A 266,963-nucleotide genomic window follows, 5' to 3' on the forward strand; every position below is an offset into this window, starting at 1 on the left:
TCACAGCTACAGAAAGGTCCATGTGTTAATTGAGGGCATTTCTTCTGCATGTCAATGACTAGCAGTAATGAAACCACTAGGAGAAAAAGACAGAGACTTTCAAAGGCAATAAAGAGGTATATAATGTTTGAAATATCAAATAGGTCAGAAAAGATATGCTCAAGACACTACACATGATAAATGCCAACATCACTGGATCTGAAGGACTCCTGGAGCTAAATTATTTGTGAGAATTCAACTTCAAGACAATGAACTGGCAGACAACTAGAATTAATTAATGCCTGACAATTTCGTGCTAGAAAGGTGGGAGAGCAGTAAAAATATCCAAGGAATCTGTTTCTTTACACATTGTGCCAATTAGACCTGGTCAGGGTGTGACAATTTTTCCATAAACACTCTGGTGAATGAGCAACTCCCACCAGCACCCTCCAGCAGGTCTCAGAATGGCTAAAATTTTTCCTCTAAGATGCCAGAATGTTCAAGGACAAAAATGGAGGAGGGAAAAAGCAAAACAAAGTGCTGGTGTCAAGTACATTGTGGTTGTTGAACCTGGGAAGGTAAGGAAACTTCAGATCCTTGACTTGGCAATGGGCTTCATCATGGATTTCTATTTGCTTTGGGGGGATTAGACCTAAACATCTTGTTGTACTGAGTCTATTATAGGACAACAAGAGAAGATAGAAAATATGATGAGTCAACTTCTACGGCTCTTGTCTGGAGAAGATGCATCCGTTTCAGTGGGGAAAAATGCACATACATCCATGCTGGAATGGGAAGGCAGCTAGGAAAAAGGAGAAAGCTGCCAAAGACCTCCACCAGCATTATGGGGACAGCTTTTATTTAATTTCCCTCCTGTATCCAACCCACTGTCAAAGAGCAAATGAAAAAAACCCTGTGAAAGACCATATGGTGCAATCATGCACAACAAACCCTGTCACGCTCTGAGCAGGGGGCTGAGCTGCTGAGATCATGCAGTGCGAGCAGGAGCACACACACCTCGCTCAGGAGGTCCTCACACCAAGGTGAAACCCACTTCTCCTTCCTTGCTCTGCCTTGCCAAAGAAATCCACACTTGAATTATCTGTACTAGATGCTGCTGTCCCCAAGGAAGCAGCTCTCTCCCACCTCCTGCTTTCCAGCTCGTGTGCTGCCCACTTATTCCACATCTCTCTGCTTGTTGCCACTCAGCACAGCAGTCTGGGGAAGTGATCTGTGTTAAAATTACCTTGTCATCAACAGAAGCAAATAACTATTTTTAATCTCCCCAGCCTGTTCCAGGAGAGAGAGTCTGAGGTTTTTATGCAGCAGTAGGCTGACAGGGCATGGGTTATTGGACATCACCCTTTTTGCTCCTCAGATCTTTTCTCACTCACATAGTCCAGCTGCTCTGGCCAAATGTGACCTGCCCTTCACAAGGCCCTCAAGGCTGCCCCCAGAAAATAAGACTCCAGCTCAGCTCGGTCCCCAGTCTGTCACCTATGTCTGTGAGGAAAAGGAATAATGGGTTTAAAATAGGTAAGTGACATTCCCATAGGTGCAAGTATGACCGATAGCTGGGTATCACCCTCAAAGACAAAGGTATCAGAGAAAGGGAAAGAAGAACTCTGGACAGCAGGAGAAGGATGGATATTGGTTCATGCCTTGTGTTATACCACATGCATGAAAACCCAGTGTGGTGAAACTTTGCTCCCTGCATTCATCTGCTCCAGGGAGATGGGGAAGCTGAGGATCTTTTTAGTGTGACCAAGTCTCCTTTGCTACTGAAATGCCACTTTGTGTCTTCTAGCACCCTCACACTGAAAGAGAGAATTGAGCGCAGAGGCTTCACAAACAAATTTCCGTTACCTCCATCTACTTATCCTCCCCCCTCTAGTTCTTAACTCAGTAATTAAATATGCAGGCTAAGGAAAGTGATTTGGAAAACAGATGGCATGCAAGATGCTATAGAAAATAGTCTTGCATCTTAAATCTTACAGCAGAGACACAGATTTTGGTGGTATATGGGCCTTGAAGTAATTTAATTTCAAAGGCTGCTTGTGCAATGACCTTTAACGAGAAGAAATGAATGGTCCTCTGGCCTCCAACTTGATACTCACAATTAAGAATGCTGTGGCTGGTCTAATTTGCCACACAAGTTGGTGTGAACTAACCAGGTTCTTGGTAACTGTCAATGGTAGGAAATATGGGATCTGAAGCAAGCAGTTTAGCCTAGCATTAGTCTGAAATGTAAGGGGAAAAGACACCAAAAAAAACCAGATCATTAATCTATGTGAGGCTCTAAGCCCATTCTCCTGCTGTCTTCCTTACATTTAAGATGACAGCATGAGCTCAGTGGAGCAGGGCTGGGTGAAGTCAAGGTGCCACAGCTGCTGGCAGCACTAATGCCATGTCCCCAGACATGCTGGGGGAGCACTGCATAGTGGGAGCCCACTGCTGCCTCCCAGCTGCTGCACATCCAGCAGGAAAGGAGAAGGAGAGCTCTTTCCCCACCATAAGCAAGGAAAGATGTTTGCCAATGACATTTGCCTCTGGATCAGCATTTAAAATGTCCTCACTTAAAACCCTGGGGGTAAAAGAGATTGCACTATGTTGTGTTGGATGGCACTGCCACCTCTTTCCAGAAAAATGGCATGATCATTAAACCTCACCCTCTGAAATGGTGTAGGTTTTTTTGCAATGAAAGCCATCACAGGAGGAGCTAGGGAAGCCCCACAGCTGGCAGCTGTTTCCATGACTGAACACATTTCCACACAGAGCTGGAGGTAATTCTCAGACAGGCTAATACATGAAGAGTTTGAACAATCCAGATAAATTATGGCAGATGTTTAGGGGTGGAATAACAGGCAAAAGTATTAGTTATGCAGAGCCTGCAGTTCAAAGAAAATTAGTTCAAACTGCAAGGGCTTTGTTCAGAGGAACAGTAAGAAATAAAGCAACAGGGGAAAGGAGAAAAAGAGAGGAAAAGCTGTCTCACTGCACTCAGATGCATGAAAACCATCCCCAGCTAGCACAGAGAACCACACCTTAATAATCTAACTAGCAATCCAGAGTTTACATTGGAAACAGAAGCAAGCACTGCCACTCAGTCTCACACCACAGCCTGCAGAGCTGGTTTCCCCAGAGCATGTAGCATTTCATGGGACTGCTAATGCACAGAAACACTGAATCTTACCACGAAACCTGCATCTTCCCATGGATGTTTCCAGCAAAGGATGAGAACTGAGCTAGTTGCATGGATAGGGACTGAGGAACCAGAATCCCTGAATTTCGTATTTGACTGTTTCACTGTCCAGGCTTTCATATAACATCTAACCTCTGCAGGCAGCAGTTCAGCTTCCTGTAAAAGGAATTCTTGCTTCCTACAGATATAAGGAGACCTAATTCCAATTAATAACCCTGCTGCCAGCCCTCTTCTTCCTCATCCAAGGATGGAGCAGATTTTAATATAATACATGTGCCAGAAATTTACTCTTTCAAAAGAGGAAGCAAACCCTTCATTGTCAACAAGACTGCAGCACTTATGTCTATTTTTTTCTCAAATTTCATAGGGTACAATAGGTAGTGTTTAAATTGAGAGGGACAAATTATCAGAATGCTTTTAAGCTACATAATGAGTATTGTTAACACTAATGCTTGTCTTGGCAACAATCTTCAAGGTGATTTAGCAAAACACAGAATGTACATTAAACAAAACAAAAAGCTAATTTTAGTATGTCTTTGCAAGATAGATATAAAATTAATCACTTTGGCTTTTCACTTTTATTTTGACTTTTTGTTTTGGCTATCCATAAAAGCAAACTAGAAAATGCATCATAAGAAGAGCTAGGGAGGAGTGAAAGAAAAACAATAAAATGAGGAGGAATGCAAGTCAGTACAGAATGTCTTTGATCATTACAGAGCTAATTATTGAGAAACACAGCTCCATATGCATGAATACAGAATAATGATGAATTTGGTAAACCTTTACCACACAGTACATATGTATTTGTGTGCCTAGAGAGAGGATGCTTAGGAAGGAAGCAACAGAAGGAAATCAAAGGGTATGTGTGTCATTCCTATAACAGGGTGGAACGGAGGAAAAACTTCCAAGCCATCTTACTTTGAAGCAGAGTTAATGCCAAAATGGGCTTCCACTATGCAGTCATACATTAGTTGTCCTATTACTAAAATGGACTGTAAATCTGTAGAGCTATTTTGAACAAAAAGAAAGAATTCCCACAAGGTAGGTCAAGACATAGTTTAACGAGTAGGTCATTAAAAACTGATTTGAAGTATGTGTTTTTGCTGACATTTTCTTTAATTTTGCTCACTTGGCATAGGAAGAACTCTGCGGGTACACATGGAGGAACTGTCAGTGAGGAAGACAGGCTACTGTCAAGTAACTTGTATGCATGAAGATATGTTTTATGCCCAACATAACTCTGGAGGAAAAGCCCACGTAATCTCAAATTTATTGACACTGACAGCAGGAAACAATCTGATGTTCAGCCCCAGCTATGTCCTTGCTGCATCCAGTCGTACAGAATTCTTGCCCTGGGAAGAGTTTAGGCAGGGGTTCTGTGGCTATGCAGCAGAAATGTGTTTGTTTTTTGGAAAGAAAAATCAGTGTGATGGTTCAGATGCTGCAGTGTCAGAGCCTGAAGCTGGCAGAAAAAGTTGCTGCTATGCTGATTTTCCTGGACCCAGACAGGATGGAGCTGTTACCACTGGGCTCTGCCTGCTTCAGCTCCTTCCTCAAGCACCAGAAACCGCCTAAATTGCTGAAAACAATCCCATGCAACACTGCTCTTAACTTCCCAATAAATCTGAACAAAATAAGAGGGGGCAATACATTGCTCTGAGCAAAACAGATGAAAAAAACAGGTTGAAACAGGTTAATCAAACACAGGACCCCCATATTCCCCCCAGAAAGTCACCTAGTGACAGCTACTGGACAAAAGGTCAAAGTTTCAGCCCAAGACATCAGTGCAAATAAACCCCAGGGTTAGCTAGCAGCAATTGCACCCATGTGCTTTTTAGTAGATATCTGAAGGCTTTACAGTCACATTTTTCCTTGCTGAGATTTTTCCTCCCCTCAGAATTATTTTGGATCTGTTCCTCTTATTTATTGCCTCATATCTTCCAGGAATAGACAAGACATTTTATTCTTCTCCTAGTATTCTTATGATAAGAAATTGTATAAATAAGACACTTTAAATATTTTTATATAACTTTGGGGATTTTAGTTATAAGATTTAGTTTTGATTGGGGGGGCTTTCTGACTGTACATATGAGAAAAGTTACAAGCAATAGAATTCACTAGCTGAAAATATACCTTTTTCCAGATGCCACAAGGCCTAGCAGAAGCTAAAATAGAACTTAATTCAAGGTTATCCAATCAGAATTCAGCTAAAGCAGCTAGAGAACCAATAAAACAAGCCAGGGGCTTTCCAGGGGAAACGATGGAACAGAGCATGCGTCCAGCAGAAAGGCTGAAAGTTTAAGTGAGGAGGAGCCCCTGAGATGACCACCCATGAGGCCGAAGAAGAGCAAGACCCCCACCCAAGGAAAGCACTGCCCCAGTTACCCCAAGTGTGCACATGTATGAAGAGTTCTCTCTTGCTTTATGCATATGTATGACATTCCTCAGTCCATTGCTTTGCATATGTAGTAGAGTAAGGTATAAAATGTGTAAGCCGGCACAGCACGGGAGGAGGAGTGGGTCATGCACTGCTAATCCCTCTCTCCCCACTGGCGTTAGTAACACAAACACCTGCTCCTTAACAGAGCAAAACTCTTTGAGCAGTTCTTTATCACTCAGGATTTACTGGGAATTTTGGCATCACTTAATTCCATACAGTTGTTGTTGAGTCACGTGCCCATGAGACTGGAGCTCATAGATCTCCTGATCTGGTATATTTTTAAAAATTCAATTAATTTGCCCTTTACCTTGCCATTTCATATCAGGAATAAAGCTATCGAGACACCTCATCCCACTGCTATGCTTTATTCTGTTCATTATTGCTTTGTGTTGACAATTCTGTAGCCCATTTTCAATCTCCTATTGCTTGTTGCCGGCCTGATTTAAATTAATTTTTACAAGAAGATCTTGGGACATTATTTAAAATGCTCCCTGTGGTGTATTGCTTTCCATATATGTCTCCATTAGCCTCCAGTTTGGCTGTAAAAAAGCAGCAAAATTCACAGGATGATATTTGCTTTTAATACACCTGAATTATTTACTGCCTGTGATTCACTTGTCCAGATACTTGTAGATTCATAGTGTATACTCTACATTTTTGATAAGGCTGGAAAATGAATCTATCAAAAACAAGAGATCCCAGCTAACTTCGTATTGTCTTTTTTTTTTTTTTCCTTTGTTATCAGACCCATTTTTCATGATTTTTCAGGGAAAAACCAGTAGGGTACTAGGCTACCTGCTCTTTAGGTGTACTGACTCTTGTATATTCAGTCCTTCCAAAGTAGTTTCCCCCTGACTAAGAACAGATTTCCTGAAAATTTCACAGTCAATTTTGTAATGATCTCAAACATTATTCTTCAGAGAAGCAGTGCAGGAAAAGAGAGCTCAGCCCTTCGAATTCTACCAAAGACTTCCCTCTTTGTCAAACCCATGCCCCTTCCAATGTTTTGCATTTGCCATTAGTTGAGAGCTCTCTCCCTGATGACTGTCCCCAGAGCCCCACACCAGGGCAGCATTCCTGATGTCCAGGCCCCTGGAAAATGCCAAATATTACACCCCAGAGATGCTGCTGCCTCCAACCTTGATGGGCACAGCAGTGGAGAGTGGATGGCTGCTCTGCCCCCTCTCCTGTTGGTACCATGAGACAAACTGGCTTACTGCATGATGGGAAAGAGGCCAGGGGAAAGCTGCTGTCCTGCCAAGTGGAGAAGGACTAAGGCTCTGCTGAAAGCAGCTGATATGGTTTCAGGCCTGCAAGCCTTCAGTATAGGGGTCTGTGCTTCTCGCACTGAAATTCATTGGAATTTCATTCTTGCATGGAAATACACTGAGCTGGAATGCAGCCACGTGCACATAATGAAAAGACACAGGCTTCAATATTGCCACATACTCTGATAGGCATGATCAGAAACTCAACTTCATCTAAAGTCTGAATTTGCCCTAATCCTATAGTGAGGGAATGGAAATGGCCTAAAAGTTGTCTCTGTGGAGCTTTTGAAACAAAACATTAACTGCTCACATCTCCTTTTAATTGATCCTACTGTATGGGGTCCAAATAGTTGCAGTATTTTGTCCAGAAACCCTCAGTTGCTGAACAAGCAATTATATGAAAGAGCTTACTGGTTGGTTTTTTCCAACAGCTTTTAGTGAATGGCAATTGGCATGCAAATAAAAGTAGAGATAAACCTTATGCTAGATGAAAACTTATGAAAAAGTTATGTTATGAAAAATAATGTTTTACACAGCATTAGCTCATTTAATAAAATTACAGAGATTGTACACTTTTTTTTTTTTAATGCACTATTCAAAGTACTGCATTTCTGGGAGAGTTACTTCTGCTGGATTGCTCTGTGTGCTGTTTAGGGATTGTGTATTGTAGATGTGTATGTAATTTTACAGTTATGCCAACATTTTTATAATAAAATTTTACATCAAATTACAGCTATATAATGCAATGGGCTATTCTTTATGTATATATATAATCTCCAGCCATGCATTCAACGTATGCAAAGCAATTTTTTGGCTTACAAGCCTTGAAACAATTAAGCCACCAAAGAGCTGTTAATTATACATAGTGCAAGCAATGGCAGCATTCTTGCTGCATATCAGACCAGAACAAAAATCACACAGCCTCTCAAATATCCAACTTTGGGATTGATTCATTCAGTGGGTCTGTGACCTGACAAGGCAATATGATTAATTGCACACGCAGTCCCTTGGAGGTTTTCCTCATCATGCTCTTTGCAGCAAAGACTGTTAGCTTGACAGATTAGCACAGCAGCCTAAGATTCCAGAAAGGGAAGTGGTTGGTTTCTGATTGAAAGTTACTGTGGAAATAGCAGCTGTTCCATGCAGAGTGGGGAAAAAACCCCTAAAATAAACAGCCTTTGATTCTCAGAGAATCCATACACAGAAATAAGTTGATTTTTCAATAACTCTGACTATAAGGTTTCTGTCAGGAATTGAAAGACCATATTTGCATGATACAATTATAAATTCAGCTGTGCTTTCTTTCATCTGATTATCTAAACATAAGCCATGGCCTGAGTGTTTTTCTTTTCTTATTAAACACTGTCCTCATCCACGTGTTTGTTCTTGGCTTTAAAATACTCAGGCCATTTAAGATGAAGTTTGCAGAAACCCGATTCAGCAAGTAGTTTCCATATTTGCAGTGCTGAGCAAAGAGGTTTGCACAGCAAATTCCTTCTGTTCACAGGCAACCCACACTGTCCCACTGTCAGACCAGACCACTGCCAATTTTAAATAGCTTTAATTTTTCAAGTAAGGCCCAAGCCCCTGCAAACCACATTAGACACATCCTCAAGAGTACAAGTCCTTATCCGTAAAAGGGTTTTAAACATTGACCAATGTTTCCCCTTTCACATCTCCCAGCTGGACTATGACAGGCTGAGTCTGGGCAGCAGATCCAAGGAGAGCTCTACACTCTCATACCTCACAGACATCTTTGTTCTGTTCTGAGACAAGTCCCTCAAAACACACCTGGAAGCACAAATCTAGAAACTGAGACCTGGACTAGTTCTTCACTGCTCTTCCCAACTTTCATCCTGCAGCACCTACTGAAGAGCTCAGGTGGTAACAGTCCTTCATATACAGCAGTCTGTGCTGGAGCTCTGTCACAGGGCTTCATTTATAGAAGAAATTAAGGGGAAATGACCTTTTAAAATGCCCCTGGATAGTCCCATGACTTCACTCATTTGCTCCGAGCATTGAATTAAGCTCTTCATTCGTAGCTGAATTTTCTAACATGGTGTGAAATTTTGTCTGTTACTGGCAACACAGAAATACACAAAGCAGAATTGGAAAAAAAAATCTCTTATTACTTCAACGTTTAAAATGAGCCTAAGAAGCTAACAGAGAAAGATACTGTATAAACAAATTGATGTAATTGCACTACATGAAAGAGAAGACAGGTCTTGCTGAAGCAGAGCAGTAGAGACAGCATGACAGAAGAAAGTTCCTCAAAGCAGTGGCATATAAATATTGTATAAAATGCAAAAGTCAGCTCTGCAGATGGCTCTGGGAAAAGCAGCTACTCTGGCTGCAAATATGTTTCAGAGAATACACGACAAAAACTGGAAATCTGCAAAGCCAAGGAGGAAATCAGTGAATAATCCACCAGAAGGAAATCCCCAGCTTCCACAATCAAGTACAGAGATTGTAAAGCTATTTCTAAATGAATGAGGGGTGGGCTGGGACAGAAAAGTGAATTTTACAATTTTTTTCCCCCTTAGCATCACATACTGTCATGCCAGGCATATCCTTACTGCCTGTCTTTGCACACCAATTAGATGTTTAACTCGGGATGTCAATGTCTCTGCAAAATAATTTAATATCATCTTTGTAACCATTACTTTCTTCCAGAGGCCTTTGCAAATGGCATTTCCAACAGATTTAAATATATGATTGCCAATCAAGTGAACTGCCTCAGCTCAGTTTGCCTCTTGCTTTTTGCTCTGAGAACCAACTGTACAATTCAGTCACAAAAGCTTCTGGAGCAAAGCTGGAGCGGATTTTGTTAATCTGGATTTGTGAGTCCCAAGGTACTGGCTTAAAATTTCATGATGATTCTGTGTCACTATGCATTTCCTTCTCCCTTGGGGATGGATGTATGCAGAATATCAGGGTTATTCCCCTCAACTCTAAGAACTTATCAAGGGGCAATAGACAAGGAGAACTTGTCATCACCTTAGCCAGGTAACCAACACACTCCACAGTGGCAACTTTCTGTGATTTGCATGGTGTGAAAAGGTAATAAATAGTAACCAAGCCCCTGAATCAGACAGATGGTGCAATGTTTCTGTGAGTTGCTGAGGCAAGAGAATCGCAGAGGATGCAAGCAAGGCCACAGCAGTGAGATAGAGAGGAAATGAAACACCGTGTCCTTTAGAGAACCGCCCTTTCAGAAGTTGGCAGGCTTTCCCCTGACAGGCTGAGAACTCGCAACTTCTCTCCATCCAGTGTATCCAACACTGTTCTTTTCAGCAGGCTGAGACAGAGCCTGATGACTGGCATCTGCAAAGGGGTGAGGTTTAACACAGAGAATGGGTAATTCTTCCTCCAAGAAGTGCTTTTCATCCATTGGACAGGAGATGCTTAAACATGTGCAACCAAGTGGACCTTTCCCACAGAGTAACATGACAAGAAGCAAATTCCTACCTACACAAACATATTCCCTTAACTCCTTTGAAGAACAGCTATCCCAGTGTGGACTGGGATGAGAGGACTCTCCAAAAGTCATATAGCAAGTAAGAAGGAGAGCAGGGAACTGCCTCCAGTCATTCTGCTGCCCCGCCATACATCACCCTCATCTTTGAGCAATACAACGTGTACAGGAAGCCTGGTGGAAATCGATTCTGAAACACATGGTACAATTAATCTGAAAAGGACACTGGGCAATACAAGCAGGTGTGTCACTATGCCTTGTGCCAACTACGCTTTCAGACTTTCAAGTCTAGCACTTTTCTCATCCTCAGAAAATACTTCTGCTAAGTGTTAAAATAGCAATTAAACACAAGGTATTCAAACATAACCCTAAGAATATCAGAGATGAGTACAATGCACAGTACATTTAGAACTGCAGAATTGTTAATGTAGATTAAAATGCTTTGCCAGTAATCAGTCATTTTCCTGACTGAGTCACATGACTTTTCTTCTCTGCTGTGCTTCAGCCTTGCCAAGCTGCACAGCTGGTCCCAGGGGGGTCCAGCCCTGTGGGGGCAAGGATGAGTGCCATGAAGCCACTCTGGCCTCAGACCCTGACTGCAAAAATGTGCAAAGGGAATGTGCAAAAAATGCGACCAGGGAAACTGCCAAAAATATGGAAATCTCTGCAATGAGCCAAGTGGACTAGAGCTCATACTCCCATCATACACAGTGAGGAGCAGGAGCAAGCAGAGAAAAAGGACTCAGCAAGATTCCATACCCGTACTGCCTTGCATTTTCTGGAGCATCCCCTTGGAGGGAGTCTTAATGGAGCTGGTACAACTGTGATGGGCAGTTCCGCAGCAAACATCCACAGCCCTGCAAGGAGCTGATGTCTTCCCTGGCCATTCCTGGGGTCTGGTGATATGGGTCACACCATGACTCACAGATTCTTCACAGCAAGCGCTCAGGCATTCCATTATTTGGGGAAGATGCTGGTAAAACATATTCATGTATAAACACTCATGTAAAAGCCCTGCTCCTTACAGCCTGAGAGCATTCACAAAAAGCATATCTGAGAGGGGACAAGAATAACTGTAGCAACTAAATACCACTGAGGCAATAAAATTGGAACCAGTATTCAATCATCTTTCCAATAATTGTTTCTTTTTTTTTTTGTGAAGTATTTTTGAGAGATTTCTACATTTCATCACAATGAACAGGTGATGATGAAAGATTTCGTCTAGAAAGAAGTTAAAATTTGAATTCTAAAATTAAGTTCTACATAGTGAAAAAAACACCAAATCAGCACAGTGTTATGTTTACCTTGAAGCTTCTTAAAAAAAAAAAAAGAAAAAGAAAAAGAATAAAATTCAAAGGTTAAAAAAGCAAAACAATAAAATTTTATTATTTTGGAAATATGGTCTATCTAAAGTAAATATTTTAAATATTTAATATTAAACATTAGCAAAGTTCACTTTGTGGAGATGAAATGAGCATCATCAGGGAGTTCTATAAACTGTCTCAATTCCACTAGGACCTGGGCAGCTGCTGTTCAGCACTAACAGCACACAGAATATTTGGTGCAGTGTAGATTTTTTTTTTTTGGTAGAATATACTTATTTACTGTCATAGCAGAAGAAGCAATTAGCTGGCATTTCATGGGGAAGTCTCCCAAGAAAAATCCTGAGTCAAGACCAAGTCCACCATCAGATCAGACCCTGGAAGGAGATGAAGAGTGCCCCGCCGACCTGCAGGTGTGTCAAGCTTTCCCACTTGAGACCTTCTTGCAGGTTTTTCTTTTCCATCAGCAGACTTCCCACTCACAAATGCTTCTTCTTTTTTATTGCCTCTGCCTTGACAGCCAAACTCTTGGCACAGATGGTCAGGACCACAATAAGGACTCCAACCAAGAACGTCACCACAGGCCAGAGGAAGCAGTGCAAGAGGACAGTCTCATCATGGGTGCGCTTCAGCATCACATCATCTGGCCTGTGAAGAGGAGGAAAAGAAGATAGAGAAAATGCAAATCAGCTCAACATCAATTCATCATAAGTGGAAAGCATCTACCATGGAAAGAGTAAGTGTTTGATTTGCCACAGTGTTAGAAAATTATTAAGTGAACCATTTCATTCACTTCTTTCACTTGCCCGTTTATCACTAGCACTCAGGGTGGGCTATAAGAGCTTTCCACTTGAAGTGTTTACAGGCTAAGTTCATCTGGGGAAAAAAAAAAAAAAAAAAAAAAGGTTTGGTACTCTAGGTCTGCTGGGGTTGTGGTCATTGCAAACATCCCTGAGAGTTACAGTATCACACTGACCGTGGATTATAAAGTCACTCTAACAAAAACATAATACCAGGCAGCATTTACATATGTCTACTTCAAATGGCATCAGACCCTGTGCAATGGGTTCCCTTTTAGCTTGGAGTACTGATGTGTCCATGGAGGCTCCTGATGAGACCTCTTCCAAGTCTGGGAATTCAGCTGAGAAATCCGATGGCAAGTTTTCCTCAGCTCTGGCTCTTTCTGCTCTCCCTGAAGTTTAGCAGTTATTTTATTAGTCTCACAGCATTTGCACTTTGCTGCTGCCTTCCCACCTACAGTCAGAGACATGCAGTTTCTGGAAAACTACCTACAAAGGAAAGAAACAGAACTTTCTCCAATTAAGAAAATAGCTATAGTCTTGACTCATAGTGGTCCTGACTTAATTGAAGACCCCCATCACATGTTGGTTTGTCAGTGCTATCTGACACTACTTGGAGCAACAAACCTCACAGCCTAAAATCCTGGAAACCCAGGTTCATCCAGCCAGGTCCTGGGAATTAAGCTCTCCTAACACACCAGCACATGGGAGCAGATACCTGCTCAATGACTGTGCTGTCTTTCCCACAATAGCTTCATCCTGATCAGAAAGCAGCACTAAGAATATATTCTCTGCAGGGGAAACAAGAAGAAACTCTTGTTCTTTCAGCGAGAAGTTGATTTATGTGGATGTTTGCAAATCTACGGAGTTTAATCCATCCTTAAGGAGCTAATGGGTCTAGACTGCCAAGCTACACCTAATCCTAGATTTCATTGCATCTGCATTTGCATTTGGGAGTCTCTCACCCAAAATTGCTGCATGGAGGATCCTTGCCAGCCTGCAAGTCCCCAAGGCTGATACCACGCATCTCTCTTTGTGTAGTAAGGAGCAAGACTCTGATTATGAGCTGCTCAGCTACATAAAATTTGAAATTCCGCAACATGAAAAATGATCAAAGGAACCCCAGGTGTATTCAACAGTGGAATGTGTGAAGTCTGCTTAACCAAAATCCCCCATATATATAAGCAGGCACAGGTGAAGAGACTATAAATTGAACAAATAGTATTAAATTTATAGGTGCAAACTCACTAGTCTATGCCATATGAATGACAGCACCTGAACAGAAAAACCCTTTCACAGGAGGTATAATACTGCTTCTCTAATGTTTACTGTATTATCATCTTGCTAGTTGGCAAGGAGGCCATAAGTAGGCAGCATTCAATTTTCACCACTCTCAGCTTATGAGGGACATTGAATTTTAAGTACTTTTAAAGGCAAATACTGATCAAACAGTTCAAAAATAAGGGGCAAGCAGAAAAAACCCTTAGAAAATTGGATTCAGTTAAAGGAAAGAAAGTATGATTGGGGAAAACAAGATATGCTTTGACTGAATCTTAAATGTTTTCAAAAACATATCTACCAAAGTTAGCAGCAATAGATGCCAAGCACTCATTATAGGTGTGACTTTAACTTAGTAATTTAAAAGTATTTCCCTTTTGGAAAAGAGTCAAAGACAGAGGCCTTTAATTAAGCCTTGAGATGAGGTTTGGGTTCAGATGGCTATTATTGCTATTCTTAGCCTCAGCAAGTGTCCCTGTGCAATTCTTACCCGGCAGAACGTGTGCAGTGACTCACTGTCAACTGCGCACAGCATCTCTTCAGATAGTGCAACAAGACATGATTGGGTTCTCCAAAAATACTTCATTAAATGGCTACTGGCACCAAATTTAAGACATTAAATACACTTCTTTAGTCAAAAGGAGGGAGCAGCATGCCTGGATGATGACCTGACACACAGGAGAACTAAGAGACCCTCTGGGATGTATCCTCTTGGTACTGACTCAGCATAAAAAATGGTGGAACAAACTTGGATCAATTCCCACAGTCCTGGGAATCCAGAGAGGTCCCAGCTGATTGGAAGGTGGCTAACATTGTCCCACTTTTCAAAAAGGGCAAGAAAGATGACCCTGGAAACAACAGACCTGCCAGTCTCACTTCGATTCTGGGAGGTATTGAAAAACACCTGAAAGACAACACAGTCATTGGTCACAGCCAACACAGCTTCATGAGAGGAAAGTCCTGCTTATAAAATCTGATTTCCTTCTATGAAAAAGTAACCCACCTGGCTGATCAAGGGAAGCCAGTTGATGTCATTCAATACTGTCTGTCATAGGATCCTTGTGGACAAAATGTCCAGCACAGCTGGATAAACACATCATGTGGTGGGTGAGCAATTGGCTCACGTGTTCAGCACAGAGGGTAATAGTGAATGGGGTGACATCAGACTGGAGATCTGTCACTAGTGGGGTTCCACAAAGCTCCATCGTGAGCCCTGTGCTCTTCAACATCTTCATAAATGACTTGGACACAGGACTGGAAGGGATACTGAGCAAGTTTGCAGATGACACAAAACCAGAAGAAGCTGTTGACTCCCTCAAAGGCAGGGAAATCCTGCAGAGAGACCTGGACAAATTAGAGGGCTGGGCAATCACCAACCACAAAAAGTTCAATAAGGGGAAGTGCTGGATTCTGCACCTGGGATGGGGCAATCCCAGATGCTCGTACAGTCTGGGAAATGAGAGGCTGGAAAGTAGTGCCACAGAAACGGTCGTGGTTGATGGCAAGTTGAATATAAGTCTGCAGTGCCCTGGCAGCCAGGAGGGCCAACCCTGTCCTGGGGGGAATCAGGCACAGCATCACCAGCCAGCCCAGGGAGGGGATTGTCCCACTCTGCTCTGCACGGGGGTGGCCTTACCTTGGATATTGTGTGCAGTTTTGGGCACTACAATATAAGAAAGATATTAAGCCATTAGAGAGTGTACAAAGTAGGGCAATGAAGATGGTGAAGGGCCTTGAGGGGAAGCCATGTGAGGATCGGCTGAGGTCACTGGGTCTGTTCTGCCTGGAGAAAAGGAGACTGAGGGGAGGTCTCATTGCAGTCTGCAACTTCCTCGTGAGGGAAAGACACTGATCTCTTCTCTGTGGTGTCCAGAAACAGGACCCAAGGGAATGGCCTGAAATTTTGTCAGAGCAGGTTTAGGTTGGATATTAGAAACAGGTTCTTCAGCCAGAGAGTGTTTGGGCACTCGAACAGGCTCCTGAGGGAAGTGGACACAACACTAAGCCTGACAGAGTTAAGAAGTGTTCAGACAATGCATTCAAGCACATGGTGTTATTCTTGGGGCAGTCCTGTGCAGGGTGAAGAGTTGTACTCAATGAGCCTTTTGAGTCCCTTCCAACTCAGAATATTCTGTGACACTCAAAACACAAAAATGAAATTGCTTTGGTTTTGCACGGCAAGGCTAGCATGTACTGAAACTGCAGGTTTGAACTTTTTTTGCTACATTTTGAAGGTGACCTGCCTGTTCCCAAAATCTGAAGGCTTGTTGTTTGGCTTGGAAACAGAAAGGGAAATGTAATCTGTCCTTGAAGGTAACCTTCTCATGGTAAAGATGTGTCTTTGCTGGAAGCTCCCACAACATCACTGCCCCTGTGCTGAGGCAGTGGTATTGAACCCAAAGGAGGTACACCATTCCTGGAAACTTGTTTATTTTCCCTGTGAAAATCAGCAGATATAATCAAATATATCACCTCATCCCTGTAAGTGTAATGCATTTAATAAACCTATCTTTGCTCTATGATTGTCATATAATACTTCAGTTCAAAGATGTTGGCAGAGGGGTGGCACATAATCCTCCCTAATCTCTATTATGGGCAACATCTTGTTTCTAGGGATGCTGCCATTCAGCTCTCTAGTAAATGCAAAGCCTCTTGAGGGGATGCACCTGAACTCTGAACACCAGTTATCTGTGCACAAAACAGTGACAGAGGCAAGAAAGATACCTAGACCAAGGGGATAAAATCCAGCATACTTGCAAGCCCTGCTCAGGCATTGTGACCTGGTTCTGCTGCAAACAGTGATGGCCACTGTGCAGCACCAGCACTACTGCCCAGCATCAGCTCCAGAGTGAAAAACGAAAGAACAAATGAAAAACAATCCCTGAAGAAGTCACTAGCTTAACTCTGGAAACACAACTTTCCTTTTCACTTAACAGACAAAGAGGAAGGAATTTTCTTTTCATTGCTAAAAGGTGAGACCAGGACTTATTTTTAGGAGGACTTTGAGCTCAGGGCTAGACCCTTGTGGAGCTCTGAGCCAGGATAACTGGATTAGTTGCATTATACAACACATCCCTGTTAGGTGCCGCCAAGTAGTTCAAACCAACACTGGAGAAAGCAGGCCTCCATCAGAACCATTGGAGCAATTACTGAACATCACGGGAAGAACTGCAGTGCAGAGATTACCAAAAAGTCATGTAGGACCAAAAAGTTACAGGCATATAAACATTGTCTAGTAACTGCAGCAGTAGTGGATCAAAGGTTGGACTTGATGATCTCAGAGGTCTTTTCCGACCCAGCTGATTCTGTGATGCTGTGATTTCAGCCATCACTTATGAAACACATTGTGCAACTTATGGTACTTAATGAAAGCTGACAGATATGGAAACCTTACAAATATTTTTTGTATTCAAACAATCTGGAATTAGATGTTTGCAATACACTTATTTTGCCCACAGTTGTTCACATCCCTTCACTCTGACAAGCATCCATTTTTATCTGTCCTTAATCTTGCAAGATGCAGAGAATACTCAGCTGGATGCCTGCATGCTGGGGCAGTGCATGTCTTACTAAGGGTAAAGTCTTTTCTCCCTTGGGCCCAAGCACTTCTCCACAGATGATGAAATAAAAGGAAGGACAGGAAACAGCAACATCATCTTCTGACTGAAGGGAATCAATTTAGAAAAGTGGGAAGTAACAGAGCAAACCAAGATTTATGTTTCAGCATTTATGGATTAGCAGCCCTAATAGCTGAGCACCTTTGGCTTCTACACATAATTATTCCCAGATAAATGGGGACCCTGAAGGGTGCCTCAACAACATACAGGTTGTTGCTAATCACTAGACAGTGTTTGCTTTTCAAAACTCTGAGACAGAGAAGTCTGAGTTGATGGCAGTCTTGGTTTATCTTTTTTTTCTTGTTCTGGATGTCAGTGAGACCTGAAACAGGAAAAAATAAAGCAGCAGGATGTCCCCCATCTCACCCATTTCCCTATGCATTCTGTTTTAGGACAGGCAGCCGTGACCCTTGTTTGCATGTGGTCATGGCTACAGACTCCCTGGGACACTTGCTGTGAGATCCAGAACACTGAAGCACTAGAGTTCAGTGCCTTCTCAAACCTTTGGCAACAGTCCAAGAAATTCTGAATTTGCCCTTTATTTTGTGCTCCAAAATCCTGGGGTTGGTTTCTGCTGGGCAGGGTGCCCTTCAGACTGGAATATCATGATGGAAACAAAGAGGCATCTTCACCAGGGGTCCAGAGCAGCAACTTTCCCATGCAATTTGCAACTTGCTAGCCAGAGAGGAGTGGGGCACTAAAGGTAAGTGCCCACGGTGACAAAGCAAGACCCTGCTTTTCAGCGAAGCACTGAGCTCCAAATGAAGCTGCTCTTGGGTTCTCTAAGATGAATATCAGCCAGCTAGTTTTGCTAGGTGTCTCCATTTATATTAACCAAGAATGACAGAAATTGCCAAGTCTGCTTCTCATCCCCTTTGTATAACTTTGAACTCTTGAGAATTGCATCTGTTTTTTCTTTTCAAAGTAGCCAGCTGAAATGTGCACCACCAAACTGAAGGGAGATGTTACCTAAGAGTACATTCTGTCTGCAGCAAAAGTTCTGACAAGGAAGCTAAATAAAGTTTGATGAAGAATGGATGATGTTAATTCATTGTCTATATATTTACCTAGAATTTTGTTCTGCCTTTTCAAAAAGGAGAATATTAATATTGCAAATAATACTCTCTCTAAGGAACTAATCTCTATATGTTTTAAACAAACTGACACAGAATACTTAGGTTATCCACAGAGTGAAAAAAATCCTGATAGAAAATATGTGCACTTCTATTTTGAAGTGAACAGACTTCTCCCCACTTTGTTATGCTCTTTTTTTTTACCACTTCACAAGCTGCTTAGTCATCATTGCTCTAAAAGTATACCTAACAACCACATTCCTAGTAAGCAAAACTTATCTTCCAGAGTTCATTCTTATCTCCAGTAGAAAATAAACAATGTACAAACTTCAGCTTAGACTATCTTCAAGTATCTCTGGCAGTGAGCCTCTCCTCTGCTGTATATGAATTGTTGCATGATCAGCAAAAGGCAGCATTTCAAGGCAGCCACTGCACTGGCAAGAATATGCAGCAGTTTGGGATTCAGCATCTTTAAGAAAAAAAACCTTGCCTGAGGGTTGCACAGTTCCTCACCATCAACTTACATAAATGGTAGATGCTGAATGGTATGCAGCCTTAGAAAAATTTTGTCTTTGCTTCACCTCAATGTGATGTGAGAACCAGCTCACACAGCTCTGGACACTTACCACTCTATGCTTATTTACAGCAGAGAAATAACCATCTCTGGGCATCTGACCTATATTAGGCATTTGTTTGGGGGTATGAAAAAAGGCTTCTATTTCTCTCCACTGACTAAAAAAGCCAACAACCTGTCCCCACCAGCTCAGATGTATCCTAGCCATGACTTCTCCTGCAGACAATCCCATGCTTCTGACTCTCCCACCCCCTCAGGCAGTGGCTGCTGCAGGTCCCACGTCTCAGCAGCATGGGGAACAGGCAGCACATGCCTGTCCAGGGAAACCAAAATCCTAACTAGGCTTCTGGTTAGCAGACTCAAGCATTGGCACCTTGTGGACCAAAGGACCCCCCAAGAAGGCTCCTGGCAGGTCCGATGTCACCACACAGCATACCCCAATCTGTGCATGCTGTAGGCAGTGCTTCTTTCCCCTCTACAAGGAACAATATTTTTGCTACAAAGTGCTGGTGGGAGACCTCTGAAAGGAGGTAATGAGAGGAGCAGACTGCCATCCTGGGCACACTAGGTCTCTCCAGGGAGGGGACAATAATTATAGCCAGCATGGGACAAACCCGAAGTACCCAAGGAAGGCACTCAGTGGGCTACCCACAGAAGGGTGAGGCACTTCACCTGCCACCCTGCTCCAGCTCCCCAGTTCATCCGAGGTTCTAACACACACTAGCATCCATTTGCTTCCTGTTTGTCTAAATGAACTTAAATATATGGTGCCCACAGTCCTACACTGAGCCCTGAACTGCACCTGCAAGCCCCAAGCTATTTCCTCCTAGATCTCCCTTATTTGTTTAACTTCCAAGTGTTTGTGTGGTAGGAGCAACCTCCTCCTGCCACCACACCACCTTTTATTTGCTGGCATATCACCATCAGAAAGAGACAGGCAAAAGGACTCCATCCCCTTTCCATTTACTGAAGGAAGGAAACCACACATCACCCTCATGCACATGTAAGTCACAACATAAGCAGTAAAAGTAAGAATTGAAACAGAAGGTGAGATGCATCAGGTTACAACTTTCTACTCTGCAAGCATTTACGAAACCTGGCAGTTCTGTGAATGTTTATTACACATCTGATTCATTAATCCTCTGTGAACACAATTCCTGAATTAGTTTTTAGTATTTGCTGATCTTCCCTTTTCTTTCATGAACACAGTAGAACACAGTAGGGTTTCTTTCCTCAAAGTTTTATATTTTACTTCAAGTGGTAAAAATGTTCCTTTGTTTTCTGTGTAGTTTTTCATCTACAGAAGTGTCTTACAAAGTTCTGTAATGAGCTTGGTGTGATAAACCACCTTCCTCTGGAGGAGGGTGTGTGTGTGTATGTATATATATATATGTATATGTATATGTGTGTTTATATATATATATATATATATGCATGCATTTATATGTATTTTCAAACAGAACCAATGAGCAGCTGTAGAACAGATGCATAAGCACTTCTGCCTAGCCAAATGGAGATTACTCACCTCAGGTGCTGGTTAAAATAGCATGTAAATGGCTGGGAACCCACTTTCTCTTTCCAATATTTCTGCTTGTATGTGACATTCTCAGAGTTCTCCTGATCGTCTCTTGCACAGGGAGGGATGTACGAACACTGCCAAGACATGTTGCAAAACAGAGTTACTTCTGTGCTCAAGAACACAGGGCATCACTTCTCTGTGTTTTCCTCATAATTCTGGCATGACTGAAATGGGCAGACAATAAACAAGCACAAGCTACAAAGAAACAAAAAAGAAAAGTGTGCTGAACTTTACTTCAGTTGCTAGTTACTCCATGCAGGTACTGGAAATGAATATGCCAACACTCAGAAACAAAATAAAGGTTTTTCATGTTTTATTCCATTATCAAACCAAACCACCTCAGAACACCTTGGGTTTTGCATGATGAATGTGAAAACGGTTGTTTCATTTTGATGAATTCCTAGGCAGACGCATGGATTGGATTTAAATAACTTCCTATTTTCAGCAAGGCACATAAACCATAGGTTTTGTTCAGTATCATGCTAATGAATAACTCAGAGTCCAACAAGCTTTCCCATATGATGGGATATCTGATATCTGGCTGATAGCCACTAGTAAAAGAAGGTATTCTTCCACTGTTACAACCCAGCGAAACAAGTAAAAAGTTCACAGCCTCACTTCAGCAGAAAGTTTCAGCATCTCCTTCTGCTATACAGAAGTCAAAAATAGTTGAGCTTGCAGCTGAGCTATCTGCAGATCTCACCCTCAGACATCTGCTTCAAAGCTCAAATTGCTCAAGGGAAGTTCCTCCCTCAGCTTGGTGCACTTGGGACTGCACTTTCAGATGCTTCCCTTTGGGTTACACAAACGCACAAACCTTAGTTCCCAAGTCTTGCCTTTCACACACCTCCTAGCCACATGAAGTTAAACAATAGAAAACAAATAGTCCACTGAATCAAGTATTGGCAGTATCAGGATCTAAGTGTCCAAGAACAATCCCTCTTATTTTTACCAGGCATCCATAGAGGAGATCATTACAGGAGATGCTGAACCACACTGAGTAACACAGTTCAGGTGATCCTCGGGTAACACAAAGGCTTATCACCCTGCAGCACAAATGGATACCAAGGCTCCAGGTGCACACATAGAATTTTAATTCTGTTAAAATTTGGAGCTGCAAACAGAAAAAAGTGCAACTGTGTAGGTAACTAAAAAGCCTCCTGCTTAGGTAGGATGAGGAAGCAGGAGGTGTAGGGTGCGGGATGCCCCTAAAGGGGTACCCACATATGAACACAGTGTTAATTTCTTCACAGTATTCTGAAGGCAGTAAACAATAAGGAGAGAGATATGCTCTCCAACATGAAAATAAAGATCACTGTGACTCACTGTGCCTACTAAGTGCTTCCTCTCCTGGTGAAGTTTCACAGGGGCCTACCTTGTCCCCAGCTGCACATTAAAACTTAGCTGTACAGACCTACAAGACCATCTCCACCATACAACAGCTTGAAGCTTTGCCATTCCAGGGGGAAGGGAGAAATTTCAGGATCTTATTCCTCTGATCATGTAAAATCTGACCATTTCTGTCAGCACATACAATTGCTGTTAGTGTATTCCATGCTTCAGACTGGAAAAGAATCTGCAAGGTCTTCCATCCTGCTTCCAAGATGAAACTTGACTTTTTCATGTGCAAGGGCCTCCATTTTCACAAGACCCACATCTAATGTTGCCATGGCACAGAGCTGCCCTTATTTCCCTGTTCAGATGACCCTAAACAAGGATTGTCCCATTGCTGACGACAAAGGACAGAAATAAGCAGCAATACCACACTACTTCAGAAACCAGAACGCAGAATTTATCCCATCCAGTTATTGCCATCTTAGACAATATTCCCTGGTCAGCAATGGTTTTGGTTTGATTGTGTACTTTGGAAGCATCAAGCACCCCCTCTTTCCTCCATGGTCCCAGTACATAAACACATCTGTGCAGCAGCTGGATGGAGACAGCAAATTTGGCACAAAGACACCTGAATGCAATGCTGGCTCTGCTCTGCCCCCCTGACAGCACCAACACGCTCCCCCATCCAGCTGGTCCCCACTTCCCTGTTTGGCCTGGAGTCCAGTACTCCCAACCTTTACTGCTCTGATGTTTTCCTTTATGAAGTACTTCAGATTCTGCTTTGGAAATGGTACCATATCCCACCAGCTGTCTGCTCACTGCCTACATCTGACTGTAATCACCACCCTGCTCCTTCCCATGCCCCCAGCTCATAGGCAGTCCCCAGCTTTAGAACCCCTCAAGCCATCTACTGTTCAGCCATCACACAAAATGCAGAACTAGACAAAACAACTAAGTACCAATATACACTTTTCTGTCTAAATTTCCTCAACTATCTCAAAAACTCCTATTCCTTTGGTACTGCCTCCCTACGGGTATTCCCTCTCCTCGGAAATGTTTCTTCCTCATGGCTACAGCCTACTGATGTTCTCTGCTATGAAAGAGCAACCACCCCACCACTCCTGGTAAAATTTTCTCTGGATCCTTTAGAGACCTTCCATCCCTACAACGTATCATGTGAATCCTTCATGAAGTTCAGAACCTAGTGAACTGTTGTTGAGCCCCATCCTGAGTTTCATACTTAGGAACAACCACAGAGGTCTGTTTTCCCAAGAGATGTCCATCTGAACAAATAAGTATCAAGCTGTAACAGTCTCCCGTGACAGTTCCATCACACTACTTCACAATTTTTGCTATCAGCCCCCATGCTTTTTAGCTCAATATGAAGATACTAAAAACTGAGTTTTTCAGAGCAGGGATTTTTCTTTTTTTTGGAAGATGTAAAGGTGCCCACAGACAGCTTCTCTGTTCAATAATTCTGCCTTTCCCCTTGCCAAAGCAAGATGGTGTATGGGAATATTGACAGTATCTACAGGAGGGAGATCCTGTCAGCTGGGGACAAGAGTGAATGCTCTTCATAACTCAAACTTCCCAACATTCTCTGAACAAGTAGTCCCAAAAACCATGCTGGATACATTTCAGCCTCTCTATCTTCACGTGGAGAACAGAAAGGTTACACCCAGTGTCCTGACATAAATTGATGTGACCTCACTGCTTGAGCCTGTTGAGGATTAATAGTCTTGAAGAGAGGAGTGGTCTCTGCCAAAATATGAATCCTAGGGGCCACCCTGAAACATCAACTCAATATGATGGTCTTGAGCTACTGTGAACACCCAAGGTCCAATTCTGATGAGAAATTATCATCTGCTGCACAAACACTGGAGCTTGATCACCTCCCCAGGATGTCAGCATACTTCCCACCAACCCAATGAACATTTGTCTCCGTCACATCCACATAGGTGGTGGATCTCTCTTACTCACCCTCCCAAGCACACTTCTTGGGGACTTTGGTCAACTGTATTGCCTTTCAATGTATATTCAGCAGACAGATAAAAGGGAATCATAACTTCCACTTTACCAACAGACAGGTTCTGAAATGTTAATTCTGCAGCCCTCCCTCACAAGACATGGCATGAAATACTGCCATCAAAACATAAACAAATGCCAACTGTTTGAAAACAGACTAGGACACCTGGTGCTCAATTGCAACTCACAGAGCAACATCCATTTTCAGTGGAAGCATCCCACTCTATACTGTTCTGATGGGTTTTTCCTTAAACAAGTGACAATGAAGTTGGAGAACAGCACTCAAGATTAGACAGTCAGAATGTCTCTGATGAAGCAGAGGCCTTTTCAACAGAACTTTTGATACATGGTACTGTAATCACACCTCCTACACTATGCCATAACAACAATAAAATTTTTATGTAATTCCAATACCATCTCAATTACACAGCTCAGAATTGGTATCAGGCTAATAATATTTCCTCTTCAATCAAAGCCAGTGTTTGGCTAGATGGCTCAGAATTCAATTCAATAAAAATGTCAGTGAACAGCTAAGAGATCTTTACATCAAGGTTTTGTGAGATTTGTGCCTGTGCTGCTGGATGCTCTCACTTCAGTGTTTCTGCAGTTGCCTGAGAAGATTCCTGAATACTTCATCAGAGCAAATTTCTTCTGTATCACAGAGAAAGAACAGAGGCATGAACTCTTGGCCATGGTTTATTCTAGGCTGCTTTTCATGGTTTTCAAAGACTAATTCTTGCCTAACTCAGTCACATCTTGAAGAAAAAGACTGACTTGGTAGGTTCTGAGAGAAGCTGTCTCAAGCCTGGAAGACACAGCCTACAAGACAAGACCAAGAAAGTCTCAAATGCAAACAGATGTAAGGGCCCAAAGTAGAAGCTAGTCAGCCCAACAGAAGGAAAACCAATGTCACTAAGGAACAAGCCTCCAAACTCAGTTGCCAGGTGACTTGTTGAGGACCATCCTTCTGGCTGCTGCTGAACTGTGGGACAGAGCATGTACCACTTGTTTGGTGTGGCAAAGCTCCACATGATATGCCACACAGATTGCAAAGCTTTGTGATGAAATGAAGGAGTGGAAAGGATGCTGTAGATAAGTACCACTGCAAAAGTACAACACACCACTAAAGCAAACAATTTCTGACTTCTGTTCTCCAGCTGTATGGGCTTGCTTGGCAAGGTTTTGGTAGTAGGGGAGGCTACTTGGGTGGCTTCTGTGAGAAGTTGCCAGAAGTTTCCCCCATGTCTGACAGAGCAAGGCCTGCCCACTCCAAAATGGACCTGTTGCTGCACCCCAATCAAAGACAGTTCTCTGAGATAACATATTTAAGAAGAAGAAAAACTGCTGCACAATAGTAGCCAGGAGAGAGCGGTGACTGTCTGACAGAAGCAACCCTGCAAACACCAAGGTCAGGGAAGAAGTAGCAGCAGGAGGTGCTGGAGCAGAGATTCTCTTGCAGTCTCTGGTGCAAACCATCGTGAGACAGGCTATGCCCCTGCAGCCCATGGAGATCCACAGCAGAGCACATACCCACCTGCAACCTGTGGTGGACCCCACACCAGAGCAGGCGGCTGCTCAAAGCATGCAGTGACCCTGTGGGAAGTTTGTGCAGGTGCAGGGTCTTGGCAGGACCTGTGGTCCTGTGAAGAGAAGAACTCACGCAGGAGCAGGTTTGCTGACAGGACTTGTGACCCCATGAGGGACCCACACTGGAGCATTTCAAGAAGCCTGTGGGAAGAACTCACATCAGAGAAGTTTGTGGAGGACTGTCTCCTGTGGGAAAAACACCATGTTGGAGTAGGAGAGTGTGAGGAGGAAGGAATGACAACGTGTGATGAACTGACCATCACTCACATTTCCTGTCCCTGCACTGCTGGAGCGGAGGAGATAGAGAAAATCAGGAGTGAAGTTAAGCCCAGAAAAAAGGGAAGGGTTAAGAGAAGGTGTTTTTAGATTTATTTACACAGTACCCTTCTTTGATTTAATTGACAATAAATCTAATTAATTTCCCTGAGTCAAGTCTGTTTTGCCCATGATGGCAACTGGTGAGGGATCTCTCCCTGTCCTTATCTCAATCCAAGAGCCTTTTCTTATATTTTCTTTCCCCTGTCCACCTGAGGGGAGTGATAAAGTGCCTTGTGTGGGCATCTGAACTCCAGAGTTAACCCCCACACCAAGCAATATGTGAGCTTCTAACTGTGTGTCACTGTCTCCATGCATTACTAGGGTACCTCCATGGCACTGAAGGGAGGAAGCGCTACCACAACCATCCCACTGGAGAAGGAGATGAGCAGGTGGATTACCTCCATTAATACAAAAGAATTGCCCCCTTCAGGCTGACTGTACTGAGGGAGCTAGAGCTGAGCACCATGTCTAGTTCTCACCTGCATCTCTCAGTGAACATGATGACAATGCTTCACCAGCACAGCCCACCAGGAGTGACCAAACCCACAACCCCTCACACAGGATCAAGGCAGTGGTTCATGCCCCAAGTGAGATAAGTGGGTGATGAGGTTTACCCATGGCCCCTGGGGCTGCTTCCAGATGAATTGTTAGACAACATCTGCATAGTTATCCCATCATGGGTACCAGCTCAAACACAGATTTGATGCTTCATCAGATGTATCAGACTCTCCCAAAATTATTGCAAAATTGGGCATATTTTGTTATGAAACCTCCTCTGTCGTGGATCATATTTAAGAGAGTCCAACAATCAAGCTTATTTCTATTTACAAGTGCACAGAAAAGATAACTCCACATCACCTTGTCAGGTGGAGCAGTTACAGAAAGAAGCACGACAGGATCATGGGCAGATGTGGAGTGCAGACAAGGAACAGTGAGTGGCTGCTCTGCTGTCCTGCCCAGGGACAAGGATGGAGAGAACCAGGTCCTGATGTAGAGCTGCTAACATTTGTCTTATCAGTCACTCCCCTAAAAGTTTTTTTGGCAAGGCAGTGGGCAAGCTCTTCTGACCCTACTCTTCACTTCAAGTGTAGAAATGGAAAAGTCAAAAAAGGCAGAGAGTAAACCTTTTTAGCAACTGACATACTCCCCTGTCGTTTTTCCCAACCAAACTTACAGCCTGGTCCCTGCATTGTGTGTATGTGTAGCTGGTGTGCTCAGTGGCCAGAGAGTGATAGCAACAAATTGACTTTGGAATTAATCCCCCTTAAGCCTTATCTCAGAGATTATTATTGCTATCAAGGCAACTGAAGAAAGGCTACTGTCACTCCAATGAAATTTCTTCCTCTGAGACAGGAATAAAAAAAAAAAATCCACAAATCACTTTGACTGAACACAAATGTAATCGTGTCCGGTGCTTTATATATACATTCCTGGATTAACTCTGACCCAGCTATATAATCCTTTAAGAGCTAAAATGAATCCTGGGCTGTACAATGATGTGAATATCTTGAAAAGCAAGATAGGAAAAAAATTCTTTTTACTGCATCTGGAACAGGTATTTCCTTGCTAGAACAGACAGATTCGTAGCTGCAGTATGTTTAAATGCCAGCACACTCTACTACAGAAAGTAGAAGGTTTTTAGTCCAATACACTGGGGATTTTTGGGGATGTGAAGCTGCTGACTGATTCAGTATTATGTGCTCTAAGGAGTCTGAACCATGCCTTTTCCACACCATTGATTTACAGGTGAAATTTGCTATCCTAAAAAGAGAAGCAGCTAAAAACCTAAAATTCAAAGACTTCAAAACAAAATTGGTAATTTTTTCCCTTCTAGTTAGTTGAAACTGATTATCATGTTGTATGCCAAATTGCGTGAACACAAGGAAGCGTACTGCAGGAAGACAATGGGAACAGGAAGGGTTAATGAATCTCTAAGTGTTCATTCATAAATACATACTGTATCCTGAGCATTAAATCCAGCAGATTCCTACTCTGTTGCTCTAACTAACATATTTCAGCATAAAATCCTGGAAGCTTTAAAAGAAGGTGAGACTTTAAAACAAAAATTAAAAGGAGAGTATAATTGTTTGGCTCTACAGACATTGAACTAGGGGAAAAGGGGATAACCAAAGCAACAAACTTCAGTCCCTTACAAGGGTATGTTTTCTGGATGAGACTTAAAGAACTTTTCTTCTTATTTTGTATTTGTTTTACATAAGCTTCTTAAGGCAGGAAAAATACTTGGAGCACTTTTTTGTTTTCCTATGTAGTTTTCTACCTAGTTAAATTCAATTACCACCAGAGAAACTGGTTACATCAAAAAAAAAAGCATCCTTCCTGCTTGGGCTCATCTGGTAAATCAGACTTAATCCTCAACAATCGATATCACAGGGTAAACAGCCCACACGTCGAGACAAAAGGTGGAAGGCAAAGAAAAAAGATTTTATTTGTAAGAGCTTGCAACTACCACACACTGCCAACACACAGCCCTGTTTCCTTATTAATTGTTAATATAAAATTAATTGTTAAATGAAAATAGGTTTCTGAGTGACATTTACAGGTATTACTTCTGAAGCTCTGGGTGTCTCCCTGCAGAATTGTAATCCAGCATGCAGGCAGGTACAAGCCTTCTTTTCCCACCATACTTCCAGAAAGGCAGAAGAAAATAGGATCAAGAAATAAAACCAAAACACTTGGACTACTCAGAGAGATACTGTGGTCACAGTCCAATTTGAAAGTCTCTGCTGAAATTGCAGAAGCTGATGGAGTTGCTGAGCCCAGGCATCCTGATGGGACAACTCAGCACCCACCTCCCATCTTCCACCTCCCATCCCTGCCAGACACGGCCACAACAGGTCCGTTGGGCTGTGTTCAGGAAGAGCCATGCTGCACCCTCTGCAGCACCATGGCATCTTCACCCCATATTGAAAGGGTGGCTCTTCTCCTGCATTTTACCAACTACCCCTTGCCCACCAAAAATGGAGAGATATTTAGAGAAATCCTGGAGGTTGGACAGCTGAGGCACTCACAGCACACCACAGGGAGGTTGGCAGCAGCACAGCCAGGGAAAGGTGAAGTTTGTAAAGCGCTGTGCCAGGCCAACATTTCACCTGCTTTGCTATCAGGCACCATCCAGCACTGCAGCTTCATTGCTCATCATTTCTGAGCAGTGCCAGCAATTTAATCCAAATCCTGTCAGACTTACCATCCTGCATCTCACTCTGCTGATTTTTGCCCCAACCACCCTTAAAAGCCCACAAGCTACCAAGGAAAAAAAAACAACCCTCAAACTCTAAGCTTGGAACTTAATCCACTTTCCAAGGGACAGCCACATCAGTGCAAGTATGACTGAGGAGATGTGAGGCTGCACAGCCCAACTGGACACCCAAGCCTGACCTCTGGCCCCTGGAGCAGAACCTGCATCATGCTTAACAGGACCCTTGACACTCTGCTACATCCACATCTTGGTCAACGAGCTGCAATTTCCTTCTCCAACACACTCACGATTTCAAGTCTTTTCAAGGGTAGAGGGATTCTGCCACATTTTTTCTTCTGGAAACTGCTTAATAAGATCTCCTCCACTTAAGGGACTTGCTGTGAAGGCTATCTTTACCCAGCATGGAAAGGAGAAGGCAGAATAACTGCCCTTAAAGAAAAAGATAGCACAAGTCACACATAGCTTTCAGACTATCCCAGTTTGCTTTAAGATGCAATTTTATTACTCCCTTATTTGGTCCTTTTTCATGTGGGTGATGGATAAGTTTAAAAATCTAAACAGCACGGAGGTAACTTCTGTTTCGGCGCAGCGCTCTCCCGGCGCCCCGCCAGCACCGGCTCCGGTAACATTTCCCCGTGCGCTTGGGGAGTTTCTCCAGGAAGCCTCCCACCCTCTGGGACACACAGGGCAGCGGCAGCGGGCACCGCCCGAGCAGACGGACCTCCCCGCTGGCAGCAGGAGTTTCTCCCTGGCAGCCCACCGGCGCCAAGGAGCTCCGGGGTGGGGTAACGGTAGCGGAGCCTCCGCCGCTCCCGGAGCGCTGCCGCCCACGGAAGGGATGGGCTGGGAACGGGGATGGTCGCGATGAAGTGTGTATGTGTGTGTATATATATACACATATAGAGTGTACGCATATATATAGTATTATATTGTATTCAGTATAGTATATAGGATAGTGCAGTGTAGTGTGTAGTATAGCGTGTAGTATACTATACATTAGACATGCATAGTATGTTATACTATGCTATACAGAATCACACAATATCTCGAGTTGGAAGAAATGCACAGGGACCATCGGTTCGAACTTCTGGCCCCGCACAAGACAGTCCCCAGGAGTTACACCGTGTACCTGAGAGTATTGTCCAAACGCTACTTGAGCTCTGTCAGGCTTGGTGCTGTGACCACTGCCCTGGGGAGCCTGTTCCAGTGCCCAACCACCCTCTGGGTGAAGAACCTCTTTCTCATATCGAGCCTAAACTTCCGCTGACATGCTATATATATATGCACACAACATATAAATATAGATGCACTGTGTATAGTATGTTTATATATACTGTAGAGATATACTACTTTTTGCTGAGCAACAGCAGAGTGGCATTTTGAAGGGACGCTCCCCGACTTCACCACTCCTGACCACCCCCGCCCAGATTAAAACCCGCACCGAAGAGAAGGCGCTTGCCTGGGACGGGACGTCCAAGGCGGGCACCAGGGGCCGTGAAAAGTCACCCATCGCCGAGGCGGGACCCACCCCCCCTCATTTTGGGAGAGAAGGGCGTTCGCGGGTCTCACCTTGGGGTTGGTGCGAAGCTGCCTCTCGTCCTCATGGAGCAGGGCGGGCGCGGAGGACCGGGAGGTGCGGACCAGCACCTGGAGGCAGGGGTAGCGGGCGGTGCCGCGGCAGGCGGCCCCGCAGGAGAAGGTGCAGGCGAAGCGCTCCCCCAGCTGCCGCACCGCCAGCACCGTGCAGTTGGCGGAGCCGCCGCCGCCCCGCTCCTGCAGCGCCGGGCGAAGCCAGCAACAACCCAGACCCAAGAGGGAAAGCAAGCCGGCGGCGATGAGGAGGAAACCCAGCCGCATGCTCTTGTCCTCCGCCTCCGTGTACTCGTAAACCGCCCGGCTCCTCGCCATCGCCCGGCTGCCGCTGGCATCCACCGCCGGGCATCAGCCACTGCCATCGGCTAAAGCTCCCGCCGCTCCCCGCCTCCCTCCCCGCCTTCTCCGAGGCTGAGTGTGCGTGTAATAAGCACGAAAAAAAAATTAAATAAATACAATGCAAATTTAATCCCGTCTGACCTAATTCAGGGCCCCCCGGGGGTGGAAAGAGACAGCTTGCAACGGGATTATCTGACCCTGGAGATTTGCTCTGGGAAGGGCTAGTCCGGATTAATACTGGGTACCATCATGCAAGGTACAATATCTAGAAAGGGGAGAGGGGGTGGGGCCTTTGGGGGCGTTGCGCCCTCTCCAATCCCCCCAAACCAACATCTCTCTACTGGCTTGGTTAAATCCTGGAGACCCTGTGTTAAATCCTGTTTAGCATCCCCATGCTTCAAAATCTGCAAGGTGTCTACATGAAGAATCTGATCTGAACTCGAGAAACTAAATATCTGGAAATGAGGAAGCAGCTGCTACTTGCATCTCATTAACTCAGAAGGGACATAATGGGTGTTGGCCAAATGTTGTCCTGCCTCAACATGACTTTTTGGGGGTGCAGGGTTAAGTGCCTTGCTCCACCAGCCCCAAATCCAGCATCTGCAAGCAGGGGCAGACTCAGCCTCTTCCATCAGTGTTTGAAGACAACAAGGAAGCAAGATGACAGCTGTCACACACAGTAATTGCTTTCAACAGGAAGATACTGACCTTTGAAGGTTCACCCTAGAAAGTGTTCTCTTCTAAGCCTGTCTGTAAGAAAAGCAACCAATCCAAGAAAATACATTTATTTTGCAAATAAAGTTTGGTTATGACCCAGCATTTCCCACTGTGGCAACACAACTAGCCCTTTGGTGCCAAAGTACCATAAGCAATAGTTACATTTGTATTCTGTAGCCTTTATCACAGGCAATTAGCTAGAACAAAATGTGACAGTTTCAGAGGTGATAGATGATCTTGATGACACAGCAGACAAGAAGGTATAGAAATATAGGAAAAAAAAAGGGAAATAGCACTTTCTGCTGGCCACCTTTTTGAATCACTTTTCCACTGCAGAGTGCAACGTCAAACTTTTATAAATAAAGTTGATCCATAGGTTCTCCAAATGGACTATTGAGCAAGGTTTGGCAGGAAGGCTATTAAGAATCCAGGCTGTGACATGAATATAAATGGATGTAAATATTGTCCTTGCTTGCACCAGTGCACTACCACATTGCTCTCAGGGCAGCTGCTTTGTAGAAGCCTGCCTTGATACCAATGGGATTTGTAAATACTATGCCAGCTCTTAGCCTGGGATAAATTTTTTTTCACTTGTACCTGCAATAGGTGCTTGTATTAGAAACTGAACTTGTCTTGGTTAGTCCTTGGCTCTCTTCACCCACTGCCAATCAGTCACGCTTTGCTGCCATCACTTGGGGTTACAGCAGTCTCCTATTGGTGGGCTTTGTTGCATATAGCTTTCATAATATAAAAAAAAAAAAATTTAATGAGGTAGATTTGTCACTAACACCAGAAGGGAAGCTCCAGCCCTGCCTTCCCAATGTAGATGGGCTGTGACTTCTTGTCTGTCTTACCTTCTGAGCAGCCCATTTTTAGTGCTCCATTCAACTCCCTGCAGTTTCATGCACACAGAGTGCTGTCAGACAAAAATTAAGGCAACAGCTTCCTGGGTGACACAGCAACCTTGAGTTAGCCCTCCTGTGTGTATCCAACCCCTACATCATCTGCAGCTGGAAGAGATGCTGAATCTGTATTTTAACTGGGAACGATGCTAGGTGATCTCATAGATTTTGAAGTTCTGCACAAAATAACTCAGTCGGGACTAAAGGTCTGTGTGGGTCAGTAGGAAATAAAAAATGATCATCAGTGACTGATTTATAAGAGACTAAAGCTGGGTAAAGATTTTAGCTCTGCTGTCACCTGCCGAGGGCAGGAGTTGGGACACTGGCTCCAGAACCAGGGGCTGCGTAAGGAGCTGCCAGGGCTGGCATGCAAATTTAACTGTCTGTATGCAATTCTCAACAGCAGGAAAACAGATTGCAATCTGCTTTTCGGGCCCTTCCTTGTCCCACTACCAGGGGGCAGTCTTACCTATGGCCAACTGCAGATGACCCACCTGGTACAGCCAGTGCTGGAATGCCTCTGCCTTGGTCATGTCCCTCGAGGCCGGGCAGCCCACGGTGTGGGGCTCTGCACTAACACCCACAGGGGCCCGGCACTGGGATTGGGCTCACACCTCCGTGTTCCCTTGCAGAAGCCCAGCAATGATCCTTGTGATGTTGGTCACACCTTTTCCATGGAAGTGCCAGTAACGAACTGCCTTTTCCAACAGCAAATGTCTGTATGTATAATAACAAAATGCCTTTTTGAAACCAATACTGTGAGGCCCACCATAAAGCAAATTGGCCTTCCAAGAGAGGAGATCATTGGGAACAACCAAACCAGCCCTTTTGTCCAGAAGAAGAGATGTAGAGAATGCTGAATGGTTTCCACAGAGGTTCATCGATGTCCATTATCAGAGCAGCTTGAGGACACCTGCCTTCCTGTCTCTCCTCATCAGGACTGTTTACAGGCGATGCAGGATGGTCCAGTCATGAAAACTGCCCACTTCCCTGGACTGTTTGCTAAACCAGAGGGAGCTCAAAGAAGTGATTTTGAAGAAAATTATTTTGGCAGTTTCAGAAGGAAAAATCTGAAATATACCCACATCCAATATTGGCACATTAATACCAACAAAAGAATATGAAATGCAAATGATAAACTGAAGTCTAGAAAAATAATACATGAACTTGGTTAGCACTGCTAACCCAAAAGTGGGTTAAATCAGTAATATTCAGAACTACTGTTCAGCGTGCTTTAACATTACTTTAAAAAAAAACCTAGTTTGCCTCTACCTGTAAAGTGGTTTTAAGAGGTAAACCTACTGATTCAATTCAAGCCAAAATTTCAAAATAAATTAACCAGCTGCATTTCCTCAGGTCTTTTCAATGTATTGGAAGCTTTCAGATTTATGGAAATGACAGCATGCATGCCTGTAAGAGAGCAGCTACACCTATAAAAGCAGCAGTTGTCAATCCAGACTAACTGCTTAGTCCAATCTGCATTCTTTACCAGAATGCAACTTCTACTAGCATAAATTTTGGGCAGTGACAAACTTTGAGAAATATGATGAAAGTGCATTTGAAAACTAAGCACACTCAGACATTTGCTTTATTAATAGAAGCAATTGTTACATTCAGGATCTTAAACCAAAAGCACTGTCTAGCTACCTTGTGCTTAGGATGACAACTGTGCATTTAGAAGCTTTTCTTGAGTGTGACAGATAGCAACTGAATTTTCTTTTGTTTCACTCAATATGCAGCTATGGAAGTACAACACCTCCATCCTACGAGTAAAAAACGCTGATGGTAAGAGCTATTAATTGGTGCAGGATTTAAGGGGGGAATGATGCCTTAAGATTTTTATGTATTTGTAGATTTTAATCTACCTGTGTGACTTCTCACACTTGAGATAACAACTAACAGTTCCTAACCCCTTTTCTCATGGTTTATGCCACATTCTTGGAACTTTTAACCGTTTTTTCAAGGGAAAAGATTTCTCAGCAAGGACATCTTGTTTGGGACATATGTACCTGGAAAGTATGACTGTAGTCAAAGGAAGACAGAAGGCCCAGAACCCATGGAGGGAATCCAGGCAGGGCAGTTCTGAGGGTGGTACCAGGGGCAAAATGGCTTTCCGGTTGATGTGTCCATTAGATATGCTAAGTAGTGCTATAAATTTCTGAGAACCCTATACTGCATGTGCACCTATGTACTCTCTCCATGTGAAAGCTCTTTATCTATACTAAAATTGTCTCAAAAGTTTTTGTCCTCAATTTCAATCAGATGTTACTGGGAACAGGGGAAAAAAAAAAGGAAGTTCCTTTTAGGTGACAAGTATCTTTAAACAGTATTATGTAGAAGCTGGACAGCCAGCCACTCAGGATCAAGTGGCCCCTCAGACCTGTCTGTCTCCCAGTGCTGCCTAGATTGTGCTAAAGACTGTTTTCTGGTCACTTTATGGTCAGCTAAAAGAGTCTATCAACACTCTGTAAAAAAAATTTGCATCTGACTGCAATACCAAGTTCTTATTTTGGGTACATTCTCAAATTTTTAAATGGAAACAGACAAGTACAAAAAATACTAGCTTGAGGACAGATAGGACATGGCATGCAGCAAAATGGTATCATTATACAACTTTGTACTGCACAGATGTCACATCCGTGAGGGAGTGGTGTGGTCAGTCATGAACCCCAACACACGTGCAGTCAATACTTCACCAGAGGTCACAGTCACAGGAAAAGTATTTTTACCCACATGAGTATGTGGAGGCTTCCCTGGATTACCTGGATCTTCAATTAGATGAATCAAGCCCATGAAGGTACTCACGTGCTTAAGTATTTGTGGCACCAAGTACTCATGTGGAAGAGATTTAAGTCCTGAGTGGTTTTTTTGTTTGTTCATTTTTAAACACCTTGGTGGAGCATCCTTAACTCCTTTCACCATGACTCTCTGGTACTTTTGATTTTCCTACAAGCAGGTGGTTTGAATAATAACTTAAAATAAGAAGTGTTTTCTGCAATACTAGGGGTAATCAAGTCTATGTAACCCATTTTAACCCTGGAAATTGAGGGCAGTGGATTTGCAGAGAAACTGGGCTAACTACACAATAAAGATTTATAAACAATATGCAACCTGCAGCGATGACTGTCAGAGTGTGTTGAACAGGCCAGAAACTTCTCCTTGTTTCCAAGAGTTTACTTCTCATAACTTACCTTGCACGTTGTACACAGCTGTGATTATGGGGAGAAATACCCACTTCAAATAAAGTTATTTTTAGAACAGCATTCTATTATCTGTCTATTCATAGTGTTAGTGGAATGTAAAAACATATTAAACAAGCCTCAGACCTTAATTGTCAGTTTAAAAATCTCCAGGTCAATTTAGTTGCCCATTTCCTATGTGTGTGAGTGTATAAATGAGGGCTCAGTTTTTTTCCTTTCAGAAGAAAAAGCTGTAAGTATTTTTATAAAAATCTTAACATTATTACAGTATCAGGTAAAGAGTGGTTCCAATTTTACACCTTTTTTTCTGTTTAAACCTGGTTCTCTTGCTTCAACAGAGAGTGTAATATGAAATTAAGTCACAGATTTTAAAGTCTCCATATATGCTTATTTAATTGATAAATGAGACCCAGACTGTTCTTCCCCTTGGAAGGAGCAGAGCAGTAGTTTCTTGCTCACAGCTGAGAAGTTTCCTGAAATCAGGTATCTCACATTTTTGGAAGACTGAGCAGCTGAATACAAACTGCATAATCAAATAATTTTTTGGAGAACTTAGGTTCACAGTTTCAGCTTAACTGTTTTTAAAGTACCACAGGCATTTCATATTTCAATGTAAATTATTTTGCTCTCTTTCCCATATGTTGATCATTTGTATGAGACTGGTCAGGCTAATGAAAAATTACATTAAAAAACCCAAACCTATATAGTAAGAAATAATCACATTTGATTTGAAGATGCAAACATTACTTCAGGAATCCTTAAGAAAAAAAAAAGCAAAGGTCACAGTAGACAACTGACAGTAAAAAATGTAACATTAATTTGGAGAGAATAAGACACTTTTGGAAAATTATCCTTTTGAAAATTCAATAATTTATGTTTGAAGAATCAAATACACGTTTGAATCTGCTTTGGTTTGAGAAAAAGAAAAAGCCATCATCTTTTTTCAGCTGTGTTAGCCATCACATGGATTATAATCATCCTCTTCTTTCAAGTTGGGAAGTTTTCTTTAGTAATAAGAAAAATATAATCAGCAGACTTATATTTCCATGTCTACCATCTTAAAACAGCTACTAGAAAAAGCGAAGAATTTAAAATTGCCATACACCTGACACAGAACCATATCAAGACAAGTAATGGTCCAATTTCCAAGCATACATGGCAACAAGCTGCTTTTGCACTACATAGAAAAATGGGTCAAAACATAAAAACAAAACCCCACAACTCACTGACATGTCTTTTCTTGGTTTGGTAATTTTGGGTATTTTGAAATGCTCTGCATCACCAAGGCAACTCAATCAGAACTGGCAATCATATCTAGAAAAATATCCAAACACTTCAGGTTTTTCTTTCTCCACTCTAGATAACAGTTACAGTTTTCAGAACAAGTGTATATTCATGTTTGTTTGCATCTGAAAGTAACAGCGAACATCAAATGTAACGTATTTCTGTTTTAAATGGGAAAACATCAACATGATGAGCTGAACTCAGTTTTACCCCAAGCTTCTCCCAAGTGTTCCTTCTGTGACAAATTCTTGAAGTACCTTCCTATCATTTGATGTGTTATCCCACCTGTTTTTCTAAAAATTACTTGATATTATAGAGGGGATCTGAAACCAAGGTTAACCAAACTTTTTGGTTGTGGAAAAGAATATAAAACTTTCTCATGAATTTACTTGTCAGCAGCAAAAAGACTCTTCAAGTGTCTTAACCACTGTACAGCTTGATAGTTTTAATACTTCAACTTTTTTTTTCCATTTTTCATTGTTGATGAAATAATTTCACAATCTCAAATCAAAGTCAACACTGCAGTGAGGAGAGCTTTTCTACTTTATTACAAAGAGAAGAAGCCTTTATGTGGTCAGAAAATACAAGATTGATCTTTTTTTTTTCTCTTCCTATGAAACGCTGCTGTTCAAACAGCCAGAGTGAATTGTCTCAGTTCACTTCTTTAAGTCCCATCACATTCACTTGGGTATGGATGTCCTTGGCTGCTGAAAATCTGGCCCTTTAGTGCACAGGGCGACAAAGTAGTCCCCTGACCAGCAGTTCCAGAATGTCCCGTTTTCATATATTGCATCCATGCACACCTCCTAAAAATGAGGTACAGCAGGGCAAACATTTTCCAAAATAGATGTCATATATATAATATATACACATTCGTACATACATACCTTTATTCATGTGATGTCCAAAAATTTAAAAAAAATGTACACATTTATTACAAAATCGTAACAAAGACTGGACAGTGTTTTGCTCATTCTGGAAAGATGAAGCTCAGTAATACACAACTCTGGAAACGAACCAGAGACTGTGGCAATATCTTTCTTCTAAACAGTCAGATATTCTTGCATTAAGCTTGGCGAAAACTGCCTTTCAAAAACAGAAGGGGAAGTAAAATGAAGGAAGCAAACCTTGCTCATCTTTCCAAATGAAATACGAGAAGGATCTTCACATAAAAATGCACAAACATTTTTTATTACCAATAGTGCTACAATGAACAATGCAAATTTTGTTGTCTAATTTTTTGTCTTTTTTCTTTTTTTTGTTTTTACATTTTGGAAAACTAAGTGGTAAACTTTTGTCAGTGTACTCGCTTGTCTTTACAGACCCAAGCTTGTCTGCTGGCAAAAAAGAAAACAGAAACAAAAATTCAGACCCTGCTCAAACTAAAGAAAAACAATTACAAATTTAGTTGTTGGGCAGCACGTAATTAGTAAGGCAGGACCTCAAATGGTGACCCTCCGCATGAGCCAATTGCCAGATCCTCAAGGAATTAAAATCAGGATGCCTGAGCCACATCAGTTCTGCAGTTATGTTGAGTATTGTGCTGAGACAGCCATACCCCAAGAAAAGGGAAGTCTTTAGAAGGCTTGCTGAGCAGGGTTGTAGTTGAAGGTTGATGGCAGATGAGGCCTTTCTTCTAGTTTGTCATATTCCAGATGGAACTCCTACAGTTGAAAAAAAACAAAAACAAACCCAAATAAAATGACACATCATTTACCTGTGGAGACCTGGTCTTCCTCCCAAGCATACTTGAAAAGCACAAATACAGAGGAGATCAAGTACTAACTTATCCTAAGCCAAAAACACATGATTTTGCTATCTTGGATTCCATATTTTAAGTAGCAAAAAGTAGCCAATTATAACTATCCTAAGACATACCTACAATACCTGCTCTCCTATTCTTTTTAATGCTACATGACCCTCAGAACCCTCGCTAAGATCTCACACAATTTTATATATGCATAGACACAAAGCACAAATACAGAATCACAGCAGAAGCTGAATTATGAACAAAAGCTTCTCTCAACATGCCAGGCATACAGAGGCTTAGTTGTTTGATGAGGTGAAGTTAAGGAATATTTTGTGTCATACTACCAGACCAAACAGCCTCAAGGCTGGGTATCCAGAAAGGGCTGTTAAGCACTGGAACAGACAGACTGCCCATGGAGATGGTGGAGTCACCACTACTAAAGGTGCTCAAGAAACAACTGCATGCAGCACTTGGTGCCATGGTCTAGCTGACATGGTGACTGCTCAAAGGCTGGATTCAATCTTAAGAGGTCTTTCCCAACCTAACTGGTTCTGTGATTTTGTTAAATCCTAAGTCTAACTAGCTGGGTTTCTCCTTTGGGAGCACTATCTAAAATGCTAGAGACAAAGTACTGAGACCTACTTAAGCCAGAATTTATTAAAATATTTCACAATGTTTCCTACTTATATTTAAGCCCCAGACTCACCAAACCTGAAATCTTGTATTTTTCAGAAACTTTCAGCAGCATAACTGTGTCTCATCACTACTTTATCTTCTTTCAAGAAACAGTGTAAGCAGAAGTTTCAGAACTATTCTTTAAGGGTAGTTCTTGGTAACTCAACAACAGCTACCTTGGACATGTATAGTTAATTTATTTTGCCTAACTTGGTGGAGAATCTCAGCAGAACAGCACCTGTATCTACAGAGCAAACTCACCCCACTAATTTTTACATATAGAGGAAAACACAGAGTAATAAAAAGATTATTTTAGAACACTCTCTGAAGTGATTAAATAGTATAATATTTCAGTACAGGTAGACAAACTAAATTAAAGACTAAGTCAATGCAACATCAGAAATAAAATCTAGGAAACCCAACTCTCAGACCTCTCTTCTTTCAAGGGAAAACAAGATCCATTTAGCACAAAAGAACATTCAGCATGGTAAAAATCAAACAAAGTAGGGGAAAATGTGAAACATTGTTTATTCCCTTGGGAATACCATCCCTAAAACTGGAAAACCCCAGCAAAACCCATGTGAGGTTACAACCATCTGCACTGAAATGTTGGCTCCCTGCTATCTACTCTAATCAAGGATTTTTCAGCGGTTTTTAAAACTGTTTGGTTAGGGTTTTGGGGGGGTTATTTATTCATTTAGGTGATGGGTCTGTTTGGTTTGGGTTTTTTAGGTGATACATACAGAAGTGAATTGCTTTTGGTATTCCTAATTAGAACTGCATGCAAATTAGTGTAATGTTCTCTTTTTGTGCAGATCCACAGATGTGCTGAGACTGAAGAGATGGCTGCTCCCTCCTTGGTCAGAAGCAAGATCAAGGTGTACAAATCTGTGTCCTTATTTTGGTGTCAAAGGCTGGATTAGGTTGGGTGGATCTCAGGGGGCCTACAGGAAGGCTGAAGAGGGACTGGCATGGGCATGGTGATAGGACAGGGGGAGGGCTTTAACCTGAAGAAGGGTAGGCTTTACAGGTATTATGAATAAATTCTTTACTGTGAGTGTGGTGAGGCACTGGAACAGGTAGCCTAGACAAGTTGTGGGTGCCACATTCCTGGAAGTGTTCAGTGCCAGGCTGGATGGAACCCTGAGCAACCTGGTCTAGGGGAAGGTGTCCCTGCCCACACCAGAGGGGTTAGAACTAGATGGTCTTTAAGGTCCCTTGCAACCCAAACTATTCTATGATTCTATGATCTTCAGTAATCCTGCAGTAATTTTATAATAGCAAACATACCACTCCAGCTTTCTCTCCCATTCATGGCTATAGAAGTTTCCATTTTGCACATAATAATGGAAACAGAAGGACCTGCAGATTACAGTCAGTCTATGGTCAGTTTCAATAAGTCAACTGAACCTCCACAAGCTCTGAAATAACTTCAAAATTACCCATGGAAAATTGCTAATGAAGCTCATAAGATACATAAGTGTCAGTAACCAGTAAGCATTAGTATTCCAAAAACGGGGTTTCCAAACTTAAGGTTGTTGTGAGCCTCTATTGGCAGTGGTAGCTGCAAGCAAGCAGTATCTGGAATAAATGCTCAGTAGCTTCAGCAATCCTTTGTGCCCCACAAATTTAAGCCCCTCATTCAGAAGGAGGAGTATGATTCCCTACCAAATCTTCTTTAGCTGTATGCGAGTTCACACTTCAAATTGTCTTTAACTGCTAAAATAAACAGGTGTAAACCAGCCTTTTTGATTTGCACCCCAAAATTTGCTCAAATTCAATATTTAGTAGTGTGTAAGAACACTTAAGGTTTGACAATACAAAAAAAAGAACTCACTGACGAAGTATTTTTGAAAACTGAAAGGCAATTATTTATTAAATATAGGAAAATACTTGTATTACAGGTATACTTTATGTTTTTGCTTTTGCCACTGTGGTTTAATATGTTAACAGCAGCAGTGATATTTTTAATATAAACAGATATAAATAAAATGCAAAAAGGACCATCTATCCATTGATAAATGTGTTAAATTCTTTTATTTTCCACACGAAGGTAATTATTAAAACTTAGACACCCTTTTATTAACCAAGAATAATGAATACTAAATGTATGTGAAAACTTACAGCACATGTGACACTACATAAATTGTTCTATGCAAACAAAATAATCACTTCTCGTGTCATCCTGAGAACTTGTTTTGATGGTAAAGTTACATCAGCCTGCAAAGAAGGCTAATGAAACTCTCAAGCAGCAATTACTACTGTGGCCTTCTAAGGAACTGACATTCCCAGCATTCACTAATAATGTAGCAGTTATAGTAAGAGACTGCAATTTCCCATAATTCTTTTTTTCCCTCCAGCTCCTTATAGGCTTAACTTCCTGAAACATTTAATAATTACTTCTGTGTTTGCTAGAAAAAAATTACTTGACCATACTTTTCTTCATATTCAAAGCAACACAGAGTTATCAAAAACTGCTGTTCTTGTTACGGTAAGTCTACATTAGTCTTCCTCAACTGGTAAACAACATTAGCACTGAATGCTAACAGGACACCTGACATACATCTAAGTTGTTATTTATTTATCACAGATGGAAATACCATAGAACTACTTCTTGTGTGTGATTCCTTTTTCACGTAACAAGACCGCAATTTGACCCAAAATCATTTGCTACCATCCTGTGACCAATACTCAATTTGCCTGCTGCATTTTCCATCAAATCAAAGTTAAATAAACATTTGAAAATAATATTCCAGTTCAAATTTTTACATTAAGAAATATGCAAGCCTAGAAGAAAAGGTATTATTGCTTCCTATGGACACTGGGGAGGGAATAAAATAATTATGTTCTTTGTTAAATTACCACTGCAGGTGAAAACTTTAGAAAACACCACCCCTCGCCTTACTACCTATCAATTGCTTCTTAATGTTGAGGAAATAATTTTCAGCATGCAAATACAGAGAAGAGAATCTACACAGACTTGGGGAAAAACCATTCAGAGAAAGTAGTGAATTCAGAGAACAGGATAGTGATGCCTCTCTCTCTTTCAGAGCAGTATCTCCAGGAATGCCTAACAGGAGGATGTAGTGTGCATCACTCAAGCACTGGATGCCAACTTCCAGGACAGCACTCAGGATTCCAAACAGACACAACACTGTCTTCAAAAGTATCAAGGAGCAGTTCATACATTTACTACAGGTAGAAAAACAAGAGAGACTGAAGAGATTACTTCCCCTATACAAGGGGCACCCCTTCCTCCTACTAAAAGAAATGCTGTGTTTCCACGCAGGTTAAAAATGCAAGTCCACTGATATATGAATCTACATGAGGCTCTTACTGCTAATAAATAAATGGAATACATTCAGTTCACCCTCCAAAAATATCTGTTCTTTCAAAAGGTAATTATTTCCCCTTTAATGATCTTAGGTAATAATAAAACAGCTTTAAACAGCATCTTCGGGAACTTAAGGAAGTATACCAGGCAGCAAATGAATAATTCAAGTAGAAACAAAAACTTTCATTTTGTTTGTGTTTTCTTTTGAGGGAACTGATACTGTTGCTTCAAAGTTTCGGAATGACCTTGCACTTATGAAAAACCATACAGGTAGGGGCTTGCCTTTAAAAACATTAGTTACAATATCTGGGGTTTTCTTATGGCAGTATAAAGGCAAATGAGACATGGAGTCACGAATGCAATTGGACTGAAAAACCTCCAATATTCTTTAGGGCAGCTAAAAATGTTAATTTCTGAGGGGAGCTTGCACAAACTAAGTAAATTTACTGATGGAGGGGAGAAAGAAAAAATAGCATTACATCTGATTAACATCTAGATGATGGCAAACTTCAATATACAGAGAGGGGAACGCTGAACTTTATTCTCTGTAAAAATGGACGTTTAAAAACGTATCAACAGATATGTAACTAAAGAGATGTTTTGTTATCTCCAAGTGTATAGATACAATTTGCTCACAGAAATGAAATGCCTTTTCAGCAAACAATTCGCAAGTTAAACTGCAGGTGAAAAGATTTCTGATTTTATGAAATCCCTATGCATGTGGAACCACAGAATTCCCACATGCTGGAATGACATCTGTTGAGCTGGTCTGGTCTGATCTGTTAAGTGTATTTTAAAGAAAAGCAAGATGTGATACTGTATCTACAGATGGTCTGACATAGAACATTACTGACAGCATTCATAGACAGAATAGGATAAATAGATTATGAGAGCTGGAAAAGAAAAAAAGCTGTAGCTTTCTAATTTTTTTAATGCCTCAGTCTATGATACAGAAGACAAGCATGAAAACATGCCTCCTTCTTACAAGAAGCTATTTATTTCAAAGAACTCTGATGTTAGACAACAGAGCATGGATGTCCTGAAGTATGGCCAAGGAGAGACAGTACCTGAAAACCTATAAAGCATTCCTCACACCCATTTCCCATCCATTCTTAATTCCAAAGTGAGGTGTGGTAGCATCCTATCTAATTTTCTAAAGTAAAGTAATAAAACATTTGCAAGCACAATTCCTAAAATACCAAATAATGCTTTTCATTCTGTAACTCTGTATGTGGAAAGAGTTTTCAATTTTAACATAACCCATAACAGAAGCTGTATGCTCTTCTACCTCTCAAAGAAAACTGGAAATAAGAGAGACAGCTCCTTATTTTCTACAAGCAAGCCAGTGTTTTAGGCAACCTTTATTCCCTCACACACCAGAAATTAAGATAATGAACAACAGGAGGTTAAATGTTTGAGATTTTTGTGTAGAAGTTGTGTCTTTCTTTTGTCTTTCTAAAAATAGGTGGTGGACCAACTTAAAACATCTGCACAAGGGAAAACAGATACCTTAGCTACTTTCCTCCAGTTAAGACAGTCAAAGAAGTAATATGTTCCCCTCTCGTACGTATTGGTTTTCATGGTTGGCTCCATGCCGGGTGCCCTGGTGATCCATACTCGCTCTTCTTTGTGGTATCTCCAATCCCGGTTAAATCTTTCATTTTTAATAGGAAGGAAAAATAATTTTTAGTGTTAGTTATATGAAATTGACTATATAAACTAATTTTCAAGATCTCAATCAAAATTGTACAATGCATTCAAATCCAATATGAAGTTTCTATGTTGTTATACCTGTGATTTGATACCTCTTCCATTAAACTGTTACAGCTCAAACTAAACACACATGAAACTTTAAGAAATCTTGTAGATTCAAACAACAAACTCTTTCTACAAGTATTTGCTGGTTTTAGTTTTGTTCAAGAGAAGTAATTACAGTTTTGTTGAAGATAAGTAATTACACACTAGTAATGACTGGCTCCTGGCCATCTTTCTGCAGTGCTTCATAATGCAAAATACATGAGACAGGCTTTTGATTTCCACTATACGAATTAAAAAACCCATAGAAAAGGAAACCGAGGTTGGAGGAGGTATTTTAAAAAAATGTTTCCAGCTCAAGATTGACTAAGCTTTTTGCTTTCAATGTCTAACTTGCTGCGGTGTGATTTTTTTTTATTTTTCCACATCTAGTCCTTCATACTGCAATAGATTAACTCATATAAGACTGACAAAATAGTGTGAACGTACAGCTCTACTGCTGCTAATAGCTGTAATACATCTCCTCCATTCATGTAATAGAGATAAAACAGGAGATCTTCTCCATATCGGCCAAGTTTTATTGCAGCCAGCTGCAAAAGATTGAAGAAAATGAGGATGAAAAATCACAATTGAAAAATGTTTTAACACATACTATCCCATTTAAATAACACAAGGATACATCCTTAGAATGTGCTTCCATCCTAAGTGTGTTGAAAATGATACTCTAATATAATAAGAGTAATAATTATTAAAACAATAAATTTTTCTTCACTTTTAGGTAACCTTTCCAACATAAAGAATACAATACAAAAATAAACAAATGTAACGAAACAGCAAGACAAAACTTTTCTCCTTGTATCTGTGTGTATCTTCATCTACTTATTTGAAAAAACCCAACAAAGTAACTTCTGCATGTATTTGTTTGCTTTACACTCTGTTAAGTCACATTGCTAAAATTTTTTATGCAATTTTTCAGTGATTTCTCTTAGAGAACTACAATAGTTGAGAGAAAATACATCTCAAAAAATCCCTATTCATGTAGATATGAAATGCAACAGATGAATGTTAGAACCATAATTCTGAGTTCATCTCAAGAAGAAATACCTCCATTTAATTAATTTGGCACTTGAATAATATCATAAGAATCTTCATCTTTGCAAGAAGGACAAACTCTTAGAAGCATAGTGTGGTATTTTGCTTTTGCATGCCCATTCTCTTTTTATAAGGTATAATGGGGACTTGATGTGTCCCATCAGCCTGTTAAGGCACCACTGTTCCTAGAAAGACTGAGGACATCCCCAAAATTCACTGATTTTGAACATTACATATCTGAAAGAAAACTTAGGAAATCACTGCTAACAAAGTAACAAAAGATGCACACACACAAACACACGTACTCACCTTATCCCTAATGTGAATGTTAGTTAAGTATTCAGATGGAACATGGAAGTCTAAAAAAGAATCGGAATTGATGCAACTATTAAGACATGTAATTTTATATAATTTGCAAATATTAATATTGAATTACACAGTTATTTCTCTCTTACCTATGTCTTGAGGTCGACAAGGTGATGATGCCCAGGGGGATGCAAACTTGGGATAAAGATTTCTGGGGGGAAAGAAAAAAAAGGCATTAATTTATAAAAACTAAACCACACACCAACCAACCAACAAACCCCCAAACAGTTATATTTATTAATTTTCTTTTTAATATTTGGAGTAAGGTTGCATTTACACTGCCACAGGAAACAACAGGGTCAAGATTTCCTCTTCAATCTATCTTTCCTTCTTAGGAAACTTATGTGCCAGAGATCCCAACCTTTTTCAAGTGTCCAGTGTTGTACAGGGTTTCAATGTGACTAGGAACAGCTTTCACAAGCCACGTGGGTTCTGATTTATTAGCCTATGATTTAAAAGGGGAGGAAAAGCTATCACTGGCAGATTGTTTTTATAAAACTAACCAGTAATAAGGATTTTACTTTTCTTCTAAACAGGAGTTAGAAAGTTAATTTAAACCACTAGCGGTATATACAGAATTCTTGAATTTTGTTTCTAAAAGCACATTTATTGTGCTATGTTTCTCAGACAGACAGGTATTTTTACCACCAGAGGTACCACACAGAGCAGAAAAATGTGTCTTTTCATATGTGAAATGTTTTCAGGTTTTCAAACAACAATTCACAGAGCAAGCAAAGAATGGTTAACATAAGGCAAGAATGGCAGGCCTGACACTGAAACTGCACAGACTGTTTGCAAAGCTTTTCTGTAGCATAAAGTAAACCTAACTGTATAAAATGGAACTGTCTGATTAAATGTTAACCCTATGCTCTTCGTTCAAGAACCTATATATATGCTATATACAGTAATTAAATACTAAAAATATTATAAATTCAACTATTTACAGCATAGCTGCTAAGTAGAAAAATAAGGAATCATTTTTCCTATGGTTGATATCCATATTCATCAAGTTTCCCAATTACATGCAGCTCCATATCAATTTGTGAAAGAGGGAAACTGTGTGTGTATGCTGTCTGGTCTTTGTTTCTTTAATATAGTATGTGTAAACCTTAGAATAACATACTACTCTGTCTATAGGGCTAAGAGGATGTAAATTTCTCCTGGAACAAAACAGCTGTAAATTTCTCAGCTGAAGGTCAGAGTATCAGAAATTAGGCTTCTCTCACAATTACAGTCACCCCGAAGACACCAGTTTTGTCAAAACTGATCTAAGTTCCTTCTGTAACTAGTGGAGAAAAAGAGGCACCCTGTGTGGGTTGGTTGGTTATTCATCTCACTTGTCTTAAGCACTTCTATTACCATTAGTGCAGTCACTCACTGCTTTTCTCCCCACTGCCTCTACAGCAAACCTAGATGACTAAACTAATTCACTTATGTGAACTGACTGACTAGAAGTTAACTATAAAACTACATTTTCATTTAAGTTAATCTTCTGTGCAGCGTAACACTGAAGGTGTTCTGTTCATTATTGCACTAATATAAATCAAATTTATCACCTCAATTGCCAAGAGTTAAGTGTAGAGATCCCTAAGATATATTATTATTTGAAAAGTAACATATACATGACATTTATAAACAATATACTCTCAGTTCCTGGAAGAAAGCCCTAAGGAAGTTAGGAGAGTAAGCAAAGCCACTAGGTTTATTGAAAGCTTGCATAACAGGATTTCAGTATGCCTTGAAGCACAACTCTCTTCTTTATCAAAATTTTATTTTACAGTCATTACATTTTCAAATTTTATTTGGCAAAATACCTTCTGGGTTTGATAGTCAAGTGATCATCTAAGTGAATGTACTATAAATGACAGCATAACAAAACCAAAACTGAAGATAGTATTAAAAACCAGAAACTTACTCTGGAGAGTTAAGATTGAGACCTAGTGTTGTTAAATCACTTCCTAATGCAAGATGTACCATTCCTGGATCTGTCTCTGCTGCCCTGATGAATGTTAACAAGCCAATCATTCCAAACTGATCCGTCACCATCCCTTGAGGAATGTTGGTAACCCGACCTGGTCAAGAAGAACAAGTTAATTTTCTCATTTTAAGAAGTGGAGGAATCAACAAGGTGATCTAAAAGACTGTCAAAACTCTTAAAGTAGAAAAAGTGGAATGACACATACCATCAGGTAACACCTGGATCCCTTTTTTCTGCTGGTTGTTGTTTTGCGTGGTTGAACTTTTATCTCCAGGAAACTTGGGCCCATCTGTGCTGGATGATGTTTTGCCTGATGTACTCAAATTCTATTAGAAATAATTTGCAGAGTTGGTATGATGAAAATAAACCAAAATGGAGAAACTTGTTGACCATATCTTTCAGTCAAGCACTCTAAGTCAGTACATCAAGTCACTCTAAGAAAAGGCACCATGCTGAAGGTGTGAGTTCTGTTGACAAACCTTATGTGGGATTTACCACTTCCTAAAGGACACCTGTCATACAGTAAGTGCTATTAACAGGCTAACAGTTTGCAGTCCAAAAGGATAAGAAAATATTTTACACCTGAGTTAGAATACACAATGGATAACCCAAGTGCCTGTGACTGGTTTCTTTTGGACTCACCACATTCCTGTATTCTTCCCCACAGTCTTGCTCCTTCATAACACTCCGTGACATAGCAACAAATAATAACCCAATTTCAGGTGCAAGCAACATACAGTGGGCACATGTGCAACTACCAGGAAAGAGACGTGAACACTATGTCTGGCAAGAAAACTGATTTTGTTCCAGGAACCCATATACTGTCAAAAGACACCTGCCACACCTAATTAAAACAAGTCTACAATCGCATTTCCTCCCTCTCTCCTTACTGTACTCAACTCTAACTGTATCAGAACATTTTCAACAAAACTGGCCACAATATTTGGGGGCCAGGGTTTCTACTGCCCCTTTTCTGAACAGTTGCATTTTAAAGTGTTCAGTCTTTTTGAGTTTGTAGTCACATCCACTACTTATTCATCAGTATTTATGCCTCCTTCTTTGATGTATGTTTTGCAATTATAAGTAATATAAACAACCAGAAACTAGAACATTTTGTCAAATGCTGTAGGAAACAGTCCTCTGCCATCCACATTTTATTCACCTTTCCTTTGTAAGAAAACAGAAATTTTTATTACAAATCTTTCAGAGGAAACAAAAAAAGCCCATAATCTTATGACTTAAGCTATAGATATAACTCATGACACTTATACCAGTACTTAAGGTACAGTGAATCCCACTACTTTACAACACAGCCATCAATGACCTGTATTAAAAGAGCTTGTTATCTCTGATTTCACATCTCCATTAAGAATTTTACCCTAAACTGATATTGTAGCTTCTAAATTTTGGAGAATTTGACAACTCTGAAGAAAGATGTTACAATGTGTAAATTACTACCGATGAGATGCATCAACAGCAAAAAATAAGTTGCAACTGATAGAAAAAGGAATCATGAATTGTAAACTTGAAAAATATGTATCAATTCTCAAAAATAAATTGTGAGGTGTCCAACAGATTCACAGTGACTGTTTGGAACAAAAAACTTCCTGAGAAATTCCATTTACATAGTTATATATCAAGTGCCACTTATGCCAAATCTCTCAATTTAGAGGGACAAATTTGAATATCTTGTACTACAAATATAGTCAATGACAATTTTAAAACACAGTCAAAAGAAGTATGAACACTGAAAATTAAGAAAATATTTAAGGTTTACTTACAGATTTATTGTCATCATTACTTGATGTTGGGTCTTTGTAGCTGGAGCCTGGTAATGCTGGAAAATCTTCATTGTGTATTGAAAAGTCCTGGGACTGCTCACTTGCTGGTTTTGTTACCATTCCAACTATCATCAAAATGAAAGCAGGAAGAACATTAAACCAACTGCTAAGTAAAGAATTTTTCTGCTGCTGATCTTGCTCACTGCCCATTTCCACTATGCATAAGCTGTAAAGTGATGACTTTAAAAAAGAAGCAGGTAAAGCAAAACAAAGCAGATTCATTCAAAACATCCACACATACTAGACTAAAGCCTGTTATTTAAGTGTGAGCTGAGAAACTCTGTGGATTAAATTCATAGACATATCCACTTCACCTGTTTAGCACATCTAAATAATCAAATAGTCTTTACAAGCATTATTAAAGCTGTATTCAGTAAATCCACTGATGAAGGATGTAGTGCTTTTAAGAGTATAATACATTTTTCCTCCATCCCCTAATTGCCTGAAGAATTTTTTAGCATAACCTCTTCAGAAGCACGTATTCTCAAAGGATGGCCAGCTAACTTGAAACAGAACATGGCATGAATGAAATACTTGCTTGTGACATAAGAATAACTCCTACTTTCAATATGACAACTCAGAGCATTTAGCCTGCAACTCTCAGTGCTCTGACTCTAATTTCAAAAGAGCAGACCAGTCACATTGGATGGATTCTGACTACTGAAAAGGAAAAGAGCAACATTTTTGGTTTTGAGGGTTTTTTATGCCAGTTAAAAACAAAACAAGTACCCACACAATGCACTCAAGGGAGAACAGGCTTTAGTGAGACACAGAGAAGTAATACAGCACTTTGGTTGCAAACAACACTGCAGCAGAGGAACAGAGGACAGAATGAAGTCATGGGCCTATTTTTCAAAGCTTCTTAGTAGATGCATAGGATTTAAAATGCTTCAGTAGATGACTACATATGACTTTCTTTAGTATTCTGAAGTTAGAGGTCAAAGTTCCTTTATTTAAGAACAAAACCAACACTGAGTTACTCTTGTTTTTGCTGTTCAGCCTTTTCATCCAGAGTTGTTATAATTTCTTCCTCTGGAGAAATAAAACTGATGGGTTAACTTTAATGCATACTCCTATTCTATCTAAAAGTTATTTGAAGTATAATTTTTCAGAATAACTAAGAACAAAGAAAGTATGTCTCTGCTCCATTTCAAACCCTCTTGTCCCCAGTCAAAAGTGCTCTCCTCTTTCTGTGCTGGAAGACAGTGTCCAGTGCACCTCACATCTCCATTTCTTGATTGTTTCTACCACCATACCCAACCCCTGCACTAGGCAGATGCTCAAGATAAATTCTTCAAACAGAGAACTTTCTTTCATGGTTCAACAGAGCCGTGCAAACAGCACCAAAATGGGGAAATGGTGTGAGCATGAGAGTAATTACAGATATATTTTTTTGATGCTGCAGTGCTGTTGAATGTTGAACTCCAGCTCTATGCTGGAAGTACATTTTTGTGGATCTTCCTCCTACTTTCTACCAATTTTTCACGTCTTCTCTTTCAGAGTAGGAACTAGAGGATCTTTAATGTGCCTTCCAACCCAAGCCATTCTATGATTCTATGATGGACAAAGCCTCATGTAAGTCACAAGCTCTATTAGGTCTCCACTCTTGGTGTGAGTTTTGAGTGTCTTTATTTGGGGAAGTGACTTTCCGCTGTGTTTAGCACTTCAGTTCTTTCTCACAGCTATCTTACACAGAGGGCCCTGGTTATGCCAAATCCATGAGGCTACTCTCTCTCAATAATGCAGTATCTACTATCTCCAATTAAAGTTGGTGCTATCTCTGAAAAGCACCAGCAAAGCACCAGCTTTTTAAAGTTAAAAACCACTAGGATATTTTGTGTTTAAAATTTGACAAGCGTCACAAAAATAGGTTATAAAAGCAACTTTTCAGAGTAGTTGATGCAACATACATGACAAAATCTACTAAAGCAGTAATAAAAAAGAAAGTTTTGTGCCTCACACTAAGCTTACTTGAATCTCTTCAAGAGCCAAATCAGAAGATTTGTATCCACCTAAAGACTTTTCCCTTTATTACTTTTAAGTTGTTCAGCAAGAATTATGTAAGATACATACTTGAAATCTGACTGATAATAGTTGATGCTTACAGGTTATTTTTTGAAATCTGATGTTCACCGTGTGATAGTGAACAGTACTACAGGAAATATTATCAATAAACAGCAAAAATATAGGGCATGTTTACAGCTGCTGACTTTTTACACAGTAACACCTGTACTAATCAAATACTATTCTTGTAAATTACTGCTCAGACATCAACAGCTCTTGTATACATGCAATTTGAATAAAACTATTACCTAAGAAATATCTAGAGTGAGCAGCCTCAGAATAATCATACTATACAGACCCAAACCCCCAAAAATCTCCATTGACAGTAAAACTAAAGTATATGAGTTCTAATACTTACAACAGTCTCCAATCACTATAATATTAATTATTAATTTTTAAAAATAAGTCTTGGGAGCTCACATGTATGGCATTTTTTATAAGACCACCTACTGTCTTATGAACAGCAGAAGTTGAATCAAGCAAAAATCCATTTAATTCAAAGAGCTTTCAGAAGTACAGTCTTACCATAGGGTGCCCTTCCAGCTAAAGGGTTTATTAATGGAGTTGGATTGCCACTTCCTTCCCTTCTGTTTCTGTCTGCTAGTGCTGGAAAATCTGAGAGGTCCAGTCCTGTCACATTTTCACTTCCATCTACAATAAAAACAGGTATTTTTAATTCCTTCATGTAATTTACTCAAAGACTTCATTATGTGCAAGATAAATGTAGGACATTTTCTTTCTTCACTTTGATCTTTTTTCTCACACTATATTACAAATAACTATGGCCTTTGTGTTACAAGACTTGCTTAAAGAGCACCAAGATGTTTGAGGTTTGCTTTTGAACAACAGCTAGTCAATAGCATTTAGTAACAGGTCTACTCCTTTTGAGTTAAAGATTGCACATGAAAAATACAGCCAGACTATCAAAATTACAGCTCTAGAAAAGGCAGTCTCTCATAAATTTGAAGAACTAACATGAAGAAATTTGAGAGAATAACCCATATAAGCAGCAGCATCAAAGAGCTCTATTGTCTTTAGACAAGGCTAAGATAAAGCTGAAGCAGCTGAAGAGCCAATGCAGCGCGAGTTACATGGGAACACACTTGATTTGCAGCAGGAAATACCACACGTGAGGCCAGAGCTGAAGCTCCATAAAAATGTCACAATGTCCTACGGAATGCCCAAATCCTTCCACTCTTGTGATATCACCAGCACCTCAAGCTGCAGCCATTTAAAGAAACATCAGCACACACAAACCATTTATGCACAAGGATATTTTCCCCTCTATAGCTCATTAAATTCAGGTGAAAAAGTAATTCCCAGAGAAAAATCACAACTGAAACAACTAGCTAAAAGGAATGCATGATAAACCAGCTGTACAAAACGAGTTTGAGATTTAAAAAAAAAAATTGCTATCCCACTGATTTTATGTATCTAACGTTTTCATAGGAAATGGATAAATTTTTAATTCTCTAATCTCCTTTTCCACTCCATGAGCTATTCTGCATTTCTAACCAACTAGGTTATAACATACAGTGAGTATACTACAGAATACTTTCACTTTGCCTTCAAAAGTTTTAAAATCCACTGTTATGAATTAGTAACAGTTTCCTAGCACTGCTCTTGCAGCAGCATTTCTAGGGAACAACTGAAAATTACAATAAAGTTGCACTCCAACACAACAAAGTTTTTTCAATTAGACTTACTAAAAAAAAAATCTACTGTAGTTTAAGATCAACATTAAACAGAATAAACTCACCCGTTCCATTAAAAATGTTACTTGATAAGGAGTTATTCATTCCAAATGCCTGATTTCTGTTCATCCCAAATCCAGACATACTGTGAAAAAAATCCAGGAAGTCAGACAAAAGGGTATACGTACTTTTTAATTTCCAGTGGAAGGTATTAAGGGGGGAAAAATCCCCTAGGACATTTAAATTGTTTCAATCTTAAGCAAGCCATATGAGCCTATACTCAGTTTTAATTATTTTTCTTTATGCTTCTGAAAACTGAGCAGCAGCAACAGGCACTGCTCAATCAAGTCAACTAGAATGACTTGAAAACAGCTTAGTTTTTTAATAGTCACTGTGTCTTAAGACATCTGTCAACCAACAAGTTCTGACAAACACAATTGTTACTCCATAATTTCATATAGAAAAACTGAAGCAGCAGTAAATGCAGTAGTTGAAAGTCAGACTGTAATCCATTCACTTGCAGGTGGGAAGCTGGATCATGAAAGTGACAAAGTTTGTCATGACTCATAAACTGAAGTTACAACGTGCAATCACTGCCACCAACATGTGGCATTACTACAAGCACAGGGATGGTCTCTGTCACACAAGGACACAAGCTAAAGTTTCATATAGTCAGGCAAAAATATGTGAAAGCATCTAAATATCACATAGGTCTAGTGTGCTTGGAAAGACACCCCACAAACAACCCGCTTCATTCCATAAGAGCTGGAGATGGTGAGAAGCCCAAAGGTAGGCCCCCAGCTGAGGTAAAATTCTGAATGTCTGCCCTGTGGGAAATCACAATATTCACTTTTTCCCTGGATCAGGATGGAAGCTGGTATTTTATAATTTCCCATAAAAAATATGAAACTTTCCTAGTGGAAATTCACAAAACCCCACAATTACAAATATGAACATTTTACTCTAATTTGAAATACCCTTAATTGTTCATGTTCAAAAACCTAACCTAAAAACTTCCATTGCTCCAACTAAACAACTATTCAAAAAACACTTCTTGGAAGTCACATAATTCATGCACCTGACAAGGAGACACCATAATTTTTTTCCCAAGAATAATGTCAAAATTTTGTTAAATACATCCATTATCAATGGGATATGTACCACTACTATACCTCCATGGGCTAATCAACTGTAGAAAAAGAACCTGCCATTGTTCCAGAGATATTTGCTTCTCAACTTGTAAAAACTGTAGCTTCTTGAAAGTGAGATATGCAAACAGTGAAAGATGAGGATTTTAATTCAAATGCTCCTACAGACAGGGATTTAATTATTTTCCCTATAGCTGAATGAAATTTAAACAAGTCATTTCTATACATGTATCAATATCCAATATAATTGTCCTCTGCACGTAGAGTTTTCAAGTATGTTACTCTTTCAACCTTCTGTGACCTCAAATTTCAAAAACACTTTAAAATATGATATTAACTATTAAAATTATCCTCTCCTCTACTTGACACTCTACAGGATAGAAAAGACAAATTCTATATAATCAGAGGCAAGACACAAAGTCTTCTCATACTCCAAGAATATAAACTGCTATCACCAAATTGCTATTACTGTGATTGACAAAAGCATTTGTATGCCTGTAGCAGTATGAAACTACAAAACTAAATAGCCTGATTAAGATTTAGATAACTGTGACATTAATTTTCACCTTCCTTTATCTATCTTGTAAAATACTAGACTGGGTTAGAGATGGCACCTGACTGCATTAGCTTGTCTGTGCTCCCTCTAAGAGCCACTCCCTCAAGGAAAGGCCTGAAAGGAGACGGACAAAACTGGAAGCACAGAGATCATGAGGCCATGGAACAAAGCAGTCAGCCATGCAAAGCTGTGACTGCACACATTAATTAGAACTAAGACAGTACTTACTACAAGTTTATCAGTATGAACAAAGCATAAACACAGCACCAGAACACTCGAAGCCTAATGATTTATGATGTTAGTATCCTACCCAGAGTCAGAAAGACAGCAGAAGCAATGGAGAAACTCTTGGCGTCAAAATAAGCACTAAATCACTAAATGAATGGAAAACCACTGTTCTCTGTATCACTCCAGAATTTAAAAAAAGTTAAATACTAGGTCCTTACTGTGTCTGAATCTGTTAATTATTCTTCCAGAGTAACTATTGTGTTTTTAAATCTTGCCTTGCTTCTTCCCAAATTCATAGATGAACAGTCTTAAAACAGATGCATTTGCCCAAAGATCACAATATGCTTCAGAAAACCCCTTGGGAATACATCATAGAATATTCCGAGTTGGTAGGGACCCGTACGGATCTTCCAAGTCCAACTCTTAAGGGAATGGCCCATCCACGGATTGAACCCGTAACCTTGGCATTATTTGCAACAGACTCTAATCAAGTGAGCTGAGAAACATCACAGCAGCAGCAGAAATTCAATAGTCAGAAACAGAACTGAGCTCAAAGGTCTCAAAAAGCTTGTGGGAATATTAAAGGAAACTTCAAGGTTTATTGCCTGGAGACAAGAACACACAAAGCAGTTTTGGAGATTTATTCTAATGGATAAAAATTACATTTCCTGAGCAGCATGTCTATGGCTGTAAAGGGATGATCCAGAGAGCCTTACCTGTTCACAGTAAAAGGTTGTCGAGAGGGTTGCTGCTTTGGCATACATATTATGCTTGGAGAGCTTCTGTTGGGGCTGCCTAACCCTGAACTGCTCATGCTGTTTGTCCTGCTGGGAATTCCAATGCCCTGACCAACCTGGGAGTGGTTCATCATATTCCTAGGATTCATAGGCAATATCCCCCTGAAAGAGAAAAACCATTCACAGAGATGAATCTGTACAACAGTATTTGGCTACTCATTTAGACTATTAGTGCAGGATGGACTCTGAGCTGTTGCAACTTAATTTGCACTTAGCGACCAAACAGCATGTTTGGATTACTCTCTATAATTAAGGCAGCTCTGGATTTCTTCAGAAATACTATATGACCCATTACATACTAATCAAGTCCTTGGTCAGGTTTAGATAAATACCTAAGTATTATGCATATGAAAAGATGTTACATCTCTTTTTTTAATTAGTGCTTCAGACCTACTACCTTAATATTCTTACACAGTGTATGGCATCATAAAAAAATTTAACTGTACATTTACCTGAATAATCAAATAACAACCTCTTACATTATGAAGCAGAACTTGCCAGCAATTTGTCCTTTATATACAAAAATCAAATACTGTCTTACAGTAAATCCTTACTGTTTTACTGTATTATTTCCCTAGCACAGGCAGTGGTCCATAGAAACTCCTTTCCTTCTTTTTTGATTTATCAGACTGTAAAGTATCTGAGGCAAAATATGCAGACCATTTAAAACGAGTTCTGCAGAAAGACACAATTGCAGAAATATCGTCTATCAATAAATACCTGCTCGGAGATGGAGGCGTGTGAAGTGACATTGTTGGTACCCCTGTTGTTGGCGTTACGTGGCTCGGTAACTGAGTGCCTTGTGATAAGCTGCGATTTAACTGAGGGGTATTGTTGCTCATTCCCCTCATTGGAAGGCCTAGTGCACCTATTGAAAAAAAATTCAGAGGGGTGGAGATATAGAGCAATCAGGAACAAAGTCTTCTCCATCAGGTGTAGATGGAAACAATTTATGCTGACAATGTACAAAAAAGTGTAAAGACTGAAGGAAAGTGCAGTCCTTGTTTGCACAGTAGAAGCCCAATTATCAAATTTAGCCCCATTTCTGTTTCACTTTACATAGGTTCTTTAAGGAATTTCTGTATTTGAAGTCACTAACAAAATTTTGTTTCCTTTGAAATGTACACTGTAGATAAAGGGTTGAGTTTTGAGGGGTTTTTTGAGACATGAAAATCTACAAATTATGTCAAAAAAGGCAGGATTTTGGGAAAATTAGCAACTGCACTCAAGAAATACACTAACTGCTGTTTGACTAAAATGGTGTATATATATTTGACCAGTATTTAGAACACTGATTTGTCCTGCTAAAAATTAAGCAAACCTTTAATAGAAAAAAAAAGAAAGTAATGGATCTTCAGTTAACAACATTGTTTTTAAGACAACAAAAGCAACATTTTAGGCCAATTCCTACTTTACAGTTTAAGCTGCTTCTTTATGGCAACAGTTTTTCAGTGTCCATGATCAAGTCAAGTTTGACCTTTTGAGAAAAGAAAGCAAGCAGAATTTTAAATGCTCTCTATTTGCATTTAAAAATATACGGAAGAGTTTTACAGTTGTGATCAAAAGTATTTTCGACACAAACAACTGTGTATAACAAAATAAAACAAGCTTTTTTCCTACACTTTTTTCAGTAAGGTAAAAAAATAAATTACTTCAATTCAGAACAGCAGGAGATAACCAGTTACTGTCCTGTCTCAAAATGTCCAAAAACTTTATGAAGCTTCTCATCATTCTCACATTGCTTTTCTGTGTTTATGAAGTTTCAGAATTATATTCAAAGACAAAAAAAAGCCATTTAGTGCAACACAGCAATAGGGACAAACTTAGCACACAAAATACGACAGCTGTAAGTGACAGTTCCTCCTGCTTTGGCATAAGGCACACAACTCAAAGCCTTATCTTGCAGACCCAACAAAAGAAAATTATGATGTATCAGCAATCTCTCATGGTAGAGCTGAATATGCTGAATATGCCAGTGCAAGACACGATTATACTAAGAATGCAAAGAACAGACATAGCATATGCTCAAATTATTATTGCGAACAAGGTCTGAAGAAACCTTCCAGTCATGCAGCTCTCTAAGAACTGCTGTCTGTGTCCTACCCTACAATTGGCAATCCGAAAAGTTTGCAATGAAAGTGGAAGTGTTTATAACACTCAAATCTACATTCAGATTTAAGAGGCAGTGTGACTTGCTGTACACCAAGCATCCTAACACTTCATTAAAAGCTGATTACAATAAGGTGTTCACTGTAAGTGTTTTGGCAATATGCTGCATCAGAATAATTACAATGAGCACAAATATATCTTATAAATAATATTTCATGCTGATTAACAGTTACATGGAATTTTAAGAATAAAATGGTATAGAAAAAATACATACATTTCCAAACTAGATACAGGACACGAAAAACACTATTACAATATTCAAGTTAATTTTGTGCAAGCATTTGTTTTAGCAAAGCCAGTTTGACACTGATGGTTATTTTTTCTAGTTGGCTTTCTTTAAAGCAGAATTTTTAATGATTAGAGATGTTACAGCAAAGTCGAATCATGTTCCTGGCACAGAGGGACAGCTGAAATACTCACTGTAAGAAAAATCCCTACTTTTTTCGTATGCTTCCTTTTACCAGTTTTCTAATTGAGACAACAGGATCTATAGGGGCTGTGTTGGAGGCTGATCAACGACATGGCTGATTTCCTTCCCAATGCCAGGTTTAAGTTATATTAACATTACAACATGACATCTTGCTTAATGACTGACAGCTACCAATCATTAAAAGTGCATAGGCATTATCGGCTTTGTTTTTCCTAGAAAGGATTTTAATCATAAGCACAACTTCAACACAGAAGTTTCTTGCCCCTTTTTCTCAAGACTCCGTAGAAACTGACATCTGCTAATATTTACTTTCAAGCCTTTAGCCATGGATGTCTTTGCCTTACAGTGATTACATCCTGGGCACCAAAACCAACTCAATGAACAACTAAGTTGTTAGAAAAAGTTGACTTTAAAAATAAACAACAAATAACTGTGATAAACAGAATGAATAAACTATTTCAGTATCTCTTTACAGTTAAGCTTGAAGGGTTCAGTAGTGCCAGAACCAGGACCCAAAAGACATGACCCAAATATGACTCTCAGACTGGCCAGAAGCAGCCCATATAAATTTCAGCAGCATAATCAAATGCCAGTTCATATTACACGGTCACACATCAATAGCCACTGAGATAGGAAAATAAACCCTGTAACAAAAAAGAAACCAACGAAAAAGAAAACCCACTATATTTTTAAAGAAGCTATTTGAAAAAAGCTGAAAGAAGTTGGGAAGGCCATGCATGTAAGCAAACAAAGCTTTTAGTTTGTCCAGATAAAAATGTACAGACTCTCCTTAGTACTCTGTCTTAGAATCTGAGTCAGATGCACTTGGCAAAAAAGCTGAAAACATTCAAAAGCACAGGAGAGATCATGTTCGCAACCAGTTTTACTTGTGGAACTGTATCTAACTCAGATACTGAGTCACTGTCTGAACGCACCCCTCGGTTATGAGGAAGTTCGGTTTTTACCCCTGGCCCTAAGTTACATGGTGCTTAAGTCAACATCACACTGTGACTGTTCATCTACAGGTCTTCCATTGCAACAGTGTCCACAAGACTGGCAGATGCAAATGAACCTCCAAGGTACAGGAAAGAAAAAAGCAGTGGTGCAGAAGGCAATAATCTTACTGGCACAGTTCTTTGCCAAATGCAAGCTGCCCAGCATGTATATATGACTTACTGTGCTCCTGTGGAGCATGAATTATCAATTATATTTAAGGTATAATTTCCTTCTACTCCTTACATATTCTTCTGAACAAGGCTTATTTTGGCCCAGCTCACTTTCTTTATATTTTCCTTCAGAGTCCCAGTTAAATCACTGACATTTTTTTACAGCATGGTTATATTTGGATATTTAACAGCTAAATAGTGTAAATATATGACACTTTATATACACTAAACACTGCCAATGCAAACTAAGCAAAGCAAAAATATATCTTGATATAACTGCACATAAGGGAACATAGCGTCTTTTTTACAATCACCAGGAAACAAAGCCCTCTTCATGTTCTCTATCCAGAGTGTGTAACTGTAACATATTTAGCATAAAATAAATATATAATCAATAAAACAAATTCTTACTTTGTTGCCCGTATAAACTTGCCCCAAACTGAGACAGCTGACCTGATGTTGATGGTGATGCCAGCATCTACAATATAGGAGGATAAAAGGTTATAAAAGACATAAAGACAATGTGCTATCTTGCTCTGAAAGTTTGCAACAGTATATTATGCCAAGAAAGTCCAAAATAACTGAAAACTCATTTGAAGTCATCGAAATTCCAGAAACTCCCCAAAATATCTGGACAGTAACATCTGTAACACACCGTCAAAAATTTATGACTTTACATGTATAAACAGAAACTTTCACTTGCAACGAAAAGCACAGAAGATATAAACACATTGAGATTTTTCACCCTTGCAGTTAAGAGACCCATCTTTACAGAACAAGGAATACTCAGTTATTTAAATCATACAAGTTTTTCTTTCCCCTTTGCATAACCTGCATCATACAAGCAGATCAAACCCTGTTCAATGCATTACAAGTGAAAGTTCCATATCATTATTTATGATAGCAAAAGATGTGAAACAAATGGATAGACAGCAGCAGGTAAACAGATATGAACCTCAATAAGATTCCAATGTTAAAATTATAATGTACTGCGCTAAGAGCCACCTTTGTGCTTGTATACACCATATGAACAGGTAAGATCTACAAATACCAGAAGTAGTAATTCCTGCTCTACTTTAGAGACATCACATATTACCAAATATTTCCACTAAAAAAACCTTCATTACAACTTTTAGACATCACACCAGAAATGTGACAAACTAGAGAGACTCTACTCGGAAGAGTAAGAACTAACGAAAAAAACAGAAACATAAATCACAACCTATGAAGGAAGATGAAGATTTGGGTTTGCATTCCCCAGTAAGGTGGCAACTAAAGCAGGCATATGACACCAGACTCACAGTCACTGTTCTAAGAGGAAAAGAATAAACTATTCTCTGTGCTGCTGCAGAAACAGAAAGTATTAATAAATTTGGGAAACAGTATATAGGCTAAACACTTGGAAAAAATGCTTTGTGATCTTAAGGCCAGTTAAGTACTGGAACATCCATTTCTGGACATTTTTGAAGAACAGGTTGCTCCTCCACCTCAGGTATCACAAAAGACTTTGGAGCAGGAAGAGCTATGAGCTGACCTAACCCATCCAGTTCACAAGAGAACGTGCTGCTTCGTATTTACTAACACATGGGCAAATGTCTGTTTTTTTAGTCAAGTAGTCTGGACTGGGATTGAATTTTAAGATGGTTTCACAGAAAGTAATGTCTGACTTCTTAGACAAGGCAGTTTTTCAAGCTTTTTCAACTTGAGAGTAAAAAATTCAAATCAAAATAACTTCTACTGTGATAAATGGCAAATTGCTTTGTTGATATCATCTAGACAGATTTAAAACTCAAACCTTATAAACTGACTCTGCTAGCTGTCTACACTTTGGCCAAATCCAGATGGTAAAATGAGAAACAAGACATGCAGGTAAGTCACTAAATATCAGAAGTAGCATTCATATCTGTAGTAAATCATGAAGTATTTATGATTTTTTTAATATATAAAGCAGGCACACAAAAAGAAATTACAGCATGTAATTACTGTAGAAAATGTATCAGAAATACCTCCTCACATATATTTCTCATATATATTACACTCACATATACTCATATATATTATACTCAACATATATTCCAAACAAAGTGCACACATTTGATAGTAAGCAACCACAGGAACAAACATCCACACTTGTTTACACAAGAGGTTTGAAATAGCAAGACTAAAAACTTTCTGAAGAAATAAAACCCAAATGTAAAATATGTATCAAAAAGGACCAAGTATCTCCTTAGTGAAGACTTCTCTGTGAACAAAAAGAACACTTCAAATCAAACTACCAGCAGCTTCAGCTCAGCACTCCAATAGCCAAATTCACAGGCCACATCTGCACCAGCAAGTAATGCAGCCAAAGAAAAGGGTGTTTGTGAAACAAACAAGTTGGTTCTGAGCTAACACAGCTACTCCTGTCTGCGTTTCTAACTAGACTGGCCATAACTAAACCACCTGATGCCATGTATTGAATGCCCATCAGTGAGTAGCACGTATCTGGTGCACTTCTGAAGAGTGCCTTCCCACCTCTCTTCATCCAGAAGGAATCCAATTCACTCACACCAGGGTTACTCTGCAATGCGTGCAAAACACAATGAGGTGGGGACACTTGGGAGAGGTTATTTCAAAAGCACACTTCCCTCCAACCTCACAAATTGATTAAACATTGATAAAACAAGCTGATGCACTAGTTTTAAGAAGGTAAAGATAAAATAGAATGCTGAGGTAAAAAAAAAAATTCAAGTTTGACAAGTTGGAAGATCCTAAAACATGTTGCAAGGCGTGGCAAATTGTAATTCTATGAAAAAAATGAGAGGAAAAAGTAACGAGGCACCTTCAGAGACAACCATAAGGGCGGAAGTTAAAAAACAAAAACAAGCAAACCAGACACTGAGATGGAAACATCAGTCTAAAATTACTACTAACTTTGGGACAGATAAACAAAACAGTTAAGCCAAAAAAGATCCCATAAGAGCACTTGCTCAGGGAATTCAAAAATGGCTGTCATGGCATGTGATATAGTAAACAACATGGTAAAAAACCTCAGCACATAAACCTTTTATTTGCAATGTTAATTTGGATTTAAAAAATAACTAGAAAATCCCTAAGAGGCACTAAATTACTTGAAAGAGAGAAAAAGAATCCCACCTCTTTTACACTGAGTATTACTTGATTTTTAAATTCAGTTAAAAGGAATGGCAAATAATATTTATTAAAGACTGCTTATTAGAAAAAGCATTTTCTTTTGAAACATTGTAAAGTAGGTCACATCTATAGTGCCATTCACTTTTACATGAAAAGTTCCTTGCAATAGGACTTGTAGAGAAACCTTTATAGAAAACCATAATAAAGGCCAAGAATTAAATTCACTAAGTCAACAACTTAGTCTTAATGTCATAATGTACTTAGAATATCAAAGATAACAAGCCTCAAGAAGAAATCAGTAACAATTCCTATGGATCTGTTCCAGGCAGATTAAATGCTGCATTTCTCACATCTCATGGAGAAGGGATATGCTGTATGGGTATCTCACTTATTCCTCCTCTAGTTTATTAGACACTTTTTTCAGTCATAGCTAACTAAGGAAGAGTTTGAAATTGTCTTGTTTTTCTATTATTTTCTTGTATTTTGTAACGACAACAAAAAACCTCCCTAAATTTGCCGAACTTGTAGTATCAGAACCTCTATTTGCAGTCACAGCCTCTCAGTCACTATTATAGTCTACTCAGACTTGGTCTACCAAAGAAAATGACAACTCAAGGTGTACAGTATTAATAGTACCAAAACCATTCCTTCTAGCATTTTGGAAGCATTATTTCATCTGACTGGACTACTTGCTACACGACACACAAAACATAATCAACTCTCCAAGAGCATACTTGCAACAATGGCTGGAAGTCACTCTTGAATTTTTTCAGTCTACAGCAGCCAAAGGTCACAACCTTAATAAAAACTAAAGCAGACTAAGCCTTCTGGTGACGAAAGCCTCTTCCAGTTGTTAAGATCTATTAAGCTTTACCCAATTATGTCCGAGTCTTAGGGAAAAATTGCTCAGAATTAGAGTGGTAACAAGCTAAATTGATTTGCCAGAGGGTTAACAGCTACAAAACCCAGTTGTAAACAGCACAGGATTTCTGTTTCTATTCCAACCTTGTATGACTGAATTAGACAGATTGTTTCAATTGGCTTTCCCTGTACATGTTTTTAGGAGACAGACTTGCATCTCCCACAGGGCAGGGAGACAACTGAGCAAAAAAGACCTTATGTAACATGACGGGTGCACTTTATTCTGCCAGTGCACAGGAAAGCACAACACTCAGCACTGGCAGGCCAAAAGACTGGGCTGGCAGTGGTCAACTGAGACATGGACATCATTTTACTCACAAGTCTCAGTCACAGCACAGTTCTGACAATGGAAGATTGCGCATCTAAACTCAAACCAACTGATAATCGAAGCAGATGGCCCAATTTTTCTGGACTGGTTCACATCAAAAATCAATAAGCTGTAAGGGGCTACCTGGCAATTTCCCACCCTTTGTGTTGAGTAAGATTTTACTGCAACTGCTTTCATTAACTCCTGATAGGTTTACTGCAATAAATTCAAACAATCTTGAAAAAAACAAGCAACAACAACTGTTTAGATTTGCCAGAACTGTGAAAAAACTGCAGTTTACAACTCCCCCAGGCGGCCGGCAAACACAGGCTGCAGCTCCCCAACAGCAGAGGGAGAGCGAGGTGAGCCGGCTCCTGCTTCCCCTGCACTGCAGCTCCTGCCTCTCCTCTGCCAGGCACGGACCCGGCGCAGGGAGGGCACGGCTGCCCGTCCCCATCACTGTTGTGCCTCACACCTCGCCAGGTCCGCCAAGCAAACCAGTAAGGCGTCCATTCTGTGAGGGCTGCTACATCAGGCAGTTACAGCCTAAGGCTACTTTCTTAAACACAAGGCAAGCTGGAGTTACCAATCAGCACTACAAAGTTAACTCCCAAAAGCAGAACGGGTTATAATAAGCAAGTTTGAGAGCAATATCTGGCCTGATAAATTATGAGTTTCTCACAGGTGCAAAACACTGGCATCATTTAGTGTTTGCACTGTTTATTTCTGGTATCTATCTTCTGTGCAGCACTAACAACATCCGATCCACAGCCTCAGAAGAAGTCTTATACTGACCTAAAATATAGTAATAAACCAAGCCAACAAATAAAAGATAAAAATATGTATTTTTTTGATACTCTGACAGTTTTTTAGTAGTGTTATTTGTCCTCCTCTTTAAACTACCTTTTAACACAGTGCTCACAAAATTCCCAAATTGCAAGAAAATATCCAAGGGTATTTACAAATCTGAGTATCATAAATCACTGAAGAAGATTTGAAAGCCTTATAAATGCAGGTTATTATCTGCAAGTGAAATTATTACTGATGTAAAATATAACCCCAAATACAATACTGAAAAATAAATGAAATTGCATTCAGTCTTTCAGATTTCATCACTTATGGTTGTGATCTTCTGCCTCCAGAGGCAGTGGAGAATCCCAAGGAGGTAGGACCACACTGTTGATGGAAGCAATATCAAGATCTTAGAGGCCAGATGTAGTTTTTGAATGACAATGACATAATTTACATGAGATTAACATTAAAGTAAAACTAAAAACACATTCTCACTGTGTAGCCAAAAGATTGTTGAAAACTCGTTGAAAGATGCTATAAAAATGACAAAGCAATTAAGAACTAGGACAAAAAAGCAAATACTTTATTTCACCTAAATTATCAGCTGCATGTGAAACAAACCAACAAATCACCCACACACTGAGCAAGTAAACCACCAATATTACAAAGCAGTATGTTCAGCGAACTGAGTTAGTGGGTAACAATAACCTCTCCCTTGTAGAAAATGCAGACGATCTTAAGCATGGACTCAATCCAGTCCAAAGCACCTCTTCAAAACCTAAAGCGGACACATAAAAACTACCAGACACTCTTAAGGGGAGCTTTAGTAAAATAAAGCTTTTAGATGGAGTGAAAATGGAAGTGCAGAAAAGTAAACACCTACCACAGTCATTAGTTATTCAAAAAAAAACCTAAATACAAACTCAATCAGAGGGAAAATTATATACTATAGTAATCAATGGTAGAATTCATTTCCTTGTGATATAATTTCCAATAGTAAAGTGATGTGAACTAACTCGAATTCAGATATACACTTGCAAACTGAGTGAAGTAGTTTAAAAAAAACCACTTTTGTTTTGAAGTAAGATTAGTTTATGACGTATTGTTTTATTTGATAAATCCATTCAGGTACAAACTCACAGGTGACATAGTAAAAGGTGCATTTTGCACTTGAAACTTTTTGCTCTTTCATCATACTGCATAACTTTCTTATGGAAATGCAAGCTATAGGCAGAATGACTGTAGGTTATGAAAGGGAACTGCAGTAAAACACAAAAAGTTCCTCAAATAGTTTCTATCTCATCCCCTGCAAGTCCTTCCAACTATTTTCATTATGCAATTTTCATTCGTTTAAAGTCTGGTTTTGTTTGGGTGTTTTTGCTGGGTTGATTTTTGAGTTTTGGGTGGGGCGTTTTTGTTTTGTTTTTGTTTTTAAACTTACTGTGTATGCAGTAATAGATGCAAGGAATGTTTAATCACTCTTCTGGAAGGTAAAAGCAACTCTGTCCCTTTGTAACTCACACTTCAAAGAGAAAAGCCCAGTCCATGGAAAGCAAGCAGGGCAAAGCAGCCCACTATTCAGTCCAATCTACAGAATGTTTATGTGCCAAGTAATGCATGTGAAGTATTCATTTGCCATTTATAATTAAAAACAGTAATCTATTTATTTCCCCAACCAAGCTTTACTTTTTTCCCTCCACAAATGGATCAAACTGTTCAGTCTGTTACATGAATGTGCAGTATCTCTATTCAGCAAACTGGCGAGAATGCTACAACTCCTCCTGACTCAAGAGGGTTTCGTGGGAATTCTTAAATACTTACACTACAACTCCATGTGACACATGTGAAGTTCAATTATGACTAAGCTAACAACTCTTGTGCAAGGACTAAGACAAATGCCAAGAAAGATGCCTTGGGAAATAAGATACCGTAGGTTTCCTTAGAATTGTAAAACAATAGCATTAAAAAGTCAACAATTCATCTGGAACAACATGGAGTTGAGCAATCCTAAAGCCAAAGCTGTCTTCAGAAGACTGATTAAACTCTTACACATCCTAGCTGCCCAAACCTATCAAGATTATGGATCTCAATCTGATGGGAAACTAAGCCATGTTTCAGGGTTTTACCTTTTGTAAAAGTATCACCTCTTTTTAAGGCCATGTATTTCAAAACACAGTAAAAGTTAAGAAAAGGTTCTACAAATCAGTTCAACATAATCACAGTGAAAGACCTCAGAGCACCCTTCGTTGTACCACCACCTCTGTGTTCATTACAGGACAAACCCACTGACACCTGCCTTTATGAAACTTCCTCGTGACAGAGGAACACTTGAATCTGATCCATCACAGACAGGCTTCTATCACCTCAGGATGGAAGAAAACTCCAGAAAGCAGGCTCCCAGAATCAACAACCCACTTTGCTGTATTCCATATCCAAATCTGAGGACTTTCTAGTACTAGGGAGCCAGATAACCAGATGCAATGAGGCAAATCCGATCTTCAGGCTAGAGCTCACTTGCCCCAATTAAAAGGGCAAGTGAGAAGTATTACTGCTATGTTACCACAAGCATTTTACCATCTGTTGAGCAACTGGGAAAGAAAATGAACAGCAAAGCACTGGGTCAAGATATGGACAAAGCATTAACTCAAAAATTTGAGCAGATCTTCATCTAAAGGCATGTCTGTCTACTGTCAGATTTATGACTGCAGCTCAGCACAACAGAAGATGCCCTGATCTTATATTCCCATGTATGCACCCCTCAGTGGAATGGGTTAGACTGGTCAAACCTTGTAGAGCCCTTCTACTGTTGCCGTAAAAGTCTGTAAAAAAAGACTAAGAGCCAAGTTTTGTAGGAGATAAGATAATGGGCAGGCACTTTAATGAGCAACCCCGCTCATCCAGGAATACACAGACGCGCATATTTGCAAGCTCTAAGTTCTATAGCTTTTATAATATAACCTATCCAATCACTACTGTCCACATGTCCAGTTCCACCTCTGTCCCCTCCCAGTTCCCACCCCTGTTGAATTGGGGCTGGGGTCATTGGGACCCTCTGTCTTCATCCACCTCCTCTTCAGTACACAAAGGTTCCTTGGACGCTCTCCAGGGCTTCGGGTCACACTGCTCCATGTTTATGTTCTCTATGATATTCTTTAATCTGGTACCTTGAGAAAGAGACTAAATAGCTGGCAGATCTCAGCTGCCTGTTCTGGAGCAGGGGTAGAGATAGGAGGACTTTATACTATAAGCTGCTAAATATTAATTCACTAAAATCTACAGCATTACATTTACTGTGTTCCTAAAATCTACAAAATATGAAAAATGAAAAATCAAAAACCCCTTCGGCATCACTACATTCTCATACATGAGAAATCAAAGAAGTTCAGACTGAATTGGTCCATTCTTTTCTCAAAGCTCATAGTCATTTTTGCTCATTTGATGTCTATAGATTCAAAATTATACAAAGGCCTTGAGTTACCGATTTCTACCACTGTCACCCTATCCAAATAAAATACATGTACCCATGTCCTGCAAATTATCTTGCTGAGTGCATAGACAGCTTAATTAAGTTGGTGAAATTGGCCACAAATAAGCTCTGGGCACACAATGCATCATCTTGTCAATTTATGTTACAAGGACCGCACTTGTTTCCACCCAAAAGTTAAACTATTTTCTTAACCTGTTTTGTGTTCCAAAAGTTCTACAAAATACCTAAATTCTCTGCCAAAGGATTATTGATCTAGTTATCATGCAAAACAATTCACAGAGAGAGCATTCAGAGATGTACTCTATTCCACTTCCCTACTTAGCACAGCAAGTGTGCTGTGATCCAAGGCAAAGCCACTTATTTAGTAGAAAGGAAGCACTGGATGGCTTGAGCAAGATGTAATCTCATCTAAGGAACCATAATTTCGGGCCTAAAGTAACAGATCCAATCAGCATTGGTACAATCTTGGGAGCACCTGAACATTTCAGTCACCATGTTAGTCCTGCCTGTCTAGGGCTGCATTCTCTAGTGAAAAAACAGGGAAGTTAAAGCTTTTAGCTCTTAGCTACACAAAAGCTCTCAAATAAAAGTAACATGTCCTAAACTATTTCCTGCTACGTCTTTCCCTAGACAAAAGTCTTCAAAGTTGAAAACAGGACTTGAGCAGCCTTAGTTCACTTTACATTTGCGTGAAGGGAATTATTTTACAATTCGAATTAGCCAAACCAAAAATGTCCAAAAAATACCACACCACTAAATGCTATGAAAATTGTTTATTCAAAAAAAAAAATATTTTTTCACATCTTTTTCAGATAGGTTTCAATTTTTTCTTTTCACACAGTGAGTGAAGAGCTACTTCTTAATATAATTTGGAAAAAGATTCAGATCTCCATCTTTTGTTAAAATAAGGTAGAAAGTCAAAAAGCACCCAACTTAGTTAAAACCAGGGCCTAAGTCATCACTGCACCCCACCTGAGGATAATACCTCCTCAAAAGGCCAGAAACCCTATTGTAGAACTACAGTGAAAAACAAGTTTCTAAGTTTATACAAACATGCTTCCAGTAATAGTCCTTACTCTACTCTAAATTTTACAAGAATTCCACCATTCCCTATGTTCAACTGAAAATGAAAACGGGGGAATAATTCAAACTACAGTAAAACTGCACCTTGTTTTACAAGATAATAGCGATTTACTCCTTTCCCTCATATTTCCTCTTCCTTTATTTTATCCCCACATTAGAAGTGAAGACAGAAAGATTAAAAGTGCCTCAAGATCTAGAATGCTGCAATTTTCCCCCCAGATTTCATAACAATGGATCCAGGTTTTTAGCCTACTTGGAGAAAATTCTGAGCAATTTTATTTTCGTCTGTCAATACTGTTATCCAAACAAGAGAGTCAATATATTTATTGTGTTCTCAAATACAGAACCACATTTTTAGCAGAATTCTAGTGGAAAGATTATATGAAAACATGGCTACTTTTAACTGGAAAAAGTTTTCAAACCTGCAAAATTGGTTGGAAAGAAAATATAACCATCTTTCCAAGCTTTCCTATCTCCTGTGAATCAAATGAAACAGCAAATGGAACATGTAATACAGAATACACATTTAGCTACACATGAGTGATCAAAGGTGTACGTACAGTCAATATAACCACCATAAATTTATTCTGCTCAACCTAAAAAAATTACAATAGCATATAACAGTTTAAAATTTCATAAGCATGAACTCAGAAAGTTGTAATGGTCAACAGCAAAGCTACAGGGGTGGGGGAGAATCTTAAAAACGGATTTTGAAATAAAATTTTATAAAGCTTTTGCAAATCCACTCTTCCATTTCCTGTTGGAATAACATCACTCTTCTGCCAACTACAGCAGCTTCCATGCCCCATTTTGACCAGTTCTCATTTGTCGCTCCCAGTGTTGGGAACACCCACCTTCCTCCTCTTGCAGTGCTATTCTAAGATCCACCTCTGCAACTTTGCCTACAGAAACAGCAGGCAACTAAAACACTCATTTGCTGTGTTCACAACATGCCAAGCATCAGCTCTTACTGTGTACGCTGCAAAGCACAGCATTTCTTTCACTCTACCTTTCTTACTACACCGCAACGATTTTTCCCTTAGTGCACCAAATTTTAAAGTGTGGATTTAATGCCCAAGAATCACATTGGAAAAACAGTGTCTATTGGTTTGGACACCTCTCAGCTGCACCTCAGTGACCACAGAAAGGGAAGTATCTTCACTGTTATCACAGAATCATAGAATCGATTGGGTTGGAAAAGACCTCCAAGATCATCAAGTCCAACCCTTGGTCCTACTCCAGTCCATTTACCAGATCATGGCACTCAGTGCCACGGCCAATCTCAGTTTAAAAACCTCCAGGGACGGGGAACCCACCAACTCTCCGGGCAGCCCATTCCAATGCCTGATTACTCTCTCAGGAAAGAATTTTTTTCTGATATCCAACTTCAATTTCCCCTGGCAGAGCTTGAGCCCATGCCCCCTTGTCCTATTGCTGAGTGCCTGGGAGAAGAGACCTACCCACACCTGGCTAGAACTTCCCCTTCAGGTAGTTCTAGACAGCAACTCAAGCACATACACTACATATGCCATTGAAATAAACAGAAAAGAGCATCCTATTTAGTTTTCTTTATACCTTACTACATTTTAACCCTTTGCTGGCTCACCTGAAATTTCTCATCAAATTTATGAAACTGAAGTGGAAAGCTGCATTTACAGTTTGGTTTTTTTTGCAAATTTTGTTTTAAAAAGCCTCTTACTCTAAACCTATTTCCTTCTCTTTGAAAATTTGGTTTAAAATTCAGCTAAGAGTCTACAGGAAATACTTATGTTTATATAGATCAAAGTCTACCAAGACTGTGTTCACATCACATTTCTGGACAGTCCTGGAGGCAGACTTGAAGCAATTGCACCTGTTTGAAAGTTTGAAGGGATATATTCTTTTTAAATGAAAAAGAATATGTTGCCTACACACATTAAATGCAAGCCTGTCATTAGATGGTATTACTGACCTTCAAGTGGCATGAAATTCAAGTCACACTTTCAAGTCTTCCATGTGTTCCTACACGCCACTCCATATGAAAGTGAATGTATTACTGGCTTATTGACTTATCTTTGGTAAGAAGCAGAGCTTCCGTAATGCCAACACATTTCCAAGATACTGCACGGCATTGCCAAGAGGAAAAAATGTTTAGGAATTGCTGGTTTCATAACTTTGTGGCATTACAAATGGGAGAAATACCTAACTCAGAATACTTCAGAGGAAACAAACTACACAAGGCATTTTCAGAACTAAAAACAGCTGAAGATGTAAAAAGCAAAACCACAACAACAACCTTGTTGACACAGCACATAAGCACAGATATAATCAATAATCCAATTAAAATTGCAAATACAGTCCAAGATGAAAAAATAAAATGCTGGCAAGCATATGGCCGAAGTTTACATACGAAAATTCACTAAAATTAAAGCACTGGCCACTGAAAACAGTCATGTACAGCTTTAAGCTAAATGAAGCCCTTCCTCAGATATATTTCATCATGCCCTGAAATTACCTTACTATTGAAAAGAGAAAAAATAAGTTTATTCAACTTACATCTTTTTCTGACCGATGTGGGAACATCGATGATTGGCTGTAGTACATGTTCTCATCATGGTAGTCACCATCAACCCCCTCTACAAACTTCTTCCTTGAAGCACCAAACATGCTGTTTGTCACCTAAATAAGAAGAAAAAACAATTATACACCATACACGGTTGGGTTTGCTACATACTTGCTGCATATATATTTAAATACAAGTAAGGACTGTTAAAAAAACCCTGTTTGAAAATTATTTGAAAATTCCTCTTAAAATACTTTCTGTGTGTTGCCAATGTAATGGTTCCTTTCACGAGGGATTTTCACATGACAGAAACTTATATCCCAAAAACAGCTGGGGTGGGGAAAGGGGAACATGCCTCATTTTTTGGAGAGGTGTCATTTTTTTGGTTGGGTTTTTTTGAGTTCCATGACCTTGCAACTAAGCTTATTTAAAATTAGAGAATATCAGAAAACAAAAGAGCAAGTTTCTGTAGTTTTCCTCTCCTCAGCTAAATACTTTTAATCTAAAAGAAGAAAATTAAGGAATATTCTTTAGAGCTCAGCCACCTGAAAAGAAATAAGCAAAATAAAATAGAGAAAAAAAATCTGTGAAATCACTTCCATGTTTCATCACCACAACTTTGGAAAAGCCTCTTTCTATTTGACCGTACTCAGCCGCACAATTGAAAGAAGGTTGAGCTTATCCACACTCAACAACCTCATCACAGACAGTAGATTTTATTTTGCCCTTACTGCCACAGGCACACACACAGACAGAGCTGCTAAGTCAGGAACTGGAAACCAAAGAAACAGCAACCACACAGCTGGTGACAGACCCTTAATTCATTAGAAAATTTAATCCTGCAGCAAGGTCATACAATGTCGCTAAAGCATCTACTGCACACAGTGCGTATTTATACACCTGACTCTTATTTAATCATTCTGACAATGGAACACTATCACAGCACAGTGTGGGCAAACTAAAACCTGTTTTAACCTAGCAGGTTAATGTTCAAACCAGTGAAATGGCACATACTGGTCAGCACAGAGCAACTTGCCCAGTTTCTGGTTCCATATGGGAAGACCGGAGAGAGTGCAAACAATAGGATAGTAATCAATCCCAAGCTACTTCCCTGCTTATCTTTACACAGATCTTTATCATCTTGAAAGGTAAGGAATCTGAATTACAGTTAGTTTATTAAATGCTCTGAACCCTAAGATGTATTATCTTCACATACAGACACCATTAGATAAACTTACAAAAACATAGGTGATTTTTAACATTTTTTTTAAAGAGTCAGTTTGCACTACCTTAAGCTCACGCTTAAAACTGAAGTTTCAAAATATTTATTCTGGTTGGCTGCAAGAAAAGCCACTTTCAGCCTAAAATCCTCTAATCCCTGCTGACACAAAATTACTGTGATACTCCTCACAGTGTGGCTTATTCAAATTTCACCTTTACTGATGAAGATTTGTAGGCAGTGTTTAAATAACATGAGTACTCCTACTCTGGTAACAACTTAACCCCATGACTTTAAAGTCATAGGACTTTGGAGTAAAAGTAAAGTCAGACTATGGATACTTCAAAACAAATTTGTGACACGTTACAGACGTGAAGGATGGCAAGGTACTACATACCTTCTCCAGATGAAACTTGTATTTTATGATACAAAAAACGTGCAAATGTAAGGTCCCAAAGTGCTAGCACGCATTCAGCTGACTTTCACACTTACAGTGAAGCTTTCATTACACTGTAAGCATATCCTACTGTGTTAATCCCCTTACAATGCAATTATCACCTACCAGATGGGATGGAGCATTTAACAGGCTAAGGGGATTATCTTGTCCTTTGCTTTGCCTGAGCAAAGTGCAGAGAGATGAGCAGTTGCCTTTAATGGCTGTAAAAAGGATAGTGAAACGCTCTGGCGAAGCTCTCTCCAGCAGTGAAGAGAAGCTCAAGAGAGTCTCAACCAGCTACTGCTTTTGCAAAGCAAAAAAGCAGCTTTCCACAAGCCTCAAAGAATTTTTTGGTGTTCCTTTAACAATACCTGGGATAAGAAAAGGATTTTTTTTTGGCCACATAACCCTCTCTTGTACATCATCAGAATAACAAAACTGAATTGTCATAGAGATCAAGTCACTGAAGCACACACGGTACTACTGTACTAATGTAATGCCTAACCCTAAGCTATGACACAGGAGCTGTATAAAGGAAAAAAACGGTTCCGTCTTTGACCCCGTCTTATTTCTGCAAATGTTTACACATGGCTGGCTACATGTGCATAATAAAGACTTTTGAATCAGTGGGTTAGAGCTTTCAAAACATATGCACATTATATGCTTATATGCAAGAAAGCTAGTGTGCCCAAATTGAAGTCTGTCTACTGAAAAGCTGAAAGATATTTTCAACTCTCCACCAAATTTAAACCATGTAAAAGATTATTTTCTATACTGACTATAATCTAAGACAGTAGCCCAAAAACTAATCAAGACTGCCCTCAAGAATGATGAAATGCAATGACATTAATATGGAGTCCAACAAGACCATGGTTATTAAGAAAGAAATGCAGAAATCTTTTAATAATTACATAGATTAAATATTAGTATTTTTATTGGCAACCTATATTTCTACATGACACCTGGCAGAACTGTGCTGATGAACAGCAGAGAGCAGAGCAGTGCACTGCAAGCTGCAGCTGCAGGGCAAGAGGGGAATGCTGAGGAAACCCTGACTGTGACCCAGCGGCACCACTACGCCCAGCTACGCTGAACACCTCCAAAAGACTTTTTGCAGAGACAAGGCACTTCCTCACAGCAGCACTTTTGTAAGCAATTCTGTGTCACTCAATGCTGCCAAGCAAAGCAGTCACATGCAGTGCTCAAGCTGTCCACGCTGTCTCTCAGGGAAGCAACAGAGGCACCAAAGGGCATTCTGGCAACTGTCTGCACCACTAACAGGATTCCATTTCACCAGAACGAACTGCCGCTTGTTCTCAAGGGTGACCCACAGCACTGACCACTACAGAGAAACATGGTGGTACAGCTCATGCCACTATCCAGCCCTGTCACAGAACTGACAGCACAATAAAAAGAGTCAAGCTGCTAAAGGCCTGTAACAGAAAGAGCAGGAACTGGGATCAGAGACAAACTGCAGCTGCTGTAACCAGGTTGCTTTCTTCTGGCTCGTTTCGAAGCTAACACCAGCAGCCAGTTATCTACTTCCCAGGAGTCACCAGTGACAGTAAACAGCTGGAAAATTTTGAATCAGAGCACTTATCCCCATCCAGACTTTAATATTACAGCAGGTTTATGCAGTGACACTAACATACACGTTAGTCACTCATGCTACAAGCACACGCACAGATATTGAAACAACACTGTTGCTGTACCCGTAAGAAGGTGTGAGAATAACCGGGTCTGTACTGAACGCAGCCAAAACTGCAGATGGAACTTTGTTGCTGATTTCTTAGGACAAGAAACCACCAGGAAACCTCATACACAAAGACTACATCTCCCTTTTCATAGACTGATAGATCACTGTCCAACCAGCTACAAAAGTAAATGCAGCACAGTTCAGAGCACTTACAAATACATTTTAAACCCTTTGGAAAGTAACAGCAACCTGAGGTTGTGCACCTTCACAGGGTCTAGACCAATTAGGAAAAGGAAGGTAGCAATCAGCTCTTGAATTTAAGTCCCTCATTCATGCAAATACACACACATAAGCCAACACAGTCTCACAGAACTGGTATTCCAATTGCACTGGCAAGTTTATTAAGCAAAAAATTCCTGTCTACTCAGACTAATGTCATACAGATACCTCTCCCAATCCTGTAACTACTCTTCCAGTTCTACTGTGGGAACTCAGTTCTCTGTTGCACAAGATACATTGGCAGTGAAACCATTCATTAACAATGTAAGAAGGGTGCACTTCTGTAAACTCATCCTTTTTAGCATAATATTGCAAAAGTACTTATAAATCCTACTGGTATGGCCATGTATAAATATTATCAGAAAATATTTGTGTTAACAGTGGACAGAAAGGGAAGAAACTACATCTTAGGACAGAGTTAGGAGAACTAACTAGCGCTATGGCCACAAACTCTGTCCTTTTCTGATTAGATGAACACAAGTGTTTCTTTCAAAGCAGAAGCTACACCTGGGTTGAGGCAACCCCAAGTACCAATACAGGCTGAGGGATGAACAGATGGAGAGCAGCCCCGCTGGAAGGACTTGAGGCGCTGGTGGATGCGAGGCTGGACATGAGCCAGCAATGTCTGCCTGGAGCCCAGAGAGCCATTTGTATCCTGGGCTGCACCAAAAGCAGCATGGCCAGCAGGGTGAGGGAGGGGATTCCGCCCCTCTACTTTGCACTCCTGAGCCCCCACCTGGAGTGCTGCATCCAGAAGAGGGTTCCCCAGCACAAGAGGGACATCAACCTGCTCAAATGAATCCAGAGGAAGGCCATGATTAGAGAGGCTGGAGCATGCTTCCTATGAGGACAGGCTGAGAGAATTGGGATCGTTCAGCCTGGAAGAGAGAGGGCTTTGGGGGGTGACCTAATTGAGGCCTTCCTGTACCCGAAGGGAGCCTACAAGAAAGATGGAGCATGCAGACAGGGCAGGGAATGGTGGCAAAGTGAAAGCGAGAAGGTTTAGATTAATGTTACCATGACACTCTTTAGTGTGAGGATGGTTAAGGCACTGGCACATCTTGCCCAGGGAAGTTGTGGATGCTCCATCCATTGAGTATTCAAGGCCAGGCTGGACATGGCTGTGAGCACCTGTGCTCACCTGGAGGAAGGTGTCCCTGTCCATGGCAGGGGATTGGAACTAGATAATCTTAAGGTCCCTTCCAACCCAGGCCATTCTATGATTCTGTGCTTAAAAATCAGAACTTCAAGTTAATGTTAATCAAGCAAAATGCAGTCACAAACCTGACAAGACCTTTAAATTCTTCTGCAGGGTATTTCATAACCACCACCACTACAGGGAAACCAGAACTGTACAAATGTTAAGAACCTGAAGGATCTAATAAGCAGTTTGCCTGTGGACATTGACCTATACTCTTCAGCTGAGGGCATAACACATGACAACCACCAATAAGTATTTAAAAAAAATTTTAAAAATATTGAAAGAAAAATATTTTTCATTGCAAGGAACACTCCAGCATAGCATACTTCAGCACACAAAAACATGTCACTAATAACAGAAAATATGCTACTGACACATAATTTGTAATGAAAAACTATTTAAACTATTTTTGTCTTAAATAGCAAGAAGATCTCTATAATCACTTATAAAGTGTTAGTATGATTGTACACTAAGTTTAACAGACTGAAGCAAATTATACTATTAAAAAATGAAAACTAATTATGTTTCTGTTTTGCAATATTACTATAGGTAGTGCCCAAGGAGAGCTTACTCACACCATGAACAAAGCCAAATCTAAACTAAGATGATCCTGTAAAACATTCCAGGCAAACAGATATTTTTAATTTTGCATAGAGCAGAAAAATTGATCATTGCACTACAACTAGTTATACTAATCATCTTTATGAAACCTGAAAACTATACACAGGAATACAAGTTAAAAAAAAAAAAAAAGACCATTTTTGGACTTCTAGCACTGTGTTCCCTTTCCTGTTTCACCCATGACTGGTGTTTGTCAATACGCACCCCATCGTGACATGGGGGCAATTGGAAGCAGCAATCTCAGTCTGACGACACAGAGCTCCTACTCATTATATACTGTGGCTCCTGAGGTTGCTGTTTAGGTCTCAATAAGCAAAGAAAAAAATTTACTTCTGTCACAAATCAATGTCTTCACATAAGATAACATACTTGCATATCCAAAGTATCTGCAAAAGTGACCCTTAACGTGTCTGTCTGTGAGAAATAAGTGTCTCTAAAAATGTCTATCCAAAAATCACATGAACAACTAAATCTGCCTGCAATTTAAGCCAAAATACAGACTTTGGATTTCCACCAGTTGGTAAGAGAGCATAAATTCAATTTGTAGTAAAAACTACTGTTTATGGTCTTATTTCTCAGTGACAAAGGTAAGTCCTATTTGTCCCAAAGTGGAACTGATATACAACAGAATGTACATTATCATTTTGTTAAATGCAAAAGGTATTTCAAATCCCAACCCTTCAGTGCTAAGTTACAGCTGTTAAACACCACCATAAGAAGTGCACTGGTACAAACAGATACATTTTGTTTTCAACATGAAAGACAAAACAAAACTAGAAGTTGAAAGCCTTTGTTCCCTCACTTCATTTCAGAATCTCAGTCAGTCCATTTCTCCAAGGTGACTGATTACCAGTACACTGTATGCTTAGGCTATGATAGTCCTTCAAACAACAACTTTGTGGTATCAAAAGTGTATCATTATGCCAAAGGGAACATTTCACTATATGCCTTTTTTATTGAAGTCTTTTTGCCTTGATGAGCTTAGTACTGGCGCAGCTTTGCACTCTCTGTATGAACAGTAACACAGATATTTTGTTCATCTTTTGCTTCTGTGCAACCTGATCTAAAAGTGACCCTGCCTTGGGAGGGGGTTGAACTAGATGACCTTCAGATACCCCTTCTAACCCTAACAATTCTGTTATCTTTAACAACTGGCTTCATATTCCTCTAAGTTATGTAAGTCTTTATGTTTAAATCTTAAAAATATGGAAGACCAAAAGACCACCACAATATAAGAGACAAATCTGTCAAAAACCTTTAAAGTTGGGTAGCCTTTAGAATAAACTCTGGGTACTTGGGTCATATGGTAAATAAATTATTTTCCAAATTCACTAAGCAATGCAGAAAGTAACAGCAACTATCTGATTTACAGACTGACTTAGGTCAAATCCCCAAACAGTTCAAGATATAACTGGTCTCCTTAAAGCACTGCACAGTCTTTCCTTTCAAAAAGGAAGTATGACAGGTAAGATGCATAGCAACTCCTATGCAGAAACTCCACACAAAAATTTGGAGCATCAAGGAAATAAAGGGGACATAAAGGTATGACTAGTTGGACTACCACATATAGTTAAAGACTACCTTCCACTCATATTCTCAAGAACAATTATCTAAAACGTAAAATTGTACAAGTGTTTTACAAAGTATAATAATGCTGTCAAAAGCTACAATGGAACTGTGAATCTCTGCTGCATACAAACTATACGCAAGTCAAGTCCCAAACATGAAACAAGCCATAGAAATTCTTCTGAACAAGATGGATATGCTGTTTTTAACCATCTTTAACTCTTATGAAATGAGTGTTTCAAAACACCCCTAAAATAAAAAAGCACAGGAGGACTAAGAAAAACTATGCTACATTAAAACAAACATAAAGCAAGACTGAAATTACTAAAGCTGAACTTGAAAATTAGCATTTCAAGAAACTCCATTTTTGGTTTCACACCATGATTGACACAATGCCCACCCTGGAGCAGAGTCCTGCAGGTTCTACTCCTACTAATTACAGGCACAAGACTTGCAATGTGTCGGAAACCAGGAGCGGTTGGGGATAAGACTTGGCATTAAACTGCTTGCCCTTCATCGGTCTGATCAATGAGATACAGTTGTTCAGGAAGTAATCTTCGGACACACCATTCACCGAAATCCAAACATGCAAGAAAGACATTTCAAATATGAGAAAGGCAGCAAGAGAGTTGCAAAAGAGACAAGAAGGGCAAACAAACTAGCACTCCATCTAGAGAAGCTTGGGAAGAAACCAAGAAGGTGCCACATGACTCCCACGTTAGTCAGTGATGTGACCTGAGGAGAAGCAGGAGTGTGTCTCCTTTGCAAACATGGCGGTGAAGTCAAGTCCTGACTGCCACACGTATCTGCACACCCCTACACAGCAGTAAAACACACGCTGTATTTTCTGGCAAAGACATGGTTTAAGAATTTTGTCCATCAGGAACAATTATTACTTGTCAGACAACATTATAAGTACTAAACAGTACAGATATTTAAATTTTTAATCACTGTTATGAATATTTAAATATATAATGGCTATTTAATAATCCCAAAGCTAACATACCACCTTTACAGCCTAACCAAAATGTGAGCATATTTACCAACTTTCTCTTGTCTTGACATTTCCAGTAACTTGTAGTAATTACAGTCCATTCAAGACTAACAGAGGTTGGTTCTAGATTCAATTTAACATACATTTCTGACTTGCTGTTGTAAAATGCTGTATGCTTGGCTGTGCAATGCCCTGCAATTCGTGAAGTTTCACCCTGAAAGAGGATCATATTTTAGAAAGAACTGACAATTTTGTCAGTAAACTTAGGGGGCAATATGTTAGCTCATAGTTTTCAATTCAATGCTATTTTAAGACTGCATACGGTGAACAAAAGCAATAATCTTGAAAATAAATTATGTACTGGCATATTCCTGTTACATACTTAGGACAACTCCTCCATCATAATTTTTTTTTTAAGAAACTAGTTCAATTTTTTAACAAAAAGTAAGTTTTCAAGTACATCCTGATCTGATGATCTATCAAGGCAATTACCAGCTAAACATTTGCACACTTATTTACTGATTGTCTTTTGGGAATACCATCAAAGATGACATCAGTTGCATTAACTAGCCTGACTTAACTAAAAATATGTTCGAAAACAAAACAAGCTTCTGAAGTACCTGTGTTGTCTGGGGAAAACAAAATGAAACCCAAGGAACATGCAAACCAGCACATAAAGTAACAGAGGCAATCCTGCATTTCTGGTAACTGTTACAGTAAACCTGCCTATGAAAACTGGTATTTGCTTTGAATGAAAATGGGTCAGCCTCAGAAAGGAGAAATTCAGTTGTATAAATAAGCAAAACCCTGGAAAATTCATTCCCCAAAGATAATGGCATTTCTTCAAATACTCTCATAACAAATTTACTACTACAGTGGCCCTTTTCCTGGCTCCTCAGGAGTTTATTTTGTGAGGTTCTCTGAACCAGTATTTTGCAACTCAGCCATAAGAAAAACTGCAGTTGAAAGGTATCAGAATGGCAACTTCCTACCTTCTTTTGTTTGATAACCTTTGATCCATCCCATCAGGTAATGCAGAATTGCACTGGTTGAAAACTACTTGTAGTTTTATAAAAAAAAAAAAGATTTTGTAATTGAAAAACACTGCAGTGTGCCATATGGACTGCATTAGTGCTTTTGAGTATTTTACTGCAGACAAAATAAGTTTTCCTGTTTTTCAGAAATTACCCTTTCATAAAAAATTAGAGTAAGAAAACCTTTTATTCAGCAAGTTCATCTATTTGAATTTTATTTTCAGTTTCATGCCTTGGCTTGCCTTTTTTTGTTGCTCTGTGGCACGATTTTTTATTTTTGTTTTTTTTTTTTTTTAAATAAAATAAATAAAAAGACACTTTACCCAGCTAGATATTCTAGATCTACTCAAATACACTCTGGAGAGTTCCTTAATAGAGCACATACAAATGGAAAGCCCAGCTTTGAAAGATTAGAAAATCCTACTGTATAAGTATTCCAGAAATAACAAAATCCTACCATTCCCTCCAGGCCCCAGAGAAAGAAATTGGAATTTGGCATTTTCTTAAGCACTGAAATACTCTGAGCAAATTGATAAAGACGCAGCTTCTCTGTTCAGCTGAATTCTGTTGCAGCAAACCGTGTGTATGGCCCAACTCACACGATGGGGGTGGGCAGGCTGAACGCTGGATCAGTAACTGGAGGAATGAACCCATAAAATAAATCACACTAAGCACAGGCAAACTGTTCTTCTGAAATACTTAGAATTGTGACAGCTTTTATAAATTTCACCTGTAGGCAAAAAAGGAAATAGTGACAAAAAAAGTCAACAGTTACAGAAATTTGCACTTCCTACTCTAAAAACTCATTTCTGTATGAAGTTATAGAACTGGTTATATATAAGTAACTTTGGCTGAAAACTCAAGGAGGGGTGCCAAGACAAGGCACAGCAGATACAGGCAACAAGCAGTTTCAGTCTGGCCAGAATTGCTGCAATTTGTACAATCAAAAGGGGACTTCAACAGGGACATGCCCGTCTGACCTCAGAGTGCTGGTCCTCTCTTCTGCCTGTACTCCACCTCTGATACAACACACCAGAACAGGGCAGCTGTTTAGCTGGTGTCTGTTCCACAGGATGTCATGGGCATGCAGCAGAGAAACCATCCTCAGGGGACATAAATACACTCAAATAAAGAGAGCTAAGCAGGTTAAGTAATAATCAGACCATAAGCCAGGTTTGGAATTCCAGCATTTTAATTCACAGAATCCCCAGACAGGTCAAATATGTTAAAAAATACAAACAAGCACAGTATGATTTTTGATGAAAGGTTTAGAACAGTTTTTGGAGGAGCAGAAAACCACTTCTGAGAGGTTTTCATTTTTCACTGGTATTCAATCGCCATCACATATTCACAAAACACATCTCAATAGCAATTAGAACAGAAGTTGATTAAGTAAAATTAAGTAGGCTGGACTTCAGCTTTACAATGAAGAAAGTTGCAATGCTAGAATATTTCTTCTCTACCAAGTGTTACAACTTGGATATCAGCATGACATACTCTGCCACCTCTGATGTTTGTGGTATCACCCCCAGCTGCTCAACAACATTTTCAACAAACAACAGACAACTCAGACGATGCACATGTGGACCAACAGAGCTCAACCCAGACAACAGATCACGTCCTAATCTGGTCCAAGCCAGTCAACTGCTCTCACTATGGTCTCACTTCTGAGGCAGAGATAATTGCTCCTATATTACTGAAATGATATAAAGGTTTCATTATAGGAAGTATCTCAGAAACCTTTTATGTTGATGAGTCCCCTAAGAAGCTATAAAACGAAAAGAAAACCCTTGGTGGAGTAATAAGCAAACATTATTTTACACTGAAATCAGAATGTGCCAAATCAGACATTTTCACAAGGAAAGCTGGTGGTGAGGAAGAAAGGAAACAACACTCGGGGTCTGGGGATGCATGAATGAAAACCACCTGCAGCAGGGACACTGCCAGGGCAGGGGGGTAACACGGGGACGGAAATCGGAAACATGAAGGTCAGCTGGGCCTCACAGGCAAGGGAAGATGTTGCAGCAGAGAGGCAGCTCTGCAGGAGCATTAGGAGGACAGTGTTGATGTGCTTGTCAGTGAGCAAGTAAGATGACCACATGCACGCTCTGTGGCTGGGAGAGTTGGATTTTTCCTCCCTTTCTCTTAATTTTACTGTGGTCCCTCATATCTCATCTAAGCTGAGCTGACAGAGTTTCATCTGCCAAGTGCCTCCAGCCATCTCTGTAGAGTCATTACCTTACAAACTTGTTCAAGCAGCATTTCTTAACACTTCCTAAATACCCAACTCAGTTGAAGCCAAAAATGCCCACTGATAAGCTTTCTAGATCTGTATTTCTGTAAAACACTCTGCTTCTGTTCACTGGACACTGCCTTCTGTTGGCTCACTTACCATTAGAAACTTTTGCACTATAGATCAGACAGAGATAAAAGCTTGTAAACCAAGAGGATGAAACAAACCTTAAAACTTCATTCAGATTTGGTTCATGATCACAGGTGTTTCCATCATGTCCAATCTCTTCCATTACGGGAGAAGAGAAAAAGATTGAAAATTAAAGAATAGGGCTCCTTTGACTTTTTATTTGCTTCCAGCTGAGACTCTCAGCCAGGAAGTTGTATTTCTGTACCTCTGCTTCAACTTAAAGGGTACCCATTGCTCCAGCTGGGACATCTTCACGTTGATTTTGCACAGGCTCTTATATTCACACATACAGCATTTAATGTAAGCTGCTAACCCTTTGTTTGATGCATCCTCAAGAAACAGGTAATTACACTTCTTAATTTATGTCGAATATGAAGAAATACAGGGTTCCTTTTGGTTTGGGGTACTTTTTTTTTCTCCCAGAGGTATTCTAAAAATAGAAATAGCTGAGAATATCCTAACCAAAAAATTCATCTGCACACAAAGCACATCAAACATCCTGTCTTACCTTAAACTATAACTGGAAAATTCAAAACATTAAGTATGTTTAATATATTGAATCCTTGAAGGGAAAGAAATATTTATGAGCTGCCACAACTTCCTGGCAGCCCACTTGCCTCTCAGTGACTCTCCTTCTCTAGATGAATGTTACGTTAAATTCACTTATGGCTTTTTACAGGGTCCTCCTAAAACATATTTTAAGAGTCTGCGACTCTTCAGGGCAAATGCAAAAATGCAAGTTAAAATTACAGACTTCCACCCTTCAGTTTTGTTGGTTTGGGTTATTTTTTTTTTTAAATTAAAGCCTTAAGATGCTTTCTAAGTATTCCAGTGCCTGTTTCTTGTAACGTTCTGAGTACACAGCCAGGCTATTTTGTGATTACAGCTGCACTGGGTGCAGCCATAAAGTGTACAAACCAACTCTGAATATTTTTATACTATATCTAAAGTACAAAGGCAAACTCAATCTTAAAAAAAAAAGCTGATTTTTTAAAAAAGATAATGAAAAAGTACCAGAACTATTTAAGACTTTAAATTTCTGAACTGCAATTCCTCACTATTTTTCATTATCTAAGTGCTAACTGATGTTGGTATTTTCAGAGTTAGATACTATTCCACACTGGAAGAGATAAATTACAGACTGAGCTCCCTACCAGACTATTGCACACACCATCACTGGGTAAAATTAAGAAAGCAGTAAATGCACCTATCAAGCCTTCCCACTGTACTAATATTCCACACTTTTAATTCAAACCTCTTCAATCATTCTGTTCTCCATGAAGGTTGTCAAAAATGAATTAGACTAGCTGTGGACTCTCATTTAAGCACGTGAACTTCAGTTAGATTCCCATGTTGTAAAAACTTTGGCTTAACATATACCGTAAATTTAGTTCAAATATCAGAAACTGAAACAACATCATTTTTCAACTAAAAACAACTCCCTCTGGAAGCGACAGACTTTACATCACAACATTTTAAACCACAACTCTCTCAAACTGGCAGTGTAAGCACAGGCTGTAAATGCTGCTGAGCCCTGGCCCAAGGCCCAGACACAGGATGGTCCCTCCATCTCAAACCTTCCTCGCAGTTTCTCAGAAAACAGCTGTATGTGGAGTTCCAAGACAAGACAGCAATGTTAGTGCCTCAACAGCCTGGGGTAACAACCAGCAGGGTATGGCTTCCTGTTACTCCGGTCTCATTACAAAAATAAAAAGTGTACTATATGGCTTTCCTCACAAATCCTACATCTGATTTTGCAAGATTCAAAAGTTATCCTGAACAGCAGCATTACTTCACTTTCATCTAAAGCTGCAATAGCAAAACATTCAAATGAATTTTACTCTCAGTACATTTTACCAGTACTGCAGATGGGGAAAACAGAGGAGATTTACATCACTACGCCACAACCTGATGCCAAATTCTTTCAAGTGTTCTCAGGGTCAGCCAAGTCCTGGAAGAAGTTCTTGCTTCTTGAGTGACTCAATCCTTTCCCCGTTCCCCATCCCTGCCTCTCCCTGCACAATTTTGCAGCAGAATCTTAGAGGTTTGTTTCTAAAAAGACACATTGTTCCAGAATTAAATTTTATTCATGATAGACAGAGAAAGACTAATCTCTTTACCACATTTTCAAAACCTAAGTGAATACTCTAAGGGCATGGATCTGTCTTTCTCTGAGCATCAGGTTGCTAAGAATATCAAGAGGGATACATTTGATCAAGAACCTATACACTGGATAACTGCACACAGTTACATGTTGCATAAATTTATAACTATTCTTAATTTAAACAAAAGCCCACCCAGATACTGAGGTGCTCTTTCAGTGACTGAAGCATACAATAACTCCCAAAAACTGCAAATGTCAAAAGCACTTACAAATACTGAAATGTCCTTTGTGTTTGACCTTCATTACTGTAATTTTTAAAAAACAGTTAACGTATTTTTGTGGTGCCATAAGCTTTTTACTGCACTTTTAAACAAATATATTCTTTGCCACTTTTGTTAAGTGTTCCCCCCTTTTTAAAAGGGAACTTACCCAAATGCTCATTGCTAGAAAGAAAAATGTTCCTGGAGGCAGTGCTGGTTCACAGAGCAGTGCTGAGCACAACTTGTAACTCCCAAAACACAGCCAAAAAGGTACATTTTCCTAGTTCTGACCAGAACTTATCTTCAACAAACTAGTTCAGAAACAGCAATACTACTAATATATACAGGTAGGTATAAAAGAACAAAAATATATTTTATATAGTCACTGAATATATACCCTGCATCAAAAGCTTTTTGCTTATTAACAGAAAAAAACTTGACAAGGCTCCTGTATCACCCACATCTAAGTGAAACATATAAAAAATCAGTCACAATTAAATGCCTTTTTTTTTAAGAATCTGAACTTATTGAACTTAAACTGTTATCAAGCAATTTATATTGCAGACAAACTATTTGCTTCCAAAATTAGAGATTCCTGGAAGGGAGGATCCACTACTTCTAAAATACTGACCAGTTACAAAAAATTAATGGTAAGGAAGTTTTTTGGATTTTGAAGTGACAAGAGAAACCTTCCACACATTCACTGGACAATTCCTACACTAAGGATGTAATTACTGCATTAAAGGTCTTTCACTGGGAAAGAATGACAACTAATGACAATAAACCCATGGATACTAAAAGATCTTTACTACTATTGTTACCTTCATGCTTCTCCTATCACATCAAGCATTAACCCTCAGTCTAAAATTTCAATTAAATAACCCCCAAAATATTGGCCAATGCCTGTTAATTCAGGATTCAAAAACAACATGAAAGGAAAATAAGCTATCAGTAGGCCATAAGACAAATTTACTAAACTTTAGATTAAATGCTTAGATAGCTGTTTTGGACATGCATAGCCCCAGTTAAGCAGATAAAACTAAGGAGCTGTAAATTCTCTTTTAAAATATAAAACTTTAAAAAAGGACTTACAAGTTTCTACAGTTCGGGTTATTTATGAAATAATTAATTCTACGAAGACTACCAGGACAGTATGGTTCTGTGCACTTGGAAAGTATTCTCTGAATCCTCTGTGTGTTCATTTTTCTGAGCTTCCTGTGAAGTCTCTAGTTCATATTAATTGACAAAAGATTGAAATGAAAACATTCAGGTTTTCTACTTTTTAGGTAGTTCTAGGTAAGTTCTATTTTCCTCTTTTTGTTAGTGTTTTTCAGTTTCACAGCCTTCTTTCTTAAAATACTGATAAATTTCACAGGGAAGATTATTTCCAATATCAATTATTTATAGTGATCCAACATACATGGAAGAAAAGCTGTGGCTTAGCTCAATTAGCAGAAAGATAGGAGTCCCTCTGGGAATTTGGTGACTTACAGTATTTATCTGAACTTCTACTCTGTACTGTGTTTCCAAACTTTTTCTCATCAAGAGCAGAGCATGAATGCTGTTCTCTACAGGAATTCTCCAGTCCCTTTCTGTAAAGATTACTAACTTTTATAATTGGCCTTGCATTTACATTAAAGTAAAATTAAACATTTTGCTACCTCTCCCCACTGGTATTAAAGTAGAATTTTACACTTTGCTCCATCCCCCCACATATGTTCACAGGAATAGACATGCTCTGAATCAGGGGCTCTGAAATGTAACTGCTTCATTCTTGTTCAAAGCAACAAATCTGTTTGCAGGGATTTAATACAAACAAAAATTCCTACCTGAAAACATTATCAACAAAAGCATCTTGGTTCCAAGGTCTGTTCTAAAATACCTATTTTTGAAGGAAATAAAACATACGAAGTATAGTCTTGTGTAAAAGGCATCTGTGAAACTCCTTGGTATCCCAAGTGCTAGAAACTGGAAATGAGAGACAGAATTAGGCTTCTTTTATAAGACAAACCCATTTTAGTACTTCAAAACGAACAGAGCTGAAGATTACTCTCAATAAATGAATGACTTTTCATCTGTGGTTCCAGTATTTCAGAACAGGTCTGTCTGGTACTGCTTCACAAAGTATCAGATCTAGTCCCAATATAAATAAGCAGGGGCTGCACTGACACTCCTGCATCACCCGCCTGGGGCCTCTCAACTTACATGCCTTGACTCCTCCTACCCTGGTGTCTGCATCTTTCTCAAGCATTTCTGGCTTTAAGCAGGGATCCCATTGCTTAGTTCAGAATATAAATTTACGAACAAGAACAGTCATCTGCCTTTCTTATCAGTAATTAAGTCAGGACAACTTTTGTCTTCCTGATACCAAGCACATCTAGAACTCTACTTCTCACCCTCCTGGTTTCCACCTGCACACTCCATTACTGCACTTCAAACACTGGCTCTCAAAGCAGCCCAGGGAACTGCCATCCCACACCACAGGCTGCTCAGATCCCAGCTTTTTTCCAAGCACTACATGGGAGACTGAAGAGAAACACACTTTGCTGCAAAAATAATTCTACTGGTGAAAGTAGAAATAATACTACTGGTGAAAAGCTGCAGTCTCTAACGGTAAATTACCTACCCAGCCTTGCTCTAGGAAAGCCAAAACAATCTGGAGACTGCCTTGGAAGAAAAAGCAACACATTGATAAATTACTCTGAGAAACAAGAAACCAACTCGTGCCAAGCATAGCTTTTTCCCAACCAATTCAGGATACTGAGACAAGAGCCCGGATCCCATAGGAGAAAGTTCCCATTCGCATTTAAAGCCTCAAACTGAATCCTAACTGAGCATAACAAACAATACGTGACAAAAGAAAAGAAAACTCTTCAAAATTCCTTCTGGAACTTTCCACAGTGTATCATTAAATTCAAACACATATTGCCAAAATGTAAAGCAGCGTAATCACAAAAGCAAGTTATTCTTGAGGTTTACTGACTCTTCTGCTCATCTTAATTCAATGAATCCTACGCATGTCATGACATGTTCCTGGGAACGTGACCAGGCTGCTTTAACATGCTATTTGGCAAAACCCCAAAGCCAACTCGGGTGTTTTTAACTTCATACCTTCTTATCACATTCACTCTTTCCCCCGCCCCCAATAATTTGTAGGCTGTCACTAACACAGTTTGTAGTCCACTCAAATACGTCCCTAATTCACAGGAATGTAACAAATTTTACATTTAAGATGGCATCACAACCAATTAGAAATGTCACCTTCCTCTGTGTTTAGGCCATAAATATAAAAACTGGCTACACCTACAGAGTGCCACAGTTTGAGACTTGCAATAAAAGACAAAGACACTGAATTTTTACTTATTGATCTAAAGATAAAACAAAATAGTCCTGAAGTGGAATGTTCCATCTTCAAAGACCATTTTACTGAATTAAATGTAATGCTATTCTGAAATATCCCATATAATTATTAATAACATACATTTCTGTATGAGCAAAACCAAGGGGTTTTTTTTTGCAGACCTTTTTTAGCCTTTGCCATTTGAGTTGAAGGAACACAAAGGATTCCAAAGAACATTTATGTGTAAAGCAGATTCTGTTAATATGAAAATTTTAATGAAATATTTATTCCTTTTTTTAAGGGGATAAATAAAATGCTATTGTTATTGATAGGCCAAAATGCAGAACTCACCCACCGTGTGGTGCAACTGCTGCAGAATTACAATCCCAGAACCCTGACTAACTTCTGTTATGATCACAGACCACAGTAAATGAGACTGAAGTGTAATAATTATTGCACTACATTGCAATGCACTAAAGGTAGTAAAACATCAACAACAAATAAACAAATAAAGATGACTGTGTCAAAACACTTTTTTTAAAGCACATGCAGAAATAAACATATTTACTCTCAACCATTCAAACACACATAGGCATCATTCCAAGGCACTTTTTAATAAAAACTCACAAAAGAAGGGACCACTTCAAAGCCAGTTACTTCAGCACCTCATTGTTGAATGTACTACCTACTTAAAGGCCAAAATCTCACATTTTGACAGCTATTCCCAGGCCCTCAGAGTAAGGTTCTCTTCGAAGAACCTGAAGTGTGCTGAAAGCAGCAACCTACCTACACACTGTACTTTTCCCCATTCATTTTTTGTCTCTGCTGAGGTAACCAAATTGTGACTGATGAACGTTTCCTGTAAATGAAGTGGATTAATCAAAAATTATTAGTAAAAATGTGTTGTTATCTTCCAAGCTTCTTACAGTTCTTACTGTTCCATAAACAGGAAACAAATCCACTTGAAAACATTTTATGTACTGAAAATAATAAAAAAAATAAAATAAAAATCTTTTGAGTAGTTTTAAAGCAAAAAACCCAAATGCCATAACAATCGATAATCACACTCAAACTGAAATAGGAGCCACTAACTAAAGAAATTTAATTTTAAAAAACTTTCTTGGAGACTTGGTAAAAAGCTGTATCAGCAGTGTTGGGGTTCTTTCTCAGAAAAAGAAAGTTCACAAAATGAACTGAAGGACTACAGAGATCTAATGCATCTACAGACCCTTTCTCCGAACAGAAAGGCACAGATGCCTTGATCCTGTAAAGACAAATTATTCTAATAATACAGATCTATCTCTCAAGAAAACCACATAAGAAATCACAAATGCTCCAAAAGTTATTTTTTACTGTGTGCAATTTATTCTCTGCTAACCCCACTAGAATTTCAATACTGACAAGTCTTTATTATCCACCTTGAAGGGAACTTTTCTTCCTTACAAAAAGACAGAAATGCTTACAAACCCAATGCTTGGGACAAGGGAACAAGTCCAAATTCATGGCCCACCAGTTTTCAGAGATGACTGGAAAAATAAAACCATAAGCTGAAAGCACAGAATCCCTGTTTCCAAATCCAAAGGAGAAGGAAGAAGAGAAAAACCTTCCCCAACAGAAATCTTAATTTATTGAAAAAATAACAGGAAAAAATAATTAAACCCCCCCCAACCAATAAACACTCACCCCCCAAAAGAACCCCAAACAAAATCCAACCAACCAACAAAAACAAAACTCACACGAAAAACTCACATCAAAAAACACAGGAAAGCAGAGTCTGACCTTTCAGGATTTGGTGAAGCAATCAGCTGTAGCATATAATCATAAAGTTATCCTTTTCTTTCACCAAAAAAGCCAAAGAGCATACCCACACTGTAACAGTGATGCCCAGAAGAGGCAATACACAACCAGGTGTGGGTACTTCAGCTCCATGGTAAAATCCCACCAAAAGTGTTTTGCACTGTCCGTTCTGACAATACTTTCCTGAGGTTCCTCCTCACCTCAGAGAGGCAGAAAAATCACAAAGTAGTTTTTACTAATTTGTATATGCTTACTCAGCAAAACTTTCCCCTCAGCTTTAAGCAATGCAACAAAAGCCCTTGAGTGAAATTATTCCCCAAGCACTGACATTGTAGGGACCCATTCAATAAGGCTTTGGCCTTGAGTGCCGGGAGAAAGCAAACAAGTTACCCAGCCCCACAGCGGCTGGCTATAAAAATACAAATTACACCACTTAAATCTCACTGGCAGAATCCTCCTGCCTGAAAAAGGATTGGATCCTTCAAGGCCTCCAGAGTGCTGCAGGACACAAAACTTCTGGGAAGACTCTAAATTCACCCCATACTCAGTAATGCTGCTTTCTTTACTTGTCTGAGAATGTTATGACTTCACTTCTAGCATCCCTATGCTTGACAATATTAAGTATTTCTCCTAACACTGTAATCATTCAGACTGTCATAAAGTTATTTGATTTCATTAAATTCAGACTTGCTACACATTGAATGACTTTCATTCTGTCTTATAAACCTACTGGTGGGAGCATGCACCACAGCTGACATGAGAATATAATAGAATCATAAGAGAAACCAGAAAGGGTTACATTCTTTACCTGAATAGTACAACAAACTCAATCACAGCATAAGCAACTGGTACTAGGGTATAATCACTAAATGTCATAATTTCAACACAAAACTAGATTCCCCCTTTGTCTTGCAAGAGGGGAAAAGGGTTGGGTTGCAAAGCCTGTCTGTGCAGGATCACAGAAGGAGCTGGGTTTCTTTCTGCTCCTCCCTCCCCTCTCTTTATCCCATCAACCAACCACACCAAAGCAGCTTCCTGTTCAGCTCCAATCAAATAAAGGCATCTCATGCCATTATAATGCAATCTTACCAGACCAATTAAAATAGCATTGATGAGATTCCAAAACACTCCAGCCTCATCATCCGTAGGACAGGGGTTGATAAAGCACCACTGGGACCTCACTAAAGTACCAAGATTTGTAAGACTTGAGAGCATTACAAGGCAAACCAAATTGGAAATAAGTACATTTTGAATGAGAAAGTGCCAATCTTTATCATGTTGTTACATATATATGTATAATGTTACACTGAGAAGACAACATGCTTATACAAATATTAGTCCATTCCACCCACATAAACACAAACTCTGAGTAAAATCACCATAATTCCATCTCACTACAGGGCTTTTGCTCTCCACGTTTTGTGGGAAATGAGAATTCTTTGGCCCAAAGGCTGAGCATTAAACTGTACTCTTCCAAATTAGATGTTAATTTGTTGATTAAAATTTTTTCAGGAAGTGTTAGATTCTCTGTAGCAGATACCCCATGCTCAAGAGAGTCTGGCAGCTGCTACCGTGTCCTGCATGGCAGTCCTGGCTCCTGCTGAGCTTTCCCTTCTCCAGGAGGTGGGAGCCACTATCTCCTGGGTGACACCATCAGTGTCTCTCAGAGCCATGAGACACCTTACACAGCCTCCCTCAGGAACCTATTCCAGCATCTGACCATACTCACTCAAGTTCCCTCCAACCTCTTGACAACCCTTTTACACAAAATATGACAATCTTGCCCCTTCCCAGAGGGCCAAGAACAGCTTTCCCTCTCCCTTTCCTTTGGTACTTGCAAGGCATGGAATTGTACTCATTCCCAGCAGAGAACAGCTCTGTTCTGGTCCATCTTGCTAGAACCATTCCTTTTCAGTCCTGTTAACAGTTAATATACTTCTGTAAGTGCAGCACTCCACCTGAGGTCCTGAGGCAGCAACAATATTTCAGTATTTGGACACTGGCACTCCTACAAATACATAGCGTCAGCTTCCCTCTCCCTCAACAACATACAGCAGGTTTGAATGTCTTACTGCTCACTACAAGCACTACATCCTTTCCTACTAACTGATCAGTACTCCTCACCCTATTTGTGCTGTTTGGCATTCCCATATTTGCCTTCTTATGCAAAGTGTGTACATGTACTTTCTATTCTGTCAGCCAGTAATTCAGTAAAGTCCCAACAAGTACTAGGCTCAAGAAAATGTGTATGAAGCCTTGAGTTTCCCTTCAGTTTCCCAGTGAGGGACTCGCATGGCAGTTTTCCAGCCAACTGACAGGAGCTTCAGTCTTTGACACACCTCCCTTAGCTCAGTTATGTAGAGCACAACCGGGGATGCCAAAAGCTCTTCCTAAAATACGTGGTAGGTCTGCTCTAGTCAAATCTCTCCTCCACCACCAGAGAACATGATGGTTTCAGCACAGTTTGGTTTTGTACGAAATTTCTTTCAAAATAAGCTTCAAGACTAATACCCGATCCAGTTCCATCTACAACGTAAATTGGCTTTATCTTCACAAACCTCAACCAAGTGACCAACCCTCCATTCTGACAAACTGAGAAAAAACATTGCTAAGCACTTACAAAGCTTAATAACAACAACAAAAAGAGAAAAAAGACAACACACTCTAAGAGCTACCTTATTTTAAAAGAAAGTAAGACACAGCAGAGGTCACAGAAAAACACATAACAATCTACAGGAAGAAAAAAAATAGAGAGAAAATGGCTATTAAGATTTGACAGAACTACAAAAATTTCAAAATTTTCTCAAAGAACAGCTTCCCTTCTCCTCTCCTCCCTTTGATTTGCAGCTTTCACACTGACATAGTTCCACTTGGAATTTCAGACAAGCTGGCTTGGACAACTGTCACCACACAAAAAAAATCCTAGGAAAAAACAACTCAAAACACAAATGGCAAGAGTTAAAAACATTAAAAAATATTTCTTCAAGCATTCCAAACTTTAATACGGATTAATGCAAAGCTAAAACAAGGATGCCTCTGATGTTAAGACCTCAGGTCACAAACAGCAAGGACAAGAGGAATTATTTCACTATTGGAAAGATTTCATTATTTAATTTACAAATGCCAGTAAAAATGTCAAAACAATGTTTATACTAAACAACATTAAAGTACACATCATTTTGCAAAATTTCCTCTATGCTAAGCTTAGATACAGTTTTTTATATTCTGCTTCTATCTGTGATACAGGAGTTTAGTATTTGCATTTTGAATACAGGACAAAGTTACTTGCATTTTTCCCTGTAGAAGAATTCCTTCAAAAATATCTTCTCTGTAGTCTCATATTCATTAGTCTTGACCGATGGACAACTTAATTATTTTTAAATTTTCATTAGTTTTTATCATAGTGGAAAGTTAAATTTATTCCAATATCTTACTTCTAATTCAAATACTGTTATACTGCTTTAATTGTACACACTTGAGAAACCTTCATCTGATCAGGGACCCTAATCCCAACCATTTCTGGTCATTTTCAGGAACCAACTGCTGAATTACTTTTTTTCTTTCAGAGAAAAAGCACTCTCACCCTGTGTGTACTAATGCATAAATAAAAATGAAAGGTTTCTCTAGGTAATGAGGCTCTTTCATATGCTCACCAAACCAAGTAAGTCTGCAGCACAAGTTCTTTGCCAGTAACTGAAAAGCAAATAAACAGCTGCATGAAGAATCCTGCTTTGAAAAACAGCACTTAGAATCGTAGAATCAATTGGGTTGGAAAAGACCTCCAAGATCATCAAGTCCAATCCTTGGTCCAACTCCAATTCATTTACCAGATCATGGCCCTCAGTGCCACAGCCAATCTCAGTTTAAAAACCTCCAGGGATGGTGAATCCACCACCTCTCTGGGCAGGCCATTCCAATGCCTGAATACTCTCTCAGGAAAGAATTTTTTTCTGATATCCAACTTAAATTTCCCCTGGCAGAGCTTAAGCCCGTGCCTTCTCCTATTGCTGAGTGCCTGGGAGAAGAGACCAGCCCCCACCTGGCTAGAACTTCCCTTCAGGTAGTTCTAGACAGTGATGAGGTCACCTCTGAGCCTCCTCTTCTCCAGGCTAAACAACCCCATCTCCCTCAGCCTCTCCCCATAGGGCTTGTGCTCCAGTCCCTTCACCAGCCTTGTTGCTCTTCTCTGGACCTGCTCTAGCCCCTCACTATCTTTCCTGATATCTTTCCTTTCTTAGGCTTGCCTTACAGACAGGCAAGAGAAGTGTCAGGGCAGGAACTGCTCCTGGAGTGATCTCAAGCCAATTACTATAAGAGAAGGCTAAAGAGGTAGATTTCAAACTTGTTAGTAGTAGTTAAATATAAGAGAGGCAGATCTACTCACTGAATCTATTTCACGTTTCCTCTGATCTTCCTGATTGTAACAAAGCCAATAATCCTAAAATTGTCACACCAGAATTTCAATGGCTTATGCTACAGAAGACACCATAATTTTATTTGTCACACAGAAAAACCACCACCACCTAAAATGAATAATTAACCATGCACAGTAAATTAAACTAAAAGTTACCAGTTACTGCATTTATCTGCAGCTCATTTATTGATGCTCTCATATACTCTTATTTCAACTGCAACCTGCACTCATCTAAGACAGCTCTAAACTGACACCAGTATCTCAGGATGCAGCACTTGAAGCCCAAAGAAGAACAGGCACCAATGAACTGCACTTAGGACAGTCAAAAATTATTTACAAACTGCTCAAATATGCAAAGCTTTGGCAGGAGCACAAAACAACTACACAAAAGGCAGTTATCAGAAAACAAACACTGACCACGAAGGACCAGTAATCTTGAATGATCTTTTACCACAGACACAACTGCTTTGAACCTGAGAGGGAGACTGCTCTCAAAGCAGAGTCACACTTGGTAAGTACAGATGCACAGAAATATCCAAGTTAGGCTTCTAAAACTTCCTACTATCCAGGTAAAATTAAGGAAAAAGAAACACTTGGAGCTTGTTCTAGTATCAGTTTCCCCTTTAACCACATCATGAAATAAAATCAAAACCCTAAGTCTTTCTTTCCATACATAAGTCCAAAATGCAGTAACAGCTTCCATTCAGAAAAAAAGTCACCATCTGACTATCGTGATGAAAAATAATGTAGGATTATTAATTACTAGCTTTAAATATTAACAGAGAGATATTCCTAAAACATTCACATTTCTGTTATTATTCTGTCCAGTTTACTTGTAAAACCAAAATAAACCTCTCTAGTTGGCATGTCAGAATCTTGTTCACTTGCATCACCCAGATGACTTAACAATCCTGGCAGAATAAAGACTATCATTTCACCTCACTTAGGGGGAAGGGCTGTAACAATCCATAGATCCAGATATAAACACACACACACAAATATGTGTGTACACATGCAGATGTTAATAAAAAGGTCTCACTCCAGACTACAGATTTCAAAAGCTTTACAAATGGGCACTTTTTTTAAATTTGATAATACAAAAATTCCTATAATGTAAGCTTCCTTTTCTCCATCCTGCCCTGAAGAGATCACAAAAGAGCAACACAAGAGTATTCAGCCACAAAACCTAAGATGATATTCAGTTTCTCGCTAACAATACTCATACATTCAATCACAATTCTTAACTTGCCTCTCTCAAATTTATTCTTTAGTTTGTATGATTTGACAACTCCTTTTCATCTTTCACTTTTAATTCTTCCTAATATTCAACCTCCAACAACATTACTTTAAACTCTGCATCTCTTACCTGTACACAAACTTGTCTTTCTCAGTACTGGGGATGGCCACAGATGCTGAAGACTTAATCTGGGCAGTGAATTTTCAGTGGAAAGATTACCTACTTTTAATAAAGATTACTACAAATTATGAAACATTTATTTAATTATATTTCAGATTGCCAAAGATCTCCTCAACAGATAAAAAGGTGCAAGTAAGTATCACCATAAAAATGCATAAAATTGCAGCATTTCAAAGACATTGACCAGGTCCACATTGTACAACGTGGCACAGGCTCCCCACTATGAGCAGCAGGAGTCTCTTTAGACAGTACACTAGCAAGAAAACAATCTTAACTTGGTATACAGGGCAAAGAGTGAAAAGTGGCTAGACTGACATCACTGTAACAATACTGAGCCATTCCCAGTGCTGATATAGCCTCAAACGAGAATAAATATGCAGATAAAAGGAACTTCAAATGAGTATGTAGTAAAAAAAGAAAGGTAACTATTTGGTTTGGGCCAGTATAAGTAAGGGTTTATAATGTCAATTACATTAGAAAACTTCCTGTTGATACTATCTGCTTTTATGGTCCCATATCTCTCTTCTGCTACATGGAAATTAAAGCTACCCAAATCATTCAAGCTGTTTTTCATTGGTTCTCTTATCAATAAAGGATATTTCAAAATATCTGCTGCAGGTGATCATTATTTTAATCCTAAATTTTAATTGAAGAAACATTAGAATATCATCCTAAAAACTAGAAAACATTACTGCTGTGAAAAGGAAACTGAAAAGTATCTTCAGATTCCCAACAACAGGCAGAAGCAGGAACAAACAGGAGCATGGATAGGACTTCAAAGAGCAACCAGCTTCCCCACTGGTCTAAGGCAAATTTTGACCTTGCTGTGCTAAGGGTCAAATTTGGCCCTGCTGCCCCCAAGGTGTTCAAATCCCAACACACACCACGGCCACACCAACACAGAGAGAACTGATATTTTAAGAATTACTCTCTGAATGCATAAAAGAGATGACAGAGATCTACCTGTAGATGTCTACCTTACAGGCCCAAATATCCCACTCACCATCAAAGCCATGAAGTGACTTTTGCTATGGGACTCAAAACACCCAGAGAACGACTAAAGGCAGACTCAACCCCTGACACATTAGATTATTTTGTCCTGGTGAACATGATGTGACTTCGCAGCGTTTTCTTCAATATTGCTACTCTGTAACAATACACACCATCATTGTCACTCAAAGACAGCAACCTGTCAGCCACTCCACTTCACTGCCCAGCTTTAGAAAGATGATACGACATTTCTGTTTCACTGGGATGAGCCACTCCAAAGTGCAAGACCTGTGCATCCCACCCCTGATTAAGTAAAGCCCATCCAAGTGAAACTTTACATTGGAAGGAGTAACCCATTATGAAGACAATCCTAAGGGCCTTACTGTAGGCAGCAGGACAGGCATGTAGATCAAGACTTAATGGTTCTGAGGTTGCCAAGGCAGAAAAGTCTTCACAAATACTGTGCCCAAAATCACCCCAGTCAGCTGCATCCAACTGAATAGGATATATGCAAGATTTCTGGGCACTGGGCCTGAAGCTTAGTCTTCCACTGAGAAAGAAAAACAACGATGCTTCAAGACAACACTTCAGTTTCTTGAGTCTCAATCAAGACACCTCTATTCCATTGTTAAACAAATGGATACAAAATCACCATACCTTAGTGTCATAAGGAAGCCAATCAATCATGTATTTTACTGCTAATAGATCTGCATCACTAAAAAAGATACAGATACTTCCTCTGTGACACTCACTTCCATATTTCCATTGCATTGTCAAAATCAAGAGGCATCAATTTCTTTCCTGAATGGCCAAGAGAACAGCCAGTCCCAAAGCCTGAAGGAAAAGTGAGAGGACAAGATGAATGCTTAAGGCTAGCATTACTCCATTTTTCTCCTCCTTTCGGATATTAGAAAAACAGACTGTCAAAATTTCTCTTTGCAGCACAACGAAACTTGTAGTAAGCTACAGAAAATTCTACGCTGACTGCAGAAAGCACAAGGTAGTGGTGAGCTGTAGGACAGTAGTAGCATGGCTGGTAAGACATGGATAATGCATCAGGAACAAGAGAGGGCTTGTTGTGGGTTTGTGTCATTTGTTTGGCTTGGGTTTAGTGGTGTTTTTTTTACTTTAGAGAAGGAAACCGTAGGCAGGCAGCACAAAGCAGGCAATATGAACCTGCTGAGACACCTACAGTGACAGCAACAGAGTGAATATAGATGGGTCATTGGAACTGGAAGTGACACCTGTGAAACCTTCAACTCTGACTATTTTTCTTGAAGAGAGAGTAAGGAAAAACTGGGGGGAAGGCTTGGTGGACATCACTGCCAGCTAGAAACCCTGACAAAATGAAAGATCATCTGTTTTCAGGTCAAACAGCACAGGTTTATTAAAAGGCAGACCCTCTACAACAGATACCAGTGTTTTAGCAGAACACAGGCATATTCGCACCTATCCCTAAGCTCTGATTATTAAAACTTTTGATTGTGTCAAGACAGCCAGACAAGGCAACACCAAAAATATCCTCCTAGAAGCTCGGAACTCCTGACCCACTTTTCCCAACAGTGGAGGAAGCAGAAGTCAGCAGTGAAGCACAGCTGTACTTTGGCCACACCCACAGGTAAGAACAATATAGCTACTGCAGAGCATCTGTGGGGCTGTGGGATGCTTCCCTTCCCTCTTCTGTTTCTAATGCACAGGACATTGCAGTGCAGGCAGCTAAAGCCTAGGAGAAAAGCCATTGTCCTACTGGCACCTAGGGATGGTGCTCTCTCCAATGGACAAAGATGGCTGAAGACCTGTATTGTATTACAAAGTTATTTTATTCCTAGATGATGTGGGGAAGTCAGAGATCCACTACTGTACCCTACAAATCCACAGCCTGGAGCACATGCCCTGACAGGTTAAGTTAACAAACATCCATCTCATGTGCTGTTTAAGAAAGAGACAAAAAGAAGCTTTTGCACCTGGTCACCATCTCTTAACCCTGCCTTGCACTACACACAGCTTGAAGAGATCAAAAAGCCTCTACTACAGATACCAATGACAAGTAGGGCAAGTAGATTTAAAGGCCAGAAACTCTGAGTAAAAAACTGCACAGCTCAGGGAAAAACAAAAATAGTCAAGTGTTGTCAGCAAACAGGGGAGGGCACCAAGAATACTCCAGCTAAATACCACTTACAAATAGAAGAGATCTCTCATTCAAATAGCAGTGGGCACACAAAGATCTCCGCGTGAACTCACGTATGACTCAAGACTCAAAGCTAAAACAATCCTCACATGTGTTAGAAACCTGCAAAAGTATTTTTTAAAATATAGTTAAAGGAGTATTACATTCAATAAGGTGTTTGGGCAAAGAAGTTAACAAGTTAACCAAGTATTTCTCCATCTGTTGGATGCAGGATCCAAGCCCCAGCTTTAGAGCACAAGCAGCATTTGGCATATTGTGCAGAAACAGAATGGAGACAGTGTCAACAGCGACAACGCAGCCTCTGGACAGCGGGAGCACAGCACTTATCAACACCACTGATCCGAGCACATCTGCTTATTCCTGCTTTTTTGCCTGGGGTTAGTCAGTACAGATCACTCAAGCTAAGTCAATTAATACGCAAACTGAATTTCATTCCATTTTATACTAATGGACTTTGACTTCTCCAAGTTTCCTCCTACTTAATTCTTCAAGGATTATTTGTTTATGTTGAGCTATAAACACACACCTGTGCTAGTCTAGCACAATCAGGCACTAATGCAGAGCTATTTTGTTTAATTTACTCAAACAAAATAGCCCAGACATCAGCAGCTTTTTGCTCCAATCACTCCATTTAACTCAACACCACAGTACACCATCCCAGGAATGTTTCAAGCATTTTATCCACTGCTATTTAAGTGGATATTGGACAACTCCAAAAAGCCCTTATTTTTAGACTGTCAGCAGAGCAATTTTACAGTAACGCGGCCAGAAAAACAGAGCAAAATAAAAGTGCAACTCATGATAAAGAGCTACATGTGTCCTAAGGAGGACTTACTGTTACAAGGATAAGGAGACAAGCCTTCACCCTCAATGTATACATGCTCGTTACAGAAACTACAGCACATGACTTCGATAAATACCCACGGTGGACTTTATAAAATTAGAAAATACTGGCTTATGCACTTGTCAGCTCTGCTTGCAAACAAATGCCAAATCATGGAGGAAAGTTGACTCAAGGTATCATTAGCCTTTTTGCTTATTTGGTTTGCAAGCACTTTGCAGATCACTGGTTTCACTGTTACTGGCCCTGCTTGGCTCATCCATGAATGCTGCTCATGCAAGGAACAGGGGGGATGTTTGGAGCAGAGGAAGTAAAGGAAAGCGCTCCTTGTTTGCCATGGGGCTCACTGTGGGACTCACCTTCTAAGCTGGGAACTGAAACATGTTGGTTGCAGCTGGGGTAGAGTCAATATTTTAAAAAGGACTGTTGTGGTTTAACCCCAGCCATGGAGCCATTCACTTACCCACAGCAGCCACTTGCTCAATGCCAGAGATAATGGTACTTACATAGATTTAAATATAAAAATATACAGTATTTTTAATAAGTTTTCCTAATAGTCTCATCCCCAGGCTGCCTCCTACTTCAATACTTCTTTACTATGTATTTGCTGGCCTTTTCATCTCTTGAAAATAGCTTCTGCAGTAATACAGTAACAAAAGAAGTATTCAAAATCCTTCCATGGCAAATCAATTAAAAATAGAGCTGGTATAACCACTGTTCTTTTACACATCTGGACTTCTATGTCTTAAATTCTAATATCAGCATGCAAAACATTTCTGAAAGTTCAATACACTCTTATGACAAATAATTTAAAAAAGCCTAACCAAACAGTTTATGTTTAGATAAGATGATAATAATAGGTCTATTTTAGAGTTTGTTTTGAGTTGAACTGGCCATACCTATACCCATTCACTTCCAACAAGTGTATAAAGATCAACCAAGACAAGGGAAAAAACCCCAAAGGTCTCAAACAGTACCACTTTAACACCAAAAGTAACAGATTAGTAATACTGTAAGCCCCATTTTCCCCAAGAGTGGCAACTAGAATTAAAGTGATATGAGTTATTTACTTTTTCTTCCTTTATATATTATCAAAGAGTCTCTAAAGCTAAAAATTCTGCACTGAGTATTTTTTAGTACTGGACAGGCCTTAACCAGCTGAGAGCAGTACCAAAACCAAAAGTTAAGGAGAATTGTTAGCATATTTTGCTACTACACAGAAGAGGAAATTCCAGTTTATACTCCTTACTGGAAGGCACCAAGTTTCCTCCTTCATTCCCTCACTATGGATAGCATGCAAGGAATGTAGTTTCTGTCTCTATCTGAAGTTTGAGAAGCGACACAAACAGAACTTACTATAAAAACTTATTCTTGGAGAAATAAATTCTGCAAGTCTATTACAATGGATACTCAACCTACAGCAGCAAACAGCTGGACTTAGGACTGGCTACTGTAAAGGTGGAAGTGTCTGGCTCCTGGGAACAGACACACTGAAAGAAGATGAGAAATAATTTGACTGTTAAGAAAACATCATAAAATTACCTTTGGATAAGACAGGCATATTAGGGAAAAACTGAACAAAAATAAAAACAACATGAGAGGCATGCAAGATTGCAGATTTGAAGTTTCTCCTCCACAAAATTTATTTTACCCTTAACTCATTTTGCAGATTCATCTCAACTGAACTGTTCTATTTTTGGTTAGTAGCTTATCAAGGAGCTTTTGTAAAAAGCTAATACTGATGTAGAAAACAGAACAGACTCACAGAATATACTAGGTTGGAAGAGACCTCTGAGATCCTCAAGTCCAATCTTGACCTAACACCACCTTGTGTACTAGACCACGGTACTAAGTGCCACATTCAGTCTCGTCTTAAACACCTCCAGGGATGGTGAATCCACCTCCTCTCTGGGCAGCCCATTCCAAAGTCTGATCACTGTATGTATAAGGAATTTCTTCCTAATGTCTAACCTAAACCTCCCCTTAAGCTTAAGACTGTGCCCTCGTGTCCTACTGCTGGTTGCCTGGGAGAAGAGACTGACCTCCACCTGGCTACAACCTCCTTTCAGGTAACTGTAGAGAGCAATAAAGTCTCCCTGAGCTTCCTCTCCTCCAGGCTAAACACCCCCAGCTCCCTCAGCTCCTGCTTACAGGACTTGTACTCCAGTCCCTTCACCAGCCTCATTACCCTTCTCGGAACCTGCTCCAGCACCTCAATACCCTTCCTAAATTGAGGGGCCCAGAACTGAACACAATACTCAAGGTGTGGCTTATCTAGTGCCAAGTATGTGGGAAGGATCATTTCCCTGGTCCTGCTGACCACACTATTCCTGACACAGGCCAGGATGTCATTGGCCTTCTTGGCCACCTGGGCACACTGTTGGCTCATGTTGTTTCCTGTCAATCAGAACCCCCAGGTCTCTTTCTGCCTGGCTGCCCTCCAGCCACTCTGTGCCCAGCCTGTAGCGCTGCAGGGGGTTGCTGGCGCCAAGTGCAAGGCCCGGCACTGGGTCTTGTTAAACATCACACCACTGGATTCAGTCCATCTATCCAGCCTGTCCAGGTTCCTTGGCAGACCCCTCCTACCCTTCAGCAGATTGACACTCACCCTCCAACTTGGTATCATCTGCAAATTTGCTAATTTGCCTACTGGCAAGATAATTAAGCAGGCATCACAGTAGAACAAAAAATAAAGCAGAAACTAGTCTGGAAATGATGAACGAAAGAAGTGCCTTTGCTACAGTTGCAGAAAGACACAACCTATATGGAAAGAATCTTTGACTTCACCTTGACGGTCAATTTCAAATGGATACTCTGTGAAACATCACATCAGTCACACCATGAACAGATTCCCCATTACTTCAACTACATAGTTAAATGAGCCAAGATCATGCTCCATCTATGAAATACTCCACCTATGACCTCCAAAATCTAATTTTGTGCCAAGGACCAAGAACAGCAATAGCTTCCTAAAATACTCAAGCTGGAGAAAAACCCAGCAAACTACCTGAAATATCCTTTTAGAAATTTTTTTCTGTCTTTCCCTGATGTAGCAGTTCTCTTTCATTCAGCTGCCTTGCTAGAAATCAGAGATAATTGTTGGAGCCTAAGGCAGTTCTTCCAAGCCTGTCTAGCAACAAACAGTGAAAAAAACTTTCCACATTTATCAGCTCTGCCAACTAACTTGTCCATTGGTTCTCACAGAAACTTTCTAACCAGTTGACTGACTGGCAGGATCTCCTGGGTTTATGTTTAGTGGCTCACTTCCCTGTTATACAGGTACCTGTGCTGGCAGACTGTTGTTGGCCAGGAGACATTTATGAATGAAGGGGAAAAAAGGAAGCGCAAAGCTCTTTCTGTTAGTGATGATCATAAACAGTTTGCTCAGACGGAGCTGTATCAAAGCTGCTGCACTGCAGCCGACATTCCACTCTGAAGGCTGACACCACAGAATAGGTTAAGATCATTCTTCCATCATCTCTCTGTGGGAAAGCAGCACCTTGCACAAATGTGTCTCTCGCTTCCAAGACAGAAAAACATGACACTGTTCTTAACAGCCCACATTGTCCAAAACGTTAATTCCCACACTTTTTCTAAAATCTTTCCATCTCATACTTTTCAATTCTGTGATGGGCTGACTTTGGCTGGATGCCAGGTGACCGCCAAGCCGCTCCACCACTCTCTCTTCCCACCTGCACAGGAGGGAGAAGATGGAAAACAGCTCACAGGTTGAGGTAAGGCAGTTTTCTAAAGCAAAAGTGAAACTTTGCATGTGCACAAGCAAAGAGGAAAGAAAAATAAAATGATTCTCTACTTCCCACCAGCAAGTCATGTCCAGCCACTTCCCAAGAAGCAGGGCTTCAGCACATGTAGCTTTGAAAGGCATGTATTGTAAATAACGAATATCGCTTTGGTTAGTTTGGGTCAGGTGGCCTACTTGTGTCCCCTCCCAGGATCCTGACCATCCCCAGCCTCTTGATGAGGGGTGAATGTTGAGAGACAGTGCTGATGCTGTGCCAGCTCTGCTCAGCAGTAGCCAAAACACTGGTGTGTTATCAACACCTTTCTAGCTACCAATACAAAGCACAGCACACTGTGAGGGCTGCTATGGGGAAATGAGCTCCATCTCAGACCGAATACAACTTGCTACAGAAAACACCTTTTGCAGGTTATGAACAGTAACACCAGCAGTTTCAAGAAATGGCAGGTAAGTAGAAATAATTCTAAGAGGCAGAGCTTATTCCTCTATACCCTTGGAATGGTGAGCTGCAAAACCAGCTGCAAGGAATCAGAAAAATCACATAAACAAAGAACAGCTTAATGACTTCCATTTTATTCACCTTTAAACATCATTTCATAGGACACCCACCTACCAGCCTTGTCTGATACCTGCTTATCAAATACTAGTACCTTCCAGGACACTGATCTCCAAGACAGGAGATTCAGAATCTGCTCTTCCTCTCCCAATTCAGCCACAGCAGTGGAATCCCTGGATCTGGACATTTACTTTCCGTAACAACTCTGTGGCAAGAACCTTGGAGCTCGGTGAGGGAAGGTAGACTTCATGCCTAAATAGCATTTATATTTACCATTTCACAGAGACATTATTTACTTAAAGGGCTAACAGAGACATTAGTGACATTACTTAGGAAGTCCATCAGGTAGCTTTAAGCACTCTAATAACCCAAAGTGTTCACTTAACAAAGGTGTACTTTGAAAAAAATACAAGACAGTACTCTCAGTCTCCTATATGGATACAAGCTATTTTTAAGTGGTTATCATGCTTCTAATTTTGCTGTATTTTCCATAAAAATATATACAGAGAGAAGTTCACTTGAGAACTGCTTACTACATTCTTAAAATATGCAAAATATATCAACAGCCACAATCTCAAGTTACATGACCTCAAAACAAATCTATACATAAAAAAGCCCAAACAAAGAAACACTCAACTGATCAATTTTGGAATACATACCTGATCGTGTATCAGTTTGGAGACTGCAGCTCATGTTTGCAAGTCAAGAATAAACCCATACTTTTCACTAGACAATTAACAAAAATCTCCAGACCTCTCTGTAACACGATGAAGACATACACACAACAGGATTCTTCACAATTGAATCTATTAACTGCAATACTGAGAAACTGCAAGTTTTAATACTGAAATTAAATCCAGTGTCAGAAAGGTCAACATTTTATACAAAAGGAATTTCTCCTTTTAAAAGAACTGGCCCTTCAAGAATCCTCAAAGCTGCATGAAACACAAGAGTTTTAACTAAGCTATGAAAGGGTGTCATGATCCTTTCTAATTGGCAGAGCTACTATTTAATGTTACTTAGTAAGGCTCCAATGTAAAAAACCTTTTAAGAAAAGGTCTTCAATTAAATACAACTAATTCACTCATACTTTTCTTTCAGAGTAGTTCCTAAAGAATGATCAAACATCCCAAAATAAAAGCCTAAATAAAAGAAATTGCTACAGAAGTTTACTCCTTTAACATGATTAACATGTGTCAGTTCCATGATGTAGATGGGAGCAGTATCTTTGCTGCCCTGACAGATGCTCCCCAACCATGTTTGCACCTACCTCTTTTCAGAAAAATTAGATTTTAACCATTACAATTCTTACGGATCCAGAACTCTTCTTTGTTTAAAAAAAATCCAAGTAAATGTTTGTAAGTCCATCAGCATCCAGCACATTTCTACAGTCATAACATCTAATAGACAATTTAAAGAAAAAAACATATCATAAAGATAAATTTTAACGCTAATAAAAGTCAGTGATTCTCGCACATGTTACATACGTGACACACAAAAAAATTTTTAAAAAAATTTAAAAAACTGAAAGGCAACCTAGCCTGATTTAGAACTTTGTGAGGACACAGCAACTGGTGACAAGAACTGTACCTCATAGTTTAAGGAGGTTTTTATAAGCAAAGTCTGTACCTTGGGTTAACCTCATACTGTCAGCACGGGGGCCCACTAAGGGCTCTCTGACAAGAGATCTCAAGTGAAGTGCACAATTAGAGGACACCAAGTCATTTCCTGGACAAAAATCACACAGCTTGCAAACTTTTTATTCTGCATATTCTACACTTAATCCATTTTATACTGATCTGATTCTCTAAAAATAAGCACAAAACTGTAACTTAACCACATGTTTTAGTAAAAACTGGCAATTATTTATATATGTATCTGAAGGAGGAAGTACACATTAAGAGACTGCAAAACTAACAAAATTGCAGTAAGACTACACATCATTGTAAGAGGATACATTAAAAATTATCACACTTCTCAGCCAAAATAACCCAAATGATTTTATAAACTACAAACTCTAGCCTCCCCAGACAAAGCAAGTTTAAGAGGATGGTCTCAGAGGCACTGTGCTCAAAAAGAAGGCAGTGAGCAGCCAGGAAAGAGACAGTAAACAAATCATAATTCAATACAGGCCCTTCAGCAAGAAGGACAAACACCACAACACAGGGGTGACAGAGAGGGGGAGAAGAAAAATGAGTCCACAACCAATCCTAACAGGAAAATACACTACCCACATTCTCATTTGAGATCTCAATTATTCACTACTCACACAGGCACACAGAGACAGTCTGCAAAGAACTTATAATCCCATAGGCATTCAACTGACTATACATCACTGCATGGGTTTTAGTTTTGGCGTTTTGTGGGGGTTTTTAAAGATTATTCCAAGGCTTCCTCAATCGTTAATACATTATATTGTAATTGCTCCAGTGATACAAGACTTACTCAGGCATCTTATGCTTTAGCACAAGTCTGGTATCACTACTGCCTCTTTACATAGGAAGATTTTTACCAAAACTTTGGTTTACAGGAAGAAAGCGAGAGCTGCATAATAAGAAAAAAACACTCCTACCTGGAAATTGAAACATCAAGAAGAAAAGCTTTAGTCCAGCATCCCACAATGTCCCAATTACACATTAAGTCCATCCTACTGAAAATTCCTGATTGTTCATTATCTGCAGCCTCTTTGCACAACACATGGATTTGCTCTGTGTGTACTGCCAAGAGCACAGTCTGAAAAGGAGGAGAAGGGTCCAGCAGCACTTACAGTGACTCTAAGACCTGTTGGACACAGACCGGGAGTAACACACATACTCTTATTCATTCAGAGAGTAAATGCTCATACCTGGTCTGTGCATGCATTTTCAGGCATACTTAAGTTCCTGCATTTTTTCGGGACTTCAGAGGCCTACAAGCCTACCCCTTTGCCAAATGATGTCAGAAGACAGAAATTTCACCTCAAGCATTAAAATTAAGTGGAGAAAGATATGTGGGATAAATCTGGATCTTAAATAGACATCCAAAGATTTATAGTTGTCTGGGTATTAACTGCCTCCCTTGTAAAATACAAAAAAGTGGAAAAAATGAGTCATATATTACTTAAATAAACCTCTTTACTATTTTCACAGTAGTTTTACCGCAGATGAACACACAACATAAAACTAAAGCCTCCATCTCACCTGAAACATTCACTCCTCTTGTAACACTTCTGCTTTAAATTGCTTCATCCTTTTCCTCATTACATAATCCTCCTATACCTTTACCTCTAAAGTATCTCCATTTACCACAGACACAATGGTAGTCACTCCTTAACTACAAAGTTACACCTAACCCCTTCTTTCCAATCCTTTTTTCTAAGTGTCAATAATCTTCCAACAGACACAACTTATTTTTTCAAGTAAGGCTTATTTACAGAAAAGAAAAAAAAATAAAATTCAAGATCACAAAAACACTTCTTCTAAGCATTCAACTCCAGAGCCATTTTCAAAAGGCAATTAACTCCCCCTGGAAATTGTATTATGTTTTAAAGGTAGGAATTCTGAAAAAACTCCTGTAATGTGAGGTTTATCTAACACTTCTAAATTAAGGATTTTCCAGAAATTTTCTATAGCTCTTTTACATTCCATGTTCAGAGAACTGCACAGTAATGCACATGAAGTGCACTTTAATCTCGGCCTCGTTCAAACTCACCTTAAAATGCACTACTCTGGAAGAAGAAAAAGCCATGAAAACACACAGATTCAGTTTTACTTTTAAGAACTCACATTGTTACAGAAAGCACAGGCAGTAATGCTGTGTTGGATAATCTCAGTCATTGCTTTGAGACTCCTTATTCATTCCCTTGGCCAAATTACAGAATGCACAAGGTTTTTATGCCCAAATACAACTCTTAACTACCTTTCAGGCCAAACTGCTCAGATTTTTTTTTCTGTAGCTAAGATAGTACAATCTTTTCTGACTGTTTTTTAACAGAAAAATTGCTCCCCCTTCAGCTGAAAACATTTTAAAATCTAGTCTGTTGGAATGCTCTAGGACTTGGACACTGTGCAACACTGACAAGTAGGATCCGTTCCTGTCTTAGGAAAGCCCCGTGTACGGCGACAATGGAGACCCACCCAAAGCTGCTGCACCTGCAGGTTCGGCGCCACCACCCTGCTTACCCACACGGAGATCCTACAAACTCTCGGCTGATCTGCAACACCTTTCACCTTCTTGAGAGACCTCTGCATGACAGGATGGATGTAAGCCCAGCCACAGAAAAGCTGCGGACACTTCATCCTGGGACTGAGAAATACTTTTAATTGCTAGGACACGGGAGAGGAGGAAACCAGAAGAGGAATTAGAGTTCAGAACAGGAACAGAGAAAGAAATTGCAAAAAGAAAGAGACAGATGTGTAAGATGCTCATGGGAAAGTAAAGAGTACCAAACCCCAGCCACTACAGCATGCAGACCTCCAGATCTTGGACCCAGTCCCTCTGGATTTTCCTGTTCTTTTGGTCAATGGACAAGAGACCACTGTCAAGACTCACCTCTACCCTCTTCTAACTAATGGCACAGAGACTACAGAAGAAAACAGTGTCTAGCTAAGATGTTTCAATGCCACAAATGTAAACTGGTTTTATGCCTGTCTCTTAAGGTTTGTATTTTCTTTTTTTTTTTAATAATGCTGGGGGAGCCACACAAAAATTCTCAGTAGTGTCTTCTTGAAATATTTCAAGTCTATGCAAAAGCATTAATGATTCACAGATACAAATGAAATGAAAGGTATTTCTGTTATGAAATACTGAGCCAATGTCTCAGTTTCTCTAACTATAATGTACGGCTGTCACTTTAATGAGGTAATATAAAAATACAACTTTTTCAAAATATTATCAAGCACATCCATGAAACTCTAACGAATAAACTGAAGATAAAACATTAATCCAGTATTTCCTTACAATTTTGGATAGCATGAGCTGAACAAGGGAATTAGAAAAGAAAAACCTCAGTGAGAGAACACCACACATCCGCTCTAACCAATGGCACCAGAGTACTCTGGGAAAATACATTTGACCAAGAAAACTGTTTAACAGTGACATGAAGATGGAATCTGACTTAAGATGGGAAAGAAAACCTTCATTCCAGCACTTCTGGAATTCAGATTCCCTTGAGTTTGCAATTTTAACAGTCACTGAAGCAGGGGTTTATGCACTGAGGGACGGGTTTATTTGTAACAAAACTTCAAAGTTTCCTCATATAAACTGACCTACATCCCTCTAAGTTTATGAACTGAAAATGAGACAAGTTTACAGCATGGCAGTATAAGCCCAAAACTTCGCTTTTCAATCTTAAATTGTTGGGGAAGAAATGAAACTCAGTGAAAAGAAGGCATGAAAGACTCCGAAAATCACAGAGGGAAAAAATCCCAAACCACCCAACAAATCATGAGAATACATAAGGTAGAGAAAGAGAGGCATTCTGGGAGTAGAGACAAACCAGGCCAGTTTAAGTGTTTTGCATTTACCTAAACCCCTGTCTTCAGATAAAACTGAAGTTCTCAGCATCATATGCCTATACTGACACTGGGAAGGCCTTGGCCACTTGACGGAACACAGCTGCTCTTTGCTAGGTTTATGTACCAACCCAACTCAAGCTCCTCAAGCTTCTCACGCTAAGTGAAAAAAAAAATTAATCTTTCAATAGCTAAAATTTTAAAGCCTATTTGATATTACAGAAGAATGAATATGTGAAGAATATGACCATCTAACCAGCACTGCATAGGTTGCTATCACCTTCACTTCATACATCAACCTCAAATTTAAATTTGTTTCCCATAACAGATGTGTAATTACTAGGTATCACTTGGAGTCTCATTCTCACTCAAGGGACATATTTCCATTAGTAGTCTAGCAATTTGTAATTCTGATTTTTTGCTGATTTTATTTGCCAGTTTGACAGTTTCCACAGAGGTCAGAGTGTTGACAGGAGCAGGACCTGGCAAGGTTTCCAGTGACTGACAAGGCCTCATGTGGATCCAAACCAAACCTGCTCTATCAGCAGCTGTCCCTCTTGTTCCAAGGTAGCACCTTTACCTTGACACCACTGGAGTCTCACCTCTGAGAGAAAAACAGAGAGGAGAGAGAGAAAATAAAAGAAAAAATGGATAATGTGGGCAGAACTGTGGTAGCTGCATTCAGAGAAAAGAAACACACCACCAAAGGGAACTTTCTTATGTAAAACCAAGGCAGAATTTGGTGTGTCTTCTGGGTTTGACACAGCAAAGCATGAGGACAACTGATTAAGCAAGACCATTTTCAATTTTTTTTTCCTGTTTCAGGATTAGTTTAACCTTGACAACTGCATTAGTTTAAATGCTCTTCATCTGTAACAATTTCAGAAACTCACCTTCTAAGCAAAACTCTGTCATTCCCTTGTGGTTTTACACACTTTTGCCTTTCCCATAAGAACAGTACCAGGTTAAGTGTCACTACAATCATTAGTGACTAAACGTTTTCACAGAAAACATGTTCACCACCAAAATATCCATCCCTCAGAAGGATCAAAACATACCTACACAGTTTGAGAGAGCACTATGTATTAAGAGGGATGTGAGCTCATTCTGACCCTGTATTAGTCAATGAAAAACACTATCCATTCATTCTATAAGCTGCAAGTCAAAAAAGGCAGATTTTGAATAAACCTCACATAAAATTTCAAAGTTTTGCTTAATTAGACAGGAAAGAGGGGGTTACATCATCGTCCACAAAAACCTAAAACTTTTCATAAATAGCAAATTTTACAATGACTGGAGGATAAACACTAACTTCACAAAGTTAAATTATATTAACACTAAAAGTGTACAGTGATTTGTTACATAAAAATGAATGGAAAATTCTTTTCCCAAAACTCCCCTCTCCTAACAAGCCCCTCATGAACCTATTGATACCAACAGGTTCCTGACACAGCCCTGCTCAAACCAGGCCAGGAACGCTCGGTGATACAATGCCAGCTCTCAGGGCCTCCCTCACATTACCATCTTCTCCTACCAGCAAAGAGAGAGACAACAGACACCTGTGGTGAAGAAACTGTGGGATGCACTCATGAAAAAGAAGACTGGGCACACAAATGCTGAAATACACAACTGATGTGTTATTCTTGTGTTTGGCTTCCTGGACTTCTACTCGAGAAAAAGAGGAAACAATACCAAACAGAACAGAAGAACACATCTGCAACAAAAACACTGCATTTCTTCTCTACAAGCACAGTACCAGGTGACAGGCCCAGGCTGACATACCAAGCACCAAACAACACGACCCGGACTGCACAGGCTCTTCTCTGGGATGCTCCCCCCACCCTTCCTCTCCCACTCCTTGACTTGCCCACCAAAGGCACATTCTGGCTCCAAAGTGGCCGGGGCACAGTCTTGGCCTTTCTACACAAAGAACGGGGCACTTGAGAGCCCCTCAGTGCCAGCAAATGAACATCCTTCCTTCCTCCTGAGCCACAGTGCTCCAGCTGTGTCCCAGGGCTCCTTCTGGAGAGCACAGAACTGAGGAAAATGAAAATGCTCCTAGTCACAAGACCAATCTAAGAAACAATCATTTTGTGTAGACATCCTGTCCCTCCCCTCGCAGGCACACTCGGCAGTTCCCCAAGAACTGGAGGAATTGTGTCCCCATCACCAGCACAAGGGTATGGCATCCACAGGCCTCCACAAAGGGTGCTGCTGCATGGCTTGGGGCTTCCCCTCCCAACACGTAAGATGAATCAAAAGGGTTTCTTAACAGGCACAACCAAAGGAAGGAGGCACAGGATGACTCCCACTGAACAACCCAAATCCAGCCTAGAAACAAAACCTACCCATGAAGAAGTGGCACATATCTAACTACCTGAACATGAGTATCTGCTGTTTGGCCTCAGGAAGGGCAAAGGCAATCCATACTTTGCCAAGGGTAACCCTCACACTGAAGCATGGGCTTCCAATGTCACAAATACCAAGTTTTACAACTTTTTCGGTCTTTTCAGATTACCTTCATGGTTGACAAGAAGTCTGAGGGCTGATAGTGCTTCCTCTGCCACAAAGTTATGGATACCTGACCTAGACAGGTCATAACATTTTAATTGTTCAGATAAAACAATCATTAAAAGCATCTACAAAAAACTAATTTATTGTTAAAGCTGCAACCTAATAAAGGGGCTACGTGTCTCTCTACTTTTTACAAGTATCCATTTCTTCAGACCACAGATCCCTTTGAGATCGTTCTTCACTGAACTACTGGATCCCTCAGAGAAAGAGAAGGATCTTGTAAAATGAAGCATGTGGGGTGTCAGCAACCGGCACTACAGAAAATTAACTTCTGGAGGGACAGTAATAGAATAAACAACAGTTGCTGCTGTTTTGGCCTAAGACTTTGAGATGAACTTTGAATCCTCTACTCTGAAATTTTAGGTGTGCTCTGAACATAGAAATACAGCACCTACTTCAAGAAGTGGTGGAGAACTAAGTTACTCCATAATAAAGCTGTAATTCTTGATACATTCAATTTCTGACCCCTCAATTATGTACATGTGACAGGTTTGTTCTGTACAGGTGTCATCCTATCAGCAAGACATGATGCATTCTATCATTTAATATGTTATTTGCAGTCTGATTTCAAAAAGCATGAGAAAAGCCACATTAAAGAGATCTCAACATTGCTAAGACTGCAGCAAGTGGTGTACAACAAATAGCAGAACAGAATAATTTGATCGTAAATGTCACCTAAAGTCCTGAAAAAGTAGTGAGGTTTATTTTCAAGGAGATTTTGAGTTTGCCCTCAAAGCTGCATTAATATGATTAACATCTTGCTTTCCTGTCTGCAGCATCCATGGACTCACAGAACTCTTACAGCTACAGCACAGAGCCAAATTAAGTGAGAGATCTCTGAGAAACTGTACTTACCTCTGAGCAGGAATCCCTGGGGCTTCTTTTGGGAAACCAATGTCTGCTGAACTGTATCGTACCTTTCAAACTGTTGTTTTGCTCAGATATGCAGAGGAGTAACATACCCAACCGTGTAAACAAGATCTTTTATATTCCTAAAACACAAGCAAAGCTACTCTTTGGCCACAGACACTGACTGAGAAAATATTCCAGATGTAAATACCCACAACCAAAAATTAGGTAGGATGTGTTCTGCTTCATACCAGTGGGGATGAAGCCTCCAGGTGCTAACAATACAAGATGTGTTACATAAGACTATGCACTTATTTTTAGAAGCATATTACAAAATTAAGTACTGCTCTGGAATCTGTTGCAGAGCCTTGGACAGTTACATCAATATACACATAGAACAACTGCTCTGTTGGAGCAGAATATCAGGTTTGATTCAGACTGAAGATCTATCCTGACAGTCCCAGAAATACTGAAACATCTGAGACTATGAAAGTTAATTTACACACATTAAAGAAAAATCAAACCAAAATACAAACGGCTAATCATAAAAACATATTCTTTTCTATGGGCAGCAGAACTAATAAAAACTACTTTCTTACATGTTTGTTCTTCTGTTTCTTAATACTTAAACCGTGATAACCCTTAAGTTCCTTATTTTCCACATCTCTTCATGACCTTCCCCCCACTCCAGGTAAAAGAGCTGTGGTGCAGACACACTGGAAATCTGCATGTGCTTTCAGGATGCCTGACCAGCTGCCATTCTACGGAATACATACTGGATCACGTCTGACTGTTTCTTTTCCAAGAGGGTGCACTAATTTGAACTTCTTTACCTAGACACAATTTTATAAGGTCTGTAGGACAATAATTTGAATCTTGACTTCTCTTTCTGATTTAAGTTTCCACATATAAATGTATTTATATAAAGTATAGATTCAGTCAAATGCTTAATTTTTGAGTTAACTCAAAATTTGGGTTACCTATATATACTTGACCTACTTTAATTTTTATTTCTTGCAGTTACAAACATAAAACAATCCATCAAGCACATTCTACTATCAACAGATTTTAGCACCACCATTTATTAATTTGTGGCCTATGTTATTCCTCTTCAGGCTCTCTCTTAAGTACAGCAGGGCCTGTGGACTACCCTTAGTCTACCGAGTTTTAAAATACATGTCTCAAAATTATTTTAATAACTGGACTCTGGAGACTCAGGTATTCCCTAGTATAGAGAAGTCCAGCAGTTGCACCCTGGAATAGAGAGTTAAGGGGCAGTTAAAGATGTTGCTCTCAGTCAGTCGCTCCCGGTTACCAACCAGACCTACACTCGGCCATCCCAGTTTTCAAGGCCTCTCAAACTTTGCTGTATAAATTCAGACTAGACTGAACTGAATCTACACAGGATCCTAAAAAAACTCAGAGATGCTTTTAAAAAGAGGGAAAAAAAAAGGTCATTTAAACTAGTTCCATGTCTTTCAGAAACAATGGAAGATTAGGATCACAGTTAATATTAACTGTTTGCAAATTCCTAATTAAACTGTTATGAGAATACTACTTGCCATCAAGCATATAATGCTGGTAGTCACAACATACACTGACCTCAAGGAAAGCTCAGAAGAGCATCAATCTCTTGGAAGGTACACTTTATCTGCAAGAAATTAGGATATTCCCTGTTTCATCATAGATGTCTCACAACATTTATGTTCTTATCTAACTGAACTTCCATGAAATTGAGGGAGACAAAACATGTATTTATTGCCACAACATATCATTCTGAAAATGTCAGTTTCCTAACAAAAAACCCCCAAAACAACACACCAAAAAAATCCCCCACAAACAAACAAACAAGAAAGCAAAACAAAAACCAAAACAAACAAAAAACCCAAGCAAAGGAACATAAATTTCCTTCAATTTCCGCCATGAAATAAAAAAGTAATACTGACTTATTCTCATCTATGATGCTGATCTCAATCAATTCCATCTTGATCAACTTAGTAGAAATGTCCATCCACATGTAGAAAATAAGCCAACACATTAAAATTTTGACAGAAGGTACCTTTCTACTTTATTATGGTGCTTTTGACATGTTGGAAAAGGTACACCACACAGTGAAGTATCAACAGCAGTACCAACACTGCAATGAAGTAACTGAACATCTCATATAGAAGATTTTTTATGTCCAACAGTTTTACAGGTGGACATGGCAAGAAACTTTAACATTCAGAATTGCTCACCATCTCATCAGTCTTTCAAAAGCTGACACCGTGTACAGCAGATTTCCAAAAATCTTCCAGGTTTCTACTTCTCCACATCGAAATACATGGTACAAACACTCGAGAGAAGACCACCTTCTATACAATCTTTTAGCCTACATAGTCATTACATATAATACCCACTTCACAGCTATTTTCCTGCTTCGTGCCTTTTTCAAAAAATAAATATTTATATGCAACAAGTACTTTCTCACAAACCATCACTACTGAATGGTAAAAGACTCCAAGCATATACCCAAAAAAGTCCCCTACACAGCAGAGCAGCAGAAGGAGGGCTGGCAGACCTTTTTCCCATCATTATAATTCTCTGGCAAGACCTCCTTTGCAAGAATAGTTTTCACAATTAGAACAAAAATACATTCAAAATACTTACAAGGAATAGTCATTCTACCTCAAACAATGCAAGGTTTTAGTAGGCTGGGAGGGGAAAAGTTCTATTCTAGTGAAGCTCAATGCAAAAACTCACACATTCATACAGACTGCATGAAAAGTACACAGTCCACTGACATAAGCATTAGTAACTTATTTTACAGCAGAACAAGCAACCTCCTACAACCTTTTGATGGAAAAGATAATATACGGTATTTCATTATCATTGCCTGTGTTACAAAGACAGCCTTAGAAAAATTTGTTTGCCAAGAAGTTGCCTACAAATCTAAACATTAACATTTTACACTTCAAAATAGTTGGCTGTAATTAGTCCTAGTGCTTCTTTTTGGTGCCTGGAAACTCCTTGCTATTGTTTCCAAATGCAAACATATTTAGACTGATGAAAACATTGTGGGCATGGAATTCTGAAACACACAAGAACAAACAACACAACGACCACTTGGTATAGGGCCATTGTGGGGTTTGCAAACTGTTCTCAATAACTATATAATACATTAACTGCTTCTGGTTCCACAGAAGCCTTGAACCTCCCAAGTAAAACATGGGAAACCATCACCCTCTTTCTACAGACCATAACTCAGCTATGAATTGGTTAAATGACTTACTCAGAGTCACCCATCACCTCCTTGGGTAACCCAGAAGGACAGAAAGCCTGGCCCAGCTGAACCCACTGCACTACCCCTGCTCAGCACAGTAACACACAACTGGAGTTTACATTTCAGGGGCCACAAACACAGCAGCATTTTAGACTCATTTTCAGTTTAAATAAACTATACCTTTTGACAAATAACTTGACCTCAGCCAACTATATTCAAAATCATTGATCCATACCCAGTGCATAAAAAAATCTGAAGGCAGGATTTTTTAAAAAATGCTTCTGAAGCTCATTACACTGCTCAATGCAACCAAAAAACCCCAGAAAAAACTCAAGAGTGGCACAGGGTAGAAGATACTTAAAAATAACCCCCACAAAAATTATCCCAAATCAAAAGGAAAACAGGAAGAAAAATGGTTTACTTACTACTAAATTTCTGATCAACAACTCTTGCACTGCATTCAACAAGAGAAGGATGTGTTTGAAAAATGTCTTCATTATAATCAAATTTTTAACCTACTAGCCTAATATGAAAAGAGTCCTCCCAGGAAACGCAGAGCTGTGAAATTAAACACACAACCACTGCAAAGAAGCAGCACATGGAAGAGCAACACAGCCAAAGGGAAACAATAAAGCACATTTTCTGTAATGCTACTGATAACCAATGTTATCTCAATACAAATTACGGGGTCTCAGTAACCCCTTTGAGAAAGGGCCGTTTGCACCTTGATTCAGAGCCCATCGCAAACCAGAGCAGAGGATGAGGTACCACACACCACCACAACACAAATATTCTATTTTCATCAGAGAATTACAAATGAAGGACAAAATATAAACTAAAAGCAATCTGAACATTTTATGGTTCGGATTTGGGCTTTTGCCTTTTTTTTTTTCATTTTTATGGATACAAACACAAAGACTTTCAATCCTATGTAAAAATCTCTTGCTGATTAGCAGAGACCATGTTTGGTGTATACACACCTGTCCCAACACCAAAATGATTCCATAAGAACAATTTAAAACATCCTGCTGTGCAGAGTTTTCATTTTATGCAATTCTTTCTATGCTGTTATAACGCTCAATAAAAGCAGTTAGCTGTCAATGTACAGCATCCATCATGAAAACTCTCATGCAAAAAGTCAACATGCAAGGAGGTGCTTTTAAGCCAATGGGACTATACACAAAATTCCAAGTGTTCAGATGCTTTTACAAGAAGCTGGGTCAGGAGGCCAATACAACACACAAACACAGCACCGACGTGCTAAGGCACATCTGCAAAGGGAAAAAAAGGCCAACTATTCAGGAAACACAACTGAAACAGGTTGTGTTGAATTGCTCAGCACAGTGCACCTGAGACACCAGGATAAACTTCAAGCAAAAATATTAGCTTGTATAGCAGAATGTTTATAAGCAATTTTTATACCCTATTTTTTTATACCTCAAAAGCCCAGATGAAGCAAAGTTAAACTAACTTGAACTTCTAAGCTTTTGAAAACAAGCACTGAAATTCACACATACACTGTATTCATAATAATTTTTAAAATTAGAAAAACTGTATCACTTTGTAATGGTTTGACCCATGGCTTCCTCAGTAACCATTGTATCTAAGGAAGTTACAAGTATTCCACACGTGTCTTCCAGGTAGCAGTGGGGGAGTGGTTTTCCTTCTCCCCTTTCTTGGCTGAGGAGCTGGAGGGAGGTGGTTGAAGCCTGGTCCCTCCAGTGCCTGGTGGTTCTCCTGTCCTGGGTGAGATTGTTTCATTCTTGTTCCCCTTCCTTGAGGTTTTTAATTGTGTTTGTTTTGATTCATTCGGTTTCTTTGGGTTGGGTTGGTGTCTTCCCTATTTCCCAGCTAATCAATCCCCTTTTCTCCCTTCCCCTCTCCCCTGGGAGGTGGGATCCTATGTGTTGTGTATACAGTGTGGTTTGTAAATGTTAGTAAATATAATTTATTCTTTTTATTCAGTTCAGTTTCTTTAGAGTGCGTTTCTTTTCAGTTTTTTTCCCTTTCCTTTGCTGGGAAGGTTCTGGGAGGGGGAAGGGGGGGGCCAGTCCAGGGTTGGCAACAGCTAGGCCAAACCTGCGACACACTTACAGAACAATCATTTAAATCTGTGGTAAAGAATGTTGGTTTGACTTACTAAGGTACTGTCCTTCTATAGAAGCTGGCACAGGGCCTTCTAGTTAAGCTAACATTTGGTAACAAAAAATACGGCAAGTATTCCGCCAAATATTTAATTTTTCACATTTTTTTAAGAACATATTTTTAAGATGCCTTCTACAAATCAGTATTCAGGCAAATTATAGCTTTAAGAGAAGACATAATTTTTAAAAGTTTAATACAAAGTTCCACTTCCTTTAGAACAAAATTCTGTACTTGGCGTACCTTCTACACTACCTCATAGCAAAACAAGCCATTCAATGTTTTTCTTCAGTTTCCAGAACAAATCAGAAAGCCAGGTGCAAGAAACCTCCATTTTAATTCAACTGGGGTGTATTTTTAAGATATGTTCACTTCTTGAGTCAACAAAAAGAAGAAGGTGGAAGATATTTTTGAATAAACAAAGTTATGACACAAGGTTGCTTTAAAACTATAATCAGGTTACAGTTTTGTAATTACTTCATGACAGACCTTGCACCAATATGGAAATCAGTGTAATTTTTAAGAAAGCTACAGTAGAGGCTAAAAAAGCAATAAAATTCCTAACTTCAAATCTAATCCCTATCAAGACTGAAATGCACTCAGAAATACAGCAAATATAACAGAAATACGTCTTGAGACCTACCAGTTCCCCTGTGGGCACACATCATTTTCATACAAAGTGAGTGAGGTAAAGACCACGATTTTCAGGTGAAAATAGCCATTTATGGGACTGTTTTCTAGCATCAAGCTTCAGGACATATTAACTGCTCTATTTTTTCCACTGAATAATAATTCTATAAAATTAGATTCTGCTAAAGAGAATTCAAATAAATTTTCTCTTTTTTTTTATAAATTTCTGGGGTTTTTTTTATTTTCAGTTTTTATCCAAGGGTTTTTCTTTCATTTGTTGATAGAACTGACGCATGAACAAGTTGCAATAACAATGACTACTTTGACAGCAATATTAAGTTTCTAGAAGAGATGTGTAGACAAGGTTTATCTCCTACTACACTCAGCTTTATCAACAGCTTCCTGAAAGTGAAACGGAAATGCACTTGCAAGTCAAGTCAGTCAGCTCTTGATAGTGAGTATTCAAATCCCTTTCTAAAATCAGAAGCAGTCAACGCCTTGAAGTTTAGCACGACGGCTGAATTCTCAACATAAACAACAGTGGAAGTTGGGGGCAAAAAGTAAAGCAAAAAGGCACTGCACACATAACATCATGTTCAAGATCATAAAACTTGATCTCCCAAGTTGTGTTCCATTAAGGTGTCACTATAAGAGAACTCAAACTACATCAACACACACACAACTATTCTCCCAAGTCTAAACAAATATGCCTTTGCAATATAAACTTCAACAATTATTTTGCTCTTGCAGGTCTTCGCAAGTCTTAACAGTCTGAAACACATCCAAGTTTCCAGAAACATGAAGGTTTTGACTAACTGATGTGACAGCAGGTTTGATCAGCCTAAACTCCCTTCCCCCAGCTCAAGAGTTTATACTGGGAGCCAGTCACCAGCACCAGATGTGGCTGCCGTGCAGGCACACAGAAACGTCTCCTTCACACACTCAAGTTACACTTACACACACATACATACATATATATAGATGAGACACAGAAAGTTCTGGGCATAAAAGTGTGCAAAGTTGGAAGCAACTTTTTCCCTGATAAAACAGACAGCAGAAATGAAAACTTGCTTCTGTTAGATGTGGGCCAGCAGCAGAAGATACTCACACTAAACACAAGCATTTTTCATTTTCCCACAATACAGGGTCTCCAAAACAAAGTTACTTGTAACTTCACAAAAATAAGCCCACCCCAAAACCGAAAATACCCATTAGGTGGTACCTTATTTTCACCAGGAGCACGCATACACTAACTGGATGGCCAACACTGACTCCTACACCCTTTAGCACCACTCTGGTGTCCCCCTCTTATCCCTAACCTGTCCCCCTGTGTCACCTTTTCCCCGGCGGGTCAGGCACACGCCAGAGCTTGTCACCGCCGCCCCGGCGGGCTGGGGAAGGCCCACTCCTTCCTCCGGCTACCGCGCTCGTCCCTTTCAAGTTTGTTTCACAAACGCGTCCGAGGAAAAACCAGAATCTGTTTACACACCGCCTAAACCGCCGCCAGGAAGAGAGTGGAACAGGCACAGGAAAAAAAATCAAGAGAAAGGCAGCTGGCAGTCCCCCTTGCTCACGGCCCGCTCGCACGGGGCCCGCGGCGCAGGCCGCACGCCGAGGCGCGGGGCCGGCGCAGCCCCGGCCGTGGGCGGCAGGTTCCGCTGCCCGGCGCCGGGCCCGGGGAAGGCAGCGGTGGGGGGCGGGTGGCAGCGCAGCCCCGCGGGGAGCGGCCCGGAGGGACGGGGCAGGCCCGGGAGCGGCCGGCGGGGCGGCGGCGGGAAGGAGCCGTTCGGGCGGGCCGAGCGGGCCGCGGGGCGAGCTGCCAACGGCGGCCGCGGGGATGCGGGGCCCGCGGTCGCGGAGGAGGGCGGGGGGCGGCGGGCCGGGCCGGGCCTGCGGCTGCGCCCCCGGCTCGGGCGCCGCGCGTCCCCCCCGCTCCCCCTCGCAGACAAAAGCAAACGGAAACCCGGCGGGGCGGCCCCGGGCCCGCCGAGCCCCGCCAGGGGCCGCGCCGCCGCCCGGGCCTCTCACATCGGGCCGCGGCCGAGACGGTGGCGGGGCCCGGGGTAGCGGCGGGGCCGGGGAGGGGCGGCCGGGGCCGGACTCACCGCATGAATTTTCTTGTCCCGCGGATCCAAGATGGCTGAGTATCCAGCACGGAGGATGCTGGGGGAGCAACCTTTACCCTCTGACCCGGCCGCCGCCGTGACCCCGCCGCCGCTCGGCCCGGCCGCCAGCGCCGAGGGGCGGAGGCAGCGCTGCCGCAGCGCCCGGAACGGCCCGGCCCGGCCCTGCGCGGAGCCTCCGGGGACGGGCAGCAGAGACAGGAAGAAGGAGCAGCTCCCTCGGCTGCGCTCCCTCCGCCTCCCGCGGGAGACGCGGCCCAGCGTTTGCGGGGGCCGGGCCCGCAGGCCGTGGGGCGGCCGGGCCCGCCGTGCTGTGCCCGCCCGGCCGGAACGCGCCCGGTCCGGGGCCCGTTTGGCGAGGGCAGAGGGCGGCGCACCCGGCGGGGGTGCCGCGCCGGGCCGGGGCGTGCGGGGCAGCAGGGCCTGGGCACAACGGGGCTCCCCCGTCCTCCCCTCGGCCCTGCACCCCAAGCGCTGCCGGGGACTGTGCAGACGTACCCCGGGGCACGCGATCCCATGGGAGGAGCCCCAGCTTCCGGAGGGGGTGTCCCGTCCCCCGTGGCCTCGGCCTGTCCACTCCCCGTGGGTCACTGAGCGTAGAAGGAGCGGCCTGGCCTCGCGGCAGGCTGTGTGTTATCCTGCGGGGAATCCAGGTCAGGAATGACCGTCCCCATGGGGTAAATTGTGTGAAAATTCCTCTGTTGGCAGCAGTGGTTGCAGCGGGGAGACAGGCCCTGCTATCCGCTTCGTGTGTTGGTAAAGTGGAAGAGCATTATTAGCAAGACTTTCGTTTTCAAAACATACATGTATGTTATAGCAATGGCTCAGGTACAGCAAGCACTGATGCACAAAGCACTCATAATGCAAATAATCCCCTTGAATTCAGTGAGACCACCAATGGTACAAAAGCTAAACGTACACAAGTATTGACATTATTGGTGAACTAGCTGGTCTGCTCCATCAAGAAAAACAATGGCACTTCGACCTTAATTTTGTTGTGAAATCATGAAGTTTAAAAATTCAAACAGAAAGATGAGCATATAATACCTGACCAGAAATACGAGCTTTCTGTCACTGGTTCACATCTGTGCTTTCTTAGGTTTGGGTTTGAACTTCCAAACTGAATTTAGAATACTGAAATAATTCAGTAGGTTGCTCAACACAAGAAACATTAGTATTACAGTAACATGTCTGTCAACATAAACATGTTTTGAAGATGAAAGAACAGTCTAATCTAAGCCAGGAGACCAGTTTCTTAGTGCCACCACCTTTTCGTGCAGCACAACTGTGTGATGGGCAAGGGTGCCATGTCATTGAAATAAATGTCTATACACATCATCCAGGAAATGTCTGCATTTTACTATTCTAATCAGTAAACCTTTCTTTTGTGACTCAAATATTCATGTCTTTGCTATAAACAAGCCCTTATAAAGCACCAAAAGTGACATGCTGTTTTAAGTAGGGTATGAGCTTCTGGGCTATTTTTGTTGTTCAGTCTGAAAAATCAATCTTTCACTCCACATGACAAATATAAAAGCAGTACTTTTAGACTGATAACAATAATCAGTGGTATTCGTCTTTAGTGTTGCTCTTTTATACCCATTTATAAATATTTTGCTTCATTATGTTTCATTTTACACTCTAATGGTCTGTTTCTTTTTCAAAAGTATTTTTTCCATTTTCCCAAAGAGAAGTCATTAAAGATGATAACAATATGATGCAAGTAAACTACACACCTGACATTGTCATTGCATCTGCATGAACTGATCTCTGTCCAGGACAAAATTACAGTTTACATGCAAATCAATTAACATTTATAGTACAAGGAGCCTGTACAGTTCAACAGAGCTAGGTAGTGGGAAAAAAGTATATTTTATTGTTTTAGACTGGTTAGCTTAGTGTAAGAACCTGCCTGACACTCACAATGTGTGTAAATTGTGATTTAAATTCTATTAATTAAAAAAAATTTAGCCTGCCCTGTCTAAAACTGTTTAGTTGAGGAACCTCGTTACTCAGGCTGTAGTAGCTGTGTATTTGACTTCCTTAATTTTTTTCTTAAAGAAAGTGAAAGCAGTTAGCATTTTAATGCTTTAAAACAACCTCTGAAGCCACTAAAGAGGGTGGGTTGTCAAGTATGTGTTCATACATTTGCTGCTTTTGGTCCTGACGCAATACATTTTTCTGCAATGGTGAGGCCTGTTTCCCATAGTTGCACCTGCTTAATTAAAGAGGTGCCCTGAGCTCATTTAATGCAGGCACTGCTAATTGTGTGTGGACACCCATAATGCATTTTGAACCATATGTGGTACAGTTTTACCTCCTTGTATAAGGCTTTGTGAACAGATGTGCATTTGTTATTTTAAATGTCCTTTAATCAATGGTCTCCTTTATTTTTTCCTTTGACTTGCTTCACAGGCTAGGCTGATACACATCCATCTTAAACCAGTGTAACAATATCTGTTGGAGTCAATCTGCAAGCTTTTGTCTGTGGCAGCACAGGTGAATGAACTGTAAAACATGTCTCCAGAAAACCTGTCCTGCGTGTGATTGTGTGCACAGGCTTCTGCATCCCACAGTTTAAGTGGTACTGCTGAAGTCACTTGTCACAGCCTTCTACCTAATGCTCCTGAGAGCTGAGGCCATGCATATTCTGAAGCAGTCATGACACGTTTCAGGTAGCCATTTGGACTTCAGCTGACTAGTGCTTCTCCTGATACCCACAGAGGTCTAAAAGCCTACAGCATCTGGGTGGAAAAATTGTGAAGAGACTATCAAGAGAGTCAGGCATGCTTAGAATGCCCAAATGCTTTATGGATCTCTGTATTCACAGGAAATTCTCTGTAATTGTTCTGTACCTTTGCTCCAGAGAGTTTGTGGGCGGTGGGTGACTCAAAGTGTCACCAGTAGATGTGGACAATGCAGTCACAGAAGTGAGAGGCAAGTGAATTGCCCAGAGTATGTGCAGGGCAGAGTTAGGCTGTTCCACTTCACCAAAACATGAAATTAAATTAATCATAGTAAGACCACAATTCTGTTATGAGTGAAGACAGAACATGATGAATAAGCAACCTAGTAAGTAATTTTTAAATAGAACAAAAAAGTTCATTTGAACACAGCACAGGTCTTTCCTTCTCCCTCCTACATATTGTTCCAATATTCTTCAGGGAAAACAAATACAGTGCAATCACCTAGAGCAAGGGCTGGCAGCTTTTCAGCGGTGGTGAAACAGACTGTACTTTTCTTTCTGAGATTATGGTTTAAATACCTTGAAAGAAACAGCTTGAACCGGAAGATACTGCCCATCGATTACAAAGTTCACTTGATCAGCTAAAACAATGAATTACTTCATCTACAAGAGGCAGAATTTTCTGATTTCTGCTAAACTCACAACTGTGTGAGATTCATGAATATGAAGCTGCAGCTTCTCCCTGATGTCTTTCTTCCTGCATGATGTTCCAAAATCTCCCAGTTGCTTTCTTTGGAATGTTGTAGGGTTACAGCACTGCTCAATATTAATCTTTGCCTTAGAAGAACAAAGCAGATTTTTTTCCATTAGTATAGCCTTTTTTATTAATTGTTTCTAAAACACAAGGATTGAGGTGTGTCACAGTGTGCACTGAACCTAATATTAACAAAGAGGTGTTAAAACATTTTTTTACCAGAATAAAAGCACTAAGACCACATGGTTTCATAGTGTATTTTCTCATAGTTCTTATTTACGAAACTTAAATTCAGCATAAAAGATCTGTGTAGATTTTGTTCATTAGTTTGACTTTTGCTAGTTAGTCTCCAATTGCTAGTGTAAGAAAGGTAATGGAAGGATCAGCTGTTTCCATGGCACTGTCCTTATCTATCCTTTCACTCCTACAGGGGATTTCCAGGGATGGCTGCTGGCAAGGGAAGCCCTACAAGTGCAGCTCAATTACTGTTTTAGTGTTAAAATGCATCACAAGGTATCCACACAGATGGCTTCTCATCTGCTGGATTTGTAGTTTCCAGGAGGGAATATTGGGAGCAGAAGTATCTTTATCTCAGCCTTTCATATTTTTACTATCAGGAAACCCTTTCTCAGCCTTCTGCTCTAGTGCCTTCAGTGCCTGATTTAGTGCTAATTATAACAGAGTATCAGGGGGGGAAAGATACCAAGTTTAAAGAGAAGTCTGCCAATTCTGGAAAATAATATAACCCTGAAGAGGAGACAAAATGTAAAATTTTCCAAAAATAAGATGCTTCACATTGCTGTATAGAAACTAAGTGGTCTGCCAGAGTGCTAGTAAATGAGAGGATAAATCAAGAATTAGAGATAGCAGCAGTTCCAAGTATTTCTTCAGACAAAGAGAAGAATAATGCTGCAGATGAAAATACATTTTCCAGAGGAGAGAAGTATTAGAGAGGCACAAGTCAGTGCCAAAGTAGGTGCTGACTGATACTCCCAAGCAACATTATCCCTAGAGAGATATGAGTTATGGCAGTGGTGAAATAGAAATCCTTCCTGTCTTAGTTCTCAAGACTGCCGTCAGCACCATGCTTGCTGGTGGTCATTGGAGAAGTGCTATTTCTCATTTGAAACTATTGAATCATGGAATCCTAAAATTGTTTAGGTTGGAAAAGACCTTTGAGATCATAAAGTCCAACCATTAACCCAGTACTGTCATGTTCACAGCTAAACCATGTCCCCAAGTGCCACATCCACACATTCTTTGAACACTTTCATGGATGATAATGCCATCAGTTCCCTGGGAAGGCTATTACAATGCCCAACCACTCTTTCAGTGACAAAAATTTTCCTAAAATCCAACCTAAACCTTCTTTGGTGCAACTTGAGATCATCGCTCGTCCCATCGCTTATTCCCTGCAAGAAGAGACCAACCCTCACCCGGCTGCAACCTCCTTTCAGGTAGCTGTACAGAGTGATATCGTCCCCGATAAGCCTCCTTTTTTCCAGGCTAAACACCCCCAGCTCTCTCAGCTGCTCATCAGACTTGTGCTCCAGACTCTTCACCAGCTTCATTGCCCTTCTCTGGACACGCTCCAGAACCTCAATGTCTGTCCTGTAGTGAGAGGCCCAGAACTGAACACAGAATTTGAGGTGCAACCTCACCAGTGCCAAGTACAGGGGTCCTGCTTGCCACACTATTCCTGACACAGGCTGGGATGCCATTGGCCTTCTTGGCCACCTGGGCACACTGCTGGCTCATGTTGAGACACTGCCAATCAGGATGTTTTCTATGAGCAGCTTCCCAGCCACTCTGCCCCTACCCTGTAGCTCTGGATGGGGTTGTTGTGACCCAGGTGCGGGCCCAGGCACTTTGCCTTGTTGAACCTCATACAATTGGCCTCAGCCAAATAATCAAGCCTGTCCAAGTCCCTCTGCAGAGCCTTCCTACCCTCCAGAAGAGCAACACTCCCACCCAACATAGTGTCATCTGAGAACTCACTGAGGGTGCACTCAATTTCCTCATCCAAACCATTAAAGACATTAAAAAAACCCTGGCCCAAATACTGAGTCCTGGGGAGCATCACTTAGGATCATGTCTAAAGACAGGCAAAGTTTTATTTCAAATGTCAGGGTCTCCTTATTTTGACTTTTCCATGTGCCTAACTGATGTAGTTACAATGAAGATGAGCTACATAGGACATTCTCTCCATTAAACTGCAATGTCTCTTGATGAAAACGTAAACTTCTGTGTTTAAGATGGTCAAAACTAAAAATTAAGTTGGGATAAAGAGTTATTGGAACAGCTTTGTAAAAAATGATCAGAAAATATATAGTCAGCAGCCTAAGGAAAACAATCACAGTAAAGAATGATTTGTTTCCCTTATGACAGGTCTCAGCTGAGGAAAGGAACAGCCTGTGGGGCTGAAGAGTGCTGAATTCTGCTTTTTGCTTCTTGACAGTTTTTCAAGATTGACAGTCAGGCCCATTTTCAAAAATGTGCTCTCCCCTGAATAAGTGTTAATGAGACCAAGCAATGAACCTTGGCCACGTCAGATGATGATATTCCGCTATCCCAACAGAAGCCAGAGGACTCCAGTGTCATTGTCCCACTGGGCAGCATGCTGGGAGCAAGTTGCCATGCAAGAGCACTGCTGCCTGGGCTGCTTGGAGAAGGGTTCATGAACTCACCAATGGTGCTCTTAGCTCCCCATGTCACATGCTGGCCCTGCAGCCTGCAGATAGTTTCACATGTGGACAGACCCCTGGACTACTTGCTCTCTGTGGAAGTATTTGTCTGGGCTTTGTGCTTGCTTGAAGAGGAGAGTCAGCTGTTAAGCTACTTTGAAAGCTTTGCTGGGATTCTCATCATCATATTGGAAGACTCTGAACATCAGCAAAGAGTCTGCTGTACCTGACTGGTCATCCAGTGAAGGCTGAAACCCAGATTGTGCGTCCTGAGCTGTTGCTTACATCCTTAGCCAATTCAAGCAACAACATGTTGTTTGGCCAATGAGATGAGGAAATTCTGCATCAAAGTTATCTCTGTCTGCAGCCAGTACACTGATTTGAACTACTTTCTATTGTAGCTTGCATAAACCCAATCCCCAGCATTTCTGGAAAACTCCATGGCCATTACCATCACAAGACTGCAACTGAGTCTTTCCAGCTGAGCAACAACACCACTCTGTGACAGATTATAGTGCTCTGTAATGGAGCAACAGAAGCTACTTTTGAGCTCTTATTCACCTTCAATGCACAGCCCAGCAAAACATATAATTATGTGCACCTGCCAGCTCGGGATCCTCCAGAAGTTTCCTCAGCCTTGGTTTTGCTGTAGCTGATAGGATGCTGGTTTATTACAAAACTTCCCCAAACACCTTGGATACCACCTTGGTTCCCTATTTCTGTCCCAGTCAGGACCATAAATTCAGACTTTTTGTTTACCATGAAGCCAAGCTATTTGTGAAATCTCATTATGCAGGAATTCAACTGTAAATATTGCATGTTCCAATATTTGAACCTCTTCCACCTTTTCTACCTCCGATCCTGCTCATCATTTTCAGTGCTCTTAAAGGAAGAACAGCTAAGATCTGAGAGCAACGGAGCCATTTTGTGTGTAGAGATCAACTGACCAAAGCAGTTTGCTGCTTCCTCAGTCAGACATGTCTCAGCATAGATAAACAGAATTTTAAATTCAGTAGCCTGTCATGCTCCCATCTCCTCCAGCAGAGCCCAGGTTTTGTATTGCAGTCTTGCTCCTTGTTTAGCTCTGCTTCTTTCTTGGATTGGCACTGAGGAAGAGTGGCAGCATGTTCAGAAGACAAGTAAGAAATTTTTTTTCTCTTTCTCTCTCTCTCTCCCCCAGCTCTCTCTTTCTCTCTCTCTCAATTTGTCTCTTTCTCTCATCCTGCTGAGAACAGACACACACAGTGATATAAATATTCTTGCAATAAGAAGCAAGGCCGCCTAGTACAAGAGACTAGTCCTTCCTGCTGTGGCTCCTGTGAAAGCAAACTGCTGTGTCTGTTGGGGAGCCCTACAGATTTAGGTATGAGCCTGAAACATACAGATCATATAGTGCAAAACTTACAATTTCTGCATCCAGGATGTCTCCTATTTCATTATGTGTTGTGAGATCTAGAAATGAAAGCACTGAAACCCCAGTTCAGCAGCACTTTTTCAGACAGAAGCTGCGACAGGTGGTGCATGCCTGGGCAGAAGGACAAACCCACTAAGATTGCCCTGCACACTTTAAATTCTTATTTTGCTAAGTATGGTCCCAGCCAGCTTATGTTCACAGCAAGCCTGTGGGTTATTAAAACTTTCCCTTAAAATTAGCAATGCTGTAACACTGATTCCCACCAGTAACTGAAAGGATACAGTGTCATGTACTGGCAGGAGTCCTGTGTCTCATACGCACAATTATATTTTACTTTTTATATTTTTCCTTTGATGTTAAGTCAGATGAGTTTGAAAGCTAGGGACACAATGCCTCTTGCCACCTTTAGCTCTCTGAGAAGGAGGTGCCTGATCTAAGCTATTCCTCCAGCCTTTCTGCAGGTCAGTGGGGAGAGAAGGGAATTTTTACTTCTTTTACTGTCTTCCAAGAGTGGGTGTCTCTGCTGAGGGCTAGCGCAGGTGGGCTGTGTGGCACTTGGATGGCTAGTGCTAGCTGGGAGAAATTGTACAATCTCTTTACTCAAGTGGGAAGCCTAAATATTACTAGTTCTGCGTATTCAGGAGGAGTTTCCTAAAAAAAGTTTGTGCACTGTAGGGGATTATAGTGTTTGTGTGTGTCTCCTAAGGTCTGAGATAATTGATGAGCGCATCCTTAAGGACCAGGGAGCCACCTGTAGAATATGTGATACCTTGTAACCAGTGAGATATTTCCATGTGTGTTAGGTGAACTAACTCACTAATAGTGCATTGGCATGTTATATACAAGAGTAGATAAAAGTGAAGCTGTAACTAAAAATGAAGTCCTTTGTCTTCAGTGAGCCTTCTGATCCCACTGCAGCCTGAGCTGTCTCTGCCTCCTCTGACCGCTGCAAATCTACCTTACCCTGACAGTGCACAAATTTAAGGGCTTGCTGCTCAGGGCCTGTGTTTGGAAAGTATGCAAAAGGTAAATCTGGTAATGAAATATTATGTTGGCATAAGAGAATTGGAAGTATTCTCTTGATTGCAAGATTTAATAGAAAGATAATACTTGTAAAATAATGTAATTCTAATGTATAGTTCTAAAAACAATTTCAAAAGGACCCTGCCGTTTTCAGGGCTGGAAAAACTCAACTGCAGGAAAACAATTCCATAACATGAAACAGTTATTAACTTCTTAAAATGTAAGTAGCAATTCTAACATCCTCTGTTTTCATATTGATTAAGTTATGTCTGGTTTGTTTTGTTGTTTGTTTTTGTTGGGTTTTTTTAGTATGGAGGCATATTTGTTTTAAATTAGAAGCTCCAGAGATCAAGGTTCTGGTGTTATAAATGCAGAGCTGGAGACAATCTTTTCCTGAGTGCTGACTGTCAAAATAGACGAGACAGAAATAATGGAGGAGATGAGGAAAAAGAACTGAAGTGACTTGCTAAAAGTTGTATAACAGTCTCCTGTTCCAAACTGCAGTGAGGGAGTAAAGCTGCTGACTGGGACTTTAGATGAACTATCTTACCCAAGTTAGCCTGGCCTTTTCAGTTCAAGTGTTCCCTTGGGAGAAAACCAGTATGACAAATCACAGTTTATATTCAAACATGGAATATCATAAGCAAGAATTTTACTATTTTTAGTATTGTTAGAATGTGAAAAGATTTTATGATGACTAGTTGTGGTTGTCATTGTCGCATCCTTGTTAGCGATCTGTACTAGCACCCAAGTGAAATACTCACTGAAGGCTGATGAGTATGATTTTTTTTAAGTGTACAAATATGAGATCATCTGATACATTTTCTTCAGTGGACCAGATATACTCTGGACCTGTGCCAACCTCCCCACTCAGTCTCCAGTGTTTCTTTATTAAGAACATTTATGGATACTTTTCATGCTAATCCAGTGAAAAGATAGTTGGTGCTCTAAGCCCTGAAACCATGTGAGGTTTGGTCTGACTTCACAAGTCCCAGTATTGTTTCTAAAAGATCATGTCCCTTATTCTATTGGTTCATATTTGTTTAAAAAGATGTAAATGCATTCATTTTGTAACAGCAGGCTTTGTGCCAAATCAATAGTCTAGCTCAATACCAGACCATGTACTGTCCATCCTTCCACAGTCAACATAAAACCAGAAAAAGCTTTGAACTAGCTCTGTGTGGGTCAGCATGCCCATACTGGGGTGTACCAGAGCATACAGTGACCCAGCAATGTGCAGGTCTGGCATGAGCCATCATGACAGCACAGCCTGAGGGTAGATAGCCATATTTTGGGTGAGTTTTTTGGATTTTTTTTTCCTTTACAGTTAGTCACATGCCAAACTGACAAAAAGCTGCTTGGCCCACGAACCCTGGTAATTAGGTCTCTGTGCTCAGCTAACAAAGTTATGTTGTTTTTAGGGAGGATGAGCTGTGGGAGAGACCTCACATCTATCTGCAAAATGTCAACTGGACCTACCCTGCGAGCACAGCCTGTCCACGGCTCTGCTGTGTGGTGAAACCCTAGGAAGTTTGGCCTTTGCACGTCTTTCACTTTTTCGTGGGTTAAGTGCGTGAGTCAGGCATCATTCATCACCTTTGGGGTACTTGAGATGGCATTGCTCTCTCCCCTGGTGCAGATGTTCAATCAACCACTAAAGCAATATCTGTAGTCATCACTCTAAGTGGTGAACCACTAAAGCAATGAAAGGGAGTGGTGTGTAGGACAGTCATTGCCAAAATCATCTGAGTCTGAACTGAAACCGAAACACTGATTGCTAGGCATTAACTGCTGCTGGCTTAACTTTTCATAAGTGCATTCACATTTACCTAAGTAGCTTTATATACTCTCTTGCAATTCCCATAGGCATTCATAATAAGGATTTTGGGAGACAAGATTCAGTATTATTAGTAATATCATTGTTATAGTTGCTAATTACCTGCGGAAAATTTGTGTTTAGCTGAGTCCATGTTGCACTGTGTTAGGTCAGGACCTGACCTGGAAAGTTCCAAGAACAATAGCCAGCTGCTGTGGACCAGGGGATATCATTTTCCAAGGAAGCCTAGAGCAGATCACTTAGCCCTGTCCCCAGAAGCAGCCTGTTCTCTCTGTGTTTCTCCAGACGGTTGCTCTATTGCAAGTGTCCAGCCTCAGCTTTTCCTTCCAATACCTGTTGCCACTGTAAATAAAGAGATACATGATTCTGTGAAATTTTCACTAGTTATCAGAAAATAAATATCTTAATTCAAGTCTACTCCGAAGTGATTTCTGTGTCTTGATCGCATGGTAGTTTCAGTAGAAGATTTTCATGATGCTATAGATAAACATTATGTTGAAGGGAAGGGATTAACCCTAGAGATTAAAACATATCTTTCTAAGCTCACCATTGAGAATTTTTATAAGTTTAATCATATCTAATGCATTAAAGAATTCATCATTTGTAACATAAAATCCCTGTGGTATAATATAGTAGTCATTTGTACAAATTCATCTGGAAAAGTGCAAACAATGATGTTTTTGTTTACAGAGTTATCAAATATTTTACATTTTATTGCAGTTGGCGGGGGGGGAAGCTATTGAATTAGTTTAGAATAATTCCTTGTTTGTATTCTCTAAACTAGGCAAACAGTCTTTCACTCTTATAAGAGATGTTTTATGAGCACTGAGACTTTACCCTCCCACAGCAAGGAAAAGAACTAAGAATTGTGTTTTAAGGGCTGTGTCACATGCATGTGTGTCATGTGTGTGAATACTGTACTGTTACAGTTCTCTGGAGAGAAACAGAGCAGTTGTGGATCCTACTTGCTAAATCCCTCTCCTGGGATGGAAATAAAAACTCAATAGTCATCCCTGCTGCTACATATCACATGACTGTGTTTTTCTTTTGTGTTTCTTGAGAGCAAGAGATGCCCGGTTCTAATTTTTCCACAAACATTCCCTCCCTGAAATTCTGGTGTAAAAATTAACTGGAAAAATTTGGTAAAACCAAAATATTTTTAAAATACATTCTAAGTTCTCTTGTCTGGCAGATATAGCTGACATTTGCACTCACTGGCCAACGGAATTACTTCTCAACTCCTAGTACTTCTGTGTCTTGAACTGTGAACTTTTCCATAGGGAATATACCCTGATTATTGCATGTCAGTGGTGGAAGTGTTGAAACACTACTTTTACACCAAAACAAAATTGCCAGAGAAATGAAATTCACTTCCTATACAAAAGGAATCAAAATGCCATGGCACGACAGAAATGTCAGAGATCATAGAATCATAGAATCATAGAATCATAGAATCATAGAATCGATTGGGTTGGAAAAGACCTCCAAGATCATCGAGTCCAACCCTTGGTCCAACTCTAGCTCATTTACTAGATCATGGCACCCAGCGCCACGTCCAATCTGCATTTAAAGATCTCTAGGGATGGTGAATCCACCACCTCTCCGGGCAGCCCATTCCAATGCCTGATTACTCTCTCTGTAAAAAATTTTTTTCTGATATCCAACTTAAATTTCCCCTGGCAGAGCTTAAGCCCATGCCCCCTTGTTCTATTGCTGAGTGCCTGGGAGAAGAGACCAGCCCCCACCTGGCTATAACTTCCCTTCAGGTAGTTATAGACAGTGATAAGGTCACCTCTGAGCCTCCTCTTCTCCAGGCTAAACAACCCCAGCTCCCTCAGCCTCTCCCCATAGGACTTGTGCTCCAGTCCCTTCACCAGCCTTGTTGCTCTTCTCTGGACCCGCTCCAGCATCTCAATATCCTTTCTGAACTGAGGGGCCCAGAACTGAACACAATACTCAAGGTGTGGCCTCACCAATGCAGAGTACAGGGGAAGGATCACTTCCCTGGTCCTGCTGGCCACGCTATTTTTGATACAGGACAGGATCCCATTGGCCTTCTTGGCCACCTGGGCACACTGTTGACTCATGCTGAGCTTCCTGTCAATTAGTACTCCAAGGTCCTTTTCTGCCTGGCTGCTCTCCAGCCACTCTGTGCCCAGCCTGTAGCGCTGCAGGGGGTTGTTGTGGCCAAAGTGCAGGACCCGGCACTTGGCCTTGTTGAACTTCATCCCATTGGAATCAGCCCATCTCTCAAGTCTATCCAGATCCCTCTGCAGAGCCCTCCTGCCTTCCAGCAGGTCGACACTCCCTCCCAACTTGGTGTCATCAGCAAATTTGCTGATGATGGACTCAATCCCCTCATCTAAATCATCAATAAAGATGTTAAACAGGACTGGACCCAACACAGACCCCTGGGGAACACCACTGGTGACTGGCCGCCAGCTGGATGCAGCTCCGTTCACCAGCACTCTCTGGGCCCGACCCTCCAGCCAGCTCTTAATCCAGGAGAGGCTACACTTGTCTAAGCCATGGGCTACCAGCTTTTTCAGGAGTATAGTATGGGAGACAGTATCAAAGGCCTTGCTGAAGTCCAGATAGACCACATCCACAGCCTTCCCCTCATCCACCAGGTGGGTCACCTGATCGTAGAAAGAGATCAGGTTGGTCAGACAGGACCTGCCCCTCCTAAACCCATGCTGGCTGGGTCTAATCCCTTGTCCACCCTGAAGGTGCTGTGTGATTGCACTCAGGATGAACTGCTCCATAACCCTGCCAGGCACAGAGGTCAGGCTGACAGGCCTGTAGTTGCCAGGGTCCTGCTTGCAGCCCTTTTTGTGGATTGGGGTGACATTCGCCAACCTCCAATCATCTGGGACCTCCTCTGTACTTTAGTTCTACTACAGATACATTTCTACTTTGTTTATAGCTTACATACAAGAATATTTTCCTGTTTACCTTCTGAAGAGAGTGACCTGCAGTGATTTCACGCCCTATAAAAGTTACATTTTTCATCCATTGATACTCTCTAAATCATCTATTCAGCATTTGATGTTTTTAAGTCTGCCTTCTGAAATTAGATTGCAAACTTGCATGAAATGCCTGGAGAGTGTCATAACCTAAGACAAAGTCCCTGCTGAACATTCAGTATATGTCCATGTGCTGGGCACCAGCCCTGACCTTTATGATTCCAAGCCTCTCCTGCGCTGGGTAACCTACAGCACTGCCTCTGGCATTCATCCCTTCAGCTCACTCTCTGGATTCTTGTGCTGGTATAGATCTATATGTCATGATATATATGGGATGCTCCAAAGTAGCTGTGGTGAACATCTCTGGAGCAGTGATAGCCACTGAATACACTATATTTGGTTTGTGCTGTCCGAGAATCCAAATTCTGTGGAAAGCCTAATTCTGAATTAAATGCCTTCAACTGAATTTCATTTTAAGCAGCATAAGAAACTTATCATATAAATATCTACTTGGTTTCCCTGATGCACTTTAATGTTCTTTGGAATTTAGGTCAGTAAATTTTTATTGGTTATGATGCCATTCCTCATACCTCCTCCCCTTTCTTGTGGGATTCCCCTCTAGGATATTCTCTTCATCTCATCAAGGACTCTTTTTTTTCCTCCCTCTGACCTTTGACAATTTCTTCAGGTCCATTTGGTCCATCAACAGAAAAGGGCACTCTTGCCCATAAAACTCTGTCTTTTAGACTGTTCTCAATTTCTCACTTTGCTAGCCTAGATGCTTATTTGTTTTGTGTTCCCTGCTTGGTATAGCTCTGCACTCTATACTTGCCTCCATCCAGCATTTTCTTTAGCATCCCCTCTCTCTCTCCTCACTGTGAAGTCTTTTAATGACCTTTTTACCTCCTTTTTACTCTTTTGCATGATAGGATTCTTATAAGCCTTTAGCTATTATGCTGCTCTCAGAGGGAGGGTATTGTACACAGATTTCTTCAGCTCCATCAGAGCACACTGTTACATCAGGGATTGTACTGATCCCCCACCATGCCAAAACAAGATTTTACATCTGGTAACCCACCTCAGCAGCAACTGCTTCTTTCCAAACATGACATATCATGGAGGATCACCTCCAAGGCCGAGGATGTGGCAACCTTGACTATTCTTTATGAAATCTCTCACTGTGGGAGGGAGGCAACAATGGCTGGAGTGCAGGTGCAGACCCAACAGCGTGCTGCCTTGTCATAGGCTCTGGCTCTCCCCAGCCTTGTCCATGCTTACAGTCATGCTCTGATGTCACACATGAAGTTGTATCCTAGAAGTGAGAAGGAGTGTAGCTATAAAACTGCTTGGATTAGACAAAAGTCTGGCATTGCTATTATTAGCTATGTACATACGAGTCTGGCAACTGAGGACACGCAATACTTACAAGAGCACAATTCTCTGCATATGAGCTCCTCTTTAGACACTCTTATTCCCATCCTCTTGCAAAAGGAAACTGGAAAAAGGGAGAATAATAAAGACAGAGTCCACAATAGCTGGCTCTTTTACATTTGCTGCTTACGTCTTTCTGTCTGAAAGAACTGTGACAGGAGGATTGGGTCTCAATAACAGTAGCCTTGCTCAATAACACAGCATTTTCTTTCCTGGAAATGCATTTTATGCACCTCAGCTTCAAACTCTAATAACCCTCCTACTCCGACGGAAATATGGCATTCATGTTTAAAAGGAAAATAAAAGCCTTTGCTTTCCTGAAACATCCTTCTAATTATGAGCAAACTGGGTAACATTTTCCCTTGAAGGTTGCATTTATGTAGACATTTTGGCTTGAAAGAAGAAAAATGTTCAAAAACCTGATCAAAATTCAGACACCAATCATGCTAGTCATCTTCTATGTGAAGAATTCAAACAGGATTTCTAATCTCATGACTCTGAAATGCAAAAAGTCTGACAGACTGAAACCCCCCACAAAAGGCAAGCCCCCACTCAAATGACGCAAATAATTATTTTCTCTTCACTTATTTCAAAATTCCCACAGTTTCTCACATGAGGCCCCTAAACTCTTATTTAAAAATTTCAGGATAATCTACTTCTGGCTTGGAGTGATACAAACATGCTTCTCTACCCATGTGGCCTACCAGTTATTAACCTCAGTCTAAAATCTTCAGCCAAGCACATTGGCACCAAGAGCTCACAGGTATAATGCTGCTGACCCTGGTGCTGCTGCTCCTGGGATGAAGCCAGCCAGATCCCTGGCATGGCTGTGCTGTTTTTCATCTGTTCACGTGGCACCCAGCCCACTGGCAAGGGCTTGTGCCAAGCTTAGTGCCTGATCAGTGCTGTGATGTGGGTCCCAATAGCTCCGTCCCCAGCACAGGCACTGCTGGGTCATGGGGCTGTTTGAGCATACAGGCATCACAGAATATCTGGTATCCCACAAAAACACAGGATTCCCAGGGTTACAAAACTTCTGCTCACTCTCCTGGGTTTCTTCACTGTTACTTAGAGAGTGGGTACTGAGCCTAAAAGAATGTTGGGGGCAGCTGGACAGCAGCTGGGAGGGCACTGGTCCCAGCTCTGCAGTGGTGACTGGTGGAGCCAGGGACACATCCCACCAGCACACCAAGGACTGTTGCCACCACAGAGCACCATGGCAAGCTGGTATGTCATGCTGCTTTCTTAGGTACCTGTCAGCTTGCAATACAGAAAGCTGTTGCTAGACTGATCCTTTGAAAGCATCAGAAAGGTTTGAGATAGTATAGGCAGAAGAAGCACTATTAGAGGGTGTAAAGCAGATTTTATAAAAGAAAAGGGGGTTATTGTTGCCTAGTGTGGCATAAAAAAAATGAAAAAAAGCTATAAGATCTTGTCCACGGTTTTGCATCCTGCAGCTGTCCAGGCTTACCTCTCTAGAAACAAAAATACAGTAGGAATTGCCTCATTGTGCCCCTCCTCTAACTGAAAATCAGTTCCTTTACAACTAAATATCTTCCAGCAAGACACACAAAATGCATACATGAGAGTGTTGTACTGGAAGGTATATAAGATGTATCTACATATTTTTTCAAACATTCAGTAGAACTTTTAAGACTGGTTCAAGTTATTCAGACTTATCTATCTTAAATTGGTGGTCAATCAGCATACGTGTCCATGGTTGCCTTCTGAAATATTTTTGTTCCGTGTTGTCAATACTTGGAAATAACTTGCAAAATAGGAATTGAGAACATTACATTGGGTTTTGTTCAGTTCAGAGATAGCACAATGGCCAGCCTGTCAGATAATTTATTTGCAATGAATAATTCAGTCTTAATTATAATCATCTAAACCTTCAATCCCTTATATCTTTCACTAATCAACCTCACATAGCATATGGGGAATCAAGATAAATTCACTCTTTTAATTAGAAAACCCAAAGCCTTTGTATGCATATTGGTTGCTGACAGGTCTCATAAAACCATGTCACCAAACTGCTGATGTTTCAGAAATTCTGTCTCATACAGTGCAACTCAATGATTATGCGATGTGTTTTTAATCATGAGATTAAATTCTGGGAGCATGCAAGGTGCCAGCACAGCAGCACCTCTGATCATGCTCTTTGGCTCCATCCATCTTTTACACATCAGTGGTTGTTGCTGATGGCACCTAGGAGGAGTTTGGAGTGACAAGGCAACTGTCTCATGGCATCTTATGGCAGGCTCTCTTTTTTCAGGTGCCCTTAATGGGCATGGTGAATTTTCAAACAAAACATCTTCAGTGGAATGTGATCCACTTATGGTAAAAGATGCAGAAGCAAAAACATGTATGATGTGTTTGGTTGAGCTGGAAAAATGCCAGGTATAAACTAAAGCAATAAAACTCCCTCCTCTCACTGAGAAAAGGGAGAAAAAACCCTCTAAGACTTAAATTTAAACTTAGCTAATTATATATTTACATGAAAAAGGGAAAACTAAAAGTAAACTACAATATAACACACACCCACACAAGTTAGATATAACAAATAATTCCTTCACCTCCCCACCCAACAGAAAACTGAACCCCTCCGAACACAAATCTCACTTTTCCAGCTACAAAACCACCCAAGAGAATTCAACCTCTCCCAGGAACAGACTCAAGCAGAGAGAAAACTAAGAATAAACATTTTACTTTCCTAAGATACCATAGTGGCAGGCGGCAGAGTGGCCTGGTCCTTGTAGGACAGCACAGCAAGTCCAGTCAGTACCATGGCCATGGGCAGGAGAGAGAGAAGCTTCTCCTCCCCATTCTTTTTATGCTTGAGATGACGTCAGAATATGGTGTGGAATACCATGGCCAGTAGAAGTCAGAGCTGTCAGCTGGCCTGACCCAGCTCCACTCAGCTGATAATCCAAGGCTTGCTCTAAAAAGCCTAAATTTAGGCCTAACTAAACCCAGGACATATGATATTTTACTACCAGAAATACCAGCTTTTAGTGAAGTATCTTCCCCTTGACAGTGTGCTACTGTATTTTCTTGTGTTTTCTGAGCAACCAGACTAGAGAAGGTGAGGTGACTGCTAAAAATACTAGCACAGGAAACAAAACACCCACTGAAATTAAAAATTAATTAAATTTTAAAATAATTAAATTAAACCTTAAATGTAAAAGAAAAATTAAAAAGCAAAACTTTATCCAAATGAGAAATATTTATCTAGAAAATGGAAACAAAGTGGGGAATTCCTTACTGAACTAGGTCCTCCCCAAAAGAGTTGATATCATTTAGAAATAGCATATTTTGGGCACATTCTGCTTCCTTTAATGACCCAACCTTCTTAGTTTCCTGTTTTCTTTGTAAGTGAACTGATTTTTCCTTGGAATAATGTTTTTATTAGATTATAAAACAAGAAAAAGACACAATTTTCCAATTCTTCACAGAATATTCTGAGGTGGAAAGGACCCACAAGGATCATCAACAAGTCCAATTCTTACGCGAATGGCCTGTACAGAGATTGAATCCACAACCTTCACATTATTAGCACCATGCTCTAACCAACTGAGCTCACCTCAGAGTCTCTTTTCCAGCTGTGGATCATAGTTAGATATCCACAGTACAAGATGTGCATAAATATGATTGATCCTTATCCTGATAGTGGCCATAACATACTGTAAATGTTATCCTGGCTTTCATTTCTCAAAAATTTAAGCAGTTGTTCATCCTTATCAAAAACAAACAAAAAAAAGGTAGAAGAGTACAAAGGGATTCAGATGTCAAGCTCCAGAGCAACAGCTGAATGGTCTCCCCTGTATTTTTACCTCATAGTGATGGCATCTCTTGCTTTCACCATCACAAGGAACCACAAGTAAGATGAGGTCACTGTCAGCTCTCACACGGGAGACCTGAATTTCGAGAGCAGAGGTGTTTGGAGTAGCAATGCTGGTGACTCACTATGTGAGACATTTCCTTCTGAGTCATGATTGAATAAATCCCCTGTCAGGTTGCTGAGAGGCATCAACAGGGGCTTTCTCTGTCTCCTCAAACCAATTAGTAAGTCATTTGTTGACAGTGCAGTCCTTCAGCACTTACTGGCTGACCTGGAGAGAAAAGAGAGAAAAACTGTAAACTTTTTCTCTAAGACAAGCCCTCTCACAGAACAGGATGTCTTTACTCTCTGCACCATGCAGAGAATTCTGCACCTCAGGTCCCGGTAAGTCCTAATGTTGGCAGCTTAGAGCAGGGTCTTGTAGTCAGTACCCATTGTGCAGAAACTTGCAGTTACACAGAATACCTTTCACCAGGATCAAATCCTGGCATGTTCTGAATTTTACTCTGAGTTTTTTCAGTATTGAAGCTCTGACATTTAGTTATATTATGTCATAGATTTTTATACTGAGCTGCTTCAGTGAAATACTTAATAATGTGAAGAAGAGTGTAATTCGATGGTACAAACAATAAAGGGCTGTAAGTCAGACCTCTATACACAAGAAGAATCATCCCAGGTCCAGGAAAATGGAATTCCACAGCACACTGCTTTGATGATATAAGCACTGAAATGGATATTTTACTGCTAGGGAATAAAAAATAATCAATTATGCACAAAAACATATGTAATAAATTAATATTATAAACACATTATGCCAAGCAACAAAGAACCAGTGTTTCAGCAAATACCTATCAAAGCAGTGTTTTAAGCATGATGTTCCAAAATCCAGTAAAAGCAAATGCTTGTAACAAGAGGTGATATTTTTGTTAAATCATCTGAAAAAACTATAGAAACTTCTAAGCACACAATCTCCATCAGCTCTGGCAAAAGAAGGGTCAAAACCCCAAGGCTAGAAATATTTTCTTTTGATATAATGTCATTAGACTAAGCTAAGAACTGTTTGTCTGACAGCATATTCATTTAATTCAGCTGTCTCAGCTGATTTAATAAAAAGTGTTATCCCTACCTTCATACTTTATAGTAAGAAGTGAAATGGGAGCGGTCACACATCTCATTATCTATTTTAAGGGCAGCAACATCAGATCACATCATTTATGCTGGTAAACTTAGTTTCCTTGTCATTCTTTAACTGCATACAATCTTCATAAAAATACTTTTAGAGAACAAAATAAACTGTATAATTTTAAAAATCAAAATAAACACAAGCACCCTGTCTGCAGAAGTAAGCAATTATTTGATGATGCTTAAAAAATGTTTTGGTTTGTAGGTGGATAGGTGACAATAAGAACATGAACTCTGAGCTCTGTACTTTAAACTTACAACTTAAAAAGTGAAAATAAACAGGAGAATATCAAGCCATGCTGTTTTCTTATGTGATTTTTTTTCATTTTAAAGGTATATTACTTCACAGAATTCTGCAGATTAGGGCCAAGGAAGAATCCCAGAAAAAGCAGATGCGTTATAGTAATTAGTTTTGGCTATTCAGTGGAGATGTTCTGTTGGAGTCACTGATGATATTAACATGATGAAGTCTTACATCAGACTCTTATTTCATCTCTTATTTTGTTTAAATTGAAACACTTCTACAAAACATTTATATTTTAATGAAACTACTTTCTGACAGAACATAGTTCAGCCAAAATGATTTTGAACAGCTTTCACAGGCTAAGTGGAAAAAAACCCTGCAGGAATCAGTAATTTCAACATGAGCAACAGTTTGCCTTTTTATTCAGTAACTGAGAAACACAGATAAGCTCTGCATACTATAACCTGAATCTGTGACATGATTCCCTATTGTATTACCTTTGAAGTGTTCAGTATATTATTACCTCTTCTTTCATTAAGATGAAAGTAAAAACTCTTCCAAAATGGCAAATTCCCTGTAGGGGGAAATTTGAAATTTATTCACTCCTTAAATAATTGTTTTCAACTTCTGGATGCTCAGTTTCAATGACAATTAATGCCCTGCACTTGCAAATGGGACTTGATAATGCTGATATGCCTTACTGAGTAAATAGACTGATGCATCAAACCCACAAGAAGATGTTTTGCAGATGCCATTTAATCCTGGTAGTGGTCAATGAAGTAAACAGCACAATAAATCACACAAATATGTGCTGCAATGATGACCGAGCTGCAATACATGGCAACGTATGGGATTTGGGTGTCTCCTCAGTAGCAGTTTCTGAGCCCTCTAGTGGCCCTCTCGGTATTTCACTAGCCAGAAGAGATGCCACACATATGCTGAGATGGGCTTCTTACAGCAAACCTGGCCAGGGACACCAAATCTGTTTCCTTCTTGTTACATGGTACACATACAGGAAGCAGAGTGGTCCTGACATTTCTCCTTATATCCCCCCTGGCATCACGCATGTTCACACAGAGAAGGATGCTGCCATTGTCCGTCACAGATGCCCCTGTTCTCTGTGGGTTTCCAGGTGTTTCAGTAGCTATGGGCATGTCCTTCTTCAAATTGTGGTGGGTATTCATGCTGAGCGGGCACCCAGGTGGCCTCACTATCCCTATTTGCACTGCTTTCCCTCCCAGGAGGGAAGTGAGAGTGGCACACATTGGGGATAGCAGGAGATGAGACTGGAAGTACAGACTGAGAATACCAGGGATGGCTTTGGGCTTTCCAGCTTGGTTTTAAGTCTGAGATAACATAACCACTGCCTCTAGTTGCTGAGTCCTGTTAACTGACTCAAAACTACTCATTTGTCTGTCTTTAATAATTTCTGGCCAAATGGCTAGTCCTTTTCACATTCCTTGGGACTCTCAAAACCAGAAACAGCCTGAATGCTTTTCCCCATGTGTGTAAAACAATCTCTGAGACTCCCCACACAGTCACCTATAAATAATCCCAGTCCCCTGTGATTACCACTTTATAGTAGGAAGTATTACTGAGATCATTTCAGGCACCCAGCCAGCTCTTAACAGCACATTGCATCCCATCACACAGATCTCTTCTAGTATCTCCTTGTGACAGTTACCACTACAAAATAAATGCTGCTTCTCCTAATGCTAAGACAGCACATGCTAAAGCACGGGAATGACAAATATACACGTCATCATGCAACATTCGATAAACATAGCTAAATTTGACTGTCCCTGGCACAATATATAGACACCAGAGAATGGAAGATCTTTAATGAGCCCATGTTCAAGGCATCACTGAAGATTCAGCAAAGATGAAGCAGAGCTTAAAAGTATGAAAAGGGAAAATGTCATCTGTCATGTCAGATTTAAGGGTCGATTTGCCAAGTGAGAACACAAAGCACAGCTGACTGAGCAGCAGTGTGACATCCTGGGAGGACACCAGACGAAGTTCCTGGACACTGCCTTCCCTGCTTGCTGCTGCCTGACCCCACTAGGTAAAGACACTTGCAGTGAGTGGAAGGCACTATCCCATTCTGAGCCTTGGGACAAAATGTCCAATACCATCTGGCATAGGACATCCTCCCTTGGCCTCAAATAGACACAAATCCTCCACAGTTCAGCATCTGCATGGCACAAAGGCAAGCTCTCAACCAGAGAACTATTTTTCCCTATTAAGTTTGTAAAGGTTTGTAAAAGTGAATGCTACAAATCCTTCACCATAATACCACAGTATTTCCAGGAAAAGTATATACCTCAAGCTATTTGCCTTACCACAGTTTTCATTTTATTCTGTTTCTTTCTTAAAAGAGAATGAGAAAGAAAGTCGAGATTCTTCTCCCTTCCTCTCTAATATAAGTCCCATCTTTTTTCTAGCAAAATTTTTGAAATAAAAATTTAACCAATTTCTTAGTTTTTGAAGTTCTTCACTAGGAGAGTAGCAATTCTGCTGTTGTCATGTAGTTTAGGTAAAGCAGTTCACCCCACAAACAAAACAAAAAACAGTCACAAATGTTAATGCATTGCAACAAATATGACAAAGTGACATATTTTTCTGACAAATTGAAAGACATTTGAAATACCAGATCACATTTTTCAGCTGTGTTGTTCTTAGTATTTTGTAAACTGTAGAAAATTACTTGGCTAAAGCACATAAAACTTAAGCAAGCTTAAAGATCCTGAGTATCAGTCAAGGGATTTTATTTGATCATGCCTTGCTTCAAAACAATTTTCTACTTCAGTGGACTTTGTGGAAGCAAGAACTTTATGGTGCATATCTGTATCTGCATTTGGAATGTCACACTAAACACTGCAATTATATACTGTGATGTTAATATTCATAATCTTCTCCTTCCATGGTGAACATGATCATCTTAAAGTAACCTTCACTAAGTGACCTGATAAAATCTGTGTACAAGAGAACAGGCTTTTTGGGGGATCTGAAGTAGTATGTGATTGAAAGCAATACAGGCCTAGGAAATTTTCTGCTGGATTTCATTTCACAGGAAAGCAACGGAACAGTGATGGTGTTCAGATGAGTGGGGAGACTAAAAGTGTGGGAGCCAGCCAAAAAATCTTCACAATTTTAAAGGCAGCAGTGACTCAGAGATTTTGTCTGCAAAAGTCTGGGCAGACAGTCCACATTTATTATAATTACTCTGACCTGCTGAATACATTATACAAGGAATTGTCAACATTTCATACTCTGTAGGCTCTTTTGGTTAAAAAACATAGATTTTAGCCGGTTCATAAAGACTAACAAAAGTCTTCTATAAAGTTTTGTAAGTATGTGATTAGTATTGCTTTTGGTAAAAGAATTTGTAATTGCAGTGTTGCATCCTCACCTTAGATGTAACTGGTTTTACAAAAAAAGTCTGATTTAATAAACTGTAGGCAGAAAAGGAAGCAAACAACCCTCATAAAATATAAAAAAATAATTTTCCCTCTAAATTATACATTCAAATCACACCACAGTACATAGTGTTCTTGCATGTTTAATGAAAATAAAATTTTCAACAAGTTCCAAATACCACTGGTGAATAAAATATAACTATTTTCACACATTTGTCTAGTCAGATTCATGAAAGCTATAGGCTACACATATAGAGCACCTGCAGCTCTACTATCATGTGATGTCCAAGGTGACTACAGCACAGACAGACTTTTCCTGCCTCTTACACACAGTACTCAGCACATTATATTGGAGATGTCCCTTTGAATACAGATACATTAACTTACTGAAGCACTACATTACCAAAATGGCTTTGAGGAATTTTGGAGGAATAATCTGAAGTGGCTTTTTGAGGAATAAGCCAGGCCAATCAAAGAAGCAACAAATATTCCTTACCTACCTCCCAAGATGAGAGCCAGAAGACCAACCACCTCAAGGGCGGGTATGGCTCTGGTGGATCCTCTTGCAATCCTCCTAGGAAGTCTGGATGCTTGATTGCCTCTCTGCAATGCCTGGACACCAACAAACACAGCACAAGGAATAAACAGGAAAAAATAGAGATCTGTGTGTGACCACAGGGCCACGATATCATTGCAATTACAGAGACATGGTGCGATAGCTCACAGGACTGGAGTGCTGTCATGAATGGCTCTGGGCTTTTTAGGAAACACAGGCCAGCAAGGGAAAGTGGTGAAGCTACTCTTTATGTGGGAGAGCAATTGGAATGTCAGGAGCACTGCCTAGAATGAGAGTTTATGATTAAGAACTAAGGAGTAGGCTAACTTGGGTGACATGTTGTGGGTGTTTGCTTCAGGTCACCTGGTCGTGAGAGGAAATTGGTACCACCTTGAGTCTGCCAAGCAAATAACAGTATTTGCCTGCCTGTGGCAAAGCCCAAGCAGTGAGGTATCCACATTGCCATGGTTCATTTTGTCATGAAAGTGGTTCCCTCCATATTTCAATAAACTCAGAATACTTTACTGTTTTGTTACAGATAATTTTGTACCCTCTGAACCTCCAGGCATGATCCAAACTCCATTAAGTTAAAAAGCTCAACACCTCTGTCTTAGTTTGAGGGAAACCAAAAGGTTTACCAAAACCAGAGGAGAGGATTCCTCCTCAATAACCATATCACCCCTTATTAGTTTAAAAACCCCAAAACTATTAATTAGAAAATGTATATAAGAAGGACAGCTTTTCTTAACTACTAGATATCTATAGAGATATAACTATAAACAGACGAGAGCAAACTACTCCCCTAGCACCAAAAAAACCAACCCCCCAAACGGTAGGTTCCTCCTGGAGCAGTCATATTTACGGACAGTGTCAGTGTCAGTGTCACACCTCAGCTGGCTACAAGGTGAATTTTCAGTCTTTTCCCAGCGAGGCAGAGACAAGAGGTGAACACTCACGTGGCACAGAATGGAGCTTTTCCCGGGGGGGGGGGGGGAGGGGGGGAGAGCAGACTCTCTCTCTCTCTTCTTGTCCTTTGTTCAAAAAGAAGGAAATACTGGGAGGTGAGGAGTGGTGGTAATTCCCAGAAATCTCCTTGCAGTTGAAGTTGGTCCCCAGGGAAAAAAAAAGGTCTACAGTGTGTCCCAAAGCAGCTGTGACTCTCTTTTCTCTCTCTCTCTCTCTCTCTCTCTCTCTGAAGCTCAGAGTGGCCAGAGATGGAGGGGGGAAGGCAAAGAGCAGAGCAAGAAGGAGCTCTCAGCAGCTTAGCAAACAGTGACTCTCTCCCAGCAGCTGCCCAAAACGAAGTGAAGCCAGTACACAGGAAAAGCCTCTCCCCCTCCCAGGTGCATTGAATCTGTTTTCTCACCTCTGCCCCACCATTCAGTTGGAATCTAGAGCCATCAACCACTCCTTTGTTCTCAGTCCTGGCACGTCAACTCCCAAAACCTTTGTGTTGGTAGGGTGAGAAAAATTCTCTGAAGGAACCTTTTGACAGCCTCCAACACTGAGCTTTGCCATCTTTATTGTTAAGGTTCTCAGGTATGACAGGGTGATGCAGCTGCTGTGGAGAGACTAACCTGCAGGAGCAAGCAAGACAGTGTTTAACCCACATCCCTTTTTTCTCCAACACTCATGCAAAATCTCACATATTTTCTTCTCCTATTAGCATAGTTTTCTGATCTTCTGTGGCTACATTCTGAAATGCACTGTAAAAAAAGCATTGCCATAACAGTAACAAAATGCTTATTTCACAACCATGAAGTTCTTTCTCATTCCACAGGTGGATCTATATTGTCATATACTAATGCTTTTTTATTCCATTACCTTATCAGTACTTGGAAGTTTCATATATTTACACTAGAACTCTCCCCACAATGGCAAAAAAAAAGAAACAGTAAACCCCAGATTCCTAGAGATCTCCCACAAATTATCTTTACAAGATTATTGCATTTGCACAGCAGATTAGCTTGATAGATTGATTATAATTCGCTCTCATTTTAGCTAATGTCGCTTTACTGAAAGGGCTAATAAACTCAATTCTATCCGGGCCAGGATTACCTGACTAACTGAGAAATTTTGTGTGCTAACAGATAGGATGAGACTGATCAACTCATTTCTTTGCTCCATTTGCACTACTTTGTTGGAAAGTACTTATTCCTGGACCTACCCTGAGGGCTCTCACTGTTGGCATGAGCCTCGGTGAGGTCTCACCACCTGCAGGGGTCCAGCAGTGGCTGCAGCAACTGAAGGCTCAGCCTCAAACTAGACTATATCTCCAGCCACAGTCCCTCCCTGCCAGCACTCACCTGCTCCTGCAGAAACGGGTGGCCGCTGGCAGGACACCAGCCAAGAAGCAGAAACACTTCTCCAGAACCTTGCACTGGTGACGGGGCTCTTGCCCTTCCCACTCTGGGCTCATCACATGGCCTCTGAGCACCCAGAGGTGGGTATTTTTAGCTTTTACCTGCTTTGCTGAATGACAGTAGGCCCCCTGGAGCCAGGGCCAAACAAGCCCTTGGTTTGCCCTGTCTCTGTCAGACTCTAAGGTCAGTGGGCAGCCTCCCAGCCTGGACATCCTGCAGATGCTCTGGCAGACATTGCACTGTATGGGTAACCTCACAGTCATGGGTTGGCAGGGACATCCTGAGGCTGTGACAAGACAGAAGAGACAAATCCATCTAGGAAACAATAACAAGGTAGTCACAGAAACAGTAACAAGGGTGAGTCGAAGGGCTGTAGATGAGCCACCCTGTGGGAAAGCAGAAGTTAGTGTGTGGGTAACCTTCCTCTAAAAGGCAAATGGACTCCAGACTTTCTCATCTCTTTACTTGTATGGTGGCTACCAACAGTTTAACAAACAACTCCTTTTTGTATGTTTGTGTGGTTTGGTTTGGGGTTTTTTTTGTGAGTATGCTCATCATTACTGTGACCATGTTGTGGAGTCTCAAAGGCTACACTTTGAAGTGTACACTTTCTCTGCTAATAGAGGCTGGAGTAGCCATAGCAAGGCTTCTTTGAAAAAGAAATGCTAGCAGTGAAAAAATTCTGTAGCTTGCTGCTGGCTTCAAACAATCTTCAGAGTGTTAAAATGCAAGAGAGGACATAAAAGAGGAAATTCAGGCTACAAGAGGGTAATGGGAGATTAAATTGCATATCCTAAGAAAGTCCTCTGTGTGAGGCTAAGTGACAAAAGGAGTTTCATTCTCAGGGAGTTTAAATTATTAATGACCCTGTAAAGAGGTCACTGTAAGGTCTTTTCTACTCTCAAAAATAATGAAAACCATGTGAAATGCAAGAAAGTACTGGAGAACAAAATAATGATGGCAATCTACATGGGATAGCACAGCAATCTCACTGGGAAGAAAGAAAATTCTTTATTAAGAGCTAAGTCTTATAAAGTCCATGGACTTTAACTTGTTTTACCAAGGTTCCTAAGTTACCCTATTTTACTGAGGAGGGAGCTGAAAGAAATTGAATAGCGGAAAAGTCTTTGAACACTAGTTTACTTTGCCCAGTTTCACATCTCTGCACCATGACTCTTAAAAATTGTGGAGGACCACAGATTCCATCTGATTAATTTGTTTTAGAAGATCTTGAGCAGGACTGGTATGACCAAATCCACTCCAAGTAAGAGTAGAAAAACGTGAAATAAAAAGTCTATGTCACAGTTCAGCTTGGCATCCTTCCTCAGGGAGTATGTGCTAGACATTAGGTCTAATTGAGCCATTTTAGGGGAAAAAAGGAAAAAAAAGCTAATATATGCAATGTCAGAAGCTAAGAATCTAAACAAATGTCGAAATCTGACTCTGTTACTTGGTCCATTTTTAAATAGCCCCTTCAACAATAACACTGCTACATTTGTATAAATGACAACAAAAACATCAAGCAGATTTGAAGTGTAACCATTTTTCAGTGTTTCTATACTTTGGCTTCTCTCCCTTTCTGAGCTGCCTGACAGATCTTTGGGAAGTGAGACCAGCAACCTGTGTAAGCAAAGCTCAGGCTCAGGCTGGACCATGAGATAAAGCTGTTGGTCAGGTTCCTGGAGCCAGGTCAAAACCACACTGCACACCAGCATGTGTCCTGTATAACACACTCACTAGTTCAACCTTATATTTACAAATTAACTTTGCACTAACAGTGTTTAGGTCTAATCATTTATTGTACCTCTGTACTACTTCTAGTTTCTATCAGCTCAGGTAATGCCTGTGTTCTCACAGCCAGGCTGGAAATACCAACCTTCTGTCATGTGACTGGGTTAACCTTCCCCTCCAGTCCTCAGACATGCCTGGGCAAGACTGAAGTTGTTCTCCAGGCTTCAGTGTTAATTCAGTGTTAATGAATAAAGGATACCAGGCTCACTGACTTCTGCAGGCCAGCCTAAAAGACTAAGTTGTGTCCAACCCTGAGAGGTTGTCTCTGTAAGCCTTTAGTTCAAGTTAAACACATGTATTTCCAAGTGCCATTTTGTTCTCATGAAGGTTAAGGTACCGACAACCAGCTTTGCTCAGCAATAAACCCTTGTGTGAGGAGTGCAAAATGCAGTGCCCCGGCAGTTTGCCTGAAGCCTGTTTTGCTGCAATTTGCCTTAAAGAGGAGGCATGTAAGTCTCCATAGCCTTCGTGGTGAGCATGCAATGGAGACATCCTGGCACAAGGATCTTGAGACTTGGTCAGAAGCAGGGTGGATGCAGTGGTAGGAGGCCAGGTCCCTGGGTACAGGGGGGAAACCAGGGAGAAGAGCCACAGGAACAGCTGGAGGCTGAAGAAAGAGGTATGATTTCCAGCATCTTGTTGCAAACTTCAAAATGGATAAGCCAAAGCCAATCCTCGGCTAGCCCAGACAATGTGCAGACCATGCATGTCAAACGGTTCTGCTTCTTTGCATCAATACAGTAAAAGAGAAACAAATATATGCTCTGCTTTTCAGAGTTTTGCTCTCAGGACTGCTCTGTGTTGATTTTTCCCATTGGAATAACTACCTAATCTCCTATGAGTTTGTCCTCACAAATATCCCTTTAAAGAAATCCAAGTTTACATACAGAATTATTTTTCAACTTTATGTGTAGAGGCTTATTATTATAATTGAAAATTGCCTGGCAGCATTAATAAATAGAATAGTTTCTATGCTCTTATTCATGTACAGCAATTTATCTTCTTGGAATACTGTGTTGTTGCAGGGAGTTCCCAGTATCAAAGTCCAGCCTGTAGAAAGACATTATCTGATCATCTTCATGCTGGTAGTGATTGAAATAGAAATTTGATATTACAGGAAAAGAATGCAGTAGTTCCTGCTGTAAAACTTCTTTCATAATACTGGCTGATATATATGCTATGCTAAATGCTGGTTAAAATACCATCACATACTAGTTGATTCCAGCTGCTGCAAGTAACCCAATATGTCATGGTCAGGAGCAGCTCCAAGAATAATGCAAATATTGCCAGAGGCTGGAAGTCCATATTAGGAGAAGTATTGCTCTGTCCTTCTGCATCAGCTAGGTTTATGCCTCTTTCTTCTGAGAAAATTTTCAGTTCTGTTTTTCATTTATAAGTCAGTTCATTGTGGGGTTCTGCTTCACTTGTCCAGAAGAATGCCCTTTTCTCATTACTTTGGGGAAGAATTTCCAAAGATGAAAATGTTGTATTTTGCAAGATTTATAAATGTAGCTTCTATTGAGAGCAATCAATATATTTCCACATAGCAGACTGTTCCATTAATATTCATGAAAATGTGTATGCACATACGCAAAAATATAGATGGGGCTTTTTTTGTAAATAGAACAGATCCCCGTATACCATCACTATGCTTAGAAGTAGAGTGAATACTTTTCATTAAAAGACAAAAATATGAGAGTGGTCCAAGTCCAGATTAGTATTTTAACCAGTCAATTTTTATTTCCTCTTACCATCTCCAGTGTCTTATATTTTTTATTCTCTTCATTCTCTACTAACAGTAGATACACATGGTAATATTTTCAACGTAGCTGGATAGCCAAGGGCCAAGGAAAGAAAAAATATGAACTATTTCATCTGCACATATGTATTTTCTTGAACTTTTAAAAGATTTTCACAATGCTTTGTGGGGGTTTTTTTGTTGTTTTTTTTTTGTTGTTGTTGTTGTTGTTTTTTTTTGTAAAACATCTTTGAAATTCTTTAGTAAGTGGATAAAAAAAGTGTATGCCAACAACAATATGAAATTAAAAGCAAAGATGAAGATTGTTTTCACAAGTAACTCAATGCTTTTAGGAGACTTCTTGAAAACAAGAAATGTTTGATGAATATGTTTTCTGTATGCCCACAGAAACTGATTTCTTGCTTTAGTGTAACTTTAAAAATCAAATAGTGGCTTTCTAAATTTAGCTTAGAGTAAACTCAAGTTTTCTTTTTTGAATTTACCACTGCTTCTTGGGATACATTTTATTGGAGCTATTGTCCCTGATTTTCATATTTGGAGATGTCTTTTGAGGGGAGAGGAAGAGGAAGTTGATCTCTGCAAATGACACTGTTAAATTTTAATAATTTTTCACCTATGCTTTAAGTGATAAGTGAAAGAAGTACTGCGTGCAATACTCAGACAGAAACTTTTGAGGGCTTTGCAATGGAACACTACAAGTTAGGAAATTCTTAACACTGGCTCAGCTGTATGAGTGAACCTCACTCAAAACCTGAGACTAGTCTATTTAGAGATTTTAGGCTATTGTAGATCTGTTCACTTCTGGACTACCAAACATAGCCTTCCCACCTCCCCAACCCCGAGAGGAAATGGTAGAAGATGCTTGAAAAATGGTAACTGGAAGTTTTTGTTGGCAACTACAGACTAGCTCTTCATCAAGACAAGCCTAAACCACAGAACACAAGCTTTGTTATATATTAATTGATATGCTATCAATCACAAGATAGAACAAGAAACAGAGAGCACCAGTGCTACATCCATGCACTGCAGAAGTCCTGTTGGCCAATCAGTTAAGCATCAATTTTGTTTGCCTGCAATTTCATCCTTTATGCAGTAGTTGCTTTTTATGGAAGGTTCCAACACAAGCTGAGTTTATTTTGTTCCTGCTGGTTTTGATTTCCCCTGTCCATCAGGTTTCAGTGGAAAAGAGTACTTTTAGATGCACTAGTAAGTGATCTTTGATGTGATGTCAACATCTTGTCTTGTAGGAGCACTTTTTTTATACTAACATCTAGTTCCTGACATTGCTTTCTGAGATAAAATAGTATGCATTGTCCCATAGTGAGTTTAAGAAGTCCACAAATTATTTTAACTTTTAATTTAGATGTATAAGAAGTAAGTAAAAAGAAGGAAGAAGTATCTGTATACCAAGCTGTGACCACCACCACCACCAGTGTGGAGAGCAACATGAGAAAAAAACCTACTAATTTTGGTCCATGTTATGGGCTTTTTTCTTTTATTTCTCAAGAAAGATGCTGTATTTTTGACAGTTTGATTGAATATTCTGTGAGATAATTTACGGAGTATATGCATATTCTGCAAATGAGCAGGTCAAAATATTAATGTCTCGGATCTACCCTAAAGGCATATAAGGATATCCTGGTTCAATGGCTCAGATTCATCTCACCTATTTCAGTCCCTGGTGCTCAATCATCAGTAAGGGACATAGACATCTTCCAGCTGGCTAGTTAGTCCACCAAAATCTTGCTGTTGACTGGAAAGGAAATGAAGGTGAATATATGCTTCACTTCATTAGTTGCCTCATTTCAGCAAGATGCAGTAAGTGCCAGCAAGCTTGAAGTTATAAACACAAGAGCAGAATTTGGCACTGCATGGTTATGGTATTAAACCATAAGACAGGCATCCAAACTCATTCAGCAGAAAACTTCACATTACTTAATATGCTAATTAAATTACGTGGAAGTAACATATCTTTACCACTACAAAGGAAATGTTTATAATGTTGTTCTATGAGGACTGATAAGTATAGACAGCCTTATGTATAGGGTTCATTTATAATCATAAGTAACAAATGACACTAAAAAGCAGTGACTTTTTGTTGCAACATTAAACTTAGTGAGCTATCAGACCACTAACTGCAGTGAAAGGCCATGTCTTGCTGCAGCAGCAGTACATTTGGATACAGATCAAACAATTCTGCAAGTAGCACAGTTAGAAGCTTCAATTTACAAGTCCTAATTTGCAAGAAGTCATAATTACAACCAGTTCTTATCAACGATCTGTCCAATCCTTGCTTAAAATTAAAATAAAAATAAATTAAATTAAATTAAAATAAAAAATATGTACCTGATGAAATTCTGAGAATTATAGATGACTGATCTCTTCACTGCTCCATCCTTCTTTTCTCATTCTAGCCTCCTTACCTTTACATTTTTCTCTCATAGGTCTTGTGAGGAGACCCATAATACTTTGGGCTAAGGTGGTTTAACATCAATATTACATCAATGTGCTTTCACTCTGTTCCACGTTATTTAGGCAACTGAGAGCACAACATAGCGCTTAGGGCCAGATCCTTATATAACCTTAACTACGTGCTCTATATCATCTTAATTCTTGGAACACGGAAAAAAGTCAGTGGGATCACCTGTACAGGAAGGCTGTCCTTGTTGTTTGATAGTATGAAAGAACTTGCCTTCTGCAATTATACAAGATGAGCATGTAAAGCCATTTTTAATGTAATGATAACTTGGCAAATGTCAACTCCTGCTGATAGAGCTACTAATTATATTCTGCAACCATGCTACTAGACCAGAGGGATTAATATATGACATTCATAAAAGTTCCTGGTTTATAGATATTGTGCATTAAGTTAGTAATTCTTCATATATTTCTGTAGTCTAGTGAACCAAGGCTGGCTCATATAAAACAATACTAGTGTTTAGGAAGGTCTGTCCTTCTAAGGTCCCGTCATCTTTGCTGCTGCTTGTTTTTCTTTGATATTTACATTTTCAGTGCAAGAGTAGGATTTCAAATCTCGAGATGCAAAAAATAATGGAGCGCTTATTACATGCAAATAGGTGGCAAGAACAAATGAAGATGCAAAACCTGAACAGAGAATTCAGTGTCTTCCACCAAGCTGTTCCTTAACTGCAAAAGCTGTCTCCAAAAAGAATGGAATAATTGAGGCTACACGTCCATTTACTATGTAGTCTTTCAAATGGAATTACAGACAAGGATGCAGTTCTTAGTCATTTTTGTGGTTCAAAGGTCCCTGGGGAATTATTCTTTCAGGACCAGAGTCACTTGCGATCATCAATTAATAAGGACTTGGGTGAATGTTGGTCAATTGCCTGCAGAGGCAATGACTGTAAATACCAGAGATCCCCAAGACATTCAGACTGTTAGGAACTTCCTTCATATAACAATGAAAACTTTCCAAGTGCTTAATTTTATGGAACATCAGCTTCCTTGCTGCTGTACTTTTAATGCAAACTATCATTAGTAGTCTGTCTTATCGATACTCCAGGCCCTGATATGTTTTTGAGAAGACTCTTTATTTTTCTAAAAGCCAGCTTTTAGTCCTGCAATGACAATTTCTGCCACAGCAGATGCCACTGGCTCCAGGATGAGAGTTTTTTATAGGATAGACACATGGCTGGATCCTCCTTTCCTCTAAGATCATCATATAGGTGATGAATAGTTTCTTTGGAGTTAGAAGAAACCTGCAGGAGCAGGACTGATGCAAGTCAGTAGATAAACCAAAGGTCTGCAGATGAGTAATTTTTAGTGTTACGTGTGACAAATGTGAGTATGAAGGTTACCTCCCTAATGCCACACATCACATACCAGGCTTGGATGAGGACCCTGCCAAGGTGGAGGCAGCTGTTTCAGAATGTCAGGTTCACTAAATCCCAGGCTCCTTAAAGAAAAGTGATCCTTACATAATACATATTGAGCTTCCCTGAACATTATATTTCTTTTATTTGCCAGCTTCTCCATTTTTCCAGACTTCTCCAATCCAAAACCTTTCTGCCTGGGGAAACAGAGTTTCATTGCATGGGTCGGCCTCAGGGACAGTCTTAGCTTGGTTGGTGACATGAGCACAATCTAAACTGAAGTATTTGGAAGTCAGCATAAAGGGCACATGAAGGGATAATCCCTCATTTTTTCACATGGTCCTAAAAGACTGTTTGGCTGGGTTCCCATAAGACCGTAGCCAGCAAACATAACATATTAGGAAAACAATTAATCTTCATTCCAAATTATCTGCCATTACTGACTGCATACATGTGTGCAGCAATTCATCCCCTTTCTTGCTGAGGGACCGGTTCCCTACAATTTAACACAAGTTTTTCCAAGCACCTTTGCTGGTGCAGCTTTGCTGGAGCTTTTTCCTGAACACACTCCTTCTCTCCTTCCGATGCAAGGTGCAAAACTGGTAGTAGAAATTCAAATACTAACCCAGAGGCAACTAGTGAATAAAGTAAATCTATAATCATCTAGTTGCAAAAATCTACTAGAGATGATATAATTTGTTTCTGTATCCCATAGTATATTGATTAGACAAAAAGATGAACTATGCAGGCACATTACTAGAGAAGCCTTTAAAAAACCTATGGAGTAAGAGACTCAGTAGTCACAAAGTACTTGACTTTCTCCATGTTTTCATTCAGACAAATAAATATTTCTTACACTCTCCGGCACATGTGATGATGGAAGGTACCTATATATCTTAAAATAATTCAGACTTAAATTAACATTGCTTGTGTTTTGTAGTCCAGGTAAGCTATCTACCCCACAGATTTTTGCAGTATTTGAAGTTCTTTATACTTATTGCTACCCTAGCAATAATGTAGGATTGGGGATTTGTTATCTTGACATTATTTATTTGGTTGCATTTTTGTACGCTAAAGTGGTAAATATTTTTTGAAAGAAAATCTATACAAATCTGTGAAAAAAAATTATTTGGTTCATAGGTTTATTTCATTTGTACTATTTTTAAGTCAAAATTCATTTTGTTTCTATGCATTTTAGCAGAAATCATTGTAGAACTAATGTCTGAGTAAAATACATATCTATGGATTAATTATTTATATTCATATTTTGAGCTATGATTGCCAAAAATGGGCAATGTAAAATGTCTTTTACAAAATTAGAAAGACTCAGTAATTCCTTTGTGCAGTTAGCACAAAGTTATTGCTACAACAAATGGTGTTAAAGCATTATAGCTGAATGGTTGGATATATCCAGAATACAGACAGGGAGGTCCACACAATTAGGCATCTCAGCTTTTCCTTTAATACTCTCAGTAACATTTGCATAATTAAACAAAGTGGTGACAATATTAAAGAATGCCACCTGGGGAGGGATTACTCTGGAATTACACCCCCTCCTGTTTGTGCCACATGATACTGTTTTACACACACTGGGGTAGATGTAGTCAACCCAAAGAACACCTTTATGATGATATTCATCACTATTACTTGGTTAATTATAAAGCTAACATAGAGGTATGTGGGTGTTACCTTGGGGTCCACAGAGTCGTGAGATATATTTTTGCCATTCAACTGTTGAGGGAAGTGCACACTGAGGTTTTGCATTTCCTACTGTTATTTTCCTAGAACATATATTCTCTGAAAACTTCCATTTTCTTTTATCTCTATATACTGCCTTATACTTCAGCTAAATAATAATCCTAAATTAACTGTTGCGAAGCTTTTCAGCCTAACTGTTCTGCTTCTGTTATTTAAGCATAAAACTAAAAGCCAATTTCGTCTGTCCTCAAACTTTTTTTTCCAAATGCTTTCAGCTTTGTAAAAAAGGAAAAACAGTTTGAAGCCTCTTAAAAATGAACAGGAGTTACTCTATGGGTTACTGTATTTTTTTGATTGATTTCACCACTAAACTGAAAACCCTGTCATACAGCCGTTGCTGTAAATTGTGAAAGAAGGGATAATTTTAACATTTGTTAATGCACTTAAGGGAGGGTAAGCAAAATACTTAAAACATTGAAAGAAAACCAGCAAGCCTAATCTTTTTTCCATTTATCTCTAGTTCAGTCAAGTGGATTATTGGGAATCATGTTGGAGATGCTCAGATAGCTGAGGTTTAGCTGGTATGGGATTTAGCAGGAACCCTCATGCTTCTTTCCCTGTCTGGGAGATGCTTACTGTAAACACTCACAGAGTACGGCTAAAATATAACTTAAACTAAGCTGCCTTTATAAAACAACACAAAGGAACTGCACAAAGAAAAACATGGTGGGAACAGCCAAATGCAAGTCAGCTTCTGTGTTTGAAGCTTGCAGATCCTATGGTGCATGACCCAGTTCTCTACCCTTGATCTCAGATTGGCTCCACTGCCACTAGAAGTCTTTGGCTAAGTTATTATTGTTTCCTTCTGGTTGGAATGTAGGAGGAAAACACTTCAGCACACAATTAGATTGATTCCAGACAACCAAGCTGGACTCTGAGATGACACTCGTCTTTCGGTTCTCATCATTTCAAAGCTGAGCTTTCATAGCATGTTTCTGTTTGGTCTTGGCAAACCTGGGCAGAGCAGGGCTGCAGAGAGCACTCTCCTTGCTGTTCTCCTCAATGACCTCTCCCTTTTCTACCTCTTCCCCAGCCCAGAATTCTTGTTCTCTATACCTCGGTGTTCATTCCCCCTCCCTATCTCTACTGTTCCCTACCCCCTGACAAACTTTCCTCTCTCCTTAGATATCAAGAGGGGACTCTCTGCTTCATCTTTGCCCATGAGGTTAACCTCTATCACTGACTTGCAAAACAGGTCCTTCACATGCACTTTCCTGCTTGGAGGAGGATGCTCCCTTTAACCACCTATAGAGCTACCTTGCAGTCCTTTTATGGTGTCTTCCTTCACCCTCCCCCTTTGACAGCAGTAAGAGACTTGGTGGCAGCCACGTTGCAAATGTTCTGCAGCATAAACATTCCTCACAGAGGAGGGTTTTGGAGAACATGTATTTTTCACCTGAAGCTGGATTCACTATATTCAGTGGTGATGGCTCCTTTCGGAGTCAGGAATATCCTGCCTAGAAACACTAGGGATCAGCTCATTCTCCCTTCTTCTAGGGGGTGGCCAGGGACCCTTTATTCCATTTGCTGAGGCCAGTCAGACCTTCACAAGGCTCCCGGTGCACAGGTGTGTGACTGGGCATCACATGAGCTCTCTGAAGCCGTCTCACAGACCTCTTGAATGATAACTACATGTCAATAATGGATCACCACAGCGAAGCATGCTCATGATCTATTATTCAAACAGGAGCAATACCCAAAAAAGAAAAAGCCATGCTTGGATTCTGTGTAATTGCAGGATAGCAATCAACCTATGAACACACAGGTGGCTGCTTTCCTGGAACCACACATCTGGTGAAGGAATGTCAGGTTTGCAATCCTTAATTATCTTACTTTGAAAACTGAAAAGGTGTAATTTACGCTGCTAATTTACCTCTAGGAGAGACTTATTCTTCTTGCTGCCTCTGTGCCTTTTTGAACTTCAGGCCTTCCTGTTTCCCCTCTGGTCTTAGCAGCAATAGAGAGAAAATGCAATGACATCTTTAACCTTGGCAAGACAGTTCATTTATTACAATTGGTGACGCTGTTCTTGCTGATAGCTAGCAAAGCCAAAATCTCACATCTTTTTATATATAACACTAAGCTAAATTGATTCAGGAGCTGTATTTAAGTGAACTGTGCAATGCCACAAGGGAAGTATCCTCTGATGGCACAGACGTGGAGTTGTCCCACCAAAGTGAGTCTCCACTTGTCTGTGTTTAACCTGATGTGAACATGGTCTTTAGACACTTTATGTAATTATTTCAAATTGCTACATCTCTCCAGAGAAATACAGTCCCATGGCTATGGGGCAGGTTATAGTCTAGTTGTTAGGTGAACACTGAGAACTCGGGACTTCGAGTCTGACTCTGGCTGTGCCTGACACCTTTCTATGATTTCAGCTAATCTGGCAACACATATGTCTCCTCTCTTTAAATGCAGGTTGTGCACACAAAAGTAAGCCATGTATGCATACACATCTCTGCAGTCCCTCATGAACGTCAGGAAACTCAGTAATTTCCATTTGCTCCGCAAAGACAATGCCTGAGATGATAAATCTCGGGAGACCTCCTGGGAATACTGGGTGCTGTAGGTTCTAGTCCTGAGGACTTCACTGTCACTGTCCAAGCTCACTCGGCCATGGCAGATGAATGTAAGGAGTTAAAGGGTGGGGCCAGTTCCCCATACGCTGTGCCTCACCTAAAAAATCCACTGCGCAGGCTCAAAAGACACACCCATGTGGGGAGAGCTCTTCCCAAATCTTCATTCATGAAGCCAAGCCATGATGATGATGATGGCAATTCTGTTGTGTAATGGGACATCAATCACTGAGCAAGAAGCATTTAAAAAATATTCTCAGCCACAGACAACAAAAAGGCTTTAATGGTGTCCTTATGTCCAGCAGAAGTATGAAGAATCTTGAGAGGCTTTATTATGTATGACACAAAAGAAAGAGAAGTCACTAAATGCAGTTGCAAGAAAACTAAATGGAGAACAGTTTATAACATAAAATATATGAAAGCTTAAAAACAACAGGTAAATGTTCTTTTTGTTTTAGAACACTCATTTTCTGAAAAACTATTAGAAATACATCTGTTCAGATCCTGTAATAATCCTACCATTTTCAAAAAATGAATTCGTCCACTAATATCTCTAAATACTGACTTTTACTCAGCCTTAATAGTGCTCTTGAATTAACTATCATTAAGCTTTTCAGCCTTGTCATTCTCTTAGTGTTATCATTTAAGCAAAAAAATACCCAGCCCTTTTAGCTGACCTTCAACAAATTAAGCAATATTGCGGATGAAGACCTAGAAAATCACAGTTAAATCTCTTGTTGACTGCAACAGTGCCAAGGTTTCCTTCAGCTGTTTTCTAATACATGCCTTTGTGAAGATACAAAGGCACTTGGTTACAGGTAGCAAAGTTATGTGCTGATGTCCTCCAGCTGAGATGCCAATCCTTGCACAGTGGATTTCAGCCTGTTGGCAATAGATTTGCATTCCACAGTTGTCTGAACCCAACACAAAAGAGATACAATTTAATAACAATATTACAATAAATCCAATGGCACAAAGAGAAATTGGCTTTAACCCACAAAACCCAGAAGTATAACCCAGCACCCTGGGGCACAAACACAAAGGGGTTTGTTAGCCCCTGTGCTGAGACCCACATGGTTCCCCCAAAGGCCAAAGTAAAAGGAAGTGAAAAACCTGTTGGTGCAGCTGATGGTTGCAGTCTGGTGAAGAGTGATGGTCTCCTCCTGTTGAGGTTCTGGTCCTCCTCTGGATCTAATAAGTGGTTCCCTGAGGTTTCCAAACTCCCAAGATTATATACCCTCAGGTCCAGGTGGGAGCACCCAGTACCTCCCACGGGGGCGGGGAGTTCCACAATGGGTGATTAACTCTGTGAGTCATGGGGTATTTTGGAATGTTGATGGCCCATTAGAAGACACGGCCCCTCAAGCTCGGTGTGAAGGTGCTAACGACTTGCTGGAAGGGAGTTGTCACAGCTCTTATCTCACAGGCTTCTTTCACACCCAGGTCACACCCTGAGGGGTCAGGTGTGCCCTGGGCAGCTGCTGCAAATGGTCCATTGTTAACAGTTCATGGGAAATGAATAGAGGGTGTAGAATACATAGCTTGTGTCACCCCCACACAGTGATAAACTGGTCCCACCTGCTGAACTAGGACACTCCCCCAGTCTCCAATGATCATAGAGGTATGGTGGCTACTGCAGCAGAGGAGACGAGTTTGCAAAACACAACCATTGGTGATCACAAAGAAAATCTTTCATATGGACCTTTTTACTTTGATGGGAGAGAAAGAAAAATCAAGTCCTGAGCTCCCAAATATTAAACTAAGAGAGGGCTTCATGGAAATGAGCATTAATCAATTTGCAATACTTTTCATTATTTGAAAAATTAATTCTCTTTCTGCTAAATTAAGCTGAATCAGTAGCTCAGTTTAATTCTGCCTACTATAGTGAAATCCATCGTCATTTTCTGATCACTCTCCTACTCTGCAATGGGAATCATTCCATAAGGCAAATTATTGGTTTAAAAAGTAAGTAAACATAAACACTTTCATTATGACTGTTTCATTTAGAAACTCGCTGCCTTCTGAAAAATAGCATAGAGTTTTGATCATGATACATTTGAGGAACAAGATGATATGTTTATGCTAATGCCTTTTTCTTTTTTTTTTTTTAACAGAAACCTTGCAGGATTTTCTTAGCATGTGTCACAGCTTTTTTTTTGTTCCAGAATTACCTGTTAGTTAATGGACAAAGTTTAACAGTACTTGTTAACTTCATCTCAGGCCATTAAGCTTTGAAAGTAATAAAATACAAGGCTGTGATATGAATTAAATCACAGAATCACATAATATGCTGAGTTGGAAGGGACCCACAAGGATCATTGAGTGCAGTCCTTAGGCCTGCACAGGACCATCTCCAAGAGTCACAACATGTGCTTGAGAGTATCATCCATGTATACATCTGAGATATTGTTTGCAATGAATGCAAAGATATTTATTCTAAATAAATATTGAGCCAAATTGATTTATAATTTTAGTGCTTTCTACTTTAAAAAAACAACACAAAACTATTGGTCTAGTTCAGACAAGTAGTTTCTAGTTTAGACTGTAAAAATAATTGTCAAAAAACTAAAAAAATAATTTCATATGTGGAGAATAACAGAAAATGTTTGTTTTCCTAAGACTATCTTTAGAAATTGTATATAACATTAAATATTCCTGGGTTTGAACATTCTGCTGCTTTTGACTGATGACATTGCTCACTTCCACCTGGGATGTTTCACACAGTAGTCACCTCAGGATGTTGTGAGGAGCAGAACTGCCTTTAAGGAGTTCTGTACAAAACAAACAGATTTCAGCACAAATCAAATAATAACGATGAGAAGGGCTTCAGTGGGGACGTGATTGCAGTGGTAACTCTATTCCTGGCAAATTAGATGTGTTTGTGCAGATGATCCTTTTAACAATGCAGGAAAGTAGAAGGCGGTGTTAGGACCTTCCCTTTCTTTTCCTTTTCCCCCTTCCCTGCCCTTGCATTTCTACATTTAAAAAGCAAAAGGAAGTTTTTTCTGGTGGTTCTGTGAGTCATAGTTATGAGAAGGCATCAAACCTCTTGCTTATGTAGACATTTCTCACTGCATAAATAAGGTCTAGTGTCCACATTTGGACAGTGCCTGACCATTTTGACATCTTCGAAGCACAGAGGATCAGAAGGCCACTCTGAGGGAGAAGATGCTAACAGGAATGTGACAGCCAAGTGCCACAAAGGGGTTTTTTCTATGCTAATAGTGGCTCAAACCTTTCCACCAGACTTCAGCCTCGCAGTCGTGTTCCCCATCACCTTCTCAGCTGTGGCCCCACCCCCTCCCCAGCTGCTTTTAGAGCCACATGTAAAATTGTATCAGCCAATAGATTCACAATAAACGTAAGCCTGTATGAAAAGAGAGAATCTTTGTTTTCCACCTTGTGCCGTTCCCTGGAAGGACTCATTGCTCAGCCCCACAAACTCTGGTGGCAGCCTGTCACCAGAGCATGTCAGGGAAGGAGAGCCTGACACTGACATTGTGGCTGAGGAATGTGAAGGAGGAATAAAACACTGTGCTCGATATCCACCTTTCTGACTGCACTGAGACTCTCCTGGCTGGAAGCGAGACAGCCTTATTTTGGTTCATTGAAAATCTGGTGAATATCTGTGTACTGCAGCCTGCTGCGGTTTAATAAGGTATTTCACACACTTACCTCTAGTTAATGCAGATTAATTCTCTGAGGGTGTATCTATACATGACGTTATTTTGGAAAGGTAACCCCTGAGCACTCCTGTGTGTGCAATGCTGCTCCTGAAGATGCCCCAAAGGCCTGCAGTAAGGCAAGGCATACCCCCAGCCTCTCCCCCTGCCCCAGCATGTCATTCATTTCTCCTGTCATGGAGCCCATGGATGCAGAAGTCAGGAGGGCAATGCCAGGGGATTGCTGGGAATTGGGATTTATAGCCACTCAGCTCAGTTTGCTCTCCCTCTGTTGCCTGGCACAGCCAGAAGACAAGTTTCTGACACAGGGACAACCTGACCCTGCAATTTATCATAGAGGAAATTACTTTGTTGTAACTTTGTCAATACCAAATTAATTCACCATAATTAGTGCATTCAGTGTGAATCCCAGTGGAAGAAATAATGATTTCCAGTTTATTCAACAAGGTTGCTATTTTGCCTGACAAAAAAATTATGACCTAAAAATATCTGATTTATTTCTCATTACTTTAGTGACTGTAATGATATGTTTGGAAGAATCACCAATTTTCCTGTCTACTGCTTTTGACACAACAACAATTAGTCATAAGCAAAGTAAAAGAGACTTACATTAGTTAAGAAGTGGTGAGAAATACATAAATGTTTCTGTATTCATAACTACTGAATTATTATTTCATTATATTAGTCTAACTCAATTTGCAGAATCAGGGATTTAGAAAACATACCCTGTAAAAATTCAAACTTGTTGACAGTCAAGAGGCAAAAGGATTGTATCTCAACAGAATAGACTTCCCAGGAAAAAGATACTTTGGTAGCATCCAGGTATCACATCATGTAGTGAAAATAACAATGCAGTTGTCAGGAAACCACAGCTAGCCTTAGGATAGTGGTGTTTGTCTCATTAGAGAGAGGATGTAATCACATCATATTATCTCTGTCTTGTCACTAAGTTTGGCTACTACCTCTCTAGTTATTCGAGTAAACATATGGAAAAATACACTTGTAAATGTTCTCCGTAATCATTAACTTTATCAGTCTTTGTTGGCATGCTTGTTAGTTACTTCTTTTATTCATTTATTTGATAAACATAAAAAAACTCTTATGAAAGTCGTCATTATTATTATTTCAGAAATTTAAAAAAGCTTCACTAAAACTTTACCATATAAATTTTGGCCTTTACTTTCCCTTTCCTTACTCTTTCCAAGTCCTTTTGCCTCCAGACATTGCACTTTCAACTATTCTCTTTGCACAGGGTATCTTATCTTACTCTTGCTTTCCAGTGTTGCAGCATTTTCTGTCTATCCACCTTCCTTAATAATGTGTGGGGGGAAGAATCTCCAGTCTCACTGTCAGTCCTTATCCAGAGGGTAGGTTCCTTCTCCCAGCACTAACAGATGAGGCATTGACACATGTTGCCCTTGACATACAGACTGGTTCTCTCAGAGTGAGTTGCTGCATCTTTCCCAGCTTTTCCTAGCACCATGTACTCGTTATATAATTATGACTTACTGCCTGTTAAACATAAATCTAATGGGTTTGGAAGTCTAGATTTCCAAGGCTGCCATTTATACTCTTAGCACAGGAGGGGTGGTGGCTGAGGTCTGGGGCTCTGTGAAGGTCCAAGATGAAGGTTTTGCTGGGACTTGGAGCTGTTTCATATAATGTGACATGGTTTAGGCTACATATGCTGTCTCTCTCTCTCTGTTGAGAGAAATCCCAAGTCTGGCTATGTGGGTAGAAGACACATGGCCACAGGCCCAGCACATCCAGCTCTGATGAGAAATAAGGTTGGCTTCTGTAGAAGTCAAAAGAAAATTTGACTCTTGCCCAATGCAAAACCAGATTCTACCACAGCAGGAGGCTATTTCTCCATTTGTTTCCTTTCCTTTCCAAGTTAGATAGTTTCCCGCCCCCACTTCTTGATTTGTTACTATTTCTGGTAGACTGGGAAATCTTGTTCTAGTAATTTTTATAACATGAACACTGAAGAAATTGGTTTTGTTTCATTACTGCTCACTCTGCAGAAACTGGGGTTTTTCTGTGCTCAATGCCTACCATCTTCCAATTACACAAAAAGATACACCATTAAAATGTAGAATAACTTGCATTACTTGCACTTTTCTAAACCCTGCTGCTTAAAGGAATGATTTAATCAGCACCTACTGCTTCAGCTAGACATCTTGGTCTTATTTTTTTCTACAGATAACACGGATCATCTGTTATTAATAAAGCTTAATTTATTCACCTCATTTTCATTGTTGAGTTCCCTTAGCAACAGACCCCAAACAACAAGTGAATGAGGATGGAAATATTTTTTAAAAGACAGCCCATGCTCTCCAAGACAGGGGCTATGCAAATGCTGCCAAGGTAAGACAGGTCCTCTTTGAGGCTTCTCGTTTACAGAAGTCCCTCAGAGTACCTTGGCTTTGATGCATAGCACCCAATGAGTCCCACCGGGCTGATCTCCAGCAGTGCTGCAGCTTCACTCACTGACTCTCCCTCTGCACATGGGGGCCATTTCTCTGGGTGTCCTTGGGCAGAGAGTAGGTTTTAAATAGCACCTAAGGTAGGAAAGCTCACTAAAATTGAGAACTACTTGCACATAACCCTCCAAGTGGGGGTTTGAAATACTTTACAAAGTGTCATACCCAGTCACTGGTGAAGAAATGCATTGTTTAAAACTCATTTTGTTTTACTTGCAGACTAGCTGGCTTCTCATATGGAGCAGATACATCTGATTATAGACTATGAAATGAATTTTTATGAAAGTTTCCAGGCCTCCTGAGCCTCTCCCTCAGCTTATAAAGCCCTTTGAAGTTAAAACAAAACCAAGCCTCTATTTATCTTAAGAAAACCCTGTCAACAAGGAGCCTTACCATCACAGAAAAAATTTCACCAATCGTCTATTTTATGCTGGTATTTCCATGCAAAATCTCTATCTGCACAATTTCTAAGGCATCTTTGCTCTGGATAACTTCTGAAAGTCTTCAAGTGAAGATTCATCTGTATTAGGAGCCCAGGAGAATTTGATTTCTCTCTTTGAGTTCCTTATTTTTAATGTGGTCCCTACTGCAAAGTCGCACTGTTGGGATATTCTGTAGTAATATCATTGCCTATGAAATATTTGGTTTAAGAAATTGAATAAGAAAATCTTACATTTATTAAGATCATGAACAGTTCAGACTATTTCACACGATGAAGTGATACACCCATCCCCAAATCTGGATTGTGCATCAGGAGAGACAGAATTGTTTGAGCAAAAGCTCTCTGCTGTCACTAACTGAATTTAACAAACAGTTTGCAAACCATTTATCAGGTGCTAAATAAGTTACTCATGCTCAGAGAAACCTCTGATCAAAGACAGAAGAGTGCATCTCCAGATCACACATCCATAAGCTGCCACTGCTGCAGATACTAATGTTAATTTTCACTAATTTGGAAAATCAGGTCAGCTGTGTAAATCCTTCGCAATCAGTGCATCCAGAGTCACCAGCCATGCTTGAGAAACCCATTAGGCTTCAAACGGCAGTAGTAAAATGAGATGTCCTGAAGGATGGAGGTGGCTTGGTGGATGAAGTAAAGCTGCCCCATTTCCTCATTTGTCAGAGCAAATTAGGCTAGTTCTGCAGTTTCACGCTAGCTGCACTCTCTCCTGATCCTGTAAGGAGCACGGCAGACCCCAGGGGCACAGAGTGAGTGACAAGAGGTGAAGTGGTACATGGTTCAGCCTCCTGTGCCATTCCCAAGCTGCTGCAGAGCCATGCTGCCTGGATCTTAGCTGTAAATGAGGAAACTTGACCGTTGCCATAAATTACGTTGTCAGCTCTGGGGGCTGTTCCAGCAGTGTTGAGGCACTGGCACCTTGGAGTGAGGGACAAAATGCCAGCACCCAGGCTGTGGAGCTGTGCAGAGGAACATGCAGTAGCTGTCTGTGCCCTGGGGCCCTTCTGATGCTGGAGAAATCTTCAGAGAGGCAGATGAACCACGTTAAGGGCTAATTTGCATGTCACTCACTCATATCACTACTTCAGAACTAATGATCTGGTTCTTTGGAAATATCAGTTGCTACTGAAAATAGTAAACAGAAGTTGTATGCCTCCCAAGTACCTAATGCCAATAAAGAGATCATATAGCATAAAAGAGATTGGCAAGAAAGAGGATGCACCCAGTTGAAGCTCTTGGCAACAGCTAAATTCCAGACTGACTTCCTTAAAATTAGCCCCAAGGGCAGTTGAGAGCAGCTCCACACATCCCATGTCACGTGAAAATTTCATTGCCTAAAATGGTTCATAAATCATGAGGCAGTGCAAGAGCATGTCAAGCAGAGGATCATTAATTGCATATTAGAAGAAATAACCTTTTTAACCAGCAAGTTACAGGGGTTACTGTAACCAGAACGGAAAAAAAGAAATTCTTTTCACTGTCCTTGGAACTATTTGCTTTCATCTGTCATGCCTTCAGAAACCTCTGAGTTTCTTCACAGTGTAGTATTTGATTCTCTTTAGCAGCTGGAAGGTCATAGCTGGTTTTGTTAATACATGAGTTACAGAATCAGCAACAGCCGTGTCAGTGTCTGACAAAGGGCCATGGCATAAGCAGGTATATGCTATAAAGAGCATGTTTCACTTGCTAGGGCAACAGCATTATTGTTGTCCTTCAAGCCCTTTCTTACGGAGCCTCAAGATAACTTTATCTGTTGGGCTTGCTGTACCAAGGATGCATTGAGGATTACATCCTGTGCCAATCAGACATCTCTCTAGGAAAATACAGGTTAGTTCTGAATGAAGAAAAACAATAGATGTCCTCTCTGTCTGTGTATGCATATGTGTGTCTGTAAATCATGTATAATATTGTAAAACCTGGGTTTTGCAGATGGAGGTGTTTACTCTGTGAGTGCCTATGTTTCTCCAAGGGAGGAGGTGAACTGATGTGACTAACTTACATACCAAAAGAGAGGCATGCGCATGCTTGTAAACTTCAAACACGAAACAACCATCTACACACACACACACACACACACACACACACACACACACACACACACACACTTTCAGGCAGGATTAAAAGTCTGCAGACATTTCAGGATTGAAAGCATGCCAGACTCTCAAGAGAGCTGGTTGGTGGAGGATTTGTTTTTTTAAAACTTGTGAAACAAGAATTCCCAGAAGACAGCCAGTCTGCAGGCAATTAGGAGGAACCCACAGCACTTCTGTGTGGGACACTTCGCTGGCACTGAGGCAGCACATAGCTGAGTGGGCATGGGTGTTGCCACACATGCTACTGCTCGTGGGACAGTAGGAGCACACCAAACTGCTGCCTGAGCTTCTTCTGCATTGCCCCACTGGAGGGCTTTTTGCATGCAGACCAGCCAAGGGCTGCACACCTCCATGCTGTGCCTGGGAGGAGCATGTTGATACAGTGGAAAAAAGAAAGCTCTGTCTTCCAGCAGCCTTTAAAAATTTCCCCCTACTTTAAGACCCAATAAAACTGTTAGGACCTCCTCAGATACCCTATTTTCTCATACCATCTTTCCAGTGCACTGTATGGGCTTCCTTGTTTGGTACATGAAGAATGTAATTTAAGAGCCTCATGAATTACTTTGGGTAAAATGAGAGGAAGCTAACTCCTGGTTTGCGAGGGAGATTAATGGGGCCGCAGCTCCACAAATAGGTGTCTTGGACCTCATCCCAATTCTCTGTCCTTCACAATTTTCTTTTCGCTTAGTTATGATTTCCAGGCAGGCAGCTGGAGCACAGAAGGCAGGCGACTCATTAGACAAGCTGCCCTGAGGCAGGGGGATACCTGGGGGTGCCTGAGGTGCCTTGTGGGTGGAGGGCATCCCTGAGTCTCCTGCCCTGCTTGACACACAGTACAACTGGATATGTAACATGGAGAGACCAGAGACTATTAAAAATCATGAGCAAATGATGCTAGAAAGTCCAGCATGCACAAAGAGGACACCTCCACGGACAGCATTTGTAGGAAGCAAAGAAAGGTCCTGCAGAAGCAAACTCATTGGATTTATCAGGTCACATACTTATATCCCTGGGGTTTGTTTCACATTTTCAAATTCTGGGCATTGTTTTGAGCTTTATTGCTCAAAAGGAAAAAAAACTAGAGAGCTAGCATTTTACAAAACTTATTCCATCATTGTTCCAATATAAGAATTTTCTCCTTTCTTTCACTGGTACTGCAAAGACCTGCATAAATTTAATGACAACTATTTATTTTGAAGTAGCATAAACCCTTCTCCCTTTGTCAAATCACCATGCATTGGCTACCCAGTTTAGAATTTCTTCTATTTCAGAAATTAGCACAGAAAGGATCATAGACGCAGGGGGAAAAGATCACTAGAATTACCTTAGAAAAAATTTTTTCGCAACTACACTTTAGCAAATAATTTTCTCTTTTGGAAAATTTTCTAGGTTGTATCACTTGAAAATCAAACATTTCCATTAGCAAGCATGGATCTGGATGGTTTTCTTAAAAAAAAAAAAAAAAAAAAAAAAGCAGTTTTTTATTCCTTTTCCCTAAATCTGTCAACATAATAAGCTGCCTTACCATTCAGCTTGCATCAGTCCTAATGGGAATAAGATATTTAAGAGTTAGACATCTAAATAGCCTAACTAATTGCCTCCTGACAAAGAGACTTCATAGAACAAGCCATTCAGCCCACGCAACGTTCTTCCTTACTTTCAAAGAATACTTTTGCATCTGTCAAAGGGCTCCTAGGCCTGATATAAACTAAGGATTGAGGATAGAGGGATTGCCAAATATACTGATTATTGTGGATAGATCTGATGTGAACCTCTGTTTTCCACAAGCTTTTATGTACAGAATTAATCAGCCTGAAGACATAACAGCAGATGCAATATTGGTACCTTCCATGGCTGTAAGCTGTAATGATGGGTACTTTTTCCTCTCATCACTGATAGAATAATACTGACATGTTAATACGACTACAAATGGCAGCACATCTGGGTGTGTATAAATGACCCCTCTTTAACAAGGCTGCATGTTTCACAGCTAACCCAAGATGCCATTAGTTAATCTAATGCTCATCTCTGGAGGACATTTGGGAGATGAAAGTCCCCAGTGAAGGCAGGTATGAGAGGATGGAAAGAGTAAGGTCTCGAAAGACCCTAAAGCTCCCTGCAACATAAAACATCTGCATCATCATCTCCAGGGGAGAAGGATCTCAGGACTGGGGGCAATCACAGTTTAGGGCTGCCAGAGGCTGCTGGGAAAACACATACTGAGATCCCTGGCCTGCTGGGGATGTTTTGTTTTCTGCCAGATTGTCTAAATCCTTATAAGTAAAGCTGGGATCATGCCTGAGACTTGGGACAGTGTGCTACAGTGGGACAACCAAAGTCACTGCAAAAGCTGCACTGAGTACAGGTATGATGAGGAAGCATAGTTGGGCATTGGACAAGAGGAACAGAGAGCACACTGGAGCAGAAGACAGCTCAAGAGCATGGGCAGATATCAGAGGTAAAGACAAGGAGCTCATGCTGTACCAGGTGCTGGAGCAAATCAAGGGCAGAAGCAGGAACCAGAATCATAGAATCAGCTGGGTTGGAAGAGACCTCTGAGATCATCAAGCCCAACCCTTGATGCAGCCCCACTTTGTTTACTGGATCATGGCACTAAGCGCTACATCCAGTCTCATCTTAAAAACCTCCAGAGCTGGAGAATCCATCACCTCTCTGGGCAGGCCATTCCAATGCCTGGCCACTCTCTCTGTAAAGAATTTCTTTCTGATATCCAAATTAAACCTCCCTTGGCAGAGCTTAAGCCCATGCCCTCTTGTCCTACTGTAGGTTGCTTGAGAGAAGAGACCAACCCCCACTTGGCTACAACATCCCTTCAGGTAGTTGTAGAGAGTGATAAGGTCTCCCCTGAGCCTCCTCTTCTCCAGGCTAAACAACCCCAGCTCCCTCAGCCTTTCCTCATAAGACTTATGCTCAAGTCCTTTCACCAGCCTTGTTGCAGTTCTCTGGACCCACTCCAGCACCTCAATATCTTTCCTGAATTGAGGGGCCCAGAACTGAACACAATACTCAAGGTGTGGCCTCACCAACACAGAGTACAGGGGAAGGATCACTTTCCTGGTCCTTCTGGCCACGCTATTTTTGATACAGGACAGGATCCCATTGGCCTTCTTGGCCACCTGGGCACACTGTTGGCTCATGTTGAGCTTCCTGTCAATTATTACCCCCAGGTCCCTTTCTGCCTGGCTGCTCTCCAGCCACTCTGTGCCCAGCCTGTAGCACTGAATGGGGTTGTTGTGGCCAAAGTGCAGGACCCGGCACTTGGCTTTATTGCACTTCATCCCATTGGAATCAGCCCATCTCTCAAGTCTATCCAGGTCCCTCTGCAGAGCCCTTCTGCCTTCCAGTAGGTCAACACTCCCTCTCAACTTCGTGTCATCTGCAAACTTGCTAATAATGGACTCAATCCCCTCCTCTAAATCATCAATAAAAGATGTTAAACAAAGCTGGGCCCAACACTGATCCCTGGGGGACACCACTGGTGACCGACTGCCTGCTGGACACAGCTCCATTCACCAGCACTCTCTGGGCCCGGCCATCCATCCAGCTCCTAATCCAGCCCAGAGTGCCCCTGTGCAAGCCACGAGCTGCCAGCTTTTCCAGCAGTATGCTGTGGGAGACAGTGTCAAAGGCCTTGCTGAAGTCCAGACAGACCACATCCACAGCCTTTCCCTCATCCACTAGGTGGGTCACCTGATCGTAAAAAGGGATCCGGTTGGTCTGACAGGACCTGCCCTCCTAAACCCATGCTGACTGAGTTTAATCCCTTGTCCATCCTGAAGGTGCTGTGTGATTGCACTCAGGATGAACTGCTCCATAACCCTGCCAGGCACGGAGCTCAGGCTGACAGGCCTGTAGTTGCCAGGGTCCTCCTTGCAGCCCTTTTTGTGGATTGGGGTGACATTGGCCAACTTCCAATCATCTGGGACCTCCCCAGAGAGCCAGGACTGTTGGAAGATGATGGAGACTGGTTTGGCAAACTCTTCCTCCAGCTCCGTGATCACCCTGGGGTGGATCCCGTCTGGTCCCATAGACTGCTGAGGATTCAAGTGTTTCAGTGAGTCACTAACTGTATCCTCCTGGAATTTAGGGGGGTTATTCAGCTTCCTGTCTTTATCAGCTCCAAAGGCCAGGTGTCCTGAGAGCCACCTGTCTTGCTGGTGAAAACCAAGGCAAAGTAGGTGTTAAATACCTCAGCCTTCTCCTTGTCCTGATCAACTATGTTCCCCCTCAAGTCCAGGAAGGAATGGAGGTTTTCCTTGCCCCTCCTTTTGTTATTAATGTATTTATAGAAGTGGGGGTTTTATCCCTTACAGAAGTAGCCAAATGAACTTCAAATTGCGCTTTTGCCTCTCTAATTTTCTTCCTGCATGACCTAACTAAATCCCTAAACTCTCATGAGTAACCAGCCCTTTCTTCAACAGTCAGTAACCTTTCCTTTTGAACCTGATTTCCTTCAGAATCTCCCTGTTCAACCATGCTGGTTATCTTCCCCACCGGCTTGCCTTTCGGCACACTGGAACAGCCTGTTCCTGTACACTTGAATTCCTTCTTGAACCCTTGTTTTCAAGGGTTGTTTTCCAGGTGTGGTAGTTTTGGCTTTAGTTTTAGCTAGGCCTCAAATTAGCGGGCTCAGAGAATCTACATAGATTAGGAGAGACCGGTATCCCCTGACTTAAGCAACCAAGGAAATATTTCATACCAGATGATGCAAAACTGAGATAGGTAGGAGGAGTTTCTCAGTTGCCATCATGTCTGCAGTGGAGGCAGGACACACTGCAGGTGCCCTGCTGTCTTGGGCCTTGCTCCTGCCGCTGCTACATCATATTTTGTTTCAGTTTCAGGGAAGTAGAAACATTTTATTGTTATGCTCTATCTTTTGCCTTGCTGGGTGTCTTTTAGAGTATTTTATGAATCTAGAGTAATGAAATCTGGTTTTAGTGGGCGGTAGAGAATTGTTGTTATTTTTACCTTGTGTGTGTATATTATATTGTAGTTTTCTTTTAATTTTCTCTTTTCTGTATAAATATATATAGTTAGTTTACACCTTAGAGCCTCCAGTTTTTTTCCTTTCTCCCTTTTGTCAGCAGGAGGGGGAGAGAGACTGACTCTGTATTGGGCAGATGGCATTTTGCCAGCTCAACCCAAGACACCAGGGTAAGCTCCAAACCAATCTTCTGAATAGGCCAAAACCTGCCCTCCGGAAGTCCAGCACAGAAGTTTCATTGATGGCCCTCCTCCTCACACATCTAAATAAAGTGTTGTTTAAGTTAATTATAGATTAAGAACCTTATTCCCAGAGACAAGCAGAGCTTTGTTTAAATTAGCACATTGTCTGATAATTAAGGAATTTCTTACAATAACCACAAAAAAACTACACAACACCAATATGGTAAAAATAACTGTGAAAAATCTCTGACTGTCTGTTAAGGTCATTAATCAGAGGAACTATGTCACAAGTATTCTGTTAAGTTAGTGGTAACGTAAACCACAACATTGCAACTGCTGGTAAGCAGGTATGACAGAGATGACAGAGACTATGTAGTATGAAAGGAGGGCATATTACATACAGACTATGGAAACACATCAATATAATAATCATTGTGCACATCATATATTTTCAGTAATCTTAAAATTGATGTGTATGTGGTATAGCTAGAAGTGCTACTGACTCCAATGGTTTCAATTGGGAGGCATCATACAGCTAAATCCTGTGTGGACACGGAGTGAAGGAATTCACTTTCAGCAAATCTGGTTCTGTTACCTCAATGTTTCATTTTTCTCCCTTTGGTCTCCCACCATTACCACAATATTTCATTTCATTCCCTTTGGCTTCCCATCCTGGGATACATTAACACTTTTTTTTTTCCAATCTATGATGCCATGGACATGATAGACCTCAAAGGCCATTCTAGTTGCTCTTCACTCCTCTTTGGTTAATTTCTGGACCCCTTTATGGAAGATTGAGGGTCCCAATGATGCTGTCTGAGAACACATCACCTGTTGTTTCTGTGTGACACACATCTGTTTAAATCCTGCCTCACTGCCCACTCAGATGACCACTTCCAGCACTGTCCATCACAAACTTACTGTCCCTTCACGTAAGCATCATTCTGATCTTTTATTGTAAAATACAGTCAAGAAAACTGATTGATCTGTGTTATCATAATGAATCACATTGTCACTACATTGTCTTTCTCGCAAAGATATTCACTCCTTGGTTTTTTGTTCTCCTTGTTAAATATAAGTCTAACCAAATCTTTAACTTTGTTATTTTTTCTTGCATCTTTTCTAAGTTATGCTCTTTCTTGAGATGAGAAACGGTACTGCAGGAAACCTTCCAGACACATTATTATATATATATACACACACACACATACATTCTGTTCAAACTACTCAGTGCAGTAATTTCTATGTCTATTTAATGAGCTTTTATAAGCACTTATTGAACATTAGCACATGATTTTCACTGCTGCTGTATATTTCATTGATATCCACACTTATAGACCCATACTAGAAGCCAGCAATATATGAATATAATACTTTTTTTAATATTCACACCGGTTATATTTAATCAGATAAAAACCTGACTTCAATGACATACCTATTGCCTGCCTCAGTCTGAGACAATTTGGAGGGGCAGAGACCTCAGACAGAAGTCTCCTTCCTCGGATTCAATAACCCTCGTTTCTCCAATACAGAGAGAAAGAGAGAGAGACCAAATATGCCCAGATGTAATTGAAAAAGTAACTCTCCACCAAGAGGAATGTCAATAACAATACTGATTAAACGAGATTAAAGCAATTTCCCAAGCCCTGCCCACCAGACCAAACTGAGATGTTGGCCAAGCCTCCCCCACCCAGAAAAAAACACACATGGCCACAGAACAGAGACAAGATGGACACCCTTCCATGTGGTTCACCTCTCCCATACCTGAAAAAGCTCGCAGGAAATGGCAGAGAGCTGCAATTCAGTACTGGCAGACCCTTGTGTGATGCTGGAGTGAGGCTGCAGTGCTGGCAAAGGCAGCTGGAGCAGGGCTGTGGACCCTTCAGGCAACTGGAAGCACCCAGAAGAGATGTTGGATCCAGCAGTGAGATTTGGTTGTCACAATTTCAATGTTCTTTGGTGGTTGTAGCCCTGTTAAAGTTGTGGTCATAGTCCAGATCCACTAAGGTGGTGGGAAGAGGCCTGAAAATCAGGGTTTGATATGCCCAGGTTCAGGTGGGAATGCCTGTAGTACCTCCTCTGGGGCTGGGAGTTTTACACTGGATGATGTCTGGTGTCATGGGATACTTCCGGAGTCTTTGACACCTTCTAAGATGTTACAGCTGTCTCTTATATCAGTGCAGCTGAGTCCATTATGGCCTTTTATGGCTCTTCAACAGGAGATGAATACTTTTAGGCCAGGTGTGAATGTCCCAGGGAGTTACCACAGCTGAGTCATCTATGTAAGGAAAAAGACACACTACCCACCTCTCAGGATTTGCCTCCCTCCTTAACCTTGCCTTCAGCATGAGTGGATGGCCTGGGTGGCCACTCTGAACATTGTTAGCAAAGCACTCTGCTGACTGACCCCTGAACACCAATAGTCCAGTCTCTTACAGCACTTGGGCAGTCACTGTTGGTGGTAGAATATTTGAGTCATTAATCATTAGCAGTTCAGTCTCTTTAAAGAAGTCAAAACACTGAAAAGCCCAAAAGGCATATTTGGAGAAAAAAGAAATTAAAAGGTGGGTACCAGAACTTTTGTGTAACTCAGGACACTGCCCAATATAGAAATATATTTAAATTATTTTAACAAGTTTCTTAAAATTCCCCTTAATTTTTACTCATCAAAGTATTTAGAATCAAAGTTCCTCAGTTCATATAACAGACACAGCAGGAGCGTGTGAGTCTAAGATCTGCTCAGTGTGGAACTCTAAGTTATTATCTGTGTGGTCATGAAGGGCAATGTGGAACTGTATTTCTAATTCTCTAATGCTCACGCACATCAGTATTTTAAATGGGGGATACGTGTGAGAAGAAAAACCTTGCACTTTCAGGGAAAAGGTGTTGTCAGAGCTTCTGATGTGGGTGAACAGGAGAGAGAAGTTGAGAAGCAGAAAAAAAAGTGTAGGAAGAAAAGTAGGCAGTGGATTTTTCAGATGAGCAAATCCCGAATGCCATGCTATGCCCAGGAGATATGTTCACACAGACAGTGGTCAGGACAGTCTGTCTGCTGGGTCAGCGCTGCTCAGAGCAGCAATTCATGACACTGCCTCTTCCTGCAGCATGAGCAGCCAGGCTTCCTCTTGGCAGTGGTTCTTTTGGAGCCCCACACATGAGAAATTGCCACAACTGCAAGTGAACTGGTGGGTGTCCAGTTATGGTGACAGGGCAAAAACAAAAGCGAGGAAACATTTACACTTGGATGGGAACCAACAGGTTGGTTCCCTCCAAGCATGTACTCAGTAACATATGCTTTCCACCTGCACCCTATGCCTTTTGAGGAACACACATTTAGACTGATTATAGCCACCTAAAATGTGGCTGAGTCCTACCCTTCAGGGCTTCTCACTGAGCCCTGATGCAGGAATAATCAGATCACACTCTGCAGGATACTTCACTCTTGCAGCAACCTCAGCAGATGCCAACATAGGCAGCAAATACTCCTGGTAAGCAGAAAAAGAAAGGATTAGAGGGCAGATGGTCTGAGGCACTTCTGTTGCAGCACCGACATTTGTTGCCTGATATTGCGTAATGTGAATTCTCTCCCTCTTCATGAACATCCTGACAAGACACCTGACTGCTTAGTAGACACAAATTGTCTTCTCTGCTGTTTAAGCCGTCTCCCTTTATTTCTTTTGTGGTTTTTTTACCTCTGACATTTATGTCAAGTCTTTCAGATTTATCTTCTTTGAAGAACACAGTCTTGGTGGATTTTACAACACACTTGTGACATGGGTTATAAGGTTTGAAAAGATGCACTCAGGAAGCTAATATTGAAAGATTAATTACTTTGTACTGGAAGGAGTTCTGCAGCTCAGGGATCTTCATCAGGATGGATGGAGCAGAGGATTCATTTCAGAAGACAGACATAATCTGGGTCTTTCAATATAATTCCTACAGACACATCTCTCAAACAGAGGTTTGTTAAATGAACTTCCTTGTGTAAACACCAACTTCATCATATTAATTACACTTTAAAATTCATATGCACTCACTCAATATTTGCAAATGATCTCCTTGCAGCAGAATCCTCATTTTTCTTTCTGAACCTCACATACACATTTTGTGGCCCATAAGAAAGTGTATGCTAAAAAGAAATTCAAATACCAGCTGGCCCAAGCCTATACATATTTGAAGAGAGCTGTAGTTTACTCAGCTGAATTAATTTCCCAACAGTATATTTAAGGGTAGAATGTAATTTCAAGGTCTAATGGCTGATAAAGTTAGCGTGCACACAGGAGAAACAAAAGGTGCTGTCACTGCTGCAGATGATTCCTGTGCAGATCTATTCACATCCATTACCGTGCTGAAATGATTCTCCACCAAAACAGGACACAGCCACATTCCGCAGGGAGGACAGGGACTGCAGGAGGAGCCAGGGGATGCAGTGCAGGGGGTACTGAGAGGAGGAGACAACCAGGTGAAGGAACTGCCAGCCAGTGATAGGGTGACAAGGGGGGGGCAAATGGGAGAAGAGGGGTTTTGTGCAGGGGATCAGGTCACAGAGAATATGCTTTTGTACACACCTTGAAAAAGAAAAGACAAGGAGCAGGAGCAAGGAGATGTCAGAAGACAGTGATTAACTGCTGGAGATAGACTGTGGTCCTCTTCCTGCAGTGAGGACAACCCCCAGATGACAAACAGCTGGCTCTGCTCAGCCTGTAAAGACATCATCCATTGATGACCTTACTGCAGTGAAGCTCTTTCCAGCTGGCTCCTCATTGTCAAAACCTGTGTGAAGATCAGTTTAAAAATTAAGGTCTGGTTTTTTTTGTGTGCATGCTTTTCTTTCATGAGAACTCCTGTTCTTACTTGTGATTGAAGCTGGGAGCAGAGCAGATGTCAAGACAAAAGAAAGGCATTATTAAAAATATTCTCTTCAAGACAGCTGGGAAAGCACATTTTGGGCTGTTCTAGCCCAAACAATCCTCATTTTGCTAAGCTGAACTATGAGAGTTTTCAAAACTGATGGCCAAAGCAAATCTCTTATCTTAGTGTACTTGTCAAGAATGGGAATTTAGTTTATAAAGAGTTGTTCAATTTGGCATTAGAATAGAAAATAAGACCAGCATCAAAACACCAGGGAAGGCTGCACTTCGGTTTTGAAGAAGCCGCAAATATGGAGGGCCTAATCCCTGATAGGATGTCAGAACAGCTGCTAAAGGAGATCCTAACACCTGAAAGGGAATATAGCACCTTAATCTCAAAGTCAGATTTGCTCAGCTGAACTCTACAGCACCTTGTCTGCTAACAAAAAGTTCTCTTGCTCTCACCATTTATCCCACTGAAGTTATTTCCCCTCTATGAAAAAGAATTTTGGGTGCCTATGCCCAGTGGCACAGCCTGTGGATTAAAAAGATGCTGTCTGGCCACTTTCGCCAGCTCGGCCTCTCCAGAGTTCTTGGCAGACACCCCTGTTCGTCCCACAGCCCCATGCCCACAGTGCCTGGGGGAAGCTGATGAAGAGACACAGGTTCAGACCCTTTTGGGAGCATGTCATGAGAAGGGATGCCACCCCAGAAAGGCAGGGGCATGACAGTGCCTGTGTGGAAAGAGAGACCACCTCATTGGGAGGGAGCAGCCACTGTGAAGGCAGTACCACAGAGCCACCCTTGGCTGCACATACTCAGTGCTGAGCCTGCCACAGACAGGGAGCAGGGATGTACAGGTGATGTGCTGCACTGCACATCCTCTGCTCTCTGAGGGAAAAAGTCTCCAAGACCTGTAAAGGTTGTTCTGTATGTGCCCCAGGCCAGAGTGCCGTAGCTGTGTGAAGAGCCTGTCAGAGCTATGAGCAACCACATCAGAGAAATGAAAGTTAATCTGCGTTCAGAGAGGATTTCAAATGCTGTTGCATAGGCCGGAAGTGGCAGAGCTCCCATTTGACCTGGGCAGAGAGCAGCTCAGAGAGCAGGGGTGGGCTGCTGAGTGAAGAAGGCAGCAGATGCAGATTCAACAGCAGATAAAATAACTGGACCAGCAAATTCACAGCAATATCCTGAATGTTTGCTGTGCTGGGCCAGCCACAAAGCCTTGTATTAAAGAAACAAATCAGACCTAGGAAAGAAGAGAAATCAAACACAGAAAGGAAATGCTACTGGTACACAAAGGAATGTCAGGGGCTGGAACTGTTGGCCGCGAATTCACCTGAGGACTTCCCAATTGGACTGAGAGGTGGAGGTGAATGGGAGTCTTGTCAGCAGGTGCCCTGCACCCAGCACCACAGATAGGGCTGTCCTGGGCCAAATGGCCAGGTCTAGAGCTGAGAAAGCCCCTCTGTCCTGCCCTCTTGAGGGCCCACGGGGAGATGTTTCTAAGCAATTGTCAGTCCCACCAAGAGCCAGAGCTAAAGTCTGGCTGCTTAGCCTCTCAAAGTGTTCCCCTGCAAACCTGAGCTACCACAACCAGGCACCGATAACCTGCAGTGTCTGGAAACTGTCACTGAAACTGTGACCTGAGAACTCCCTCTGAGCACTACGAAACCCTAGTAGAGGTGGTGGGACAGATGAGCTGAAGAAAAACTGGCAAAGATTTATTTTGCACAGAAGGTTGTACAAAACAAGGATTTAAAACCAGATCTCTCTCTTTGCAGAAGTATTTATCTGTCATTTAAAAAAGGTTGTGATTAAAATCACATTCATAAATGGGAAAGTGGACAGCTTGCTAATCCTGACTCTGAAAGGGAGGGAAAGCAACTGTGAGGGAAAAAAGAGAAATTAAGTAAGTTATAAAACAAGAGAGTGGCAGCTGGTGATGGCTTAGGACAGTCTGGCAGTTCATTCACTCAAAATCATTCTGTGTAACAGAGATGTCTGCTCAAGTACTCAGAGCCACAGGCTGGGTGACAGCACAGAGACCTTTGTTTTCTGCCTCCCCTCATCTGCCAGGGGTCTCTGCTACAGAGCTGAAGCCCTCTCTGTGGGGCAGTGTATCACCTGAATTTTCAAACTCTCCTCTGCCTTTGTCTTTCATGGGGTTTCTAAGTGCTACAGCCAGGTACCTAAAAAGGAAAAGCAATTATTCTGCACTACTGAGATTCACAATTAGACATTGCAATACTACAAACAGTCTAACAGTTGGGGAGATTGTCTGATCATGCCATAAAAAAGGTCATTAAAATGCTAGATTTAAAAGAAAAACCCTTAGCTCTGGAAAAACTCATTAAAAATCATTATTGGGTAGGACCACCGTAGCAGAAAGAAGTGGGTGTTTGGGTAATGAATCTTGCATATGCACAGAAGGACCTCCTGGTGATGCCATTATGATGCAAGATTACAGTGGCTAAACAACTTCAGTGCCAGTCTGTGGAGGCCCCATTGAGTTACAGAAATGAAGCAAGGTTCTGCTGTGCAGAAGTCCCGCTACTTAATACAAAAGAAAAGAAATAGATATATATGACTATGGTTTTATTTCATATCAGAGGGAGTCTCTCATAAAGCAAATCTCCCATCTTTTCCAGAGTTCCTATGTGGCAGCCATCAGAGGATGCTGCAAATCAGCATGCACAATCAGAGCACACAAGAGCAGCACACCCTGGGCAGGATGTCTGGTTTCAATTCAGAATGTCTCAGTAAGGTACAATACACCTAAATACACCAAGGCATTTTTAATCTACCACCAGCAAATGAGTAGGTGCACAGAAAAGAAACATGTAACGTAATATTTTGCTAATTAAAAATGCTTACCCCATTAAATAGTAATTTGGTTTCACCAGGAAACTGTTTTTCTGAGTGTTTGGTGCACGCTGTCCTCATGAGGAGACCTGGACACTTGTTGCACTGAAAGGAATCTGACTGTAGTTTGGCAGAGCGTGATGGCCCCAAACACCCACATTTCCTTACATTGGCTATGGCACCTCACATCCATCAAGGCCAAAGAATGAGCTAAAATCTGTTAACTTTTGGTTTTAAACAAATTGTTTGTTGCACATAAAGCCACAGTTGTATTTAGTGTATGTAAAGCCTTTTTGTCTCTCAGCTGAATCCCCTTCAGCTGTGGAGGTTGCTGAAGGGAATGGAGAGCTCTGGAAACCTGCAGTTACAAGGTCAGAATCTCAACCAGTGTGCGATGCTCCCAGCCGTGACCCTGCTGCCTGCTCTGAAAATGCTCTCATTTAAACGAAATAAAACATCTTTGATGAAGGGGTGCAAATACCTGGTGTCAAAAATCCACAAATCAGTAAAAAATAAGGTAACATATAACCCTTTTCTTTCCTGCCCTGTGACTGAGGCTGCCCTGCTCCACACAGATTGGCAGCTCTGGTACAGCAGCAGGAAGCCCAGTGTTGTATGCTGTGTGCACCTGGGATTTTTTTTCTGGTCATCTGCTTCCCATTAGCCTGTAAGTGACAGTTTACATCTATTTTACAGAAAACCAGCAACCATACCTTTGTGGTAGCTGGAGTAGAGTCTTGTAAATAATATCCACTTTCAGGACTTACTGTAGCTTCTTTTCTATTCCCACCCAGCTGCAGTCATCAGAAAAAAAACAGTGCCAAAACTCATGCAGGTTTACTATTGTATACAAAGAAATTCATGAAGCCATCCCTCAGTTCACAGGGATATTTTCCTACCCATTTGTAAACCTTCTGACATACTCATAGAAAAGGTTGCCATAAAGGGGTTGCTCACCCACCTGGGTTGCAGTGACTCTACTCCCAAGCCTACTGGCAGCCAAGCTGCTGTACTTCTGTGTACACCAGCAACAATTTAGGGTAAAGATCCTTAACCTTTTGCTGTGTTTGCATGTAAGAAGCTCCCTCTGAGATTCAGAAGTGTTTCATGTGGTCACAGAGGGAAACATCGGCTGAGGCAGGAGCTACTAAACTCCACATAAAGTGCAGGCTGTTGTTCCAGTTTTAAACATATTTCTAATACTCCAATAATGGTGTAACTAAATATGTAATTAGAGTGGAGCCAAGTTTCTCAGAGCATAACTTTCCAATTTAGCTTTGACCGCAGTCTGAAATAACTACAGGCAGGCAAAGCACCAATGGAGGAGAAAACCCTTGCTGAGAGTGCTGGCCTGAGAACCGCCCCAACCCAGGTGGCTCTAAGGGAGGGCTGGCCATTTGCCAGGGCTTGTCCTATTCTTTGGATTAATTCCCAGGATTTTCTTCAGGAAACTTCCTCGACCTTCTGTATTGAAAAAATATCTTTTGCTATAAAAGGTTAAGCCTTAAAATACCCACTGGGGAACCAATCTTGGAAGCAAATGGCATTACAGACCAGCAATCAGCGGCCCAGTGGAAATAAGCAATGAAATCTCTCCTTGCATTTCCTTGGGCCTCTTTGCACTTATATTAAAGGAACTCCTAGTTCTAAGTTAAGACAGATCACTTGAGTTTCCTCTGTGATATTTAGTGAAGTGCAAGCACAGGTGTGAATCAGCCAAGGTTATCAATGCACACAAGCTCTCTGGATAGGTGTGCTTGGATCTTCATGGAAGGTAGTTCATATACCACATCTGTAGTGTCAAGCTGATTGTGAGGACCTGACTGCTGAATCCAGACCAAAAGTATCACTGATCTGAGCTTTTTACCCTGATTTCTTCAGGGAGGGGACCATCACTGCAGGAAGGCTTTCACTAGGTTTGTTAAGACCAATGTCCATCTGTCACATAACTCCTCACCAAAGTGTCTAAGAACACAATTATGTGTATACCCACACACCTAGAAACCTCAATTATGGCTCCAGATCCCACTGTAATATTTAACTACATTACCTTTTGTTGCTGTTACATGTTAAGAAAAAAATGGAATAAATGGGAACTGCTTTCATGCCCTTAGGGATGCAGGTGTGGAATGGACATGATTAGCCCATAAAGCCTATTCTAGATGCAAATGCAGGCCTATATTTATCTACTGTTATTGTGGAACCAAATATGCCATATGCTATACTTAAAATTGCTAATTTCAAGGCTTCAGAAAATCATGCTAGGCATAAAAATATCAGGACACTCTCCTAGAATTAATTACATTACTGACAAAATTAACTGGCTACATTCTACTTTTAAGGTTTTGGTTATTCTCAAGGCATGTTTTCGAAGCTTTTTGTGCTATCAGGAAGATAACTGGATAGAGCTATATAAGCATGGATCATACAGCTAGGGATGGAAGAGATATCAAGGACCATACAGACCATCCTTCACCCTGAGGGCTGGCTTCAGTGCTCCCTAAACCACTTTTGTCAGATGCTGGTTTGGCCAGTTCTTAAAGATCTCTGGAAATCTCTGCAGAGATGCCATAATTGCAATTTAGTCCCATTTCTGACAGTAATGTCTGAATGGAGAATGGATGGGAAAGTTCAGTAGAAACAGGAGAAGAATGGCAGGTCCTAATAGCACCTTTCCTAGCAGGTCATCCCGTCACATCTACAAAGAGTTTCTCCAGACACCCAAACTAAGAAAACGAGAAACTACCTAAAACATGGGACAGCCTAGAAGCAGACTCAGAAGTCATTTAGAGGTGATCCTCTCAGTGCAATTGAAGTTGAAGGTCAGGGTGGTGGCTGTAAAGGATGGCTCCTGCAGAAACATCCCAGTTATAAGGGGAGAGAAAAACTGGATGAAGAGTGGGGTAGGTTTTGTCCTCAGCACTTTCCACCCAGCATCACTTTCACATACTCAGGGCAGGATTTGGGGGCTTGTAGTTTTCATCAAAGCAGAAAAACAGAAAGTATATTTATGTTTACAACAACAAATGCAGGATTCAGCACTTGAAGCCACTCTCCTGTGTCCACACAGTCAGGTCCCAGTGACATCAAGGTAGATATATCTGCTGTGAAATAAAACTCTAGTGACACAAACCAATTATATTATATATTAATTATATTATATTATATTATATTATTATATTATATTATATTATATTATATTCCCATATTAAGATTATACATGGAATGGGCATGACCTCCAGTTCACACATATTCTATCAGTTTACAAGCAAGGGTTCTTGCAGTGCTCTCAACCTCCTTCCTTGCAAAGACACCTTTTTCAGTTCTGGGTAATTTCACTAACCTGATATAGAAGGTGGAACTGTGGTGCTGTAAAACATTGTTCCTTAGCACCAGGCACTGATCCAGCTCTGAGTAAGTGCCAAAACCACAGTGATGGGCATTTAATTTGCTGTGAGTAAATCTAGATGTTCAGAAAAAAGGTTTCTAATTGCTGGTTGGTTTTGCTCCATTTGTGGGTTTTGTATCTCCACTGAAAATTAAAGTCCAGTCTCTCAAACACAGCCAACTCCACTGTCATCAATATCAGGCTCAGTGCCTGCAAGTTTTCAAACTGGGGTAATGACAGGCTGGAGCATAATATGTTGGTACCTCACTGACCACCACTTGGTTCATCACTTGGTTCTTACAGGCCACAAGTGCCTCTGTTATTAGTCCAATACGTTTATGGGTTTATGTAGTTCTTTATGAACTGCTAATTACTTGATTGCGCTGAATGATTGCAGGCTGTGGTATTTTGTATAGTACGGCCTGGCAGTTCACTGCTGTGAGCTTTGCATCACAGCTGGGCACTCAGCCTCAGCTCAGCAGAGCTGCTTGACCAGGTGGCTGCAAGCATGAGGTCCTCCCTGGATGCATCCTTTCCATGCAGGGCTCCCACATACACTGCAGTGCACCTGCAGGAGGCATGGGCATCTGTTGTGTCCCTGCTCCAGTATCCATCTGTCACAGCTTTCCCCATAAGCCCAAAGCAGCCAGAGCAGAGATTTGGCAACTTGATCTGCCCAGCATGGGCGATCAGCACAGAGGCTGTGGTGCTACCAGAGCACATGTCCTTACACACACAGTTGGTATAGGTGGTACGTCTAGTTTGCTCAACAGCAGGAGCGCTGCTGGATCTGTGGGGAGGACATACACACTGATGCGCAGCTGGGCTAGCACAAGGAGATAGCCAGAGTGGGAAGGATGTGTCCTGGAGAGGAAGGGACCCCTGGGAAAGATGGGTGGGAGATGCCACAGCACTTGAGTAAGAGAGTCCAACCTGTCACTGTGTACTTGCCCAGCACTGCACTGCCTTGTGAGCTGTGGATACTATTTTTTTTAACAAGTAACATCCCAAGGCTATTTCTTACATATATAGTGCTGATCACTCCAGAAGACATCACATACACAGTGCCCAGCATGCCAAACTCTGCACTGCTTCCATGACTGCCAATACCTTACCTGCACATGGAGAGGGCAGTGGAAAGCCCGGCCCTTCAAATGGCATTAGGAGCTGCATAGAAAGTTATGATTTTTGATCACTGTTTGCTTTAACCACAGAAATTCCTAATAAGAAAGGGTCTGTGTTAATGTTACTTCAGCTTTCTGGAAGGTGGAAGGCAGAGGCATATTATCTACACACCAAACTCAGGACTGCTGCTGTGATGCTGCAGCAGGAATAGCACCAGTAAGCTTTGTGCCACCCAGCAAAGCAAAATCAGGGAGACCATCCCATAGGGCAGGTAATGGAATAGATGGAGTGACAGCCATGCCACTTCTTGGAATCTTGCATACAACCCATGACTCTTCAGGTGATAGTTTTCAACTTTACTCTCCATCAGCTTTCTGATGGAGCTCCCCATAGAGGAATAAGCCTTGGCACAGCTCCAGGATCAGCAGGCAGCTAAATATTTTGTTTTGCCTATCTCCTCTGAAGGGCAAAGCTCAAGCCTCAGGGAGAGCAGCGGGGAGTCATTCCTGCCTCTCACAGAATTAGGACATCTAGAGCACTGGGACCCCCACCAGAGCTAGGGAGTATGAGAAGCAGTTTCCTTCCATGAGGTCTCTCAACTCCAGGGGGAACCCAGACCCTCCCTTTCCTGCCAGAGGCTAGGTATCAAGGATATCTTGCCCAGAAAGAGGCAATAACTTCTAAACCAGCCTGCTCCACAGTGCTGAGGACACCAAGTAGGGACACACACCCCCAATGAATGCTTCATCCCAAATGCAATGCATAACCCTAGACCTGGCAGTATATTTGGTTTTTAGATTTAAAATAAAACAGCATCACATTCTACAACCTCCAGACCTCCCTGGAGCAGTGAACTCTATTTCAGTGAATGCTACCCCTGTCTGTACAGACACCAACCTCTACAGAAGTCATTTGAAGAAGTTGCATTTTGGGAGGGACGTCATAATGAAACAAAACATGCCTAAAAGAATTGATCCCCTCTGGTCTGCAAATTGAGCAAAGATCGTTGCTTAACCTTTAGGGCAAGAAAAACTCCATTATTCGGATGATATTTCCTGGAGGCAATTTGCCATTTTAGGACACACTTGTGATGTTTGCTTAGCTTCAGACTTGCAGAGAATGTGTAATAAGATGCCAGAAGGCCATAGTCAGATGCTGGCTGCTCATGCCACACAGTATAGGACCACAAATAAAAAGCAGCAAAGCAGCAATCAAAACAAAAAAAATCGTGTTTGGACCACCATATCCAAGCCTTTGTGCAATCCACTTCCCTTCATTAACATCCTCAAAATTAGGAGAGGATCTGTCCATCTACATGTAACAAGATTTTAATATGAAATGACATTATATGAGCTACTTGAAAATAACAGTTCTACAGACCTTGATGCAAGGTGAGCTGCACTTTTCATCTTTGCCAACAAGACCTCAGCAGCACTGGTTCTCACTGGAAAACTCCATAGAAAATTCTAACAAACAGCCCAGTAAAATGGTTGTTTGCTGTTTTTCATCTCCACTTGGATGCATCTGAGGTTGTATCAGGCTGTACTGAGGCAGCATGGCTGTTGCAACATGAAAAGCATAAAACAGAACCAAATGTTTCACTCAAAGGCATTATTGTGGTTTGTCAGCCAACTAGCAAGCACCACCCAGCCCCCACCAGTCCCCTCCAGTGGGATGGGGGAGAGAATCACAAGAGTGAGAGTGAAAAATCTTGTCAGTTGAGAGAAGACAATTTAATAGGACAGAAAAGGAAGAAAATAATAATAATTGTAATGATAACATATTTCATAACAATAAAATTATTAGAATATATAAAACAAGTGATGAACAACACAATTGCTCATCACCTGCTGACTGATGCTCAGCCAGTTGCCATTCAGCAGCCCCCAACCACTTTGCCCCCAGTTTATATACTATGCACACCATCTCATAGTCTGGAATATCCCTTTGGCCAGTCTGGGGCAGCTGTCCTGGCTGTGTCCCCTGCCAGTTTCTTGCACCTCTCCGGCCTTCTTGTGGGCAGGGCAGAAGAAGCTGAAAAGTCCTTACTTTAGTATAAGCACTATTTGGCAGCAACTAGAAACGTCAGTGTGTTACCAATATTATTCTTACACTAAATCCTAAACACAGCACTGTATCAGCTACTAGAAGGAAAATTAGCTCTATCCCACTCCAAAACTACAACAGGCAGCGATTCATAGTCCTCTCTTGGAGACAAAGAGCTATGTTCTCATTATTTAAATAGGAGCCAAATGCTGTAAAAGAAGCTGCAAGTAACAGTCTCCTTATGTCTCTACAAAGGACGCTTCCCCAGTTGCTGGCATTAAACTAGCTCTTATTAGACAGCTACGCTATAATTACATCTGGGGCAGGAGACATAAACTGGCAAGTTTTATTTGGAAACAATAATTGGGAAAAGATGCAATAACTAAGCAGAGCTAATAATTTGGGATCCATTTTGCCCTTCTGAAAAGGCTTTTCACAGATTCTTATTACCACAGAAACTAATATAAAATGCACATCCTGAAGAGTATTCAAAAGAAATTGTGCTAATAGGCATAACCCAAAAAATATGTAATAAGTTCTGAATTCCCAGTTGAACATATTGGAGTGGGGATGTGAAGCAGTGGCCTGAGAGTTGCTCTAACAGCTGGGCGATTTGGCCGGTCTGGTAGGAAAGACAAAGTTCCCTTTTCCAGATCTCTGGGAGACAAGACACCAACTTGACCATCCATTTTTTTTTGCATTCAGTGCTGATGTCTGAACTCTTGCTAATTACATTGACTAAATTATTATACCTTTAAAGTATCCCACAGTGAAATGCAGTGAGGTGTCTAAGCACTGGCTATCACATTGTAGACCACAAGATACTTGTGGAAGGCAGTTTTTCTTCCATATTTTTGGAGCTTCTGCTCAAGCAGATGCCTGATTGAATTTGATAATCAATGGCTGACCTGCAGCCGTGACACACGCTTATAAAAGCAGTGTTAGCAGGCCAGCAAGGACCAGGAAAGATGGTTATAATGGTATTACCAACTGTTTGGCTTGACATCCTGTGTGATGGATGCCAGCCAGTCTTTCCAGTGTACAAGCTACTTCTGATAATCATGCTACAAGACATAAATTTGGACTAATAAATAACAAACAGATATGGAAATGAGACCTTCCAGAGAAAAACTTCAGACTGCCAAGCTTCTCACTCATGCTGACCACCAGAGCTCTGCATGTGCCTGCTGCAGACCAAGCGTTCTTCCAGGGTTTTCAGCACATCTAGCTTGGCTTCAGATACACAACATGAGGAGAGTAGGTGGTCGCACCAGATATGTAAAGCTGAGCAGTGTGACATCACCTATGTGACCCTGCGGAAAAAATGTGTCCCAGACAAGTGAGTATGAAGATTGTGCCATCCTGAGTGTGCCACGGAGACCAAGTGCTTTGGCAGACCATGCCAGGGAGAAGCCATTTGACATTTGATACACTGCTAGAAGGTCATGGTGAGCACATCCCTGGTCCTGTGCCAGGAGCAAAGTGGAGAAGTCCTTCAAATTCCAGTATAACGAGAGAACATTTACAGAAAATTATGAACTCTACCATTTCTAAGACAGGTTAGCTTCAGATGTGTTTTGACAGTTTCCTTTCTAGAGGAGATTTGCAGTGCCAGCCATAAGATCCTCTTCCCACATTGTTAGGGAAGTAGATGAGACATCAGCAGACCCAGGGAGAAGCGATTGCTCTGTCTGCTTTTGCTGTTGATGTAAATCAATGCAGTCTAGGTTGTATCTGTGAGCTGCAGAGAGGGGTAGCAGTCACTCACCCAGGGTGGCTTTTGGCCTGGAGATGGGTCAAGTACCATAACAACAGGGAGTCAGTTGGGATCAGACAGCGAAAAGCAGGGGAGACTTTTCTCCCCCACAATTTCACAAACTCAAGAATCAACCTCAGCTTGAGGAGAGACTATCTGGGGAAGGAATAACAGGAGAGAGGGGATAATAGACAGAGAGGAGAGGAGATGAACTTCTCTAGGGATGGGGGAGAAGCTGTAGATGTATAAAATGTGGAAGGCCATGAAAAGGAAAGGAGAGAGCAGGAAAAGTATGGGCATGGCTGGTCCTGGGAAAATCAGGGAGGAAAAGAACAGATTTTAGATTAAGCAAGGAGCGTCTAAAGCACACTGAGTACATTGCATACTCCAGCAAGGGTTTAACATCTTCCTAGCATTTGGTTTTGTGTCTACATCTCTGTTTCAGTCCAAAAGAAAACCCCAAGATGTCTGTTAGAGAAAGTGAGGAATCTGCCTGGATTAGAAAGAGGACCTCCTTCTCCTTGAGCCATCACAAGCTTTGAAATTAAGAGGCCTTAGGCAAAAAACATAGGAGAGAGGATAACAGTTCTTCATACAAATAAATAGAACAAAAAGAAACAGAACAAGCTATAACTCCGCAACCGAATCTCTCAAACGCTGAAGTCTCCCTTTATCCTTCAGTGCAGTTCCCGCCACGAACAGCAGGGGCGCTGTGGGGCCCGGGGGTGAAGGCTCGGCCAAGGGGGGGATGGCAATACCAGAGCGATGCTCATGCCAGAGCCCACCTGGGCACGGTGGCCGCAGACACGGGCTGGGGCCTTCCCGGGGGCAGAGCAAGAATCTTGCACCGCCTTTTTTTCCGAAGGTGTTTAGGGGTTAGAGACTCCTCTGCAGATGGTGTTGGCCCCTGATGGGTCCGGAGCAACTACAGGAGTGGTGGCTGACCTTGGGGCCGGAGCAACTACAGGAGTGGTGGCTGACCTTGGGGAAAGAGCACAGGATGTGCGGAGGGGAGGGCGAGCCAGGGCTGTCTGCCAGCGCTGCTGCGGGTCCGACAAGGCAGCACCCAAGTACATGGAGCCAGGGGCAGGGATGGGGAGAGGCACGGGAGAAAATGAGCACAAGGAAACCTCTCTCTGACTGCTTCACAAGCCAGGAAAAAGTGAAGTGACCAGAAAAAAACCAAAACCTTCCCCACCAAATTCAGACCTCCACCTCCAATGCTTTGCCAAGCCATGAGGTTGGTGTATGAGAAGCTATCAGCTACCCTTTTGTTTGGCTTGGTCGCAGGCTATTCCTTCAGGGACGGGGCTGCAAATAGGCACCAAACCATTGGTTCCATTCCCCCTTCCACGGTGGTAATGGAGAAAATTCAAGCAAGAGTTTTCAGCATCCACAACAGTCTCATGAACATTTCTTTGGTCTGTTCTGTTCTGTTCCTCCAGGCAGGGCAGGCAAAAAGCCCATGAGACAGTGACCTTGGGGTCTTTCAGATGGGTCACACCTGTTGCTGGAGATGAGTTGAATATTTGGCAGTTGATGCTATTTGGTTGCAATTGCCTATGAAATAAGGTAAAGATATGTGTATGTGGATACTTAACAGCCCGTATCAAGGATATGCGGTGTCCTACAAAACCCTTCCCAGGGGAAAAGGACAACGCTTCAAACCATTTGTGATCATATTAAATAACAAAAAGGTTCATTAATCACCTGTATAGTTGGGATTATGAAGCAATTAACCAGATAACATTATTTAAAACCTGTAAGCTGGACTTGGCATCTCTTTTTAAGAGGTTTGCAGAGCTCTGTGTTTATAGCAGAGCTCTGACAGAGGCAAAACACCCAGATGTTCCTGAGGTGAGATAGAAACTTCTAAACAGCCACCAGTGTGAGGTCAGGTCCTGATACATTGCAGCCTCTTTCACCCTTCCCAATGTTCCTTTCAAAATACTGATATCACTGTGTTCCTGGAAAATATGAAAAGGTCAACATATAAATACTGCAACAAACAGTATTTGTTGTTCCCACATAGTCCTTCCCCCTCCAGGGCTAAAGATAATTTAATGGGAGTTGGTTCTTTCAAAATGAACTGTTCATTACAGTATTTTCATTGACAGTTCAGTGAAACTGTCAGCTCTTCTCTATCTAATTGCTTTTGAACAACAAAAGAAAAACCTGCACCCTTAAAAGTATTTTGACACAGCTGGAACAGCTTTCTGTTTAAAAAGAGTGACATGGAAAAGAGCAAGCAACAGATAATGATGAGAAGAGAACGAAATGAGGGAAAAAATTGACACATTTTTCCAATCACTTGTTACTTCAGTATTGCAGATAAATGCAGTTACTCTAGAAGAAAACTCTTCATGTCCTTCAGCAACATCTGCCAGATGAGGAATTTATTTGGATTAGGTCCTGCTAGCACAAAAGAAAGAGCCAATTCTCGAGTATTTATAGGGGAGCAAGTTGTTAGCTTGTGTTGCATGAGTCAGGTTTCTCATTGGTGCCATTCAATCAAGCTACAGAGATTAACTTGGATATACAGTTCCGTAAAAACCTGCCATAAAATAGCCATAACTGAATTTTAGCTACAAGTCTAGTCATAACATAAATAGCAGCCGCGTAACCCTAAACTGTAGTGGAAAGTATGATCTGTCAACACTCGGGTTTTAACGGATTTCTGTAAAACACCTTGCATAAAAAAACTTGGTAGCTCATTTCTTGCCCTTGGTAACTCATTAAGCATTAGTACATTACAGAGAAAACTGACCAATAACGCGGTCCTTTAAAAACTAAATAGAAATTTGTCTTCATTTTTAGTCCACTCCTCTTTCCCAAATTCTGATATAAGGAAGAGAGGAAATAAAATCTTGAATTCCAGCTAGATTCTGGGATCAGGTGAAAAGTAAGGCTTTGCACATTCAGAAAAAGGACAGGAAATCCCCCAAACACTGGACAGCCACCAGCTCACACCTCCATCAGACCCTGGGGTGGTCAGGGCTCTGTTCCCCCACAGGGTGCCCCCTGCATGAAGCAGGATTGGCATTTGAGGCCATGTCTCACTTCTCTGGTTCATCTGCAGCATTTGTTGCCCAAACATTGTCAGCCCTTCCTGACTCCCCTCCCAGTGCTGCAAACCCTGCCTCTCACAGCAGTGCTGTGCAGGCCTATTCCCTCAGTGACCAGCCCCATCCTCCCTGCTGGCTCAAGGCACCAGCTCCCTTTCTAGGGCAGGAACATCAGTCTTTCTCTGCAGGAAAACCCTCTGTCAGAGAGCTGGAGGGAGATTCCCAAGAGGGTGATGCTGGTGAGACTTAACCATTTGGTTCCTAGACAAAAAAGCTAGATCTGGTGTATGAGCTCAGGAAAAACAAAGCAGCAAGACCAACTACTGAGCCCATCTGGCTCAGTTGTCAGCATGCTCTCTGGGAAGGACAAGTCAGGTTACTCAACATGATGCTCCTTTCTTCTAACAAGGGCCTTAATTTCTAAACATGTAAGATTAGAATTGATTTGGTTTGTTTTAGAAAACTCTCTGTATATAGCCTACATTATCTGCTAGCCCAGATGGTCATCCTTGGGATTTCAGCAGAATATGTGAAAGCTCAGCTCTTCCAGGAACTGAATCACTTATATTTATGTACCTACTCATAGACTAAAAGCTTAATTTCTAACATGCTGTTTTCAAAAATACCACCACCTTCTTCCTGGTTATACATGGCAGGTGAGCAAAAATAAAAATTATAAAAGAATGTCTCAATCTGAAGGAGCCTGTTTGAGCACCCAAAACAGCATCTCCTGGGAGCACGTGGAGGACATCTGTGTTTAACTGCAAAAGATGAACTGCCCAGACATGAGATGGGGAGGATGGGAAGATACCTTGATTTGTCACACCAAATCCAAGCTTCATGTGCAATTTCAGTCCCAAAAAAATCCACTGTTTCAAACAGCTGGCACTCAGGCACATCAGAGCTTTTCAAGAAAACATGTTCTCCCTCTGGAGACACAGTGCAACTTAGAAAATCACACTGGTCTTCATGCGATCACATTTCCCTCATGACTGTGAAGAACACAAGATGAAGAACCAGGGGTTACACTGTACCTTTGCAGCACTACCTTTGCCCAGCCTCTAATGATCAAACCAGGGAAGGTTTAGATTGGCTATTAAGAAAAATCTCTTCACTACAAGGGCTGTCAAGTACTGGAACAGGCTGCCCATGGAAGTGGTTGAATCACCATCCCTGGAAGTATTTAAAAGAGAGGTGGATATGGCACTTGGTGACGTAGTTTAGTGGTGGACTTGGCCATGCTGGGTTTATTGTTGGACTTGATGATCTTAAAAGTTTTCTCCAACCTAAACAAGTCTCTGATTCAACAAGTGTAAGGCCTGCAGGAACCCACAGAACCTATATGCCTTGTGCAATTCTGCAATAATATCAAACTTTTGTATTTATTCTAGTTTAAGGTTTTTTTCCTTCTTCATCATATCTCCCCTAGAAACCTCCCAGTCAAGTTTATTCTAATTTTGCCCTTTTTTCTATCAGGTTATTTTTACTCCTGCATTCCTAATGTAGCTTGAAATTAATGCAGCATTTTTATTTATATGTCAGCCTCCTCAATGATGTATGCACAGTTTGAGAAGAGATATAATTACAGGCTGTTGCAGAAGAGCACAACAGGCTGGTGTCATTACATCCCAGGCACACTTCAGCTTTGTTTGGAATTTGTGGCATATGGGATTTTATTTTTTTTAAGATGTTTGATCTGAATGTCATTCCTCTAAACCCCATAATAATTTAAATCAGATCAAGACACAGGCATTTTCCTACTCTTCCTAAGAGATGTATGCATTGCCTTAGGCAGCATCAGAAATCACAGAAAAAGGGGCTGAGAGAATGTGTCCCTGCTGCCCACCAGACAGGGCAGTCCTTCATCCAGGGATTTTTGAGCTCAAATAAGGAACAGGAACTTTTAAAAGCACTTCAGACAAACACATCTAAAACCAAGCAATGGAGATACAAAATTAATGAGAAACACCAAATCCCTTTTGCAACACCACTGCTTGTGGATCTGTAAAATGTTATCAAAGTGTGGATAACTCACTTCTTGCCAGAAAAAAATGGTACACCTTGAACTGTTACTTGAGAGAAGAGGTTTGACTGTGACCTACTGGGCTGTGTATTTGACTGTGACCTACAGTCATGGCTGTGTATTTCATATAGCGAGGGTTGCAAATGAGGAGAAAACCAAGGGACATTTAACCTAGAGGCTCTGACCTGAAGCAGCTGCTAAACAACAATAAAAAGAGGCAAAAAAGGGAAGGATTAAAATTTTCTAATGTCTTTCTAATGGCTTTTTTGGGGTGTCTTGCTGTGGCCCATGAGAATTTAGACAGACAAAGCAGTGCTAATAAAATTAACATGCTTTCATTTATTTATTTTTTAAAAGCTGACCTTACCTCATCCGTTCCTTTGGGGACACTATGGCTGAGCTTAATTCTGGCTAGAAAATGGTTTTCTCATGCTATGAAAGCTGAGAGTTTCTTAATTTCAGGGTCTTTCCACCAGTAAAGAGAAGGTGAAGAGAAGCCCACAGCAGGTACCAGAGGACAAGGCAGAAAAGCAAAAAAAGCCTCAAACTTTCAAAACCTGCCTTTTGTACTAAATAGAGCCCCATCCAGAGATGCTGCGTATCTTTGCTTTATAGGATGGACACAAGTGAGGTTTAGCCTTTGGTGCTATCATTTCTATTCCTGGCTAAATTTGATTTCCCTTGAAGAAGATTTGTTGAATCTCTTTAATTTGCTCACTGTACAAAGGGCATATATAATAGGAATAAAGGCAGGAAAAAATTAAGCAATTGCTTATGAAAATGAGATATTTTAATTAAATTTAAGTCCCATGGCACTTAGTATTATTTAAATAAGGCAACACTTTTTGCTTAACACTGTTATGGATGGTTTTTCCTTATGTAAATATTTCATTCCAGTCCAGGTAGCAAAGCAGGACTATTCTGAGCATTCTCAGTGAACACTCTGGCCAGAGAGATATTGCACAACCTTGTGGTCTGAAGACCTTTAAGTAAATTTGTAAATTGGAATAGCACTTGTTTTACCTAGGTGTAAACTAGATTAATCTAATAAATCTAATCTAATCTAATCATGTGGGCATCCTCCTCTGGCAAAGCGAAAAGAGAGCACCTCCAAATGGCAGATCATATCCTTAACGGCCTCCTATGGGTGCCTCTCTCCCTGCTCTAAGCACAGAGCAGGAACTAGAGGGGTACTTTTGACAACTGTACTTACTACAAGGTGAATAAAAATAGAGAGATGAGCTCATGCTTTAGTAACCTAAATTAAAGTCAAGCCTTTAGTTTATTAGCTTTGGCATGAACTGTAGCACTAATTACTGGGAATGACTGCCATATTTCATGGAAAAAACCCCAGCCAAACAAACGTGGAAATAGTAGAACATGTGGCACTTCAAAAATGACTCTTCCAGGTAAGCAGTTTTATACAAAACGGTAGATCAGCAACCAATTTAAAATGAAAGAGATGGAAAATATTCACCTCTGCAGTTTATACAATTTCAATCTGATAAGAAGCCAACTGTAGTGGCTTTAGTTCTACTCTGAAAGGTACATAAAAACAACTCAGAGGGAAGTCTCATTACACTACAACAATAAAAACACTTTTAACTTGACCAGCAAAGCAATTCTAGAGAAATATTTATGAAAGTACTGAGAAGAGAAAAAGTGGATGGATTTTGCAACTTTTACACAAAAAGTTCACTGGATAAATTGGATCAGAAACATAGGAAGCCTCTGCTCCGCAATCCTCTCCACTTAGCAGGAGGAGACCTATGTCACACTGTGTGCTCTCCGACATATTCATCAGACACCTAAAAAAACAAAAAAAGGTTGGAGATGGACTTTGCTGGATGGCATTGAAAGTTGCTGGAAACCCCATGGTAACCAAAGGGACACACAGTAAAATGCTCAAGACTAAAAAGAAGGGGTGAGGGGCCTCAGATTTGTCCCATTCTTCTGGTGATGCCAAAGTGCTCCTCAGGTCTGAAGAAAGATTTAGTCCTTTCACATCATTGCAAAGATTCAAATGATTTCTCTGGTGAATACCAAGAAGAAAGAGTCACTGCTTATCAGCAACAGAAACATGAGGGCTGAATCCCTACTCCATGGCATTTCCTTGGCAGATCAGTGGTGTACTGAACGGCTCCTCACGTAAAGCTCCATTGTTTCTTGAGAGCTGAGTGTTGAATTTCACCCACATCTCAACCTGAAATCTCTTTGACGTATTTTATTTCTTTTCGCTTATACGGCATGATAAAAAGTCTGCAATGTTAACCTCGAGCTAATTATGAAACAAATGCACAATTACATATTTGATGTGGAAATGGTGACTATAATACCACCCTACTCTTTACTGAAACCAGTAGTCATCACAACAAATAAATGCTGTATTTCAACATGATACTTTGCAAAATGATATTATTGTGATGGAGATCTGATTACTGCAAAGGCTGTATAATTGGATGATTTTGGATATGCAGAGCTTTTGCAGTACATTGGGTTTGTTCCTTTATGTAAGATTGCTAACACTTTCTTTTAAGTCACTTTACATTAATGCATTCATTTGAAAGAATTCCCTCTTATGATAGTACTAGAAGGAAATTCAGTTGGGCCAATTTGCTTTCTCCTACTGTTTGTTAATATACATCCTTCCACCATGTCTCTGCATTCATCTCTGCTCTAGCTGAAAAAAACCTATTTTTTCTACTGCATTTCCCAAAGATCTTTTCCTGCTCTCAGTAATTTTTATTGCCTGGCCCAGAGCACTCTCTGCTCTGCTAAACAACAGGCAAATAGAACAGAAAATAGCTATGTTTCTAGTAAGGTGGACAGCAAATTCCTCGAAAGGAAAAATAATAACCTCATGTAATTTTTTTCCACTCTGTCCCTTACTCGATCCGGCTCTTGTGTTGTTATTTTTAAATCACTAAGTACACTGGCCAGAGATTTTCTGTGGTTTGTTGTCAGTCACATCTAGCTTTTTCCCTCCGTCCTGCCATCAAATTAATCCAGCATCCCCTGAGGTAAATTCATCGTTCAAATCATTCCTGTCAGCAGCTTGTGAAGGTCTTGGCTGGCTCACCAGTGCAAACACTGATCCCGGACCTTGTCACCTCAGTGGGGACACAGCTGCTCGGTGCCACGCCGGGCTGAGTGCTGTCCCACGGTGAGGACCAGGCCACCCTATGGCACAAAGCTCACAGCAAGAAGCAGGCTCAGGGCTTGCTCTCATTCATCATCCAGGAGGGATGGAAATAGTTTTTTGACTCCACTGGTGCTGTAGCCTGAAAGGGTGGTGCTCCCCCTGGCACACAGAAAAACGCAAGACCATTGTTCTTCCCAATCTCCCTGCACTAAGGGGAAATAGCTAGTGTCAATGAATAATAAATTGAACATTTGCATATTTCCTTTTTTTCTTTTCAAATTTAAATATTTGATGCAATTTTCGAACTATGGATCTGTTTTTATCACCCCTTTTTTAAGATTATTATTGCACTGAGTAAATAAATCTGTGACTCAACCACAGAAAGTGGAAGAGGTGGCCTGCTGAACAGTGCCAAACTCAAACCCGATTACCTTCTTTCTCTCTTGATTTGGAGAAAGAGGTGGCAAAAACCTGTTTGTTTTGCCTACTGCCTACCTGCTTTATTTGAGCCAAGTTATTTCCATAATTCATTCAAGGCATCAGAACTACTCTGTTTAATAGAGACCCTTTCCTCTGAGGTCACAGCAAGGACACAGCCACAGCTCCTGAGGACTTCTTCCTCTTGAAAGACTCAAGACTTGGTGACCACTGAAAGATTGGACTCATTGCAAGCCTCAAAGAATTGACTTTGTGTGGCAGAGCCTCAGCATCTTCATGGGGAAAGCAATCCTGCTAGGCTGGCTGAGTACAAAACCCGATGAAAAAAACACCCTGATCATTTTTTTTTTTAACCTGAATACTACTGAGGCAAAGCACAACTCAATAACATATAGGATTGGTCTCAAGTAACTATGTAGAATAAGAAAAACTATCTTCACTGGTATTCTTAGGTTACAGGAGCTATTTCAGTGCTTTTACAAGATTGTAAGATACTCCCACCCCACAGAAGACATCTACCCTTCCTTGCAGGGCTTACAACTTATTTTCTTCTCTCTTAAAAGCTTCTTAAAGAATAATATTTGAGAGTAATTAATTTTCTATTTTATGTGCAGAATGCTTCAGTAAAGGTAATTGTGTTTTACGGTGCTTAAGAGAATCCAAAAGCAGTTCAATGTCAACTTTTGTGCTGAGGCAATCCAACCTTGCAGATTAAATACCAGCAAACATACTGAAGATGCACAGCTCTCGGTAAAAGCTAAAGCCTATCATACTGTAAGTGTCATTTCAATGATGAATACTTTGCCACTAATTCAAAACAATACCTGTCATTGTGTTTGAAGTAGGCAAAGTGCTGAAACGACAGTGCTGGATGCTGTACTTCTTTATTCAGAGATGCCTTACAGAGATACAAGTGCTGCATCAGCTCTTCCAAACTGGCTCATCTTTATGTTTCCACATCTTACTGGAAAGGCAGTGACTTTCAGAGCATGAAATAACATCCATGATCCCATGTCCCATGATTGTGACAGCTGTGGGTGAAAACCTAAAAGAGGCAGCAAGCTTTGCCCCTAATCCATGCACAGGAAGGTTCATTCCTCTGCCTCTCCAAAAATCCTGCTGCTGGACATCCCTGTATCACCTGACACCTTCCTCACTGACACAACTAATTTCTCTGTTTCTGTTTATAATGTATCAGCCACTTTATGCCTTTCATATTCTTCTTGTAATATACCAGTGAGAAGAAAACCAAAAAATTAAATGCTAGCTTGCCTAAAAATGACATGTCAAAAGACATGTACCAAGAACCATTGGGGTACAGCAGCAACTTCCCCAGCTTTTTTCATTCAGCCATGCCATGCTCCTTAATGCCAAAGCACATGCTTGTCATGGCCCTGGAATGAAACTGGGCTGCTCTGGCAGGGTGGGCACAGGAGGTTTCCCCATCTCACACTCATACCCCAAGCATCTCCCCCAGGCAGGGCTGGTGGAGCTGTGCACACCCTTGGCCATCAGCTGGGAGCAGTCACTGCACACACCAGCAAAGTGCTCCCGTGTTTTTATCACTCACGAGACCAACACTGATTTACTGCTTCATTACATCTCAGTGAGAAGCAGTCTTTCTCCCAACAGAAAATATTGCTGATGTCAAATGAGGCCAGGACTGGCAGGGGTGCAGGGAGGGCAGCAGAAATCTGTGCTTCAAGTATGACATTATCAGAGCAGATCATTTTCCCGTCCTCTATTTTAAGTAATAAATTGTTCTTTAATTAGAAATTAGCAACCATAATAAAAGTTTAAATACAAAACAACAATTGTAGATTAACTAAAAGGCACTTGATTAAAAACATTTGAAGATTGATAACTTTGCAACTGATTTTATGTTTCCAAAGTCCTGTTCTCCAATATTGTTTGCAAAAATCAATTGGCACTTAATTAACCTTATATCATAGTTACATTCAATCAAAACTAAAAGAACTTTGGACACTCAAATCCTTCTGTTAACAAGCCTATTAAACAAAATAGCCAAAGCCCCAACTACATTTTCGTAATAAAATTTCTTGAGGACAGTTTCTGTCCTTGGCTTCCTGTAAAACGAGAATGAGTTGGAAGAAGTCTGATTTATCCTGAGGGACAAAGGAGGGCACCTCTGTCACATGAAACTGCTCCAGGATAGTATGAAGAGATACTGGTAATTTTTGCTGGCCATCTTTACTGGCCATGTTTTCTGGCCAGCCATGGCCTCTCCAGAGGTGAACAATGCTCCCTCAGTCTCTACTGAAGAAGATTAATTCCCAATGGACCATTATACTCTGTGCGCTGAGGTGCAAAGCTAAATAACTCCATTTTTAAAACAAAAATACAATGAACCAAACAAATGAAAAAGGAATCTGAATAAAAAAGACAACATGACAATGACAAGGATATGGAAACTAAGACTGTCTCGCTTACAGGACTTTGAAATAGCAAATTAAAAACATCTCTGCAACACAAGCAGTCAAACATAATTCCAGCTAATGACAATGAAAGATGTGACACCTGAGGCATAATCCCAAAACACAAAATCTGGCAATCATCTGACCTCTTACTTACCTTTGCCTGCTAAAGCACTTGATGAACTATTTGAGTTGGCAGGGCAGGGGTAATGGCTGAGCTGCTGTGCTGGAGTCCTCCTGCATGGCACACCTCCCACCCTTCCCATTCACAGTGCCTGGGACTGCAGCCTCACCAGAAGCATCTGTGGATGAGGATGCACAGACCCTCTGCCCAGCCCATCACAAATTGCCCCTCACCCACAGGTGAAGGACACTGAGAGTGCTAAGGACCATGCACCAAACGATAAGTCAAGTAATAAGTGTATGCGGGAACACAACTTTAGAAAGCACTGTAGGATTTCCAACAAAGTGCTAGATGTCAGCCTCAGTTGATTAGCATTACAACTGAAATGTGCTTTTAAGTATGCCATAGTTTTGTAGCGCTCAGAAACCTCAGGTGCATTGTAGAGTTCTCAGGACACTTTTCCTAAAATGCAGCCTACAAAAACATTCTTGTTTTTCTCAACACACGGGAGAAGAAGATAAAAGCTTTATTGGTACTCAGGCATCACACATAAGGTCAAGGGAAATGCATGGGCTTATGTTATTATAGAGTTTATGGGCATTTTTCCCAGGAACATTGACCAGTATGCAACATAGGACATTGACCTAGGTGTGGACCAGGGATTATCCTGTAAGGCAGTTCCTATAATCACAAAACAGTGACAACAACCCATTACTGAGAATCACTCACAGGTGTCTGTTAGTTATTTTATGACACATAAAGCCAAGAGAGAACAAATACCAGGGAAACCACTTCCCCAGTCGTGATTTATGGCCCCATGTAACCCCACCTCAGCACCTGTCGGCAGAGAGACAACCACTTTGCACTGATAACAATCAGAACCTCCAGGTAACAAGTCTTCAAGATTGCTGTGAGCTAAAATGTAGTCCAACATCCTTGTCTTTCAAAGGTGATGGAATCTGGGGTGTCCTTTCTTGAGGCCACTTTCTGCCTAAGACAAAAAAATACGACACCTCCTTTCAGTGTGGACATGGCACTTCAGTCATGCCCATGCCATGTTGCCACAGCCACTTTCAGGTCAGGGCTGGGAATGCTGATGCCACACAGGGTATGAGAACAGCTCATTGGTCTGACCAGTTGTGGTGGGTTGGCCATGGATGTACACCACGTGCCTACCAAACCTCTATCACTCCCCTTCCCAGCCTGACAGGGAAGAGAGAAGAAGATGGAAAAAGACCTGTAGGTTGAGATAAGGCCATTTACTAAAGCAAAAGTGCAAGTCTGCATGTGCACAAGCAAAGAGGAAAATAAAAATGTCTGTTCTCTACTTCCCATTAGCAAGTGGTCCTCAGCTGCTTGCTGGGAAGCAGGGCTTGAGCACATGTAGCAGTTGTTCTGGAAGGCAGACATTGTAAATAATTAATGTCTCCACTTCCTCCTCCTTCCTCAGCTTTTATATCTGAGCTGTTATATGGTATGGAATATCCTCTTCATTAGTTTGGGTCAGCTGGCCTGCTTGGGCCTCCTCTCAGGATCTTGTCCACCCCCAACCCTTTGATGAGGGGTGAATGTTGAGAGACAGTGCTGATGCTGTGCCAGCTCTGCTCAGCAGTAGCCAAAACACTGGTGTGTTATCAACACCTTTCTAGCTACCAATGCAAAGCACAGCACACTGTGAGGGCTGCTGTGGGGAAATGAGCTCCATCTCAGCCAGACCCAATACACCAGGCATTAACCTTGGCCTGTTCATTTGATATATTATGTTTCAGTGTGTTCCTCAGCCTGCAGCCAATGTACTGCACAGTGGCACTATAGTGTGGGTACTGACACCTCCACAGAGGGGAGATGGGAGCACAAAGGCGGAAAGGACAGACCCAGCCCTCCCTGAACAGCACACACTTAACATCTGCTTAAGCACATCAAGGCAGACTTGGAGCAGATAGTTATACTGAGACTGTGGGTGTAACAGAAAACCTCACTGATCTGAGCAACCAACTGAATGTGACCTCATTGCTTTTGTGATGAAAATTCAACATTACAGGAACTTGAAATGAAAGAAATACCAGTAAATCGCTACAGACAAGCACCAAACAAGGGTGGCTGAGACTTGAATGCACTGGCTGCCAGTGACTTTTAGTGTGTGCCTGTGTTTACATATTTTCATGATTTTGTGCATAATGTGAGGATACCTAGAGCAGTATTCTAAGCAGAAGGAACAAGGCACACTCAAAAGTCAGACTTGAAAATAGGATTTAATTGTATTTTTCAACTTATTTGATTATCTCACCATCAAAGGTCAAAGTTGGGATGGCTTAGATTAACTGACCTAAACCTTTTCTTTGGTGTGATTCTGTATGTTAAGAATACATTAAGGAAGAACTATCATTATCCAAGTTTTAGGTAATATATATGATCTAATTATTTATCAAGGTAAAATACACCTTAAATAACAGGCATGATTAAGATATCAAGTCTTGTTTTCTCTCATCCACAAAATGAGTATAAACACCTATCTATCTCATCTCTGGGGGCAGATACACCTTAAAATTTCTCACATGATTTTACCTTTTGGGTAACCTCTATATCACTAATTGTATTATGATTCTCACCTCATTTTTTTTTATTATTTCAGGGTTATCAAGCTCTGCCTGATGCATGTTTGATAGTTTCCCTTTTCAAGGCTATACAGATGATTAAAAGTTCATTTTCAGAAATATATGGAGTGGTTATCTCTCCTAAATACCAAAAGAGTATTTAAGCAGGAGAATTAAGCTTATGAAAGAGATGGTAGGCCAATGGCAAAGATCTTTTAGGAAGACAGAACTTCTGTGCAATAACAACATGGTTGGATTAACTTTACAACAAAAGGAAATTAGACTGGATTTCTACAGAGTCAGTGTTGTTATTCTAGCTAACAATATGATTAACATTGAATGAATAGTAAAGGCCTCATTCATGCTTCACTTAGCCCAAATTAATGTGACTGATTACCCTGCCTCTGTGTACTGTCACAAATTCCTGTGCCTCCTAGGCTCGTTTATCCGGAAAGTCTCACTTCTAAGAGTGTTGACCCCAAGCAGAAAGGAACAGTAGCTTAAGCCTTTGAAGCTTTTGCATTTCATTGCCTTTTCCTCTGGACAACCAGGTCCAGCTTCATGTTTAAGGTTTATGGGTAAAAGTCTACAGTCCCAACTGTTGTGGAAAATCAAGCTGGGCTCCTTTGCAGGCATGTAGGTGTTTGACATATATTACAGTAACTTCAGGAATTGTTCCTTCCTCAGGGTGGCACATTTTTTCTTATATTATTCCCATGTTCCACATTGCCAATGATCAGATCATGCTAGACAGAGTCTAGTGCTAGGCTTGAGATTAGTTGTTTGCCCTCCTTGAGAAACATCCCTGACTCCCCAAGGCACCATGAATTAAACCTGCTGATGAATAACCCCTTTCCGCCAAGCACCTTAGGAACCTGAGAAGACCATATGGGCTGTGAAAATGACAATATGCACATCAAACACTGTTTGTGTGTATGGTGAAAAAACAAGTCAGTGCAGACTGACATCAGTGTCAGCATGATGAAGGCTGCAGAAAAAAATGTAAGCTGCAGATTTATCCTAGGAGGCAGGAAACCAACCAGGAGCAGATAACTCCCATCTTTCCTGCTGCCCCTGCCCCACCATATCAATAATACTGGAGCAACTCACTGCCAAAATGTAATCAACATGAAGAGCCCCGACTTTGCCTTTTCTTCATCCTTGCCTAGGTACAACACAGATGAAAACTAGAGGCAGTGGGAACAGTCCCTGTGCACACACAGAAGCAGGCAATTTGCTTTCCAGGAGCTCACACACTCCCTGTGTTATCCCTCGAAACACCTTCCACATTCCACCAGAGGAGTCTGACTTTCATAAACACACAGGAAGCACCTGCAAGACCAAGTACCTTTTTGCAGTTTCAACGCCTGGTGATGCTTGAATCCAACATCCACTCCACCCCCACTGCCACCAAAAAAGTCTTCAGCTGGATTTCTGGAACTGAACTGAGTCCTGTCTCTATGCTTACCCATTCATGGCTGACTCAGAGGGAAGCCACTAAGGATGTAGTGGCTCACCAAGGTATTGGCACTGATCATTGGGGTCTTATTGACCACACTTTAACTTCTGACTCTTCAATCACCAGAAAAAAATGACTGTACTCTCTTAAAAGGCACTAATTCTCCAGCTGAACAAAGTGCAAGTCAAACATGGCCTGCACTACTTGTGAACACTTTGTGCTTATGCACTAAATGAAATCCAGTTTGTAAATCCTGGAAACACCAGCAGAGCTGCATTAGGGACAAAGCAGGAGGAGCAGATGGCCTGAGCATAACCTGGAGTGCACAAAAAGGGAGCAAATGCACTGAGTTAAACTAGCTGCAGCTTCTGCTGCTGTGTGGCAAGGTACTGGGAGGGTGGAACTGGAGATGGCTATTGGAAGCTAGAGGAAGACAGGGAAATGTGAGAGGAGGAGGAGTAAAGAAGGCTCTGTTGGGTGTGTGGGTGGAAGAGGAGGAGAGCATGTTGCTCAGAGTGAGCATCCTGAGGGAATGCTGACATACCTAGGGATTTTCCAATATTGTCACATTGCTTCCATTTTTAAAGGAACTCAAAGAATCCCTACATAGTATAAGGAAGTTTACCCAAGATAGAGAATAGTGTATGGATCCTACCCTTGGTATACTGCTTTGAATTTCTTTTTCAATGGACTTGTCCAAGACGATGCCTGAAGGAAACCAATTCAGGTACTGGTCATTAAGCAAATTACTTTGAATACATTTCTTAATGCTATGTGCTAGGTAAATATTAACTGCTGTGTTACTTCAGATGGACAAAATCCAAACCCAATCTCATAGCAAAGCTCAACACTAAACCAATCACTGCTGACTGAAACATATGCACATCTTGGAGGCCTTTGATCTTTTAGAATGGATGACAGAAACTTCTTGCAACACGCTTCATACTGAAGTGCTCTGGCTATGGTACCATGACTCTGAACATGGACACAGGCAATTTGACCCATTAAATGTATCTTTATTCCGTCACACTGGTCATGGGTTTGAGCGGTGGAAACCATCGGTTTTGTCCCTTTTCACAAACTCATGTGAGAAGCACAGAAGGAATTAGCGAATGCCTTCTTTAACTTGCATTCAGTTGTCACTACCAGTAGCTCCTGCATGACAGTGTTTGAGTCTCCCAAAGGTCTTTCCAGCATCTGCAATGCACATGCCAGTGGCAACCAGAACCAAACCAAACCAAACTAAATCCCCTGGGACAAACAAGAGAAGAAGGGGAAAACTTCCTAATATTATTCCTGGCATAACTCCAGAGGCTTAATTTTTATCACCATCATGTAGACTATGTCTGCAAAAGAAAATAAAAAAAAGGGAAAACAAAATGTTTCTCCAAGAATGTGCATGTAATTTTCATAGCAGAGTAAGTCCTTGACTCATGCAAAGGACAAAGCTGTGATAAAACTAAAGTAGCATCACCACATTTTTCAGAACTACAATCTCTAAACATTTCACATCTAGCCACACTAATGTGTACTTCCCAAAGAAAAAATAATGAATTCTTACAGAAATGAGCATTCATACATATATAGAGTATAAGCTTGACTCTTCATTGGAACAAAGAAAGTTTTATACATTAAACTGGAAAGCCCTATAGCACAGAATAAGGTTCTAGAATGAAAACAATAAAAGAAAACCCCATTCCAATAGGTTGTATTGTCCTTAGCTAAAAGTGAATTGCTGTTTAATTTTCAAGAGTTGGCAATGGGATGTGTATATGTAGTAGTCTGAGCAAGAGACAAGAAAGATGATCAAATTTTGTTATTTGTTCTGCTGTTGCTTTGTTTTCATGGTCCTTAATTCATCTACAGATTTAACTATTTGTACAAAAAGTTTTATAGAGCTTAATGACGTTATGTTTTGAAGACTATTCTGACACTGCCAGTAATGCTGATCATTTTAATGATGACAGCAGTGATGTTGAAAACCAGTAAGATAGTCATTCCCCTTTCTGAAAAAGTACATAGATTTTATGAACATTTCTAGAAACAATACATGTAACAGCATAGAGTACTATGGCATTCTAGAACCAAAAAGTTGGGCATATGAGAACAATGCATTTTCTTAGAAAATAACACTAAAGGATTTGGATTTTGGAGAACAAAGACAGGACTCAACTCCTGGCAAGACAAACACGGTACCAGAATCCAAGGCAGGATACATATGGGATTGATTATACAACAGGACAAACATCTACAAGCATTGATGGCAATGAAATACTATATATACAAATGCACAGAAGACATCTGCACACTGTGCTACATACTTTTTCTAAATCTAGCAAGCTTCCCTGCTCCATCATGCACATACACTTTTCCAGGCTGCCTATTACAAGGACAGAAGTCATTTACACAAGGTAACTCTGCCAGCAAATCTCTCAGGATGGATGAAAAGCGGGAGCTCTCTGAGGCCTCCTGCCTGGAGCCCTTTGATCTCGGCCACATGTCCCTGCTTGGCAGCAGGTAGGTACAGCATATGATGGCCCTGTGCCAGCCACACTGTGCATCCATGGCTCCTGGCAGAGAAAGTGTGTAATTCCTGGGAAGGAAAACCTTCTCTGGATGCCAGGGGAACAAAACTAAATGACTCCTGGCAGGATGTGGAAGAGAGATTTTTCATGCACAGTGGATCTAGGCATCGGTTTGCAGAGTCAGAGGTTGAAAAACTGACAAGGCAAACACAGCTGGGAGGTGGAGGAGTGACAGACAGACATGGAGAGATCACCCCCCTTGTGAGCCAAACACACAGCTTTTGGCAAAAACATGATTAAGATTTAATTACTAGGTAAGACCAATCTTAGAATCCCCAAAGGAAAATCCTGTGTTGCTCACAGCAGGAATAAACCACCAAATTAATTTTTGTCAGTGCATGCATAATCCAGGCTGAGGCAGAAAAAACATTCGACTTAAAATTCCTTGTAGAGCAAAACTTTGCCATGTCCTGGGAGGGATTAAATATCCATGAACATGCTCAGTTATGGTATCACAAACCAATAGGTTTTCTGATAAAAAAAAACCATATGGAATAGGCTTTATTTAGCTTATTTCATAAATCAGACCAGGTGCCAACTCAGAAGGGCTGCCAGTGAGCCCAGCTTTGCAGCTTCACTCTAAGATGGACAGGGAGACACACTGAATTCCAGAAAGACCCAAGGTAGTATGTTTTCCATGTTTTCACAGAGGACAGAAAAATGGAGTAAGGCAAGATTGCCAGCTGAACATCTGCTTGGATAACACCACCCAACAATCACTTCATGCTCCATAAACTCTGGGGTGAGATCACTGGACTTGGGTGAAGTGGTACCACTGCTTGAATCTTCAATATGGAGCTGAATGCCTAGTCAGACATATGTTATAATATGTCTGATTGGTTTCCAAGAAGCAGATAGCTGAGCACATCAAACATAGTAGACTAAGTGGCAGGAAGACAATCCCATCTTCTTTTAAATCCACAGCATTTTCTCAACCTCCACTCTTCTACTGCAAAACCAGAAATTACTGCCAGCTAACAGACTGACTTTGAGAAATACAGAGGCTTTCATACAATACACATGACTAGTGGAAACTTTTGTCGCAGTCCATTTAAAATATTATTACAAAAATCAGCCAGCCTATTGTCAATGCCGGTAAACTTTCTCAATATATGGGGTGGAGGGCTGATTTTTAATGCCTTTCTTTCACTTAGCAAGAGAAACTGAAGTCAACACAAGAGTAGTAAGCTCATCACTTTGGTGAAAACCAACATGTATAGGATCCAAAGAAACTAATATCTGGTTATGGGTTTGGAAACTGGTTGCAGCAAATTTCTGTTATTCACTTAGAGAAGAGGGTGCTCTCAATTTCTTCATCTCTCAGCCTGTATTGGCACCAGGGTAATCATAGCAGTCCAATAAATGGAAGCACCAAAGAATGGAGAATTTTAACAACATGCTGTATGCAGATGTAAACAGGAAGGGACCAGGAAACTCAGGACAGCTCACAGTACAAACCTATAAATATTGCATCAGCTGATGCAAGTGAAGCTGCACAATTTTGGCTTGCTTAAGAGCAAAATTGGCTGCCACTGCTTCAAGCCTGAGAAGAGGCTTGTGAATCCAAACCCACATTTGCTAGATCAGTTGATACAGCTGGAAAACACAGACAATACCTGCTCCAGGCTCCAAGCCTCCTCACCTTGCTCACATTCAACATGACCAAGCCTAACACATCCCCAAGAACCAGGCATGTGGTCCTGCTGGGAGTTGCAGAGGAGCCATGGGACCTGGGCAATCCTTATGGCCCACAGTCCTGTGTCACAGATACTCCACTCCAGAGATAAAACAGCCATGCCAGCCTGAGGGCAGCTCTGGACCAAAGCACTGTAGTTTTTTCTAAGGACCAGGCTCAAATGACGTGTGTTGGCACACCACTCCCCAGGCGCACAGCAGGCTGCTCAGCAGCAGCTTGGCTAGCTCAAGCCTGCCATCTGCACCCTGTGCATGCAAATATGCCCTTTGCAGCTGTGCAAACTCTCTGGATGTTTCACTGACCTATATTCCCACATGTACACCTCAGAGAGCAGCATCGGTGCTCTCTGAGCAGCATTTCTTCTGCACATCACAGCAGTTTTCCACTGTGCCCACCAATCACCTTGTGCACTGCAGAAAGGACCACTTCCAGTACCTCCTCAAGCCTCAGACAAAAACACAGACCTTTGCCTGAGTATTTAGACATCACCACAGCTCTGACACCGCAAAGGAGTTCAGGAGATGGAGCAGCACAGCTCGGATCACCAGATGTACAACTGTGTCTGAACAGCGGTGGGGATAGCATGTAAGGTGTGGCAGGAGCTCACTCACAGACCTATTAGCCAGAAAAATTGGGCATTCTGTCAACTAATTTATTAACCTCCAGGCACATTTATACACATCAGATATATCTAGCTTTTCCAGTTTTACTTCTCTTGCTACACTCAGTGACCCATACATGTCACAGTACTGTATGTGGCTAGGAAAACATCTATGTATCATTTTGTAAGTGAAGAATAGCAGACTCTAAGCCCTGCAGAAGATCATAGAGCAAGACAAGGGAAGACCCAGAAAATGCATCTCCTGACTCACCATACAGTGCTCCATCACATCACTTTCAATGTAGGGACATTGCTGTGTCTGCCACATGCTGATTAAGGTGTACAAATGCAAACAAAGGTGCTAAGTATGCAAGCTTAAAGCATGTGGGATTTTTACCTAAGTGAACAGTCTTTTTGTTTTCAGTTCAACTTCTTACATGGATGAAGTTAAATGCAACATAAAGTCTTTGTAGGCCATGCTTTTAAAAGTGCAAAGATCTGGCATTTCAAAATCTGCAAATATAAAAATAAAAATTAAAAAAAATCATTCAACTCACATGTACTACTTCCCTTTCTCTGAACCAAATGCACACTTCCAATCAATGGCACTGTGAGCTCTGTTGCATGTACATTGCCCTGAAGTCCTATCAAAATGCACAGCAGCAGCACAAGATCTGCAGCTGGCCAGGCCCCATTGGATCCTCTGACTACATTTATGGTCACAAAGTTTTGACAAGTTAAAGCTAAAAGAGTGACATTCTTTCATTCCTTGGGTCCAACTAATTCATTTTTAAGTCAATCCTTCTAAAAATCACCTAATGATTGAAATCACAATCATGAATGCTTTTTCCTGAGTTTGAACAGGGGACGTACTGCTATAAGCATGCTGAGGGAAGCTCTGCTGCATGGGAAACTCCTAAGTACAGCTCCCACTGGTTTTCAATTGGAATTATGCTCTTCAGTACCACAAATGCTTTTGAACACTTACTCCACAGTGAACGTCTTTCTTTGCAAGCTCCATGCTGAGCAGCACTGCCCTTTGGCGATGGGGGAATGTCTGACTGCTCTCCTGATGCAAAAAAAATAGAGAAGTGAAAGAAAGAGAAAAAACTGACCTTACTTCAAATCACAGAGCAGCGTTGTCTATATTGATCAGTTCAAAATAAGAATATCAAAGAGCAGTTTCCGTAAGTTTATGTATTTGACAGGGCATTTTGAGAGGTTCAGGGAAGTAGAAACTACTTTTACAAAGTCAGAACAAAAGCAGCACGCAAAGCCAGGTGTCAAAAACCTCTAACACTGTGGAGTTTCTCTCAGTAGTTTGTTTTGATCGTCATATTTTAATTTCACACAGCTGTTAGGTGAACATTATCTTACTCATATGCTCTAGCACCACCTAGCTTGTGCCTAAGGTAACTAAGGTCCATTACTTGGAAATTTTTGTGTCATTTCCTCCAACTATGACTGTCTGTGTTTTGTTTATTTTAGTTACTTTGGCATTAGTCAAAAATAGGCAGTACAAAGCAGCCTCGCTTGTTAAAGAGGCACCTTCATGGAGTAATTCCTTCAGCTGTATCCTTTTCCATCTGTTGGTTTCTCTGTTCCCTCTTTTCTCTTCTTGAATCCTACCAAAGACACATATGTTTGTTAAATATTTCAAAGGTTTACATTTCAAATTTTATTTGTTTAAATAAGGTACCTTAGAGGTACTCATTAAGAAAAACAACAGAGAATGGGTCAAAATAGCATAACACCACTTCTTATTCCAAAGGAAAAATCACCAAACAATATGGAAAACAGAGAAGAATTGCTGCTCATCACAGTGAAGGTTAATGGTCAGTATTAGGAATGACTGCTCACAGGGGTTTGAGGTCACTCCTGGTGTCCCTTATACCCCAGAGAAGCCACCTTGATGCACCCTCTGGCTCAGAACTCAGATGCAGGCAAGGCAAATGAGAAAGAAAATCTTCAGCGAACCACTCAGCAATGTGGGAACTAATGTTTCACCTGGATCACCCATCAAATTATACAACATGATTCCATTCAATACCTGAGCTGACACAAACTCTCCTGCCCATATTCCCTAAAGTGAAATTCATAATTATGGAAACTGTGATAAGAACCACAATTACACTGAGGCAGATGTCAGAAGACCCCTCCTGAGAAGTCAAGAGGGCTGTTTCTTTTTCCCTAATCCTTGAAAGAATTGCCAGAAGAGCTTTTACAAGTTGTGAGGGCTTTCTAGTTATGCGACCGCAGGACAATACTTGTACAGACCTCACCCACATTTTGGGGGTACACTTCTACTTGGCTTGCTCAGTTCTCTCTGAAAAGTATGATGTAGCTGAACACTCACCCAAATGGCACAAGTTTACACTGCAGCAGAATGTAATAGGGGATGAAGCTCGGGATCCAACTGTGGGCAATGCCACTGCGGGGGGTGGGGGGGTCACGCTGAACTAGCACTCGTGTTCTCTCCCTTCTGAAAGAGAGCAGACAGGTCCTAAGGCCATGGTGTCTGCAGTGCTGGCTCTGGCAGCCTTGAGAAACAGCCTCAGCTCCTCCATCGCTAAGGACTTTGGAGAAAAGAAGCTAGGACAGGCACTGATTGGGGGATCATTCCCAGTCTTGCTGAGCTGAAGCTCTAGGGAGGAACTTAACTAGTTTGCTTTCCTGACAGCAGCCTCATGACTAAATTAGCTAGCAAGTTATAAAGTGGTGATGCCAAAAACAGAGTAAAGCAGGGAGCCTGGTCACAAGCAGATGTATCAAGACACCAAGCAAAACCTATCCTTCTGCCTAAGCTGCAGCATAGCTTTACACTTTATGGGAAAAGCCCTTAAGCCTGTCAGTCAGGAGCTTTAAACTTAATTTTGCAAACATGGTAAGTTCCCCTGATTTAAGCCTTCTTCATACGAGTTGATGAAAAACACAGGAGCCAGGCTTAGCAGGCACAGTACCCTTCAGAGTGATTTAGAGATCCTCAGCTCAGCACTATGCCAGGGCAAACCTTTTTCAAAAAGCGCATTTTCCTGCCTGCAGGTTACAATATGCTCAGAGAGGCAGAAAGCTCATTACTGGCCCTAATCTACAGGCTGTCCCCCCTGACTTGGTGTCCGCCCCACATGCCCGTGCCACCGTGTTCCCGCACGGGGGGCTGGGTCCCTGGGAGCGCTCCCAGCCCTGGAGCCCATGGGGGGCAGCCAGAGCACGTGTGCGGGACAGACCGCGCCGCTACCGGCGGCGTTTGGCAGCGCGGCGTCATTTCACAGAGGATGCTCCATCTGTCACTGTGCTCTGCGGCAGAGCTTGACCTCGCTAGCACTAAAGAAGCCCAAGCAGATTAACATTTAATGATGCTTTCAGTTTCAGCCCTTGTAGTTTTTCATCTCTCAAAGGGCAGACACGGAAGAGAAAGAAATCATATATTATGTACAGCATATGGGTCTTCTTGCAATTGTCTCCTTTAGTATGCTTGACTTCAACAGATTGAGATTTTTTTTAAATTTTTTCTGCATTGAAAGAAAAAAATTTCTACATATATTTTACTCCAGAAACAGAACATCAGTTGCCTCTTGTATACACAGACCATTTTTGTTTTGATTTGTGTTATCATCATACCTAATTCAGTTTAAATAAATAAACCAACACACAGAATGTGTTTTATTGGTAGCTGCCTGAATAGAAGCAAGGAAACTAAACCTTGCCAAGACAGATGAATTAAGTAAGATCCTTCATGTCACTCTGTTGTCTTGAAAAACACATCTAGCCACATAACAATGCAAAAATAAATCCTTAAGGGACAGTAAAGTGAATCAGAAACAAAGAGTTTCCATTCTTTTTGTTAATAATTTCTCTCCATTTTTTTTTTATTTTCTGCTTGTGAAGCATTCAGCTTGTGCTCTGTGCCAAGGAGCACATATGGACAAAGCATTTGAAGGTCTGCTGTATGTTCCCAGAGGAACACCAGTGCTACCTGGAGCACCAACTGACATCAGTAAGATTATCCACAAGCACAGAAGATGTTGAAGAAGCAACACAGTGGTATAAACACTCATGAAACATATATATGGTGTCATGGCTCAGACTCTGATGATTTAGATTAGTATTTGTAGAAAATAGTGACCTGGAAGACAGATTTACATGAGAAAGTAAAGGGACAAATGTGATGGCCCAGAAGGAGGGAGTGACACAAAAGCCATCAGAGAGATCCCAAGCTGTTGAACATCTCTGTAAGATAAGGATAAGATTTTTGTTTTTGGGATGATATTTACCAAGAGACAAGGCAATAGTTAGATCCCTAAAGCAAGCAGACCACAAAGGAAAGTGATAAGACAACTGCTGTGAAGGGAATTTGTGCTGCTTCAGCCACGATGCTGTAGGGAGAAGCTGGATGGGAATGCAGGAGGCTACAGGGGGAACTGAATACTGCTACCAGTCACTTCAGCAGCCAGAGCCCAGCAGCTCCATGCACTACTAAATACCTGAAATGGCAAAAGTCCAATAAAGGTAAGAGCTGTACAGTCATGAGGGAAAAAAGAAGGCATTTAACCTGCCCCACCCAGTAGCTGTTTGGGTTTGGTTTTTTAAGTAGTGCCCATGAGACTTCAGCAGCTATCCAAGTGATGCTCACCAGCAATGAAGTTACCACAGCAAGCTGCTAGTCCAAGTTTCTTTGCCTGAAGAAATCAGAGCTTCAAAAACCATTATCAATGCCTAAAAAACTGACAAAAGTAAATCGGGAAGAGGGGAAGTCTGAATGTTCTTTGTAGCCAAGACTCCCTAAAGTAAGAAAAAGAAATTGCTTTTTAAGGATTAAAATTACAAAATCATAGGTTGCAGAAGACTCCAAACCAGCCTAGAAACTGAGAATCATGACTTTGAGGAAAGGGTGTAAGACCCTGTCTTGGGTTGAGTGCTAAACCCATAACAGACCCCAGAACCTGAACTATGAGCTCATTAAAGGGGTTTTACTTTAAAAATATACAAGGGTACAAAAACCTCACCCCTTGAATTTATTAGAAAGCCTTCAGGGTTTTTTAAATCTTAAGAGAAAATGCAAAGGAGAAGATGCTACACGCATTTTCTCAGAAGGTACTTTTGCTGGTAAATTTTAGAAAATAAGGGAACTTGGCAACAGTTTCAAGGGTAACATTCAACCAAAATAAAGCATTCCACAAAGAACTGACTTAACACATGCTAACCCATGCAATCTAGCATAATCCAACCCATCCAGTCCCAAGCTACCCAAAATATTAAGAAAGGAGGTTAGGAGAAGAAGTGAAGAAAGAGAGAGGAAAAAAGAAAATGATAGCTAACACCCCTAGATCCAACATAACCAGAGTGCAGGAAGATGGCAGGGTTTGAGCAACATGGAGGACACATGTTAGTGCTTTTATTTGCTTTCCCACTGTGGCCACCTGCCCCTCCAACCCTAGGTAGGCCTTCTGGCCCCCTGGCCTTTCTGGGGCCCAGGACAGGGTGGGGAGCAGTGATCCCAATGTGTCAGCCATTCAGAGTCTGGGCTGGGGACATAAGGGCATGTGGTTATGGGGGAGTGCTCTTGGGGTTGCTTTCAACTGACAGCTGCCCTGGGGTTGCCCAAGGAGATTCCTAGGGGCTGTGGTGTGGGTTAGGGCATAACCTCATCTTCATGAAATCTGACCTGTCCCTGCTGCCCCCAAACCCCCCACACACACTTGGGTTGGTCTGAGCCAATAATTAATACAATACTCCAGCATCTCACAAGGGGCCCCCTATAAAGGCTTACGACATCCACAATAAGACAGAGAACAACTCTATTCACAGCTTCAAATAGATAGTCAGAACTTGTGCTCAACAGTTCAAGTCACAGCTGATCTGGCTCATAGGAAACTTCCTTCATCTTGATGTCATACAAGGCCATGGCTTTAATGCTGCAGGTATTTCACACCTTCATGGCCCATCTCTGTCCTACTCTGCTGTAGGACTTTCACCCATGAAACTGTGAAAGACATGCTGAGCTGAGGCATATCAGTCCTCAGGGAGAAAAGCTGCTAGAAAACTTTGAAGCCCTGACTCTTTAACCTGAAGATCCCACAGCCCCTTGCTAAAGCTCAACGTAGATGGCAATAGTATGACATTTGAAAGGCAACTTATTTTGAATAGTAAAACAGGTGTTTGCAGTTAAGTACAACTACAGAAAGAGAAGTGTAAAGCCTAAGACCAAACTGGACTCCCTGTAACAAAATTCTGATGTATTTGTGGGCATTATTTATAAGCATTCATCATTGCTTTGTGTTCTCCATGTGTGCACTGACATAGTCGCCAAGAGCAACACAGCAGGGAAGGGAAGAGTGCAGCAAAGACCTGTAGGCAGATCTGTCTATCTGTGTAACAGTTTCACTGAGTACCATCTTTGAGTGTATGATCTTGTCCAAAATATAGGTGGCATAGCTCCAGGATATAACCACTTTAACCACTACTAGATGCAAAGATATCCAAAGATCTCAGCAAGAATTTTCAGTCTCTCATTAACATTGTGAGAAATCAGAAAAGATAGACTATGCTTAGTTAGTGCCTCATTTTGTTAACAAGAGATAATTGAAAAAATACATGCTAAAGTAATTGCCTAGTCATCACATCAAATTAATTTTAAAAAAAGCACTGTGATCAAATAGTTATTTACAAAAAAGCAACACACAGAGTACATTACTTATTTGGAGTGAATCTCATCCAGTCTGAACAGACAGCCTCTATGAAAGGAAGGTTTACAGAGGAAGGAAGATCAAAGCTATATCCCAGCAACCTTTGGACTAATTTTAGGAATCACAGCATTCTTCCTGCTGTTCCATCATGTTCCATTTGAGAATGATTCTTGTCCCTTTCCTGTGCATCCTGAGGAACCTCTGGTGCCTGAATCAGTGCTTCCCCTTGCAGCAATACACTGACTTTCTCCATTCTCCATCTACCATCAAGGTAAAGGCCATGAGGGTCCATATGAAGAGCTCACATGACTCTATGCCTCCAATATGCAGGACTGACAACAAAAGTCCTCTGTCACCCCCATCCCCTAATGACACTCCCTTAATCTAAGTTTTCCCTGACACCCGATCCCGTCAGATCTCGGAAGCTGAGCAGGGTCGGCTCTGGTTAGTACTTGGATGGGAGACCTCCTGGCAATACCAGGGGCTGTAGGTTCTAGTCCTGAGGACTTCACTGTCACTGTCCAAGCTCGCTCGGCCATGGCAGATGAACCTGAGGAGTTAAATGGTGTGGTCAGTTCTGCACACGCTGTGCCTCACCTAAAAAATCCACTGCGCAAGCTGGAAGGGCACACCCACGTGGGGAGAGCCCTTCCCAAATCTGCGTTCATGAAGCTGAGCCATGATGATGGTGAATCCAGGTTTTCAGTGAGGAAATGTATCAGCCAAATACGTAATGAATTATTTGTAAGTAATTTAACACAAAAAGTGTTGTTGCAAACTCATGTAAAGCTCTGCAGATATGACAAAGCATTCAGGACACATCTTATTTCAGGAATCAGCAATATGCTTTAAGCAGAAATCACAACTTGTAAATACTGCATTCTGGCCCAGCAGATTTCCTTCCTGATAGACCATGACCACTTCATAATTCTAGGGCAAAACCATGAAGATTAATAAAAAGCAGAAAAAGGATTTTAATCAACACAGCCAGCTGGTCTGTGGTTTGGATTATGTTGTGGGAGGCAAAGCGTAACATTGAGATTGAATGAAAAATGCAAAGTACTGATTACCTCGCAGACTGTCTACCAGCTAAATTAATATTAAACTTAAATTTGCAAATCCTGTGCTTGTAATTATTGTGTGTAGGCAACTGTGATATATTTAACATCAACTAGAAATTAAAACACCTGCCTGTAAAATAATGAGTTGTGTTTCAAATCCTGTTCATAAAAGTAATTTTCTACCTGTTACTAAAAGATGACCCATTTTAGATCTCATCCTTTAAAAGTATTGTGACGATTCCTTTTCTGTAGGGAGTAAAGCAAATGGACATCTGGAAAGCAACTAGTGAGGGATGAGGAGAGGGAGCCTGCTCAAAGCCTGGAAGCAGGAAGATGAAGGCTATTCTGATACAGGGGCACACAGCGAAAGGGTGGGTCTGCAGAGGCACAGCTCTGGGTGCCTGGGAGAAAGGATCTCCTCCAGGACACTGACTCAGAGAGCCATCAGAGGCTGCAGCCTGCCTGCTGCTCCTGGTCAGCAGATGTAGGCTGCTGCCAGCTGCTGTGAGCTGGAGGGGGAAGGACGGAAACAAGCTGGCTGGAGCCAGGCCAAGGAGCAACAAAAGGCTTGTGTGCCACTGCCACATCGCCCTGCCCTGCTGGCTGCCCAGCCTGCAGAGTGCCATAGCAACCAGGGTTAAAATTGGGTCAGGATTGCTACTGCAAAACCTGTCAGGGTTTGTGCTGAAAATGTTCGTTCTTGTGCTGTTTTGACAGAAAACATGCTATTTGGTGAAGCTGGAGAGGGGAGAGACTACATTTATGCCGAAATCAGTGAGCAAAGTGCTGTGAGTGTATGAATTTTTCTTTTTTTTAACCTACACTGTACCTGGACAAGATGCACTGGGAATAACTGAAGTGCCATAACAGGTCTTGAATCTTGCTGACGTTCCAGGCAGTGCCCGAGGTACCCTGGGTGCATCAGCAAGGCTGCGGATATCTGCTACTGACAGCCTGCTGGCACTTCCCAAGGCTTAGCAGGAAGGGAAGCAAGTCAGTGGACAAATATATGTAATGAAGGACTGGGACATGCCTATGCTTTGGTCTTTCCTTAGAAAGCACTGTTCTTTCAGCTAAATGATTTTAAGAGCAGGGGTCATAGTCAGCAACTGCAGCTCCAGGTCTAGTTGACAAAGTGGTGTTTGATCAAAGGTTGGGCTCAATGACTGAGGTCTTTTCCAACCTGAATGAGTCTGTGATTCTGATTTTTCAAAAGTGTTGAGCACAGTGGTTTACTACAACAGGACCTGTTTGATTAGTTCCAAACATATGAACCTGAAACATCTGAGTATCTCAGTGTGTCTCATACATTTACCCTTACAACACTGACCCATTTCCAGATCCTCTTCCCTTTCATGAAGAAAAGCACAATTAGCAAAGTTTTATTAGTGAGCAATGGAGGCATGAAGGCTTCATCAGTGACCCCAGGTCTACAGAGGAGTGAGATTGCATCCTAGGCTTTAAACAGAAAATAAAATTTACAATGTGATTTGATCAACCTCTCTGTTCTCCTTACTAATATTTTCAAGGTGTTAACCAATTACAATCAAATTTGATAGTGGCTCAGCCTCATTATGTTTATACAAGATTCAAGAAAATCTGAAGCCAAGAAGTGAAAAAGTACAAAACTGGTGCTTACAAAAAGAGACAGGAACAATTCAACATTTCCAAACACAGGTGGGAAATCCCTGTGTGAGGGAGCAGCCAGCTATTCACCACAAGAATGAGCAGAACTCAAATTAGAACCTGTCCTGTCTTTTGCCTTGTACAACAGGTAGGGAACAGGGGAAGAAGCAAATATCTTGTGGAGGACCAATTCACAAAAGCCAGCAGAGCAGCCAGGATTTTTGCAACAGCAGACTGCCAGGACACAAATCTGAAGAAAGTTGTTTCCCTGTAGAACATATTAACTGGAACATTAACAGAATTACTCAAAGATGAAGGTAAGGTCAGTAAATTATTTCTATAATGAGTTTCCATCAGTTGTGTTCAATGCTTCCAAGTAGACTATAATGTCACATAGAAGTCATGTCTTCATATAAAGCAACATATCATATAAAATAAATTATGATTAATGTTTTGTGTATCTTGAATTTAGTCTCTATGCCTACAATTAACTGGCTTATTTTAAACACACTGCAGCACTCAGATCAACAGAAAGAGTAAACCTGACAAAAATCAGGTTTTCATTTTGCAGCTGGATTGACTCAGGTTCTGGGCAACCGATTTGTAATTTAAGAAGTCAGGGACTATTGAGTGAGCAACTTCTTGCACTGTGAGCAGAACAGCAATAGCAAATCTTACTGAAAGTAATTTTCTAGTTCTATAAAGCAAGCTAAAATCCTAGAAAAATGTAGATAAGCAGGACTTAATCAAAAGCTCACCTCCAGATCTTGCTGCAGACCTCTGCTTTGGAGGGCTCCAAATGCAGCTTTGGGATTGCTAGTTTCTCAGGGTGGGCTCATATCATCTCACCAGATACCCTCCTCACTACCCCAAGGCTTCCTCTGAACTAATCATTTGAATGAGCTGCAGTCAGAGACCAAAATGCCTGTTTGCTTACAGCTGTCTGCAGTTTCAGCTGGGGTTGTGCCTGAAGGCTAATGGCAATTCCAGCTGGAGACTCACACTTCAGAACCACTGATTCTGATCATCTGCCTTGTCCTTGGCTTCCATGGGATGACCATGCAAGATTTTCAGCCTTTACAGTCTCTTCCCTTAGTTCTCTGGGCTTTGAAGTAATCTCAGACTCTCACTTAAAACACCACTGCCACCACTAGATGAAACTTAGTGAAAACAAGGCGAGGTAATTTGTGTTACAGTCAAGTAAAATGTGAATTGTCACATCATGTTCTTGGTATGTGCAGCATAGTTTGAAAAGCAGATTAGATGGTACTAGATCACCCTTTCCAGCCCTACCTTTGCCTCTTGAAATTTATGGCTGTATCTGTCACACAGACTGGAAGTTTGCTTTGCCTCAGCTTCCTCTCAAGTTAGACAAATATTCCAGTGATGGATGTCTGAAGGTCTCATACGATTCATCCACATTGTGATAAAAATAGATAAGGGAAAGGGAATTTCCTGTTCTAAATAGAATGTGCATAAACTATCAAGAATTCATTATTCAGTATCACAAAAATGGTTTCAAATTATAATGACCACTATTAAAAAAAGTTGTAACTTTATCACTGAGGACACAGAAATAGCAAAAAACCCCACAAACCCCTAACTGCCATGCTTGAACTTTTTAGAACGCTTTCATTTGGAAAAGTCAATCCATACTTCCTTTTGTTGTACAGGATGAAAAATGCTGCTGGCCATGTTTTCCCTGTGTCATTCTTCTACAGTAGTTCTGGTACACAAGGGAAAAGGACCAAACAAGGGCAAGAATGTCACCTGTCCAGTGTTGTTAAAATGAATTCCACTTCCCCAAACATAGTAAAGTAAAATCTCGGCAGATATGTGAGAGTCATTCCTCGATTTTCCATATTTCCACTCCAAAATGGACCAAAATCTGGGCACGTATGTCAGTCACTCACTGTGTATCTGGTGGTGCTGTGTTACAGTTTAAGCCCAGTAAGCAACTAAACACCATCCAGCCACTGTGTTTTTAATGCCAAGTATTTAATTTCTGTCAGTTCTTCCCTAGCTTTTGCCAAGGTATTTGTTACCTCAGACAATAAAACAAAGCCTTCACACAGCAACATGTCATCTTAAATCTGAATGAAATCTTCAACAGTATCTTACTACAAACATGAGACAGGAGTAAAACACTAGTTGAAAATTCTTCAGTGGGCAAAGTAATGTGTAATAAAATCACCACAAGCTTTTTAACAAAGAAAATAATTGCTGTCCCACATGCATCTCACACTAAACTCTAATCACAGAAAGCTTTTTGATTACAGGAAACACTTGAAGTTTATATTCTCCTGCTGCAGTGCTCTGTGCCACTGGGAAGAGCATTAGTATCCAGAACAGTGTGATGAAAACCAGGTGGATCTAAAAAGGCATAATTTTTCTTCAAAATGCACACACATTATTATCTGTGACTAGTTGACTCTTACCACAAGTATGGATCACAAAAAACTAAAGGCACAAACTTCTGATGATTTTAGATCCAGATTTCCAAGTCTAGTTAGTCTCCGGGATCTTACAGAACACGTGGTTTACATCATAAATACTTCCCAGGAGAAAAAAAAAAAACACAACCAAAAAAACCCCAGCACACATAAAAAACCCTTTGTGTTTAAGGTCAAACTAGTGAGTCATTTAAGGAAAAAAGCCAAACATTGCAATTAACCTCAACTGAAGCACATACATTTAAAAAGGAATCAGTGAGAAAGACATCCTTAAAGGAAATCCCAAAACAGTGACAAAAGAAAGGCCTCATGAAAGCACAGAAACAAACACTCCCATCACACTGTCAGGCAATAAATATACAATTAAGACACACTGGTGTTTACAAAGACTGACAGGTCTTTCTTAGACATGAATTTTTCTTCCTAATGTTTCGCTTTCACTGCTAAATAAAGAATTTCATTCAGAGAACAGTTCTTCAAATGTAACTTTTACATTATAAATCTTTAAAACCCTACAGTCTCTCCATCATATTTATTTTCTCTAATCTATGCAAAATAAAGGATTGACCTGAATATACCCAACACTATTTGTACTGTACTTGACTACTACCTCTGATTTCTTTCTGAGCAATGAAAGTGAAATTTCATTCAAATAGCTTTTCTTTACAAATGTATTTCCTAAATATAAACAGAAAGGTTTTTCCCTTCCAAAATGTATCCATATGCAACTTAGAAAGCTGTGAAGACAAGACATTATTCTTTTCAAAATTTTTGTTCTTTGATCACACTAACACAAATCACAAACACCAAGAAAAAATAATCTGAATTTAAGACTAAATAGTTCATTCCAGCTGTACAGTTTCAGAAAAAAAACACAAAAGGCAAACGAAACACACCTCATTCAAACAGCGGTGGCATCATTAAAGCAAACAACTGTGACGGTAATGACGGGACTGCTTTCTGAAATGGAAACACCTACACAGGCTGCTGAATTGACCTGTTGTTCTGTAACTCACAATGCTTATTTTAGAGGCCATTTACACAGTGTTACATTTCTCTTTTAGAGCTTTGTTTGGTTTTGGTTTTGTAAGTGAAAAAGAAATACATTTATATATAAGAAAAGGGCAGCAGATACTAAAAGAAGGCATATGCCTGTAGGACAGAAGCAGATCTCCTGAACTGCAACTAACTTTTTATCATCTTCCCATCTTCTGACAACTGGAGTGTACCTCAGCTGAGCAGAGCTTCTACCCATTTGTTCTTGTCTGCTATATGTACAGTATCATGTAACGTCGCTATGATCAGTAGGATTATTTTATTTACACATCATATATTTCATCACCTACCATCCTTTTAGACACTGTTTCTGGAAACACAGAGCAATGGTTGTTGTCAAACACTTTATATTTCTACCCTTTTTATTTAAAACAAACAAGAAAATGCCATGCAAATCAGCAAGAGGTTTAAAAAAATATCCAGGGTCATTCACAGGTCTCTTTTTCATATTAAGGGTTTCCTTGTCCTTTTCCCTAAGTACAGAATGTTTGGCAACATTTTAGTTACACTGCCGATAAAAGTAGAAGTGGTAATCAGTAAAAAAAATTCCAGCAAAATAAGGGTCTGTCGAGCAGCCAGCAAAACCCTGCAGAAGAAAAATAAGAGAGATTCATATATTATGTTGTTTCAGTTCAAAGGCTGTTTGTCTTTTGCTGTGTTTCCACTTGAAAAGCCTTACCGGTACGGCTACACGGAAATAGTATGCACTGTCATACAACTTGGCTACGGGGAGAGTCCAAATATGCTGACGTCCCTAGATGATAAATGAGAGAGAGAGTAGATAACCTTATTTCCCGTTAAACTAGAGAGAAGGCTCTGGAACCATTTCATTGACAAATGTAGTGCAAAGTGATTATGATAACAAGCCTCGATAGCTATAGTCAAAGTATTTAAAGACCAAGTGCTGACTTCAAACCATGCAAATGTGGGTTTGCTCTGAGCAGCCCTGCATGGGAACTGAAAGGCATCTGACTCCCAGTGACACTCAGCTGACTCTGAATAACTGAACTCCCTCATTTGTTTCCTAAACAAATCCCCAAATAAATAGTGATTGTGCCAGGTGGCCTGAGAGCTTTAAGTTGTAATAGTAGCAAATGGCAGTTCTGATTTTGGAACAGCAACTTCAGTAGTCCTCAGAAACAGGAAGGCTCCTCTATACATTCTAAAGATACAGGTACTGTCTTCACTTAATAGTTCAAAAACAGATACAGGTAAAGTTTCATGCTATTTTTTCATTCATTACAAATGAAACAATTTATTTTCTATCAGAAATGTTTATGTTACACTGAATAAAACAAAATCCCATCCTCATCTCTCTTTAACCTAATGATCCATGGTAACTTTTCTTTCATCAGTTTCTAGTGCCTCAACTCCATCTTTCTCTCCTCCCTTCACCTTCTGACGCATCTCCTCTGCTGGAGATGATCCGTTCACATGGTAAAATTTAGAGGAGACTGGTGAGTCCAAATGATTGTCCTGCCTTTTGGTAAGGAATAAGCCTTCCAATCCCTAGGAAAATCCTCTTGAAAGAACCCTCTTCAACTAGGCAGCATTTCTACTCTGAGTCACATCAAACCTGAATGCTCACTGCTGCTGGAGGCTTGTTAGCTTTAGTCTTTTGATGTGGATTTCAGCTTGACACATGAAATCTCTTTGACCAGTTTTGTCACTAAGCTTCAAGGACATTTATGCATTGTGAAACTCTCTCTGTCTGACTTAATTTCAGTTCTGTTGGAAGGACAGCAAGCAGGTCAAAATTTGGGAAATTTTGGCTTTCTGATGGCTTTGCTGCAGTTGCAGAGAAGCCTGTAACTTTTTGCAAAGACGTTTAAAAAGTTGATCAGAAAGTCTGTTTAAGATTAGAGGTATCTCAGCTGCACTGATTTGACAAAACACCATAAAATAATTTAAAATCAATTAAGAAGATATTATGTATGGCACCACAGATTAGAAATCTAAAGAAGATTCTGAAATTACTGCCAGATTCAGGGATGTTTCTCCTACAATGTCTTCAGAAGTGATATTGTTTACATACATTGTGACATAAACAAAGCATATCCTTGTTTATGCCTTTCCTACTGTTTTAGCCAAAATAAACATTTCCAAGCAAACATTGACAAATGGAGGCCTTGAAGAGTCTTATATTTCCAGGAAATTTGCAGATAAATTAAAGCCTTCATCAATTTACTGGAGATGCTCAAAGTTTGCAAGATCTGGTCACTACATTTTTTTTTAAACTGGGAAAAGCTAATATGTTTTAACAGCTTTTTTTCCCATTGGGGCAATCCAGAGAATGGCATGTAAACAACTCTTGCTTTTAAAATGCACAGTTTTCCCTAGAGGGATTTATTGGTAAACTCCTGTTCACTCAGAAATAAAGGGGAATACTACCATTGTTTCCAGTAAATTCAAGATTTTAAAACTGGAATTCATTACCCATAAGATAATAATGGAAACCCTTATAATAGATGAGATTTTGGAGGAATTTGTCTCCTAAAGCCCTGAGTGATTTCTGGAGCTATAATGAGTTATGGTGGTGGCTTAGGCTGAAGAAGACCCAAAACTATCTTTTCAGAGAAATACTGGATAGATTTTAATGAAAGTCAGCAGAAAATTGAGTCTAACAAAAGGATTATCTCATTTTGGTCATGCCAAAACCAGCTATGACTGAGAGACAAAAAGTACTACTGTATTTCTACCACTTTAACCAAGATCAGAATTTTGCAGCCATTAATTTTATAAAAATTATCCTCGGAAGCCAGAGTGTTGCTCTGAAAGTCTTACCTGTGTGGTTTCTAGAAAATCCTTCCTACTGTTTTGGCTTGAAGAATAATGAAAGCAATAATTTCCAAATGTGACTTTGCAGAGAAATATAATTAATGGCTCTGTGGTGCTTCAATAAAGAGGAAAAATAAGGATAAAAATTATTTTATTAAAAATAAAATCTGTTTCCACTAAACGAGTATTCAAAATAAATTCATACTCAGTGAAACTCTGAGTTTGATGTATTAATCCCTACATGAGAGGGCTGTAGTACTAGTTTATACTGGCATACATTTAAAAGACAAATTTTCAGAAGCTGTAGAAAACAAGTAGACACTTCAGGAGTACCATTAGAATTCCTCTTATCTGCAAAAGGCAGATGTTTACAAGGATAACATTTAAAATCAAAAGACTGGGCAAGCCCTTTCTTGGAGAGAGAGGAGTCATGAAATGTCATCAAGCGGATGGTTTGGCAGCTGTTCTGGCTATCACTGGCCTTTCTCAGAGAAGAATTCCAAAAGAAAGAAATTGTTACTTCTGGGAGAACCCTGTGGAGGGAGGCTTTTGAGGAGAAAATGCCTGCTGCAAGAAATAAGTCTGCTGTTTGTTTCTGCTGTAAGTCACAATTTTATGCATTACAAGTTCCTGCACAAGAATGTCCTTTACAGGGCTTGGTACAACAGGCCCAAAAAAGGTGCTCTCTGGAGTTACTGATGTATGTTGCTAATTGTATTTCTCTGCACCAAAAAACCCTCAACCCCCCAAAAACAAACAAATCCTTAGCTCACAGGCCACAATATTGACAATATAGGCATGCATGTCTGCTCAAATGATTATTAGAATAAAACCTTAAGACTTCTAGATTTTAATATCTGTAATAATGGGTGAAATTGTCATTGGGCTGAGAATGGTATTGGGCCTATGTTACAGCAAGGGATCTACCCAAAGGTCTACATGAAGAACTACCTTGTGCATAGATTTATGCCACTCCTTGGAATAGGACAAATTTGTGTCACAACAGACATCATGCAAGAATTTCTATCAAATAACAAACCACTGTTGTCTTTTGTATGTATTCTCTTTAATTGTACTTACTTCATTTCCACTGAGATTTCTACATCCACGGGTGTGTGTTTGTTAACGGGAATAACGTAGCTGTAATTTCCAGAGCTGAAAAAAGTTGCATTAATACACGAAGGATTTGCATTTAAATTTAAACAGAAAAAGGTACCAAAGACTTCTGCATGCTAGAAGACAAAGAGGTGAGCAGGAGCCAGCCAAGCAGCCATGCCATATTAGCAGTATTTTATTCCACCACAGCATAATAAAACAATTTACCTACCTGCACTGCAGATTTTTACTACAGTAGCGATTGTCAATGCTTTGCTGAGTTTCCAAAATCTGTATGGAACTGATTGTTGTATCAATCCCTAAAAATATTAACAATAATGGTTTATTCTTGATTATTTCATAAATCTTAGATAAGAGCATAATAAAACTGCAGTTAATATGGTGGCACCTACTCCCTTGATTGCCACTGCAGGACTTGCTGCAGGTGTAAATTAGCACCCAGTTAAAAGCCTCTGATTACCTTCATTCTGCCATCACAGGAGAGATAAGATCCTTGTTCCGTTTGCAAGGACAAATATCCTGGGAACTTAAGATTGTACTATTTTCTTTTAGGCAGACACTGAAGGTAATTTTGATGGCAGCCCAAGTAGAACACAAATGTGTCAATATTCATTTTAATGTACTAGAAACCATGATCATGAAAGTAACCATTAATTTGAAAAATATCATCTTTGTTGAGAGAAATAATATGGTATGCAACAAAACTTGTTTCTAATCCTATGTGCAAGACTACACAATTTTAAGGAATATTATAATTGCTTCATAAAATGTTGCCTTGAACTTTAAGGAACTTTTTAGTTTTGCAAGAATTTTGTAATATTCTACACAGAGATGAAGAGTATAGGCACAATGACATTGATTTTCCCCAAGGCAGATTAGCCCTTCAGAGGGTTAGGCAGCAAGAACCAATGTGCTAACACAGCAGCACAGCTTCTGCTTTCACTCCTGCCCTAGCAATCACTGCACTGTGCTGCATCCTGAAAGGCTTATTTCTTCTGGATTACATCTACAGCATTCAATCAGTGCAGGTCCAGTGCAGCACCTCTGACCCCTAAGCCAGCCCATTTCAGTCTGAACTGCAGAGGGCCCTTAAACAGAAGGGGCTGAACAGGTTTAATGCCTTTGAGTGGAACTAGACTGACATGCCAGTGGTTTGGGGAAGGTCCAGGTGTGGAGGGAGTGTGTGAGCCACCAGCAGACAGCTGCACTCCAACAGCTGCACTTGTTGCCTATTGCATCAAGCTGCTGATATTTTAAATCATAGAATTATAGAAAGTCCTGAGTGGGAGGGACCCTCAAGAATCATACAGTCCAACTCTTAGCCCTGCACAGGACACCATGTGTCTGAGAGTGCTGTCCAGATTCTTGAACTCTGGCAACCTTGGTGTCATGACCACTTCCCTGGGGAGCCTGTTCCAGTGTCCGACCATCCTCTGGGTTAAGAACCTTTTCCTAATACACAGCCTAAACCTCCCCTGACTCAGCTTCATGCTGTTCCCTTGGGTTGTATCACTGATTACCAGAGCAAAGAGATCAGTGCCTGCCCCTCCATTTCCCATTGTGAGGAAGCTGTAGAACACTGGGAGGTCTCTCCTCAGTATCCTCTTCCACTCCTCACAAGGCTTCCCCTCCAGACCCTTCACTAAGTCTTGCAATGTGGTACAGAAAGCACAAGGAGGACCTGGTTCAGCCAGGCCAAGCTTGCTGTTCACACTGCACTGTGCACACTGGTTTTGTGTTTCTGTTCCTCTGTTCTACAGCAATGGTTCCCTATTTTGCAGACAAACCTGATTATAGGCTGACATATTCTCTGATCATAAAAAATTTGTGTGGTAGTATATACTTAACTTTCAGCACCCAAATATCCACAAATATGCTTAAGTGACAGAGGGAAATTAAGCATGTTCATCTCACTGAAGAACATTCCCTATGACACAACATCTCATTACAACATGTATCACAGTGATGCCTCAGAGAACCCTTTCTGAGGTGTGCACCCATGTTAAAAAACATCAGAAGGGGAATGACTTTTAGCAGATCATCCCAGTGGGGCACAGCCAAGCAACAAGCAGAACCTGTGTTCTATTCCTCACATGGCCCGGGGTAGCAACCTGCTTTAAGTGCATGCTAGTGGATAGATGTTTTATCATCCAAACATTGCCTAATCTTTAATCAAGTATTTATTTAAAAAAAAAACACAACAATCCTTAAAACAGAGGATCCGCATAAACAGAAAAGACATAAGGCATAATCCTGCTTATACTGAATGAGTGGCAGAGCATGCTGTTATAACATATGTAATCAGCAGATACTCATCTTTACATTAAAGAATCAATATTTTCAGCCCTGACTGGCTCTGACAATAGTGCACAGTCACTAAAAGGGGAGCCTGAAATCATGCCAAAAGTCTGTGTCTAGGAACTTCATTCCATCCGCTCTAGAAGAAGACAGTGTCAGGATCCTAAGGTGGAGATGGCCCCTTTCCGTAGCTGACACTTTTAATCCCTCAGGTGAGATGAGCCAAACCCCAAACACTTCCTTTACACTGTATCATGCATTTTGTGCATACAAATATCACACATATCCTCAAGCATTTTTCTGTAAAAGGGCTAGCACAGCTGGGCACCCTGTAAGATCTTAGCTCCTGTCAAAGAAAATGTCACTTCTCATTTTATTGTATCTGCAGCCAAGCCTAAGAACTCTCTAGAGAGGGCAGTCAGAATGTCTATAAAAACAAATGAAGATGTAAGAATAAACTGAAAATTACAGTGAATCACAGGTTTCCTGTGGTTCACAGGAAATAGATTCCCATGTGCTAATTCTCTATAATGAACAGTTAAAAATGAAACTTCTCTAAATTCTAAGCAGAATTCCAAGCCTAAAAGTAGCTCTTGAAAGTTAAACAAGTATACCTTTTCACTTTATTTACTTTAAATATAGGACTTACAGTCATTTCCAAGATCAGGTCTTCCATTAGGTTTTTTGACTGGATCTTGTTCAGATAATATGTCATTTTTATTTCCTGTGAAAGGATGTATGTACAAACACAACCCAAATTAGCCTTGTACAAATGTAACAGCAAAGTATGAATACAACACCAGGAGATGTTTCGTTAATTATTTGTTGGATAAAGGCATGCATAACCACAAGAGAAATCTTTAAAATACAAAGCCCTTTATTCAGAAGAAGATCTATACAGTCAAAAGAAGTTTGCAGATAACAAAAACCAAGCTTTTGGAATCTACAAGATATCTAAAACATTTCAAAAAAATAGCCTAATAGAAAAGATTTTATTACACACACAGAACATCACCAATTTTTATAACAGAGAGCCAATGTGAAAGTCAATAAGCAGTCATGCACTTCAGCACAAATCTAATCATAAAGCCACATCTTTCTTCTTAGTGAGAAAACACCATTAGTAATAACAGGCATCTGGCACACATAGACTGGGGGAACAACTTAGATTTTTGAATGAGATGTTAAAATACTGAGGACTGACCCAGTACTTCAGAGACAGGATGCCTAATCAAATTGAAATTAATAAACATCTCTAACAACATGGTCACTGTGTTCACTGATGTCACATCTGTAACTTCCAACATTGAACTAGGCTGGGTAATATAAGTTGTTAAATTTTTTAATCATTCTATTCACTTTCTCAAAACTTCTCCAGAAAAGTGAACTTTTAAAGTCTTTTGAATAATCATCACATAGTACAACTTGGGTAAGGCAAAAAAGCCATTCAAGCCCATGGGAAATGGTTTAATGCTATCCCTGTGCTTTTACAGTAATTGCCAATTAAGAATCTGTTCAGGGATACGTAACCAATAAGATGGCACTGGGAAATGTTGATCTTCCCTAAACTAACGGGTTTCATCAAATACCATTTCTAAAATACCAAAATACTTCATTCCTGTGTTTTCCATAGGAAACATTCTGAATTCAGAATGGCTGTTTAGAACAGAAATTACTGCTTCATGGTATAAAAACTTATTTTACAGAAGGAAGGATCAAAATGCGTTATCACCGGGATCGAAATAAAAGAGCTGGATTGGCTTTACTGTTTTGTTATTCAGCCCAGATTTGGGTTTCATTTCAGTATTAGGAAATAAGGAAATCCAGACTTTTCTCATGCTAGTAGGTGACCAAGAGCATGGAACAACATTACCAACTGAAATCCAAGGGTCTAGATGCAATGTAATACAAAATCACCTTTGGGATTTTAATCTGCTTTGTGTTTTGCTATGGATCTGTCATAGTGCTGTCAGATATTTCTTGAATCCATATTCTATGTACCAGCTCATCATACAGATCTATCAGCTTTGCCAGCTTTGGTGATAACTGTTGCATTTAATAGTCATCTAATGTCGCTTTTCATTATACTGTTCCACACACCAAAAAAACTGGCTACTGAACAATCACTTATACAGGTACAGGCGGTCTTGAGGCAGATCTAGAAAAAGCCTGCCCTTTCTCTCATTCCTCCTCCATTTTCTGATTTCCCTTAATGGTCTAGATATGCTAGTGATGCATTAAACACTGTCATTTTGCATTTTCATTAACAGAGGAAAAATGATATCCCCTAGTAAAGGTAAAAGATTGCCCCCTGCAGATAAAGTATTTCAGCCATGCAAGTGTTGGCAGAAATATTTATTAAATATACTGAATTCCTAAACACTTAAAACTGTGATTCTTTTGCAGGTGATTAAAGAAAGCATTAAGCAAGCATCAGAATTTCTAAAAAAAAAGGAAAAAGACAGTTTTACTTGAGTAAGATTTCATCTATTTAAACTGAATCAGAGAGAACTTTATTTTTACTTGTGTTTTTACTCATCATAAAATTACCATTTCATTGTCCTTTAAGTTGATGCAGTCTAAATCTGGAGTAAAAGGTGCCAATTGAGAAAACCAAGAACTAACAAAGTACCACAGCAGCCTTAAATAAATTGTGGTAAACTTCCACTCTTTCATATATAGTAACTCTGAAGGCTTTCTCAAAGGCCTGTGTGGGGTGTGAAGATCCAATTCAATAACAAATATAAAAGTACAAGCACGACAAGAATGTAATAAGGACAACTAGTACCTTCAGATAAGCTTAAGATAAACTCATCCAATAAATGTGGTATCCATTTTTTCCCCCTCAAACACTTTATGGTTTTAATTCACATGAGTTGTAATATTCTATAAGTAATATGGAAAAAATTTGCTGGTGATTTCTTGGGGTTGTGGTATCTTAACATGAATCTGTTAACTACTATCTGAAAGCAATAAATGTGAATGCATGGGGATGACCAAAATCCAGCAGGAGCCCTCACCAACTGTTTATTGTGAGGGGAAAGACACCGGGGAGAAACAACACTGTAAGAGAAAGTAAGGACTCCCCCTGGTTATTGGCAACACTTAACATTATGGGGACAGCAGTGAGCACTAACGTCATGGAAGCAGAGAGCAGAAAAGGCCCAAATGCTGTAGGGTATTCGTACTCTTTAGTTCCACTGAAATCAATGGGAGTTTGAAAGCCTAAATCCTTCAGAAAAAACAATTAAAACAAACGACGCATGGGTGGAAAAGGCCATATTCAGCCAGACAACATAAACATATGCTGAATTTTTGTTTAATAAATTTTGTCTTGCTTATGAATACTTTTGCTTCTACTTGAACTTTCCTAATAGCCTTCTCCTCAACAAAGCTGAGATGCAAGGGATTAGGAGTTACAATGGATGAACTCAGTAGCATCTGCACCCACAGAATCCAGGTATTGCACTGTGAAACAGCAAAAGGTCTCTTAAATGTGAACTCCTAAATTAGTATTTAATGCAACTGTAATTTCAAACAGTTCTACCTTTCCACGAATCAGACTGTTTAAAATATCCCCTGTTTATATTACTTATTCCCCATACTTAACTCTTAGCTTTTTGTTCTGAAAACATTTTCCTCTTCATTTATCTTGGCTGCAGCTACATTGAACAGCTTGTTGGTTTTCCTTCTGTTTGGTTTTCACATTGACATTGTTACCTTCCATCTGGGGATACATTCAGCTTCATTAAACTTGGTGCAGAACTGAAATCTTTCAGTAGCTTGTGTACTGTACTGATTTTTCACTCTTGGATCCACACTTAATGCTATTTGGAGCATAAGACCTTGGGAAAGTAATGCTTTGTGTTTACTCATCTTCTTTTTACACCTAGTATCAAAAGCAGCCAGCTGAGGACAGAAGGCTTTCACAATTCATTTTTATCCATCTACAATTCTCTCATTTATAAATGACATAAATGTCTTTTTAATTAATCAACATTCTTTGAGGCTACAGAGGAATACAAATCTCTTAGGTATGACCTCTTGAAAGCACAGTATTGAGATGCATCTGCCACAGGGCTTAGTGCAGAACTAATCACAAGAATCACAAGGACCTTTTACATGCAGTTTGTCTGCAGTATTAAGAATGGCCAGTGGGTGAATCCCACTGAAACAGTTCATGCTAAGAGTGTCACAGCAATTGGCAATGCCTGCTCTGGCAGACATTTGTACTTCAGAGGCTGAACTGTATTCATCCCCAATTTCACCTCAATTTGTCAAATATGGTGCAAGAATTGTTCCCAAGACCAAAAAAGTAAAAGTATGGATGCTGGTCTAGTAATATTAACACATGCTTCCAAACATCAGTAATGGTAAGGACTGGCAAAGAGGAATACAGATTCCAACAACTTATGCATACCTTTATGTATTAACCCTTTCTTACAAATATTATAATAGTTGTAAGAAATACACCTTCCCATACATTACACATGTAACATCTGGCAGACAATATGGGAAAGAGAATTCATTACAGTAAAAGTATTTTATTTTACAGAGCTCTGCCTTCAAATAATGCTACTCAAAACACCTGCATGAACAATTAGACTTTTAATTGTAAGTTTTAAGTTTTCGGGCAGTTGGAATTCTGTTTGTGCCCATAGAAAAGAGGTAGTATCACCACACTGTAATATGATTAAGTATTCTATTTTTTTAAAACATCTGTTAATTAACTCTATACTACCCCCAATCAACTCCTGTTCAACTGTAGGCAAAGGTTAATTAAAGGAATTAGTGGCTTTCCAGTTCACACAAAATCATTTACCATAAATGGCCAGGAAGAACAGTGACACCTGACAAAACATCTTAGGACCCCAAATTCTTAAAGGTAACCAGGTTAGATTTTTCAAAAACAAATTGACTGCAGAGATGATTAGTTGTACCAGGACTTTTTAAATCCTCTGGACTAAACTCTTTTGTAGGAAGTTAACTACCTTTAAAGATTCTTGCCCCTTCCCTCACACTCTCCATATAGTCTCTACTCAAATGGTAAATAATAGAAATTAACTTTTCAACTTACGTTTCTCCTTTTCATAACTTAGAGATTTGACTTTAGGTTGATGAATTGGACAACAATAGACCTTGTCACAAGGCAAAATGTCACAGAAATTCACTTCAGGGATCCTGCTGATAGGCTGCGTGCTCTGAGAAATTGTGCTTTCCCTCTGAAATTCTAAAGGACAAAAAAATACATTCTCAAAAATGCTGTGTATCTATTGGCATTTTATAACAGCACAGAAATTGAAAGTTCATTATGTGTATACAGACCAGCAGAGACGCAGTACCTGTTGTAGGGGTGGAGGAGAGTAGAACAGAACTTGAGGTACTGCAGATGAAGAAAAATAATTCATTAAGAAATGGACATCAGAGTTGAGGACCAAAACAAATTGGTCCACAATCTACTACTAATTCTATTAATTCAAATTCATCAATGCTAGTTTTAACTACTTGCCTGTAAACTGGATATTTTTCAAAACGTCTGTCATGAATGCTAAGTAGATACAGGCTCCATATTGTCAAAGCACTGTGGAAAGAGAATTACTCTGTAGATTTACATCCATTTCTTATGTAGAACAATATGAGTAATACCTTGGCAGCACCTTATCTCAATGTAGTAATGTATAAGCTAATTATCTGATAATTTTTTTCCTGGTAAAAATTCCAGCTTTATTTAATGGGTTTTAGATCAATACTTTTATTCAGTATTGTGCTCATATACTTGTAGTCAAACAAAATACACTCGCTTTCCAAGGTAAATAGAATCAGACCACCAGTTCAAAGTACTCAGTTCACAAAGAGATTGTAAACCACAGGATCCTGGACAAGAAACAGAAAATGGCAATTTCAGAAGTCCAGAGCATACTTTCCGTTCCACAAGTCCAAGTCACAAGCTAAACAGAAAGTCCCAGAATTGCCCACCACATCAGTAAACAATTCAGCTTCATTTGACACAACACAATCATTCTGTACATGAGAAATTGTTCTTTGGCACAGGATGATTGCATAAAACATGCAGAATCCAGCTTTGCACCTGTAGTACAAGCCACTGAGGTATATTCAATGTGCACCATACAATGTGACATGGACAGAGATTAGTTGTGTGCCCATCGCATGAGTATGCCACTTTTATAAAATTATTTCAGCTCCCGAATATCACCAGGCATATTCACCGCTAACTTTAATACATTGTGTTCTTTGAGTAGGAAGGGTGAAAAGAAGAAAAACAGTGCCAGCTTCTTTCTGATGAGATAAGTAGAAAGGGTAAGTGAGAAACAAGTCAACTTGTTGATAATTAATTGTTACCATAGTGCCATAATAGTAATCAAAGCTACTACAGTCACCCGGAACATCTTCATGGAGCAAGATTCTTTTGTCTTTGGCAAACAAACCTAGAAAAGAGAAGTTTTGGGTAATTTAAACAGCACATAACTAAGCTACTACTAGTAGATTAAAAAATACTACAATAGCCTAACTTTATGTCACCTTTGTTTCTTCAATAGGAACCATACAAGTCATCTTTATATAGTGGTACGTGTCTAAAGAGAAAAACTTCAGTAATGAAAGGCTCCCTAAGACTGTGAGTGCACTGTGAACTGTTGACAGTCTGGGGGCACAAACATTACAAAGGAAGAAAGGACAGTTGGAAATAACAGATCCGTGTCCATTCTGCCTGCCATTTTTAACACTCTTGAATGATTTCAGAATCAAATTCAGAACTCTGTAAGCAGTGGCCAGAACTAAAAGGTCAGCAATTTTCAGTGTGTGCTCAGACCATGTTAAACCAGGACTGGTATAAATATAGAAGAAAGGCACTTTCCAAACAAACAGGTTGATGTTAGATGATGGAGCATTCGATTGTCATCATGACACAAAGAATATTTGATCTATTATCTGAAAAAATATGACTTGGCAGACCAGGAAGATTATCTTTTAAAAAGTCAACAGATATTTCCTAAGTCATCCAATTCCTGTGAAAAGGGGTGTCTGCTTTCTATCCCGTGATATGGGCAAGAAGAAGTCATTCAGCCAGAGGAAGTCATTCAGCAATACCAACAACATCTTAGCCAGGTCTTAACCACATGAAAGACAACATTATCCAGTACAAAACAGGAGCTGATAACTGCAAACCACAGTGAAAGACTCATGCAAGTTTGAAAGCTGAGGAAGAATCAGCATCACTGTGCAGAATTCCAAATCAAAGTGAGTATTTCTATGTAAAGCTGCACTACACCGTGTGAGCACAACCACAGGCTGAACATTCCTGTCCTGTTGGTCTCCCTCCTCCTTCATGCCATTTGCAGAACAGATCTACTCTCACACAGACTATGTATAGACAAGAAGCAGAAACGTCTCATACATAATTTCTACCTCAGTGCTTAAGTTTCTAGCATGACACTAAATAATCCCGGATAAGAAGTTTGATTATATATTTACAAATGTGAATGCTTTCACCGATATTTCAATACTTACTTTCTCAAAAATATATTTCATATATTTCATTTCACTCACCTTGCTGGATTTCAGAGGGACTGATTTTTTTGATGGCAGAAAACTGGTAGCTTGACTATGCCTGCTGTAAGAGACGAGATCTGTTTAACATTCAAATGCTTCAGCAACTAATAAATGAAAAAGACATTTTCAATAGATTATTAATGTCATTTGCTTTTGCAATTTTAACATATACAAAGAGAAAGGCAGAAGTGTCATCAGATTCAATTTCAAGCACAAAGGTCTTCAGTTATCTCATTCAGGGGAATACTATTAAATGCTACATTTGACTTCAAAGAAAACTTGGGTAAGTGGCTTAGAAACAGGAAATGCTCATCATTTCCACTGAAGCACTAATGAAGACTTTTTCTAGCAGAAGCCCTGCAGATTTGTCTCAGAACCAATTTCCAAATCCAGAGCTGTAACTGGACATAATCTTCCCTTGCTTTATGCAACGGCAGCAATTACAAAAATTACTGCAATTTTACGGCCATTTCCAATATTAATTTTGTCAGTGACTTTAAAAATACAAGAAATTTGAGGAGTTTTGCACAGCTTAAATATTGGAAATGAGCTGAACTCAACGGTTTTCACTTCTGTCACAAAGATCAATTTACCAATCTGTGTGACAACTACCAGAAAACATCCTAGCAGAGGTACCTGACTTTGCTCGCTTCACTGACTGTTGACTTTAAACTACTCATCCGTTTCAGCTTGGCCAGTTTCCGATTCCACTGTTCCAGCTCTTCTATTCTGACTTCGAGGTTGTTTGTTACTTTACAAAGCTGCTTTACAGCACCAACGTTCTCCATAAAGATCTGGTCCTAAGAAACAAAACAGTGACAAAAGTAGATACAATGTATTCACCCCTCAGGTGTAACAAGCAGAAATGAGTACAGAACTCACCTATGTCAGGATACATCGTATATTTAAAATGCAAACACAAGTTATCACACTGTAGATAAGATGCACAAATGATTATAAACCCCTTTTGTTAGATGTTCAATTTGCAGCAAATTGAAAATGAAGACTTGCAGAAAAATTTGAAGAAGATAAAGGGCTATTTAGACCAAGAATTGAAACCGTATTTTACCTTCAAAATGTGCTCAATTTTAAACCTTAACACTGCCACAACAGACATCTGCTGTTTGATTTTCAGTGCTGCAGCTGAACATAGATTTCAGAACCATCCAACCATCGACCTACAGGTATTAAGTAGGATCAGACAAGCCAGACTTTCTACCCATGTTGTACACATAATGTTAATCACACAGAGATCAGTGAGACAGGAAAAAAAAACAAAGCAGAAGTCAAGCTGTGATGGCACAATATTTTTGTTCTATCTGTCAGCCTCTCCAGTCTCCTACAGGAGTCTTGTAAGTTCTATTACCACAACTACCTCTGCAACTAACACAGTTCAAACACTCTCCATTTATTCCTGAATATTTTACCCAGGAAAAGCCTTCAATTCTCCTACCCCTGCTTATCATCTAGGTATCAAACTGCTGCTGGAGAAACCCTCAGTACAACCATTCAGGTAGTATTTTATCCATTTCTGAGACAAAAACTGTTACTAATCTACTATAGGAGAATGGCAGCAGTGTACTTTCATCACTGTGTTTGAAAGAATGGCTTTCTCATATTGATGTAAAACCAGACTGATGCCATTAAACCTTGGATAAAGCTATTACTGCAGCTAATATTACTAAGTCTTTCAGTCCAGTCAAGTTATGCAGAAGTAAGGTAAAAGCAGTTTTGCCTTTCACATTTTAAATGCCAAGCACACCTTTCTTTTAAAGGTGACTGCATTCCACAGAAGCAGACAGCATTTTGTACAAGCATAATCGGACAACAGTTATAAGTGGTAAGTAGCAAACTTTCCTGCTGCCAGAAGACTAACACCCTGTTTAACTAAAACAGCCTGTTTAACTAAAGACTTCAGAATAATTCCTTGAGCCTAGAACTGTGAAATCATTTATATGGTCACTTGTTCTCATATCAATGACATGCAGCAGCTGTCCTTTCCATTCTTTTCAAATCCTGCATGAATCACTTCTAAGTGGCCTCGACCAGCTGAGAAAATGGCTCATATGGTGGTAGAAAAAAACACAATACTCTCTTTGGAGGAAAAAAGGATTGATTAGAGGTTTACTGTCTCACTGGTGACAAAGTATGGAGCACAGTATGACTGAAAAGAAAGATTCTTGTCTCAAAAAAGCAAATTTCACACAGTTGAGACATTTCTCCAGAAAGCAGCAGGGCCTGCTTCAAATGTGTAATGCAATCAAGTAGTTTTACAGAGTTCAACTTCTCCAAATAGGTAACTGACTGTGCTGGTTTAAAGGTAAACCATCAGGGGAAATGAACCCAACTCAAGAGAGATTACAAGTTAGAGTTACAATTTACTGAAAAGAATACAATAAACACAATGATACCAATAAAAAAAATAGTTTTTACCCACAAAAACCAAATGTATAACCCAGCACCTTGGGGCACAAATAGAGTGATGTTCATTAGCCCCCGTGCTGAGCACCACATGGTCCCCCTAAGTACAAAGTAAAAGGAAAGGAAGACTTATTGGTGAGGATAATGGTCAGAGTCTTGTTGAGAGTGACAGACACAGTCCTGTTGAGGTTCTAGTCCTTCTCTGGATTCAACAAGTGGCGCCAGAAATCCTCAAACCCCAAGATTATATGTGCTCAGCTACAGGTGGGAATGCCCAGTGCCTTCCCCAGGGCTGGGAGTTCCACAGTGGGGGATTTAATTCTGTGAGTCATGGTATATTTTTGAAATCTTTGATGGTTTGGGTCATTGCAGCTACCTATTGTGCCAGTCCCTAATAGCCCATTAGCAGACATGACCCCTCAGGCTGGGTGTGAAGTGCTGATGTCTCCCTAGAGGGGAGTTATCACAGCTGAGTCACTGGTGTGAAGATAGAACCATTCCCATGCCTTGCAGGGTTCTCTAACACCCAGCTTGTAGCCTAAGGTGTCAGGTGTGCCCTGGGCAGCTGCTGCAAATGATCCATTATTAACAGTTTATCACAAATTACATAGAGGATGTAGAATATACAGATTTGGTTACACCCACACAGTGATCCACTGGTCCTGGTCTCTGTAACTTGGAAACTGACAAAGAGACAAAACGACAATAGACAATATCCTGCTTATTTGGAACTAAACTTGGAACACGAGATAATAAAGTTCAAGGCTTCATCACCTGCCAAACTGAAAGCAAAAATACGGAGCCCTATCCATTTGCTACTCAAATTGCTGAGCTATTGTGGGTTTGGGAGCTCCAGAAATTTAAATCAGTTGTTCAACCTGGACAACAGAGGTTCCAAATCTCTAAATTCAATATACATCTTAAAGTGTTAGACACAGATCTCTCCTGAACCTGTCACCCCAAAGGTCACAGAACTGACACTCACATACTCTGCCACATGTGTAAGGAGAAAGAGGAGAAAGCACAGGTGTGCCTAACCATACTAAAACATCCAAGTGTTTGTGAAGTAATCCCAGCACTGGATAAGGTAAGAAAATGCTAAACAGCAAATAAGCCATTGCTGTAACAACCCATTCCTGCTTGGGCCACATACGCAGCAGAATCATGCCCTGCAGATGTGAAGTAGAAAGTAAGCTATTTCCATTTGCTAGGTCACATCCCTGGAAGGCATCCTGGCATGCATCATCTAAGACAGCCAGGGTATGGAGCAGAAAGAACACGATGGGCCCAAACAGCAGTTCTGTGAGGCACTGTTTGAGATGGTATTCTGTGTGATATTTCAGCAAAAAAGAGATACAAACCAAAAGTTTGATTGTCCAACCTAAAATTTTGTCAGAAAAAAAACCAACACCAAACTGACTACCCCAAAGGAATTTTGTGGGGGCTTAAAAATGTAAAGGATGCTGCAACTGTCACAAAATAAAACAGGACAGGCTAAAGGGAAAAATTAACCTAGCGTCACCATCTAACACCACTGCTCTTCTCTGAGTATCTAGATGGTGGTTGGAACCCTGACCAAATTCAGCAATTTTCTAAAAGTCTCCTATTCAACAGTATTGAGGTGAACCACTGCTCAACAGAGGGACAGCTTGTTCTGGGCAAGCACTGTCGGCAGTCCTGTGTGACTGGACTCTGACTGGCAATCCCTTGCAGTCCTATTTCTAGAGGAAAAGGAGGGGAAGAGAGAACAGGCAATAGACTAAGGCATTATTTCCAATCCATGACTGTGGTAATTACTTGGTATGCCATAAACATTTTCTAGTATATGATTTTGAAGTTATAATAAGGATTTCAGATTGCAAAAAAACCCTGCACACAAGCCACACATTTGTATTTGGTATGCAGAGGTTATTACCAGGATTAGAATAAGGAAGTTTTATATAAAAAATAGAATGCCATCATTGCTTAATTTACTTCTGGAACACTATTGACTGAAATAGTTAAACATAAAAGAATGTTTTGGAGTCCCACTTGTTCAACCAATGCTATGAAATCACTATCCACTTTTATTCAGAAAAGTTAGGTTTTTTTCCTTTTCTCTTTTACAGTATGTTTATATAGTATCGTAATTGGAGATTTTTTCCTTCGAGACAATACCTTGTCAACCATGAGGAAGTTTTCTATTTTTTCTCCATGATCACAAGCAACATCTCCAACTTCTCTAACAGCTTCAGGTAAAAGCTCCTTCACTTCCTGGGCTATTATTCCTGTTTCACAAGATAACAAAAACTAAGATCAGGAAGTACAGTGCCATTCCATGGTTATGCACTTTCTGTTGACCATCCTAAAAATTACAGGAGAGTCAAAGATAATCTAGAATTTCTTTCTGGTAGGAAACACCCAGGATTTCACTTTTTTTCCCATTCCACAGAAAACAAACAGAAAACTTTATAATTCTCATTTCTCTGCAATAAGAACAAAATCGTTTGTAATCACATACTTCATTATCATTAAACCTCAAGAAAAATAACCTCCTGTCTTTAAAAATTGAAACAGAGGTTGTAAAATTAGTAGAAATACTTGCTTTTGGCATTTTTATATCACAAGAGATACACAGTAGAATGTGCAATTGCAGTATCACAAGAAATGAAGATGGAATAGCAGGATCTTAAAAGGCACTATGGCACAATGAATAACAGTGGATGCTAATGAAAAACGGGAACAGAGCAGCCTGAATACCTGTTTCATGGGTATCTTTTATTCCCATAACAGATGCAAATTCAGGCTTGTAGTCATATTCCACCAGCCTCATTTGTGTTATTCTTCTCAACTGCTCATTCGTATCGACCTAGTTGGACAAATACCAAGATTTACATGTTGAAAGAATGGCATCTAGGACATCATTGAGACAGCAACCGGCCTGACACAACCATTTGGCTGGTCTTCACATTGAAAAAGATGGACAATCTTCCCACTCCCCATTATCAGAGGGCTGTTTGTGTTTGTATAGCCAGCTGCCCTTCAGTCTGAAAACTCCCAGCCTCCCCAGACAGCCTCCTCCCAAGTCCAGAGGCAGTGATTCTATAGAGCACAGTAGTACATCTGGTTTCTTTAGGCCTGCATTTCAGCATGCCCAGGATAAAGAATCTGCTTCACGTGTCAGAACAATGACCCACACATGTGCTGTGGTGCAAATATAAATGCCCTAAATGCTCCACAGTCCTCACCTCGCGGATATTCTGCTTTGCTCGGCTGTCAGACGGATGCATGACTCTGCCCATAACTTTTGCGTTTCCGCAGACAACCAGTGCTTCGTCGGGTGCATCTGTGTTAATTCCTACTCGACCATGATAGACTATCGTCTCTGGAATGTGTCCTCGCTGCCACAGTACATCACTGTCATTCTCAAACTGCCCTGGATTAGATGCCTGGAAGAAAACCTTTTCTTTAAAGATACAGTATAGCATGGACGTACTATTGCTTCTTCCATTAAAAATTCAGGGAAAACAAAATGACAAATCTTGAATATTCAAATTGTATTCAATGGCTTTTCTAACACAAGAGAAAAAACAGACTGGAGTCACTTCTGAGTGTTCCTGCTCACACAGCACTGGCCTCATTGCTTTTCCCTTTGCATTCTACTTTATTATCACCTTAAGCTAAGTTGTCAATGTCCAAAGCTTTCTAAATTTTATCTTTGATATTATGCCAAATAACCATTCTTTATTTTCCAGTAAATTTAGCTGACACTGAAAATCAGAAAAAAGTAAACAAAGCAGATATTAAATACATGAGGTTCATAAAATTCTCTGTAATATTCTAAATTAACTCATATTAGAAATTTAATGTTAAGGAAATGGGGTCTTTCTAAGAACATCAATAAAACAGCAGATTGCGTTTAACTAGAAAAGGTATTTGATTTCAATACTTAATTTTGGGTTGGTTTTGTTTCCTTTTTTACTTGGAATTCAGGCTTTAAAAGTTGAGTCTGAACAAAAGTATGACCATGATAAAAAGTTTGCAGTCATTTAAAGAAGCCAGACTTTCACAAGGCTTTGCCACCTACAAGGCATAGTGCTGTGAACTCACCACTGTTTGTCACAATTAGAGCATGATCTGATATGCCTGACAACCCCTACTCAGCTGGTAGTTTTGTTGTGCCAGAACATGAGTTGCTTTCTCTTCCAGTGCATTTGTACAACTTTGCCACTTCAGGGTAGCCAGTGGCTGACTCACTTTACCCTGCCACTGAAGCCCTGTTAGACGTCTGGAAAATGACTTTTTTCTTTCCAGCTTGCCTGTTGATATTTTCACCACTTCAGACCACAGCCACTTGACCTTTCTGCTTTTCTGCCTTCTTTTCCTTTGTCTGAAATAGTGGGAATGTCTGCAAAATGTCATTCCATGGATTCCTATCAAAAAACTATCTCACGGATATTGAAGGAGCCCTCTTCTTTGAAATTTCAAAAGAACTTCATAATAAAAATAATAGAAAAATGTAAAGTTCTGAATCTTACATAAAAATATATATCTCGTAAGGTAAAAATAATGAGTTAAATGTGAAAATCAATAGAGAGGTGCTATCCATGACACTTAGATCTAGAAAGAGAAATTCAGATGATAGCAGTGTTATGGAAATCAATGGACAAAGAAAGGTAAAGAACTATAGAACTATATATGCAAGAATGATGCAAACACAGTTCTTCAGTGTCCTGAAATAAAAATAACCCATAGCAACAGTCAGGATGATAAAACTTCTCAGCAGGGCAGAGAACTGCTGAACTCCAGGCGTTGCTTTCAAAGCCTTTTCACAGCTCTACCCAGAAAGGAGTTCTCAGCCATATTGCCCTACAAAAACCTAACCATAACTGCCGGAAGAGGGTTTATGGCACAAGAGGACATCCAGACAAAAAGGAAGGCAGGACCAAAAATATCTGAAAAACCTCGTCTTCCTTTCAAACACCCTGTGCAATACCCCACATGCTGGATATTTGCCTTTTTGCTCTCTCCAAACACAAATGCTAAAACCAGGCCATAATTTGTAAGCCTAGGGAGATGATGGGCTGCCAAAAAGGAGCCAAGAAATGGCCTGCAAAAACAGATGTAAATACTAATAGCTTTTGACAGCCCTCACCTTACATTAGGAGCCCCTTCCCAGCACCACTTAATACACTAGAGCTCTTGGTCTTACTTAACTCTAAGACAAAATGCTAAACCTATTCCTCTCCACAACGCAAGGACCAGAAAGAGCCCATGCAAAAAGAAGCAGCTCTTCAGTTGATCCACACTGCAATCTTCCAGAGGCTCTCTCCATCATTTGCAGCCCCACTACATGGCACCTACACATTTCCCACCTTTCTAAGCCCTAACCATAATATTCACCCTAGAAATAACCAAAACCCAGCTCAACGCCCAGCTCAAATGTCAGCCACCAACTATGGATCACACAGCTGGGACTGAAAGCTTTTGGCAGCCCCCACCTTCCCTTGGCAGCCCCCTTGCAATTCCACTCATGCTGGGGGCTCTGTGCTTTCTCTCTGTCCTCGCTCTAATCCTCCAAAGCTCCCGTTACGCTACAGCTCTGTGTTTTCTCTTTTCTGAGTCTAACTGGAGGCTAAAGCTGAGTACTGGAAGAAAAACTTTATGTGGATTAGGGGACTGAAAAGTAATGGTTATGAGGAAAAGAGACTAATTCTTCCTATTTCTGCTTTGATATCTATATTACTACGAGATGGGACTCTCTGGAAAGATACTGAAAAGAGACAGCTATGAATCTTATTCTTCCTAGAACTGCTTGGCCTTCTTTCCCTGTATTTTTTTCCTTCTCATCCTCCATTGAAGATGAAGCCTCTAGCCAATGAAAGCATTTACCAAATTCCTGGCAAGTGCAGGAAATTGTTTCACCTCAAATAAAAGAAATCTGGAAAAATCAACATATTTTGTATTGGAATTCACATCAGCTTTATTTTTAAATTCTTCTATATCTCTACTTTTAATATTTTTAAATTGTGATAATTAAAAGATAACATACAACCTACTATTGTAATTTTTTTCCCCTCAGTCTTTTTGAGTCAGTGGTAATTCTATGCCCAAGAATCATTCCCCATTGTAATCTCCCATGAATAACAAAACAGTAAACACTTTTACAGGAGAGCAATATAAATCTATACCTACCCTCACAATGATCTTTTCAGAGACATTTGCAGATAGTAGATAAAGTTGGTCCTGAGAGACAGCATACAGTCCAACTACCAGCATGAAGTATCTAATTTGAAATTCATTTAATTAAGACAATAATTGAAGTAATACCTTCTCATGGAAAAAAATAAAATCTTTTAAATAGAGTTATTATTACTGATACACAAAAAGAGAGCCAGAATTTCTTTAAAAGTGTGTATGTTACAATAGGAAATAAACAAGGTTTTTGTCACCCTCAAGAAACATGCTCTTACAAATCCCACAATTACTGAAAATTAACAAAAAGTTACAGTAATGTTGACAAATTTAAGTAATGAAAATTCAAAGATGAAAACCTTTCCTTCTTCAGAAGAAAATTATCATTATTTGTTTTTCTACCTTCCTGACTTTGTCAGTCATTATTCTGCCTATGATTTCCTGAAACTACCTCTAACCATGAGGATGAGGCTTGGGTGCTTTTTATTCCCGTGTAATTCTGTAGTTCTAGAGGAAGAGGCCTTTAAGCAGTATCACCGAATTAGAAATAAAACTTGATAATACTGAGAGTTTTCACAAACATTAGCCTCACTCTAAAGCAGACCTTCTCTTTTCCACTTCCAACACACAGGCCAACCAGCTACAGCAATACCTCAATACCTTTGATCAGGATTAGGTTTCCCCTTTTTTCTCATATTATTTGCTGTTGTTTCACTGAAATGCAGCCTTCCCAAGGTTACTTTAGTTACCTGGTCTCCTGGCAGATCAACTCTGAAATAGAAAAGGAAACTAGATTAGGGAAGTAAGCACTTGAAGATCTATCTGCTCAAGCCAGAGTTCCTCAAACTCATTAAAACAGTTCTAAGAAAAACTTGACAAATGAAAAAAAAACCAGAGGAACCCCAGTAAAAATGCAGTAACCTTGGTTTCTAAAAAAGTATTATAAACAGTGACTACATTAAGGAGATAAACATGATAAAGCACCAGCAGTGCAAACTGTTCTCAGTAATAAGTTTGGTGTTTCTTGGTCTGTTTGTACAGTCTTGACTGCAATAAAACTGTACATGTTCCATGTGATGGCTATTTGCTGTTTGTCAAGGTTAATAGCTGCTTGATTATTATTGGACCTGAATTTCCACATTAAAATTAATAGATCTTACTGTTTGTCCTTTTTCTCATCTGCACCTAGTTTGTGTGTCTGGAAGGACAAAACAGACCCCCCTGTCTCACATACATAGTGGCACTGCTCCTGGAAGTGATAAATAAAAGAGATGGTAGGGATAAAATTAGTCCACCTAACAGCCACGTAAGAAAAAATTTACATGCACACAGAATCTATTTGTCAGTACACAAAAGGAAGAAAAATGTCATGATAGAGATGATTTAGTGAAAATCCACCTCTTGTCCCAAGCTCAAAGTTCAGTTTCGCTAATATTATAGTGCAGCCTTTATCCCAGCACTGTCCTGTCTAACTTGACACTGTCTTATCTCTTTGTGTTGTAAGGCTGATTTAATTATTTATAGTGAAGAGAACACCTCCAACAGGAGACACACATGCCAGAAGAATCAACATTGATTCTGCCAGTGAGTTAAGATGCTGAAGGATGGCAGAGTTCCAGGGAGATGCTGCATGTATGTTTCCAGCAGAGGCACTCCCCCTTCAAAGCACTGCAAATATATCTCATGCCCACCTAGGACAGGAACATTTCTGACATTGTTTAAGACTGGAAACGCATCTGCCATACAGCTCGAAGTTGCATACAAGACTGTTGCTAGCCAAATAGAAACATTTTGGATAGACATACTTAACACATTTGTAAAGTTGCTGAAAATTTTCCTTTATGAAGAGTGACCAGGTATATGTTACTATTGTGAGTCTATGTGTGCACCCAAAATAGCATTTGGACAAAAATCTGACAACTGGCTTAGACATACTGTACGTTTTCAAGAAACAACCACTTCACATTTCAAACCAACCATATACTGAAATAAAATGGAATAATTTTCTGAAAATTCTTACTTAACAGGATGGAAAGGTCTTTTGGTTCGATCTGACTGAGACTGTTCAATAGTAATTATTTGATTTGGAGCTTCCACCTATAAAGGGAAAATAATTTTCAAAAAGGACAAAATGATTAAATATTCAAACATGTAAAAACTGAAACAAAAATTAGTAGACAAATTTTGTCTGAAACAGTGAAATCTTTCTCATTTCTAATGGAACTGCATAGAAGTTAATACAGGAACTGACTCAGGATTGACTGATAATTGACAGCTAGTCTGAAGATCTAAATCTTTCTGTGGATGCAATTTGAAAGAAAAGGGGGAGAGGAAGAAAAAGTAAGTCATGCACTAATTTGTAGAAGAAAAAATGCTTTCTGAATCCAAACTGTGATTGGCTCATATTATGCCAAAGCATAAATGCAACATGGGAACTGACCATATGTAAGGTAGTTCCATAAGTTATTTTAATGTCAATTTCTGTACCTTTCTGGACTGGCGCCAAGCAGCACTTTGCTTCAGATGGGAACACTGACAGCAACATTTACTAATTTCTTCTGCATTAGAATGCATTAAGCAAAACTGGTAGTAACTGGGTTTTTTTAAATCACTGCATGTTGGCAGTAAGTAAAAAAAGCCTGGTAAAATCTTTCAGAAAGGTTAAAATTTCTTACTAATTCTGTAAATGCAGATTTCTGGACCCATACTGGAAAAATTGGGTTCTTCCATAAAACATCCTTTTTTTTTTCTTTTGCAAAAAAGTTCCACACAAAAGCCACTAGTAGCTTGAAACAGTTCTCTTTTGTCAAATCATGGTCAAAGATTACTCAGAAAAAAGTTAATTTCAGTTATTTACCTCACTATATGAATAACTAAAAAGTAATAATCCCAAAGAGGAGAAATACTTGCCTTAATTCCATAAGCTTTCAAGCAAAATTTTTCAATTGGTTTCCCCCCCATCGGAGTTTTGACATATTTTGGATGTCCAGTGATTCTAATATGGACTGTGATTTGGAAATGATTCTTCTTCTGGCACACAAAGGAATCATCTGAGGCTGAAAAATTAAATCCTTTATCTGTGACAATGTGATATCCTACTGCAGGTCTGCAAAAACAAGAAGAAATAATATCAACTTTAAGTACCGGCATTTTTGAGTGACATCTTGAGTTTCCATTTTTTTATGTGATCTGAAAATCCATCTCATTTTTAGTGGCAAATGGGAGCTGAAATACATCCTTACCATCACCATTTCTCCCAGTATTTTCTTCATAGCCTCTCATGGTGTAAAAATGAAAATGCATGTAATGTGTTCTCTAATTCTAGTCTGACATATGAAATGTTTGGAAACCAGAGCTAGAGAGGCTTACATAAGCCTCACTTATAAATCTGATATAAAGGAACTCTGTGCACCTAAAATCACAACCAAACCTTTTAGTGTATTCAGTCATTCACTGTAACATTGCTATAAACAACAGTAAGTAGCTCGTGCTGCAGGCAACAATAGGCTAATGAGCCAGCAAGACTCCCTATTTCGTTCACAAATTCCCACACCAAGCTCTTCTGCAGAAGCCACTGGGACTCAAATAAGGCTTTACTCAGGCTAAAAGAAAAGCTATTGGTACCGACCCTTTGGCCAGATCACTAAAACACTCTTCTTTATATGCTGTCCCTCCTACTCCAACTAAAGCAACCCTATTCGATTTATTCAAAGGGTTAATTTGTCACCCAAGGAGCAAGGGTATTCTGTCCTTATGATTCACAGTAAACAAGGAAAGGTATCAGAAGATATTTAAGTGATGGATAATTCTGAAATAACAGGACTACATGGCAAGGTTCTCTTATATAGGCATGGGCCTTTCTCGCTAATGAAAGTTTGATAATGACGATCTTGTCTGATGCTACTGACAAACTCATTAACACAATTATTGAAGATAGCTCTTCATAACTCTTCCATTCATTTGCAAATTATTAGTTGGAAAAATCAAAATGTGCAGACTTCATAAGAACCATATAGACTTTATTATCTTTTTATAAATTATGAACAAAATTCCCCTTTCAAACAATAACTGGTTATCTGGGACAGGAAAAAAGGGAAAACTATTTTGTAATTATTTCAAAACTACTAAGTCATGTGTTACTTCATATTTAAAATTATAACGAAGTGTCTACTATCTCCTCAAACCATCATTATTAAGGAAGTAAAACTTCTTCAGATTCTTCCCACAATAGGTAATTTTTTATATATATATAGGAAATGTATGTATTTTGTAGTAGGGAAAGGAGTAATTTTCCAGATTTAGGTGTGCAGATTCATTAACCCATAATCTTAAACCAATTTCAGACTATTTGGTTGCATGCAGACAAGAAGCTTGAGAAGCAAAATGACAAATTTCCATGTCTCCAAGTTGAAGTGTCTGGAAGAATGACTCCCAAAGAGCAATTTCATGTTATAATTTTCTGAGTATGTAATTTGCAGTAATTAAGAGTAAACACATATTTTATTCTTAGTACACAAAGAACAATGAGTCTTACAGTAAATAACTTTTAGGTAGGAAGGGATATTCCTGTCATGCAACTGTCCCTACTGGAAATATACTTCAAATTTCTGTTTCTCTTCAGAATTTAGGTCTTCAGACAACATCTTTGAAACAGAGCCCCACTAATAAGGGGCCAAGACAGTGCCATTGGACACAATGCAGGGCAAAATTAGTAGAAAAGGAACATTTTCTAATGAATCTACCTCAGCTAACAGCATTTTGTTTGTGAAAATTAAATAACCAAAAGGTTAAAATACTGTATGAATAATATGGAAAGCAATTATTAACCTGAGAAATGTCCCTAAAGTGGGTACAGTAATTTGAAGGCACAGGATCAAGCCATCTACACTGAGCAGTGACAAGCATGTGAATCTTCTGAGGCTAACAGAATACAGGAGGATCACTACTCAGAAATCTGTGCAATGTGTTTAATTACGGTGCATCTTGGAACAATGGCACAGCTGTTGATCTCACTTAAAAGTAATACAGACTTCATCTGCAAATAACATCTCAATACCCTTCCACAGTAATGGCAACAGTGCCTGTATTTGGAGACTTCAGTGCTCAAACATCACATTGTTGACTCAAGCCACATAGAAATGCAAGTCTGGAATCTCAATTTTAAGTGCACAGGGAACAAACAAGTACCTGGGTAGTGGCAGGAGAGCAATCTCCCACCATCAGCACACGGCTCTCATATAGTCATTGACTGAAAGGGCAACAAGAGTTGGAAGCCACTTCCATTTAGAGTGACAATTCACATCACATACACAGCTGGAGGTTTCTAGACCCATCCAGCTCCCAAGGTGCAGAAAGGTGTGGACACTGAGCTGTCTGCTCTCCTGTTATGTCAATACCTTAGGAGAAGGGTTTGGGTGGCACACAGTAAGACATGTTATGCCCTGATAGTGAGACACCCTCAACTCCCATGAGAGTTTCAGGCAAGCTGGGCAGGAGCAACATTAAAATTTACTATTGTATACAATTCCTGTGGAGACAGTGACAATTTTTTGTGCCTATCCTGAAGAATTAAGCAGATGCTGTAAAAAAGGGTTAATTTTTTAAAAGGGTTCATTCACTAAATATCAGAATAGAGAAAATCAGGGATGTAAAGTGAACTTGGAATGACCTTTCCCAGATCATGTGGAGAAAAAAAAATAGATTTACACAGGAAAACTCCAGATCTTTGACTTAACAGTTGCATGCCATACACAGATGTCTATAGTTTTTTAAGACTTAGGTTATATGAGCCTAGAAATAATATTGTAACCTTCTAATTCCATTTTTGTTTAACGTTTTAGGCCACTAGAAGGGAAGGTGCCATGTGCTTAGTAATTACTTGCCCCAATGTGCTTGGCAAAATAAACAAAAGGTTAACAGGTATTTTAACTCACTTTTCTTTTGCCCCTAAATCCCTGAAGGGAAATCAGAAAACCTGGCATGAATTTCAACCAGTGTTCAAAGTTCTACTTAGCTGATACATTTGCAAGTTCATACTTCATCATGCCTGTTATATTTCCTTCTCCGATTTTATTTTCAGTAAGAACAAGGGATGCCAAATGTGTCCTACAAAACTACACTAACAGGAAAAAAGCCCCACAAGAAACCAATTTTTCAAGTGCAAACATGCGCTTACAGTTTTTCATAATTAGAGTTAAATAAGCTGTTCCACTGAGAAGCTTGATACGGATGCCATGTTAGAACTTGACAGCATTTATCCAAAGGTGCATTCTGTCCATCACTGTCATATTCTTGCACATCAGCAGCACAGTCCTTAACAGTTGCTGTAGAGAGATAGTGACAATTCAGTTATTACTTTTGGAACTAGCCAAAAATCCTGCATAAACAGTTTTATAAATAAATTTACATATATACTCACACATATAAATCCAAAATGTATTGCATATATATTTAAATCTGATTGTCCTTTGCAGTTATTCCAAAAGACTATATTATATTCCCTTCCTCTAGAAAATAAACTTTTCCAGCTGTCCTGATTTGCACAAGTAGCACTTCCTATTTTTTATTCTCTCCAAAAAGGATGGATAGTTTCCTTTGGGGAGTTGGGGAAAGGAAAGCAAAGCATTTTACTGCCCATCTGCAACAATGCAAGAAGCAATTAAGCAAAATAATTACATTTGTTTCCCATTCTCTCTACTACAGATTTAAACTGAAAAATATACAAGGAGGCACAGTTTTGCAATAGCAAGCACATTCACCACTACATCTGTTTGATCTGGTTACTGCTTTCACAGTATACATTACAGATTTCTGAAACAGGCTGGGTCAACCACAGTTCTCTCAGATATTATACATTTTATGAAGAAAGAGGAGAATGGGATAAGGGAGACAGATAAATAATGCAGTAAGGATAGGAGAAATTATGTAATTGAGCATGTAAACTAAGATCTACCCACAGCCAGTGACAGCACAGGAAAGCAGAGCCTATTGAATCATTTCAGGCCCAAGGTTCTTTAGCGAGTCTCTGCTTCTGGCATATATATATGTCTTTACTCTGCTACATAAAACACCACAGTAAAGAAATTCACACCTCATTTCTAAATGATCCCAAAGCCATTTTTACCAATGTCTGTGTTCTTTTTTCAATGCACATGTCAGTGAGATTTTAGTAACAGTGACACCCAAAGAAAGCCTATTTCAAAGCTATGTCCTTAAGCATTAAAAACAGCAATAGCAATTTTAGATACAGAAGTGTCTGCTTGTCTTCTCCTTCCAGCAATGTTGACTTATAGGACTTGTCACAATCGAGAAACACTGATCAAATAATAGATACCAAAGGAAAATAACCTACTAAATCCAGTTGCTGCTTAGTAAAAGTGTTCTAAAAATTGATTTAATGCTGAAAAATAACTTAGAAAAAATAACAACTCTCAGATTTTTCATTAACAGACAAGGGTGAAAATTCCTCAGATAAACTGTTCATTACAAACTGTTCATTTGTAGAGAGCCTCACACTTCACAGAAGCTGATTCATTTCTGTGCATGCCTGATAAGATTTTTTTATCAATTGGTATAAGCTTAGCATTCTTATCTTGATAAAACAATGAGACAAATTAATTTGGCAAAGAGGTGGGAAAGAACATCCAGCTTTCACCAAGCTTGCACATGGACATACTTTGTATGAAAAATACAGAGTGGAGGTGATAAAGGGAAGCTGAAATCTCTTTACTCATCCATCACATTAATTCCCTTTTAAGACAAGAGATGGTTTCTCTGCCCAGCCAATTTAGCGCCAAGCAAGGTCAGCAGAGTACGGTATCATCTGTGTACTGGAGGCTCACTCACACACGGAACAGGGCAGAATATTCTGTCCTTAGAATCCTCAGGAAATATGAACCTCTAATGTTTCTTCTCTCTTCAAATATAAATAGGTCCTGGTTTTCAAAAATACTGAAAAGGTGAATTCCTCCAAACCTGGTAGTGGAGTAAAGACCATTAATACTACTACCTTTTCAGAGCCAGCAGGAGCTGTGCTCTTAAAGTATTCATTTGTCTATGGCATAAAACATTAAATTCATCTTCACAGAGCTTCTTACCTTGTCTGGAGTTCTGACACTGCACTGGAGAATCGGTGACATCTCCCAGTAATTGGGAAAGCTTCCTTTTTTTGCCTGATGCTGCAGAAATACTTTTTAAAAAACATGTTGCATTACTCATAAGTTTAAATACAGCTATTATAGAATCATAGCAAAAGAACACCCAGGTATCTATGATCCCATTTTAACTGCATTGTCATGCACATTCTGATGCGGGGTGGGGGGGAGATTATTTTTGGCTTTTTAAAAATGAATTTTCCAATTTTTTCCTTCCAAAACATTTTTGTGTTAAAATTTCATATAAATAAAGAAAGTTATATCTTTTAAAAAATTTGCACAGTGTATAAGTGTCAGGGGTTTACTGTTTCCTGACATCTGTATAAAAATCGCAGCTTTTATCTTGAATAATTGTACTGCACTGAGCATGAATGCACATTTGTTCTTGTAAAGTAAACACCAGTAGCAGGTAACATCTTTCCCCTTTACCAGAGAGTGACATTTCAAAAAATGTTCCTTTGTGAAGAGGAAAAAATCTTATTCCAAAGTTTTCATATTACAGAATGTAAACTAGAATATTCTAACAGATGATCACTCCTTCTGAGTGGGGGGGAAAAAATAGGTCAAACTCCAGGTCTCACTCAGGGCCAGTAGGAACTCAAATTAAGGATTCTCCATGTCAACACACTCTTAGTGGCTGTCATGGTTGTATGCTTGCACTAGTAAGCATATTTTACCTGTTAATGTTAGAATACTGGTGTATTTTAAATAATTAAGTATCCACAATACAGTGGTGGGTTAATATGGCAGATGCTATATGAATTCCATTTCACTTGCTTACCTTAAAAAAAATGACAAAAATATAACAATTTTTTTTCTCTCATGTCACCTACTAAAGTACTTACAAGATCTTTATGGACAAATCCTTACAACAGTCAATGCAAAACACGTGAATATTTCTATCATCCAGTTATGAAGCACATCTTGAGCTCTCCTTAGCCTCCCAATGTTTTAAAAATTGAAATCTGTTCTATTTCCAATCCAAACTTCAATTAAGATATTGTAAAGAACCCTCAAACACAAGTGCTTCAAAATTGTCTAAACACTGCCATCCTGTGGAAAACCCTACACCCGCAAGGATTTACAACCAGTTTTAAACCATGTCCTGTACCAGTTCTACCTTTTTTTTTAATCTGTCTCATCCTTTGAATAAAAGCTTTATCATTTACCCAGAAATCTGAGATGCATTAGGCTGAAAGTATGGATGATTAAAACCCAAACAGCTGGAGGATGTAGAATGATTCCAGCGAGTCACAGCATTTTCCGTCTTCAGGCAGCTGCAGCAGCCTTGGGAAGTGGTGTAAGGATGCCCAGTGGCACTGGGGTCAGAGTAAGGCTCCATGAACCTGCAGGGAAGCTTGCTGGGTGCCACAGCTGATGGGCATGGGAGTGGAGGTTGCAGCCCACTGAGCGACGTGGTATCATACCGGGGGGCTGCAGGAAATAAATGGATGAGAACATAAGGACAAGGAAGAAGAGCTGGAGACTTTGCTACAGTCTTAGGAGAAGTTGAATTCATGTCACCTACTCTGTAGCTGTGGTGGAGAACATGATTCTGATCCAGAGTCCGGTGGGGAGTCTGGCAACTTACTTTGCCTAGAGATGAAAAAAAGATTTTAATTTCTACAGTAACAAGACATGCAGGATGACAACAGCCAATGCTGAAAGCAGATGGGGGGCCACCAGGCTTCTGACAAGGGTCTTCAAGAAGCATTGCTCACCTTGTTTGCTGCCACTTCTCACAGGAGCAACATCACTTACACTTCATCAGCCCATCTCCTATGGCCCTCCCACCTCTGCCATGCAGGAAGGCCCCATCCATACCAGTTCTTGCCCAAACCCTGCTTTCACAACCCACTGACTTCGATTGTCCTTTCTTCCATGAGCAGCTCTTCAGTTACCTCTGGGCACACCAGTGACTCTGAATATATAGAGCTCAGAAAGGATTTAAGGCCTATTCTCCCTAATCACAGGTTAAAGATCTGTAGCATCTTTATCAGAAGCCAATTGCTTAAGATCATTGTTTGGCCAAAGTGCTCTCAGTCTCCCTCTGTCAGATGGTACCATTTTAGCACCTTGCTCACCATGAGAGACAGCCCAAGTGCAGAGGGAAGAGGGGGAAACACAGTTTGAAATACAAGCTTCTACAAGCTCATCAAAAAAGTCCAGAAGCTTATTATGGGGTTTCCATGGGCAAAGAGCTGCCTTCATTTTCAGTTCTACATAATCTTCCAGTTCTGCTTGATTTGGAAGAACATAGCAAGGGACCAATAACTAATAGCTTCTATCCCCAAGTCATAAAAGCATTGAAAATATGGAGTACTAACAGGTACATTCCAACAGCCACCTCAAGAAAGCTTCAAAATCCAAACAAACCCAAAAAAACCCCTCCATTCCTCAGGGAAGAGAAGCCATTCATTCATGTTTTAACCCAAACATCATTGCTGACCCATTATTTGTAGTGCTGAGTTTATCAATAAGCAGTAGGAAGGGCTGACCAGGAGGATTGGCAGGCACCTGGGAATCAGGAAGGAAGGAGAAGCACTCAGCTCTAAATTGAGCCTCAGCAAGGATGAGGGCGAAAGGATGTTTCCAAGTGTTTTGGTTTTTTTTTTTTTTCATCTCAATACACATCAATTATCAAAAGTTTGTGTTAACTGGTAACAAAGTAAAAATTTCTTGCACCTGGGCTCTCTTGCTAGTGACAAAGGGTGCTCCTGGTATGCTGACCCATACAGCCCTCACACAGTACCATCATCCCAACACTTCTATGAAAACAACTGTAACTGCACTGTGTCAGAATTAGGCAGAGCTGGGCTGCAGCCTTCTGTGCAGCAACAGAAGCAGGAAGCTCATCTCCCAGTTCACTTGGACTGGAAAGCAGGGCCACCTCCATAGAAGCTCAGGGTAGCTGGCACTCAGGATTGCACAGGAGAAACACCCTTGGCACCTTGTGTAGGGCAAGGTCCCTGCATGGCAGAGCACCTGCAAACCCCTGGTAGAAGCATGACTGAGAGCAGATGCCGAGGCACAGGATGGGAAGGCAGCAATGCCCCGACAGTCATTACAAGGGCTGTGGTCTTGTAATGATCAGAGGAATCTCAGCTGTGACCTAAGAAATTCCATGTGATTGACAGCCATCTCCTTGCCAAATCCCACAGACAAGCAGGAGAGATTTATGTTGTAACATCCCTGCTTAGAGGGGTCATCATGGAAGGCCAAACAACTGAAGTGTGGTCTGTGATTTTTAGCATTAGCTGTTTTATTCTTACACAAACAGGTAAATTTCTGAAACCATGACCTCTCCTGATTCCTTTCTAAAGAACTTCAAGCACACTGCTCTGTACCAGATGTGCCAATCATATTGCCGTGTGGCTTTCCACTGATTTTCAAGTAGAAAGTGAGTATGCAACTAACATTAAGAGCTTTGATCTATTTGTCCAACAATTCAGTCCACTCCCATGCCTGAGATTTGAAAGGTTAATTATTTCCTTTTGGTATATATGTTTGGTTATATTAAATCATATTTGCTAGCAATACTTTATTTTGCTTTTACATCAGACACTGGTAAGGGATTTCTCTCTTCAAGTGAGACCCAGAACTACACCATAGTTTAAGCCAGAACGAGTCCACAGGTAGCTCACAGCAACAACCAGATGTTCCCACACTGTGTAGGAAAACAAAAGGTACTGACAGGGACAGACAGTTTCTAGGAGAAAAAAAGTATTTATGAAGCACAGAGGTAGTAGGGATATATCTCCAAGTTAGAACATTATTGAAACTGATATTATGGGGGTTTGAGGAAAAATGAATAATCTGTAGTTTCAATGATTCTCTATTACAGATACAGTATATCAATTAAATGCCTGCTTAGGAAAGCAACCCTATTTCTCCTTTCACTGATGAAGAGGAAATTATTACTGTAGGAAAAGAGGAAACCACATGGTACTTCATTTGTGATGCTGATGGCCTCTCTGATGCAAGCTGATCTTTAATGGAAATTTCCAGGTGTCCCCAAGACCTTGGTGGTAACAGCACTCTTTTTACTGCACTCTCCATTCAGTATTGTACATGCCAATATGGTGATCTGCATTTGTTCTTCTTTGACATGTTTTGGCAAGCTCCTTTTATGAGATTCTGTTCTGTTTATGCACAAATAATATGCAATACAAACACTTAATAATTTGACTTGTAGAGATTTAATGATTCAGTAAATGTTCTTAATGACTGTACTACTGGTATAAAATTCTGTTCAGCCCCCAAACCCTTATAGCTTCATTGATGGGTTTTTTGCCTGTAAATACTTTGTATCATTCCAACTATCTGACTTACCTAAGCTACATAATAGCATATATATACACATTTATATTTCTGCTGTATTTTGTGTATAAAAGCAAAATAATATTTTAAAGTTGTCATACAGGATTTCAGTAATGTAGTTAACCTAAAGCATGTTTAATGACTCTAAAAACAAACGTTATGGATATTTATATATAACTTCCTCATCATCGTTATTTACTTTTTTAGTGTGGGCAGAGAGAATCAATTCATTATTCATGATTTGGAGCAGGTAGAAGCCTATTTAGCCCAATGTAAGCAAACTTGTATGCTGCTGAGTGTCTAGAATGAAAAATCCCATTTAGTTATTTTTAAAACATCCCCTCCTGCTCTGCTTCTTGGCAAGTGCAACTATCAGTTTTTTAACACTATTTTGCATTGAACAACAGTCGTGTGACCATTGTCTAGATAAAAGATTTGGATTTTAAGTCTTTGATAGACCATAATTTTTCCATTCTTGACCATAAATCTTTGCGCAATACATCCTTTGAATCTGTTAGTCTCAAAAGAGATTAATGGAGAGTTTCTGTCTTGAATTAAGTATTAAGATGAAAACAGTAGCTCTGCTTTCCTCAAACTGTGAGATTTCCATTATTCTCTCAATTTATTATACATTAGTCTCACTTCTATCACTTATTCTGTACCTACACAATAAACTAGCACTTACAGGAATGTTACAGTAACAGCTTTGCATTGAATGTTACAATTAGCTTAACAGTTTTGAATCAACTAAGGCTTCTATGATTTGTTCTGTTGAACAAGATAACAATATTTCCATTACTGTCCCTAACTCATTTTTCCCAAGTTTTCTTACACAGCTTCAATAAACAGTATTAAGAGAGCCACAATCCTCTTGAAACTCAGATTTTATCATGGCACTAATGAAAACAATTCAAGAGATGTGGCTAAGGGAGGAAATACATATTGCTATAATACTTACAAAGTTCCAAATTCTGTGTCACTACTAATGAATTCTTCTAACATGCTTGTATCCACCATGGGATTCTCCAAGGCTCCATGGACATCTTGCCCTAAAATTATAAATAAAAAAGACAGAAATTCTGAGGGAATAATCAATGTTTTATACTAAGTAATGCTGCCCATGCTCCTACAGAAAAGAAAACCAAATCCATCCTGCCTCATGCGTAACAGGTGGATTACACTTCTGGTTTAATCACTCTGGGGAAAAAAACCCATGAGAAATGCAGGGGCAGATGCCAATGACAGGGCAGCACCAGGCCAAGAACAATGCATGCATGGCATTAAGGCTTTAGTAAATTTATCGCAGCAGCAGGATGAAGGACCCCACTCTATAACCGGGAAAAAGGCTTTTGAAGATAATTTTCAACTCTTTTACAGTGGGTCCAAACAGTTTGCTGGGTCGAAGCTCAGACATTTCCTCACACAGTACTGCATGTGAGTTTCTGAAACACCCAATTTAAACATCCACCATCTCAGCTTAAAGAAAGGAGAAATAAAGCTTTAGAAATGTTTAACTGGTGGCTTTTTTTTTATTCTACCAAAAAAAAAAAAAAACCCAGCCCACTAACAAGTTAAAAGTATTAACAAAAAGAAAGGTTCAGTACTTTGCCCTTTGTTGCTTGGTAACTAAAGGCTATAAACAGATTTTATGATTATAAAGTTTCCGGATTTCATGACAACTTTTGTAGAAAGTCAACCAGAAATCTCTCAAAAACTCAGCCAAGCAGACCTACTTTGCAGGCACCACACCCCAGCAGCAAGCCTTCCACACACACAGGAGTGGCCAGGCAGAAAACAAACAAGATAAGGACCTTGACATTAGTGCTTGAGCTGCATGTGGCTCTGTCCCACTTCTACACAAGACAAAATGGACCAGCCCACACTTCCAGAGCTGCATGGCTCAGCCCCCAGTGCCTGACACCAGCCATGTCCCTTCAGCTGTGCGGCAGCAAAGAACACAAAAGGTTAATCACTGCCTTTGAGCAGAGAAGTAACTGCCTTTGGGGCATTTGCTGTCTTCTCACTGTACTGGCTTGCACAGTAAGAAGTCATACCCTAATAAATCTTCAGTTGTTTTCTGATGTCTCTGTCTGATACTGTTCCTTCTTGATCCAGTGTCTAGAAAGAACACAATTGGAAGCAACATCTAAAAATCCACCACCTTGCACAGAATTCCCTCATGTGTCTATCTTAATACATAAATTTACATTGCTAATAAACGTTTCGTGAATTACTTTGTGATCACAGGTTAAACTAGGTATTGTTTACCTATTGCTGCTGCAGGCTTAATTTTTGACTGCCTTTCACTGAGGAACAGCCACTTGCACATATCTCTATTGATAGATGTTTGCATCTCAGTATATTGTATATAAACCTGTTCTCCACACACCAGAGAAGAACAGACTCAATAGGTGAAGTGTACCAACTTGCCTCACCAAAATCGTTAATGTGGAAAATTGTGAAGCACCAACAGAGCACCTAGCAAACCAGCTGGAGTACAGAAGAGCGTGGCTTTCCTTAGCAGCCTTCCTCAAACTTCTTGAATTCTCACCTTTTCAATCTTCACGTCTGAAGGTAGGATAACCCCACCTTGATCCACAAACACTTCTCCTTCTACTAATGTAGTCCACAGGAAAATTATTCAGTCATCTACTTCTTTTACTCACCTGTTCTTCCTGTTCAAATTGCCTAGCCATCATGCAGAATTATATAATTTTATTATTAACATGAGGCCAGAGGTCATATACCAAGTGTTCTTCCTCTACCACAAACCCAAGAACCCTTCATTTGGACCAAGGTTAGAGACAGGCTCTTTTTAATCAAAGAATACAGCTATGAATTGAACAAGGACAAAGCCTTTCAAAATGGGCATCTCATAGTCCAGAGATTAGCTCTGTTGCTAAGTGATGACAACAGCAATATGTAGTATTCCTTCTTAATCTCTCTACTTTGCATGAACAGTTAAATGGGGAGGGGAAGGAAAGAATAAGTAATTCCATGCTAAGAGAAGGAGGAAGCACACCAGGAAGAAGATAGGCCACCACTAATGAATGTTTGTGATGCAGGTGCATGGAAGAGCTGGTATACTTTGCTGCCCTGTCGAACTTCATTCTTTCTTTCTGAATGTACTTTCCAGGTCAGTAGCACCATGTGCTTGCATTGGCATTTGTTTCAATAGAGGAGTTGTTGTTGGATCATATGCAAATTTATTTTAAAAGTTGGTAACTATTTCACAGGCTTTTGATCACAGTTAGTTGCTAATATTTACAGGCAGTATGCAAGCCAGTCACTCAACTGGATGTTAGGTGCTTGCAAGAGCAGAGAACTGTGTATGTGGCAAGAAAAGCCCTGCTGAAAGGCCTCTGTGAACACCTGGCTTCCTGGGCAGAACTGTGTGCCTGGCTAAGGGCACCTGGAGGATACGTGGAGTCAGCAGCCTCAATTATCAGCTCAAACTCAGGGATCTCTGCTCCCAGGGCACACTTCACACCACACTGTGCCTGGGCACCTCAGGGACGAGTCTGCACTGAGTGACACTTTCAACTTTAGTGTCACTGTGCAGGAGTGCCAGCTACCCAACAAGAGAACAAATGTGAAAGGTCAAGGCAGTCCCACGGCTGGGGTTTCACAGAGATGTCTGCAGAACAAAGACTGCAGTCATGGGCTGCATATGATTATGTATTTTTCCCATTTCTTCATAAGCTTGATATTCTGTTGTTCTGTTCCCAGGCCTAAAACCTGTCAGTTCTACCTCTGCCTTCTGTTTCCCTGCCCATTCTAGCCTAGCCTGTCCCTAGCCAGGTGCAGGCCCCAAAGGTATAGTACGAACATCAGCCTCCTAACCTGTCAGCTGCTCTTTGACTGACATCCCCTCCTTTACTCCAGTCACAAGCCTCTCATCACCTGGCTCCTGAGCTTTACTCTATGGTCCTGCAACCAACAGTCTCAATTCCTTTAAAAACCTGCCTTAATTCTCCCAACACTTCCATGTAGTGGCTTATCTGTATCTGCATTTAAATCAGTTGCCTCCTTTTCAGGGGTATCTAAATGCAAAGTGAAGGATGGGGGACAGAGAAATAGTATTGACTAAAAGGCAATACTAAACTGATCATTTTCTGACATTAAAAGAGGATGCCAGGAGGTACCCAGCCAAGACCAGCTATGTATAGAAAGGTTCACGTTAAAACATCAGCTACTCCACACAGGGAACAATTGTTAAATACAGCTTGAGGTATAAAACAGCACATGGAACATGGTCCATGTACAGCAATACCTGCTTGCTGAATGGGCAAATTCATGTTTGCTACAGACCCTTGCAACTTGATGGATATGTTTCTGCTTGAGAATTACTGACTGATTTCCATGTGGAGATACTGTGCCACTAAAACAGGCCTCAGCACTTTATGAGCAACATTATACGGGCTCAGTGGAAAGTTCAGCTGAACCCCATTGACTTACACTAAGCTAAGTATTACTTACAGGGCTTATAGTCCCTTCTTCCATGCTACACGACTCCAAGGACTAACTGCCATTTAAGTTGTTCACAATAGTCCAGTTCACTTTGACTGGAACAGACCTGGTATCATTGACACAGGCTGCAGAGCTATGGACATGGACCCCGGACACATGGCAGCAACAGCCAGGGAAAGGTTAAGGACAAACCACTTGTAGCTGGCAGCACTGCAGCCAACCAGGAGGTATCACAGTCGAGGTTATGCAACTTCAGGAAGACTTGTGACTTCAAGTGGTAAGGAGTGAGCTTGTGTTAAGATAGATGTTTTTTTACCCAAAGTGACATTTTCCAGAGAAGCAAATCTTACTGTCAATATTTTAAATGTCTCATTTCGTCTTTTATTCCTGTATCAATCTCTTATCCTTAAAATGGTATGAAGCACTTCTGGACTTTAAGTATTTCGAGTTTTTAAGGACATGCATGTTCAGTGGCCTAATTTATTTACCAGGAGCTCTAAACTGCATTCCATATAACCCATGCAGGAGCATGAGTACACAGAGAGGTGGTGATTCCACTAAGAGACTTCTTTAGATCGCAGAGAACACTGAGACCAAACACATGCATTTCAGACACTGCAATGTACCTCCTAACAAGAAAAAACAGAACACTGAGTTCAACAGTGTAACTAGGTTGACCTTCCCATCAGGTTTCTCAACCCATTGATAACATCAGCAAGAACCGATTGCTCTGCTGCATACAGGCAGAAATGCTAATTAGGAGTTCTGACCTTCCCTTGACTAACAGGAACTTACTTATTCTAAAATGCAAAATGTTTTAATTATACTCTTTTCAACAGAAACCATAGAAAAAAACCTGCATCAAAGATGAAATCTCTAGTGTGTGAGTGAAATGAAACTGAATAAAAGACAACAACTTCCCCAAAAAAAGCCATGTGGCAAGAGAAAAGCCATTTACTTGAATGAGAAAAAGCCAAAATGAAATTCCAGTCATTCCTAATCTAAGAGGTATATTAACTACTGAAAGAAGTGACCAGTAGGAAAACAATGATCTCACTTTCCTTGAAAAAAAAATCCTGTTTCAGACTGTCCCTTCTCAATATTGCAGATGAGTTTATCTTCCCAACAAGTAGCAAAACAAACATGCACTATAAGGAATTAAAGCAACAGGGTAAATGGGATTTCTTTTGCTCATGAATTTCAAATCATCTTGCAAAGCAGATCTATAAATGAACTTAGCTGCCAGCTAACTGTCTAAGATAGAACAACCACAGCAGAGGCAGAGAGACTCCCTCAGTAGCACTATGCTCCACTTGATGTTGCTGGATTCAGCTTTCCCACAGCCTTTAAAGACAATGTTCTAACACTGCATTGAGTCATTGCAGAGGGCACCAAATCAGCACTAGCAGTTTAGGACTCTTGCTTCTTGAGGTGGTGGTATAAAGGCAACCCACAAACTGTATTGCTAAGTTGCAGAGAGACCATCAGTCAGAGCTGGCTTTGCATTTCATAAATGTAATCCCTACTTGAAAAGACAGCAATCACGACTTCAGTTCAGCTTGCTCCCTGTCAAGACTTACCTATGGTATAACAGCAAGAGGAGCCTACCCTGTGCTGCATGAGTGCTTACTGCCTGTAGCTTTCACATGAATCTGTGTCCAGCATCTCTGCACACCACATGCCATTAGCAGACTTCTGTCACATTCTGGTGTGACAAAGCAGAACCACACATTACTAAAGGGACATGATATACCAAGATGTTTCATTTTCCCTGCAATTAAATAGAATCAACTAGACTTCTTCCTCTCACACTGGCACAGACTAAAAAGCTACCTTCCAAAAAGAGTTAACCTATTATAGAATTAAAAATAGTAATTCTAGTTAAAGAGCTCATATAGACAAAATCTCTGCAGTATCTTCTACCATCACAGTATCATTGTCACAAAAGCCAACAGAAACTAGTGCATACTCCCTGAAAAGTCATGTTTTCCAAGCAGGTTCCTAAAAAAATTCGAGATTTATATAATTCACATCCACCTTATTTTAACAGCTATGCAATATAGTAGTTGAACAAACAGCCTAATAAAAACAAATATGTTGCTGAAAGCAAACCTAAGAAAGTTTATTAGCTTTTCATCTCCATAACTTAATTTAAGGAACATGGTACAAATTTTCTAACATCTATAAAAACACAGTTGCTGGCTAGCAGCCCTAGATCATGGCTCATTGACTCAAAGTTCTTGGCTTAAATATATTTTCTTGATCAATGCTGGAGTATCTTCAGTTTTCTAGTTTGAAATAATACAATTACCACCTGTCACTAAGGCCAACAGAGGGCAGGGGAAAAAACTAAAATCACTACAGAAAGGTAAAGTTTGCTTTGAAATCAGTATCACATGAATACCTGTACAGGTATTAGAAGAAAAACAAATACAGATAAAGCAGTTTAGAATAGAAAGGTTAATGTATCTAATAAATAAATAGAGGCAAAGCACAATCTGAAGAAAACACTTGGTAAAAAATAAAAAGCCTTTGAACAGCCATTTTTGACCACATTATAGCAAGGCCTAAGAAATGCTATCATGGAATCTATTAGAAAATAAATTGTGTAGTAAGTCAGGAAATTAATTAATTAATGTATTGTGCTGGAATAGAAAACATCATGGGGAAAACAGAATGACAGATGATCCCAGGAAAAGGCCAAAAATACCCAAGTTTACCTTTTCAGTAGGATCCTGAGAATATTGCCACAACTACCATTTTACCAACTACAGTCAGGCCATTTCAGAAGAATACTACTAGAAAGAAAACTCTCTTTAACCTGACATGCTGATTGAGCAGAGCGCTCATGAAAATCACAAAGATTTCAGAAGTGACAAATTGAAAGGAGACCTTATTCACTACCCAGATTTTTTGCAAGGCATTTACCATGGCAGTACTGCAGGCTCTGCTGGGTCCACCTTTCCTTTGGTCTTCTGGCCAGAGTACAAAAAAGCTCTGCAGCTCATCTGTACCATTTGTACTATTTAATTTCATTCTGGTACTGCCTGACGCTACATCTTTCCGTAAACAGAGCTTTGGGTTTCAGGGCTCTTCTTCCTCCTTCCTTCCTCAATTACCCCTAAAAAATTACTATGTTTTTGCTGCCACCAAATATTTTTAAGATTTTCTCTTGAAACTCGACTTACCTTCAAAGAACTGCTGTAAGGCCTCATTTTCTCCCACCACATCCATGAAAAGCCAGTAGAAGTGTTTTGCTTTCCTACTACTTGACAGTTCCCAATGAGAAAAATGCACTCTCTCTCTTCCAGATGATTACAAACGTGCCAAACAACACTTCATGTTTTTGTCAGAAGTTTCAATGACTTTGTCCCAGCTGGCTTCATTCCTCCATAGCTACAGCCAGGGTTATACCTTAGGCTGTACATAAAGAACTTCAATTACACAAAGGAAAATCTGACAAGGCTTTTGAGGCAAGATGAAGGTGATGTGTGTTCTATCCAGTCAGTAAGTTTAATGTTCGTATTTCAAGGACCTTTGATCCCAGTACTAACCATAATTACACATGCGCAAAAAATGCAGCAATAAAAATTCCTTATCTTGTCTTTGTACTTTCACACAGGTCATGTAATTAATACTACTGAAGAAGCAAAGAGTAATCAAAAATCCAGAGGCAAAGCAATCACCAGCAGGGAAGTAGAACTTCTAAATTGTTGCTATTTTTAACAAAAACAGGTCATTCTGTAATTTAACTATCTAAGGTAACACTGAAAAACATATGGGAAAGCTGAACACTGAACAAAGCTCTTTGTTCTTGCTAGCAGCAAATCCTATTTTGTATTCCTTATTTCACTTTCTCTGAGTTCATCTTTAAACACTGGAAGTGGCCCATTCTGTCACCCTTAAGCAAACAGGAGAAAAAT

The 266,963-nt window shown here is 40.4% G+C and overlaps 3 protein-coding genes across 5 annotated transcripts; all 3 read right to left on the reverse strand.

Annotated features, from left to right (window-relative positions):
• Positions 1–11,813: 11,813 nt before the first annotated feature.
• Positions 11,814–31,068, reverse strand: KCNMB4 (potassium calcium-activated channel subfamily M regulatory beta subunit 4). Its single transcript, XM_071549958.1, has 3 exons — positions 30,659–31,068; positions 20,554–20,681; positions 11,814–12,334 (listed from the first exon to the last, which is right to left on the reverse strand). Exons 1-3 carry the CDS (start codon positions 30,995–30,997, stop codon positions 12,166–12,168), a joined length of 636 nt encoding a protein of 211 aa, XP_071406059.1. The 5' UTR covers positions 30,998–31,068; the 3' UTR covers positions 11,814–12,165.
• A 6,581-nt stretch (positions 31,069–37,649) lies between these two features.
• On the reverse strand, positions 37,650–122,956 carry CNOT2 (CCR4-NOT transcription complex subunit 2). 3 transcript variants are annotated; one of them, XM_071552230.1, is made up of 15 exons: positions 122,621–122,956; positions 72,425–72,547; positions 60,579–60,645; positions 57,123–57,270; positions 56,322–56,504; positions 53,739–53,818; positions 52,505–52,630; positions 49,856–49,980; positions 48,280–48,400; positions 48,012–48,168; positions 46,186–46,247; positions 46,040–46,089; positions 45,128–45,228; positions 44,393–44,537; positions 37,650–38,788 (listed from the first exon to the last, which is right to left on the reverse strand). In XM_071552230.1, the coding sequence occupies exons 2-15, from the start codon at positions 72,533–72,535 to the stop codon at positions 38,702–38,704; spliced, it is 1,563 nt and encodes a 520-aa protein (XP_071408331.1). In that variant the 5' UTR covers positions 72,536–72,547; positions 122,621–122,956; the 3' UTR covers positions 37,650–38,701. The 3 variants fall into 3 exon arrangements, with proteins under 3 accessions (XP_071408331.1, XP_071408330.1, XP_071408329.1); XM_071552229.1 differs by lacking the exon at positions 122,621–122,956 and adding an exon at positions 122,005–122,079; XM_071552228.1 differs by lacking the exon at positions 122,621–122,956 and adding an exon at positions 121,852–121,970.
• A 101,192-nt stretch (positions 122,957–224,148) lies between these two features.
• On the reverse strand, positions 224,149–266,300 carry MYRFL (myelin regulatory factor like). The gene is made up of 25 exons (XM_071549960.1): positions 266,229–266,300; positions 259,529–259,619; positions 255,779–255,846; positions 255,420–255,684; positions 254,194–254,285; positions 252,273–252,420; positions 249,008–249,203; positions 248,118–248,194; positions 246,758–246,868; positions 246,098–246,188; positions 243,151–243,351; positions 242,663–242,771; positions 242,081–242,190; positions 238,139–238,302; positions 237,500–237,563; positions 236,294–236,379; positions 235,443–235,514; positions 235,259–235,316; positions 235,011–235,155; positions 230,583–230,657; positions 227,847–227,934; positions 227,600–227,674; positions 226,526–226,634; positions 224,421–224,495; positions 224,149–224,327 (listed from the first exon to the last, which is right to left on the reverse strand). Exons 1-25 carry the CDS (start codon positions 266,272–266,274, stop codon positions 224,241–224,243), a joined length of 2,703 nt encoding a protein of 900 aa, XP_071406061.1. The 5' UTR covers positions 266,275–266,300; the 3' UTR covers positions 224,149–224,240.
• Between the last annotated feature and the right edge of the window lie 663 nt (positions 266,301–266,963).

This window comes from Pithys albifrons, chromosome 3, assembly GCF_047495875.1.
Source record: "Pithys albifrons albifrons isolate INPA30051 chromosome 3, PitAlb_v1, whole genome shotgun sequence".
Taxonomy (NCBI): domain Eukaryota; kingdom Metazoa; phylum Chordata; class Aves; order Passeriformes; family Thamnophilidae; genus Pithys; species Pithys albifrons.

Bases quoted from the DNA above. Each gene is read 5' to 3' on its own strand.
- KCNMB4 (XM_071549958.1), bottom strand. From the start codon at position 30,997: ATGGCGAGGAGCCGGGCGGTTTACGAGTACACGGAGGCGGAGGACAAG. The intron at 20,682-30,658 runs GTGAGACCCGCG...ATGTCTTGGCAG, and splicing joins AGCTTCGCACCAACCCCAAG to TGTTCGTACATCCCTCCCTG. The intron at 12,335-20,553 runs GTGAGTAATCTC...TCCTCTTCACAG, and splicing joins TATTTTAACCAGCACCTGAG to GCCAGATGATGTGATGCTGA.
- MYRFL (XM_071549960.1), bottom strand. From the start codon at position 266,274: ATGGATGTGGTGGGAGAAAATGAGGCCTTACAGCAGTTCTTTGAAG. The intron at 252,421-254,193 runs GTAAGAAGCTCT...ATCTCTCTACAG, and splicing joins GTGTCAGAACTCCAGACAAG to CAACTGTTAAGGACTGTGCT. The intron at 235,317-235,442 runs GCAAGTAGTTAA...CTTCATCTGCAG, and splicing joins GAAAAATATCCAGTTTACAG to TACCTCAAGTTCTGTTCTAC.
- CNOT2 (XM_071552230.1), bottom strand. From the start codon at position 72,535: ATGTTTGGTGCTTCAAGGAAGAAGTTTGTAGAGGGGGTTGATGGTGAC. The intron at 57,271-60,578 runs GTAAGAATTTGT...TTTTTTCAATAG, and splicing joins AAGTTTATACGGGCAACAAA to GTGCACTAGGCCTTCCAATG. The intron at 38,789-44,392 runs GTATCTGTTTTC...TTTCAACTGTAG, and splicing joins ACTGGAGGAAAGTAGCTAAG to GAGTTCCATCTGGAATATGA.